Below are 288,358 nucleotides of genomic sequence, written 5' to 3'. Positions count from 1 at the left end.
CTAACTATGGAATCCTCATCACTACTGCAGTCCTCTTCTCTACCCTTTCCTTCTGAGCCTCAGCACCAAATCCAGTGTCAGAGACTCAGTCATTGCATCTCCCCCCTGTAGGCCGTGCTCCTCAACAGTATCCAAAGCAGTGTACTTATTATTGAGGGGTACTCTGCACTGCTGCCCATTTCCTTTGCCTCTCCCGATAGTTTCCCAGTTACCTGCCTTCTACAACACAGACTCATTGGAGCGCAGCACAGACTTTAGATATACTGTAAGAAACTATCGCTCAGTAGCTTTCTTTCTGAAGTGTGTATGCGTGACGGGGTTAGCACAGATATCAGAGTTCCGAGTTCAATTCTGGCGTCCTCTGTATGGAAGTTTGTATGAGGATTTGAAGCTTGGTTTGATTTTTGAGAGAGTTTCAGTTAAGGAGTGTGGGGTAAAGATGACAGGAAGTGATGAAGACAACGGAAGTAGCAAATGGGAAATGGTATTGGAGTTGTGTGTTATGGGAAGTAGGAGTTGTATGGTCGAAGGTGAATGGAAACAGAAAAATAAGTAGCAAATTGAGGATTGTGGTGACTTATTGTCCAGTAATGAAGGCAGTAGACAGGATTTAAACAAAAGAAAGAAGGAAGAGTTTAAGGTATTGCTGAGATTCAAATGTGGACCAGTTTCTGTTATCAATCCAATTAGTACTTGAAAAAAGCATTAGGAGATATTGTGGACATAAGATCTTTAAAAGATGGGGCACTTTTAGTGTTTTGTAAAGATAGTAAGCAACATTGGAAAGCTTTAGGTTTAAAAGCTGTGAGAAAGTAACCCCAAGAAATTATATTGAATGACAGTGGCTTTGGGGAGTAATTGCAGGAGTGTCTTAGATGTATCCATGGACCAAGTTAAACATAATTTAGTTGGGGGAAAAGGTGTGGACACGAAATGTTAAAAGAGTTTTGTGGTGGAGTAAGAACAGATAGCTGACTGGTGTTCACTAATTTTTATGGATGAAGTTGCCAAACAGGCTTAATTTAGGCTATACGAATTACATGATTCAAGTCTAGGTGCAGTCTTCTCAGAGGTGTTATCCAGAAATTTAGTTATGTATTAACTGTGTAGAGGTAAGAAGTGGTGCGGTAGATGTGGTGGAGAACATAATTATAGGAATTGTGGAAAAGTTATTCGGTCAAAATGTTGCATTTGTGGGGTACATAGCTCTGCTTACGCAGGGTGTCCGATAAATAAGAAAGCTATGGAGGTGCAGCATGTTCAGACAATTCATATGCAGAAGCTCTTCAGAAAGTACTGAAGACAGTGTCAATGAGACCTATTAGTATCCAGAATACAGATAAAGACACAATGTAAAGTGCATGATTTTATAAATAAAGGACTTGTTTATTGATAAACTAAAATTTGTTACTTTCATGGCAGATGTGGTAAGTTGTACAGCACTAATTAAAAATAGGGGACAGAAAGAATTAAAATTGTATTAAAAGCTGCATAAAACATCTAGAGAAAAGACTTAACTCTGGAAGTCATTAATGAAGATTTACAAGGAGCGGTAAATAATATTCAGACTTCTGATTTTTTTCTCTTTGCATTTTATCCCACTTTTTTTTCACAATGGAAGTTTGTTAGCTAATGGTCAGGGGATTTTAATGCTCATATTTCTGTATGGGGTTGTAGTGATACAAATATGAAAGGGATGATAGAGGAAGACTTTCTGGAAGAAAAGTGTGCTTGAATGATGCTCAGTAGGTGAAGATAAAGCACCTTATGTTGGTCTACCAACTACCAGTAAACAAAGGTTAAAAGGTTCATCTTATTGTCAAATTTATGTACAATACAACTCTGATATTTGTCTACTCCAGGTAGCTATTAGATACAGAAAGACCATGGGTGTTTGTGAAAGAAGACACCAATTCCCCTCCAACTGGCATGAAAAAGAAAGAAAACTCGCACACCCCAAAAGTCCCCCTCACTCGCAACAAAAAACAGCCACAAAAACAATCCTCCACCCCCTCATTCGCAGAAAAGAACAGTAACAACAAATCCCCAACCCCTCCCCACACACAAAAAAAGTAACTGATCACCCACCCACCAATCAACCGTAATAAAGAAAACACTGGAAAACTGAAGCAAACCAATATATAAAGTACAGTCCAATAATCACATAAATCTCGGAATATGGGGAACGTCTTGTCGCTGCATATGAGGACAGCAGCCGCATAAACCCAGTCCTTATGTAAAGAGTGACTGCCGACCCGGGTCCAAATGCCTCCGATCCGGCTGCTGACCATCTCGCAACGAGCCATCGCTGACCCCCTCTGCATTCACTTTGATGCTTCACTCTTCCTCGCCACTTTGTGGTGAGGTCGTTCATGACCCTGCGCCTTATTTCGGGCTTTTTCCATGAATCGGCATTATTTTTGGACCTTTTTGGTGTCCCCCCTCCCCCCCCATCTCTGATCTCCACAAGGTAGTGTTACGTACCCCGTAACTGAGTTGCCAAACCAGCAGAAATGGACCACTTAGGTGGAGTCTGGATTACTAGAACTAAGAAAGTTTTATTAAAGAAATAAGCAACACAGTACTCTAATAGTAAGGATATAAATGCAACAGGTTAGCAATGAATAAACACACATGTACACGGAACTATGATAATAGGATCAATCAAGCTCTATCGCAGTCTAGGGGTAAAATGATCAGTCACAAGTGACACAGAGTAATCGCCGTCGTGCCGTTGGGGAGGGAGAGAGAGAGAAAACGAATGAATATGCAAATCGGATTCCAAACAGACCTTCGATATTCCTCGCAGTTAAGCTTTCGGGCGAGCCCTTTGTAATGTCTTCTGAGGTCACCGACTGTGACCCCTCCGTTCCAGATACGATTGTTCTTCTGCGGTGAACCCGGCACCCAGGCAAGGGCGGACACACACACCAGGTTCCCGCCCAACCGTATCTTTCCACCCTGTGCGTCTATGGCTGGTCCCGCGATCAGACCTCCAAAACTTCCACCAACTTCTGGGGGCACACTGCTTCCAGGGTCTCGTTACCTCGTGGTGTCGTGTGTCTAGTTGCCTTAGCGAACCTGTCCCTTTCATTCCCCTGCTGGGATATCGCCTGTCCATCAAACTTCAAACAGTTCAGGTTCAAAGCTCCCGGTCTCTGACACTACTCGGAACTGTGTCTCCTTTCGGTAATCTCTCTCGTCTCTCTCTTATTAGCATTTTGAATGTTCCCCCATTGTCCTCTTATCGGCATCAATCTTCTGATAACTGGGTCTTTTGTCACAGTAGCTCTCCAGACACAGCGTACTGCTGGATCCTTCGATTGAGATACCAACTGTACGTCACAGGCTCCAACGGTTTCCATAACACAAACAAGACCAAAACAACAAGTGGAAGGCGTAGAAGAAGTGAAATAATTGGGAAGTTTTGTCTACCTGGAAGATGTCACCTGTGGATCATTGATGGTTGGCGCCTGGAAGAAGAAGAAGAAAGTTTGTACATTCTACCTATTTGCTTCTAGGTTTCCTCCAAGTGCTCCAGCTTCCTCACACATTCCAAAGACGTACCGGTTAGTAGATTGTAAATTGTCCTTTAATTAGGGAAGGGTTTCCCAAACTTTTTTAGCCCAACACCTCCCCCCCCACAAGCACCCTCATATTTGCCAACGCCCCTCTTCGTTACAGTATACTTGCCAGTACCCCGTAGTGTAACAACAGGACTGCCATATGCTAACCTGAGAAAAATAATTCTGCTTTAAATTTTTATTTGCCTTTAAACCTAGCTTACTGTCCTGTGGGGTGGGGGGGGGGGACGTGTGTCTTCAATAGGTATTCTGATTGTTGAAAGTCACTTTCGACATGATTGTTTAGTTTAGAACTTCAGCTACTTTTCCCATTGGATAGCTGCCTGGTGTCCAGTTTCAAATATCTTGTGTATATGGGAAGCACATGTCCAAGGTCCTGTCTCTCTTTGGTTTAAGGCAAGTCATGGGCATGGCCATTGGGAAGGTATGCTCTGTGCGCACTTTTAGCTAAGTATGTTTGTTGAATATTCAGCTTTGTAGTGTCCGTAACTTGGAGAATGTGAATGTTTGGTTGATTTTTTTATTTGTAAATATATGATTATTACACTTATTCAAACTCAGTGTTTTCTGTCTCACTCGCTGGACCCGCGAACCTGATTCAGCATTACATTTGGTGCTGTTTTGAGCGGAAATGCATTTCTTTAATAGGAACTGGCGGAGTCCTGGGAGCCGAGGACTTGGAGCCTTCTCGGAGCCTTCTCCTCTGGAGATTCTGGACCACACAGTAGCAGCAGCAGTGAAGCAGGCATTTCAGAAGTTTCACCAGACGTTCTTCCGTGCTCTCACGTCCGTCTCCATCAAATCAGGATTGTGCACAGCACCCTACTTGACAAATAACAGACATCACCACCGGAGTGGCCGCTGTGAGCTGCGTCACGCCGCCATCTTCTCCTCCCGCCTTCACAGCTGTAGTTGTGTTCTCTCTTTCAAAGCGGGCATAGAAGGCATTGAGTTCATGTGGTAGTGAAGCATTGCTGCCATTCATGCTATTGGGTTTCGCTTTGTAGGAGGTAATGTTTTGCTACCCTGCCAGAGTTGCCATGTATCTGATGTCACCTTCAACCTTGTTCGAATTGTCTCTTCACCCTTGAAATAGCCCTCCGCAAATCATACCTTTTGTTCTGGTCCAGGCCTGGATCGCCAGACTTGAATGCCACAGATATAGCCTTCTGCAGAGAACATAACTCCAGGTTCATCCACGGCTTTTGGTATGCAAAATTACAGTAAGTCTTTGTACAGTAAAAAAGTTATTTTTTTCCGGTGTTATCTATTTTTCACAGCTCAATTATGCTTTTAAAATGTAATCAGACTCTTTATTAATAAGGTCTTGACCGGACATTCTTGAGGTTTGAATGTTCTTTTATACTTGGCAGCCCAGGAACAGCTACTTCCCTCCAGCCATCATGTTCTTGAACCTAGCAACGCAACGCTAACCGTCCACAGCAATGTATCACCATGGACTCTTGCAAGACCATGGACTTGTCTTCAATCGCTGCAAGCAAGTTTTTCATTTTACTGTACCTCACAGTACTTGGGAACATGACAATAAATTCAATTTGAATTGGTTTCACTGATTGCATGCATATATTGTAAGGCAAATATATGTGATCTGACTCTTGATTAATAAGGTCTTGACCGGACATTCTTGAAGTTTCAATGCTCCTTTATACTTTGCAGCCCACACCTCAGTGTTATTTTGGGTCTTGATTGTGTACTGTGGACAACTTTGTTGTCTGAGGACATACAGGCAGCCTTTTGTGCATTTGTCCGTTAAAATTTACCCCTCCATTCTCTTCACCACCATTTTGACTTTAACGTTGGCCTGAGATCTGAATTCTAGTCCCACATTTTAGGACTTCAACAACCTTAATCAGCTGCTATGGCAGCTGCTGTCCTCTGAACTGTTGGGCCCTACAGACAGCGGGAAACTCTGCCGTCTGATTGTGACATCCAGGCCCTCCTCACAGGGCCTTGCATCAGGAATATTAACGGTTTGTCAACGATTCAGGATTCAGGATTGTTCAATGTCATTTCCTCTACATGAATGCAAAGGAGAACAAAATAATTGTTATTCCAGATCAGATGCTGTACAAAAAAACCCACGGAAGGTTATGAATTCAATAATAATAAAATCTCAATAAATATAAATACATACATAGCTTATATACATAGATTGTAGGTACAGAAAATAATGTTAGGCTGTATAAAAGGTGACTAACAGGAAACAATAAAGTAGTGATGGAGTTAATGAGTGTTGGTGTTGATCAAAGTTCAAAGTACATTTATTATCAAAGTGTCTTTGCACTATACAACTCTGAAATTTGTCCTCCCCTCAGACAGTCACAAAACAATGAAGAACCATGAAACCAGCCTACCCACCCAAAGAAAATCAAACACGAAACTCTCTTCCCTGCACAAAAAAAACTGCACAATCAGCAGCAGAAAAAACAGGATATAAAAACCACAAAATCAAAAGGCATAATTCAGCAGTTATGAGCCTTAGTGCCTGGGGAACGTAACTGATTATGAGTCTGGTGTTCCTGGTGTGGATGCTGCATAGCCTCCTCCCTGATGGGAGTGCGATAAACAGTCCATGAGCAGGACGGGTGGGATCCTCACGACGTTACTCGCCCCTTTCTGCCTATATGATGGCAGGTAGGCTCGTGCCAGTGATGCATTGGGCAGTTCTGACTGCCCATTGCAGAGCCTTCCTATCAACTGCAATGCAGTTTCTGTACCGTGCAGCAATGCAGCTTGTCAAGGTGCTCTCGACTGCGCATCTGGAGAATGCTGCGAGTAGTCCAGCTCCCTTTGGCCTCCTCGGAAAGTAGAGGCAAATGCTGAGCTTTCTTGACTGTGCAGGATGTGGCTGCCATACTGGCCATTCCCTTTTCTCTCTTCTACCTTTGAGGAAAAGAGAAAAGAGAAAAGGAAGCGCAGACAACCTGACTCAAGAATAGCTTCTTCTCCAATTTGTCAGACTGCTAAACCAATCACCTCTTTCCAGTGTTTTTGCCATGTTCTCAAACCTGTATTCTTCCTTGTGTGACTCTGACTTTAATTATTAGCATGGATCAAGGGTCGTGACAAGGTCAGGGTCCAAGTGGTCCAAGCAAAGCCTAAATTGGGAACTGGACCAGTTTATCAATCAGTAAGTGCGATTTGGTGGCACAGTCAATGACAACATCAAATTTTTTGGTTCCTTGTTACCTAGTTTAAAGAAACCATTGGTTATGTGTTGGTTTTTCTGTGTCAGTCTCCAGAAACAATGGCTCAGTGCCTTAAATATCAATTGTGTTTCACTTTGAAAGGATCTCCCAATCCTTTTCCCAATAACCTATCAGTTTTACGTGTCTTCTCCAAAGTTTTTAGGACATACAACACTGTGAAAAAGTATATAGAGCCAGGTTACTTTCCTAAGACTTTTGCATATACTGCAACAAAAAACCCCCCAAATTTCATGACATATGCGAGAGATGATAAACCTGATTCTGATATGGGTCTATATTATGGACTGAGAGTGGGAAGGGGCAGGGTAGGGGGAATCATGGTTGGGAGAAGGGGAAGGGAGAGGGGAGATGAGGAGGACGTGGCATTGCTAATCAGGGATAGTATCACAGCTGGAGAAAGAGTGGACTTTGTGGAGGCATTGTCTACTGAGTCGGTGTGGGTGGAAGTCAGAATCAGGAAGGGAGGAATCACTTCTCTTGGGAGTATTCTATAGACCATCCAATAGCAACAGGGACACTGGGGATCAAGAGGCAGATTTTGAAAAAGTGCAAAAATAACAGGGTTGTTGTCATGGGTGTCTTCAGCTTCCCTAATGTTAATCGGCATCTCCTTAGTGCAAAACATTTAGATGGGGCAGAATGTTTTTACGTATGTCCAGGAAAGATTCCTGACATAATATGGAGACAGGCGGTCTAAAGAAGAGGCCATACTGGGTCTGGTGTTAGGCAATGAAACGGGACAGGTGTCAGATATTTTGTGAGTATTTCGGCGACAGTGATCACAACTCCCTGACCTTACCATTACCTTGGACATGGATAGGAGCAGACAGTACTTAATTAAGGAGGGGAAATTGTGATGCTATAATTATGAGCATAAATCGGGAACAGATGTACTCAGGGAAATGCGTAACGGAAGTGGGAAGGTTGTTAGGGAGCACTTGCATGGGGTTCTGGATACGTTTGTCCCATGAGGCAGTGAAAGGATGGTAGGGCAAAGGAACCATGGTTGACAAGAGATGGGGAACATCTAGTCAAGAGAAAGAAAGAAGCTTACTTAAATTCTAGGGAGCAAGGATGAGACAGGGCTCTAGAGAGTTACAGGATAGTCAAGAAGGAGCTGAAGGGTGGACTTAGGACAGCTAGCAGCGGGGAAGAGAAGGTGAATAAGATTAAAGAAAAGTCCCCAAGGCATTCGATATGTATGTGAAGAACAGGAGGATAACTAGAGTGAGGGTAGGACCGATCAGGGATGGAAGAGGAAACAGGTACTCAGTGCCAGTGGACGTGAGGGCCAGATGGGATATATCCAATGCTACCTACAGGAAGCAAGGAAGAGATTGCTGTGCCTTTGGCATTGATCTTTGCTTTCTCACTGCCCACAGGAGTAGTACCAGATGTTTGGAGGAGGGGATAACCCTGGGAATTATCAATGGAGAGCCTAACTTCAGTGATAGGCAAATCATTGGAGGAAATTCTTAGATTCAGGGTCTAGAGCACTTGGAGCATAGTCTGATTGGCAATAATCAGCAATGGTTTGTGAGGGGCAGGTCATGCCTCACCTCACAAGCCTGATCAAATTCTTGGGGATGTGACAAAGCACACTGATGGGGGTAAAGCAGTGGATATCTTCTGTGGTTAGCTTTGAGCGAGCTTAGGTCTTTTCCCTTGAGAGCAAAGGAGGCTGAGAGGTAACTTGATAGGTGTGTACAAGATGATAAGAGGCACAGATCGAGTGGATAGCCAGAGACTTTTTCCCAGGGCAGGAAAGGCTAATAACAGGGGCATAATTTTAAGCTGATTGGAAGAAGGTATAGGAGACATGTCAGAGGTAAGTTTTTTTTACACAAAGTGGTGGGTGTGTGGAACATTTTGCCAGGGGTGGTGATAGAGGTAGATACAATAGGGACACTAAGTAACTCTTAGATATGCACACGGGTGATAGAAAAACTGAGAGTTATGTAGGAGGGAAGGGTTACATTGATATTAGAGTAGGTTAAAAGCATGGCACAACATCATGGGTCAAAGGGCCTACACTGAGCTTCAGTGTTCTAAGTTCTATATTCTGTTTCCACTGTACAATTTCAACATTATTGCTTTCTTTCCTGTAGATAGGTGACCAGAACTGTACACAATACTCCAAATTTTGCCTCTCCAACACCTTATCCAACTTCAACATAATATCCCAAATTCTATGCTCAATGCTCCGATTTATGAAGGCCAATGTGCTGAAATGGCCCGTTCTTTTTCCACAATGAGGATACTCTCAGGATGGAGGACCAACACCTAGGTAGCCTCCATTCTGACGGGACGAACATCGATTCCTCCTCCTGGTAATATTTTCCCTCCCCCTTCCGTCTTCTTCTATTCCCCACTCATGCTTCTTTCCTGTCCTCACTTACCTATCACCTCCCTCTGGTGCCCCTCCTTCCTTTTCACCCAAAGTCCACTTTCCTCTCCTATCAGATTCCCTCTTCTCCAGCCCTTTACCTTTCCAACCCTACTGGCTTTGCCTATCACCTTCTAGCCCATCCTCCTTCCCCTCCCCCCACATTTTAAATTCTGGTGTCTTCCCCCATTCTTTCCAGTCCTAAAGAAGGGTCTCGGCCTGAGACATTGGCTGTTCACCCACTTCCCTAGATGCTGAGTTCCTCCAGCATTTTGTGTGTGTTGCTCTGGATTTCCAGCACCTGCAGAATCTCACTGTGCCAACAGCTCTCTTTACATCCCTATCTATCTGTGAAGCACTTTGAAGGAATAATGGATCAGTATTGCCAGATCCCTTTGTTCTATCACACTCACTACTGCCCTACCATTCCCTGTGTAGGTCCTACAAACATGAGAGGAGGGGTTCTGAAGAAGGATCTCGGCCCAAAATATCAACGATTTACTCTTTTCCACAGACGCTGCCTGACCTGCTGAGTTTCTCCAGCATTTTGTGTGTGTTACTGTGCAAATCCTCCCAAGGAGCAAAGCCTTACACTTGTCTGCATTAAATTCTATCTGCCAATCTTCAGCCCATTTTCCAGCTGGTTTCTTTCTTGCCTGATGCCGGCCCCCTAGGACTTAGTCGATGTAATAGTTCTTTTTTGATATCCAAAGCTAATTTCTCATTATTCTGTAAAAGCCCTTCTGACTAGGTCTTCTTTTAGTCACTCTAATGTTACTACCATTAATTGTTGGGTTCTATGTGGAGTGTGTGGGTGAAATAAAGATACAGATGGTTTAATAAAGGCAGGAAAGTCAAGTCTAGAATTTTGGTGCATTTGGTAATACAGCTTAATACAAAAGATTGTTAAGTTGATTTCAGATCTGCCTTGCACATGAAACGTTAACACCTTGGAAGGGTTTCAGTGCACCTACTGGCATCCTGTAAATATTTGTAAACAAGGATTCCTGAAACACGTGAGCCTCAATTCTCCAAAATTTAGAATAATTCCAAAAATTTAGACAATCCTTTCTTAATTAGGAGGCAGAGTGAAGTTAAGATGGCACAAAACAGAGACTCCTTTGCTTGCATCTTCAGAAACAGCTCTATTTCCATCTTTATTATCTTTAGTTTTCCCTCTCAGGGTTCTTTTGAAGATCCTGACCTGGAGTTACACGCTGACTTCGGTTCTTTGTGGGAATGGAACCTGTTCTTGGGGTTTCAGGACTGGCTGTTGTTCGACACGCCAAGAGTTCGGCCTGAGAGTCCGGCTCGGATTTGAAGGCCTAAGATCTTGGGGCTCTGGAGACAGGTGGATCGAGGCTCAGTGTCACGGCAGGAGACCTGTGTGTCATTGGGGGTCCGGGATGCCCACTGTGTGCCCGAAGACCTGAGATCTTTGAGATCTTCTGGCACAGAGCTCGAAAAAAGCAACGTAACGGACTTTTAACATCCTAAACCAGCGAGTTGTTTGTTATGTCTCCCCGCTCGCTGGGAAAATGGAGACACCTCTTTCTCCCTTATTAGGAGAGAGAGAACCTGTGGTATGTCGAATGCTGGGTGAAACGTGAAGTCTTCGGGGTAACTGCAAGTCTGTGTCTTTGTTACTGCTTTGCTCACGCTTGAGTGCTCGTGGCAGTACCAATGCTTGCTTTTTGCCGGTGGGGGAGAGGGGAATTGTTCCTTACTGCTGCTTATGCACGGGAGGGAGGGGCACTGGGGGGGGACTTTGGGGTTCTTACGTTTAACCGCCATTCATTCTTTGGAGCAGTCCTCTGTTTTCGTGGATGTTTGCAAAGGAAAAGCATTTCAGGATGTATATTGTATACGTTTCTTTGATATAAAGTTGGACCTTTGAACCTTAATGTAATGTTGAGGCTTTATAGACTGCTGGTGAGGCCTCACTTGGAGAAATGAGAGCAGTTTTGGCCCCTTATCAAAGAAAGGATGCACTGACATTGGAAAGGGTTCAAAGTAGGCTCATGAAAAAGATTCCAGGGTTGGAAGGCTTGTTATGTGAAGAGTATTTGATGGCTCTGAGCCTCTACTCATTGGAATTTTGAAGAATGAAGGGTAACCTCATTGAAACCTATTGAATGTTGAAAGGCCTTGATAGAGTGGACATGGAGAGAATGTTTCCTTTGGTGGGGGAGTCAAAGACCAGAGGACCGGAATAGAGGGGTGTCCTTTTAGAACAGAGATGAGGAGGAATTTCTTTAGCCAGAGTGTGGTGAGTCTGTGGAATTCGGTCTCACAGGCGGCTGTGGAGGCCAAGTCATTGGGTATATTTAAGGCAGAGTTGATTGATTCTTGATTGGTCTGGGCATGAAGCGACATGGAGAGAAGACAGGAGACTGGGGCTGAGAGGGAAAATGGATCAGCCATGATGAAATGGTGGAGCAGACTCAATGGACCAAATGGCCTATTTCTGCTCCTACATCTTGTTGTCTTAATGCCACGGTCGATTGATCTTCTGCAGTTTTGGCCTCTTACTTATATTTGAAACAGCTAACTTTAACCTGTGAAAGTTTTCATTTTTGACTGTGCAGGCCTCATGATGACTAATAAAGGCTAGAGCTGCGGCTTTTAGGTCCAGAGATACCAGTCGCTACACGGAATCCAGGCGTGAACTCCAGAAAGCCATTAAGGGTGCCAAGAGGCAATATTGAGCTAAGTTGGAAGCCCAGGCTAACCAGAGGGATGCCAGTAGACTATGGCAGGGTCTAAATGAGATCACTGGGCGCAAAGAAAAGGCTGGGAATATCAATAACTGTCGCGCTTCTCTTCCTGATGAACTTAACATATTCTACTCAAGATTCAAACAGAAGAGTGTCCCACTCCCTCCAGATGCACCGGACCTGGTGGCATCGAGATTCATCGTCACCGAGGAGGACGTTAGAAGGGCCTTCCTGAAGATAAATCCAAGGAAGGCGACAGGCCCAGATGGCGTCCCGGGACGGGTTCTCCGGGCCTGTGCAAGCGAGCTAGCTGGAGTGTTTGCTGACATCTTCAACTGCTCCTTGCTTCGGTCTAAGACCCCTCATGTTTTAAGAAGGCAACGATAATCCCAGTGCCGAAGAACAAGGTGGCATGCCTGAATGACTTTTGACCTGTGGCTCTGACATCAATTGCTATGAAGTGCTTCGAGAGATTGGTTATGGCACACGTCAACCACAGCCTACCGGTCAATCTCGACGCTTTGCAATTTTCCTACCGGAGCAACAGGTCAACGGCAGATGCCATCTCTCTGGCCCTACATTCCTCCTTAGAACACCTGGAGAATAAAGACGCATACGTAAGGCTCCTTTTCATTGAATACAGCTCTGCCTTTAATACCATCATTCCAAATAAACTGATTCCTAAGCTCTGGAACCTGGGCGTTAGCACTCAGATCTGCAGCTGGATCTTCAACTTCCTCACAGACAGGACCCAGGCTGTAAAAATAGGGGACAAGCTCTCCTCTACAATCACTCTGAGCACCGGTGCCCCACAAGGCTGTGTACTCAGCCCCCTGCTGTACTCACTGTACACCCATGATTGTGTAGCCAAGTTTCCATCAAACTCAATATATATGTTTGCTGATGACACAACAATTGTAGGCCATATCTCAGGTAATGATGAGTTTGAGTACAGAGAGGAAATTAAGAACCTGGTGGCATGGTGCAAAGACAATAACCTATCCCTCAACGTCAGCAAGATGAAGGAATTGGTTGTTGACTTCAGAAGGAGTAGTGGACCGCACGACCCAATTTACATCGGTGGTGCGCAAGTGGAACAGGTCAAAAGCTTTAAGTTCCTTGGGGTCAATATCACAAATGACCTGACTTGGTCCAACCAAGCAGACTTCACTTCCAAGAAGGCCCACCAGCGCCTTTACTTCCTGAGAAAGCTAATGAAATTTGACCTGTCCCCTAAAACCCTCACTAATTTTTATAGATGCACCGTAGAAAGCATTCTTCTATGGTGCATCACAACCTGGTATGGAAGTTGTCCTGTCCAAGACCAAAAGAAGCTGCAGAAGATCGTGAACATGACGCAGCACATCACACAAACCAATCTTCCGTCCCTGGATTCACTTTACAACGCACGCTGTCAGAGCAGTGCTGCCAGGATAATCAAGGACACGACTCACCCAGCCAATACACTTTTTGTCCCTCTTCCCTCCGGGAGAAGGCTCAGGAGCTTGAAGACTTGTACGGCCAGATTTGGGAACAGCTTCTTTCCAACTGTGATAAGACTGCTGAACGGATCCTGACCTGGATCTGGGCCGTAACCTCCAAATATCTGGACCTGCCTCTCGTTTTTTTTTGCACTACCTTACTTTCCATTTTTCTGTTTTCTATTTATGATTTATAATTTAAATTTTTAATATTTACTAATTTTTACTATTTTTAATATTTGTAATCCAGGGAGCGGGGAGCGCAGAATCAGATATCGCTGTGACAATTGTACATCCTAGTATCAATTGTTTGGCAACAATAAAGTATAAAGTATTTCTTTCCTGCAAATGATGACTATTCTGCTAACCCTGATATATTAGGTTACAGTGAAATGAGTGAGGAAAAGAATTAGTCTATGAGCCAAAAGGAACTCAGCAGGTTGAGTTCAACACAATACAGTTCCAATGCTTTGTGTTTTAATTTTGGTGTTTAAAGAGTGAACGATTCTTTAAGCATAGTCATTTTGACAACTGACAATGAACGTGACATATTCTGATACTGCAGCTGTATGTGCAGTTGAAGCAGCTGGCCAAATGCTTTCAGCTTTCAAAATTTCTGTTATTTGTGCCAAGTCCCTGTGCTGCTTGGCGCTCCCACAACTGGATTTATATGAGATGTTGTTTCTCAATGCGATGAAGGTTGACACGATCCAACACCATCAACTGAGGTTTTTCAATCAGCTGAATATTTCGTACCCCATCCGTTATTTATTTATTTATTATTATTATATATATAATTTTTTCTCTCTCTCTCTCTCCTTTTTCTCCCTCTGTCCCTCTGACTATACCCCTTGCCCATCCTCTGGGTCCCCCCCCATCCTTTTCTTTCTCCCTAGGCCTCCTGTCGCATGATCCTCTCATATCCCTTTTGCCAATCAACTGTCCAGCTCTTGGCTCCATCCCTCCCCCTCCTGTCTTCTCCTATCATTTCGGATCTCCCCCTCCCTCTCCCACTTTCAAATCTCTTACTAGCTCTTCTTTCAGTTAGTCCTGACGAAGGGTCTCGGCCTGAAACGTCGACTGTACCTCTTCCTAGAGATGCTGCCTGTCCTGCTGCGTTCACCAGCAATTTTTATGTGTGTTGCTTGCATATTTTCCTCAACATTTTGTCACAACAATTCTATCGCCAACTAATAATCCTGACTTAACAGCTTCTTTCCCTGCCAATAGTACACAAAACTATTCCAATAATATATAATAGGCCTAGTTCAACTACCCTGTTCACAAACAGTAAAATCTGTCCAGTCCTTGGTATTAAACCTCAAATCTCATTAAACTAGAAACAGCTCATCAGGATAAAAGTCCAGATGCTGACTATCAGCACAGACCTACATTAGACAGTGATTGATTTCTGTGAGCAAAGGGGAGGGAAAAAGGGAGGTCACAACATCAAATCTGTCATTCATGTTTAATATTCGTAAAGTTCTTTTAGTTTTAAAGAAGGTGGGACTGCTATGCTCCACATATTGTTCCCTTGATTATTATTGCACTGAAGACAAAGAATTATAGTCTTGAGATGTAAACAGCGTCACCAGAGAAACGCTGAAGCTAGTGGATGGAAAAGTGTCCATTCAACAAAAACAAGCAACAGGCATCATATTGAGACACTCTGGGAAGAAGAGGTCTGCTCGACCCAATATTACATGACATTTTTATATGTTAAAGATCAAAGGTTACAGCAGGACAATTCTGTAGTTAGAATGTATCTATAATGCTTCCTTTGAATTACGTACGGTTTCCACCTCCTTCTTTGCACCCACATTCCAGCCACCCAAAATGAATGTTAATCCCCACTGGCTCCAGGCTGCATCATGCATATTCAGGCATCTGAGGTCTAAGAAGAGTGTTTCCTTGTTTGTGATTGTCCCCAAACCTGCTGTTCCAGGTTTTAAATTCAGTCTGCAATCCACGTTCAAGTCTGAAGACTGGCTGCTGTTGAAATTTGTATTTGCTATATACCCTAATTCCAGAATACGCCATAACACCACTATTACTCATTTGCCTGCATTGACACTTCTCAAAGTCATTATGGTCATATGCATCAGGTTTTTGATGTCATGCCGAATACCCACAAACTCCTAAGAAAGTCGAGGTGCTGTCAAAAAAGCTCAAGGTACATTTATTATCAAAGTATGTGTACATTGTACAGCCCTGAGATTTGCCTCCTAACAGGCAGCCATGAAAAGAAGAGCTCAACAGAACCCATAAAAGACTGTCAAGCACCCAATGTGTAGAAAAAAAACTAGTCATGCAAACATTAAACACAAGCAAACAGCGTTCTGAACTGAAGTCCACAGAGACACTGTCTGCAGAGCCTTAGTTCAGGGTAGAACGTAAACATTGCAGAGCAACGAGCTGAACTGGACCGTCCTTCGCCTCGGGTCCTAATACCCTGACCTTTCAATCTGGCCCGGCGCCTACATCTTCGTCCAAACATCAAGATCAGTGACTTCAATATCCTGATATTCAGGGTCCTGGACCTTGTCGCCTAGATTTGGCCTGTACCCAACCTAAAAGGGTCATAGCTGAGTCATTTGATTTTTGTGTATTTATTTATGATTTGAATTTAAATTCAAAGGCAAAGAATTTGCAGGTGACTTAAACACTGGCTCCCTGGTCAATGGGTGGAAAGAAATTATCTTGTTTTGGGCAGAAAGGTAGCAGAAGCAAGTTAGTCGAGGAAAGTGTGAGGTGGTTGAACAAGGCAATGGAATACCCAATAAACTGTGGAAAACTGAGAAATATGGAGAACAAAAAGGGAAATAAATGGCCGAGATGGGCCATGGACTAGATGGGCCAAGGGTCTTTTCCTGTGCAGTACTTTTCTATAATTCTATGGCTATAGTGTATATGTCAACAGATTCTTAAAGCTAGGAAGATAGTTCTAAAGATGTTAAAACAGAAATAAGAGAGGCTTGCTTTTGGCTGTTAAAGCATTGAGGTTATGCGAAGATTGTATATGACTCTTGATAGACCATAGCTTCAGGATGCTGTATAGTTCAGGTTAACATATTGCAGAAAATATGTCATTGTACTGGAGAAGAGATTTATGAAAAAGTTGCTAAGGGCTAGAAAATTTCTTTATGTGGAAAGACTGGGTAGGCTGGGGCAACTCTCTTTGGAATATTAAGTGTTGAGACTAGAGGCCGAAGGGGTCAAAACTGATAAGCACAAGTTAATAGTAATTCATAGAAAGATTGGAAGGGAGATTAAGAGTATTATTTTCACCCGCAGAACAATGGGAGACTTCACTACCTGTGAAGCTGGTGGAGGCAGAAATCCTCATTGGCTGTGTATCTTTCTATAGCTGGGAAGCTGATGACTTTTCAGGTGCTAGAAGGTAGGAGTAAATAAAATTGCTGTTTTCAGCTGGTACAGAAATTATGGGCCGAATGGCCTCCTCCTGTGTCAGAACTTTTCTACGTTTCTATGTAAGGATAAATTCTTTCAACAATAGTTGTTGTGGGTACTCATTCATGTTTAACATGTAGTTGTTTCAAACGCAAACTGTGAATTTTCACTATCCTTCTAAACAACTAACTTCAATAAATGTCCAATGATTTCTCAGACACAATCAGCTGTATGATAATATTTCAATTGCACTCAATGGCTCCTCCAAGAGGACCACAAACTTGTCATGGTTTGGAGGCTTGCATGCTTCAATGACCCAGAGAACTATGCCGGCTGGAGTCAAGGCTTTATGGGTTGGCTCCTGGTAGGCTCACCCATGCCAAACAGGCCAAAGGGTAGAGACCAGACTAAGAGTGGTTTGCTGGTCTTCCAAGTTGGCGGGTTCAGCTCAGGGCCAACTGATAAAACAAAATTGTTTTGGAAACAGCAATGAAGAATCCTTTTACATCTGTGTGTGACAGTATTGCTGAGTCTCCACCCAGGTCTTGCATGATTGACAGAAAGGGAAAACAAGACGAACCTACTGACATGATGAAGGAAGCCCTGAACATGGCCGGATATGGAGGACCTTCATTGCTGCCTTAAGCACCAGTGGCGTAAAGGGCAGTGAGTAAGTAAGATAATACTGTATATTAAAACCTATCAAGTCAGACAATAAAACAAGTCACCTTCTTCCCACCTCCCCCCCCCACCCCTGTTCTGGGTATGAAGTAAGTAAACATTCAGTAGCTACTCTTCCAAAAATACTATTTCTAACTGGTTTGAGATATCACATGTAAAACAAATGACATTGCGAAGGATGAAAACACGAGGAAATCTGCAGATTATGGAAATTCAAGCAACACACACAAAAAATGCTGGTGGAACGCAGCAGGCCAGGCAGCGTCTATAGGAAGAAGTACAGTCGACGTTTCGGGCCAAGACCCTTCGTCAGGACTAACTGAAAGAAGAGATAGTAAGAGATTTGAAAGTGGGTGGGGGAGAGGGAGATCCAAAGTGATCGGAGAAGACAGGAGGGGAAGGGATGGAGCCAAGAGCTGTAAAATTGATTGGCAAAAGGGATATGAGAGGATCATGGGACGGGAGGCCTAGGGAGACCAGAGGATGGATGGCAGGCAAGGAGTTATAGTGAGAGGAACAGAGGGAGAAAAAAGAGAGAGAGAGAGAGAGAGAAAGGAATGAATGAATGAACAAACAAACAAACAAATAAATAAATAAATAAAGGATGGGGCATGAAGGGGAGGAGGGACATTAACAGATGTTAGGGAAGTCAATGTTCATGCTATCAGGTTGGAGGCTACCCAGACGGAAAAGAAGGTGTTGTTCCTCCAACCTGAATGTGGCTTCATCTTGACAGTAGAGGAGGCCGCGGATAGACGTATCAGATTGGGAATGGGACGTGGAATTAAAATGTGTGGCCACTGGGAGATCCTGTTTTCTCTGGCGGACAGAGCATAGGTGTTCAGTGAAATGGTCTCCCAGCCTACGTCGGGTCTCATCAATATATAGAAGGCTTGCACCGTGAGCACCGGACGCAGTATATCACCCCAGCTGACTCACAGATGAAGTGTTGCTTCACCTGGAAGGACTGTCTGGGGCCCTGAATGGTGGTGAGGGAGGAAGTGTAAGGGCATGTCGAGCACTTGTTCCGCTTACAAGGACAGTGCTGGGAGGGAGATTAGTGGGGAGGGATGGGGGGAACGAATGGACAAGGGAGTCATGTAGGGAGCGATCCCTGCGGAAAGCAGAGAGAGGGAGGAGGGAAAGATGTGCTTGGTGGTGGGATCCCGTTGGAGGTGGCGGAAGTTACGGAGAATTATATGTTGGACCCGAAGGCTGGTGGGGTGGTAGCTGAGGACAAGGGGAACCCTATTCCTACTGAGGTGGCAGGAGGATGGGTGAGAGCAGATGTGCGTGAAATGGGAGAGATGCGTTTCAGAGCAGAGTTGATGGTGGAGGAAGTGAAGCCCCTTTCTTTAAAAAAGGAAGACATCTCCTTTGTCCTGGAATGAAAAGCCTCATCCTGAGAGCAGATGTGGAGGAGACGGCGGAATTGCGAGAAGGGGATGGCATTTTTGCAAGAGACAGGGTGGGAAGAGGAATAGTCCTGGTAGCTGTGAGAGTCCGTAGGCTTATAGTAGACATCAGTAGATAAGCTGTCTCCAAAGATAGAGACAGAAAGATCAAGAAAGAGGAGGGAGGTGTCGGAAATCGACCAGATAAACTTGAGTGCAGGATGAAAGTTGGAGGCAAAGATAATGAAGTCAACGAGCTCAGCATGCATTCAGGAAGCAGCGCCAATGCAGTCGTCGATGTAGCAAAGGAAAAGTGGGGGACAGATACCAGTATAGGCTTGGAATATGGATTGTTCCACAAAGTCAACAAAAAGGCAGGTATAGCTGGGACCCATACGGGTGCTCATGGCTACAGCTTTAGTTTGGAAGAAGTGGGAGGAGCCAAAGGAGAAATTATTAAGAGTAAGGACTAATTCTGCTAGATGGAGGAGAGTGGTGGTAGAGGGGAAATGGTTAGGTCTGGAATCCAAAAAGAAGTGGAGAGCTTTGAGACCTTCCTGGTGGGGGATGGAGGTATATAGGGACTGAATATCCATGGTGAAAATGAAGCGGTGGGGGCCAGGGAACTTAAAGTCATTGAAAAAATTCAGAGCGTGAGAAGAGTCACGAACATAGGTGGGAAGGGATTGAACAAGGGGGGATAAAACAGTGTCGAGGTATGCAGAAATGAGTTTGGTGGGGCAGGAGCAAGTTGAGACAATGGGTCTACCTGGACAGGCAGGGTTGTGGATCTTGGGTAGGAGGTAAAAATGGGAAGTGCGGGGTGTGGGAACTATAAGGTTGGTAGCAGTGGATGGGAGATCCCATGAGCTGATAAAGTTGGTGATGGTATGGGAGACAATGGCCTGGTGCTCCTTGGTGGGGTCATGATCGAGGGGTAAATAAGAGGAGGTATCTGTGAGTTGTCGCTGTGCCTCGGCAAGTTAGAGGTCAGTGCGCCAGACTACAACAGCATCCCCCTTGTCGGCAGATTTTATAGTAAGGTTAGGATTAGTGCGGAGGGAGTGGAGAGCAGAGCGTTCGGAAGGAGTGAGGTTGGAATTGGAACAAGGTGTGGTGAAGTTGAGACGGTTGATGTCCCGTCGGCATTTAGCAACAAAGAGATCCAGAGCAGGCAGAAGACCAGAGCAGGGTGTCCATGAAGAGGAGAGGGGTTGAAGATGGGAGAAGAGGTCATCGGTGAGGGTGGGAGAGTCCTTGCCAAAGAAGTGGGCTCGAAGAAGGAGTCGGCGGAAGAAGAGTTCAGTGTCATGGCGCATGCGGAACTCGCTGAGGTGTGGGTGAAGGGGGACAAAGGTGAGGCCCTTACTGAGGCCAAAAGATGAATTCATCTGCTTTAACTTTGTGACATGCACGTGCACGTATCTCGGCCAAGATAAAAACAAGATTTAATTTGTTTTAGTTCTTGTTAGCAAATCATTTTAAAACTGAAGCAACAATGGGTCATGTTGTTCCCTTGGGTCTGACTGTTTAAATATTCAAACGACCGTGGCTCATCTGTGACTTTACTTTCAAGTCAATCTCACCTATTGAAGAGTCACAAAGCACCACAGCACAGACAAAAACCCTTCGAACTATTATTTTGCCTTGTCTCATTGACCTGCAGCTCTCCATACATCCCCCATCTTGATACTTAAGAGATTACAGAATGAGTGGGACAGTAAACTGGCTTCTCTGATAGAGGATTCTCAGGAGTCGGGTCGGGGAAACTCCCCCAGTTGATGGGTTCAGAATCAGGGGTTGCCATTATAGAATGTGGGTGTCACAGATGGAACCCAAGTGCAGAGGAAAGACAGAGTCCCATGTATAAACTGCAAACAGTTTACACATAAGAATTCCAACAGAATATTGGTGGCTCAACCCAGTGACACCGAGAGACGAAACATTCTCAAAACTAGGACCCTGCGATAAGTGCAAATCGGGAGTGCGCTTAAACAATCACAGAACACGGAAAACCTGTGCCAGTCAAGTTCAACTAAACAAGATTAAACAGAAAACACTTAGGATAATGGCTCTTGTCAAGGCAAGAATTAACAAATTCAGGTGCTCTAGAAACCTCGGAGCCCAACACTCTCCGGCTACCCGCATGGGCCCAGAGAGCTCATTAGAGTGGGATAAGCCACTTAGGATTGAGATGAGTACTTCCTTCACTCAGAGAAGATGGTGGATCTTTGGAATTCTCTACTTCAGAAGACGTTGGAGGCTCAATCATTGAGCTCAATCAAAACAGAGATTGATAGACGTCAAAATGTTAAAGAAATCGAGAGATGTGGGAACAGTGTGGGGAAATGGAATGAAGACTAAGGATTAGCCTTGATGATGAATGGAGCCAGGAGGAGGAGGAGGGAAGGAGGAAAATTATTAGCAATGTGAAAGGAGACTCTTTATGGTCATCTTTCAATGCCTTATGAATCCACCAAGAAAAATCAAACTCATGAATGGTCTAGAACATTCACAAGCACTAAGGCAATAACAATTTTCCCTTGACATTCAATACTAATAATTTCAATGAACTGCATCTCACCTCCAACTGAAGTCTTTGGGATTGCAACTGAATCTGAAGTAGTTACTGTTGCAACAAGTGCTGATTGTTGCAACCATCTATTGCATTTGATAAATAAGGTCAGATTAACTCAGCTTCTAAACAAGGGGTTCCCAACCTTTTTATGCCATGGTCTCCTACCATTAACCAAGGGATTTGTGGACTGACTCCAGGCTGGGAACCTTGTTCTAAACCATATTTTTAAACTGAATTGAGCAAAAAAAATGTACAAAATCAATCCCTGTCTCTCTGTGGCCTTGCCTATTTACAGACTGAAATATTGTCTCTGTATCCTTGTCCATCTGCACACTGGAATAGTGTCTCTGTACCCTTATCCATCTACACACTGAAATACTGTCTCGGTACCTTTGCCAATTTACAGACTGAAATACTGTCTCTGTACCCTTGTCCACCTACACACTGAAGTTTTTTTTTCTCGGCGGTTGATCGGGACAGGACTGCGCAAGCGCGTGGAAGTCAGTCCGTGAGGCAGCGGGAGTATTTAAAAGAGAGCATTTTGACGGAGTGGGCGACGTTGTAGCGGGCGACGGAGTAGAGGGAGACAGAGTAGGAAGGCTTTGGCGAGCAGAGGCTGAGAGAGGAGACTACGCCACAGTTGGAGAGGGTGAGAAGTGGTGAAGAGATGACCTCTATACTGATTCAGTGTGCTGCGTGCATGATGTGGGAGGTCAGGGACACTGATAGTGCCTCTGGCTCCTACACCTGTGGAAAATGTGTCCAGATTCAGCTTCTGAAGGACCGTTTGCAGCACTGGAGAGGAAACTGGATGACCTTAGGTTCATCCAGGAAAATGAGAGTTTCCTGGACAGGACCTACAGTGAGGTCATTACACCGAGGATACCGGAAGAGAGAATGGGGGCAACAATGAGCAAGGAAAGGATGCTTGAAGTACAGGAGACCCCGGGGGATGTGCGGCTCGTAAACAGGTTCACCCTCTTGGAAGCTGTCGCGACAAAAGATGATGCCAGCCTGAGAGGCGGTCAGGTCTGCGAGTCAACAACTGGCGCTGAGGCAAAGCTGAGAAGACAGACGTCAGGCAGAGCCGTGCTTGTAGGGGACTCCATAGTGAGAGGTACAGAAAGGGGTTTCTGCGGCAACAGGCGAGATTTAAGGATGGTGTGTTGCCTCCCTGGTGCTGGGATCCAGGATGTCAAGGACCGATTGCAGGGCATCCTCAAGAGTGAAGGTGAACATCCAGAAGTGGTGCTGCATGTCGGCACAAATGATGTGGGGAAGAAGAGGAAAGACATTCTACAACATGACTTCAGAGAACTCAGAAGAAGGCTGAAAAGCAGGACTTACAGGGTGGTTATCTCCGGTTTGCTTCCAGTTCCTCGTGCTGGAGTGGGCAAGAACAGGGAGATAATGGATCTGAATGTGTGGCTGAGGAACTGGTGCGGGAAGCAAGGATTTACATTCTTGGACCATTGGGGTATGTTTCGGGATAAGGATAAGTTGTACAAAAGGGACGGGTTGCACCTTAATAAGCGGGGCACCAGCATTCTGGCAGGCAGGTTTGCCTCTGCAACACCGGTGTGTTTAAACTAAGTAGTGGGGGGGGAGGGGAATGAACTGGAAACATAAGGATGGAGATAAAGGGAAAGTGAGAATAAGAAAAGTTAAGAATGACAGCAGAATCAACAGAGCAGAAAGCTCAAGATGGGATCGTACAGTATGGCCAAGTGAAATGGGAATTGATATGGGGGGTGAGGGGATTAATGAATTAAAAGTATTGTATATGAATGCACGGGGTATAAGAAATAAAGTGGATGAGTTTGAGGCACAGTTGGAAATTGGTAAGTATGATGTTGTGGGAATAACAGAGACATGGCTTCAAGTGGACAGGGCCTGGGAAATGAATATTCAAGGGTATACGTCCTATCGAAAGGACAGACAGGTGGGCAGAGGGGGTGGGGTGGCTCTGTTGTTGAAGAATGATATTCGGTCCCTTGCGAGGGGGGACATAGAATCAGGAGACGTAGAGTCAGTATGGATAGAACTGAGAAATTCTAAGGGTAGAAAGACCCTAATGGGAGTTATCTACAGGCCCCCAAACAGTAGTCTGGATGTAGGGTGTAAGTTGAATCAAGAGTTAAAACTGGCATGTCACAAAGGTAATGCTACAGTTGTTATGAGGGACTTCAACATGCAGGTAGACTGAAGGAATCAGGTTGGTATTGGACCCCAAGAAAGGGAGTTTGTGGAGTCCCTCCGAGATGGATTCTTAGAACAGCTTGTACTGGAGCCTACCAGAGAGAATACAATTCTAGATTTAGTGTTGTGCAATGAACCGGATTTGATCAGGGACCTCGAGGTAAAGGAGCCATTAGGAGGTAGTGACCATAATATGATAAGTTTTAATCTACAATTTGAGAGGGAGAAGGGAAACTCGGAAGTGTCAGTATTACAGTTGAACAAAAGGAACTATGGTGCTATGAGGGAGGAGCTGGCCAAAGTTCAATGGAACAATACCCTAGCAGGGATGACAGTGGAACAGCAATGGCAAGTGTTTCTGGGAATAATGAGGAAGGTGCAGGATCAGTTCGTTCCAAAGAGGAAGAAAGATCCTAAGGGGAGTAAGGGGAGGCTGTGGCTGACAAGGGAAGTAATGGACAGTATAAAAATAAAAGAGAAGTATAACATAGCAAAGATGAGTGGGAAGCCGGAGGATTGGGAAACTTTTAAAGAGCGACAGAAGGTAACTAAAAAGGCAATACACAGAGAAAAAATGAGGCACAAAGGTAAGCTAGCCAAGAATATAAAGGAGGATAGTAAAAGCTTCTTTAGGTATGTGAAAAGGAAAAAAATAGTTAAGACCAAAATTGGGCCCTTGAAGACAGAAACGGGTGAATTTATTATGGGGAACAAGGAAATGGCAGATGATTTGAACAGGTACTTTGAATCTGTCTTCACTAGGGAAGACACAAACAATCTTCCAGATGTAATAGTGGCCAAAGGACCTAGGGTAATGGATGAACTGAAGGAAATTTATATTAGGCAGGAAATGGTGTTGGATAGGCTGTTGGGTCTGAAGGCTGGTAAGTCCCCGGGACCTGATGGTCTGCATCCCAGGGTACTTAAGGAGGTGGCTTTAGAAATCGTGGATGCATTGGTAATCATTTTCCAATGTTCTATAGATTCAGGATCAGTTCCTGTGGATTGGAGGGTGGCTAATGTTGTCCCTCTCTTCAAGATGGGAGGAAGAGAGAAAACAGGGAATTATAGACTGATTAGCCTGACATCGGTGGTGGGAAAGATGCTGGAGTCAGTTATAAAAGATGAAATTATGACAATCACCTCTGATCTGGGCCGACATTTACGTGCCGGGCGGCACCTAATTAATTAGCTTGTTTATTTCGGCTTTTTTCTTAAAGATGTACTGGGTGCGTTCTGGCCACCGCTGTATTCTTCGCAGCCGAGAGGTTGGGGACCACTGAATTATAAGTCACTTATAAGTCAACAGCATCATAACATTTTAGGTAACGTTTGGATATTAAACACACAGCACATATTTTCCTCGTATGAAAATACAAAATCATTGCAACACACCAGTATCGCTGAATCAGTGGGAGCCCTGGGCTTGTTTTCCTGCAACCACATGGTCTTATCGAGGGGTGACAGGAGACAGCGATACTCGAACGGGGTTCCTTATGTCCAGTCTATTCCGCAATTTAGTTTTCGTTGCATTCATTGCAGAAAACTCAGTTTCGCAGAAATATGTTGGAAATGCAAACTATGTTTTCAGTGCTTGCGTGGCTGTCTCAGGATATTCCGCCTTGACTTTGATCCAGAATGCCAGCAAAGATGTTATGTCAAACATACTTTTCAGCACATCATCATTTGCAAGCTCGAGGAGTTGATCTTTTTCCCGCGCTGACATGGACGATTCACCAGGGACATTCACAAATGGGTCACGGACCCATTCCTTTGCTCGTCTTGGGTCACTGATGACCTCGCGTGCGTTAAAGTTCAACAGTGGGCGTGACAGGGAATGAGGAAAGGTGCAGCTGACTCATATCGTTTCATATCGCCAAATCATATTGTCTCCTTGCTTGGGGACCACTCTTAGCATGAAGAGAGACCAATCAGGATGCTCGCTCCTCCTCTCCCTCTCCCTCTCAAAAAAATCTATTTCCGGGATATTATATATAATTTCGGGGCATCAGGGAGCCACTATCGATATGCGGGAGACTCCCGGAACTTCCGAGAGAGGTGGGATGTCTGTAACGAGGATGCCATGAACAGAGCAAACATAAAAAAGAGAAATAATGTATCAGATCATGAACAGGCAACATAACTTCATTGGACACGTGATTAGGAAAGAGGAGTTAGAATGCACGGTATTTATGGGAAAGATTGAAGGGAAGAAAGCAAGAGGAAGACAAAGACAAATGATGATGGAGACAGCAGCCAGAGAACTGGAAATGAATACCAATGAATTGATCCACTTGACCGGAAACAGGAGTGTGTGGGCCATGGCAGTCAAAGCTCAGACTGGGCACGGCACCTGATGATGAAACGGAAGAATTCGAGGTTCATAAAGAGTGAGCACCGAGTGGTAATAATTGTTAAAACATCAGAAATGTCTGGCTACATCGGGAAGATTGGCGAGTTTGATCAATCAACGGGTAATCGGCTCCATGTATACTGAGTCATTGAAATTATTTTGGTGAAATTTCCCTCCCAAAGCTGATTGAAAAATATATAAAGACAGCGCACACGAAATTCAGCAGGTCAGGCGGCGTCTTTGTAAAAGAGATCCGAGAGCAACTCTGCCATCAGCCGCCGGAGCTACACATTTTCCGAATTAGTTCCAAGAAGACTCCTGTACATTTTTTTTGAATTAGTTTCATGTTTTAAAGTAACAGATCATAATCTTCACACGATTTTCTGTGGGGCAGTGTCATCGATCGCTTTATTTTTCACTGCAACTTTCTACGTCAGAATAAACCAATTTTTGTTTCCGGAATTTGCATTTGCAGGGCTACTGGAAAAAGTGTTGGGGAAATCCACCCCGCCACATAGAGATCAAAGAAATATAATTCATCTTGAAATGAGTGGTTACTAGCAGAACGATACGATACAAACAAAAAAAAATGCTGTCCCAATTTGTTACTGCTCAGAGTAATGTCCCGCTTCGTGCTGTGGGAAGGGAGACAAAGGTTCTGCTTCATGCGGATTTTATATATAATTAGCCTTGACTGTGTGGGGAGTCAATCACTCAGTGATAGGTTCAGTGTTATCCCTGCCCAGCCCACAGAAACTGAAACTGCGGCTGATCATGGTTCACGATGTCGGCAGTGTTCGTGTCGCTCTGCCGGTGGATCTGAATCCAGCGTCCCCGGCGCTGTAAAGCGGCTCTCCAGTAAGTACAGACATCGCTTAACCGACTGGGACCGTGTCCCTTCGTTTCGCAGTCAGTCAGTCAGTCAGTCGGCCGGTTTGGAGCCGCGATGCGATCGGGGTCGGTCTGAGGAGACGGGGAGGGAGAGGTTCGTGATCTGCTCCCGGCTCCGCCCAGCTCCCGTGTTTATTTCTGCCTTTTCGACCGGGCGCTGGAATGTTCGCGGTGAGGGCCGTGTTTGTGCGACATTGCGAACGCCGAGAGGCTTCCACTTCGCGCCGGGAACCGATCCGAGCGGTGGCCGGTTCACTGACCGATGTCGGCAGATTTCAAATAGGACCGTTGGGGGGGGGGGGGGGGACTTGACCAGAGCGCCCCCTGGCGGTCAGTGTCCCCCTAGCGGTCGGGAGGAGTCGCGGTTCTCCCGTAGCAGCGGGATTACTCACTGCCCGGCGAGTGTGCCCCTAGCGGCCGGGAGGAATCGCGGTTCTCCCGTAGCAGCGGGATTACTCACTGTTGGGAAGAGTCGGCGCGATTGCCGACCGTGGCTCGAAGCTTTCTGTTCGTTTAGGCTGGACAGTGATTTCTGGAGACGCAATATGTACAAACGGATCCAAAACTATTCTGTCGGTGAAGTTACATTTAGTTCTGATCTTGTTCAGAGTTCCTCCTTGGGGTTTTCGGGTGCTCATGTCATTCTGATATGGCGCATTAATTCCATTTTCCTGCAACACACATCAAAGTTGCTGGTGAACGCTGCACGCCAAGCAGCATCTGTAGGAAGAGGTGTCCAGTTAGTCCTGATGAAGGGTCTCGGCCTGAAATGTCGACTGCATCTCTTCCTACAGATGCTGCTTGGCCGTATGTTGCTTGAATTTCCAGCATCTGCAGAATTCCTGTTGTTTGCCTTAAATTCCATTTTCCTGCCTGGATTCCATTTCCTCGCCTGGATTCCATTTCCTCAGCCGAGTTTTAATGATTTTATAAACCCTTTGAACATCAGAAATGGAGGCTGGAGGTGACCTTTTGCACATCCTCTATCATTCAATTTTAGACCATAAAACAGGAGCAGAAATAGGCCATTTGGCCCATCGAGTCTGCTCCACCATTTAATGGCTGATCGTTTCTTTTAAATCTCCTCAACCCCAGTTCCCAGCTTTCTCCCCGTAACCTTTGATGTCATATCCAGTCAGGAATTTATCAATCTCTGCCTTAAATACACCCAACAACCTGGCCTCCACAGCTCCACGTGGCTGCAAATTTAACAAATTCACCACCCTTTGGCTCACATAAACAGGAGGAATTCTGCAGATGCTGGAAATTCAAGTGACACACATCAAAATTGCTGGTGAACGCAGCAGGCCAGGCAGCATCTCTAGGAAGAGGTACAGTCGACGTTTCAGGCTGAGACCCTTCGTCAGGACTAACTGAAGGAAGAGTGAGTAACAGATTTGGAAGTGGGAGGGGGAGATCCAAAATGATAGGAGAAGACAGGAGGGGGAGGGATGGAGACAGGTGATAGGCAAAAGGGGATACGAGAGGATCATGGGACAGGAGGTCCGGGAAGAAAGACAAGGGGGGGGGACCCAGAGGATGGGCAAGGGGTATAGTGAGAGGGACAGAGGGAGAAAAAGGAGAGATAGAGAAAAAGAATGTGTGTATAAAAATAACAGATGGGGTGCGAGGGGGAGATAGGGCAATAGCGGAAGTTAGAGAAGTCAATGTTCATGCCATCAGCTTGGAGTCTACCCAGATGGAATATAAGGTGTTGTTCCTCCAACCTGAGTGTGGCTTCATCTTTACAGTAGAGGAGGCCGTGGATAGACATATCAGAATGGGAATGGGATGTGGAATTAAAATGTGTGGCCACTGGGAGATCCTGCTTTCTCTGGTGGACAGAGCGCAGGTGTTCAGCAAAACGATCTCCCAGTCTGCGTCGGGTCTCGCCAATATATAAAAGGCCACATCGGAAGCACTGGACGCAGTATATCACCCCAGCCGACTCACAGGTGAAGTTTCGCCTCACCTGGAAGGACTGTCTGGGGCCCTGAATGGTGGTAAGGGAGGAAGTGTAAGGGCATGTGTAGCACTTGTTCTGCTTACAAGGATAAGTGCCAGGAGGGAGATCAGTGGAGAGGGATGGGGGGGACGAATGGACAAGGGAGTAGTGTAGGGAGCAATCCCTGCAGAAAGCGGGGGTGGGAGGGAAAGATGTGCTTAGTGGTGGGATCCCGTTGGAGGTGGCGGAAGTTCGGAGAATAATATGTGGGACCCGGAGGCTGGTGGGATGGTAGGTGAGGACCAGGGGAACCCTATTCCTAGTGGGGTGATGGGAGGATGGAGTGAGAGCAGATGTGCGTGAAATGGGGGAGATGCGTTTGAGAGCAGAGTCGATGGTGGAGGAAGGGAAGCCCCTTTCTTTAAAAAAGGAGGACATCTCCCTCGTCCTGGAATGAAAAGCCTCATCCTGAGAGGCATCTGCTCCTGAGAGCAGATGCGGTGGAGACAGAGGAATTGTGAGAAGGGGATGGCATTTTTGCAAGAGACAGGATGAGAAGAGGAATAGTCCAGATAGCTGTGAGAGTCAGTAGGTGTATAGTAGACATCAGTAGCTAAGCTGTCTCCAGAGATAGAGACAGAAAGATCTAGAAAGGGGAGGGAGATGTTGGAAGTGGACCAGGTAAACTTGAGGGCAGGCTGTAAGTTGGAGGCAAAGTTAATGAAGTCAACGAGCTCAGCATGCGTGCAGGAAGCAGCGCCAGTGCAGTCATCGATGTAGCGAAGGAAAAGTGGGGGACAGATACCAGAATAGGTTTGGAACATAGATTGTTCCACAAAGCCAACAAAAAGGCAGGCATAGCTAGGACCCATACGGGTGCCCATAGCTACACCTTTAGTTTGGAGGAAGTGGGAGGAGCCAAAGGAGAAATTATTAAGAGTAAGGACTAATTCCGCTAGACGGAGCAGAGTGGTGGTAGAGGGGAACTGATTAGGTCTGGACTCCAAAAAGAAGCGTAGAGCTTTGAGACCTTCCTGATGGGGGATGGAAGTATATAGGGACTGGACATCCATGGTGAAAATAAAGCAGTGGGGGCCAGGGGATTTAAAATCATCGAAAAGTTTAAGAGCGAGGTAGGAAGGGATTGAACAAGGGGCGATAAAACCGTGTTGAGGTATGCAGAAACGAGTTCGGTGGGGCAGGAGCAAGCTGAGACAATAGGTCTGCCAGGACAGGCAGGGTTGTGGATCTTGGGTAGGAGGTAGAAACGGGAAGTGCGGGTTGTGGGAACTATAAGGTTGGTAGCAGTGGATGGGAGATCCCCTGAGTGGATAAAGTCGGTGATGGTGTGGGAGACAATGCCCTAGTGCTCCTTAGTGGGGTCATGATCGAGGGGGAAATAAGAGGAGGTATCCGCGAGTTGTCGCTGTGCCTCGGCAAGGTAAATGTCAGTACACCAGACTACAACAGCACCCCCCGTATTGGCGGGTTTAATAGTAAGGTTAGGATTAGTGCGGAGGGAGTGGAGAGCAGAGCGTTCGGAAGGAGTAAGGTTGGAATGGGAACAAGGTGCAGTGAAGTGGGAACTTTGGCGAAAGAAATTTCTCCGCATTTCTGTTTTGAAATGGTGCCCCTCTATCCTGAGACTGTTCCCTCTTGTCCTAGACTCTCCCACCATGGGAAACATTCTTTCCACATCTACTCTGTCTAGGCCTTTCAACATTCAAAAGGGTTCAACAAGATCCCTCCTCATTCTTCTAAATTCCAGCGAATACAGACCCAGAGCCATCAAATGTTTCTCGTATGATAACCCTTTCATTCCTGGAATCATCCTTGTGAACCTCCTGTGGACTCTTTCCAATGCCTTATAAAGCCTCAGCATCACATCCCTGCTCTTGTATTCTAGACCTCTTGAAATGAATGCTAACATTGCATTTGCCTTTCTCACCACTGACCCAACTTGCAAGTTAACCTTTTGGGTGTTCTGCAGAAGGACTCTTTGCATCTCAGATTTTTGGATTTTCTCCCCTCGTTTAGAAAGTAGTCCGCATATTTATTTCTACTACCTGTCAAGTCGGATTTCTTTTTGTTCTTTGAACATGTGCAGCTTTCCCACTTGAAAGGGATTGAGTGCGTCTACCCGAGGGTCTTTTAACTGTATTCCGCTCAATGACTAAACAACTTTTCCTTTTTCCTCCTTTTATTTTTCGCAAGTGCGGCAGTTTGATAGTTCCATTAGTTCCATCAACAATTAGACATTAGTCACTAGTCACAAGCCATAAGTCATAAGTCACTAGTCATTAGACATTTAAGTGGAAAACATGGCTACCTCTGCGGACTTTGCAGATGGATTCCAACCTGCTCCTCTCCGGTCCCTAGTAGACCGTTATATTTTCAAACCGGGCAGCCCGTCCCAAAGGTTCCTGAGCTCTTCTTAAACCTCACACCATTTCCCAGTAGTGCCTGCACGCGATGATCCCCGTGACGCGAAGCTCGCGCTGACCCAAAATGCAGTGACACAGTGCTCTCTTCCATGAAACAGTCTCTAAAGTTTTTTAAAGTTCAACATCTTACCGCAGATTTTAGTGCTGCTCCCGGACTGCCGCTGTGATGCTGCTGGGCCCTCCCCAATGTTCCGGGCAGAAGCAGCACTCAGGCAGTGAGTTCCATCCGGACTATCAGTGCATTCTTGCTACTACTTTTAAATTTTATTTTCTTTTGCCTCTAGGTCCCAATACTTTCTAGAAACTCTAATTTGACTTGACACTACCAAAGTGCATGACCATGCATTTTCCAACATTATAGTTCATTTGCCTCTTTCTTGCCCGTTCTCCTAATCTATCTAAGTCCTTCTGCCTTCTACCTGTTTCCTCAACACTACCAGCCCCTCCACTAATCTTTGTATCATCTGCAAACTTTCCCTTAAGGAAACCATGATGGCTTTTATCCTATCTTGTCCTGTTTCACCAAGTACTCCATCACTTCATCCTTAACAATTGACTCTAACGTCTTATGGAAGTCGAATCCAGATAAGGTCACTCAGAGACTGTATAAGTAAAACCTCTTTATTCAAAGGACCTGGGGCTTACTCAGTCACTCAAACAGGAACAGTCTGTGACTGTTCCTGCCTGATCCACCAACTAACTCAATTCCCTTACGAATGGATATATTCATTCAGATACCCCCACGCAATACAGGCTGGAGCTAAATTTATCTACTACATGACAGTCCGAAATGACACATTACAGAATAGGCATAATGGCTTCCCATACACAAAACAGGCTGGAGCTGTCCTATCTCTACACATGACTGCACAAGGAGCTAAGCATCCTGAAACCCTAGCTTTCTACCTTGAAAAAGAAATATTGCTCAGCATTGAATAACAAAATTAGCACATCTGTTGATCATCAGCCATTTCTTTCAGGAAAATCAGGCTGCTATTGTTTAAGGAAGTGTTAACCCTTTTACATACTTTATCAATCTTCCCAACCACTGAGGTCAGGCTAACTGGTCTATAATTTCCTTTCTGTTGCCTTCTTCCTTAAAGAATGGAGAGATATTTACAATTTTCCAGTCCTCTGGCACCATGCCAGAGTCCAAACTTTTGAAAGATCATTGCTAATGACGCCAGGATTTCTAACGCTACCTCTTTCAGAACCCTCGAGTGCAGTTCATCTGGTCCTGGTGACTTGTGTACTTCTGGGTTTTTCCACTTTTTGAGCACCTTCTCCCTTGTAATAGTAACTGCACCCACTTCTCTTCCTTCACACACTACAGCGTCTGGCACACTGCTAGTATCTTCCACAGTGAAGACTGACGCAAAGTACTCATTTAGTTCATCTACCATCTCCTTGTCTCCTGTTATTATTTCTCCTGCCTCATTTTCTAGTGGTCCTATATACACTCTTATCTCTCTTTTATTTTTTACGTACTTGAAAAAGCGTTTACTATCCACTTGATATTATTTGTTAGGTGCTTCAATGTTTCATCTTTTCCCTTCTAATGTATCACTTCTTTCTGCTTTCTGCTTAATAGATCAGTTTTAATTCATGTTATATTGCAAGACATCTGGGATCAGCTGAGGGAGAAGGGCAGAAGTGAAAACTAACCTGCATAATAACCAATTTAAGAAACTATTGTCACCACAAAATGTAAATCACTTGGTGAGTTTTAGTGCGACTCATTGTTTAAGAGGAACAGAAGTAGGCCTTTTAGCTCATCATGTACATGCCAACATGTTTTGGTTGAGTGCACTTGGCCTTTTCTCCTTGGAGCGATGGAGGATGAGAGGTGACCCGATAGAGGTGTATAATATGATGAGAGGCCTTGATCGTGTGGGTAGTCAGAGGCTTTTTCCCAGGGCTGGAATGGCTAACACAAGAGGTCACGGTTTTAAGGTGCTTGGAAATAGGTACAGAGAAGATATTAGGGGTAAGTTTTTTGCACAGAGAGTGGTGAGTGCGTGGAATGGGCTGCCGGTGGCGGTGATGGAGGTGGATACAATAGGGTCTTGTAAGACACTATTGGATGGGTACATGGACCTTAGAAAAAAGAGAGGGCTATGGGTAATCCTAGGTAATTTCTAAAGTAAGTACATGTTTGGCACAGCATTGTGGCCTGTATTGTGCTGTAGGTTTTCTGTGTTTCTATGATTCTTTTAGTTGCTCTCTGTAGGCTTTTTAAAACTTCCCAATCCTCTACCATCCCACTAATTCTTGTTTTGCTTTGTTGTAAGCCGTCTCTTTTGTTTTTACATTAGCTTTGACTTCCCTTGTCAGCCACGGTTGTACTATTTTGCCATTTGAATATTTCTTCATTTTTGGAATACACATGTCCTGCACCTTCCTCATTTTCCCCAGAAGTGCACCCCATTGCTGCTCTGCTGACATCCCTGCCAACAGCTCCTTCCAATTTACTTTGGCCAACTCCTCTCTCATCAGTCAGTCAGTTAGTGGGTGCCGTCCCGAATCTGGGGTTGGCTTGACTGGCTAACCATTTAGTAAATCCATAGAATTGTGTCATTGTGTTTTGCAGATACTAAACGATGTGTCCAGTTCCAAAGAAGACAGAACTGGAAACCACTGCCTGTCATCCTAAATGTCTCACTGTTAACAGCATTGCTCATCACTGGATGGACGGTTATTGATAGTGATCATGTGCTGTCTTTCTCAGGTCTGCAGTTCATCCCATTCAACATCATTTTCTAAACATGCTCATGTATATTTATGTGTTCAGTACATGTGATGTGTTATTTTTGATTGGTTGTACAGCATCTATCAATAGGAAAATAAAATAAGCATTTCAAATCAGTGTCCCTGTGTCAGAACTAGAAAAGGTAGAATACAAGCACATTTTAAATGGGTGGTGGGGGGGTGGTGATAATACAGTATAAATGTAGTGTGAGAGTGGAGACTAAGGTTCAATATATGGCTTAAACTGTTTACAATACTGATTTGTTGCAGTCAGTTAGGGAACCCAGCACTAATGTTATCTGGGTCACACTGAAAAGTCATAAAGTACAAGATGCAGAATTCCTGATTATCTGAAAAAAAACTGTTTAGTGTAATTTTTTGTGCACATGTTAGACTGACACTGCTCAGTGGATCCAGAGGTGAGATTCAGATTCAGATTTATTTATCACATGAACATTGAAACATAAAGTGAAATGTGTCATTTGCATTAACAACCAACACAGCTAAGGATGTGCAGGAGGCAGCCCCCAAGTGTGGCTCACAGATTCTGTTGCTGACATAGTACTTCCACCATGCCGAGCCGAACAACAGGACACAGCAAGCAGCAAATCAACAAAACAACAAAATAACATTTCTAGCGAAAAAGATTTTTATCCAGTGTTTATCCATAATCACATAGATAACAAGTTTTAAATGCATTTTAGTTTACAGATGTAGAGTACATAAACCCTTCACTTTGTGTTTTTCATTCCTTTCAAATACCTCTTTTTCTGTTTGGGCTCTCACTTTTGTCAGATCTTTGATTTTTTTTTCTCTCAGTAGAGTAGGTGAATAGAGTAGTAGAATATAATCACACAGTAACACATTTTGTGTGTTGCTCAAGATTTCCAGTATCTGCAGAATCTCTTGTGCTTATGCTAGAAATACTAAGCTGGACAGGACACATCAGGTAAACACTGATGAAACAGTAAAATTAGAGTAGTGAGGCAGCATTGGTGATGAATCAGCATCTCTCCACATATGTCGCCTGACCAGCTGAGTATCCCCAGCTTTCTTAGTGAAATTTCAAGTGTCTGCTATGCTTTGCTTGTCAACCAGAAACATTTACTGTTTCTTTCCCAAAAACATAGCCTGACTAGCTCAGAATTTTTATGATTTTCTGTCTTTAATTCAAATAAAAATGACTTTCAAATCTCTAGAGTAACTGCACACTTGCAATTTTATGCTTTGCATTAAGCCATAGTTTGCAATATAATTTCTATAAATGCCCCAGACCCTGTTGAAAACCTGTCAATAATGATGCTGATTATTCTATGGAAAACAACTATTCCTTTATTAATCGTCATGAAACAGTATGGCCTTGTAATTACACACTATAGAGTAAAACAAAAAAATTTTTACTAAATCTGCAGTGATTCTTTTGTTTAAAAGAAGAATTTTTTTCCAATTGTATTAATCCCTATATTTAATGTTTAATCACAGATTGCTTCAGTTCTATTACTGATTCCCCAAATTCAAGTGACAACTACTTGTAATCCAGGAGCCTACGACTACAATGGTGTCTGTTGTTCATTCTGTTCCCCAGGTAAGTGATGGCCAGTATTTTATACAATAATTATCTGAATGCCAACAGAGTGCTTTTCTTTAACTTTCAAAAGCAGTGCAGGTATGTTTTTACTGAAACAAAATGTTTGCCAGGAATGGATTTTAGTAAGGCTTTGACAAGTTCCTTCAAGGTAGGTTCATCCAGAAGATAACATTTGCATGGGATCCACAGTGAATTGGCTGATTGGATTCAGAATTAGCCTGCCCATAGGAGATAGAGGGTATTGGGTCACAATGCCAGTTTTGGTGAATTCTGGGGGGTCTGTGTGGGTAGTGTAAGGGGTGGAAACATGTGCTTAATTCAGAACCACTAAAATTGAGTTGGAGTTCAATTTAAGAGTCAGGTCTAGCATAATGATGTGCAATTTTTACCGCGTATTATGTTCTGTATTTGGTTGACAATAAAGTGAGTTGTTATGGTTTCCTTTAAACTTAAAATGCCTCTGCCATTTCACTTGCGAACACCTCCAGAGGTTGGACAAACTTGGGCTGTTTTCTCTGGAGCAGCAGAGACTGAAGGGAGATTTGAGAGAGGTTTATGGGATTATGAGGGGCAGTGACAGACAGCCTGTATCTTTCTCTCAGATTTGAAATGTCTGAGTAGAAGGCATGCATTTAAGGTGACAGGGAGTAAGTTCAAAGGAGGTGTGCGGGGGAAGATTTTTTATGCAGAGTGGTGCATGCCTGGATTGTGCTGTGTCCCGGGGTGGTGGTGAAGGCAAATATAATAGGGGTATTCAGGAGTGTGCAGGAAATGCAAGGATATGGACATTGTGTAGGCAGAAGAGAATAGTTTAGTTGGGCATTTACTAATTTAATTACTTCAGCACAGCATTGTGGGCTTTAGGACCTGTTCCTCTGCTGGACTAGCTTCTATAGTTCCTACAGATGACTATGCTCTAAGCTCTAATAAAGTTTATTTCATCAGTGACATTTACTTTTTCATATGGAAAAATTTATGCCAGGGTCAAGGATGTCTCTGGTCGCTTGCATGACATTCCGAAGTGGGAGGGTGATCAGCCAGATGTCGTGGTGTTGTGGTGCACATCGGTACCAATGACATAGCAAGGAAGAGTGAGGAGGTCCTGGAGAGTGAGTATAGAGAGCTTGGTAGGAATTTGAAAAGCAGGACCTCAAGGGTGGTAATCTCAGGATCGCTACCTGTGCTACGTGCCAGTGAGGTTAAGAATAGGATGCTCTGGAGAATGAACAAGTGGCTGAGGAACTGGTGTAGGGGACAGGGTTTCAGATTTCAGGATCATTGGGACCTCTTCTGGGGCAGGTGGGACCTATACAAGGGAGACAGGTTACACTTGAACTACAAGGGGACTAATATCCTTTCAAGGCGGTTTGTTAGTGCTATTGGGGAGGCTTTAAACTAGATTTGCAGGGGGATGGGAACCAGAGTGCCAGAGCTGACAGTGGGGCTGGGGTGAAAATAAATGATGTTAAAAGTTCAAGCAAAGCCACAAATAGAAAGGTTGTGAGTGGTGGTAAAAATCTTCTGAGGTGTATATATTTCAATACTAGGAGTACTGCAGGGAAGACAGACGAGTTGAGGGCGTGGATTGACATGTGGAATTATGATGTTATAGCAATTAGTGAAACCTGGCTACAGGAGGGGCTGGACTGGCAGCTTAATATTCCAGGGTTCCGATGTTTCAGATGTGATAGAGGCAGAGGAGTGAAAGGTGGGGGGATAGCATTGCTTGTCAGGGAAAATGTTACAGCAGTGCTCAGGCAGGACAGATTAGAGGGCTTGTCTACTGAGTCCTTATGGGTGGAGCTGAGAAACAGGAAGAGTATGGCCACATTAGTGGGTTTGTATTATAGACCACCCAATAGTCAGTGAGAATTGGAGCAAATCTGCAGAGAGATAGCAGGCAACTGCAGGAAACAAAGTTATGGTGATAGGGGATTTTAATTTTCCACATATTGATTGGGACTCCCATACTGTTAGGGGTCTAGATGGGTTAGATGTGAAATGTGTTCAAGAAAGTTTTCTAAATCAATGTATAGAGGTACCAACTAGAGAGGATGCAATATTAGATCTCCTATTAGGAAACGAGTTAGGACAAGTGACGGAAGTGTGTGTAGGGGAGCACTTTGGTTCCAGTGATCATAACACCATTAATTTCAACTTGATCATGGATAAAGATAGGTCTGGTCCTGGGGTTGAGGTTCTGAACTGGAAGAAGGCCAAATTTGAAGAAATGAGAAAGGATCTAAAAAGCGTGGATTGGGACAGGTTGTTCTCTGCCAAGGATGTGATCAGTAAGTGGGAAGCCTTCAAAGGAGAAATTTTGAGAGTGCAGAGCTTGTATGTTCCTGTCAGGATTAAAGGCAAAGTGAATAGGAATAAGGAACCTTGGTTCTCAAGGGATATTGCAACTCTGATAAAGAAGAAGAGGGAGTTGTATGACATGTATAGGAAAGAGGGAGTAAATAAGGTGCTTGAGGAGTATAAAAAGTGCGAGAAAATATTCAAGAAGGAAATCAGGAGGGCTAAAAGAAGACATGAGGTTGCCTTGGCAGTCAAAGTGAAGGATAATCCAAAGAGTTTTTACAGGTATATTAAGAGTAAAAGGATTGTAAGGCATAAAATTGGTCCTCTTGAAGATCAGAGTGGTCGGCTATGTGCGGAACCAAAAGAAATGGGGGAGATCTTAAATGGGTTTTTTGCGTCTGTATTTACTAAGAAAACTGGCATGAAGTCTATGGAATTAAGAGAAACAAGTAGTGAGATCACGGAAACTGTACAGATTGAAAAGGAGCAGGTGCTTGCTACCTTGAGGCAAATTAAAGTGGATAAATCCCCAGGACCTGACAGGGTATTCCCTCAGACTTTGAAGGAGACTAGTGTTGAAATTGCAGGGGCCCTGGCAGATATATTTAAAACGTCGGTGTCTACAGGTGAGGTGCCAGAGGATTGGAGAATGGCTCATGTTGCTCCGTTGTTTTAAAAAAGGATCGAAAAGTAATCCGGGAAATTATAGGCCGGTAAGTTTGACGTCGGTAGTGGGTAAGTTATTGGAGGGAGTACTAAGAGACAGAATCTACAAGCATTTGGATAGACAGGAACTTATTAGGGAGAGTCAACATGGCTTTTTGCGTGGTAGGTCATGTTTGACCAATATATTGGAGTTTTTCGAGGAGGTTACCAGGAAAGTGAATGAAGGGAAGGCAGTGGATGTTGTCTACATGGACGTCAGTAAGGCCTTTGACAAGGTCCCACATGGGAGGTTAGTTAGGAAAATTCAATCGCTAGGTATACATGGAGAGGTGGTAAATTGAATTAGACATTGGCTCGATGGAAGAAGCCAGAGAGTGGTGGTAGAGAAATGCTTCCCTGAGTGGAGGCCTGTGACTAGTGGTGTGCCACAGGGATCAGTGCTGGGTCCATTGTTATTTGTCATCTATATCAATGATCTGGATGATAATGTGGTAAATTGGATCAGCAAATTTGCTGATGATAGAAAGATTGGAGGTGTAGTGGACAGTGAGGAAGGTTTTCAAAGCTTGCAGAGGGATTTGGACCAGCTGGAAAAATGGGCTGAAAAATGGCAGATGGAGTTTAATACAGACAAGTGTGAGGTATTGCAGTTTGGAAGGACAAACCAAGGTAGAACATACAAGGTAAATGGTAAGGCATGGAGGAGTGCAGTAGAACAGAGGGATATGGGAATACAGATACAAAATTCCCTAAAAGTGGCGTCTCAGGTAGATAGGGTCATAAAGAAAGCTTTTGGTACATTGGCCTTCATGAATCAAAGTATTGAGTATAAGAGCTGGAATGTTATGATGAGGTTGTATAAGGCATTGGTGAGGCTGAATCTGGAGTATTCTGTTCAGTTTTGGTCACCAAATTACAGGAGGGATATTAATAAGGTTGAAGGAGTGCAGAGAAGGTTTACAAGGATGTTGCTGGGACTTGAGAAACTCAGTTACAGAGAAAGGTTGAATAGGTTAGGACTTTATTCCCTGGAGCGTAGAAGAATGAGGGGAGATTTGATAGAGGTATATAAGATTATGATGCGTATAGATAGAGTGAATGCAAGCAGGCTTTTTCCACTGAGGCAAGGGGAGAAAAAAACCAGAGGACATGGCTTAAGGGTGAGGAGGGGAAAGTTTAAAGGGAACATTGGGGGGGGGGCTTCTTCACACAGAGAGTGGTGGGAGTGTGGAATGAGCTGCCAGATGAGGTGGTAAATGCGGGTTCTTTTTTAACATTTAAGAATAAATTGGACAGATACATGGATGGGAGGTGTATGGAGGGATATGGTCCGTGTGCAGGTCAGTGGGACTAGGCAGAAAATGGTTCGGCACAGCCAAGAAGGCGCAAAAAGCCTGTTTCTGTGCTGTAGTTTTTCTATGGTTTCTATAGCTACCTTTGTCTTTTCTGTTTTATATATTTTGAAGTTTTTTGTTTAATATTTCTGTAAGGCAATTAAATTACTCATGTATGTAGCCATTTCCTAGAGGATTTTAATGGTCATACGGGTTGAAACTCCGTATTGTGTAATATCCTGGAAACCAGAGGAGTAACACAACAAAGAAATAGCCCGAGACACCCATAAATAAACACATCCCTAAGCCCTGGGCTTGTCAGTTCAGTCTGACACCCATGAGGATCCCATACAGAAGATCATAGTGTTGGTCTGAGGAAATACACACATAAAATGCTGGAGCAACTCAGCAGGTTAGGCAGCATCCAGGACGGAAGAAGGATCTCAGTCCAAAATGTCGACCTGTTTGTTTATCTCCATGGATGCTGCCTGATCTGCTGAGTTCCTGCAGCATTTTGTGTACGAGGGGTGATTGATAAGTTCGTGGCCTAAGGTAGAAGGAGTCAGTTTTAGAAAACCTAGCACATTTATTTTTCAACATAGTCCCCTCCCACATGTACAGACTTAGTCCAGCTGTCGTGGAGCATACGGATCTTGGACCTCCAGAAAGTGTCCCCAACTGGGGTGATTGATAAGTTTGTGGCCTAAGGTAGAAGGAGATGAGTTATTAACTTCAAACTTTCTGCATTATTACTCAAAGAGTTGACCTGCATGTGCATGTAATGAGAGCTGTATAACTCATCTCCTTCTACCTTAGGCCACGAACTTATCAATGACCCACCTGTGGACTTTCTGGAAGTCCCAAGATCCATATGCTCCACGACCGCTGGACTAAGTGTATAAATGTAGGAGGGGACTATGTTGAAAAATAAATGTGCTAGGAAAATTGACTGCTTCTACCTTAGGCCACGAACTCATCAATTACCCCTCATATATTGTTTTGGATTTCCAGCATCTGCGGAATTTCTCATGAGCATTTCCCAGACCAGCCCTCAGGGCTTGCGTGCTATAAAAGGTTGGGCATTATCTCATCCCTCTCCGATGAGCTCAATGCATTTGATGCATGTTTTGAACAGAAAAGAACTGATGACAACAGTCATTCAGACACACCTGAACCCACAGTCACTGTTACAGATGTCACATCTGCCTTCCTGCGAGTGAACCCACAGAAAGCATCCAGCCTGTATCCTCTGATCCTTTACAGATCAACTAGCAAGGGTGTTTACGTACATTTTTAACTACTTATTCCAACCTGAGGTTTCCACCTACGAAGACCAATATCATCTCAGTGCCAAAGGAAAAAGAAAATAACACGTCTTATCGATTACCATTCAGTGGCTGCAACATCAACCCCAGTCTTCTAGACAACCGTGAACAACTACAGTTTGGTTACTGTTGAAACAGGTCCATTACAGACAAAATCTCCCTGGTTCTACATTCATTTCTGGAACATCTGAATGCTAATCTCCTATTTATTGACTACAGTTCTCCCTTCAGTACCATAATTTGAAACAAACTCAACTCCAAATTTAGTCAGCTCCATCTTGGGTACTAGCCTACAAAGTACCCAAGACATCTTCAAGGCGCAGTGTCTCAGAAAGGCAGCATCCATTATTAAGGACCCTCATCACCCAGGACATGTCCTTTTCTCATTGTTATCATCAGGTAGGAGGTACAGAAGCCTGAAGGCACACACTCAGCGATTCAGGAATAACTTCTTCCCTTCTGCCATCCAATTCCTAAATGGGCATTGAACACCACCTCACTTTTTTTTAATAGCTGTTATTTCTGTTTTTGCACTGTTTTTGAAATCTATTCAATTAACGTATACTGTATTTATTTTTGTATATTGTGTATTGCATTGAACTGCTGCTGCTAACAAATTTGATGACACATGCCAGTGCTAATAAACCTGATTCTAATTCTGAAAAAAAATTTCCAAATGTAGCACTCAGCACTTCTTCTACAACTCAATTCTCAACTTCCTAACTAACAGATCACAATCAGTAAGGATAGACGGCAACACCTCTGCCATAATCATTCTGAACACTGGTCTCTCACGGGGTGGTGTCTTCAGCCTCCTTACTTCCTATACACTCAACGACTTTGTTCGGATTCTGATCTAACTCCATCTAAAAGTTCGCAGATGACACCACTGTGGCAGGCTCAATCTCAAACAATGATGAGGTGGAGTACCAGAAGGATACAGAGAGCAAAGAGATATGGTGTTAATACAAGAACCTTTCCCTCAATGGTAACAGAACAAAAGAGCTGCTCATTGTCTTCAGGAAGCAGGGTGGAGTACATGCTGCTGCTGAGGTGGAGATGATTGAGAGCTTCAAGTTCCTGATGTAAATACCACCTGTAGCTTATCCTGGTCCAAACACATTCAATCTATGGCCAAGAAAGTGTACTTGTGCTTCTACTTCCTCAGAAGACTAAGGAAATTTGGCAGTCTCCTTTGACCTGCCCCAATTTTTATTGCTGTTAATAGCTTAGTATGGCATCTGCTCTGCCAAGACCACAAGATGTTGCACAGAGTTGAGGGCACATCTCAGTCCATTATCAAAACCAGCCTTCCCTTCATGAACTCTGTCTAAACTTCCCGATACCTTGAATGAGAAGCCAACATAATCAAAAACTACTTTGGGACATTTTCTCTTCTCCCTTCCATTGGGCAGAAGATAGAAAAGATTGAAAACACATACCACCAGGTTCAAGGATAGCTTGAATCCCACTGCTGTATGATTCTTGAATGCTTATCTTGTACGATGAAGATGAACTCCTGAATCACTCAGTCTAACTTGTCATGGCTCTTGCATCTTATTTGCAATGTATGTTCTCTGTAACTGTATCTGTAAGACTATATTTTTCATTCTGTTATTGCTTTTCCCTTTGTACTGCCTGAATGTATTTGTGTTTTAGAATCATCGATCTAGATGGATAGATAGACATACTTTATTGATCCCGAGGGAAACTGGGTTTTGTTACAGTTGCACCAACCAGGAATAGAGTATAAATATAGCAATATAAAAGCATAAATAATTAAATAATAATATGTAAACCATGCCAGATGGAAATAAGTCCAGGACCAGCCTTTTGGCTCAGGATGTCTGACCCTCCAAGGGAGGAGTTGTAAAGTTTGATGGCCACGGGCAGGAATGACTTCCTATGATGCTCAGTGTTGCATCTCGGTGGAATGAGTCTCTGGCTGAATGTAGTCCTGTGCCCACCCAGTACATTATGTAGTGGATGGGAGACATTGTCCAAGATGGCATGCAACTTGGACAGCATCCTCTTTTCAGACACCACCGTCAGAGAGTCCAGTTCCATCCCCACAACATCACTGGCCTTACGGATGAGTTTGTTGATTCTGTTCGTGTCTGCTACCCTCATCCTGCTGCCCCAGCATACAACAGCAAACATGATAGCACTGGCCACCACAGACTCGTAGAACATCCTCAGCATCGTCCGACAGATGCTAAAGGACCTCAGTCTCCTCAGAAAATAGAGACGGCTCTGACCCTTCTTGTAGACAGCCTCAGTGTTCTTTGACCAGTCCAGTTTATTGTCAATTCGTATCCCCAGGTATTCGTAATCCTCCACCATGTCCACATTGACCCCCTGGATGGAAACAGGAGTTGCCGGTGCCTTAGCCCTCCTCAGGTCCACCACCAGCTCCTTAATCTTTTTCACGTTAAGCTGCAGATAATTCTGGTCACACCATGTGACGAAGTTTCCCACCGTAGCCCTGTACTCAGCCTCATCTCCCTTGCTGATGCATCCAACTATGGCAGAGTCACCAGAAAACTTCTGAAGATGACAAGACTCTGTGCAGTAGTTGAAGTCCGAGGTGTAAATGGTGAAGAGAAAGGGAGACAAGACAGTCCCCTGTGGAGCCCCAGTGCTGCTGACCACTCTGTCTGACACAGTGTTGCAAGCACATGTACTGTGGTCTGCCAGTCAGGTAATCAATAATCCATGACACCAGGAAAGCATCCAGCTGCATCACTGTCAGCTTCTCCCCCAGCAGAGCAGGGCGGATGGTGTTGAATGCACTGGAGAAGTCAAAAAACATGACCCTCACAGTGCTCGCTGGCTTGTCCAGGTGGTTCAGCAGGTGGACGATGGCATCCTCAACTCCTAGTCGGGGCTGGTAGGCGAACTGGAGGGGGTCTAATTGTGGCCTAACCATAGGCCGGAGCTGCTCCAGAACAAGTCTCTCCAGGGTCTTCATGATGTGGGAGGTCAATGCCACCAGTCTGTAGTCATTGAAGGCACTGGGGCGCGGCGTCTTCGGCACAGGGACGAGGCAGGACGTTTTCCACAGCACAGGAACCCGCTGGAGACTCAGGCTCAGGTTGAAGACATGGTGAAGTACTCCACATAGCTGGGGGGCGCAGGCTTTGAGCACCCTGGTGCTGACACCATCCAGGCCTGCAGCCTTGCTTGGGTGGAGACGTTTCAACTGTCTTCTCACCTGTTCAGCTGTAAAGCCTACCGTGGTGGTTTCGTGTGGGGAAGGGGTGTAGTCATGAGAGCAGGGTGGGGGGCAGCAAAAGATGGCAAGCAAAAGTTTTTCACAGTATGTGTGAGAACCAGAGATCAATTACATTCCTTAAATGTCTTCCCACAGTGAATTGATAGTAGTAAGTATTAATAAAAGAGATTGCTATGTCAGTTTTCTAAGCAAATCCCTTAAGCGGCTGCCAGCTGTGAACTTGGCAGTCTACAGAATATTGCCCTTGTTAAGCCAGCTCAGTTCCTCGCACATGTTTCATATGTAATTTTCTTCATGAATTATGTATCTCAAATTTTGCTAATACAGAAATATTTTGCTTTTATAAAATGATAATACCAGTAACCAGTAAACTGCTGGAGGAACTCAGCAGGTCAGGCAGCATCTATGGAAATGAACAAGCAGTCAACGTGTTGGGCTGAGACCCTTCTTCAGGGATGGAAAGGAAGGGGGATGACCCCAGAATAATATCAAATGGCTTGGTGGCTGTTTGCAAACTAATGATGCAAGGTACAAAATATGTAAGACCTTGGGAGTTGCCAGACCAGAGAATGTTGGACAGGAGAGTTCCAACCATAATAATTTATATTCATGGTTATTTATTTAAATTGTGTTTTTCTTTCTATTCTCAAGTTTGCAACATCTTGCCAACATGTATTTTTAATATTAATTTTCAGATATATTGTAGATTAAGCTGAATTATGTGGAAGATGCTCTCTGAACAATACAGTCAGTTGGTTCTGATGGCTGGCCATATCATTTGCAGGACTTCTTGTTCTGAGCTCTGTGGCAGTAAGCATTTACCAGGTGAACAGACAAAAAGTTCAGTGTAAATTTATTCTCAAAGTACATGTATGTCATCATATACTGCCCTGCGATTCATTTTCTTGCAGGCATTCATATTTAGTACAAAAACACAATAGAATCAATGAAAAATGACACACAAAGGCAGCTAACCAATGTGCAAAAAGCAATAAACTGTGCAAATACCAAAAAAAGAAAAAGAATCCATATAATAAGTATTGAGAATGTGATTTATCAAGTCCTTGAAAGGGAGTCCATAGATTGTGGAATTGGTTTGGCTATGGAGTGAGTGAAGTTATCCACTCTGTTCAGGAGTCTGATGGCTGAGGGATAAAAGAGCCTTGTTATAAAATTGTAAAGTCCCTTTGATTAATGGGCATCCCAGGTTTGTGTCTGCTCAAAATGGGGAAGGAATATTCAAGTTTGCATGGAGAGCCTCAGGTCTATGCATTAGAAACACACAGTAAATGGCAGGTTGAGCATATCACCCCTCAAGCTATGCCCAATTACAAATATCCTACCAAAATTATGACTGAGTCTCTGAGGTTCACGTTAGTCTTATCGTCAACCTCTGAACCACAGAGCTGAAGTTTAACCGCGTCATCCACAATACCAAAGAACTGCAAAAAAAGCATAATCATGATGTGCTTATGCAAGCAGCATCTCTGAATATATGATATTGCTGAAATGCTACTATTTCTGCTTATAAATAATAATAGTTCTCAAGTGGGTTTTTTTTTGCAATAAGCTACATTATTAAGTAGTGTGATTCCTTGTCTCTTTTTCAATGAAGATTTTTGTTTTATTGCAGGCAGTAGAGTATCCAAACACTGCACCGTGACAACGAACACAACATGTGATCCGTGTACAGCTGGAGAATATATGGAACATCCACATGGACTAGAGATGTGCTTCAAGTGTTCAATATGTGATCCCGGTATATATAGATAAGATAAAACTTTATTCATCCCAAAAGAAATTATTGTTGTAAAGTTGCTTACATTTTGTGCTGCATTGAGGTACAAAAAAGAATACAAAATGTGCATTGAAAAGTAATTGTGCAAAATACAGATGTGCAATGAAACCATATATACTTGAGGAAGAATTGTAGAGTCATATAGTCACAGGGAGAAAGGATTTCCTATGGCGTTCAGTGGTGCACCTCAGTGGAATCAGTCTGTTACTAAAGATGCGCCTCTGTTTGTCCAGTATGTCATGGAGGGGGTGGGAGGGATTGTTCATAATGTTCCTCAGCTTCTGCAGCATCCTCCTTTCAGACATAACCACCAGGGAATCCAGTTCCTCCCTAGATTAGAACCAGCCTTCCTGATGAGCTTATTGATCTTCTTGGCATCAGCTGCTCTCACCCTGTCACCCAGTAGATTCAGCATAGAATAGAATGCTGGCCGCCACTGAGTCGAAGAACATCTGCAGCATAGCACTGCAGATGTTGAAATGACTGGAAGCTCTTCAGGAAGTACAGTTGGCTTTGTCCCTTCTTATACAGAGCCCCTGTATTTGTAGTCCAGTTTATTATCCAGTTGCATTCCCAGATCTTTGTAGACCTGGATGACTTCCACATCTTTTCCCTTGATGGAGATGGGAATGCAGGGTGTTTTCACCTACCTGTCCACCACCTACTCCTTTATCTTAATGATGTTGAGCTGCAAGTGATTCAGCCCACACCACTCAACAAAGTTGTCTGCCACTCTTCTGTAGTCAGCCTCTTGACCCCAGCTTATACAGTCCACAACTACCTCATCGTCTGTAAACTTCTGCAGGAGCAGGACTCCGAGTTGTATCTGAAGTCCGAGGTGTAGACGGTGAACAGGAAGGGGGACAGGATCACAGTATCTGATACACTGCTCTACAATCCTGAACTAAGCAATGGATCCATCTACCATTTCTGCTAGGACAGACTGGCGTGACAGGAAAAAGTATCCTGAGGGCGACAAAAACAAAATAAATCCCTGCTGAAGCCACATCGTTAAACTTCAGCTCACTTGCTCTACCAAACTTAGTGTTTATACTAAGTAGAAAATGCAACAAACAGCAGAAATATATTAACAAAACCTGTAAAAACAGGGAGCAACCGGCTGGCTGCCATCTTGTGACAGTGCCGGAAGATTCATTATTATAATATTGATTGAAATTATGTTGATTTTATCAACCCATCATATTCAGAGTTTTCTGAAAACCCTTCCACATGCAACATCTACAAAGAATTATTGACACCACTTATTGATAATGTATCAAACAATGTCATGACTGTATTGTAGTGAAAACCTGAGCTCAACTTCAAACCTGATGTGCCATTTTCTGCCATCAGAGTCTTGCTGTAGGACAAATTATGATGAGCTTAAATCTCAGTAAAAATATTTTGGGCTACAAGTTGTTTCACTTTTTTTTTCCCAGGATTTTAAAACACCATCTTGTGTCACCCTTCCACATTTTGTGAAAGTTGGCATGTTTTGATCTGTTATGTTTTAGTCCATCTGAGTTGAGCCATGAAACCAGTTCTCAATAGGACATATTGCCTGATAGAAGCAGCATTGATCAGGCTGCAGGTGAGCTTTGCACCTGAAGAATGCATGCACAAAGAATATGTTGGGAGAGTGTTCCCAAGAGTCAATAGGAGCTGGGAAAGGTGGTGGAAAAGAGAGCTAGCAGGAGGCATGATCTTTGTGCAAGGGAGCCACTGCACCTTTTCTGGACTACAGACATGCTCTCTGCAATGGCAGTTGAGCAGAAGCTCTCTGCAATCAATTATTTTGTGTTTTATGTTAGTAACTAATTTAGATCACTTTGTAGAGATCTGTTTTCACTTTGACATGAAAGAGTCTTTTTCTGTTGATCAGTGTCAAAAAAGCCAAATTAAATCCACTGTGATTCAATGTTGTAAAACAATAAAACATGGACACTTCCAAGGGGGATGAATACTTTATATCGGCACTGTATTTTTAGCTTTTGAGGGATGTGAGCTTATTACAAGAGGTGCTGATCTACAAGATCTTTTTGAATGGTGGCACAGACACAACGGGTTCAGCAGCCAAATCCTGATTCAGTCTTCTGTCTAACTTCAGACAGAAAGCAGTTTATTGTAGTTCAACATGGACCTCATAAATGTTTTTGTATTTACAGAGCTGGGACTTAAAGTTAAGCAACCATGTAATACCACTCACGATACGGTATGTGAGCCCAGGGAAGGGTATTATTGCATTGCCAACTGTCAGATGGCCAGAAAGCACACAACGTGCCCAGCTGGTGAAGGAGTTAAAGAGAAAGGTAGGTTAATGGAGTGTTGTTACTAAGTGCTGTGCACATGGCAGGACGGGAAATTGAAATCACTGACACCAACCAGAGTTCGCTCTGAGGATGGCTGCCTGAGGCCCTCTACAGGCAATGGCAGCTTGCTGGATGGATGTATTTCTGTTTGTACTTTGAGTTGTGCTGGAATGGCGTTTGGATTTGCATTTTAAGCAGCTAACTCATTCCACTTCCCATTTTTACGCACTTTTGGGCAGTCCTGATCTTCAGCTGCTATTTCCATTTTACTGTTTGACCACAAAGTCTGAGTTTTCCCTTGATCTGTTCCAGTTGTTTGTTGAATGGGTCCATATAAGACCATGAGACATAAGAGCAGAATTAGGCCATTCGGTCGACGGGTCTAAAAAGCACTGACATAGCAAGAATTGTATATGTACTTGTAATTAATGTACTAAGATCTAGATATAAGACATAGGAGCAGAATTAGGCCATTTGGACCATTGGGTCTGCTACGCCATTCCTTCATGGTTGATTTACTATCCCTTTCAACCCCATTCCCTGGTAACCTTTGATGCCCTTACTAATCAAAAACCTATCAACCCCTCTTTAAATATACCCAATGACTTGGCCTCTACAGCCATCTGTGGCAATGAATTCCCCAGATTCACCACCCTCTGGCTAAAGAAATTCCTCCTCATCTCTGATATCATTATTACTTTGGAATTGCCTTATCTGCTCTCTTCTCTCACTGTTATTCCAAAGTCTGAGCAAATTCTTCAGCCGACAGAGGCCCACACACTATTCCTCCATTAGCAAAGGAATACACGATAGCCTGTTCCTTTCCTGTGCTGCTCGGAGCTGGGAGTGTTATTTGTACGGTGGTGTGACCGAGAAGCATGGGTATATTCCTAGACCCTAGTAACTGACTGAAGCTAGTTGTGGGTGTTAAAACAGATTCAAAAAATATTTGCTCCTAAACACTGAGAATTACTCAGTGAGGTGGATTCTTTGGCATTTTCAACATGCTACAGGTGACAACTTCATAACAGTTGAAAGTGGAAGTGTCAAAAATGCACTTCTATTTGTTTCATTGTTCACATGTGAAGAAAGTTAACCATTTGAAGAGGAGTGTGAAAAGAAGTAACAAGATCTATCTGACACTGGTACTATAGGCTCTACAAGTTACCCACAATGACATTGATTCTCTGTTTCAGGAACACCTTTCAAAGATACAGTGTGTGAGAAATGTCCTCACGGAATGTTTTCAAGCAAAGCTTCAACAACTGAAGAGTGTAAGAACTGGACAATGTAAGTACTTTAAACTCCATGGTATCCATGTTCAGAAAGTACCACCTCTTGTTGGTTTTTCCCAAAATTTTCTTTCCTTTTGTCCTAACCCATCAAGGAAGAGGCAACACAGCGACCATGCCAGGATCGCTAGACTCAAAAACAGTTATTTCCCCCAAACTGTCAGGCCGATCAACACCTCCCCACATTAACCCAATCCACCACTCCCCACACTACATCACCCAGCATCACTTTATGTACGTATAATCAGTCTGTGTATATAACAGTTACTTATACATTGTGTTTTGTAGGATTGCTTTTATATTTATAGTTATTGTGGGTTTTTGTGGTTTTTTAAAATTATGTTCTTTAAGAATGTTAGTGGCTTTTGGGTTTAGGATATTTACATTTATTAATTGACTTTGGCTACCAGTCTTCACATCTGAAAATGCATTGTAGATTTAACTTGGAGTGCAGCTCTGAACAATGGGTTCCTAAAAGCTGTGAATCCCAGTCCAGACAATGCTGATTAAAATCCATTTGGATGTCTGTGATGTGGATGCGAATCAGGAGGGGTGCTTGTTGTATGTAGTTTCAAAGAAAGCATTGTCCATACATTGTAAATGTGGAGTTATCTTTCACGTTTGGCACATAAAATATCTAGCCCCACGTTCGACCTGCTGACCTTTCAACACAAAACTGTCTCCATATGATGCCTGCTGTACCTTTTAAAGAAAGAAGCTGCTTTATATCTACCAGTAATTTTCTCCGGTGACTTCATTCACACAATAACAAAGAACATAAGACATCGGACAGAATTAGACAGTTCGGCCCACCAAGTCTGCTCTGCTGTTTCATGGCTGGTTTATTATCTCTGCCCTTGCCCAATCCCATTCTCTTGCCTTCTCCCCAGAACCTACTACATGGTAGAAAATGCTTGTCATTGAGGATTTTAACATGAAAGCGGATTGGGAAAACAGGACCTTAAGGGAGAGAATCTGTAGAATGTCTAAGGGATGGCTTTTTAGAACAGCTTGTTGTTGAGCCCACTAGGGGATCTGCTGTGCTGGATTGGGTGTTGTGCAATGATCTGGAGATGATAAGAGAGCTTAAGGTTAAGGAACCCTTAGGGAACAGTGATCATAATATGATCGAGTTCACATTGAAATTTGAGAGGGAAAAAATAAAATCTAATGTGTCGTTATTTCAGTGGAATAAAGGAACTTACAATGGCATGAGAGAGGAACTGGCCGAAGTTAACTGGAAAGGGACATTTTCAGGAAGGACAGCTGAGCAGCAATAGCTGGAGTTTCTGCAAAAAATGAGGGAAGTGCAAGGCAGATATATTCCAAATAAAAAGAAATTTTCAAAGGGAAGATGGACACTATTGTGGCTGACTAGTGAAGTCAGAGCCAAAGTAAAAGCGAAAGTATAGTAGTAGTAGTAGTCATACTTTATTGATCCTGGGGGAAATTGGTTTTCGTTACAGTTGCACCATAAATAATAAATAGTAATAGAACCATAAATAGTTAAATAGTAATATGTAAATTGTGCCAGTAAATTATGAACAGGACCAGCTTATTGGCTCAGGGTGTCTGACCCTCCAAAGGAGGAGTTGTAAAGTTTGATGGCCACAGGCAGGAATGACTTCCTATGACGCTCTGTGCTGCATCTCGGAGGAATGAGTCTCTGGCTGAATGTACTCCTGTGCCCACCCAGTACATTATGTAGTAGATGGGAGACATTGACCAAGATGGCATGCAACTTAGACAGCATCCCTCTTTCAGACACCACCGTGAGAGAGTCCAGTTCCATCCCCACAACATCACTGGCCTTACGGATGAGTTTGTTGATTCTGTTGGTATCTGCTACCCTCAGCCTGCTGCCCCAGTACACAACAGCAAACATGATAGCACTGGCCACCACAGACTCGTAGAATATCCTCAGCATCATCTGGCAGATGTTAAAGGACCTCAGTCTCCTCAGGAAATAGAGACGGCTCTGACCCTTCTTGTAGACAGTCTCAGTGTTCTTTGACCAGTCCAGTTTATTGTCAATTCGTATCCCCAGGTATTTGTAATCCTCCACCACATCCACACTGACCCCCTGGATGGAAACAGGGGTCACCGGTACCTTAGCTCTCCTCGGGTCTACCACCAGCTCCTTAGACTTTTTTACATTAAGCTGCAGATAATTGTCCTCACACCATGTGACAAAGTTTCCTACCGTAGCCCTGTACTCAGCCTCATCTCCCTTGCTGATGCATCCAACTATGGCAGAGTCATCCAAAAACTTCTGAAGATGACAAGACTCTGTGCAGTAGTTGAAGTCCGAGGTGTAAATGGTGAAGAGAAAAGGAGACAAGACAGTCCCCCGTGGAGCCCCAGTGTTGCTGATCACTCTGTCGGACACACAGTGTTGCAAGCACACCTACTGTGGTCTGCCAGTCAGGTAATCAAGGATCCATGATACCAGGGAAGCATCCACCTGCATTGCTGTCAGCTTCTCCCCCAGCAGAGCAGGGCAGATGGTGTTGAACGCACTGGAGAAGTCAAAAAAAAACATGGCCCTCACAGTGCTCGCTGGCTTGTCCAGGTGGGCGTAGACATGGTTCAGCAGGTAGACGATGGCACCCTCAACTCCTAGTCGGGGCTGGTAAGAGAGAGCATACAAGGAAGCCAGAGCTAGTGGGAAGTTGGAGGATTGGGGAGCTTTTAAAAACTTGCAGAAGGAAACTAAGAAGGTCATTCGGAAGGAAAAGGTGAATTATGAGAGGCAGCCAGCGACTAATATCAAAGAAGATACTAAAAGCTTTTTTAAGTATATAAAGGAGGGTAAGGGGATGTCACGTGATGACTTAGGATTGAGACGTGGAAATCCAGCTCTCCCGTAAAAAAAAATCAGCAAAGTACTGTTTAAACAAAGAAAAGTTAATAAATAGTTTTTGAAAACTACTTATAAACTAGTCAAGACTATTTTACGATATGCCTCGTAAACAGAAACAGAAGAAGACTGCCATTTTGATGACACCGCGAGATGGGAAGAAAAAAGGGCCTACTACAGCGATGGAACCTCAGTCTCAGGTTGGATCTCCTTCCGAGGAGACACATTTTATCTCTGGCGTTGAAGAACGGGGGCAATGGCAGCGGCAGCGATCCCTGGGAAGAAGAAGCGGGAATTGCGCATGCGTAAAGAAATAGGCATGCGCAAATCGGTACAAGTCGAACTACAGGAACTGACTGCCACTGAAAGTGAAAGTGACCTGGAATCGGAATCGGATTCCCCAGAGAATACGGATGAAAAAGAGGAGGAAGAAGGACAAGAAGAGATTAAAAGTAAAGGATATCGTGGAGACATAAGAGAGACTTTAGTGCAAATAATGCTTGAATTAAAAGGAATAAAAATAGAGGTTAAAAACATGAAGATTAGGTATGATAAAGCTATGAAAAGACAGGAGAAAACGGATAAGAAACTTGAAGTTGGAAAGAACAATGGAGGATACCATGATAGAGTGGAAAAAACAGAAAATGATATTCTTGCCTGGAAAACGGAAAGAGATCGGTCGTGGGAAAAAGTGGATGTGCTGGAAGATTTTAGTAGGCGAAATAATATTAAGAGTGTTGGTCTTAAGGTATAGAGGGAGATAATCCAATAGAATTTTTTTCAAAGATGGATCCCAGAAAATTTGCAAATGGAAGAGGAAGGTCGGTCAATTGAAATTGAACGGGCACATAGAGCTCTAAGATCAAAACCACAACACGACCAAAATCCGTGATCAATTTTAATAAAATGTTTAAGATTTCAAGACAAAGAAAGGATTCTACAGGCGGCTGCCCAAGCTGCCAGGAACAGAAAAGGACCATTGATGATAGAAGGGAAGAAAATTTTTTTCTACCCTGACATAAGTTATGAACTTTTGAAGAGAAGGAAGGAATTCAACCCAGTGAAAAAAGTCCTATGGGATCATGGTTATCAATTTGTACTGCGCTATCCTGCAACCTTGAAGATTCTTTTGGCTGGCGGAGGAAAAAGATTTTTTAATGATTACCGGATGGCGGAGGAGTTTGTGCGAGAATCTTTGAGTATTCACCAGACACAAGAAGAAATCTAGGGGAGCGAGATGGATTAAAGATGAAGGCTGGGACAGGGAATAGACTTGGTGGATTTTTAAAGGCTGAAGAATATATAAATATATTATTAATTATATGATAGAGGGGAAGAAATGTAAAAGTTTGAGGAATATTAGTTGAGAATAGTGACATTAAAGTTTTTTTTTATATATAATTTTTTTTGTTATGGGGAGCTGGAAGAAATACTGACCAATCGCTACGGGATTCATGTGTGCAATCGTGGCGACAGCCATGACCCGCAAAATGGATGGGGGTAGTGTTGTGGTTTTTTTTCACTCACAACATTAGTAGGGGGGTATTTTGTTACTTTTTATATTTTATCTATCTTTTTTTTTGCCTGGGTGATTGGGGGGGAAACAAATAGCAACATGGTGAAGTTTAAAGAGATTCTCCAAGGAACTATGAGAGTTGAGATGTTAAGTAATGTTTTAGATTGGAGTAATTTTGTTAAGAATAATGACTAACTTATTGAATTTTTTGAGTTTTAATGTTAATGGGTTTAACAGACCGGTGAAAAGAAAAAGAATTTTAACACATATTAAGAAAGTGAAGGTAGATATAGCCTTCTTACAGGAAACACACTTAACAGAAACAGCACATCAGAAATTAAAGAGAGACTGGGTGGGAAGTGTTATTGCAGCTTCATTTAATTCAAAAGCGAGGGGAGTAGCAATTTTGATCAATAAAACGTTACCAATTATAATACAAAATGTAATAACTGATTCTGCGGGGAGATATTTGATTATACACTGCCAACTCTTTTCTGAATTATGGACTTGCATGAATATTTATGCACCAAATGAAAATGATGCAAAATTTATACAAGAAGCCTTTTTGAATTTGGCTGATGCACATGATAAAATATTAATAGGTGGAGACTTTAACTTTTGTCTAGACCCAGTCTTAGATAGATCAACCAAGGCTGTTACAAAATCGAAAGTAGTAAAACTAACCTTATCATTGACGAAAGATTTAAATTTGATTGATATATGGAGAAGAATTAACCCCAAAGAAAGAGACTATTGGTTCTATTCTAATAGACATATAACTTGCTCAAGGATAGATTTTTTTCTATTATCAATGAATAATCACGACAGAGTGAAAAATATGGAATATAAAGCGAAAATATTGTCAGATCATTCTCCTTTATTAATGACAACAATAATGACGGATAAGGAAGAAGCGACTTATAGATGGAGATTTAATTCAATATTATTAAAATGTCAAGATTTTTGTGATTTTATGAAAAAACAGATCCAATTTTTTTTGGATACAAACTCTCATTCAGTTGATGATAAATTTGTACTATGGAATGCGATGAAAGCATATTTGAGGGGTCAGGTAATAAGTTATACTTCTAAAATTAAGAAGGAATATATGGTAGAACTAGACCAATTGGAAAAAGAAATTACAAAATTAGAAAAAGAATCTCAAAGACATATGGTAGAAGAAAAACAAAGACAACTTGTCAGTAAGAAGCTACAATACGCTTCAGACATATCGAATAGAAAAAACAATCATGAGAACTAGGAGTTCTTCAGCTACCTCACTTCTCCTGTCTGTTTACATTCAGACTGGCCATTTTTAACTGCCGTCCCTCTCTTCCCTTTCCATTTATTTATATACTAGGGTCCTTTGGTCATTTCCCAACAGACCAAACTGTATGCCATTACCTAAACTTTACAACATTTCAACACATTACACAGGCAAAGGAACTCAACTGCCCCTTAATGTCTACATTACTTTATCACATCAGGTTTTCTGTTTTACCTGGGAGTTTTATTAGTTCTTTATTGTCATTCAAAAGTCAACACTTGCACAGTGGATGCACCTTATGTGAGTCAGAAGGTCGTGGGTTCAAGTCCAATTTCCAAGATTTGTGCCCCGAATCTAAGCTGACGTTCCAGCGCAGTGTCTCAGGAGAGATGTTAAACCAAGGCCTTGTCTGCCCACTCAGATGGAAGTGAAGGATCCTGCAGGTCTTTGACAGTTGACCTCTTTCTGATCAACTGGGGTTGCAATGGGATTTCAATAACAGATGAAGTGTAATAGATTTATTATAATTAAACTTAGAGCAACTATCGCGGGTGCTTGTATGGATTTATGTTTTCTCTGCGTCTTCCCCAGATGTGAAACGCTCAAACTTAAACAGGTTGAAGCAGGGAGCGCTGAAGCTGACGTGAAGTGTGAAGCAGAGTCCAACATGAAAATTGCAGTTCCTGTTGTGACTATTGCTGTGGTTGTAATTCTGTCTGGTATCGTGGCAGGTGTTTTGTGGAAGAAACACAAAGATAAACCAGGTATGTGATTGAGTTACTGTGTGCATAGAACATAGAATATTACAGCACAGTACAGGCCCTTTAGCCCATGATGTTATGTTGACCTTTTAACTTTCTCTAAAATCAATCCAGCCCTTTCCTCCTACTTAGCTCTCTTTTTTTCAGATTCAGATTTATTTATTTATTTACCACATGTACGTAGAAGCTTACTGTGAAATGCATCATTTGCTTTAACAATGGGAGCCTGCAAGTGTCACCACACATTCCGATGCCAGTACAGCTTGCCCACAATGTTCAACACAACAACAACGTAACATAATACAGAACAGCACAAGCAGCAACAACAACAGAACAAAACAAGACAACAACAGCCAAACAAGCCACCGTCCCAACCTCCCACCCCATAACACACAGAGGCTCCAACCCCCGGACAAACCACATCCTGGCCTCCAGGTCTTGGCTCCAGACCCTCAAACTCACAGATATTGGACTTCCAACCTCCAATCTCTGGCTCAGACTCCCAAACTTCCAGGCATCAGGCGCCAGGTCTCCAACCTCTAATCTCTGGCCAGGACTCACTGCCTACCTCCTAACTTGTTGAGCTTTGGACTTCAATCTTCAGCTGTGCCCTCTGGACCACTGATCTCTGGGTGTCAACCGCAAGGCTTGCCAATCACCCACTTGACCTTCGGGCCCAAACAAAACCATTTTCCAGGATCGTTAACTTTCAGCATTTTGGGCCTCGGCTTCTAGCTTCACATGGATCTCCGGGGTGGTGGGCAGAGGTGTGTGGTGTAGCCAGCCCTCATGACTCCCCACCCATGCTGACCTCTGGCTTGGAATTTAGTGACCTGGGGATCGCTGGTCTCCTCGGCACCTGTTAAACTGATCTGACCCAAAGTCCATATCAGTGGCCTTCGACCACGCAGCGATCCAACCTAAACGCGGAAAACCAACTCGTGCCGCTGACCCTTCATTCTCCCGCATACCTGTCCCTAAATCCTAACTGAACCTCTGAAGCTCCACGCTATCCTCAAGCTATACATACAAACCTAAAAAGAAACTACAGTGTGAACCGTGACATCGCTAGACATCGCACCTCACGGCAACTTGACACAAAAGCTAGCTCCTACCCCTGACACTTCATTTACTGTGCCTGATGTCCAACCCTGTCCCTGTCTTTGTCCCTGAACCCTAACCTGACCCCCAACTCCCCACACTATCCCAAACTCCACTGCTACAGACCTATATAGATAATTGACACACATCACGGCCCAGCACCATCCTGAACGTAAGATGTCCGCTCATCCTCTGCTGAAATCCTCAGTCACGTCTTTGCTACTTTTACACCGCTGCCCTACTTGCTGATTAACATTAGCTCCTGCTATAAGTTCTCTTCAACTTTTAAATTTTAACACTTTCTTTCAAGTCCTTCCCTGGCCTTGCTCAAGCCCTATTCCTTCCCTTCAATCTTATGCAATCTTGCAATCTCAAAATTCCTGATCTCCCAATCATCCCTGAATTTACCATCCACCAGTCCTCTAATGTGTGGAATTTCTTCCCGGAATCTATCTATCCTTGATGTTCTCCAACAGATTTACCTCTGTGATCCTGCTGATATATTGTTACAAATTATTGTTACAAATATCAGTGTGTCAGTTTTTCATTGATTCTATTGTATTTCTTTGTTCCACTGAATGCCTGCAAGAAAATGAATGGTGACATAGATGTACTATGATAATAAATTTACTTTGAACTTATTGTCTAATATGCCAGTATTTTTGTCAATAATCCAATTAAATTCTTCAGAATATCATTCCCAGTAAATTCCTGCTCTGATTCATTAGCCTTTAATTCTGATGCATGTGGAGAAAGTGGCTCCAAGTTTAAAAGGAGTGGGATAAGATGGAAATGTTGTGCACAAGCCCCACACCAGGTAGAACATGGAGAGAGTCCATGAAGATGAACATCCACCAATCTTAACAGCACTGGCCATTTAGGCTTGTTGGGCTCTGCTGCTGTGGTTATGCCAATAGACTTCCAACATTTCAGACTTTGCGGAAACCTCTCGAACATTTTGTATACCATAGTATTAACATGATCAGAACGTAGCTGCCCATTTTAAAATGGGTCCCATCGGGCGGCGGTAGAATCTTTCATCAAACTGAAATGAGACAAAGGTAACTGTTGTAATGGCAATACTCTAGCTTCAGGCTGGTGATGTCACTTTGGTAAAACAATCTCCCACACACCATTCTTGTAGATCGATGCTAGAATGTAATTTGCTTTTTAAACTCCCATTAATTTCAAGTAAAAATATGGTAGAGCAAAGTAGAAATTAGGTAAATTAATTTCACAGTACTTTTTGTGGAAACCTCTGTGTTTGTGTTTTTGATAGGTAACCGGAACTTTGGAGACACCAGGGTAAGTACATAATATCTCTCCAATATTTAAAGGACACGTGCAATAAATTGTAATTCCTGCAGAATTAATATTGACAACAGAATGCAAACAGACTGCAATTTAATTCAAATAATGTCATGTTATGTTTTCCCTGCACATTTTTTTTATCTTGAAACTGAATAATTTCACCAGTTGCAAACCATGTTGAAGGGTAATATCAGCTGATAGTACCTGAAGTGTTAAGTGATTAAGTACCGAGGTTACTAATAAGGCCATAAGACATGGGGCTGAATTAGGCCATTCAGCTCATTGAGTCTGCTTCACCATTCACCATCGTTGACTTATTTTCCATCTCATTGGAAGATTGTGAACATTTTTGGTCCCCAAATCTCAGAAAACATCCAGGGTTGAAAGGATTAACATGTGAGGTGAGTTTGATGGCTCTGGACTGTGCTTTCTGGAGTTTAGAAGAATGAGGGGAGATCTCATTGAAAGTTACTGAATGTTGAAAGGCCTAGACAGAGTGGATGTGGAGAAAATGCTTCCTATAATGGGGGAGTGGAAGACCAGAGGGTAAGGCCTGAGACTGTTTGGATGTCCCTTCAACAGAGATGAGGAGAAATTTCTTTAGCCAGAGTGTAGTGAATCTGTAGAGGCAAGTCATTGGAGATATTTAAAATGAAGGTTGATAGGTTCTTGATTAGTAAGGGTGTCAAATGTTATAGAGAGAAGGCAGGAGAATGGGGCTAAGAGGGAAAATAAATCAGCCATGATCAAAAGCTTGATGGACATAGGAAATTCTGTTCCTGTGTCTCATGGTCTTGTAGACACTAGCTGAGATGATGTGACGTGTCTGGTGTGGTGGGGAGGAGTAATGACCTGGTGTAATGTTGGGGGGCCAGTGCTGCACAGTGTGGTTGGCAGGACCAGGGCTGATGAGGAAGAGTATGGATGATAAGACAGGATGCTTTCAGGTAAGATGTCATTGGTGATATTGATTGATAGATATTTCTGTTTTGGGCTGGTGAAGTCCCAGATATACATGATGAGAATGTGGAATGTGGGACAACACTTGGTGTCTAATGTGAAGATGGAGAGTGACATGGAAAGTGATTTGAGATGATCATGGAAGTTGTTTCGACTGTCAGTTGCTTCAGGAGTGTTTGTCTCTACTAATGGAACAATAATAGATATCACAGTAATCGAGGCTGATTTAACGACGATGTCCATGAAGGAATATTTCTAGTGAATGCAGCAGGCCAGGCAGCATCTCTAGGAAGTGGTACAGTCGACGTTTCGGGCAGAGACCCTTGTAGGGACTAACTGAAAGAAGAGCTAGTAAGAGATTTGAAAGTGGGAGGCGGAGGAGGAGATCCGAAATGATAGGAGAAGACAGGAGGGGGAAGGATGGAGCCAAGAGCTGGACAGTTGATTGGCAAAAGGGATATGAGAGGATCATGGCACAGGAGGCCCAGGGAGAAAGAAAAGGGGGAGGGGGGAAGCCCAGAGGATGGGCAAGAGGTATAGTCAGAGGGACAGAGGGAGAAAAAGGAGAGAGAGAGAAAAAGAATGTGTGTATAAAAATAAATAACGGATTGGGTACGAGGGGGAGGTGGGGCATTAGCGGAAGTTAGAGAAGTCGATGTTCATGCCATCAGGTTGGAGGCTACCCAGACGGAATATAAAGTGTTGTTCCTCCAACCTGAGTGTGGCTTCATCTTTACAGTAGAGGAGGCCATGGATAGACATATCAGAATGGGAATGGGACGTGGAATTAAAATGTGTGGCCACTGGGAGATGTTGCTTTCTCTGGCAGACAGAGCGTAGGTGTTCAGCGAAACGATCTCCCAGTCTGCGTCAGGTCCCGCTAATATACAGAAGGCCACATCGGGAGCACCGGACGCAGCACATCACCCCAGCCAACTCACAGGTGAAGTGTCGCCTAACCTGGAAGGACTGTCTGGGGCCCTGAATGGTAGTGAGGGAGGAAGTATAGGGGCATGTGTAGCACTTGTTCCGCTTACAAGGATAAGTGCCAGGAGGGAGATCGGTGGGGAGGGATGGGGGGGACGAATGGACAAGGGAGTCGCGCAGGGAGCGATCCCTGTGGAAAGCGGTGGGGGGGGGTGGGAAAGATGTGCTTAGTGGTGGGATTCCGTTGAAGGTGGCGGAATTTACGGAGAATTATGTGTTGAATCATTTCACTGAACACCTACGCTCTGTCCGCCAGAGAAAGCAGGATCTCCCAGTGGCCACACATTTTAATTCCACGTCCCATTCCCATTCTGATATGTCTATCCACGGCCTCCTCTACTGTAAAGATGAAGCCACACTCAGGTTGGAGGAACAACACCTTACATTCTGTCTGGGTAGCCTCCAACCTGATGGCATGAACATTGATTTCTCAAACTTAAGCTAATGCCCCACTTCCCCCTCGTACCCCATCTGTTACTTATTTTTATGCACACATTCTTTCTCTCACTCTCTCCTTTTTCTCCCTCTGTCCCTCTGACTATACCCCTTGCCCATCCTCTGGGCTTCCCCCCTCCCCCTTTTCTTTCTCCCTACGCCTCCTGTCCCATGATCCTCTCATATCCCTTTTGCCAATCAACTGTCCAGCTCTTGGCTCCATCCCTCCCCCTCCTGTCTTCTCCTATCATTTCAGATCTCCTCTTCCTCCTCCCACTTTCAAATCTTTTACTAGCTCTTTCAGTTAGTCCTGACGAAGGGTCTCAGCCCAAAACGTCGACTGTACCTCTTCCTAGAGCTGCTGCCTGGCCTGCTGCGTTCTCCAGCTACTTTTATGTGTGTTGCTTGAAATTCCAGCATCTGCAGAATTCCTCGTGTGAAGAAATATTTCTCAAACATAGTTCAGCTGATGGAGGAAGGCAGAGATGTTACCAGCCAATGGGCCTGCAGGTGACCGAAGATGAAATGATGAGAGTTCTGCCCACGTCGGGAACCACAGAGTCCTTGTGCCATTTATGATAATGATGAGTCAGTGTAGGACATCATAAAGGAAATATCATGTTACATTCATTCTCATAGACAGTGTGACAAAACAATGACAAATCAAATACCACTTACAAAATGTGATTTTCTAAACTGCTGATTGTAATAATTTGTTTACCTCTGCAGAATCACAATGGATATGAGCTGACGACTGAGCCTCTCAACACTTCAGAACAAGGCACCGTGTAAAGTGGGAGAAGTGAGTATGTTCAAGCAACCTCTCAAATATTTCACACAGCACATCTGGTATTTTTTGCAGTTTTTATATTGTATCTGACTCATGTCAGCGTTGCAGTGGCTGCATTAAGTGTATCTTAAACTGAATTTTTCACATATAGGCAAATAAATTTTGACAAATCGGTCTACTGGAGAAGGAAATGCTAAGAACAATAGTCAGCTCAAACGTCTCCTCTGTGACAGGTTCTCTCCTTGTTGAAAAGCTCAATAATTCATCCTAATACCAGTGCGGTTGCAACGATTTCACTATAATTATGACTTAATGCGATAGTAGAAACTAACAGCATCAAATTTTATATATATTGCCATCTGAGTGCCAGTCAGAAGAGTTGGCAATATTTCCCAAAGGTGGAAATACATACTTGGAGGCCAAGTCATTGGGTATTTTAAAGCGGAGGTTGATAGCTGCTTGATTAGTAAGGGTGTCCAAGTGTGTAAGGAGAAGGCAGGAGAATCCGACTTGATAGATTAATAATTGTCCTACTTTCTGTGCCATTTCTGCATTTCAGAAACAGAAATATGATTCCGCTACCTCACAATAATAATACACATAAATATGTACTCCCATTGTAAAAAAATTACCAAACTAAGGCGACTTGAATGTGTGGAAATCACAACGGTAAAAATGCATTTTAAACATAAGCAGCCAGAAGATCAATAATCTGTTACTTCAGTCAACCTTAAAAGGGTGGTGTGCATCTTTTTTTCAGGCAAACTTATAATTTGTGTAAGTCTTTAAATTGTATGTAATTTACACTTATCACAGATGGAAATTCCAGTAGTCCTAAAGATTCTTTCTTATAAGCAATTCTGTTTGAAAGAAAACCCAGAAATGAAAAATGCTGGAACTCTGAAAAGTAATTCCATAACTTGTTTAACCTGTTGTGTAAATCAATTTCAGTGCTGGTTATTAAAGCAGGTGAGATCATTTGGTCTCTTAATCCTGTTGGAATATTTCAGATCCAACATTCCACAATTCCTTTTCCCTGGCCTTTCCCGTAATCTCTCAATCTTAAAAAATCCACAAGAACTCTGCCCACATGGAGTTCCATAGACTCAGTCTGCCAAAAGAAACTCTTCCTCATCTCAGTTTCAAATGTAACCCTCATTTCTGAGACCATGCTCTCCGGTTCTGGACTCTCATTAGAGAGGAAACATCCTCTGAGCATTTATCATCTCTAACCCTCATCAATTAATTATTTCATTTAGATTGCCTATCGTTCTTCCAAACTCCAGCTTGCTTAACTGTTTCTGAAAGGACCATCCTTCCACACCAGGGATCAAACAAGTGACACCATCTTTGACATATCACCAGTAAAATTATGTGTTCCCTTAAACAGAAGGGCCAAAACTTTGCAATGTTGTAAATGTGGTCTCACTAGCACTTGGTACATTAACAGTAAGACTTGCCTATATTGATATTCCATCTTATAAGGGTTATAATTCCAAGAACACTTGCCTGCTGTTTTTTTGTGTTTTGTACACAATGATCCCTGAATCCCTTTCCCTGCAACTTTCTGCATTTAGATAATTCCCTTTTATTTTGTTCTATCTTCCAAAATGAAGGAGTTCACTTTTCCAAATTTTACTCCATTTCACAGTTTTCTCTATAAACTGTTTCTATCTTTGTCACAATTTGCCTGCCACATATTTGTAATTCTTTGCACATTTGGCTATTGTACATTCACATTTTCTCCAACTCCCTAATTTGTATCATAAGCAGTTGTGGTTCCATCTCTAACACTTTTGGTACTCCAGTGGCCACAGGAATTATAATTAAACCGTAATAACTAATCAGATGCCTCCGGGAGTTCCAAATAAAACTCACCTTCTGGTTGAGACTTTCTTGAAATTCCTACATCAGTAATGGACACTATTGGAGAGTGTTCTTAGGACAGGATTTAAGAGTATTTGGAAATACTTGTTAGGGATTGTCAGCATGGCTTTGTGAGGGCCAGCTCATGCCTCACTCGCCTGACTGAGTTTTTGGAGGAAGTTGCAAAACGAATTGATGAAGGTAGAGCACTGATGTGGATTTTTAGTAATGCCTTAGACAAGATTCTGCATGTTAGGCTCATCCAGATAGCCATGAGGCATGGGATTCATGGAAACTGGGCTGCATGGATTCAGGATTGGCATGTCCACAGAAGGCAGAGGGTAGTAGTATGGAGTGTATTCTTCCCAGCAGTTGGTGACTGGTATTACTATGCAGGGATCTGTTCTGGGAACCCTACACTTTGTGTTTTTATAAATGAGTTTATGTAAGAAAAAGCAGGGTGAATTAGTAAGCTTGCAGATGACATGAAGGCTGGAGGTGCTCTGGATGGTGTCAAAGGTTGTTGTAGCTTATAATGGGATGTGAAGTTGGGTGGAGAAGTGCCAGATGAAGTTCATTAAGAAAAGTATGAAATTATACACTTTGGAAGATTGAACTTAAAGGCACTCTTCTTCTTCTTGTGCCCTTACTTTCCAGTAGAGCATAGACCATCAAAAACCTCCCTTGGAGTTCCTCAATGTTTCTGTAATCTATTGTATCCACTATACAAGGGATTGGCCTATACAGCTTCACCAGAGCCCTGTTGGTCAGCATTACCGTTTTCCACCTCTCAAAGGCAACTTGAATTCACAGTACATGGTTATTGACACGATTCTTAGCAGTGTTGAGGAACAGAGGGATCTTGGGGTCCAGATCCATAGATCCCTCAAGGTTACAGTTCAAGTTGATAAGGTTGATTAAGCCATATTCAAAATAAGATCGTAAGACATAGGAGCAGCATTAGACTGTTTGGCTCATCGAGTCTGCTGTGTCATTCCGTCATGGTTGATTTATCATCTCTGTCAAGCCCATTCTCCATCCTACTCCTCATAACCTTTGAAACCCTTACTAATCATGAACCCATTAACCTCTGCTTCAGATATACTCAATGACTTAGCCTGCACAGTGATCTGTGCAATGAATTCCACAGATTCACCATGTGAAATCTGTTTCATTCCTTTGCTGTTTCCTCACTGCCCATAACTGGTTTTCTGGTCTCATTTTTTAACTACTGTCTGCTCACTTGAAGCACTGTCTTCCTTTTATATACCCTTGCTATGATATTCCTTAATAATTTGTCCTCAGTGTATTTTCTATTGCCAATATCATCCTCCTTTGCTGGATTCTGCATTTATCCCAATTTTCAGGTCTACCACTAACTTTTGCTTCCTTGTGTGTTTCTTCTTCCAACTTAATGTTCTCCTGAACTTTGTTGGTTGGTCATATTCCATTTAGCTCTTCTTTAGAATCTGCTCTCCTTATTGGGAAACATTGTAACGTGTCTGTTTTCATCAGCCCCATATTATCAACATGCATCAAATTCATGGACAAGGAGAGAAAGGATTGTACACAGTAGTGCAGAAGGAGTTAATTGGAATCGACATTGGTGAATTTAGCTGGCCTTCAGTAGACCAATACAGGTTTCCCCCCCTACCCGAAAGTAGAGTGTTCTCATGAAACCTTTCGTAAGCTGAAATGGTGTAAAGCGAAGAAGCAATTACCATTAATATGTATGGGAAAAATTTTTGAGCATTCCCAGACCCAAAAAATAACCTACCAAATCATACCAAATAACATACAAAACCTAAAATAACACTAACATACAGTAAAATCAGGAATGATATGATAAATACACAGCCTATATAAAGTAGAAATAATGTATGTACAGTGTAGTTTCACTTAGCAGGATCGGGATTTAGCCAAAAACCGATTTGTAGAAAAAAAATCGGCACGTACACACATGCGCACACATCTGCCCGTACAAGCTTCACGGTCATGGTAGTCCTTCTCAGGGTAAACACAAGTTTAAAGCGGGCACCTTTTTTTTTGTAAAAGGGAAAATCCTCTTTGGATTTCTTTCGGTTAGCGAAAACAGGTACTAATGTAGGTCTTTAGTAAGCGCGGTAGCGAAAGCGAACTTTCGTAAAGCGGGGACACCTGTAAAACAGAAAATGTTAGGAAACTTGCAGGTGAACAACATCTGTGTAAAGAGAGACAGTTAATGTGTTAATGAGGAGCGGTTAACACTTCATCAGCATGTTAATGCACACAAAATGCTGGAGGAACTCGGCAGGTCTGACAGCATCTATGGAAAGGAGTAAACCCAGGATGAAATCTCCACTCAAAAGGTTGACTGTTTATTCCTTTCCACAGATGCTAGAGGTGAGATCCTCTAGTATTTTGTGTGTGTTTGTCTGGATTTCCAGCACCTGCAGGATCTCTTGTGTTATTAACATGTTAACCCTGTATCCATGGATGCTGCTTTCTACCAAGTGTTTCTGACATTTTGTGCTTTGGTTTCCAGATGTTCAGCATTTGCATTATGTTTTATTTTTGACACAATGTTTTTATTTAAAGCTTAAGATATGAATGCACAGTTTGAGGTTAACTCTTCAGAATATTTACAATACCTGACATATGACATTTATTTGCAGATCATGAGAAACAGCCTGAAACGGACTATAATTCCATTCCAGTCTCCAAGATGGCCCAAATGTTTCATTCTCCGTGAAAAATATGGACTTCACATAATATACACTAGTTGTGCACTGAACTTGGAATCACAAAATATTCAACTTCAAATAACCAGTCGCAAATCTCTAAGCACTCATGTGAAAGAAGTAAATTCATTTTAAGTGAATATCAGAAAGAATTTTGATGGACATATAAAAAGGAAGGAGATGGCTGAGATAAGCGTGGAATCTGATCCTGGTAAATTAATGACAGGAAGCAAAGAAGTGACAAATAGATATTTTTCTTACATCTGTCTTTTCAGCGAGAATACAGCTTATATCCCTCGGATTACAAATGGGTTAATTTAAGGTAACATGGAGGAAGTGGTGTGCGACACAGAAGCAAAGAACTCCACAGCTCCAGTGAGTGAGATACAATTCCCACCATTGTCTGTAAGGAGTTTGTACGTTCTCTCCGTGACCATGTTTGGGTTTTCTTCGGGTACTCCCTTTTCTTCCACATTCCAAAATTGACGGACAAATTAGTAAATCATTGCCTTGCTGTGTGCTGGCTCCAGAAGCGTGGGAATGTGTTTGGGCTGTCCCAGTGCATCCTTGGAACGTGTTGGTCATTGGTGTAAACAGTGCAGGTTTCGGTGTTTCAATGTACATGTGACAACTAAAGCTAATCTTTAAAATCCCAATCACAATGGACAGAATGTCAGAGAAGCTCAAGTGACTACATGGAGACCAGTTGGAGCAGCAGTCCCCAACCACTGGGCCGCGAGGAAACGCTATGATTTGGCGATAGGAGTCAGCTGCACCTTTCCTCATTCCCTGTCACGCACCGTTGAGCTTGATCGCATGCGAGGTCATTACGCACGTGTCATCCATGTCAGCGCGGGAAGGAGATCAACTCCTCGAGCTGGCAAATGACGGCAGGCTGAAAAGTATGTTTGACATAACATCTCTGCCGGCATTCTGGATCAAAGTCAAGGCTAAATATCCTGAGATAGCCACGAAAGCACTGAAAACGTTGCTTTCATTTCCAACATTTTTCTGCGAAGTGGAGTTTTCTGCAATGAATACAGCGAAAACGAAGCTGCGGAATAGACTGGACACAAGGAACCCCCTTCGAGTATTGCTGTCTCCCGTCACCCCTCAATAGGACCGTCTTGTTGCAGGAAAACAAGCCCGGGCTCCCACTGATTCAGCGATATTGGTGTGTTGCAGTGATTTTATATGTTCATACGGGGAAAATATGTGCTGTGTGTTTAATATTCAAACGTTACTTAAATGTTATGATGCTATTGACATATGTGACTTAGATAACCATATGACAATTACAGCACGGAAACAGGCCATCTCTGCCCTTCTAGTCCATGCCGAACGCTACTGTCACCTAGTCCTACCGACCTGCACTCAGCCCATAACCCTCCATTCCTTTCCTGTCCGTATACCTATCTAACTTTTCTTTAAATGATAATATCAAACCTGCATCTACCACTTTTACTGGAAGTTCGTTCAATACTTACTTCAAGCTCCCCTGTCCTCCCCTGATAATTGACTTATGGCTATATTCATGCGAGGAAAATATGCGCTGTGTGTTTAATATTAAATTCGTTAGATAAATCCTTTTTAGAAATGAAATTGAGTGTATTAGCCACTTATCACCTATATTCCGGTTATGATTAACACCCCCCCCCCCCCCGGAACAGAATCGCCAAAAACGATTTTGCAGAAAAAAAATCGACATGTACACGCATGCGCAGGTCACACATGCGCACTGGTGCCCGCACAAGGCTTCATGGTCATTGCAGTCTTTCTCGGGGTGAGCTCAATGTATTTGACTGCTACTCTTGTCCGTTGGCAACCCTACCGCCCCCCCCCCCACCCGATGTCGGCCGGTCCACAAATATTGTCAATATTAAACCGGTCCGCAGTGCAAACAAGGTTGGGATCCCCTGAGTTGGAGGATCCATTGGTTTTAAAGGAAAGGGCTGCAGAGATCATATACCTATTGGTTGAAAATTTCCAAACCTTCCTAAATTCCAGGGATTGGAGAGTCCTGGATTCCATTGTGTCTTATGATGTGGAAGGCCACAGAATTGTGATGTTGATTTTGGATATTGAATTGTACTGAACATTAAATAAAGCAAATTCTGATATGTCTTATCCACGGTCTCCTCTACTGTCAAGATGAAGCCACACTCAGGTTGGAGGAACAACACCTTATATTCCGTCTGGGTAGCCTCCAACCTGATGGCATGAACACTGACTTCTCCAACTTCTGTTAATGCCCCACCTCCCCTCCGTACCCCATCCGTCATTTATGAATTATTATTATTTTTCTCTCTCTCTCCTTTTTCTCCCTCTGTCCCTCTCACTATACTCCTTGCCCATCCTCTGGGCTTCCCCTCTTACCCCTTTCTTTCTCCCTAGACCTCCCATCCCATGATCCTCTCATATCCCTTTTGCCAATCAACTTTCCAGCTCTTAGCTCCATTCTTCCCCTTCCTGTCTTCTCCTATCATTTTGGATCTCCCCTCCCCATCCCACTTTCAAATCTCTTACTATTACTTATTTCAATTAGTCCTGACAAAGGGTTTCGGCCTGAAATGTCGACTGTACCTCTTCCTATAGATGCTGCCTGGCCTGCTGCGTTCACCAGCATTTTTTATATGTGTTGCTTGAAATTCCAGCATCTGCAGATTTCCTCGTGTTGACATTTTGACCTTTGTCTCAGTGGAGGTGTTTGGACATTCACAGATGTTCTGTTACTTATAATGGGCTCTCCTTGTTAAAGTGGAATTCTAAATGTATAAATGTATTCCAACAAAAGTAAATAGTGACATTGTAATTTCAGTGGATGACAGTGCGACATGGTACATCTTGGCCCAATTAAGCACTTGCCCCAATTAGTCAAAGTTTCATGGAAATAGTTAAAAAAGTGTAAAAAAAAAGACAAACTGAGTGACAAATTATGTATGTATTTCGATGAAATGCGGAGCAAATTTAACAATACCAATACTAGTATAGTACGATCAAATTGTTTGTTAGTTGCTCAGTTATTGACTGAGAAATTCAGAATGGCTACAAGGTGGAGGGAATCAATTGGGGCCCTTTAAATGGCCGACGGATTGGATGAGGACAACCAGTCAGGAGGGCTGGAATACAGGAGTATAAATACCACCGGAATAGACATACCCAGGCATCACCACTGATGAAGATGGCAGAATTTGTCATTGGAACATCAGTTATAATTGACACCTGCGCCTGGCTAGAAGCTCGAGAAGAGTTTATTAGTGTCACTGTAGTTATTGAAAGTGTACTGATTCACCAGCTGTTTATATTTGTACTTATGTTTACATAAACTCGATATGCTTTGAGTTCACCACAGAATGTCTCTCTGGTGTTTCGCGATCCCTCCCCCTTCCCTTCCCCTTTTCCCAATCGTGATTCCCCTCTCCCTGCTCCCTTCCCACTCTCAGTGCACAGCAGAGACCCACATCAGAATCAGGTTTATCAGAAGTCAAGAATTTTGTTTGCAGCAGTACAGTGCAATACATGAAATTACTACAGTGCCATGCAAAAGTCTTAGGCACCCTATATACATGTGCCTAAGACTTTTATTACAGTACTGTAAATTCACATTGCTTCTTTGAAAGGAGTCCCTCCCCTCCTGAATCTGAGATTATCACTTGCAAAGAAAGAGCTAAATTTGATTCCTCCTTGGTCGCTGCTCAACTGTACAATACAAAATGGGTGTTTCTAAGACAAAATGGTGTTAGTTTAGAATGTGGGAATGTTTTGAGAAAGTACAAGAAACCAGTCCACAGCAGTGTTTGGAGAGTTTAGTGTGAGCACTAGTGGGCACTAGTCTATAACGCTGAGAGCAGATGATGGTAGAAAACGTCTTTGTCTGGAAAGGGGAAGATTCTGCAGGTGCAGATGTGGCCTGGCATTTTTGCATTTTCTTGAAGGATATAAAAAGGGGCAATTCTGTTGTGCAAGTGGGAATCTTAAGATGGGTTGTGCCTTTTCCAAGAGCTGGATATAGAGACAAGGACAACAAGAGGGAGAGAGAGGGAGACTGAAAAAGCTGTTGGACACTTGTAGTGCCTTCCATCACTACGTTGTGTGGTTTGGATCAGTGATTGGTTTTGTCTCTTTTACTACTTTAATAATCATTAATAATTACCATTAAGTAAACCTTTTATTACATTGTTCATTACATGACATAGGAGCTCTATTTTTACAAAATAACAAAGGCTGAAAATGTAGCGCAAATTTATTTTATGACATAAACATAGATAATATGTAACATTGAGCATTGAACCATTGTGTAGAATAGATGTTATGAAATGGAAGATTAATGTAGGACTCCATCAACAGGAAGGAAAATTAAATACCAATTACACTGGACAACGAAGATATTGCTTCCTCAATATTTTATGATGTATCTTATGGATTTTGGGCTGCTGATCATGAAAACCACCACAAAGTTTCCCTATTATGCACCATTTTCTAAAAAATCGACCACATTTGTCATTTTAATTCATAATTCAAGTCAGAATAACTGATACCAATATTAAGGAAGGCATTATTTGTCGGTCCACAAATTAAACAGGTCACCAATGGCAGGCAATTTGAAGAACCTCTAGCGGGACCGAAGAAAATCACCTGGAATGCATTCAAGCATGTTGAAAATTTCCTTAGCAACTACAGAGCACCAGACTATGCAGCTGGTTGACAACTTGCTTCAAGCATACAAAACCATGAAATGTAACGTGTCACTCAATTCATTTTCTGTATTTGCATTTACACTTCTTCCTTGCAAACCTTGTTCTGGTCAGTAATGATCATGGGGAAAGGTTTCACCGGGACATTGCAGTCATGGAGAAACGGTATCAGGGCACTGGAATCCATCAATGCTGGCTGATCATTGTTGGACACTTCAGCAAGAAACCTCAGACACTGCGTACAAATGCAAATAGTCAATAAAATGGTTTTAGCTGAGTCAAACTAATGCAAAGTGTCAGCACTGTTCTGTGATAAAACACATTATATTCAATAAATGCTAGTTTCTTGTTTAGCCAAATTCCTACATGATACAAGTAGCCTGAATTTATATTTGTTTTCAGCTTCAAGCAGTCAATCATAAACAGAAATAAAAGTAAAAATTCTGAAGAAGTAACACTTCCAAAAAAATTTGTTGTCCGGTATAAACTGAGAGGGCCTCCAAGAGAACAACATGCTTCAAGCACGCAAAGAGTGCTTGCGGGTTAACGGAGGCAAATGCTTAGATAGCATCAGTTAACACTAATGCCACATTTCACTTTCTGTTTTCATGTAAATTGCCCTGCAACTTTCTGCAGTTTTATTGCATTTAGATAATGGCCTTTTATTTTGTTCTACCTTCCAAAATGAAGAAGTTCACTTTTCCTAATTATACTGCCTTTCACAATTTCTATATAAACTCTTTCTATCCATATTGCATATGATTCATTAATGAATCCAATCTGATGAATAAAGACTTTTAAATATCAACCAGGTTCAGTCTCACAGAGCCTCATTTCAGCGGTTACAGCATGTGATTGCAGGGGAAAGTACCAGAAGAAGAGGGACATTTGGAGGAGATTGAAGAGTGAATCAGAAAGTCACAGAGTAAACAGCCCCTGATGAATTCTGAAAGAGCAGAAGAAGGTCTATCTGATGGTTACAACATGTGGAAAGTGGTGGACGTTACAGACCATTTTCCATTGAATGTGAAGGGTAGGGATTTATCTGCAGTGCTTCTGATGGGCTGGCTTTGAGCAGAAGTCACCCACAGACTGATCGATGGTCCTGAAACCTGGACTAAATGTTTTAATCTGTGGAAATAGGGTTAGTTTGAGTGTTGTTTCATTGTATTCAGTATTGACAGCTGGATATTGCTTCCACATTCACTCAGCTTGGTCTCATCAAAAACTCAGTGACTAGATCCTAGTTCACAACATCTTATTCACCCTCTGTCAGTAGGTATCCATCTAGTACCTACAGTGCTCTGCAATTGTCTTAGGTACATGTATACATCTAGGGTGCCTAAGACTTTAGCACAGCACTGTATTTGTCAACGTGGAGTAGAAAACGTATTTGTTAATCTGGCAGGAGCAAAGTATGTTGGGAATGGTGATGGTGTTGCGCTGCAGGAGGGGTGTGGAACACAGGGCAGAGAAGGACTGCTGGGGTGGAGGATGTTGCAGGTGCAGACTTGTCCAGCCCTGAGAAATCAAGCAAGGTCATTTGATTCCAAACAATTTGTTTATTGATTATTACAGAATGTCTTTATGGTGCTTCCTGCTCCCTGTCCTCTCCCTTCCCCTTTTCCCAACCATGATTCCCCTCTCCTTGCCTGTGCAATACATAAAATTGCCAAAGTAGTAGGCAAATATCTCAGGGACTCCAGCTATATATATGTGCCTTAGACCTTTGCACAATATGTTCAGCAGTGATTGAAAGTTTGTGCACCCTTAAGAATTATTTCTATTTCTGCATAAATATGATATAAAATGTAATCAGATCTTCACGTAAGTCCTAATACTAGATAACATGAACCCACTTAAGTAAATAACATAAAATCATTAGACTTGTTCATTTACTTGTTGAGAAAAATGATCCAATATTACATGTATTTGTTGGAAAAAGTATGTGAACCTTTGCTTTCAATAACGAGTGTGACCCCCCTTGTACAGCAGTAACTTCAACCAAACGTTTCCATTTACTGTTGATCAGCCTGCACATCAGGTTGGACATTCCTCCATACAAAGCGATTTCAGTTCATCAATATTTCCGGGATACCTTAGTGAAATCCCTCTTCTGGTCGTGCCACAAGCATCTCAATTGGGTTAAGATCTGGACTCTGACTTGGCCATTTCAAAACATGAATTTTCTTCTTTTTAAACCACTCCAGTGTTGATTTACTCTTGTGTTTTGAATCATTGTTTTGTTGCATCATCCAACTTCTATTGAGCTTCAGGTGACAGGCCACTACCTTAACATTCTGTAAAATGTCTTGATACAATTTGGAATTCATTGTTCCCTCAACAATTGCGAGCTGTCCAGGCCCTGAGGCAGCAAAGCAACCTCAAACCATGATGCTCCTTTCACCATGTTTCACAGTTGTTAAGAGGTTTTGGTGATGGTATGCAGTGTACTTTTTCCACTAAACATAGCAGTGTGTGTTTCTGCCACAGAGTTCAACTTTTGTCTCATCTGTCCATAGAATATTGTCCCAGAAGCATTGTGGAACATCCAGGTGGTCTTTGCAAACTTGAGACGTGCAGCAATGTTTTTTTTGGAGAGCAGTGGTTTCCTCCATGGTGTCTTTCCATGAACACAGTTGTTTTTCAGTGTTTTTCTTATAGTGGACACATGAACAGAGAGTTTAGCAAGTTGCAGAGATTTCTGCAGATCTTTTGTTGTTACCCTTGGGTTCTTTTTCACCTCCTTCACCATTGCCCGTTGTACTCTTGTGATCTTTGCAGGATGCCCACTCCTAGGGAGAGTAGCAAGTGTACTGAACTTCCTCCATTTGCAGACAATTTCTCTTACTGTGGACTGATAAACATTCAGGTCTTTAGAAATGCTTTTGTAGCCTTTTCCAGCTTCATGCATCTCTACAATTCTTCTAAAGTCATCTGAAAGTTGTTTTGACTGAGGCATGGTGCACATAAAGAAATCTTTCTTGAGAAGTCCAGGATCTGTCAGTAACCTGACTTTGTGTGTCTTTTTTTTATACCTGTACAACCCACACCTTCAATCTCATCTCATTGATTGGAACACTTGACTCGAAATAGCTTTGTAGAGGGCATTACCTGAGACATCGCATACTTTTTTGAACCACGACTGTGATTGTTTAAATGGTGTACTCAGTATGACGAGAAGATGTAGAATTGTTTGAGTGTTATTAGTTTAGGCAGTTTGTGTTTGTCTTTTATTGTCACTTAGATTAAAATCAGATCACATTTTGTGAGTAATTAATGCATAAAACCAGGTAATTGCAGTGTTCACTTTGACTCAGTGCATTAAAGCATGCAGACATAGTCATGAAGTTAATTGTTCTTCAAAGCAAACATCAGGATGAGGAAGAAGTTTGATCTGAGTGACTTTAACCATGGAATGAATGTTAGTACCAGATGTGGTCTGAGTATCTCAGAAACTGCTGATCTCCACACAACAGTCTTTTAGAGTTTACAGAGAATGGTACAGAAACAAAAAACACCCAGTGAGTGGCATTTCGGTGAGTGTAAACACCTTGTTAATGAGAGAAATCAGAGGGGAAACATCAGACTGGTCCAAGCTGACAGGAAGGTGACAGTAACTCAAATAACGGCATATTGTAACAGTGAATTGCAAAAGGGCTACAGCAGCAGAAGATCACAAACATACATTCAGTGGCCACTTTATTGCTAAGTACATTGATGAAGGAAGAGTAGTAGATATTGTATATATGGATTTCAGCAAGCATTTGATAAGGTACCCCATGCAAGGCTTATTGAGAAAGTAAGAAGGCATGCAATCCAAGGGGACATTGCTTTGTGGATCCAGAACTGGCTTGCCCACAGAAGGCAAAGAGTGGTTGTAGACGGGCCATATTCTGCATGGAGGTCGGTCACCAGTTGAGTGCCTCAGAGATCTGTTCTGGGACCCTTACTCTTCGTGGTTTTTATAAGTGACCTGGATGAGGAAGTAGATCGATGGGTTAGTAAGTTTGCTGATGACACAAAGGTTGTGGGTGTTGTGGACAGTGTGGAGGGCTGTAAGAGGTTACAGCGGGACATTGATAGGATGCAAAACTGGGCTGAGAAGTGGCAGATAGAGTTCAACCCAGATAAGTGTGAAGTGGTTCATTTTGGTAGGTCAAATATGATGGCAGAATATAGTATTAATGGTAAGACTCTTGGCAGTGTGGAGGATCAGAGGGATCTTGGGGTCCGAGTCTATAGGGCACTCAAAGCAGCTGCGCAGGTTGACTCTATGGTTAAGAAGGCATACGGTGTATTGGCCTTCATCAATCGTGGAATTGAATTTAGGAGCTGAGAGGTAATGTTGCAGCTATATAGGACCCTGGTCAGACCCCACTTGGGAATAGTGTGCTCAGTTCTGGTCGCCTCATTACAGGAAGGATGTGGAAAACATAGAAAGGGTGCAGAGGAGATTTACAAGAATGTTGCTTGGATTGAGGAGCATGCCTTATGAAAACAGGTTGAATGAATTCGGCCTTTTCACTTTGGAGCGACGAAGGAGGAGAGGTGTACCAGATGATGAGAGATATTGATCATGTGGATAGTCAAAGGCTTTTTCCCAGGGCTGAAATGGTTGCTACAAGAGGGCACAGGGTTAATGTGCTTGGGAGTGGGTACAGAGAGATGTCAGGGGGTAAGTTTTTTACACAGAGAGTGGTGAGTGCATGGAATGGGCTGCCAGCAATGGTGGTGGAAGCGGATATGGTAAGGTCTTTTAAGAGACATTTGGATAGGTACACGGAGCTTAGAAAAATAGAGGCTATGGGTAACCCTAGTAATTTCTAAGGAAGGGACATGTTTGGCACAACTTTGTGGGCTGAAGGGCCTGTATTGTAGGTTTTCTATGTTTCTATGTATCTAATAAAGTGTTGCTGTCCATCCAGCTAGCTACCTATGTAGCTATTTTTATAGTTACTTACACTAATATTTCATGTCTTCAACTTTTGTCACAAAACAACAAATTTCACAACAGATGTTAGTGGTAATGAGCCTGATCCTGGTTCTGACGTCTGCTCCCTCCATGATTCCTTCTCCTTGTGTCCCATCCCACTATTCTTCCTCCTGGCACTTATCCCAGAAAGCAGCCAAAGTGCTCCACCTGCTCATTCACCTTCTCCCTCACCTCCATTCAAGCCCCAAACAGTCATTCCAGGTGAAGCAACACTTCACCTACGAAACTGCTGGGGTCATCTATTGTGTCCAGTGTTCCCAATGCGGACTCCTCTATATTGGTGAGACCTGACTTAAATTGGGGACCGTTTTGTTGAACACCTCTGCTCCATCCACCATAAGTGGAATTTCCCGGTGGCCAACCACTTCAATTCCTATTCCCATTCCCGTTCAATGACTCCTCATTTACTACAGTGAGGCCACTGTCATGGTGGAGGAGCAGCACCTCATATTCCATCCTGTTTGCCTCCAATCTGATGGAATGAACATCGATTTCCTTCTCTGGTAAAATGCTTTTCTCCCCGCCTCCCTCTTCTTCTATTCCCCACTCTGGCCTCTTATCATCTGCCCATCACTTCTCCACTGTGCTCCTTTCTCACATGGTCCATTTTCTCCTTTTAGATTCTTTCTTTCTCAGTCCTTTGCCTTTCCCACCTACCTGGCTTCACTTATCACTTTCTAGCTAGTCCTCCATCCCCCTTCGCCACCTTTTTATTCCAGCATCTTCCCCCTTCCTTTCAAGTCCTGCTGAAGGGTCTTGGTCCAAAAAGTCAATTGTTTATTCATTTCCCTTTCAGATTTTTTTTGATTCAATGCCACCTCCGTCCAAGAGGGGGAGCAGGTGTCCATGGAAAAGATTCACATTGCTGCACAACATTCTGCAATCTCCTTCACTACTTGTGGTGTTGCTGATTGACCTGAACATTGACTTTCTGATGTGAGGAAAGATGATTGATGAAGCAGCCCAGGACACTCTGCTGAAATTGTCCGGCACTGCTGATCTGAGACACATTGTTGACCTCAACATCCAAAACCATTTTCCTCTCTCTGCTTTGAGATTGATAACATTCTTATTATCAAGAATGTGATGATAATAACATTTTTATTATCAAAGCAGAATTAAAGCAGATTTGAAAATGTAAACAACAGGAATTCTGCAGATGCTATAAATTTAAGCAACAAACATCAAAGTTGCTGGTGAACGCAACAGGCCAGACAGCATCTATAGAAAGAGGTACAGTCAACGTTTCAGGCCAAGACCCTTCGTCAGGACTAACTGAAGGAAGAGTTAGTAAGAGATTTGAAAGTGGGAGGGGGAGGGGGAGATCCAAAACGATAGGAGAAGACAGGAGGGGGAGGGATGGAGGGATACCATCAATCAGGGCCCCAAACAGTCCTTCCAGGTGAGGTGACACTTCACCTGTGAGTCGGCTGGGGTGATATACTGTGTCCAGTGCTCCCAATGTGGCCTTCTATATATTGGCGAGACCCGACGCAGACTGGGAGATCGTTTCGCTGAACACCTATGCTCTGTCCGCCAGAGAAAGCAGGATCTCCCAGTAGCCACACATTTTAATTCCACATCCCATTCCCATTCTGACATGTCTATCCACAGCCTCCTCTACTATAAAGATGAAGCCACACTCAGGTTGGAGGAACAACACCTTATATTCCGTCTGGGTAGCCTCCAACCTGATGGCATGAACCTCGACTTCTCTAACTTCCGCTAATGCCCCACCTCCCCCTCGTACCCCATCTGTTACTTATTTTTATACACACATTCTTTCTCTCTCTCTCCTTTTTCTCCCTCTGTCCCTCTGAATATACCTCTTGCCCATCCTCTGGGTCCCCCCCCACCCCGTTTTTCTTCCCAGACCTCCTGTCCCATGATCCTCTCATATCCCTTTTGCCAATCACCTGTCCAGCTCCTGGCTCCATCCCTCCCCCTCCTGTCTTCTCCTATCATTTTGGATCTCCCCCTCCCCCTCCAACTTTCAAATCCCTTACTCACTCTTTCTTCAGTTAGTCCTGACGAAGGGTCTCGGCCTGAAACGTCGACTGCACCTCTTCCTAGAGACGCTGCCTGGCCTGCTGCGTTAAAGCAGATTGCACCTTCTGGTTTAACTAACGTTCTGTGTAAGAACGGCAATGTGTCCATGTTGTTTTTTTACAAAACTTTAAAAGTTTACTTACATCACAAATACCCAAAGTACAAACATTCAGTATGTACAGGACAGTGAGTGCACTCAGATTAAAATATGTGTAACCCAGGTTAATTAAATCCAAAGATGTGATGTTAGAAACCTCCACCTGCGGATAAGGATGTTATAAACAAGGTTTACCGACTTAAAAAAAAACAGAATTTGTAACAAAGAGAATTGAGATGAGGCGCGGCTAACGCAGGAAGGACAAGGAGGGAAACACAGCAACGATAATGTACCGTATAGCCTACCGTATAATATGGGGACTACTTTGTGTTGTAGTAACAGGTCGTTGCATGAGCTATTAGGCGCGTATTGATACGTATGTGTGTGTTCTGAGTTCGGATTCTGCCAGTAATGAATCTTGACACATAGCTCCCGTCTCCAGCGTCTTTATTACTGTCATAGCATTGTTATGTAGTCAGGCCACGTAAACAACGGATAAGAAGCTGAAGAGATGAACTGTTAAGAGTGGAATTAGTGGTGAGTATCTTTACCCTACTAACTTCAGCTTCAGGTTGAAACCCCTGGAGGAGAGACAATAGCGATACAGTAAAAGATTTATTGAAGCTACGGCTACAACACGCAGCAGCTTTAACGAGACAATATCGGCAGAGGCGAGTGTGCAAAATCCTTACCGTGTCATCGGGAATTAGTGCTGTAAAATCATACCAAGGGATTTGGTCAAGTTTCTGTACAAATTTGTAAATTGACTTACCGTGGAGGATAAACTGTATCATTCCAATGAATCAAGAAACAAGACGGTGAACCAGCGCGGGAACATTTTATAGAACTGGTGAAGCAAAGAACAGTCAGTTTCATGGATATTCCCACCAAATCAGTTACAGCAAAACTTAATTACTTAGGTAAGAGAGTACACTAGATCACGGGTTTTAATTACAGACAAATTCTTGTCTTATCAATAAAACTTGAATACCAAAGGTGGAAACATAGATCAATATGTGAACTCATAAGACATGATGTATGCAGCATGTGTGAATACAGCCCACAGATCAATCTCAAAGGGATAGCTGTGGGTTGTTTTAAAAAAAACTGAAGGCAGTTTTTTTTCAGTCAGGGACAGTCTCTCCAAATTCTCATAGAACAGAACATACACAAGCTGGCACCTAATTTTAACCTGCTACTTACCAGAATCAGAGAATCATTTCTTACTTCCCCAACACCCTTAAACTTCATCATTCCCTCCTTTATCATTACATGATAACCTTTCAGAACAGATTGTCGCTTCTACAACATGATACAAAACATGACCAAAGGCACCATAGGATACAGACAATAATCAGAATCAAAATCCTTTATTACCGCCAAGTATGTGGACACATACAGGGAATTTGATGCTGGTTTCCCTGAGCTCTCGCTGTAATCAAAATTAATACAATCAGACTTCCGAAATGCAAAATACCACCATCAACCAATACATTTTCCTTTCGTCCAAGAGAGTCCTTCTACTCAGTTCCTTCAGTAACACGTTTGCAGTCTGTTCAATGTATCCTCCGAGATTGCCCCTCCAGAAATGCACTGGGTGGCTTATGTTACACAGGGGCCAGTGTTCCAATATGGCAGATTAGTTCATCAAAGGACCATTGGCTCAATAAGATCAGTTTCTTCTGAAACCAGAGGTTTTTCTGCCAATACAACTTCTTTTGCTGCCACTGAATTTGTAGAAAGTAGACGCCAGTATATATATCCACGGTCTGTCAAGTCAGGGTTGTCAGAATCCTGTGTCGCCAAGCTTAGAACTTGCTGCACCAGCTCGTTGTGCCTCAGTTGGTTTTTTTAAGAATAGTTTCACAATAGCAGTCAAAAGTTGTAGTTGAACCCGTGTGCTCTCATCATGGTGTCCTTCCAGGAAGCTCTCTAATTGCTCATCAGCATTGTCAATTCTTTCTGCATACTCTCCAACTATCCATATCATCGCTGCTCTTGCTTCTGGTTCATCCAGTGAGTCCAGATTTTCACAAAGTGTTGCAATAACACTTTCATACTTGTTTGGGTATTTACAGAAAATGTCCTTTATTACTACAATAGCTTCTTGGACAACGTAGTTTACTTTTGTCTGAATGAGCTCAAGTAGCGTACTCACGCAGCGTTCTGATTGCTCAATTTTAATTGCACGTCATCCAATTGCACGCACAGCTCTTTATACAAAGTCATCATCTATCAGTGGCGTACTCCTTCAATTCTGCCAAAACCTGTGCAATGTTGGCTTGAGAAGCTAATCGAATCATAATATCCAGTTTTTGCAGTTTCACATATATTGGATCGTGGTATCTTTACAAAGAAAACCTTCGTTTCGTGCTTATGAATCTCGGAACTTTTCTGTACAATGAGGTTGATGTTCCGGCGGGCAACGTATTGGAATTCTGGTTCTACAGACAACAGCGTTACCAGTGGGGGAGCCAGTTTCTTCAGCAAAGTGCCATAGTAATCCAAGTCCTTTGAAAGTATTTCCATGAATTTCATCAGAACCTTTACAGCCGATAAAACAACAGTTGAGTTGGCGTGAGATAAACGTGGCGTCACACGCTCACAGATGCCTTGAGCTTCTCAGTCATCCTTTGGGCTATAATTGGCCAAACAGTCAAGGATAAATATCTGGCCCCATTCAGTACATTCATTTAAGGCTGTTAAAAGCTTGTTGATTGTCTGAAAATTGAGGTCTAACAAGTTGCTGTTTGGATGAGATTCCACAATCTCCAGCAGAGCAACCACAGCATTTGCAACGACCATTGGATTAGAGTCGGATATCAGATCCTTTAGAGTGTCCAGAAATCCCTGATCTTCTAACAGCTGAGCACTGATGTCATGTAGCTTGGCTGCACAGACAGCAGCAGTTTTTCATACGTAAGGGCCCTCATCCTTTAGACATTTTTGTAGGGGCTCACACAAGTACTCAGTAATTTTATCCACACGGATGCAACCTATTGTTCTCAAGGCCAGCGCTCTGATAAATGGATTGGGATCTTCACAGTCCTTAACAAAAGTGTTGACAGCCATAATTGCCATATCTGGTTGGCTCTTTGCATAGTTCATTAGACAGAAGTACACCAGCTTCTTCAACTCCAGATTGTCTGTCTGCATACAGATTATGACATCAGGAAAGAGCGCACTGACATCTTTGCCACCGGTCATTGAAGTAATCTGTTACTAAGGAAACCAGCATGAAGTCAATAGAAATAAGGCAAACAAGTAGTGAGGTCATGGAACCTATACAGATTGAAGAGGAGGAGGTGCTTGCTATCTTGAGGCAAATCAGAGTAGATAAATCCCCAGGACCTGACAGGGTATTCCCTCGGACCTTGAAGGAGTCTAGTGCTGAAATTGCAGGGGCCCTGGCAGATATATTTAAAATGTCGGTATCCACGTGTGAAGTGCCAGAGGATTAGAGGATAGCTCATGTTGTTCCCTTGTTTTAAAAAGGCTCAAAAAGTAATCTGGCAAGTTATAGGCCAGTAAATTATTGGAAAGAGTACTAAGAGATGGGATCTACAAGTATTTGGATAGACAGGGACTTATTATGGAGAGTCAACATGGCTTTGTGCGTGGTAGGTCATGTTTAACAAATCTATTCAAGTTTTTCGAGGAGGTTACCAGGAAAGTGGATGTAGGGAAGGCAGTGGATGTTGTCTGTATGGATTTCAGTAAGCCCTTTGACAGGTCCCGCATGGGAGGTTAGTTAGGAAGATTCAGTCGCTACGTATACATGGTGAGGTAGTAAATTGGATTAGACATTGGCTCAATGGGAGAAGCCAGAGAGTGGTAGTGCAGGATTGCTTCTTTGAGTGGAGGCCTGTGACTAGTGGTGTGCCACAGGGATCAGTGCTGGGTCCATTGTTATTGGTCATCTATATCAATGATCTGGATGATAATGTGGTAAATTGGATCAGCAAGTTTGTTGATGATACAAAAATTGGAGGAGTAGTGGACCGTGAGAAAGGTTTTCAAAGCTTGCAGAGGGATTTGGACCAGCAGGAAAAATGGGCTGAAAAATGGCAGATGGAGTTTAATACAGACAACTGTGAGGTATTGCACTTTGGAAGGACAAACCAAGGTAGAACATACAAGGTAAATGGTAGGGCACTGATGAGTGCAGTAGAACAGAGGGATCTGGGAATACAGATACAAAATTCCCTAAAAGTGGCATCACAGGTAGATAGTGTCCCAAAAGCTACATTGGCCTTTTATCAATCAATGTATTGAGTATAGGAGTTGGAATGTTATGGTGAGGTTGTACAAGACATTGGTGAAGCTGAATTTGGAGTATTGTGTGCAGTTTTGGTCACCTAATTACAGGAAGGATGTTAATAAGGTTGAAAGAGTGCAGAGAAGGTTTACAAGGATGTTGCTGGGACTTGAGAAACTGAGTTACAGAGAAAGGTTGAATAGGTTAGGACTTTATTCCTTGGAGCATAGAAGAATGAGGGGAGATTTGATAGAGGTATATAAAATTATGATGGGTATAGATAGAGTGAATGCAAGCAGGCTTTTCCCACTGAGGCTAGGGGAGCAAAAAACCAGCAGACATGGGTTAAGGGGGAAGGGGGAAAAGTTGAAAGGGAACATTGGGGGGGCTTCTTCACACAGAGTGGTGGCAGTGTGGAATGAGCTGCCAGATGAAGTGGTAAATGCGGGCTCACTTTTAACATTTAAGAAAAAGTTGGACAGGTATATGGATGAGAGGTGTATGGGGGGGGATATGGTCCAGGTGCAGGTCAGAGGGACTAGGCAGAAGAATGGTTCAGCACAGCCAAGAAGGGCCAAAAGGCTGTTTCTGTGCTGTAATGTTTCTATGGTTTCTAATTACTTCCTTCACTGCTTTCTTTTTCTCCTGCTTCTCTCTGTTGAGTTCTGCTCTTTGAGTTGGAAGATTTCTCCTTTCTTGGTTGTTGTGAAATATTTAGAATCAGTCATGGTGAATGGTCCTCTCCACCGAGGTCTGAGTTTCCCTTGATCCCAGTTCTTGATCAGGACAAAATCTCCAGGCTCAATCTTGGGGTAGTCACCTTTAGGCTGGGTTTCGTCTTCCCGATAGTCCTGTTGTACTTATGAATGCAAGCTGTGGAAAGTTTCAGTTAATTTGCATTAATATTTTCCCATCTCCTCCCCCAAGGTCTGCATATCTAATCTTGCAGGTAAGCTTTTGGGGAGAAGCGACAAACAAGGTCGGGGTCCCCATGGGGTTCTCAAAGGCTTCCCGTAGATAATTTCTGCAAGTGATAACCCCGCCTTATGTGATGGCGTGATTCTCATATGGATTAGGGCTAAGGGTAAAACCTTCAGCCAGGTCAGTCCAGTCAATTGTGTAAGTTTGGCCAACTTATCTTTCAAGGTACCATTGGCTCATTCCACTGTTCCAGCTGCTTTCTGATGATGGGTATAGTGGAACTGCTGTTTTATAGCAAGTTCTTTACAGACTTCCTCATTTATTTTGGCAAAAAAATGTGGCCCATTGTCCAAGCTTATCATTTCTGGAAGTCCATAGTGAGGAATTATTTCTTTTAGCAATATTTTCACAACAGTCACAGCGGTATTATTAGTTGTAGGAACAGCTTCAATCCATCTGCTAAATACATCTACTATCACTAAGCAATGCTTATAACAATGCACTCTAGGTAATTCTATAAAATCAAGTTGCAAACAGGAAAAAGGTCCACCAGGCAAGGGGGTAGCTTCAGAAAGACAGGGCATCCCTTTTTCAGCATTCGTGTTTTCTACAAATTAAACATGCTGTGGCTCGCTTTCTGGAAATCAGGGTGTCACCAAGATTGTAATAATGTATTAACCATTCCCCCCTTGCCCAAGTGTGTACAATTATTTACATAATCTATCAAAATAAGTAAAAACACAGAGGGAACACAGACCTGTCCCGCAGGGGTCACCCATAAATTGGTCTGAGGTTCAGTGTGGCAACCCATTTGGGACCATTGTTTGTGCTCTCCTTAGGGGCGTCCCCCTTTGAACGTATGTATTTCCCCCATATCTGGCATACCCGTCCTTAGATTTTGTCTAATAGGAGCTTGCTGGGTTCCCGAGGAGACTAAAAGTGTGGGATTCAAGGCTGACTGTTCAACTGCTACATCAGCCCTAGCATTGCCTTTAGATATCTCATCAGATTCCCCAGTATAGGCTGCACATCTAACAATATGCAAAACTCAAGGTAGCTGTAGAGCGGTGAGTAAGTTGTTTACAAAGGTAGCATTACTAATGTGGGGCGGGGGAGTCCAGAGGGAGTCAGGGATCCTCAAAATTTGGTAGTCAGTGTGTAATGGGAATCTGTGTAAATGTTTGCACTTCAGTCCGTTGCTAGGATACAGTACCTCAGCTTCCTGGGCGGAGACAGCTGCTTCAAAGGAGACTTGCTCAATTACTTCACTGTCATCATTTATCGCATAGCCAGAACATTGTTTTCCTGCTGCATCGACAAAAGAGTTTCCATCCTCATAAAGCGTTGCCTCAGGCTTGAGGGGGTATTGCCGAAGGGGTGGGAGAGTCCTTCTTTCACAGTGATCTGGATGGGGGGCAGTTGGTGCGGCCAACTTCGTGGCCTGAAATTGTCCAGAGATGGGGTACAACGTCTTGGGGTCGGTCAATATTAAAAATGTCTTAACGGATGTCCCGTCTTCACCTCTGACTCCTTCCAGTATTGGAGTTGGCCCGCGGCCAAGTCTTGCCAGTCCCCCTTGGTGCTGGAGGCTTGTTTCATCAAGATGTCAGCAAGGAACCCTAGGCTCTTTGGCTTGAACCCAGGGCAAACCTAACAGTGGTATGGGGAACCACCAGTCCTGTCAAAGGGAATCTGGAACTTCGGCCAGTAATACACTGCCCTCTCTTCCTTTAACCACTCCAATCACCGTGACTGGGAACTTCTGTCCCTCCAGGGGTGCATAATATTGGCTTTCCTCAGTGGCGCACCCCGTAGGGTCATAGCACAGGGTCACATGGGGGTCGACCGCTGGCAGTGGGAGCTCAAGCGAAGTGGAGTCCAGATTAAGTGCCCACCACTGGGGGGGGTCAGTAACTGGTGAAGCTGTCAGTTGTTCACTAGTCCCAGGGTGATACCATTGTCTGTGCTTAGAATCTCAACTTCCAACGGACAGAGCAAGTCTCACTCTGCTAGATTACACCCCATACTGGTGGTGGCTGTAAAAGAAACCTCACACTGGGTCCCCCTGGAATTCCACGTGTGTTCCGTGCTTCGGTTCCCATTTATGATCCCCAGATATAGCCCGCTCACGTCCTCCTTCCCGCTGAACATATTCACCTTTACTACTAGTTCCCTACAACACACATAAAAGTTGCTGGTGAACGCAGCAGGCCAGGCAGCATCTCTAGGAAGCGGTGCAGTCGACGTTTCAGGCCGAGACCCTTCGTCAGGACTGCAGGCTACTAGTTCCCTTCTGGGTTGATCGGGATTCGAAAGCCGTGTCCCAGTAATATGTCAAAGCTCATCGTATTCAATTTTGGTCATTGCCAGGCCAATCCATATTATTAGTTTTAATCATGTTGGCTAACTTAATTGGTAAGCATTGAAGCAGTAAGGCATTAAACTGGGGACCGGATTCCCATTATTAGAGGCTTGGTCTCCTGTGAAAGTGCTGTAGCAGGCCACAAATCGCACCCGATAGTCTGGTCCCGATTTCTCAGGCTTAGGTTTGCATTCAGGTATTTTAGTGATATTTACAGGTTGTTGGAGAGCCCTCTCCAAGGCTTGAATAGTCTGGTCTGTCTGTTCATTCTCATTACAGATTCCCACCTGTAACTTGTGATAGGTTTGGTATCTTAATTCTGCCTTCCATTTCCGCCCCTGATCAGCTGAGAGAATCATGTTGCAGAGACTGAATAAATCTTGTGGGGTCGCACTATGCACTTGTAGAGTACTGCGGACATGTTGAGCAAACTGTGCTGGTGGTTCTTTTCTATCTGGGGCCTGATTTATGATCATTATCAGTTCTTAAGGCTTCCAGGATGCATACGCAGGGACTACTGCGGGCTGTCCCTCCTCGGCTGCTCTTAGACTGGGCAGCATTTGGGTGGGCAGTTGTCTCTGTGGAGCCATTAACTCTGGGGTTTTATTGGATTCTTCCCTCCCTGTCTCGGAATAATCCTCGGTATTCCCTTCCTGGGTCTCGGCACCAAATGTAAACTTAAATTTGCCAGACCTGTGTACATACATCTATTGATGCTTCTGGACACATGTTCAGTGATGTTCCTGGAATCATCGGGTGTTTCGGGTCTTTCAACATCATACGCCCTCCTCTAGGTGACCCAGCCGGGGCTGATTAGACCCCAGCTTGTGTCCAGATGGCTAGCTACTTATGACTCCATGGCTCCCTTCTTTTGAGCCACAGCCATCTTGAGGCCCTCTCTGCCGCATCGGTGGTACTGCGGATGGCTCTCCTCTTCCTCTCTCCCTCGATGCCCAAAATGCTGAAGGCTCTAACTAAAGAACAGGCTATGAATCCCCTACAACCAACCTCCACTGGGAGACACCTCGCTCTCCATCCAGCCTGCTGACAGTTGCTGACCAATCCTGCGTACTTGGAGAGCTTCCTTTCAAAGGCCTCCTCCAAGCTATCTTCCTATGGGACTGTCAGCTCCAGCAGCACCACTTGCTTAGTAGACTCAGACACTAGGACAATGTCTGGTCGCAGGGTGCCAAAGCAACTCTGAGAATTTATTGCTTCAGAATTTCCTGTCATCAATCAGCCACCTATGCTCACATACCTGTTGCCTACCTTATTGTGCAGCAAGAAGTATTGTATCAACGAGCTGGGAGATCTTGTAATGAAAGATATCTTTACGCTGTCCACTGTCATTGTGGCATTTGACTCTGTCGTGGCATTTATGTACATTCTAATTCTGTTCCTTCCGTGATCCCCACGCCACCAGGTTCAGCAACAGTTATCACCCACCAATCGTTCTTGTGTTCTTATCAGGCTCCTGAGCCAGTGTAGACAACTTCCCTCATCCAAACACTGAAGTGATTCCACAAACGATGGACGCAGTTTCAAGGAGTCTACAACTCATATTCTCAATAGCTATTACTTAATTTATTATTACTTTTCTTTTTTTCATTTTTCTATTTCTACAATTTGAAATTTGAAGTTGGAAAAACTGTTATTAAATGCTTAGCAACACACACAAATTTCTGGAGGAACTCAGTAGGTCAGGCAGCATCTATGGAAATGAATAAACAGTGGACAGTTCAGGCTGCGATCCCACATCAGGACCAATACCAGGATGTTGTTATTTGCTGTCATGTTTTACAGATTGGTTATAGAAGAGTGAGGACTGGAAATCACAGACTGTCATCCAAAACTTTTCATTGTTACCGACATTGTTCACCATTGGATGGGGATCTCTAAACTTGCAATGTTATTCTCAGGTATGTAGTTGGTCCCATTCAAAGACCATTCACCAGATTAAAATATTATACTTCTACACAGTTATCTTTACATGTTTTCAGTAAAACCAATACGTAATTTTGATTGGTCAGGCAGTATCTGCTGAGAGGAAAATAAAATATACTGATAAATAACCCTGTCAGAGCTGAAAAGTGAGAAAGGAAAAGTGGGGAGGATGGGATGAAACACATGGAATGTCTGTGATAGGACGGAGTCCAAGGGGTTCAAGGTGGAAAAATGTGGCTCCAGCTTTCAACAATACAACAGCAGAGTCATTGTGGGTAGGTGAAGACTGTGTTCCAATTTCATTTCAGAATATTCAGTAACACTCATTCAGTGTGGGTGACTCTGTCACTATTGGAAACCCAGTGTAAATAGACGAATCACACCATCCCCCAAACTACTCACCCAGCCAGTCACACGCTGCACTGTGGTGGAGTCTGTGGAGTCGACGTTTGCCTTGTCAACCACCTCTGAACAGGTGGAACTGGAGTTTAAGCCAGTGATCTACCAGAGAAATAGCAATTGAGCGTCCTAGAGTTTGCTTTTTGTTGTTTTTCCAGCATCTGCAGGTATTTGCTCGACAACCTGAAAGGTCAACTGTTTCTTTCCCTCAGATACTAACTGACTTGCTGAAAACTTTCAGCATTTTCTGTGTTCAAATAACTTTCAAGTACAATGACTTTTGAAGTAAGCTGAGTAACTGTTACGGCTTATTTTCACTTAATTATCAATTAAATTCTGTACTCATCACAAAAGTACCTTTCTGTAATTATCTAGACATTGAAATCTGCTAAGAAGTTGTCCTGACCGTTTGATGGAAAGCAGGAGTGTTCTTTTGATTGTAGTTGTAAATCTGTACTGCTTTGTGAGAGAGAAACATAGAAAGATTGAAAACCTACAGCACAATACAGGCCCTTCAGCCCACAATGCTGTGCTGAACATGTACTTGCTTTAGAAATTACCTAGGGTTACCCATAGCCCTCTATTTTTCTAAGCTCCATGTACCTATCCAGGAGTCTCTTAAAAGACCCTGTCATATCTGCCTCCACCACTGTGGCCGGCAGCCCATTCCATGCACTCACCACTCTCTATGTATAATAAAAAAAACAACTTGCCCCTGACATCTCTTCTGTACGTCCTTCCAAGCAGCTTAAACTGCCCCCTTATGTTAGCCATTTCAGCCCTGGGAAAAAGCATCTGACTATCCTCACGATCAATGCCTCTCATCATCTCAAACACCTCTATCAGGTCACCTCTCATCCTCCGTGGCTCCAAGGAGAAAAGGCCGAGTTCACTCAACCTATTCTCAGAAGGCATGCTCCCCAATCCAGGCAACATCCTTGTACATCTCCTCTGCAACCTTTCTATGTTTTCCATATCCTTCCTGTAGTGAGGCGACCAGAACAGAGCACAGTACTCCAAGTGGGGCCTGACCAGGATTCTATATAACTGCAACATTACCTCTCAGCTCCTAGCTCAATCCCACGGTTGATGAAGGCCAATGCACCATATGTCTTCTTAACCACAGAGTCAACCTGCGTAGCAGCTTTGAGTGTCCTATAGACTCTGACCCCAAGATCCCTCTGATCCTCCACACTGCCAAGAGCCTTACCATTAATACTATATTCTGCCATCATATTTGACCTACCAAAATGAACCACCTCTGGGCGGAACTCCATCTGCCACTTCTCAACCCATTTTTGCATCCTATCAATGTCCCGCTGTAATCTCTGACAGCCCTCCATGCTATCCACAACTCCCTCAACATTTGTGCCGTCAGCAAATTTGCTAACCCATCCCTCCACTTCCTCATCCAGGTCATTTATAAAAATCATGAAGAGAAAGGGTCCCAGAACAGATTCTTGACCACACCACTGGTCACCAACCTCCATGCAGAATATGACACACCTACAACTTTTTTTAAATTCAGATTTTTATTATTATTTATTTTTATTTTACAAAGCAGCACAGCATATCATAGAGCAGATACAGTACAGCATATTCACACAGCCATCCCATGACAGGAAAACAAATAAAACTTAGAGACAGAAAGAAGTTCTAATTTAAGTTTAAATTAACTTATAACTGAAATTGATCCCAAGTGTCTTGCACTTCTCTCTCACTGTTAATTCTTCCCAACATGTTACAACCACTCTTTGCCTTCTGTGGGCAAGCCAGTTCTGGATTCACAAAGCAATGTCCCCTTGGATCCCATGCCCCCGTACTTTCTCAATAAGCCTTGCATGGGGTACCTTATCAAATGCCTTGCTGAACTACATCTCCCGCTCTAACTTCATCAATGTGTTTAGTCACATCCTCAAAAAATTCAATCAGGCTCGTAAGGCACGACCTGCCTCTGACAAAGCTATGCTGACTATTCCTGATCATATTATGCCTCTTCAAATGTTCATAAATCCTACCGCTCAGGATCTTTTCCATCAACTTACCAACCACTGAAATGAGACTCACTGGTCTATAATTTCCTGGGCTATCTGCTCCCATTCTTGAATACACTCAATCTATGGATTACAGTAAAATAACTTAAAATAATCACCAGTAATGCTGTGTGATTTCAACAGGAAATATTTCTTTGGCACTACTAAAATCCCTCAATTTAACTATTTAATTACAGGTTGTCTGATCCTGATCCTGTCACTGGTGTTAATAGAAGCTTCACATGTAGATGATTGTACAGAATGGGAGTATAAACATAATGGTTTGTGCTGTCCATCGTGTGAAGCAGGTAAGCCATGCCTCTATCGTATAGAATCCCTACCACTATAAACTATAGATTTTTTAAAATTTAAAAATGCTTAAAGTATGAGTGGTTAAAATTAATAAATGATTCATTAGTGACCTTTCCCTTTTTAGTATGAGATAAAAGATTGCTCTTTCTCCTTTGGTTATAGAGAATTGAAGGTCTGTCTTTAATATTTCTGCAGAGCAATTGGTTTCTTATTCATGTATATGACCAGTTCCTGAGGGATCTGACATCAACGTTGTTCACAGGCCTGTAACCCCAGCACTGGTCAGCTGGCTCTGATGGATGGGTCACGGTGTCGTAGGTAGGCACAACGCCAGCTTCCTGAAGCAATCCCTTCTGAGATTTGAGCAAAGTAATGTAACTGTTCTGAGATCATCAGCGTAGTGGAAGGTGGTCATCAACAGTGCAGCACCTATTCGGCAATAATCTGCTTACAGATGCCCAGTTTGGGTTCCGTCAAGGCCATTCAACTGCTGACTTCATCACCTCCTTCGTCCAAACATGGACCAAAGAAATAAATACCAGAGGTGAAGTGAGTGATAGCCCTCAATATCAAGGTAGCATTTGACTGAGTATGCCATCAAGGTGCCCCAGCTAAAATGGAGTCAATGGAAACCCCTCTGCTGGTTGGAATCATACCTGACAGAAAGGAAGGTGGTTGTGGTCGTTGGAGGTCAATCATCTCATCCTCAGGACATCACTGCAGGAGTGACAGCTGACTCCCCAAACTCTGTCCACTATCTACAAGGCTCAGGTGAGGAGTGTAATGGAATACTCGCCACTCGCCTGGATGAGTGCAGCCCCATCAACACTCAAGAAGCATGACACCATCCAGTACATGGCAGCCCACTTGATTGGTGCCCCTTCCACAAGCACCCAATCCCTCCACTGCTGATGAACAGTTGCAGCAGTGTGTACTGTCTAAAGATGCACTGCAACAACACACCAAAGTTCCTAAGGCAGCTCCTTCCTGTCCCACGACCACTATCATCTAGAAGGACGAGAACAGCAGATACCTGTGAACACCACCACTTGGAAGTCCCCCTCCAAGTCACTCACCATCATGATTCGGAAACATCACCATTTCTTCATTGTTGCTGGGTCAAAATCACGGAATTCTCTAAGAACACATTGGGTGTGCCTACACCTCAGGGACTGCAGTGGTTCAAGAAGGCAGCTCGTCACCACCTTCTCAATGGCAACTAGGGATGGGCAGTAAATGCTGGCTTAGCTGGCGACGCCCACATCCCGTAAAGAAATAAATTTCAAAAAATTGATGGGTATCCAAAGGGTGAATGCTTACGGGTTTTATCACCTCAGGTTTGGTGAGACTAGAGTGCGTGCATGGAATGAGTTGCCACACAAAATGATAGATGTGAGTTCAATTGGATGGGAACATGGATGAGAGGTCTGGAAGGCCATGATTCTGCATGGGTGGGGCTATGCAGAAGACCAGGTCAGCAAGGACTACATGGCTGAAGGGATTGTTTCTGTGCTGTAGTGTGCTCTGATTCAACACCATAAGGCCCTCCAGGCTCAACAAGAAGCTCAGACCTCTGCCTTCACCCTGCCTGTGTAGCTGGATCCTGGACTTCTGCTGAAATCGCCAGCGGGTGGTAAGAGTGGGCTCCCTCACCTCTGCCTCTCTGACCCTCAACACAGGTGCCCCTCAGGGCTGTGTACTAAGCTTCCTCCTTTACTCCCTGTATACCCATGACTGTGTCGCCACCCACAGCTCAAATCCGCTAATGAAATTTGCTGATGGCACTACACTAATGGGCCGAATCTGAAATAATAATCAGGCAGCCTACAGAGAGGAAGTCATCACCCTGACACAGTGGTGTCACGAAAACAACCTCTCCCTCAATGTCGCAAAAACAAAGGAGCTGGCTGTGGACTACAGGAGGAATGGAGACAGGCTAACCTCTATTGACATCAATGGATCTGGGGTTGACAGGGTGAACAGCTTTATGTTCCTTGGCGTAAACATTACCGAGGACCTCACATGGTCTGTACATACCGGCTGTGTGGTGAAAAAAGCACAAGTGTTTCTCTCACTTCAAATGGTTGAAGAAGTTCTGTATAGCCCCCAGAATTCTAAGCACTTTCTATAGGGGCACGATTGAGAGCATCTTGATGGGCCGTATGGGAACTGTACTTCCCTGAATTGCAGGACTCTGCAGAGAGTGGTCTGGACCGCCCAGAGTATCTGTAGATGTGAACTTCCCACTATTCAGGACACCTACAAATAAAGGTGTGTTTAAAAAAAAAATGCCCGAAGGATCATTGGGGACCTGAGTCACCACGACCACAAATTGTTCCAGCAGCTACCATCCGGGAAACGGTACCGCAGTATAAAAGCCAGGACCAACAGGCTCCAGGACAGCTTCTTCCACCAGGCCATCAGACTGATTAATTCTGTGTTTCTGTATTTCTGTGTTATATTGACTATCCTGTTGTATATAACATTTGTTATAAATTACCATAATTGCACATTTGAATGGAAGTATAACGTAAAGATTTTTACTCCTCATGTTTATGAAGGATGTAAGTAATAAAAGTCAATTCAATTCAACTTGTTGGGAACAGACAGATAATAAAAGAATATTATCCTGTGTAAATAGAAGAATAAATGTGCCATCTCACAAACCTGCCCAGTCACACACTCCACTGTGGTGGAGACTGTGTAGCCCACATTGGCCTTATCAACCACCTCAAACCCACAGAGCTATAGTGTGAGTATCAAAGAAAGACCTCAATTCCAATTTGCTAACACAAACTCCGTTATGTATCATAATGATCCTGAGTTAATGTTACTTGTTTAGTAACAATACCATTTCTCAGGTGAGGTTTTGTTTGAAATGAGCTGCATTGTAACTGGTTACCTGATTGCTTTGTAATCCCATGCCTGCCTTTTCCCATGCACACCTTGTCTTGTTGCAGGTTGGAGAGTATCTCAACACTGCACTCGTCAGATCAGCACAGAGTGTGAACAATGCCCAGATGGAGAATACTCTGACCGTTACACTGGATCGGAGAAATGTTTGGAGTGTAGATCATGTGATCAAGGTATGGATTGAGAATTTACACTCAGTGGCCACTTTATTAGGTACACTCGTACACCTGCATTTTAATGCAAATATCAAATCAACGAATCATGTGGTGGCAACGCAATGGATAAAAGCATGCGGACATGGTCAGGGGGTTCAGTTGTTTTCAGACCAAACATCAGAATAGGGAAGAAGTGTGACCTAAGTGACTTTGACTGTGGAATAATTGTTGGTGCCAGATAGGGTGGTTTGAGTATTAAGAAACTGCTGACCTGCGATTCCCCCCCCCCCATACGTGCACACACAACAGTCTCTAGAGGTTAGAGAATGGAGTGAAAAACACAAAGATCCAATGAGCAACAGTTCTGTGGGCAAAAAGGCCTTGTTAATGAGAGAGGTCAGAGGCGAATGGCCAGACTAGTTCAAACTGAGAGGAAGAGGACAGTAACTCAGATCACCAGACATTACAGCAGTGGTGTGCAGAAGAGTGTCCCCGAATGTACAACATGTCGAACCTTGAAGTGGATTTGCCTCAGCAGCAGAAGACCACGAATGTACACTCAGCGCCCACTTGAGTAGATACAGGAGGTACCTAATCAAATGGCCACTGAGTGTAGAAACCTGGAATTCAGCAGCTCGGCTGCTTCAATGGAGCAGCTTTTGATGCCTTCCCGGTGAGCAGTGGAGTGAAACGAGCTTGTGTCCTGGCACCTAGCTGGAATCTTCTTCTCCACGCTGGTTTCCTCTGCTTTTGCAGACTGCACTGGTCTATCTTTACCCAGGAGCTGATGGTAAGCTGTTCAACATTGATTGCTTGCACTCCAAGGCCAAAGTTAGGACAGCCCTCGTCCATGAGATGTTGTTTGCAGATGATGCAGCATTGACATCACACACTGAAGGCAGATTCCAACATCTGACTAACCGCTTTGCCCGTACCTGCAAGGAGTTTGAGTTGACCATCAGTCTGAAGAAAATAAACGTCATGGCCCAGGGTGCAGAATCTCCCCCAAACATCACCCTTAATAGTGGCTCTCTGGATGTAGTCAACTCCTTCGCCTATCTTAGGTCGACCATCACCAGCTTCTGTCCCTCAAAGCGGAGGAGAACAGGAGGATTGGCAAAGCTGCAGCTGTCATGGCCAGACTGAACAAGAGAGTGTGGAGCAACAGACAGCTGACAAAGACCAAGCTGAGTGTGTACCCGGCGTGTGTGCTCAGCAGCGAGGTTTGGACACCATACATCCGGCAAGATAAGAGGCTAAACTCATTCCACCTATGCTTCCTCAGGTGCATCTTCCTCATCTCCTGGTAGGACAGAATCACCAACAGGTTCTACAATGGGCTGACACCTGCAGCATCCACACACTCTCCAGCCACAGACGTCTCAGATAGTTGGGCCATGTCAAATGGGTGGACCAGGGTCACATTCCCAAGGACGTGGTTCGTGGCGAGCATTACCTCCAAAAGGAAGACCGTGCCTCCGCTACAGGGACGTCTGCAGGTGTGACGTGAAGCTGGCAGACATCGACCTCAGCACATGGGAGGAAACAGTTGAAGATCAGACAGCATGGAGGGCTGCAGTCAAAAGCAGTGGACAACGTGCTGAGGTAGCAAGGACCAAACTACTCATCAACAAGAGAGCCAGAAGAAAAGCCAGAGCTGCATCACCATAGAACAGTCTTCCACCACCTGCAGCTGCTGTGAAAGAGACTGTCACCGTAGGGTTGGTCTGTACAGCCACTCAAGAAAATGCAAATAGTACCCCAAGTCTACAACCCCAAGAATCACCAGAAAAAGTGTCACACCATCATCTCTCAAGACGTACGGATGCTGCCGCTGCTGATGAGTGTAGATAGTTGGAATTCAGAACCTAGGACGGAGATTGAGAATTCCAGGCAGGAGACGGATTGGGAATTCAGGATTTAAGCCAGCGTTCAGGAACATGGGATTGGAGAGTAAGGACCAGGCATTTAAAGCACAGGCAGCAATCAGAGTTTAGAGGACAGGACAGTAATTAGGAATTCTGGGTTCCAGGAATTGGGAACCTAAAATTTGGACTTGAGGATTGAGAATAGAGACCCCCAGTAGACCGTAACTCACTAGGTTCAGAACAGGTAGCATAGTGACGTAGTGGTTAGTGTAACACTACAGCTCACCAGCTGTAAGATTGGAGTCGGATTTTCACCGCTGTCTGTAAGGAGTTTGTACGTTCTCCCCATGATCACATAGGTTTCCTTTGAATGCTCCAGTTTCCTCCCACATTCTAAAGACTTATCTCAACTGCCCTCGCAGTGCGTTGTGTGCAAAGCTGGGCAAGGAGTTAAACACCTCAAGAATCTCCAGAGCCAGAAACTTTGTTCAGGGTTTTAATGAGAAAACTTTGTGAAACTGCAGAAAGTTACATGAAACATATTATTTTCAATATAGAATCATTGTGCACCTGAAAATACTAATATTATTGATCGTTCTTACGATCAAGGTTGAGCAACGCAATACACTAATGCAACATTTTTTTAGCTATACCATGGACAAGAATAAACGTATCGAGTAAACTTCCATATAGGCTGGCTCCTTGCCCAGGTGCCAACGACTCTGTTGCTCATCAATCAAACAGGTATTACTTGTTGCATCTTGATTTAATTTCTGATCCTTCGGGTTCTTAAGGTAGTGATAAATCATTGATCTGCATGATGCACGATGAGAGTACCCAGCAGCAATCACTTTGATGTCCCACTGGTCAGAGGCCTCTAATCTGGAAAACAGTATTCCCCAGGCATCTTCACCCGGATTGTACGTGTTCTATTGATTATTATATGAAAGGAATGGACTGCCTTGAAGGTGAGGAATGGGATTCTGCTTTCGGATTTCAGAGGATGATCAACAAATTGACACGAAAAAGGCACGCAGAATACTAGACAAATTTGGTCAGAAGCAGAAAATGAGACCATAAAAGGTTAAGTTGTGAGAAAGAAAAATAGCAAATGAACATCTGGTTCATGTGCATTTTTTCTACTTGTCGACCCAACACACCAGAGCAAGTTCCTCATTCATGTAAATGTATGTGGTGAATAAAGTTGCTCCTTTTGATCCTTGAGACATGATAAATTGGTAAATAAGTAAGTGTTTGAGAAATTAATATTCTATGCCTGTCTTCAGAGAAGAAAATGCAGAAAGCTCCCAGAAATAGTGGTGAATCATTGGTCTGGGGACAATAGAGAGCTGAAATGAATTAAGAAAAAGTAGCAGTGGAGAAATTGAGGACCCTGAACACCAACAAATCATTGGGATCTAATGACTGCATTTCACATCATTAAAAAGTTTGTCTTTTGATGTACTGGATGCACTGGTTGTGACACAGACCAGTTAGCTCAGAATGAGTCAATCGAGAAATGTTAGAACCTGTTAAAAGGAAATGGTAACAGGAAGGAATAAAAGGACTGTATTGTCTCTCTCTCGACAGATCAGCTAATTCTGAAGATCAGAATCAGGTTTAATATCACTGGCATTTGTCGTGAAATTTGTTGTTATGTTGTTGCTTAATATTTATAGCAATTCCTATTTTTATTTCAATTTTCCAACGTGTGCAATTTTTGCTTTTTGAGTGATATGTTCAGTTTGCTTCAGATACAAAGCAGGTGGCAGAGTAAGTTAATGGAAGGATATGAACCTGCTAAGTGAATGGGTGACATATGGTAAATGGAATATAAAATTCTTTATTCACTTTGAATAATAATGGGAAAATGGAGTATATTTTAAATGTTTGTGGAGCTCTCGTGAGACTGTACCTGGGATGTTGTGTACACATCTGGTGTCTTGGTCTGAAGATAGACATATTTTTGATAGAGGAAGCCCAACAAGAATTCCTGGGATAAGGATTTGTCTTATGAGGAAAGATTAACAGGGCCTATGTTACTCAAGAGTTTAGAATGAGGATGAGAGATGATCATACAACACTTTTTAAAAAAAAAAAAAAAAAATTAAATTTTCTTAGTGGGATCGACAAGAATAACATCTTTCCTTGCTGGGGCATCTGGAACATTGGGTCACAGAGCACAGCTACTTTGAGAGGCTCACCAGTTATGTGGTTTAAGACCAAGTGTGATATATTTTTAGATTTTGAGTGATGTGGGTTTAGTGTAAGAGAAAGGTGCTGAGATCTTTTTGAATAGCGGAGCAGGCACGATCAGGCAAATCCTGATTCAGTTTGATATCTTCTTCTGTCTAACTTGAAACAGAAAGCAGTTTATTGTAATTCAATATCAACCTCATAAATGTTTTGTATTTACAGAGCCTGGACTACAAACTAAAGAAAACTGTACTGCCTTTCACAATACGATATGTGAGCCCAGGGAAGGGTATTATTGCATTGCTAATTGTCAGATGGTCAGAAAGCACACAGCATGCCCACCTGGTGAAGGAGTTAAAGAGAAAGGTAGGTTGATGGAATGTCGTTACTAAGTGCTGTGCCCTGGGCAGGACAGGGGAAATTGAAATCACTGGCACCAAATGGAGTTTGCTCTGAGGGTGGCTGCCTAAGGCCCCCTAGTTTGAGTGTAGCTGGAATGGTCCTTGGATTTGTATCTTAATAAGCTAATTCATCCCACTTCCCATTTTACCCACCATTGGGCAGTCTTGACTTTCAGCCACTTTTGTCCATTTTTTTTTTTGCTTGGATGTGCACTCCTGATCACAGAAACCTGAGATTCCCCTGGATCTGCTCCAGTTCTTTGTTGAACAACTCAATATAAGATATAAGAGCAGAATTAGGCCATTTGGCCCATCAAGTCTGACCAGCACTGACATGGCAATATATTGTATATGTACTGTAATTGTAACTAATCCACTAAGACCAGAAGACAAGATATAGAAGAATTAGGATATTTGGACCATCAGGTCTGCTCCATCATTTCATCAAGGCTGATTGATTATCACTTTTAATCCCTTGGCGTTCTCCTGCCTTCTCCATGTAACTTTTAGAAACCTAGAAAACCTACAGCACAATACAGGCCCTTCGGCCCACAATGCTGTGCCAAACATCTACTTAGAAATTACCTAGGGTTACTCATAGTCCTCTATTTTTCTAAGCTCTAGGTACCTGTCCAGGAGTCTCTCAGAAGACCCTATCGTATCCGCCTTCACCACTGTCACCGGCAGCCCATTCCACGCACTCACCACTCTCTGAGTTTAAAAAAAACACCCTAACATCACCTCAGTATCTATTTCCAAGCACCTTAAAAAGTGCCGTCTCGTGCTAGCCATTTCAGTCCTGGGAAAAAGCCTCTGACTGTGCACACGATCAATGCCTCTCAATCGTATACACCTCTATCAGGTCACCTCTCATTCTCTGCTGCTCCAAGGAAAAAAGACCAAGTTCACTCAACCTGTTCTCATAAGGTGTGCTCCCCAATCCAGGCAGCATCCTTGTAAATCTCCTCTGCACCCTTCCTATAGTTTCCACTTCCTTCCTGAAGTGAGGTGACCAGAACAGTACTCCAAGTGGGGCCTGACCTGGTTTCTTTATAGCTGTAACATTACCTCTCGGTTCCTAAACTCAATCCCATGGTTAATGAAGACCAATGCACCGTATGCCACCTTAACCACAGAGTCAACCTGCACAGTAGCTTTGAATGTCCTATGGACTCAGACCCCAAGATCCCTCTGATCCTCCACACTGCCAAGAGTCTTACTATTAATACTGTATTCTGCATCATGTTTGGCCTACCAAAGTGAACCACTTCACACTTATCTGGGTTGAACTCCATCTGCTACTTCTCAGTCCAGTTTTGCATCCTAGCGATGTCCCGCTGTAACCTCTGACAGCCCTACACACTATCCACAACACCCCCAACCTTTGTGTCATCAGCAAATTTACTAACTCATCCCTCCACTTCCTCATCCAGGTCATTTATAAAAATCATGAAGAGAAAGGGTCCCAGAACAGATCTCTGAGGCACACCAGTGGTCACCGACCTCCATGCGGAATATCACTCGTCTACAACCACTCTTCGCCTTTTGTGAGCAAGCCAATTCTGGATCCAGAAAGCAATGTCCCCTTGGATCCCATGCCTCCTTGCTTTCTCAATAAGTCTTGCATGGGGTACCTTATCAAATGCCTTGCTGAAATCCATATATACGACATCTACTGCTCTAACTTTATCAATGTGTTTAGCCACATCCTCAAAAAAATTCAATCAGGCTCATAAGGCATGACCTGCCTTTGACAAAGCCATGCTGATTATTCCTAACCATCTTATGACTCTCCAAATGTTCATAAATCCTGCCTCTTAGGATCTTTTCCATCAACTTATCAACCACTGAAGTAAGACTCACTGCGCTATAATTTCCTGGGCTACCTCTACTTCTTGAAAAAGGGAACAACATCTGCAACCCTCCGGAATCTCTCCCATCCCTATTGATGTAAAAATCATTTTCCAGAGGCTCAGCAATCTCCTCCCTCACCTACCACAGTAGCCTGGGGTACATCTCATCCGGTCCTGGAGACTTATTGAACTTCATGCTTTCCAAAAGTTCCAGCACATCCTTTTTCTTAATGTCTATATATTCAAGCTTTTCAATCTGCTGTAAGTCATCCCTACAAACGCCAAGATCCTCTTCCGTAGTAAGTACTGAAGCAAAGTATCTCTGCTCTCCCCTCCGGTTCCATACACACTTTTCCACTGTTGCACTTGATTGGTCCTGTTCTCTCACGTTATTTCTGCTGTACGTTTCCCTGAGAACTTCTGTTCCCAATTTATGCTTCCAAGTTCCTGCCTGATAGCCTCATATTTCACCTTAATCCAATTAAATGCTTTTCTAACTTGTCGTTCCTATCCCTCAGATGCTATTGTAAAGGAGATAGAATTGTGATCACTATCTCCAAAATGCTCTCCCATTGAGAGATCTGGCACCTGCCCAGGTTCATTTCCCAATACCAGATCAAGTACAGCCTCTCCTCTTGTAGGCTTATCTACATATTGTGTCAGGAAACCTTCCTGAATACACCTAACAAACTCCACCCCATCTAAACCCCTTGCTCTAGGGAGATGGCAATCAATATTTGGGAAATTAAAATCTCCCATCACGATAACCCTGTTATTATTACACCTTTCCAGAATCTGTCTCCCTGTCTGCTCCTTGATGTCCCTGTTACTATTGGGTGGTCAATAAAAAACACCCAGTGGAGTTATTGACCCCTTCCTGTTTCCGACTTCCACCCACAAAGACTCGATAGACAATCCCTCCATGACTTCCTCCTTTTTCGCAGCTGTGACACTATCTCTGATCTGCAGTGCCACACCCCCAGCTCTTTTGCCTCCCGTCCTGTCGTTTCTGAAACATCTAAAGCCTGGCACTCTAATTAACCATTCCTGCCCCTAAGCCATCCAAGTCTCTGTAATGGCCATATCTCCATAGCTCCAAGTACTGAACCACGGTCTAGGCTCAACCGCTTTATTCATGATGCTTCTTGCATTAAACTAGACACATCTCAAACCATCGATCTGAGCGCGTCCCTTCTCTATCACCTGCCTACCCTCCCTCTGCACCGTCTCTAGGATTTCTCTATTTCTGAGCCAACTGCCCCTTCCTCTATCTCTTCAGTTCAGTTTGTCGCCGTTACTAATCAAAAATCTGTCAACTTTATATATACCGAATGACTTGGCCTCCATGGCTGTCTGTGGCGAGGAATTCCCCAGATTCACCACCCTCTGGCAAGAAAAATTCCTCCTCGGCTCTAATATCATTACTTTGTTATTGCCTTATCTGCTGTCTTCTCTCACTGTTATTCCAAAGTCTGAGCAAATTCTTCAGCTGACACAGAGGCCCATTAGGAAAGGAAAACACGATAGCCTGTTCCATTTCTGTGCTGCTCGGAGCTGGGAGTGTTATTTGTACAGTGGTGTGACCGAGAAGCATGGGTATATTTCTAGACCCTAGTAACTGACTGAAGGTATTTGTGGATGTAAAAACAGATTCAAAAAATATTTGCTGCTAAACTGAGAACTACTCAGTGAGGTGGATTCTTTGATATTTTCAACATGCTACAGGTGACAACTTCATCACTGTTGGAAGTGGAAGTGCAAAAATTGTTAGTTGATTCATTGTTGAACATTGTTCACATGTGAAGAAAATTAGCCATTTGAAGAGGAGTGTGGAAAGTAACAAGGTCTCTCTGACAGTGGTATGATAGACTCTACAAGTTACCCACAATGACATTGATTCTGTGTTTCAGGAACACATTTCAAAGATACAGTGTGTGAGAAATGTCCTGACGGAACATTTTCAAGTGAAGCTTCAACAACTGAAGAGTGTAAGAACTGGACAGTGTAAGTACTTCAAACGCCTTGGTATCCATGTTCAGAAAGTATCGCCTCTTTTCTGAATACCTCCTTTCCTTTTGTCCCAACCCATCAGGGAAGAGGCGACACAGCGACCATGCTGGGACCACTAGACTCAAGAACAGTTACTTCCCCCAAGCTGTCAGACTGATCAACACCCTCCCCCAATAATCTAACCCACCACTCCCCATACTGCTACATACACATCACCCAGCAGCACTTCATGTACATATAATCAGTGTGTGTGTTGTGTTCTATAGGATTGCTTGTGTATTTGTATTTATTGTTTTTTTTTATTGGGTTCTTTAAGAACGCAAGACCTAGGAACAGAACTGGACAATTCAACCCATCAAATCTGCTGTTCCATCATGGATGATTTATTATCCTCTCCAACCCCAACCCCATTCTCCTGCCTTCTCCCCAGAACCTACTACATGACCATAAGACATAGGAGCAGAGTTTATGTGTACTTTGTTTTGTTTTATGCTCCATTGAATCCAGAGTAACTATCATTTCGTTCTCATTCACACTTGTGCACTAAAGAATGACAATAAACCATTTTTATTTATTGAAATACAGCATGGTGTAGACCCTGCTGGCCCTTGGAGCTGTACTGCCCAACATCTCCCAATTTAATCCCAGCCTAAACATGGGAAAATTTACAATAACCAATGATCCTCCCAACCAGTAGGTCTTTGGACTGCGGGAGGAAACCAGAGCATGCGGAGGAAACCCCCGCAGTCACAGGAAAATTGTACAAACCTCCAACTGGCAGCATCAGGAATTGAACCTGCATTGCCCCAACCTCAATCTTGAATCTTTCACAATCTGCCTTTCAGAAAGTCATTTGTACTAATGTACAGTTAAGTTAGAACATTGTTGAAATCCTGTTCGTTGAAAACACTGTTCTGTGTTTCTGTGATCTGCCCAGTGATGTACATTTGGAAAGTATTCCCCTCTTTTTGCCTTGCCCTGGGTGGGAGATGTTTCAGTAATTTGTCTCATTGTCTGGATCTTCCTTTCCGTATCCCAAATGTCAGTCACTCACTTCAGGAATAACTAGGAGTTTTTGCATTTGGGCAGCAGTTTCCAGATGGAAAAATCATTTTGACAGTCTAATTTAATTTAGAGATTGTGGTGTTCCTTAGAGGTTTGCAAAGAACATGAAGTACTTTTTTTCATCCTTAAGGAACCACACTACAGAAACAATGCTAATCTGTCTTTGTTCTAATTGTGTCCTTTCCAGTAAAACCTGTGCGTAATGTGTTTAATTGATTTTTTTTTTGTTGTGAATGTGGTGTCTCTGATGCTCCGTGCCTGTGATGCTGTTGCAAGTAAGTTTTACATTGTACTTGTCACAGACACTCAGTGGCGACTTTATTCCAGTACCTCTTGTGCCTAATGAAGAGGCCACTGAGTATCATCGTGTTCTTCTGCGGCTCTATCCACTTCAGAGTTGGACGTGTTGTGTATTCAGTGATGCTCCCTGCACATCACTGTTGTAAAACATGGCTAATTGAGTTACTGCCACCTTTCTGTCAGTTTGAACCAGTCTGGCCATTCTCCTTTGACCTCTCTCATAAGATGCCTTTTTGCCCGCAGAACAGCCATGGAGTGGATGTGTTTTTTTTGTTTTTCCACACTATTCTCTATCAACTCTAGAGACTGCTGTGTATGAAAATCGTAAGAGATGAGCAGTTTCTGAGATTTCATACCACCCTGTCTGAGACCAACAATCATTCCACAGTCAAAGTCACTTAGATCACATTTCTTCCCCATTCTGATGTTTGGTCTGAACAACAACTGAACCTCTTGACCATGTCTGCATGCTTTTATGCATTGAGTTGCTGCTACTTGATTGGCTGATTAGATGTTTGCATTAATGAGCAGGTGTACAGGCGTAGCTAATGAAGGGCTTCTTAGTGTATGTTGCAATTGAGGTGATGAATCTCCACTGTGGGTATTTCTAAGAAAACCTCAAAATGAAAAATGTATTCAATCATGCGTTCTCTGCATAACTCAAGTGTAATCATAGTTTAAGCATAACTTTATAAACTGATTTATAACTAAGACTTACAGAATTTCCTTAAATATATTTATACAGACATTCTACAGCAAGAAAAAATGTGTTGAGCAAAATGCTGGAGGAACTCAACAGATCAGGCAGCATCTATGGAGGGGATTAAACAGTCGATATTTTGGGGACGACACACTTCACCTGGACTGGAAAGAGAAAAAAGCAGAAGGAGGGGGTATGATGTAAGAAGCTGAGGGGTGATAGGTGGAAAAGGTTTTATTTGAACTTACTCATTTACGGGATGTGGGTATTGACAGCTAAGCCAGCATCTATTGTCCATCCCTAGTTGCCCTTGAGAAGGTGGTGATGAGTTGCCTCCTTGAACCACTGCAGTACCTGAAGTGTAGGTACATCACAGTGCTGTTAGGGAGGGAATTCCATGATTTTGACCCAGCGACAATGAAGGAACAGCCATGTTTCCAAGTCAGGATGGTGAGTGACTTGGGGGGGGGGTGATTTCCAATTGGTGGTGTTCCCAAGTATCTGCTGTTCTTGTCCTTCTAGATGGTAGCAGTCGTGGGTCTGGAGGGTGCTGCCTTAGGAACTTCGGTGTGGTTTTGCAGTAGTTCTTGTGGATAGTACACATTGCTGCAACTGTTCTTTGATGGTGCAGGGATTGGATGCTTGTGGAAGGGGTACTAATCAAGTGGACTGCCTTGTGCTGGATGGTGTTAATCTTCCTGAGTGTTGATGGGGCTGCACTCATCCAGGCGAGTGGCGAGTATTCCATTACACTCCTGACCTGAGCCTTGTAGATGGTGGACAGGCTTTGGGGAGTCAGGAGGTGAGTTACACACCACAGGATTCCTAGCTTTTGACCTGCTCTGGTAGCCAGGGTGTTTATATGGCTAGACCATTCAGTTTCCTGGTGATGGTAACTCCCAGAATGTTGATAGTAAAAGGCTGACAAATAAGGAATCTAACAGGAGAGGATAGTGGACCATGGAAGAAAGGGAAAGTGTAGGGAACCACCTTCCCCCTCACCTGACCTCAGCTATCACTAGCCAGCTTGTACTCCTGCCCTCCCCCTCAACCTTCTGTTGGCTTCTGCCCTCCATTTCCAGTCTTGATGAATGGTCTTGGCCCGAAATATCGACTGTTTATTCCCTTCCGTAGATGCTGCCTGACCCACTGCGTTTCTGCGGTATTTTGTGGCCATTGCTCGAGATTTCCAAAATCAGCAGATTTGTGTCTGTGTCTGTGTCGTGTTGTTGTGCACAGAGCCCGCTGCAGTTTTGATCAAGACCATGGGCAGAAGGGAATTGAAACATAGGCAGTCACTCAGCATTGAGATTGACTTGTTATCAAACTTCAGCTACCTCACTCCTCCTGTCTGTTTACATTCAGACTGGTCATTTTTAACTGCCGTCCCTCGCTTCCCTTCCCATTTATTTACATATTCGGGTCTTTTGATCATTTCTCAACTGACCAGACTGGACAACATTATCTGAACTTTACAACATTACACAGACATTACTTTATCACAGCAGGCTTTCTGGGATGTTTCTAAATTAACATTGTTATTCAGAAGTCGACACTGGCACAATTGATGCACCATCTGTGAGTCAGAAGGTCGTGGGATCGAGTCCAATTTCTGACACTTGTGCCCTGAATCTAGGCTGACATTCCAGTGCAGTGTCTCGAGAGAGATGTTAAACCAAGGCCTTGTCTGCCCACTCAGATGGAAGTGAAAGATCCTGTAGGTCATTCACAGTTGACGTCTTCCTGATCGATCTGGGATACAGTGACTTTTCAATAACAGATCAATTGTAACAGACTTATTATAATTAAACTTGAGCAACTATCGCAGGTACTTGTATGGATTTATGTTTTTCTGTCTTCCCCAGATGTGAAACACTCAAACAGGTTGAACCAGGGAGCGCTGAAGCTGACGTGAGGTGTGAAGCAGAGGACAACTGGAAAGTTGCTGTTATTATTGTTGTGACTATTGCTTTGGTTGGAATTCTGCTTAGTATCGTGGCATATGTTTTGAGGAAGAAACACAATTGTAAACCAGGTATGTGATTGAGTTCCTGTGTGCGTAGAACATAGAATATTACAGCACAGTACAGGCCCTTCAGCCTATGAAGTTATGCCGACCTTTTAACCTACTCGAAAATCAATCTAACCCTTCCCTCCCCCATAGCACTTGTTTTTTCTTCAGATTCTGATTCTGATTTATTTCTTTATCACAGGTACATTCAAACATACCTTGAAATGCGTTGTTTGCGTTAACAAGGGTGTGCTGGGGGCAGCCTGCAAGTGGCACCACACATTCCAACGCCAGTGCAGCTTGCCCATCACGATCAGCACAACCACAACATAACACACGATACAGAACAACACAAACAAAAACAACAACAGAACAAAACAAGAACAACAAAAGAAGCCGCTTTCCCAACCTCGCGCTGTCTAACACACGTAGGCCTGCAACCGCAGAACAGGCCCCCTCCAGGCCTCCAGGTTTTGGCTCCGGATTCTCAAACTCTCAGATATTGGACTTCCCACCTCCAGATTCTGGCTCAGACTTCCAGACTTGCAGACATCAGGTCTCTGACCCCCAATCTCTGGCCTGGACTCGCCGTCTACTTCCTAACTTGCTGAGCTCTGGACTTCAGTCTTCAGCTTTCATCTCTGAACCACTGACCTCTGGGTATCAACCCCAGGACTTGCCAGTCACAGGTTTGACCTTTGGGCCTCAACTGACGCAATCTCTGGGATCGTTGACTTTCAACAGAAGAGTGTCTCCAGCCTTGACTTCTGACCTCACGTGAATCTCTAGGGGACCTCTGACCATGGAGCATTCCAACTTGAATTCGGAAAACAGGCTCGTGCCCTTGACTCTCCATTCTCCCTCAGCCCTGTCCCTAAATCCAGACCGGACCCCTAAATCCCCATGCCTATTCCATAACCATCCATATGAACCCAAAAAAAAAGCAACTGTCTGACCTGCGACATCGATGGACATCTCATCTTGCAGCAACTTGACTCAAACACCAGCTCCTACCCCTGACTCTTCATTTACTGTGCCTGAGATCCAACCCTGTCCATGTCCCTCAACCCTAACCTGACCCCTAGCTCCTCACACTATCCCCAAATCCACTGCTACAGACCTACATAGACATTGTAGCTTGGCACCATCTTGACCGGAAGATGTCAACTCATCCTCTGCTGAAATCTTTAGTTACCCCTTTGCTACTTTTACACCTGTCAGATCCGCTGACCTACTTGCTGATTAGCATTAAATCCTGGCACAAGTGTTCTTCAAGTTTTAGACCTTAATACCATTTTCAAGTCTTTCCCTGACCTTGGACAACCGCTATTCCTTCCCTTCAACCTTATGCAAACCTGCAATCTCAAAATTCCTGATCATCCCTGAATTTACCATCCACCAGTCCTCTAATCTCAGGAATTTACTTCCCGAATCATTCTTTCTTTGAGGCTATCCAACAGATTTACCTCTGATCCTGCTGATATATGTGAATCATTGTTAAAAGTATCAGTGTGTTATAGAACTCATTGTCTAATTTGCCAGTATTTTTGCCAATGCTCCTATTAAATTCTTCAGAACTTCATTCCCAGTAAATTCATTGGGATAGCATTCCTGCTCTGATTAACAGGACATTAATTCTGGTGCATATGGAGAAAGTGGTTCCAAGTTTAAAAGGAGTGGGATGAGATGGGAATGTTGTGCCAAGCTCCAAACCAGGTTGAACATGGAGAGAGTCCGTGAAGGTGAACATATACCAAGCTGAACAGCTAAGTCTCATTGACAGAAGTTCTGAGGGTTTCCCTTCACACCCTGATGGTTGCATTTCCTAGAGTCGGGATAAATGCTGGAATTTTGCTTACTGCTGTGGTTCTGTCTTCAGACGTTGCAGACCTTGTGGAAACCTCTCGACCATTTTGTATATCACAGTAATAACATGATCAGAACGTAGCTGTCCATTTTAAAATGGGTCCCATTGGACGGCAGTGGAATCTTCATCAAACTGAAATGAGCCAAATGTAACCGTTGTGATGGCAACACTCCAGCTTCAGGCTGGTGATGTCACTTTGGAAAAACGGCCTCAAACACACTATTCTTCTAGATAGATGCTAGAATGTAATTTGCTACTTAAACTCCATTAATTTCACGTAAAATATGGTAGAGCAAAGTAGAAATATGGTAAATTAATTTCACAGTACTTTTTGTATAAACTTATTTGTGTTTTTGATAGGTAATAGGAATAGTCGCGCCACCAGGGTAAGTTCATAATATCCCTCCAATATTTAAAAGACACGTGCAATAAATTGTAATTCCTGCAGAATTAATATTGACAACAGAATGCAAACAGACTGCAATTTAATCCAAATAATGTCATGTTATGTTTTCACTGCACATTATTTTTATCTTGAAACTATGAACAATTTCACCAGTTGCAAACCATGTTGAAGGGTAATATCAGCTGATAGTACCTGAAGTGTTAAGTGTTTAAGTACCGAGGTTACTAATAAGGCCATAAGACATGGGGCTGAATTAGGCCACTCAGCTCATTGAGTCTGCTTCACCATTCACCATCGTTGACTTATTTTCCATCTCATTGGAAGATTGTGAATATATTTGGTCCCCAAATCTCAGAAAACATCCAGGGTTGAAAGGATTAACGTGAGGCGAGTGTAGTGAATCTGTAGAGGCAAGTCAATGGAGATACTTAAAATGAAGGTTGATAGGTTCTTGATTAGTAAGGGTGTCAAATGTTATAGAGAGAAGGCAGGAGAATGGGGTTGAGAGGGAAGGTAAATCAGCCATGATCAAAAGCTTGATGGACATAGGAAATTCTGTTCCTGTGTCTCATGGTCTTGTAGACACTAGCTGAGATGATGTGACGTGTCTGGTGTGGTGGGGAGGAGTAATGACCTGCTGTAATGTTGGGGGGCCAGTGCTGCACAGTGTGGTTGGCAGGACCAGGGCTGATGAGGAAGAGTATGGATGATAAGACAGGATACTTTCAGGTAAGATGTCATTGGTGATATTGATTGATAGATATTTCTGTTTTGGGCTGGTGAAGTCCCATATGTACATGATGAGAATGTGGAATGTGGGACAACACTTGGTGTCTAATGTGAAGATGGAGAGTGACATGGAAGGTGACTTGAGATGATCATGGAAGTTGTTTCAACTGTCAGCTGCTTCAGGAGTGTTTGTCTCATGACTAATGGAGCAACAATAAATATCACAGTAATTGAAACTGATTTAACAATGATATCCATGAAGGAATATTTCTCAAACATAGTTCAGCTGATGGAGGAAGGCAGAGACAGTACCAGCCCATGGGCCTGCAGTTGACTGAAGATGAAATGATGATAGTTCTGCCCACGTTGGGAACCACAGAGTCCTTGTGCCATTTATGATAATGATGAGAGTCAGTGTCGGACATCATAAAGGAAATATCATGTTACATTCATTCTCATAGAGTAACAAAACAATGACAAATCAAATACAGTGGCATGGAAACATCTGGGCACCCCTGGTCAAAATTTCTGTTACTGTGAATAATTAAGTGAGTAGAAGATGAACTGACCTCCGAAAGTCATAAAGTTAAAGATGAAACATCCTTTTCAACATTTTAAGCAAGATTAGTGTATTATTTTTATTTAGTACAATTTTAGAGTGGAAAAAAGGAAAGGAGCACCATGCAAAAGTTTGGGCACCCCCAAGAGATTTGAGCTCTCAGATAACTTTTATCAAGGTCTCAGACCTTAATTAGTTTGTTAGGGCTACGGCTTGTTCACAGTCATCGTTAGGAAAGGCCAGGTGATGAAAATTTCAAAGCTTTATAAATCCCCTGACTCCTCAAACCTTGTCCCAACAATCAGCAGCCATGGGCTCCTCTAAGCAGCTGCCTAGCACTCTGAAAATTAAAATAAATGATACCCACAAAGCAGGAGAAGGCTATAAGAAGATAGCAAAGTGTTTTCAGGTAGCCATTTCCTCGGTTCGTAACGTAATTAAGAAATGGGAGTTAACAGGAACGGTGGAGGTCAAGTTGAGGTCTGGAAGACCAATAAAACTTTCTGAGACAACTGCTGATAGGATTTATAGAAAGGCAAATCAAACCCCCGTTTGACTGCAAAAGACCTTCAGGAAGATTTAGCAGACTCTGGAGTGGTGGTGCACTGTTCTACTGTGCAGCGACACCTCCGTGACTATGACCTTCATGGAAGAGTCATCAGAAAAAACCTTTCCTGTGTCCTCACCACAAAATTCTGCATCTGAAGTTTGCAGAGGAATATCTAAACAAGACTGATGCATTTTGGAAACGTCCTGTGGACTGATGAAGTTAAAGTAGAACTTTTTGGACACAATGAGCAAAGGTATGTTTGGAGAAAAAAGGATACAGAATTTTGTGAAGAGAACACCTCTCCAACTGTTAAGCACGGGGGTGGATCGATCATGCTTTGGGCTTGTGTTGCAGCCAGTGGCACGGGGAACATTTCACTGGTAGAGGGAAGAATGAATTCAATTAAATATGAGCAAATTCTGGAAGCAAACATCACACCATCTGTAAAAAAGCTGACAATGAAAACAGGATGGCTTCTACAACAGGATAATGATCCTAAACACACCTCAAAATCCACAATGGACTACCTCAAGAGGTGCAAGCTGAGGGTTTTGCCATGGCCCTCACAGTCCCCTGACCTAAACATCATCGAAAATCTGTGGATAGACCTCAAAAGAGCAGTGCATGCAAGATGGCCCAAGAATCTCACAGAACTAGAAGCCTTTTGCAAGGAAGAATGGGTGAAAATTCCCCCAGACAAGAGTTGAAAGACTCTTAGCTGGCTACAGAAAGCGTTTACAAGCTGTGATACTTGCCAAAGGGGGTGTTACTAAGTACTGACCATGCAGGGTGGCCAAACTTTTGCTTCGGGCCCTTTTCCTTTTTTGTTATTCTGAAACTGTAAAAGATGGAAATAATAAAGTAGTCTTAAAATATTAAAGAAATGTGTCATCTTTAACTTTATGCCTTTTGGAAATCGGGTCATCTTTTACTCGCTTAGCTATTCACAGTATCAGAAATTTTGACCAGGGGTGCCCAAACTTTTCCATGCCACTGTACCACTTGCAAAATGTGATTTTCTAAACTGGTGTTAATAATAATTTGTTTACCTCTGCAGAATCACAGTGAAGCTGTGAAGGTGATTGCATCTCTCATAAGCACGGAAAATGTATAGTGTAAAGTGGGAGAAGTGAGTACGTTCAAGCAACCTCTCAGATATTTCACACAGGATATTTGTTATTTTTTGCAGTTTCTATATTGTATCTGGCTCATGTCAGCTTGCAGTGGCTGCATTACGTCTGTATCTTAACTGAATTTTTCACATATAGGCAAGTAATTCTTGGCAAACCGGTCTACTAGAGAAGGAAATGCTAAGAACATTACACATTTCAACTGCTTCCTCTGTGACAGGTTGTCTCCATGTTGAAAAGCTCAATGATTCATCCTAATACCAGTGTGGTTGCAATGATTTCACTTTAATTATGACTTGATGCGATAGTAGAAACTAACAGCATCAAATTTTATATATATTGCCATTTCAGTGCTAGTCAGAAGCGTTGGCGATACGAGGGGTGATTGATAGAAGGAGATGAGTTATTAACTTCAAACTTTCTGCATAATCACTCTGAGTTGACCTGCACATTCATGTAACATGAGCTGCATAACTGATCTCCTTCTACCATAGACCACGAACTTATCAATCACCCATGCTGTGGACACTTTCTGGAGTTCCAAGATCCGTTTGCTCCACGACTGCTGGACTAAGTGTGTAAAAGTAGGAGGGGACTATGTTGGAAAATAAATGTGCTAGGTTTTCTAAAATTGACTCCTACCTTAGGCCACAAACTTATCTATCAACCCTCGTATTTCCCAAAGGTGGAATTACATACTTGGAGGGCAAGTCATTGGGTATTTTAAAGTGGAGGTTGATAGCTCCTTGCCAGTAAGGATGTCAAAGTGTATAAGGAGAAGGCAGGAGAATCCGACCTGATGGATTAATAATTGTCCTACTTTCTGTGCCATTTCTGCATTTCAGAAACAGAAATGTGATTTCACTTTATAGGCATCCGTTAGTCTTGTGAGACTATGGATTTGCACCTTGGAAGTTTTCCAGGGCGCAGGCCTGGGCAAGGTTGTATGGAAGACCAGCAGGTGCCCATGCTGCAAGTCTCCCCTCTCCATGCCACTGCTGTTGTCCAAGGGAAGGGCATTAGGACCCATACAGCTTGGCGCCAGTGTCGTCGCAGAGCAGTGTGTGGTTAGGTGCCTTGCTCAAGGACACACACGCTACCTTAGCCAAGACTCGAACTGGCGACCTTCAGATCACTAGACGAACACCTTAACCACTTGGCCACGCGCCAACACTGATTCCACTACCTCACAATAATGATACACACAAACATGTTCTCCCATTTTAAAATATTACCAAACTAAGGCGACATGGATGTGTGGAAATCACAATGGTAAAAATGCATTTTAAACATAAGCAGCCAGAAGATCAAGAATCTGTTTTTTTTTTATTTTTTTTATTTCAAAATATACTTTATTCAAAAATAAATATATACAATAAACCATTCAATAACTTTCCATCCTTTACATACATTTCTATTATAGTCAGTACCTATCCGTATTTATAGCCATCCACGTGGCATCCAGTAGTTCAGCTTAGCATATCATTGTTCAGGGGTATACTCCCCGCACCCCCAACCTCTCCCACTCCCAAGGGTGGAGAAACCTATACTGTGGTCCTTCCCCACCAGGCCCTTGCAGTGGCTGCACCGAGTTTCAGTGCGTCCTTCAGCATGTACTCCTGCAATCGGGAATGTGTCAGTCGGCAGCATTCTCCCACGGACATCTCCATGTGCTGGTAGATCATCAAGTTTCGGGCCGACCAAAGAGCGCCTTTCACCGAGTTGATGATCTGCCAGCAGCACCGGGTGTTGGTCTCCGTGTGCGTCCCCGGGAACAGCCCGTAGATCAGAGAGTCCTCTGTTACGCAGCTGCTGGGGATACCCGCCCGTCCATCCCCTTCCACACCCTCTTTGCGAACTGGCAGTGTGCAAAGAGGTGGGTCACAGACTCCTCCTCACTGCAGTCCTCCCGTGGGCAGTGGGGTGCGGAGACGACTTTCAGCCAGAAGATCAAGAGTCTGTTACTTCAGTCAACCTTAAAAGGGTGGTGTGCATCTTTTTTTCAGGCAAGTTTATAATCTGTGTAAGTCTTTAAATTGTATGTAATTTACACTTATCACAGATGGAAATTCCAGTAGTCCTAAAGATTCTTTCTTATAAGCAATTCTGTTTTGAAAGAAAACCCAGAAATCAAAAATGCTGGAACTCTGAAAAGTAATTCCATAACTTGTTTAATCTGTTGTGTAATAATCAATTTCAGTGCTGGTTATTAAAGCAGGTGAGATCATTTGGTCTCTTAATCCTGTTGGAATATTTCAGATCCAACATTCCACAATTCCTTTTCCCTGGCCTTTCCCGTAAACTCTCAATCTTAAAAAATCCACAAGAACTCTGCCCACATGGAGTTCCATAGACTCAGTCTGCCCAAAGAAACTCTTCCTCATCTCCGTTTCAAATGTAACCCTTATTTCTGAGACCATGCTCTCTGGTTCTGGACTCTCATCAGAGAGGAAACATCCTCTGAGTATTTATCATCTCTAACCCTCATCAATTAATTATTTCATTTAGATTGCCTATTGTTCTCCCAAACTCCAGCTTGCTTAACTGTTTCTGAAAGGACCATCCTTCCACACCGGGAATCAAACAAGTGACACTGTCTTTCACATGTCACCAGTAAAATTATGTGTTCCCTTAAACAGAAGGGCCAAAACTTTGCAGTGTTGTAAATGTGGTCTCACTAGCACTTGGTACATTAACAGTAAGACTTGCCTATATTGACATTCCAACTGATAAGGGTTATAATTCCAAGAACACTTGCCTGTTTTTTTGTGTTTTGTACACAATGATCCCTGAATCCCTTTCCCTGCAACCTCCTGCAGTTTTTCTGCATTTGGATAATTCCCTTTTATTTTGTTCTAACTTCCAAAATGAAGTTCACTTTTCTTAATTAAACTCCATTTCACAATTTCTCTATAAACTGTTTCTATCTTTGTCACAATTTGCCTGCCACATATTTGTAATTGTTTGCACATTTGGCTATACGTTCACATTTTCTCCAACTCCATAATTTGTATCATAAGCAGTTGTGGTTCCATCTCTAACACTTTTGGTACTCCAGTGGCCACGGGAATTATAATTAAACCATAATAACTGGTCAAATGCCTCCTGGAATTCCAAATAAAACTCATCTTCTGGTTGAGACTTTCTTGAAATTCCTAAATGAATTCTTACATCAGTGGTGGACACTGTTGGAGGGTGTTCTTAGGACGGGATTTAAGAGTATTTGGAAATACTTATTAGGGATTGTCAGCATGGCTTTGTGAGGGCCAGCTCATGCCTCACAGGCCTGACTGAGTTTTTGGAGGAAGTTACAAAATAAATTGATGAAGGTAGAGCACTGATGTGGATTTTTAGTAATGCTTTAGACAAGATTCTGCATGTTAGGCTCATCCAGATAGTCATGCGGCATGGGATTCATGGAAACTGGGCTGCATGGATTCAGAATTGACATGTCGACAGAAGGCAGAGGGTAGTAGTAGATGGAGTGTATTCTGCCCAGCAGTTGGTGACTGGTATTACTGTGCAGGGATCTGTTCTGGGACCCCTACACTTTGTGTTTTTATAAATGAGTTTATGTAAGAAAGAGGAGGGGTGAATTAGTAAGCTTGCAGATGACATGAAGGCTGGAGGTGCTCTGGATGGTGTCAAAGGTTGTTGTAGCTTATAACGGGATGTGAAGTTGGGTGGAGAAGTGCTAGGTGAAGTTCAATTAAGAAAAGTATGAAATGATATGCTTTGGGAGATTGAACCTGAAAGCACTCTTCTTCTCCTTGGGCCCTAAGTTCCCAGTAGAGCATAGACCATCAAAAACCTCCCTTGGAGTTCCTCAATGTTTCTGTAATCTATTGTATCCACTATACAATGGATTGGCCTATACAGCTTCACCAGAGCCCTGTTGGCCAGCATTACCGTTTTCCACCTCTCAAAGGCAACTTGAATTCACAGTACACGGTTATTGACACGATTCTTAGCAGTGTTGAGGAACAGAGGGATCTTGGGGTCCAGATCCGTAGACCCCTCAAGGTTGCAGCTCAAGTTGATAAGGTTGATTAAGCCATATTCAAAATAAGATCGTAAGACATAGGAGCAGCGTTAGACTGTTTGGCTCATCGAGTCTGCTGTGTCATTCCGTCATGGTTGATTTATCATCTCTGTCAAGCCCATTCTCCATCCTACTCCGCATAACCTTTGAAACCCTTAATAATCATGAACCCATTAACCTCTGCTTCAGATTTACTCACTGACTTCGCCTGCACGGTGATCTGTGCAATGAATTCCACAGATTCACCATGTAAAATCTGTTTAATTCCTTTGCCGTTTCCTCGCTGCCCATAACTCGTTTTCTGGTCTCATTTTTTAACTACTATCTGCTCACTTGAAGCACTGTCTTCCTTTTATATATCCTTGCTATGATATTCCTTAATAACTTGCCCTCAGTGTATTTTCTCTTGCCAATATCATCCTCCTTTGCTGGATTCTGCATTTATCCCAATTTTCAGGTCTACCACTAACTTTTACTTCCTTGTGTGTTACTTCTTCCAACTTAAAGTTCTCCTGAACTTTGGTTGGTCATATTCCTTTCAGCTCTTCCTTAGAATCTGCCCTCCTTACTGGGAAACATTGTAATGTGTCTGTTACAATCAGCCCAATATTATCAACATGCATCAAATTCATGGGGCAAGCAGAGAAAGGATTGTCCACAGCAGTGCAGAAGGAGTTAATTGGAGTTGATACTGGTGAATTTAGCTGGCCTTCAGTAGACCAATAAAACAGAAAATGTTAGGAAACTTGCAGGTGAACAACATCTGTGTGAAGAGAGGCAGTTAATGTGTTAATGAGAAGTAGTTAACACTTCTTCAGCATGTTAATACACACAAAATGCTGGAGGAACTCAGCAGGTCCGACAGCATCTATGGAAATGAATAAACCCAGGATGAAATCTCCGCTCAAAAGGTTGACTGTTTATTCCCTCCCATAGATGCTAGAGGTGAGATCCTCTAGTATTTTGTGTGTGTTTGTCTGGATTTCCAGCATTTGCAGGATCTCTTGTGTTATTAACTTGTTAACCCTGTATTCATGGATGCTGCTACCTACCAAGTGTTTCTGACATTTTGTGCTTTGGTTTCCAGATGTTCAGCATCTGCATTTTGTTTTATTTTTGACACAATGTTTACTTAAAGCTTAAGATATGAATGCACAGTTTGAGATTAACTCTTCAAAATATTTACAGTACCTGACATATGATATTTATTTGCAGATTACCATAAATAGCCTGAAACGGACTATAATTCCATTCCAACCTCCAAGATGGGTCAAATGTTTCATTCTCTGTGAAAATTATGGACTTCACATAATATACAGTAATTGTGCACTAAACTTAGCATCGCAAAATATTCAACTTCAAATAACCAGTTGCAAATCTCTAAGTGCTCATGTGAAAGAAGTAAATTCATTTTAAGTGAATATCAGGAAGAATTTTGACGGACATACAAAAAGCAAGGAAATGGCTGAGATAAGTGTGGAATCCGATCCTGGCAAATTAATGACAGGAAGCAAAGAAGTGACAAATACATATTTTTCTTACATCTGTCTTTTCAGCGAGAATACAGCATATATCCCTCGGATTACAAATGGGGTAACTTAAGGTAACATGGAGGAAGTGGTGTGCGACACAGAAGCAAAGAACTCTCCAGCTCCAGTGAGTGAGATACAATTCCCACCATTGTCTGTAAGGAGTTTGTACGTTCTCTCTGTGACCGTGTTTGGGTTTTCTTCGGGTACACCCTTTTCTTCCACATTCCAAAATTGACGGACGGATTAGTAAATCATTGGCTTGCTGTGTGCTGGCACCAGAAGCATAGGAATGTGTTTGGGCTGTCCCAGTGCATCCTTGGAACGTGTTGGTCGTTGGTGTAAACACTGCAGGTTTCGGTGTTTCAATGTACATGTGACAACTAAAGCTAATCTTTAAAATCCCAATCACAATGGACAAAATGTCAGAGAAGCTCACGTGACTACATGGAGACCAGCTGGAGGATCCATTGGTTTTAAAGGAAAGGGCTGCAGAGATCATGTACCTATTGGTTGAAAATTTCCAAACCTTACTAAATTCCGGGGATTGGAGAGTCCTGGATTCCATTGTGTCTTATGATGCAGAAGACCACAGAATTGTGTTGTTGATTTTGGATACTGAATTGTACTGAACATTAAATAAAGCAAATGACATTTTGACCTTTGTCTCAGTGGAGGTGTTTGGACATTCACAGGTGTTCTGTTACTTATAATGGGCTCTCCTTGTTAAAGTGGAATTCTAAATGTATAAATGTATTCAAATGAACATCAGCAAGACGAAGGAGTTAGTTGTTGACTTCAGAAGGAGTAGCGGACCGCACGACCCCATTTACATCGGTGATGTGTAAGTGGAATAGGTCAAAAGCTTTAAGTTCCTTGGGGCCAGTATCATAGATGACCTGACTTGGTCCAACCAAGCAGAGTCCACTGCCAAGAAGGCCCACCAGCACCTTTATTTCCTGAGAAACCTAAAGAAATTTGGCCTGTCCTCTTAAAACCCTCACTAATGTTTATAGATTCACCGCAGAAAGCATTCTTCCAGGGTGCATCACAACCTGGTATGGAAGTTGTCCTGTCAAAGACCGGAAGATGATGCAGAAGATCGTGAACACAGCCCAGCACATCACACAAACCAATCTTCCGTCCTTGGACTCACTTTACACCGCACGCTATCGGACCAGTGCTGCCAGGATAATCAAGGACATGACCCACCCAGCCAACACACTTTTCGTCCCTCTTCCCTCCGGGAGAAGGCTCAGGAGCTTGAAGACTCGTACGGTCAGATTTGGGAACAGCTTCTTTCCAACTGTGATAAGACTGCTGAACGGATCCTGACCCAGATCTGGGCCGTACCCTCCGAATATCCGGACCTGCCTCTCGGTATTTTTGCACTACCTTACTTTCCCTTTTCTATTTTCTATTTATGATTTATAATTTAAATTTTTAACATTTACTATCGGTTTTTTACTCCAGGGAGCGTGAAGTGCAGAATCAAATATCGCTGTGATGATTGTATGTTCTAGTATCAATTGTTTGGCAACAAAGTAGAAAGTATAAAAGTAAATAGTGCATTGTAATTGTAGTGGCTGACCGTGCGACATGGTACATCTTGGCCCAATTAAACAATTGCCCCAATTAGTCGAAGTTTCATGGAAATTGTTAAGAATGTGTAAAAAAGACAAACTGAATAACAAATTATGTATGTATTTTAATGAAATGCAGAGCAAATTTGAACAATACCAATACTAGTACAGTACGATAAAATTTTGTTAGTTGCTCATAGTGTCATAGAGGGGGCGCTGGTGGAGGACCCGAATGCAAGACACAGACACTGACGTACTAGGAATAGGAATAGGACTAGGACTAGAGTTAAGCAAGAGAAGTGGGAAAGAAAGGATGCTGGACATGACGCAGGCCCTGGATGAGACAAGGATGCAGGGCCTGGGCTAGGACTTGACCAGGATAGCAGAACCAGGACATGGAACTGGGAACTACGAGCCTGGGCTTGGACTCTGAGCCAGAGATTGGACAAGGACCCAGAACCTGGGTCTTGGCTCAGACTCCAGGACTAGGCGAGGACGAGACGTGACTACAGGACAAGGAGTGGAACAGGACAGGACGTGAGACTCCTGGACAGGACAAGGGAACCCCAGCACCGGGCTGGACAAGGTACTCCTGGGCTGGGCGAGGCACATGGACAAGACGAGAACACAAAGCAGTGGCTTGGACAGGACAAGGCTCTTGGACATGTCTTGGACTGGACGAAGCCATGAAGCCTTGACTTGGTCGAGGGAGAGACTTGAATGCAGGACACAGAGCCGGGACCCCTCCTTGGGAACAGGACGTAGGTCCGGGACTCATACATAGAACACAGAGCTGGGACTCCTCCTTGGGAACAGGATGTGGGACCAGGACTCATTGCACAAAATGCAGAATACGATGAGACAGTTCCCAACACAAAGTAGTGGCAGACGGCCGGACCTACCTAGTGAAAGCGAAGACACAAAGACAGTTCAAAACAACGAATGACAGTTCCTTATCTTGCTCCAGCAGTTGAACTTGACAGCGGTGAAGGCAAAGGTTGCAGGCAAGGGTTTCAGGGGAGTAGAGTAGAGTCCCGGGTCCGAGCCCCGCTGAGTCCAGTCCAAGGGCCAAGCCAAGCCGGGTCCGGGAGCCATATCCCGTCCAGGAGTACCTCATCCAGTCCAAGAGTCAAGAGCCGAGCCCAGCCGAATCTGGAGTTCCACGCCCACCCCAGTGCTGGAGTACCTCGTCCCCTCCTGGGAATTCCTCGTCCCGTCCTGGAGTCTCTCATCACGCCCAACAAACTCTCCTTGTCCAAGCCTCGTCCTAGAGCCTCGTCCAGTCCATGTCAAGGCTTCGTATTCCCTGTACTATTTTTGTGTCTGGTCTGTTCCTAGTCCTGAGTCCTCGCCTGGATCCGGATTCCGAGCCTGAGTCAAGACCCATGTTCCGGGTCCCTGTCCAGTCTCTGGCTCGGAGTCCTAGTCCAGGCTCCTTGTTTCAAGTTCCCTGTCCAGGTCCTACGCTCCCAGTCCAAGTCCAAGTCCAGGCCCGGTGTCCTTGTCTCATGCAGGGTCTGTGTCCACGTCCGGCATCGTTTTCTCCCGAAACAAATACTTGCAGGTTACCTGAATCAAATGCTTGGAGAGTGTCAGTTAATACTAACACCACATTTCACTGTGTTTTGATGTGTGTGCATAATGAATAAAGACTTTAATATCAGTTTCAGGTTCTGAGTGCCTCATTTCAGCGGTCACAGCATGTGATTGCAGGGGAAAGTACCAGGAGAAGAGGGACATTTGGTGGAGATTGAAGAGTGAATCAGGGAGTCACAGAGTAAACAGCCCCTGATGAATTCTGAAAGAGGAGAAGAAGGTCTATCTGATGGTTACAACATGTGAAAAGTGGTGGACCTTACAGACCATTATCCATTGAATGTGAAGGATAGGGATTTATCTGCAGTGCTTCTGATGGGCTGGCCTTGAGCAAAAAACACCCACAGACTGATCATTGGTCCTGAAACCTGGACTGAATGTTTTAATCTGTGGAAATAGGGTTAGTTTGAGTGTTGTTTCATTGTGGACAGTATTGACTGCTGGATATCGTTTCCACATTCACTAAGCTTAGTCTCTTCAAAACTTCAGTGACTGGATCTTTGTTCACACCATCTCATTCACCCTCTGTCAGTAGGCATCCATCTAGTATCTTCAGTACTCTGCAATTGTCTTAAACACATATACTATATAGCTAGGGTGCCTGAGACTTTTGCACAGAACTGTATTTGTCAACGTGGAGCAGTGAATGAGTTTATTAATCTGGCGGGAGCAAAGTATGTTGGGAATTGCGACATTGGAGTGCCGCGGAAGGGGTGTGGAACAAGTGGCAGAGGAGGAGTGCCAAGGGTGGGGAGTGACGGGGGTGTAGACACTTCCAGCCCGGAGACATTTGGCAAGGTCATTTGACTCAAAGCAGTTGGTTTATTGATCATTACAAAATGTTCCTCTGGTGCTTCCTGCTCCCCCCCCCCCACCTTTCCCAACCGTAATTCCCCTCTCCCAGCCCGCTTCCCACTCTCACCCACAACAGAGACTCATATCAGAATCATTTTTATCATCACTCACATCTGTCATGATTTTTTTTTTTTTGCAGCAGTACAGTGCAAAGGTCTTGGGCGCCTTGTCTTGATCAGACCCCACTTGGAGTACTGTGTTCAGTTCTGGTCACGTCACCACAGGAAGGATGTGGATACTATAGAGAGAGTGCAGAGGAGATTTACAAGGATGTTGCCTGGATTAGAGAGCATGCCTTATGAGAATAGGTTGAGTGACAACTTGATGCCGTACTCAGTCAAATGCTGTCTTGATGTCGAGGGCCATCACTCTCACCTCACCTCTGGTCCATGTTTGGACCAATGAGGTGATGAGGCCAGGAGCGGAATGGCCTTGACGGAACCCAAACGGGGCATCCGTAAGCAGGTTATTGCCGAGTAGGTGCTACACAACAGCACTGTTGATGATACCTTCCACTACTTTGCTGGTGATTGAGAGCAGGCTGATAGGGCAGTAATTGGCTGGGTTGGACTTGTCCTGTTTCTTCTGTACAGGACACACCTGGGCAATTTTCCACATTGCCGAGTAGATGCCGATGTTGTAGCTCTACAAGAACAGCTCGGCTAGTGGTGGGGCAAGTTCTGAAGCACAAGCCTTCAGGACTGTTGCGGGATTTTGTCTGGGCCCATAGCATTTGCAGTATCCAGTGCTTTCAGATGTTTCTTGATATCGCTTGGAGGGAATTGGATTAGCTGCACACTGACATCTAGGATGCTGGGGACTTCTGGAGGAAGCCGAGTTGAATCATCTACTTGGCACATCTGACTGAAGATTTTCACAAATGCCTCGGCCTTATCTTTTGCACAGGTGTGCTGGACTCCTCTATCATTGAGGGTGGGGACATTTGTGGAGCCTCCTCCTCCAGTGAGTAGTTTGATTGTCCACCACCATTCACAGCTGGATGTGGCAGGATTACAGAGCTTAGATCTGTTCCATTGGTTGTGGGACCACTCAGCTCTGTTTATTACTTGCTGCTTATGGTGTTCGGCATGCAAGTAGTCCTGTATTGTGGCTTCACCAGGGTGACGCCTCGTATTGAGGTGTGTCTGGTGTTCTCAGCATGCCCTCCTGCACTCTTCGTTGAACCAGGATTGATCCCCTGGCCTGGTGGTAATGTTAGAGTGGGGGATATGCCGGGTCATGAGGTTACAGACTGTAGTTGAGTATAATTCTGCTGCTGATGACTCACAGAGTCCAATCGATGGCCAGTCTTGGGCTGCTAGATCTGTTTGAAGCCGATCCCATTTAGCACGGTGGTAGTGTCACACAACACAGTGGAGGGTTTCTTCAATGTGGAGATGGGAATTAGTTTCCAAAAATACTGTGCGGTTGTCACTTCTACCAAAGTCATCATGGGCAGATGCTTCCACGGCAGGCAGGTTGGTGAGAATGAGATCGTGTGTTTATCCCTCTTGTTGGTTCCCTCACCACCTGCTGTAGTCCCAGTCTCGTAGCTTTGTCCAGTAGGACCCGACCAGCTCGGTCTGTGGTGGTACTACTGAACTACTCTTGGTGATGGACATTGAAGACCCCACCCAGACTTAGCTCTGTGTCCTTGCCATCCTCAATGCCTCCTCCAAGTGCTGCTCAACATGGAGAAGTACTGATTCATCAGCTGAGGGCGGACGGTAGGTGGTAATCAGCAGGAGGTTTCCTTGCCCATGTTTAACCTGGTGCCATGAGACCTCATGTGGTCCAGAGTCAATGTTGAGAGTTGCCAGGGCAACTCCCTCCCCACTGTATACCACCCCTGCTAAGTCTGTCCTGCTGGAGAGACAGTGCATGCCCAGGAATGGTGATGGTGGAGTCCGGAATGGTAACTGTAGGGTAGATTCTGTCAGTACAAATATGTCAGGCTGTTACTTGACTAGTCTTTGAGACAGCTCTCTCAACTTTGGCATACATCCCCAGATGTTAGTAAGGAGGACTTTGCAGGGTCAACAGGGCTGGTTTTGCCATTGTCGTTTCCAGTGTCTAGGTCGATGCTGAGTTATCCGTCCAGGTTCTTCCTTATTATTTTTTAGCAGTTGGATACAACTGAATGGCTTGCTATGCTATTTCAGAGAGCATTTAAGAGTCAATCCCGTTGCTGTGTGTCTGAGGGTCACATGTAGGCCAGACCAGGTAAGGACGGCAGATTCCTCCCCGAAAGGACTTTGGTGAACCAGATGTGTTTATTTGACAATCGACATAGTTTCATGGTCATCAGATATTATTATGGAATTCAAATTCACCATCTGCCACGGTAGGATTCAAACTCTGGGTCTCTGGATCACTGATCCAGTGGTAATTACGATTACACCAAATCTCCCCTTCAATTTATTATCTCCCCTTCAAATTATTGGTTGCAAATAATAATTAAGCAAGGGCATTGGAGCCTATGGAATCAAAACAGTGGATGGAATGGAGATGGAGCTTATCTGTGACCCACCCAAAGGACTCAAGGGTTGAAGGTCTAAATCTTCTCATCAATATCTGGTAGATTTCCCTAAAGGTTAATCTGCATGTTGAGATGGTGGTAAGGAAGGTGAATACAATGTTAGCATTCATTTTTAGAGGACTAGAATATAAAAGCAAGGATGTAATGCTAAGGCTTTATAAGCATTAATTGGACTGCAGTTTGAATATTGTGAGCAGTTTTGGACCCTTTATTTTAGAAAAAGTTGTGCTGGCATTGGAGAGGCTCTAGAGAAGTGTTAGGGCATATTCTGGAATTATGGTAATAGCAAATACTAACTTCAAACAGCGGCCAGTCTCCAGACCTGGACATGGATTGTAGGTTAATTTTAAATGCAGCTCTGAACAATGGTCTTCCTGGAGCTGCTTTTTGGGGTTGATTGCAAAGAAACACTCCTTTTCACCACAGATGCCTGCATATATATGAATGTGGCCCAGAGTCAGTGGGAATTAACATTAATTTTAGGTATCTGGAGTGTAGGTGTGAAGAAGGTGTTTGAAAACTATATGTAATTCGAAGGGAGCGTTGTAGGTACGCTGTAACTACAGAATTGTCATTTGACCTTTAGCATTTAAAATGTCATGTAATATTGGGTCAGGCAGGCCTCTTCTTCCAAGTGTGTCTTGAATGTGATGCCTGCTGCTCCTTTTGCTGAATAAAGTTTTCTATATCCACCAGCTTCAGTGATTATCCAGTGACTTCGTTCACAGTCACAATAAGGAGGTTCAAGAAAATTATCTTGGGAATGAAAGGATTAATGTCTGTGGAGCATGTGATGCTTCTGGGCCTGTACTTGTTGTGATTTAGATGAATGAGGGAGAATCTCATTGAAACCTTTCGAATATTGTTCAAAGCCTAAATAGAGTGGGCATGGAGCGGATGATTCCTATCGTGGGGGAGCCGAAGACCAGAGGGCACAGCCTCAGAATAGAAGAATGTCCTTTTAGAACAGAGATGAGGTGGATCTTCTTCAGCCAGGCATTGGTGAATCTGTGCAATCCATTGTCACAGAAGGCTGTGGAGGCTAAGTCATTGAGTATATTTAAAGCAGAGGTTGATAGGTTGTAGATTAGGAAGGGCGTCAAAGATTATGGGGAGAAGGCCGGTGAATGGGGTTGAGAGGGATAATAAATCAGCCATGATGGAATGGTGGAGAGGAGCCAATGGGCCGAATGGCCTAATTCTGCTCCTGTGTCTTGTAGTTTTATATGTGGTTCCTGTGCTCAAGATTCTGAAGATCAACAGATCAGGACTGAACAGTGAAAAGTGAAAAATAGATAAATATTCAGGACTTTTTCTTCATTACCTTTGCTTGAGAAGATAAAACATTCTACAGACCTGGTAAGCAGTCTATCCTTCTTTTTCTGCCCATGCAGAACATTAACTCAGCTGTAATCTGCTCACTGAAGCTCAGTTTGGGCTCAACTTTGGCCAGTCAAACAGCTACCTAGCATGATTTACTCAAAGTCAAAGTGAAGTTTATTATTGTGCGTACAGGTTTATGTGTGCACAGGTGCAATGAAATGCTTACATAGCATCAAGTAAACAGCATTCACAAGAAAATTTAAATTATCCTTACATTATCAGTAAATTTTACAAGAAGGAACACAATTAGAAAAATAACGTCTCTTTCAGTGCAGTGTGATCAAGTTGTCACAGTGCTGTTGTGCTGTGGTAGTGTTTAGGGTTCTGCAGTTTTGTCCAAGAACCAAATAGTTGATGGGAAGGAGCTGTTCCTAAACCTGTTGATGTGGGACTCTGTACCTCCTGCCTAATGTTAGCTGTGAGATTTGGTATGTCTTTGATAGGGTTTACCTTTGATAAGGTACCCCATGCAAGGCTTATTGAGAAAGTAAGGAGGCATGGGATCGAAGGGGACATTGCTTTGTGGATCCAGAACTGGCTTGCCCACAGAAGGCAAAGAGTGGTTGTAGACGGGTCATATTCTGCATGGAGGTCAGTCACCAGTGAGGTGCCTCAGGGATCTGTTCTGGGACCCTTACTCTTTGTGATTTTTATAAATGACCTGGATGAGGAAGTGGAGGGATGGGTTAGTAAGTTTGCTGATGACACAAAGGTTGGAGGTGTTGTGGACAGTGTGGAGGGCTGTCAGAGGTTACAGCGGGACATTGCTAGGATGCAAAACTGGGCTGAGAAGTGGCAGATGAAGTTCAACCCAGATAAGTGTGAAGTGGTTCATTTTGATAGGTCAAATATGATGGCAGAATATAGTATTAACGGTAAGACTCTTGGCAGTGTGGAGGATCAGTGGGATCTAGGGGTCTGAGTCCATAAGACACTCAAAGCAGCTGTGCAGGTTGACTCTGTGGTTAAGAAGGCATACGGTGTATTGGCCTTCATCAATCGTGGAATTGAATTTATGAGCCAAGAGGTAATGTTGCAGCCACTTGGAGTACTGTGCTCAGTTCTGGTCACCTCACTACAGGAAGGATGTGGAAGCCATAGAAAGGGTGCAGAGGAGATTTACAAGGATGTTGCCTGGATTGGGGAGCATGCCTTACGAGAATAGGTTGAGTGAACTCGGCCTTTTCTCCTTGGAGCGACAGAGGATGAGGGGTGACCTAATAGAGGTGTGTAAGATGATTGTGTATTGATCGTGTGGATAGTCGGAGGCTTTTTCTCAGGGCTGAAATGGTTGCCACAAGAGGGCACAGGTTTAAGGTGCTGGAGAGTAGGTACAGAGGAGATATCAGCGTTAAGTTTTTTTTACTCAGAGAATGGTGAGTGCGTGGAATGGGCTAACGGCAACAGTGGTGGAGGCGGATACCATAGGATCTTTAAAGAGACATTTAGATAGGTACATGGAGCTTACTAAAATAGAAGACTGTAGGTAAGCCTAGTAATTTCTAAGGTAGGGACATGTTTGGCACAAATTTGTGGGCCAAAGGGCCTGTATTGCACTAAGTTTTCTACGTTCTATGTTCTCAGATGGTGCGGATGTTTAACGATAGATCTTTTCCTCGAGGCAGCAGCTCATATAGATACGACTGATGGTGGGTATGAATTACAGTACCTGTCATGTAACAGACTGAGAACACTACTCTCTCCAGCTTTTCACTTCCCAGCACATTTGAATTGCCATACCAGACCATGATCTAACCAGTCAGGATACCTTCAACAATACTTCTGCAGAGGTTTGTTAATGTTCAATGACATCCTGAACCTGCTTGACATCACTATCTCAATATTTTGCGCTCTCTTTGCTGTCCAGGAAAGTAAAGACACTGCTGTGCCTTCTTCATGATTGCTTCTATATGCTTTGGATGGCTATCCAAAACAGTCGATGTTTTGGGGCTGAGACTCCTCATTGGGACTGTGTCTGGATGAAGGGTCTCAGTCTAAAACACCAACTGGTGATTCCTCTCCCTAGATGCTGCCTGACCTGCTGAGTAGCTCGAGCATTTTGTGTGTGTTCCTCAAGATTTCCAGCATCTGCAGAATCTCTTGTGTTTATGATCCATACAAAGCAATTCAAAGTGGTCCAACGTTTACAGAGCAGGCAGAATCCCAAAAGCTCAGCACTTTTTTTTATATAAAAACACCTTATTTTGTTGAACAAAATTATCGACACCAAATTATTCTGTCACCCTCAGGCTCAGCCAGCACGTGTCCACATCGGGGAAAGCAGCACCTGGCCCCGCCAAACTGAGAAATCTCGTTTGTGTGGATGCTGCGTGATGTGTTGCCTAGTTATAAATCCACACCGCAAAATATCTAATAGTACACCGTATGCAATTAAATGATTGAACTTTATAAATCTTAATCTGGATAGAGGGTTAGTAAAGAAAATAAAAAGTAAAAGGGCCCATTTTAAGGAAAAAGTCTATTGCAGGTCACTGTTCGTTCACTGGGCCGAATTCATTACTTTTCTTGTATTTTCCATTCAAGGGCATTGGTGTTTCCATATCCGGCCATGATGTAACCAGTCAATATACTCTCCACCACACATCTATAGGTTTGTCAAAGGTTTAGGTGTCATTCTAAATCTTTGTAAACACTGAGGAATTTAAAGTCACTGACTCTCTCCACCTCTGATCCTCTGAGGAGGACTGGCTCATGGACCACTGATTCCCTCCTCAAGGTCAATAATCAGCCCCTTGGTCTTGTGGATATTGAGTGAGAGGTTGTTGTTGTGGCACTACTCAGCAAGAATTTCAATCTCCCACCTCTAGGCTAATTTGTCTGCACCTTTGATTCGGCCTACAGCAGTGGTGTCGTCAGCAAACTTCAATAAGGCTCAGCCACACAGTCACAAATGTAAAGTGAATAGAGCAGGCAGCAAAGCACACAGCCCTGTGCTGATGGAGATTGCGGAGATGTTGTCACCAATCTGAACTGACTGGGATCTGTATGTGAGGAGATTGAGGATCCAAGGAGGTATTGAGGCCAAGGTCTTGAAGCTTATTGATTAGTTTTGAGGGAACGATGGTATTGAATGCCGAGTTGTAGTCGATAAAGAGCATCATGATGTATGCATATCTGCTGTCCAGGTGAGCCAGGGTTGAGTGAAGAGCCAGTGAGATGGCATCTGCTGTGGATGCGTTGCACTGGCTGGAAAATTGGAGCGGATCCAAGTCGATTCTCAGGCAAGAGTTGATATGTTTGATCACTTCATCACTGTGAATGTAAGTGCTACTGGAAAATATCTGTTTTGGACCTCTGGTTTCCATCCCTCTGCAACTCGAGTTTAAATCTCGATGCCTACCATGCAGAACTGGCAAACCCTCCCACTAGTGAAGAGTCCTTGTTGTTTTCTGTCTTCAATATGAGTGTCTGTAGATCCACCGAGGAGCTGCCCACAGAGAAAGGTCCTACTTCTTGTGCTCTTTATCAAAACAGAGTCCAAAGTGGTCATCTCTTCCAGTTGATTATTTAAACTTTGCATGAGCTGAATTGATTTCTCATCAATGTTGTCCCCCTTTTCCTGAATCAGAAGGAAAATAAAGAAATGATACAATACAGAACTTAATTATTTTAATGAAATGATAACACAAAATATGAAACTGAAAACCACATACCCCAAAATTACAAGTGGTAAACTTCAGTAGCAAACCTCAACCAATTTACTTCTGGTAATTAGTCAGAGGCAATGAAAAGATCTGTTAAGTTGATTACATTATTGGTCATATGACTGTCAACCTTCAACACTCAGCAGTCCTTGATACTTAGAAGTAATTTTTATAGGTCAATGCCCAAGGGCAGAAGAAAACAGAAGTAATGTGAAGTACCTCTACACTTCAAGGTAAATTTATTATCAAGGTATGTACAGTATATGTCCCCATCAGACCTGATGATCAAAATCACTAGATACACAGGTGAAAAATGGGACATTGCGTTAGGCACTGACTGTACACCTACTACATACCAACATGAGCCACCAACCAGAAAATACCCCTACATCTAATAAATTAGCCACTGAGTGTACATTTGTGGTCTTCTGCTCTTGTAACCCATCCACGCCAGGTTTCAACATGTGCGTTCAGAGATGCTGTTCTGCACACCGCTGTGGTAATGAGTGGTTATTTGAGCTACTGTCACCTTCCTGTCAGCTTGAATCAGCCTGGCCATTCTCCTCTGACCTCTCTCATTGTCAAGGTAGTTTTGCCCACAGAACTGAGGCTCACTGGATGTTTTTTGTTTTTCGCACCATTCCCTGGAAACTCTAGGTCTAGAGGCCGTCGTGTATAAAAATCGCAGAATAGCAACAGTTGCTGAGATACTCTAATCAATCACCCCTATCTGGCATCAACAATCATTTCACAGTCAGTCACTTAGATCACAATTTTTCCTCAGTCTGATGTATGAACTGATCAACAACTGAACACCTTAACCATATCTGCATGCTTTTATGCATTAAGTTGTTGCCACATGATTGGTTGATTAGATATTTGCATTAAAGAGAGGTGTACTGCTGTACCTAATAAACCAGCCACTAAACAGAAAAATATTAAATCTGCTGTGTGGATTACTTGGGAGGCTGTCTGAGTATACTTACTTTGTTCTTTTTACATTAAGGCTACAATCCATTTTTGCGAGGCACATGTATCTCAGACGGAAAACTGGCATTATTCCCAGCTGGAAATGATCCATTACTACTGTAAACCTGCACGAATAAACAAATTATTACACCTGCAAGTTTAGAAAAACACATTTTGCAAGAATAACTTATTTGTCATTGTTGTATTCATCCTTGCAGAGTGTAGCAAAAGAAGTATTTATTCTGTGATGTTCAGCATTTAAAGCAAAGGGTGATGGGTTCTTGATTAGCAAGGCTGTCAAAGGTTATGGGGAGGAGGCAGGTGAATGGGGTTGAGGGCAATAATGGACTGGTGGAACAGACTTGATGGGCCAAATGATCTAGTTCTGCTACTATGTCTTCTGGCCTCAAATGATAGCCGAAGAAATGTCTCACTGTATCCTCTTTCTCTCCTGGCTGGTGAGCTCTGTCTTTCTCTATCAGCTGAACTACAGTTTGTTTGAGAAATATTCCTTCATGAGCATTGTTAAATCTGTCTTGATTAGTGCAATATTTACTATTGTTCCATTAGTGCAGTCACATCCTCGTTAAGCACCTGAAAGCAAGATCATTTCCACACTCTTCTCCAATCACCGTCCATGATACTCTCCATCTTCACATTAGACATCGAATGTTATCACAAGGCTACATTCCCTATTTTCAGCATTTACATTTAGGAATTCAGTTCAAAACAACAACTTCTACTGGTCAATATCGACACTTCGACGACACTTTATCTGAAGGCAACACTGCACCTTCATCATCTGTACTCTTCCTCATCAGTCCTGGTACAGCCATCCATACCGTGCAGTGCTGGTTCCCCACCGATCCCCCTGCCCCTGCATTTCACCTGAAGTGTATACCAGATCTGTATACATATTGTATACTAGAAGTGTTGCATTGGCAGAGTCCTTGCTATTGTCAAGTACCCCTCCCTTCTGTCCCACAATCTCTTTGACCTCCTACCATTAGGCAGAAGGTACCGCAGTATAAGAACAAGCACTGTTAGGCTGAGCAACAGCTTCTTCCCCCAGGCTGTGAGACTGATCTGACCTCAGCTTTCAATGTTCCTGATTATATACCCAGTGTACCGAACAGCTCCACTTTGCAGATCCTTAGGCACACCAACAATGCTGAATCTTGACATACTCTAAAGTGTAGGGAAGTGTACAGTCATGCTCTTTGGTAGAAAGAACAAAAAGCCAAGACTGTTTTCTCAACGTGACAAAATACAGAAATCGCAGATGCAAAGGGACGGGAGTTCCCATGTAGGATTCTCTAAAGGTTAACATGCAAGTTGAGATGGTGGTGAGGAAGGCAAATGCACTGAAATCATTCATTTTGAGAGGACTCAAGTATAAAAGAATATCATACTGAAGCTTTATGAGATGTTGGTCAGACTGCACTTGGAGTATAGCGAGCCGATTGACACTGAATCAGAATCAGGTTTATTATCACTGGCATATGACGTGAAATTTGTTAACTTAGCAGCGGCATTTCAGTGCAATACATAATCTAACAGAGAAAAAAATAATAATAAATAAAAAATAATAGATAAACAAGTAAATCAATTACGTATGTTGACTAGATTTTTTTTAAATGTGCTAAAACAGAAATACTGTATATTTTTTTTAAAAGTGAGGCAGTGTTCTAAGATTCAATGTTCAGATGGCAGAGGGGAAGAAGCTGTTCCTGAATCGCTGAGTGTGTGACTTCAAGCTTCTGTACTTCCTTCCTGATGTTAACAGTGAGAAAAGGGCATGCCCTGGGTGCTGGAGGTCCTTAATAATGGGTGCTGCCTTTCTAAGACACTGCTCCCTAAAGATGTCTTGGGTACTTTGTAGGCTAGTGCCCAAGATGGAGCTGATTAGATTTACAACCTTCTGCTGCTTCTTTTGGTCCTGTGCAGTAGCCCCTCCATACCAGACAGTGATGCAGCCTGTCAGAATGCTCTCCACACTACAACTGTAGAGGTTTTTGAGTGTATTTGTTGACATGCCAAATCTCTTCAAACTCCGAATAAAGTATAGCCGCTGTCTTGCCTTCTTTATAACTGCATCGATATGTCGGGACCAGGTTAGATCCTCAGAGATCTTGACACCCAGGAACTTGAAGCTGCTCACTCTCTCCACTTCTGATCCCTCTCTGAGGATTGGTATGTGTTTCTTCGTCTTACCCTTCCTGAGTCCACAATCAGCTTTATCGTCTTACTGACGTTGAGTGCCAGGTTGTTGCTGCAGCACCACTCCACTAGTTGGCATATCTCACTCCTGTACACCTTCTCATCACCTGAGATTCTACCAACAATGGTTGTGTCATCAGCAAATTTATAGATGGTATTTCAGCTATGTCTAGCCACACAGTCATGGGTATACAGAGAGTAGAGCAGTGGGCTAAGCACACACCCCTCAGATGTGCCAGTGTTAATCGTCAGCGAGGAGGAGATGTTATCACCAATCCACACAGATTGTGGTCTTCCATTTAGGAAGTCGAGGATCCATGGCAGAGGGAGGCACAGAGGCCCAGGTTCTGCAACTTCTCAATCAGGATTGTGGGAACGATGGTATTAAATGCTGAATTATAGTTGGTGAACAGCATCCTGATGTAGGTGTTTGCGTTGTTCAAGTGGTCTAAAGCCGTGTGGAGAGCCATTGAGATTGCGTCTGCCATTGATCTATCATGATGATAGGCCCCATATCTAAGAAATGATTTGTTGGCATTGGAGAGAATCCAGAGGAGGTTCAGGAAAATGATCTCAGAATGAAAAGGTTAATGTATGTGGAGCATTTGGAGTTCAGAATGGGGGGAGGGTGGAATCTTATTGAAACCTATTGAATATTGAAAGGCCTAGATAGAGTGGATGTGGAGAGGATGTTTCCTATCGTGAGGGAGTCTAGGAGTAGAAGGCACAGCATCAGAATAGACGAATGTCCTCTTAGAACAGAGATGGGGAGGAATTTCTTCAGCCAGAGGGTGAGGAATCTGTGGAATTCATTGCCACAGATGGCTGTGGAGGCCAAGTCATTGGGTGTATTTAAGGTAGAGCTTGATAGGCTCCTGATTAGCAAGGGAGACAAAGATTATGAGGATAAGGTAGAATAGCCTAACTCTGTCTCTATGTCTTGTGGGCCCTCAGCTCAGCTTTCTTCTCCGCCTAAAGCATCAGCAACTTCACTTTCTTTCTCTCCTGCTGCACTGACTAGAGCTTCCTGCATTTACCTCTCATCCACTGGCACTGTCGTCCAGAGATATCTTGTCTTTCCATTTCACACCTTTCACCCTGATGAAGTGAACAATCATGCTAAAGAAATAAGACCTGTCCTCACTCAACTGCACTTTCAACCCACCCTTTTGTCTTTTCTCTACTCATCAGCCAGGGAACTACTAGATGAAACATTTTCCCAATTCAACAGACTGCATTCGCTGTTTGAATTGCTGTCGTCTTTACACTGGAGGGTCAAAATGCAGATTGGATAACTATTTTCAGTGTGCAAGAGCAACATTAAACTTCCTGTCATCTGACACTTGAACTCTTCATCTCAACCTTGGCCCAGTGTAATTTGCTTACCACCGGAACAGGTCTATGGCAGATGTCATTGCCCTGGCCCTTCACTCCTCTGGAGCATCAGGACAGAAAGACTATTGCTCTTTAGCCACAACTCTGCCTTCAATACTAAAATACCAAGTAAATTCATCTCCAGACTCCAGACCCAGGAAGTCAACATCTAAAGTTAGGTAATGCTAAACCTCCATCTCTCTTAGCTTTCTGTAAATGTATTTTACCCAGTCTTGAGTTTTTATTTTGCCAAATAAATGAAGAAATTTTTGAGTCAACTTTATCGAAAAAAGATTTTGGAACAAAAATCGGTAATGCCTGAAATGTATATAAAAATTTTGGCAGAAAAAACATTTTAATTGCATTAATACGACCAATCAAAGTTAAATATAAAGGGAACCATTTAGATGAAAGTTGAATAATATGGTCAATTAAGGGTAAAAAGTTAATCTTAAATAAATCTTTGTGTTTACAAGTAATTTTAATCCCAAGATATGAAAAATAATTATTAATCAATTTAAACGGAAAGTTATGATATAAGGGAAGTTGTTTATTAATCGGGAAAAGTTCACTCTTACTAAGATTTAAATTATAACCTGAAAAAAGACCAAATTGTGCTAATAACTCTAAAACAGCAGGGATGGATTTTTGAGGATTAGAAATATATAAAAGTAAGTCATCAGCATAGAGTGATATTTTATGGGACTTTAAGCCCCGAGTTATCCCAGTAATATTTGGAGATTCTCGAATGGCAATTGCAAGAGGTTCTAATGCAATATCAAATAATAAAGGACTAAGAGAACAACCTTGTCGAGTACCTCGAAAAAGAGGGAAAAAAGGTGATCTTAGAGAGTTAGTACGGACCAAGGCCACAGGAGAATGACATAACAATTTGATCCAGGATATAAATTTAGGGCTAAAATTAAACATTTCAAGCACCTTAAATAAGTAAGGCCATTCTACTCTATCAAAAGCTTTCTTAGCATCTAAAGAGATAACACACTCAGGAACATTTTGTGAGGGGGTATAAACAATATTTAACAGTGTGTGAATGTTATAAAAAGAGTAACGACCTTTAATAAAACCGTTTGGTCTTCCGAAATAATAAAAGGAAGTACTTTTACTAATCTGTTTGCTAATAACTTAGAAAAAATTTTAGAATCAACATTTAATAAAGATATTGATCTATAAGATGCACATTGAGCAGGATCTTTATCCTTCTTTAATATTAGAGAGATTGACGCTCTATTGAAAGATTCGGGAAGTTTACCAAGTTTTAATGAAGCCTCGAAAACCCTACAGAACCAAGGGATTAATGAAGGTGCAAAACATTTATAAAATTCTGCGGTAAACCCATCAGGGCCAGGAGCTTTCCCCAGGTTCATAGAGGAAATAACATTCTTTATCTCATCAGTGGTAATGGGAGTATCTAGCATAGAAGACATATCCTGTGAAATCTCAGGGAAGTCTAGGTTATCTAAAAAATCATTCATATATTTAGAGTCTCGAGGAGATTCTGATTGATATAAGGAAGAATAAAAATCAAAGAAGGTTTAATTAATCCCCGCATGATCAAGTATCAGTCGATCATTTTGATTATAAATCTGATTAATTTGGGATTTAGCATAGTTAGACTTCAATTGGTTAGCCAACAGTTTGCCAATTTTGTCACTGTGTACATAAAATTCACTTCTTGTTTTCTTTAATTGGTTTACAATCGAGGACGAAAGTAATAAACTGTGTTCCATTTGAAGTTCAGTCTTTGTTTATATAACTCCTCAGAAGCAGCTGTAACATATTTCTTATCAATTTCCTTAATCTTGTCCACAATTACCAACTCCTCCTGCTTCAGCTTCTTCCTCAAAGCAGCAGAATACGAGATAATCTGACCACGGATATAAGCTTTAAATGTATCCCAAAGAATGTTCACAGAGATATCCTCTGTATAGTTGATTGTAAAAAAAAGATCAATCTGTTCATTCATAAATTTAACAAAGTCCGAATCCTGAAGCAACAGCGAATTAAAATGCCATTGTCTATTATTTTGTGTATTGGCCTGAATTTTAATAGAAAGCTTAAGTGGAGCATGATCCGAAATGGTTATAGAGTCATAATCACATTTAATCACTGAAGAACTAAGATGAGAGTCAATAAAAAAATAATCAATTCTTGAATAGGAATGGTGAACATGTGAAAAAAAAGAAAAATCTTTTTTCCTCAGGATGCAAAAAGTGCCAAATGTCCGTCGACCCAGAATCAGAGAGGAATGAATTAATCAAAGTTGCAGATTTATTAGGTAAGGTCCGTAGAGGAGCCGAACGGTCCAAAGCTGGAGATAAACAGGTATTAAGATCTCCGCCCCAGATCCATGAAAACTCATTCATACTCGGGAACTGATTGAATAATGATTTATAAAATTCCGCATAGTCCATATTGGGAGCATAAACATTAACCAAAACTACCTTTTTATTAAATAGTAGACCACTAACCAGTAGAAATCTACCATTCGGATCAGAAATAATATCATGTTGTATAAAAGTAACTGAGGAGTCTATAAAAATAGAGACGCCTCGAATATTAGCGTTAGAGTTCGAATGAAACTGTTGATCCTTCCAGAATTTAAAAAAACGTAGTCTGTCCCCCCTCCGCACATGGGTCTCTTGTAAAAATAGAATTTGTGCTTTAAGTCTCCGAAACACTTTAAAAACTTTTTTCCTTTTAATAGGATGGTTAAGACCATTAGTATTCCAGGAGACAAAATTAATAATAGACTCCATAAACCCTAAAGTCAACCCACAAAAAGGAGGATTGATGATAGGCTCGACCCACGAACCCGGAAAGGGAACAGAACAAATAAGAGATACCGGGAAGGAGAACGCAACCAATACTTCAATAGTGTACATAGCCCAAGAAGAAAGAAACTAAAACGTGAAGCCCCTCCCACCACCCCCTACCCCATGATTCCAAGGCTAAATCTAAAACAGACCAGCCAGAAAGAAGCAAGCATTAAAACTACCCCCATGACTTCCGATAGACGCTCCCTAAAAAAAAGTGTAAATATAAAAAAGATCAGCTAGTTATAAAACAGTAAAAGAATAAAAAAGTAAATCAATTAAAACAAACACTTAATATAACAAAGAAAAAGCCAGAAAATATAGAAAAAAAATGCAACAAACCCCAGACCCAATGAATAAACAAAAAAAGAAATGAAAATATTAACATAAACTAGCTATGAAAACCTACAAAAAAAAGTAGATTTAAAAACTACAAAATTTAAGGCCTCAAAGGAAATACGTGGAATGATGTTGAGGGAATAACCACCCAGAATTCCCTGGGAAAAAGAAAGGAATGACGCAGATAGAAAGGAAGTTTAGCAGCCATATTAATTAATCCAAAATAAACTTTTCTGCCCATATAAGGCAAAAAAAAAATTAAGGCCGACAGATTCACAACCTCTGATCAAATGGAGATAATTAAAAATTACGATTAAGATGTTGAAGGTGAAAATTGATCCAGATAACTCTGGGCATCCGATGGAGATTCAAAAAAACGGAGGGCTCCATCCAACGTATGGATCCTTAGACGTGCTGGGTAGAGCAGCGCTGGTTTTAAATCCATCTTGTAGAGTTCCGACATCACAGATCTGTAACGAACCCGTTGATCTCGAATTGGTTTACTGAAATCCTCCACGAACCGGAAATTAAAATCTGAAAAATCAATGTAACCTTTAGATCGAACGAATCGAAACAGTTTCTCCTTGTCTTGAAAGTAATGAAAACGTAAGATGACATGTCGAGGTTTATCTGACTTAGGCGAGTATGATGGAACTCTGTGAGCCCGATCCAATAACGGTGGTTGGTCAGGAAATACAGTAGGAAATGCATCTTTTAAAAGTTGAGAAAAAAACTTCATAGGTTTGTCAGATTCCACAGCTTCACGTACACCAATCATTCGAAGATTCTGCCGTCGCATTCTGGATTCTAAGTCAGAGTTTTTAAAGGTCAGAAAGTCAAGTTTTTTCTTCATTTTAGTAATTGTTTCTTCAATTTTCCCCATCTTGAGTTCATTTTGTTGCGTGGATTTTTGAAGATTAGATATAGCCGACTGATGTTCCGTAATAGATAATTGTATCTTATCGATTGAATCGGCAATTTTCTGGAAATTAATTGAAATTTCTGAACGAATCAGTTCCGTAATAGAGGTTGAGATTTCCCTTTGAATTAGATCCGATATAGCTTTCAAAGTCACCGGTGGTTCAGTCGGAGGAAGATCGGTACCTTCCGGTCTAACCGGAGGTTTGCCGTCTTTCCCATTTTTTCCATTCTTAGACATAGCAGACCTTAAAAACATCCGATTATCGAAGAGCCCAATTTGTTTCAAAGTATTGTAAAAGCCGATGCCTTAATGGTTAGTTAAAATATAGCTGATCATAAGAAAAAAAACTCAGAGGTAATGGAGCGAGTCAAGAACACGACTTCACTCCATGAGCTCTACCGGAAGTCCTCGCATTAATTAAAGTGAAATTGTAACCACATTGCTATTTGGATGAATTATTCAGCTTTTCAACAGGGAGAGAACTTGTAACAGAGGAAATGACTGAGCTCAGTAATGTTCTTAGCACCTTCTTTTCCAGTAGACCAGCTGGTCAAAAATTACTTTCTTGTATGTGAAAATTTCAGTTGAGATACAGACTTACTGCAGCCACTGCAAGCTGACATGAGTCAGATACAATATAAAAACTGCAAAAAAATACCAAATGTGCTGTGTGAAGTATTTGAGAGGTTGCTTGAACGTACTCACTTCTCCCACTTTACGCTATGCACCTCCCTTAGCATTGAGCTCAGTCGAAGACTCAGTCAGCAGCTTATCTCCATTGTGATTCTGCAGATATAAACAAATTATTATAATCATCAGTTTAGAAAATCACATTCTGTAAGCGTTATTTGATTTGTCATTGTTTTGTCACTCTGTCTATGACAATGAATGCAACATGATATTTCCTTTATGATGTCCGACACTGACTCTCATCATTATCATAAATGGCACAAGGACTCTGTGGTTCCCAGCGTGGGCAGAACTCTCATCATTTCATCTTCGGTCACCTGCAGGCCCATTGGATGGTACCATCTCTGCCTTCCTCCATCAGCTGAACTATGAGAAATATTTCTTCATGGATATCATTGTTAAATCAGCTTCAATTACCATGATATTGATTGTTGCTCCATTAGTAGAGACAAACACTCCTGAAGCAGCTGACAGTCGAAACAACTTCCATGATCATCTCAAATCACCTTCCATGTCACTCTCCATCTTCACATTAGACACCCGGTGTTGTCCCACATTCCACATTCTCATCATGTATATCTGGGACTTCACCAGCCCAAAACAGAAATATCTATCAATCAATATCACCAATGACATCTTACCTGAAAGCATCCTGTCTTATCATCCATACTCTTCCTCATCAGCCCTGGTCCTGCCAACCACACTGTGCAGCACTGGCCCCCCAACATTACACCAGGTCATTACTCCTCCCCACCACACCAGACACGTCACATCATCTCAGCTAGTGTCTACAAGACCATGAGACACAGGAACAGAATTTCCTATGTCCATCAAGCTTTTGATCATGGCTGATTTATTTTCCCTCTCAACCCCATTCTCCTGCCTTCTCTCTATAACATTTGATGTCCTTACTAATCAAGAACCTATCAACCTTCATTTTAAATATCTCCAATGACTTGCCTCTACAGATTCACTACACTCTGGCTAAAGAAATTTCTCCTCATCTCTGTTGAAGGGACATCCAAACAGTCTCAGGCCTTACCCTCTGGTCTTCCACTCCCCCATTATAGGAAGCATTTTCTCCACATCCACTCTGTCTAGGCCTTTCAACATTCAGTAACTTTCAATGAGATCTCCCCTCATTCTTCTAAACTCCAGAAAGCACAGTCCAGAGCCATCAAACTCACCTCACATGTTAATCCTTTCAACCCTGGATGTTTTCTGAGATTTGGGGACCAAAAATGTTCACAATCTTCCAATGAGATGGAAAATAAGTCAACGATAGTGAATGGTGAAGCAGACTCAATGAGCTGAATGGCCTAATTCAGCCCCATGTCTTATGGCCTTATTAGTAACCTCGGTACTTAATCACTTAACACTTCAGGTACTATCAGCTGATATTACCCTTCAACATGGTTTACAACTGGTGAAATTATTCAGTTTCAAGATAAAAAAAATGTGCAGGGAAAACATAACATGACATTATTTGAATTAAATTGCAGTCTGTTTGCATTCTGTTGTCAATATTAATTCTGCAGGAATTACAATTTATTGCACGTGTCCTTTAAATATTGGAGAGATATTATGTACTTACCCTGGTGTCTCCAAAGTTCCGGTTACCTATCAAAAACACAAACACAGAGGTTTCCACAAAAAGTACTGTGAAATTAATTTACCTAATTTCTACTGTACTCTACCATATTTCACCTAAAATTAATGGAGTTTAAGTAGCAAATTACATTCTAGCATCAATCTAGAAGAATGGTGTGTCTGAGGTTGTTTTTCCAAAGTGACATCACCAGCCTGAAGCTGGAGTGTTGCCATCACAATGGTTACCTTTGTCTCATTTCAGTTTGATGAAAGATTCCAGCGCCGCCCGATGGGACCCATTTTAAAATGGACAGCTACGTTCTGATCATGTTAATACTGTGATATACAAAATGTTCGAGAGGTTTCCACAAAGTCTGCAATGTCTGAAGACAGAACCACAGCAGTAAGCAAAATTCCAGCATTTATCCCGACTCTAGGAAATGCATCCATCAGGGTATGAAGGGAAACCCTCAGAACTTCTGTCGATGAGACTCAGCTGTTCAGCTTGGTATATGTTCACCTTCACGGACTCTCTCCATGTTCAACCTGGTTTGGAGCTTGGCACAACATTCCCATCTCATCCCACTCCTTTTAAACTTGGAACCACTTTCTCCATATGCACCAGAATTAACATCCAATTAATCAGAGCAGGAATGCTATCCCAATGAATTTACTGGGAATGAAATTCTGAAGAATTTAATAGGAGCGTTGGCAAAAATACTGGCAAATTAGACAATGAGTTCTATAACACACTGATACTTTTAACAATGATTCACATATATCAGCAGGATCAGAGGTAAATCTGTTGGATAGCCTCAAAGAAAGAATGATTCAGGAAGTAAATTCCTGAGATTAGAGGACTGGTGGATGGTAAATTCAGGGATGATCAGGAATTTTGAGATTGCAGGTTTGCATAAGGTTGAAGGGAAGGAATAGCGGTTGTCCAAGGTCAGGGAAAGACTTGAAAATGGTATTAAGGTCTAAAACTTGAAGAGCACTTGTGCCAGGATTTAATGCTAATCAGCAAGTAGGTCAGCGGATCAGACAGGTGTAAAAGTAGCAAAGGGGTAACTAAAGATTTCAGCAGAGGATGAGTTGACATCTTCCGGTCAAGATGGTGCCAAGCTACAATGTCTATGTAGGTCTGTAGCAGTGGATTTGGGGATAGTGTGAGGAGCTAGGGGTCAGGTTAGGGTTGAGGGACATGGACAGGGTTGGATCTCAGGCACAGTAAATGAAGAGTCAGGGGTAGGAGCTGGTGTTTGAGTCAAGTTGCTGCAAGATGAGATGTCCATCGATGTCGCAGGTCAGACAGTTGCTTTTTTTTTGGGTTCATATGGATGGTTAGGGGATGGGCATGGGGATTTAGGGGTCCGGTCTGGATTTAGGGACAGGGCTGAGGGAGAATGGAGAGTCAAGGGCACGAGCCTGTTTTCCGAATTCAAGTTGGAATGCTCCATGGTCAGAGGTCCCCTAGAGATTCATGTGAGGTCAGAAGTCAAGGCTGGAGACACTCTTCTGTTGAAAGTCAACGATCCCAGAGATTGCGTCAGTTGAGGCCCAAAGGTCAAACCTGTGACTGGCAAGTCCTGGAGTTGATACCCAGAGGTCAGTGGTTCAGAGATGAAAGCTGAAGACTGAAGTCCAGAGCTCAGCGAGTTAGGAGGTAGACGGCGAGTCCAGGCCAGAGATTGGGGGTCAGAGACCTGACGTCTGCAAGTCTGGAAGTCTGAGCCAGAGTCTGGAGGTGAGAAGTCCGATATCTGAGAGTTTGAGAATCGGAGCCAAAACCTGGGGGCCTGGAGGGGGCCTGTTCTGGGGTTGCAGGCCTACGTGTGTTAGACAGCGCGAGGTTGGGAAAGCGGCTTCTTTTGTTGTTCTTGTTTTGTTCTGTTGTTGTTTTTGTTTGTGTTGTTCTGTATCGTGTGTTATGTTGTGGTTGTGCTGATGGTGATGGGCAAGCTGCACTGGCGTTGGAATGTGTGGTGCCACTTGCAGGCTGCCCCCAGCACACCCTTGTTAACGCAAACAACGCATTTCAAGGTATGTTTGAGTGTACCTGTGATAAAGAAATAAATCAGAATCAGAATCTGAAGAAAAAACAAGTGCTATGGGGGAGGGAAGGGTTAGATTGATTTTCGAGTAGGTTAAAAGGTCGGCATAACATCATGGGCTGAAGGGCCTGTACTGTGCTGTAATATTCTATGTTCTACGCACACAGGAACACAATCACATACCTGGTTTACATTTGTGTTTCTTCCTCAAAACATATGCCACGATACTAAGCAGAATTCCAACCAAAGCAATAGTCACAACAATAATAACAGCAACTTTCCAGTTGTCCTCTGCTTCACACCTCACGTCAGCTTCAGCGCTCCCTGGTTCAACTTGTTTGAGTGTTTCACATCTGGGGAAGACAGAAAAACATAAATCCATACAAGTACCTGCGATAGTTGCTCGAAGTTTAATTATAATAAGTCTGTTACAATTGATCTGTTATTGAAATGTCACTGTATCCCAGGTCGATCAGGAAGAGGTCAACTGTGAATGACCTACAGGATCTTTCACTTCCATCTGAGTGGGCAGACAAGGCCTTGGTTTATCATCTCTCCCGAGACACTGCACTGGAATGTCAGCCTAGATTCGGGGTGTTACGTACCCCGTAACTGGGTTGCCAAACCAGCAGAAATGGATCACTCAGTTGGAGTCTGGATTACTAGAACTAAGAAAGTTTTATTAAAGAAACAAGCAACACAGTACTCTAATCAAAAGGATAATGAATGCAACAGTTCAGCAATGATAAACATACATGTACACAGAATTAAGATAACAGGATCAATCAAGCTCTATCGTTGTCTAGGGGTAAATGACCAGTTTCAAAGTGACACAAAGTTCAGTTCAGTTCGCAGTAATCGCTGCCGTGGCGATGGACAGTGGGGGGAAGGAGAGAGAGAGCAAAAACGAATGAATATTCAAAACGGCTTCCACACAGACCTTCGCAGTCAGCTTTCATGCGAGCCCTTTGTGATGTCATCTGAGGTCACCGACCGTGACCCCTCCGTTTCCAGATACGATCGTTTCCCTGCGGTGAACCCGGCACCCAGGCAAGGGTGGACACACATCAGGTTCCCACCGATCATGCCTTTCCACCCTGAGCGTCTATGGCTTGATCCCGCGACCAGCCGTCCAAAAGCTTCCCACCGACTTGTGAGAGGCGCACCGCTTCCAGGGTCTCGTTACCTCGGGTGTCGTGTGTGTCCTGCCTTAGCGAACCTGTCCCTTTTAATCCCCCTGCTGGGGTATCGCCTGTCCATCACTTCAAACAGTTCAGGGTTCAAAGGGGGAGCCGATCTTGACAGCTCTCCTTCCCCTTTATTAACATCTCCAAATGCTGCTCCATTGTTTTCCTTATCTCTCTCTGTCCTGAAGACAGGTGGCAGACCAACTGCTGATCCCACTGGTGCCAGCACAGGCCAGCTAACATCTTAATCTATGTGTATTCTCGTCACACTTCCCCCCTTTAAGGATTTTTACCGGGGGGTAAAAATTACAAACATGAATACATTATTTGATACACACAAATATACATCTTTATCAGCTACTTGGCTAATACAGCGAGTTTGAAGTTGTCAACACCTGACAGACAGTCAGCCATCACATTTTCTGTTCCTTTTATATGTGTTATTAATAATCCCTTAGACCAGGCTCCAACTTAGCAAACTTCATAGTGGCCAAAAACACTGATGAATTGCAATCAATGTAACCTCTCATTGGGTTTCGTCCCGGACCACAATAACAAGGGTCGTCCCATTCCAACTTAGTTTTCTCTCGCAAGGGCTTAGTAGGAGGGGGAGGGGTAGTAACCGCAGAGTTATTGCAAAACTTCCTACAGTACCCCACCATCTCCAAGAGCCTTCTGAGGGCCCTCTTGTCTGTCGGGGTTGGGATGTCAGAGATAGCCTGCACTGTAGCTTGCATCGCTGCCAGCTGCCCCTGTGTCACCCCAATTCCCAGGTAAGTGACCTTCGTGTGGCTGAACTCATTTTTTTCAAGGTTCACTATCAAGCTGGCTTTAGACAGCCATATTACATCGCCAATACACACCTCTGTGTTCGTCAGCCCTTTAGTCACTGAATTACTCATGCTATAGGGCTTTTGCTCGCTAGGCTGACCTAGTGTAACAAGCACCACCCAACGTCCCAGTTCTTTGCATCACCTCGGGACAATCAAACACACGTGTGCGAGTCGTTTAATTACTTCTCTTAAAGAGTCGCTTTGTTCGGGGATTAAGGGAGAGACCTTATCAGCAGAGCTGGCCAAAACAATAGCCTTCTCCCATCTGGTCGATACCATACTCATCTTTTCAAAATGATTTTTTTCTCTTATCAGGGGGACCCTAGCTTCATTGATTTCCGCGCTAACACTGACTAGGTTTGTTAGCATATCAGAAGCCTGTGACCGTCTCAGTTCGCGTCGGCCATAATCAATAACATCCTTCCTCCTGGGCAGCCGGTAAATCTCTTTCATGATTCCACCAACTGTTTCCTCCAGCACCGCAAAATGTCCACCGGGGGGTACTTTGTGGGCCAGGTTAGAAATCTCATCCCCATAACTCTTTTGCACCACCCCCCATTCCTCATCTGCAGGTACGGTACTTGGTCTCCCTTTCTTCCTTAGCACTTCCTCCTCCACACAATAGCCTACTAGTTCCCTGGTTAATTCTGTGTCAGAGAGAGCTGTCTCTGCCAAAACCATCAGCCCATCGTCTCGCTCCTGTGCCTGCACACATTCTTTCCTGGCTAATGCTAAGTCTGTCTCAGCTCCCTCACTACCTCCTGTTTCACTACACTCCTTCTTTTCACTTTCTACCCCCTTCTCGTACAAGGCTGGCAGAAACGTCTCAGCTGAATTTACTACCGCAGTCCCGTGATGAACCTGTGAGTCCATGGGCGGGGCCTCAATGCTGGCAGGCTGACCTGTCAATCTCACTGCTTTGAACACGATTCCCCCGGCGAGGTCATTACCGAGCAAGACTTCCACACCTTTCATCGGTAATTCGGACTTCACCTCGGTCGTGACTAGTCCAGAGACCAGGTTGCTTTGTAAGTGTATCTGGTGCAAAGAGACTGACTCTGTCCCTTCCCCAACACCTTTGACCTTGACCTCCCCAGTCTGGGTCTCTGAGCTAAACTCTAATACACTCTTCAGTATTAGTGACTGACACGCTCCCGTGTCTCTCCAGATCTACCACTGGAACTGGTTTTAACCACTCCTTCACCGACACCAATCCGGCCGAGATAAACCTCTCGCGCCCTTCCTGAACTTTGGCAGACCTGTCCTCCCCCAGCGGTTCGTTTACCAGCTCGATACAGCCAGTCAAAATCGCCGTTTTTCCTTTTCCCGTCTCCTTCTTTGGGGCAAAGTACCTGGACGCAAAGTGTCCGACTTTCCCGCAATTATAACAGACGACCCCAGGAGACTTCCTACCAGACTGCTCCCGGTCTACCTTATCCTTCTCACTAGTCCCTGGCTTACTTTCTGACTTTTCTGGCGGACTCTCCCCGCCGTCCTGACTACCCTTCTGGTAGCCTTTACTCGGGGCAAACTTCATTTTATGCGTCAACGCATACTCATTCGCTAACTTAGCAGTTGCGGCTAACATGGCTGCCTCTTTCTCATCTAGGTAGGGTCTCATACCCTCAGGGACACAACCTTTAAACTGCTCAATCAGGATCAGCTGTAGCAGTCTGTCATAATCCCCCTCTACCCCCTTTGAGGCGCACCAACGCTCACAATATGTCTGCATCTCACGGGCAAACTCCAAATACATGCGGTCCCACTGCTTCCTCGCATTCCGGAACCTCTGCTGGTATGCCTCCGGGACCAACTCATAAATCCTGAGGATGGCCTCTTTCACCACCTCATACCTCTGGGCATTTTCCGCGGACAAAGCGGAGTAAGCTTCTTGGGCTTTCCCTTTCAGTACACTTTGAAGCAAAACAACCCACTTATCCCTCGGCCAGTCCTAACTCATAGCCACTTTTTCGAAATGGAGAAAGTACCGATCCACGTCGGTATCGTCAAATGGGGGAACCAGCCTAACCTCCTGGGTCGCCCGGAACCCTCCACCTTGGTTCGGCACGGGCCCCTGCTCTGCCCTTATCCTTAACTTCTCCAGCTCGAATTCCCTTTCCCTCTGTTTCTCCTCTTGCTCCAGCTGTCTCTCTCTCTCTCCTGTCTCTCTCTCTCTCTCTCTCTCTCTTGCCTTTCTAACTCTCTCTCCTTCTCTTCTCGCCATACTGCCGTACCCGGAACTTGTGCTCGAGTCTCAGTTTTTCAAGCTGCACCTGTACCGTGTCTCTGGCAGGTTTTTCAATAGACACCACCTCCAGCTCGCCTTGGGGAAACACACCTTTAGATACATAGTGCTCTATGATAGCTCTGTGTATCTCCTCTCTCCTCATTGTCGACTTCCCCTTAGCAAGATTCAACTGTTTAGCCACAGCTACCAATTCCGATTTCCTGGCATCCTCTAATGCCTCCAAGGTCGGCGCCTTTATGATTTCCTCAGCCTCCATTTCTGCTGTTTGTCTTTTCTTTCTTTCGGGGATTTTGACCCAATCAAATTAGTCCGTCCCAAATTTAGCGTTCAAAATCGCGGACGAGAACCCCACTTATGTTACGTACCCCGTAACTGGGTTGCCAAACCAGCAGAAATGGATCACTCAGTTGGAGTCTGGATTACTAGAACTAAGAAAGTTTTATTAAAGAAACAAGCAACACAGTACTCTAATCAAAAGGATAATGAATGCAACAGTTCAGCAATGATAAACATACATGTACACAGAATTAAGATAACAGGATCAATCAAGCTCTATGGTTGTCTAGGGGTAAATGACCAGTTTCAAAGTGACGCAAAGTTCAGTTCAATTTAGTTCAGTTCAGTTCGCAGTAATCACTGACGTGGCGATGGACAGTGGGGGGAAGGAGGGAGAGAGCAAAACGAATGAATATTCAACACAGCTTCCACACAGACCTTCGCAGTCAGCTTTCAGGCGAGTCCTTTGTGATGTCATCTGAGGTCACCGACCGTGACCCCTCCGTTTCCAGATGCCATTGTTTCCCTGCGGTGAACCTGGCACCCAGGCAAGGGTGGACACACACCAGGTTCCCACCGATCGTGCCTTTCCACCCTGAGCGTCTACGGCTTGATTCCGCGACCAGCCGTCCAAAAGCTTCCCACCGACTTGTGAGAGGCGCACCGCTTCCAGGGTCTCGTTACTTTGGGTGTCGTGTGTGTCCTGCCTTAGCGAACCTGTCTCCCCTGCTGGGGTATCACCTGTCCATCACTTCAAACAGTTCAGGGTTCAAAGGGGGGGCCGATCTTGACAGCTCTCCTTCCCCTTCATTAACATCTCCAAATACTGCTCCATTGTTTTCCTTATCTCTCTCTCTCCTGAAGACAGGTGGCAGACCAACTGCTGATCCCACTGGTGCCAGCACAGGCCAGCTAACATCTTAATCTATGTGTATTCTCGTCACAGGGGCACAAGTGTCAGAAATTGGACTTGAATCCACGACCTTCTGACTCACAGAATGTGCATCAATTGTGCCAGTGTCGAATTCTGAATAACAATGTTAATGTAAAAACATCCCAGAAAGCCTGCTGTGATAAAGTAATGTCTGTGTAATGTTGTAAAGTTCAGATAATGTTGTCCAGTCTGGTCTGTTGAGAAATAACCAAAAGACCCGAATATGTAAATAAATGGGAAGGGAAGCGAGGGACGGCAGTTAAAAATGACCAGTCTGAATGTAAACAGACAGGAGGAGTGAGGTAGCTGAAGTTTGATAACAAGTCAATCTCAATGCTGAGTGACTGCCTATGTTTCAATTCCCTTCTGCCCATGGTCTTGATCAAAACTGCAGCGGGCTCTGTGCACAACAAACAACACAACACACAGACACAAATCTGCTGATTTTGGAAATCTCGAGCAATGGCCACAAAATACAGCAGAAACGCAGTGGGTCAGGCAGCATCTACGGAAGGGAATAAACAGTCGATATTTTGGGCCGAGACCATTCATCAAGACTGGAAATGGAGGGCAGAAGCCAACGGAAGGTTGAGGGGGAGGGCAGGAGTACAAGCTGGCTAGTGATAGCTGAGGTCAGGTGAGGGGGAAGGTGGTTCCTTACACTTTCCCTTTCTTCCATGGTCCACTATCCTCTCCTGTTAGATTCCTTCTTTGTCAGCCTTTTACTATCAACATTCTGGGAGTTACCATTGCCAGGAAACTGAATGGTCTAGCCATATAAACACCCTGGCTACCAGAGCAGGTCAAAAGCTAGGAATCCTGTGGTGTGTAACTCACCTCCTGACTCCCCAAAGCCTGTCCACCATCTACAAGGCTCAGGTCAGGAGTGTAATGGAATACTCACCACTCACCTGGATGGGTGCAGCTCCATCAACACTCAAGAAGCTTGATACCATCCCATACAAGGCATTCCATTTGATTGGTACCCCTTCTACAAGCATCCAATCCCTCCACCAAAGAACAGTTGCAGCAATGTGTACTATCCACAAGAACTACTTCAAAAGCACACCGAAGTTCCTAAGGCAGCACCCTCCAGACCCACGACTGCTACCATCTAGAAGGACAAGAACAGCAGATACTTGGGAACACCACCAATTGGAAATCACCCCCCCCCAAGTCACTCACCATCCTGACTTGGAAACAGATGGTTATTCCTTCATTGTCGCTGGGTCAAAATCATGGAATTCCCTCCCTAACAGCACTGTGATGTACCTACACTTCAGGTACTGCAGTGGTTCAAGGAGGCAACTCATCACCACCTTCTCAAGGGCAACTAGGGATGGACAATAGATGCTGGCTTAGCTGTCAATACCCACATCCCGTAAATGAGTAAGTTCAAATAAAACCTCTTTCACCTATCACCCCTCAGCTTCTTACATCATACCCCCTCCTTCTGCTTTTTTCTCTTTCCAGTCAGGTGAAGTGTGTCGTCCCCAGAATATCGACTGTTTATTCCCCTTCATAGATGCTGCCTGATCTGTTGAGTTCCTCCAGCATTTTGCTCAACACATTTTTTCTTGCTGTAGAATGTCTGTATAAATATATTTAAGGAAATTCTGTAAGTCTTAGTTATAAATCAGTTTACAAAGTTATGCTTAAACTATGATTACACGAGTTATGCAGAGAACGCATGATTGAATACATTTTTCATTTTGAGGTTTTCTTAGAAATACCCACAGTGGAGATTCATCACCTCAATTGCAACATACACTAAGAAGCCCTTCATTAGCTACGCCTGTACACCTGCTCATTAATGCAAACATCTAATCAGCCAATCAAGTAGCAGCAACTCAATGCATAAAAGCATGCAGACATGGTCAAGAGGTTCAGTTGTTGTTCAGACGAAACATCAGAATGGGGAAGAAATGTGATCTAAGTGACTTTGACTGTGGAATGATTGTTGGTCTCAGACAGGGTGGTATGAAATCTCAGAAACTGCTCATCTCTTACGATTTTCATACACAGCAGTCTCTAGAGTTGATAGAGAATAGTGTGGAAAAACAAAAAAAACACATCCACTCCATGGCAGTTCTGCGGGCAAAAAGCATCTTATGAGAGAGGTCAAAGGAGAATGGCCAGACTGGTTCAAACTGACAGAAAGGTGGCAGTAACTCAATTAGCCATGTTTTACAACAGTGATGTGCAGGGAGCATCACTGAATACACAACACGTCCAACTCTGAAGTGGATAGAGCCGCAGAAGAACACGATGATACTCAGTGGCCTCTTCATTAGGCACAAGAGGTACTGGAATAAAGTCGCCACTGAGTGTCTGTGACAAGTACAATGTAAAACTTACTTGCAACAGCATCACAGGCACGGAGCATCAGAGACACCACATTCACAACAAAAAAAAATCAATTAAACACATTACGCACAGGTTTTACTGGAAAGGACACAATTAGAACAAAGACAGATTAGCATTGTTTCTGTAGTGTGGTTCCTTAAGGATGAAAAAAAGTACTTCATGTTCTTTGCAAACCTCTAAGGAACACCACAATCTCTAAATTAAATTAGACTGTCAAAATGATTTTTCCATCTGGAAACTGCTGCCCAAATGCAAAAACTCCTAGTTATTCCTGAAGTGAGTGACTGACATTTGGGATACGGAAAGGAAGATCCAGACAATGAGACAAATTACTGAAACATCTCCCACCCAGGGCAAGGCAAAAAGAGGGGAATACTTTCCAAATGTACATCACTGGGCAGATCACAGAAACACAGAACAGTGTTTTCAACGAACAGGATTTCAACAATGTTCTAACTTAACTGTACATTAGTACAAATGACTTTCTGAAAGGCAGATTGTGAAAGATTCAAGATTGAGGTTGGGGCAATGCAGGTTCAATTCCTGATGCTGCCAGTTGGAGGTTTGTTCAATTTTCCTGTGACTGCGGGGGTTTCCTCCGCATGCTCTGGTTTCCTCCCGCAGTCCAAAGACCTACTGGTTGGGAGGATCATTGGTTATTGTAAATTTTCCCATGTTTAGGCTGGGATTAAATTGGGAGATGTTGGGCAGTACAGCTCCAAGGGCCAGCAGGGTCTACACCATGCTGTATTTCAATAAATAAAAATGGTTTATTGTCATTCTTCAGTGCACAAGTGTGAGAACGAAATGATAGTTACTCCAGATTCAATGGAGCATAAAACAAAACAAAGTATACATAAACTCTGCTCCTATGTCTTATGGTCATGGAGTAGGTTCTGGGGAGAAGGCAAGAGAATGGGTTGGGGTTGGGGAGGATAATAAATCATCCATGATGGAACAGCAGACTTGATGGGTCAAATTGTCCAATTCTGTTCCTAGGTCTTGTGTTCTTAAAGAACCCAATGAAAAAAAAGCACAATAAATATAAATACACAAGCAATCCTATAGAAAACAATGTACAACTAACTGTACACACACTGATTATATGTACATGAAGTGCTGCTGGGTGATGTGTATGTAGCAGTGTGGGGAGTGGGGGGTTAGATTATTGGGGGAGGGTGTTGATCAGTCTGACAGCTTGGGGGAAGTAACTGTTCTTGAGTCTAGTGGTCCCGGCATGGTCGCTGTGTCGCCTCTTCCCTGATGGGTTGGGACAAAAGGAAAGGAGGTATTCAGAAAAGAGGTGGTACTTTCTGAACATGGATACCAAGGCGTTTGAAGTACTTACACTGTCCAGTTCTTACACTCTTCAGTTGTTGAAGCTTCACTTGAAAATGTTCCGTCAGGACATTTCTCACACACTGTATCTTTGAAAGGTGTTCCTGAAACACAGAATCAATGTCATTGTGGGTAACTTGTAGAGTCTATCATACCACTGTCAGAGAGACCTTGTTACTTTCCACACTCCTCTTCAAATGGCTAATTTTCTTCACATGTGAACAATGTCTAACAATGAATCAACTAGAAATTTTTGCACCTCCACTTCCAACCGTGATGAAGTTGTCACCTGTAGCATGTTGAAAATATCAAAGAATCCACCTCACTGAGTAGTTCTCAGTGTTTAGCAGCAAATATTTTTTGAATCTGTTTTTACATCCACAAATACCTTCAGTCAGTTACTAAGCTCTAGAAATATACCCATGCTTCTCGGTCACACCACTGTACAAATAACACTCCCAGCTCCGAGCAGCACAGGAATGGAACAGGCTATCGTGTTTTCCTTTCCTAATGGAGGAACAGTGTGTGAGCCTCTGTGTCAGGAGAAGAATATGCTCAGACTTTGGAATAACAGTGAGAGAAGAGAGCAGATAAGGCAATAACAAAGTAATGATATTAGAGCTGAGCAGGGATTTTTCTTGCCAGAGGGTGGTGAATCTGGGGAATTCTTTGCCAGACAGACGTGGAGGCCAAGTCATTCAGTATATATAAAGAGGAAGTTGACAGGTTTTTGATTAGTAACGGCGACAAACTGAACTGAAGAGATAGAGGAAGGGGCAGTTGGCTCAGAAATAGAGAAATCCTGGAGAATGTGCAGAGGGAGGATAGGCAGGTGATAGAGAAGGGATGCGCTCAGGCTGATGGTTTGAGATGTGTCTATTTTAATGCAAGGAGCATCATGAACAAAGCGGTTGAGCCTAGACTGTGGTTCAGTACTTGGAGCTATGAAGATATGGCCATTACAGAGACTTGGATGGCTCAGGGTCAGGAATGGTTAATTAGAGTGCCAGGCTATAGATGTTTCAAAAAGGACAGGGAGGGAGGCAAAAGTGGGTGCGAGTGTGGCACTGCAGATCAGAGATAGTGTGCAGAAAAGGAGGAAGTCATGGAGGGATTGTCTATCGAGTCTTTGTGGGTGGAAGTCGGAAGGGGTCAATAACTCCACTGGGTGTTTTTTATTGACCACCCAATAGTAACAGGGACATCAAGGAGCAGACAGGGAGACAGATTCTGGGAAGGTGTAATAATAACAGGGTTATCGCGATGGGAGATTTTAATTTTCCAAATATTGATTGCCATCTCCCTAGAGCAAGGGGTTTAGATGGGGTGGAGTTTGTTAGGTGTATTCAGGAAGGTTTCCTGACACAATATGTAGATAAGCCTACAAGAGGAGAGGCTGTACTTGATCTGGTATTGGGAAATGAACCTGGGCAGGTGCCAGATCTCTCAATGGGAGAGCATTTTGGAGATAGTGATCACAATTCTATCTCCTTTACCATAGCATTTGAGGGATAGGAACAGACAATTTAGAAAAGCATTAAATTGGATTAAGGTGAAATATGAGGCTATCAGGCAGGAACTTGGAAGCATAAATTGGGAACAGAAGTTCTCAGGGAAATGTACGGCAGAAATAATGTGAGAGAACAGGACCAATCAAGTGCAACAGTGGAAAAGTGTGTATGGAACCGGAGGGGAGAGCAGAGATACTTTGCTTCAGTACTTACTACGGAAGAGGATCTCGGTGTTTGTAGGGATGACTTACAGCGGACTGAAAAGCTTGAATATATAGACATTAAGAAAGAAGATGTGCTGGAACTTTTGGAAAGCATCAAGTTGAATAAGTCTCCAGGACCGGATGAGATGTACCCCAGGCTACTGTGGGAGGCGAGGGAGCCTCCGGAAAATGATCTTTACATCAATAGGGATGGGAGAGGTTCCAGAGGGTTGGAGAGTTGCAGATGTTGTTCCCTTTTTCAAGAAGTAGAGATAGCCCAGGAAATTATAGTGCAGTGGGTCTTACCTCAGTGGTTGATAAGTTGATGGAAAAGATCCTAAGAGGCAGGATTTATGAACATTTGGAGAGTCATAAGATGGTTAGGAATAGTCAGCATGGCTTTGTCAAAGGCAGGTCATGCCTTATGAACCGGATTGAATTTTTTGAGGATGTGGCTAAACACATTGATGAAGTTAGAGCAGTAGATGTCGTATATATGGATTTCAGCAAGGCATTTGATAAGGTACGCCATGCAAGGCTTATTGAGAAAGTAAGGAGGCATGGGATCCAAGGGAACATTGCTTTGTGGATCCAGAATTGGCTTGCTCAAAAAAGGCAAAGAGTGGTTGTAGATGGGTCATATTCTGCATGGAGGACGGTGACCAGTGGTGTGCCTCAGGGATCTGTTCTGGGACCCCTCCTCTTCATGATCTTTATAAATGACCTGGATGAGGAAGTGGAGGGATGAGTTAGTAAATTTGCTGATGACACAAAGGTTGGGGGTGTTGTGGATAGTGTGTAGGGCTGTCAGAGGTTACAGCGGGACATCGCTAGGATGCAAAACTGGACTGAGAAGTAGCAGATGGAGTTCAACCCAGATAAGTGTGAAGTGGTTCATTTTGGTAGGCCAGACATGATGCAGAATACAGTATTAATAGTAAGACTCTTGGCAGTGTGGAGAATCAGAGGGATCTTGGGGTCTGAGTCCATAGGACATTCAAAGCTGCTGTGCAGGTTGACTCTGTGGTTAAGGTGGCATACGGTGCATTGGCCTTCATTAACCATGGGATTGAGTTTAGGAGCCGTGAGGTAGTGTTACAGCTATAAAGAAACCAGGTCAGGCCCCACTTGGAGTACTGTTCTGGTCACCTCACTACAGGAAGGAAGTGGAAACTATAGAAAGGGTGCAGAGGAGACTTACAAGGATGCTGCCTGGATTGGGGAGCATGCCTTATGACAATAGGTTGAGTGTACTCGGCCTTTTTTTCCTTGGAGCGGCAGAGAATGAGAGGTGACCTGATAGAGGTGTATACGATTATGAGAGGCATTGATCATGTGGATAGTCAGAGGCTTTTTCCCAGGGCTGAAGTGGCTAGCACGAAAAGGCACATTTATAAGGTGCTTGCAAATAGGTACTGAGGTGATGTTAGGGTGTTTTTTTTTTAAACTCAGAGAGTGGTGAGTGCGTGGAATGGGCTGCCGGTGACAGTGGTGAAGGCGGATACGATAGGGTCTTTTAAGAGACTCCTGGATAGGTAGCAGGAGCTTAGAGAAACAGAGGGCTATGAGTAACCCTAGGTAATTTCTAAGTACATGTTTGGCACAGCATTGTGGGCCGAAGGGCCTGTATTGTGCTGTAGGTTTTCTAGGTTTCTAAAAGTTACATGGAGAAGGCAGGAGAACGCCAAGGGATTAAAAGTGATAATCAATCAGCCTTGATGAAATGGCGGAGCAGACCTGATGGTCCGAATATCCTAATTCTATATCTTATTGTCTTCTGGTCTTAATGGATTAGTTGCAATTACAGTACATACACAATATATTGCCATGTCAGTGCTGGTCAGACTTGATGGGCCAAATGGCCTAATTCTGCTCTTATATCTTATATTGAGTTGTTCAACAAAGAACTGGAGCAGATCCAGGGGAATCTCAGGTTTCTGTGATCAGGAGTGCAGGTTCAAGCAAAAATAAAAAACGGACAATAGTGGCTGAAAGTCAAGACTGCCCAATGGTGGGTAAAATGGGAAGTGGGATGAATTAGCTTATCAAGATACAAATCCAAAGACCATTCCAGCTACACTCAAACTAGGGGGTCTCAGGCAGCCACCCTCAGAACAAACTCCATTTGGTGCCAGTGATTTCAATTTCCCCTGTCCTGCCCAGGGCACAGCACTTAGTAATGACACTCCATCGACCTACCTTTCTCTTTAACTCCTTCACCAGGTGGGCATGCTGTGTGCTTTCTGACCATCTGACAATTAGCAATGCAATAATACCCTTCCCTGGGCTCACATATCGTATTGTGAAAGGCAGTACAGTTTTCTTTAGTTTGTAGTCCAGGCTCTGTAAATACGAAACATTTATGAGGTTGATATTGAATTACAATAAACTGCTTTCTGTTTCAAGTTAGACAGAAGAAGATATGAAACTGAATCAGGATTTGCCTGATCGTGCCTGCTCCGCCATTCAAAAAGATCTCAGCACCTTTCTCTTACACTAACCCCACATCACTCAAAATCTAAAAATATATGTTGGTCTTAAACACACATAACTGGTGAGCCTCTCAAAGTAGCTGTGCTCTGTGACCCAATGTTCCAGATGCCCCAGCAAGGGAAGATGTTATTCTTGTCGATCCCACTAATTTTCTTTTTTTTTTAAAGTGTTGTACGATCATCTCTCATTCTAAACTCTAGAGTAACATGCCCCTGTTAATCTTTCCTCATAAGACAATTCCTTATCCCAGGAATTCTTGTTGGGTTTCCTCTATCAAAAATATGTCTATCTTCAGATCAAGACACCAGATGTGTACACAACATCCCAGGTACAGTCTCACAAGAGCTGCACAAACATTTAAAATATACTCCATTTTCCCATTATTATTCAAAGTGAATAAAGAATTTTATATTCCATTTACCATATGTCACCCATTCACTTAGCAGGTTCATATCCTTCCATTAACTTACTCTGCCACCTGCTTTGTATCTGAAGCAAACTGAACATATCACTCAAAAAGCAAAAATTGCACACGTTGGAAAATTGAAATAAAAACAGGAATTGCTATAAATATTAAGCAACAACATAACAACAAATTTCACGACAAATGCCAGTGATATTAAACCTGATTCTGATCTTCAGAATTAGCTGATCTGTCGAGAGAGAGACAATACAGTCCTTTTATTCCTTCCTGTTACCATTTCCTTTTAACAGGTTCTAACATTTCTCGATTGACTCATTCTGAGCTAACTGGTCTGTGTCACAACCAGTCCATCCAGTACATCAAAAGACAAACTTTTTAATGATGTGAAATGCAGTAATTTATTTCAGCTCTCTATTGTCCCCAGACCAATGATTCACCACTATTTCTGGGAGCTTTCTGCATTTTCTTCTCTGAAGACAGGCATAGAATATTAATTTCTCAAACACTTACTTATTTACCAATTTATCATGTCTCAAGGATCAAAAGGAGCAACTTTATTCACCACATACATTTACATGAATGAGGAACTTGCTCTGGTGTGTTGGGTCGACAAGTAGAAAAAATGCACATGAACCAGATGTTCATTTGCTATTTTTCTTTCTCACAACTTAACCTTTTATGGTCTCATTTTCTGCTTCTGACCAAATTTGTCTAGTATTCTGCGTGCCTTTTTCGTGTCAATTTGTTGATCATCCTCTGAAATCCGAAAGCAGAATCCCATTCCTCACCTTCAAGGCAGTCCATTCCTTTCATATAATAATCAATAGAACACGTACAATCCGGGTGAAGATGCCTGGGGAATACTGTTTTCCAGATTAGAGGCCTCTGACCAGTGGGACATCAAAGTGATTGCTGCTGGGTACTCTCATCGTGCATCATGCAGATCAATGATTTATCACTACCTTAAGAACCCGAAGGATCAGAAATTAAATCAAGATGCAACAAGTAATACCTGTTTGTTTGATGAACAACAGAGTCGTTGGCCCCTGGGCAAGGAGCCAGCCTATATGGAAGTTTACTCGATATAAGTTTATTCTTGTCCACGGTATAGCTAAAAAATGTTGCATTAACGTATTACCTTGTTCAACCTTGATCGTAAGAACGATCAATAATTAGTATTTTCAGGTGCACGATGATTCTGTATTGAGTCTAATATGTTTCATGTAACTTTCTGCAGTTTCACAAAGTTTTCTCATTAAAACCCTGAAGAACGTTTCCGGCTCTGGAGATTCTTGAGGTGTTTAACTCCTTGCCCAGCTTTGCACACAACGTACTGCGAGGGCAGTTGAGATAAGTCTTTAGAATGTGAGAGGAAACTGGAGCATTCAAAGGAAACCTATGTGATCATGAGGAGAACGTACAAACTCCTTACAGACAGCAGTGAGAATCCGACTCCAATCTTACAGCTGGTGAGCTGTAGTGTTACACTAACCACTACGTCACTATGCTACCCGTTCTGAACCTAGTGAGTTACGGTCTACCGGGGGTCTCTATTCTCAATCCTCAAGTCCAAATTTTAGGTTCCCGATTCCTGGAACCCAGAATTCCTAATTACTATCCGGTCCTCTGAACTCTGCTTGCTGCCTGTGCTTTAAATGCCTGGTCCTTACTCTCCAATCCCATGTTCCTGAATGCTGGCTTAAATCCTGAATTCCCAATCCCTGTCTCCTGCCTAGAATTCTCAATCTCCATCCTAGGTTCTGAATTCCATGAGAGATGATGGTGTGACACTTTTTCTGGTGATTCTTGGGGCTGTAGATCTGGGGTACTATTTGCATTTTCTTGAGTGGCTGTACAGACCAACCCTACGGTGACAGTCTCTTTCACAGCAGCTGCAGGTGGTGGAAGAGGGTTCTACAGCTCTAGCTTTTCTTCTGGCTCTCTTGTTGATGAGTAGTTTGGTCCTTGCTACCTTAACACGTTGTCCACTGCTTTTGACTGCAGCCCTCCATGCTGTCTGATCTTCAACTGTTTCCTCCCATGTGCTGAGGTCGATGTCTGCCAGCTTCATGTCACACCTGCAGACGTCCCTGTAGCGGAGGCACGGTCTTCCTTTTGGAGGTAATGCTCGCCACAAACCATGTCCTTGGGAATGTGACCCTGGTCCACCCATTTGACATGGCCCAACTATCTGAGACGTCTGTGGCTGGAGAGTGCGTGGATGCTACAGGTGTCAGCCCATTGTAGAACCTGTTGGTGATTCTGTCCTACCAGGAGATGAGCAAGATGCACCTGAGGAAGCGTAGGTGGAATGAGTTTAGCGTCTTATCTTGCCAGATGTATGGTGTCCAAGCCTCGCTGGCGTAGCGGAGTGTGCTGAGCACACACACCGGGTACACACTCAGCTTGGTCTTTGTCAGCTGTCTGTTGCTCCACACTCTCTTGTTCAGTCTGGCCATGACAGCTGCAGCTTTGCCAATCCTCCTGTTCTCCTCCGCTTTGAGGGACAGCAGCTGGTGATGGTCGACCTAAGATAGGCGAAGAGTTGACTACATCGAGAGAGCAACCATCAAGGGTGATGTTTGGGGGAGATTCTGCACCCTGGGCCATGACGTTTATTTTCTTCAGACTGATGGTCAACTCAAACTCCTTGCAGGCACGGGCAAAGCGGTTAGTCAGATGTTGGAGTCTGCCTTCAGTGTGTGATGTCAATGCTGCATCATCTGCAAACAACATCTCATGGATGAGGGCTGTCCTAACTTTGGCCTTGGAGTGCAAGCAATCAATGTTGAACAGCTTACCATCAGCTCCTGGGTAAAGATAGACCAGTGCAGTCTGCAAAAGCAGAGGGAACCAGTGTGGAGAAGAAGATTCCAGCTAGGTGCCAGGACAGAAGCTCGTTTCACTCCACTGCTCACTGGGAAGGCATCAAAAGCTGCTCCATTGAAGCAGCCGAGCTGCTGAATTCCAGGTTTCTACACTCAGTGGCCATTTGATTAGGTACCTCCTGTATTTACTCAAGTGGGCGCTGAGTGTACATTCGTGGTCCTCTGCTGCTGAGGCAAATCCACTTCAAGGTTCCACATGTTGTACATTCGGGGACACTCTTCTGCACACCACTGCTGTAATGTCTGGTGATCTGAGTTACTGTCCTCTTCCTCTCAGTTTGAACTAGTCTGGCCATTCGCCTCTGACCTCTCTCATTAACTAGGCCTTTTTGCCCACAGAACCGTTGCTCATTGGATGTTTGTGTTTTTCACTCCATTCTCTAACCTCTAGAGACTGTTGTGTGTGCACGTATGGGCGGGGGGGGGGAATCGCAGGTCAGCAGTTTCTTAATACTCAAACCACCCTATCTGGTACCAACAATTATTCCACAGTCAAAGTCACTTAGGTCACACTTCTTCCCTATTCTGATGTTTGGTCTGAAAACAACTGAACCCCCTGACCATGTCCACATGCTTTTATCCATTGCGTTGCCACCACATGATTGGTTGATTTGATATTTGCATTAAAATGCAGGTGTACGAGTGTACCTAATAAACTGGACACTGAGTGTAAATTCTCAATCCATACCTTGATCACATGATCTACACTCCAAACATTTCTCCGATCCAGTGTAACGGTCAGAGTATTCTCCATCTGGGCATTGTTCACACTCTGTGCTGATCTGACGAGTGCAGTGTTGAGATACTCTCCAACCTGCAACAAGACAAGGTGTGCATGGGAAAAGGCAGGCATGGGATTACAAAGCAATCAGGTAACCAGTTACAATGCAGCTCATTTCAAACAAAACCTCACCTGAGAAATGGTATTGTTACTAAACAAGTAACATTAACTCAGGATCATTATGATACATAACGGGGTTTGTGTTAGCAAATTGGAATTGAGGTCTTTCTTTGATATTCACACTGTAGCTCTGTGGGTTTGAGGTGGTTGATAAGGCCAATGTGGGCTACACAGTCTCCACCACAGTGGAGTGTGTGACTGGGCAGGTTTGTGAGATGGCACATTTATTCTTCTATTTACACAGGATAATATTCTTTTATTATCTGTCTGTTCCCAACAAGTTGAATTGAATTGACTTTTATTACTTACATCCTTCATAAACATGAGGAGTAAAAATCTTTACGTTATGCTTCCATTCAAATATGCAATTATGGTAATTTATAACAAATGTTATATACAACAGGATAGTCAATATAACACAGAAATACAGAAACACAGAATTAATCAGTCTGATGTCCTGGTGGAAGAAGCTGTCCTGGAGCCTGTTGGTCCTGGCTTTTATACTGCGGTACCGTTTCCCAGATGGTAGCAGCTGGAACAATTTGTGGTCGTGGTGACTCAGGTCCCCAATGATCCTTCGGGCATTTTTTTTTTAAACACACCTTTATTTGTAAGTGTCCTGAATAGTGGGAAGTTCACATCTACAGATACTCTGGGCGGTCCAGACCACTCTCTGCAGAGTCCTGCAATTCAGGGAAGTACAGTTCCCATACGGCCCATCAAGATGCTCTCAATCGTGCCCCTATAGAAAGTGCTTAGAATTCTGGGGACTATACAGAACTTCTTCAACCATTTGAAGTGAGAGAAACACTTGTGCTTTTTTCACCACACAGCCGGTATGTACAGACCATGTGAGGTCCTCGGTAATGTTTACGCCAAGGAACATAAAGCTGTTCACCCTGTCAACCCCAGATCCATTGATGTCAATAGAGGTTAGCCTGTCTCCATTCCTCCTGTAGTCCACAGCCAGCTCCTTTGTTTTTGCGACATTGAGGGAGAGGTTGTTTTCTTGACACCACTGTGTCAGGGTGATGACTTCCTCTCTGTAGGCTGCCTGATTATTTCAGATTCAGCCCATTAGTGTAATGCCGTCAGCAAATTTCATTAGCGGATTTGAGCTGTGGGTGGCGACACAGTCATGGGTATACAGGGAGTAAAGGAGGAAGCTTAGTACACAGCCCTGAAGGGCACCTGTGTTGAGGGTCAGAGAGGCAGAGGTGAGGGAGCCCACTCTTACCACCTGCTGGCGATTTCAGCAGAAGTCCAGGATCCAGCTACACAGGCAGGGTGAAGGCAGAGGACTGAGCTTCTTGTTGAGCCTGGAGGGTCTTATGGTGTTGAATAAGAAGACACTATAGCACAGAAACAATCCCTTCAGCCATGTAGTCCTTGCTGACCTGGTCTTCTGCATAGCCCCACCCTTGGAGAATCATTGCCTTCCAGACCTCTCATCCATGTTCCCATCCAATTGAACTTACATCTATCATTTTGCCTGGCAACTCATTCCATGCACGCACTCTAGTCTCACCAAACCTGAGGCGATAAAACCTGTAAGCATTCACTCTTTGGATACCCCTCAATTTTTTGAAATTTATTTCTTTACGGGATGTAGGTGTCACCAGCTAAGCCAGCATTTACTGCCCATCCCTAGTTGCCATTGAGAAGGTGATGACGAGCTGCCTTCTTGAACCACTGCAGTCCCTGAGGTGTAGGCACACCCAATGTGTTCTTAGAGAATTCCGTGATTTTGACCCAGCAACAATGAAGAAATGATGATGTTTCCAAATAGTCATAGTCATACTTTATTGATCCCAGGGGAAATTGGTTTTCGTTACAGTTGCACCATAAATAATAAATAGTAATAGAACCATAAATAGTTAAATAGTAATATGTAAGGTATGCCAGTAAATTATGAAATAAGTCCAGGACCAGCCTATCGGCACAGGGTGTCTGACCAAGGGAGCAGTTGTAAAGTTTGATGGCCACAGGCAGGAATGACTTCCTATGACGCTCTGTGCTGCATCTTGGAGGAATGAGTCTCTGGCTGAATGTACTCCTGTGCCCACCCATGGATGGGAGACATTGACCAAGATGGCATGCAACTTAAACAGCATCCTCTTTTCAGACACCACCGTGAGAGAGTCCAGTTCCATCCCCACAACATCACTGGCCTTACGAATAAGTTTGTTGATTCTGTTGGTGTCTGCTACTCTCAGCCTGCTGCCCCAGCACACAACAGCAAACATGATCGCACTGGCCACCACAGACTCGTAGAACATCCTCAGCATCGTCCGGCAGATGTTAAAGGACCTCAGTCTCCTCAGGAAATAGAGACGGCTCTGACCCTTCTTGTAGACAGCCTCAGTGTTCTTTGACCAGACCAGTTTATTGTCAATACGTATCCCCAGGTATTTGTAATCCTCCACCATGTCCACACTGACCCCCTGGATGAAAACAGAGGTCACCGGTACCTTAGCTCTCCTCAGGTCTACCACCAGCTCCTTAGTCTTTTTCACATTAAGCTGCAGATAATTCTGCTCACACCATGTGACAAAGTTTCCTACAGTAGCCCTGTACTCAGCCTCATCTCCCTTGCTGATGCATCCAACTATGGCAGAGTCATCCGAAAACTTCTGAAGATGACAAAACTCTGTGCAGTAGTTGAAGTCTGAGGTGTAAATGGTGAAGAGAAAGGGAGACAAGACAGTCCCCTGTAGAGCTCCAGTGCTGCTGATCACTCTGTCGGACACACAGTGTTGCAAGCACACGTACCGTGGTCTGCCAGTCAGGTAATCAAGAATCCATGACACCAGGAAATCAGGATGGTGAGTGACTTGGAAGGGGATTTCCAGGTGGTGGTGTTCCCAGATATTGCTGTTCTCCTCCTTCTAGATGATAGTGGTCGTGGGACAGGAAGGAGCTGCCTTAGGAACTTTGGTGTGTTGTTGCAGTGCATCTTTAGACAGTACACACTGCTGCAACTGTTCATCAGCAGTGGAGGGATTGGGTGCTTGTGGAAGGGGCACCAATCAAGTGGGCTGCCATGTACTGGATGGTATCAAGCTTCTTGAGTGTTGCTGGGGCTGCACTCATCCAGGCGAGTGGCGAGTATTCCATTACACTCCTCACCTGAGCCTTGTAGATAGTGGACAGAGTTTGGGGAGTCAGCTGTCACTCCTGCAGTGATGTCCTGAGGATGAGATGATTGACCTCCAACGACCACAGCCACCTTCCTTTCTGTCAGGTATGATTCCAACCAGCAGAGGGGTTTCCATTGACTCCATTTTAGCTGGGGCACCTTGATGGCATACTCAGTCAAATGCTACCCTGATATTGAGGGCTATCACTCACTTCACCTCTGGTATTTATTTCTTTGGTTCATGTTTGGACGAAGGAGGTGATGAAGTCAGCAGCTGAATGGCCTTGACGGAACCCAAACTGGGCATCTGTAAGCAGATTATTGCCGAGTAGGTGCTGCACTGTTGATGACCACCTTCCACTACGCTGATGATCTCAGAACAGTTACATTACTTTGCTCAAATCTCAGAAGGGATTGCTTCAGGAAGCTGGCGTTGTGCCTACCTACGACACCGTGGCCCATCCATCAGAGCCAGCTGACCAGTGCTGGGGTTACAGGCCTGTGAACAACGTTAATTTCAGATCCCACAGAAACTGGTCATATACATGAATGAGAAACCAATTACTCTGCAGAAATATTAAAGACAGACCTTCAATTCTCTATAACCAAAGGAGAAAGAGCAATCTTTTATCTCATACTAAAAGGGAAATGTCACTAATGAATCATTTATTAATTTTAACCACCCATACTTTAAGCATTTTTAAGTTTTAAAAAATCTATAGTTTATAGTGGTAGGGATTCTATACGATAGAGGCATGGCTTACCTGCTTCACACGATGGACAGCACAAACCATTATGTTTATACTCCCATTCTGTACAATCATCTACATGTGAAGCTTCTATTAACACCAGTGACAGGATCAGGATCAGATAACCTGTAACTAAATAGTTAAATTGAGGGATTTTAATAGTGCTGAAGAAATATTTCCTGTTGAAATCACACAGCATTACTGGTGATTATTTTAAAAGTTATTTTGCTGTAATCCATAAATTAAGTGTATTCAAGAATGGGAGCAGATAGCCCAGGAAATTATAGACCAGTGAGTCTCACTTCAGTGGTTGGTAAGTTGATGGAAAAGATCCTGAGCGGTAGGATTTATGAACATTTGAAGAGGCATAATATGATCGGGAATAGTCAGTATAGCTTTGTCAAAGGCAGGTCGTGCCTTACGAGCCTGATTGAATTTTTTGAGGATGTGACTAAACACATTGATGAAGGTAGAGCGGTAGATGTAGTTCAGCAAGGCATTTGATAAGGTACCCCATGCAAGGCTTATTGAGAAAGTACGGGGGCATGGGATCCAAGGGGACATTGCTTTGTGGATCCAGAACTGGCTTGCCCACAGAAGGCAAATAATGGTTGTAACATGTAGGAAAGAATTAACAGTGAGAGAGAAGTGCAAGACACTTGGGATCAATTTTGGTTGTAAGTTAATTTAAACTTAAATTAGAACTTCTTTCTGTCTCTAAGTTTTATTTGTTTTCCTGTCATGGGATGGCTGTGTGAATATGCTGTACTGTATCTGCTCTGTGATATGCTGTGCTGCTTTGTAAAATAAAAATAAATAATAATAAAAATCTGAATTTAAAAAAAGTTGTAGGTGTGTCATATTCTGCATGGAGGTTGGTGACCAGTGGTGTGGTCAAGAATCTGTTCTGGGACCCCTTCTCTTCATGATTTTTATAAATGACCTGGATGAGGAAGTGGAGGGATGGGTTAGCAAATTTGCTGACGGCACAAATATTGAGGGAGTTGTGGATAGCATGGAGGGCTGTCAGAGATTACAGCGGGACATTGATAGGATGCAAAAATGGGTTGAGAAGTGGCACATGGAGTTCCACCCAGAGGTGGTTCATTTTGGTAGGTCAAATATGATGGCAGAATATAGTATTAATGGTAAGGCTCTTGGCAGTGTGGAGGATCAGAGGGATCTTGGGGTCAGAGTCCATAGGGCACTCAAAGCTGCTACGCAGGTTGACTCTGTGGTTAAGAAGACATATGGTGCATTGGCCTTCATCAACCGTGGGATTGAGCTAGGAGCTGAGAGGTAATGTTGCAGTTATATAGAATCCTGGTCAGGCCCCACTTGGAGTACTGTGCTCTGTTCTGGTCGCCTCACTACAGGAAGGATATGGAAAACATAGAAAGGTTGCAGAGGAGATGTACAAGGATGTTGCCTGGATTGGGGAGCATGCCTTCTGAGAATAGGTTGAGTGAACTCGGCCTTTTCTCCTTGGAGCCACGGAGGATGAGAGGTGACCTGATAGAGGTGTTTGAGATGATGAGAGGCATTGATCGTGAGGATAGTCAGATGCTTTTTCCCAGGGCTGAAATGGCTAACATAAGGGGGCAGTTTAAGCTGCTTGGAAGGACGTACAGAAGAGATGTCAGGGGCAAGTTGTTTTTTTTATTATACATAGAGAGTGGTGAGTGCATGGAATGGGCTGCCGGCCACAGTGGTGGAGGCAGATATGACAGGGTCTTTTAAGAGACTCCTGGATAGGTATATGGAGCTTAGAAAAATAGAGGGCTATGGGTAACCCTAGGTAATTTCTAAAGCAAGTACATGTTCAGCACAGCATTGTGGGCTGAAGGGCCTGTATTGTGCTGTAGGTTTTCAATCTTTCTATGTTTCTATCTCACAAAGGAGTACAGATTTACAACTACAATCAAAAGAACACTCCTGCTTTCCATCAAACGGTCAGGACAACTTCTTAGCAGATTTCAATGTCTAGATAATTACAGAAAGGTATTTTTGTGATGAGTACAGAATTTAATTGATAATTAAGTGAAAATAAGCTGTAACAGTTACTCAGCTAAAGTCGTTGTACTTGAAAGTTATTTGAACACAGAAAATGCTGAAAGTTTTCAGCAAGTCAGTTAGTATCTAAGGGAAAGAAACAGTTGACTTTTCAGGTTGTCGAGCAAATACCTGCAGATGCTGGAAAAACATCAAAAAGCAAACTCTAGGATGCTCAATTGCTATTTCTCTGGCAGATCACTGGCTTAAACTCCAGTTCCACCTGTTCAGAGGTGGTTGATAAGGCAAATGTCGACTCCACAGACTCCACCACAGTGGAGCGTGTGACTGGCTGGGTGAGTAGTTTGTGGGATGGTGTGATTCTTCTATTTACACTGGGTTTCCAATAGTGACAGTCACCCACACTGAATGAGTGTTACTGAATATTCTGAAATGAAATTGGAACACAGTCTTCACCTACCCACAATGACTCTGCTGTTGTATTGTTGAAAGCTGGAGCCACATTTTTCCACCTTGAACCCCTTGGACTCCGTCCTATCACAGACATTCCATGTGTTTCATCCCATCCACCCCACTTTTCCTTTCTCACTTTTCAGCTCTGACAGGGTTATTTATCAGTATATTTTATTTTCCTCTCAGCAGATACTGCCTGACCAATCAAAATTACGTATTGGTTTTACTGAAAACATGTAAAGTTAACTGTGTAGAAGTATAATATTTTAATCTGGTGAGTGGTCTTTGAATGGGACCAACTACATACCTGAGAATAACATTGCAAGTTTAGAGATCCCCATCCAATGGTGAACAATGTCGTCAACAATGAGAAGTTTTGGATGACAGTCTGTGATTTCCAGTCCTCACTCTTCTATAACCAATCTGTAAAACATGACAGCAAATAACAACATCCTGGTATTGGTCCTGATGTGGGATCGCAGCCTGAACTGTCGACTGTTTATTCGTTTCCATAGATGCTGCCCGACCTACTGAGTTCCTCCAGAAATTTGTGTGTATTGCTAAGCATTTAATAACAGTTTTTCCAACTTCAAATTTCAAATTGTAGAAATAGAAAAATGAAAAAAAGAAAAGTAATAATAAATAAAGTAATAGCTATTGAGAATATGAGTTGTAGACTCCTTGAAACTGCGTCCATCGTTTGTGGAATCACTTCAGTGTTTGGATGAGGGAAGTTGTCTACACTGGCTCAGGAGCCTGATAAGAACACAAGAACGATTGGTGGGTGATAACTGTTGCTGAACCTGGTGGCGTGGGGATCACGGAAGGAACAGAATTAGAATGTACATAAATGCCACAACAGAGTCAAATGCCACAATGACAGTGGACAGCGTAAAGATAATCTTTCATTACAAGATCTCCCAGCTCGTTGATACAATACTTCTTGCTGCACAATAAGGTAGGCAACAGGTATGTGAGCATAGGTAGCTGATTGATGACAGGAAATTCTGAAGCAATAAATTCTCAGAGTTGCTTTGGCACCCTGCGACCAGACATTGTCCTGGTGTCTGAGTCTACTAAGCAAGTGGTGCTGCTGGAGCTGACAGTCCCATGGGAAGATAGCTTGGAGGAGGCCTTTGAAAGGAAGCTCTCCAAGTACGCAGGATTGGTCAGCAACTGTCAGCAGGCTGGATGGAGAGCGAGGTGTCTCCCAGTGGAGGTTGGTTGTAGGGGATTCATAGCCCGTTCTTTAGTTAGAGCCTTCAGCATTTTGGGCATCGAGGGAGAGAGGAAGAGGAGAGCCATCCGCAGTACCACCGATGCGGCAGAGAGGGCCTCAAGATGGCTGTGGCTCAAAAGAAGGGAGCCATGGAGTCATAAGTAGCTAGCCATCTGGACACAAGCTGGGGTCTGATCAGCCCCGGCTGGATCACCTGGAGGAGGTTGTATGATGTTGAAAGACCCGAAACACCCGATGATTCCAGGAACATCACTGAACATGTGTCCAGAAGCATCAATAGATGTATGTACACAGGTCTGGCAAATTTAAGTTTACATTTGGTGCCGAGACCCAGGAAGGGAATTATTCCGAGACAGGGAGGGAAGAATCCAATAAAACCCCAGAGTTAATGGTTCCACAGAGACAACTGCCCACCCGAATGCTGTCCAGTTCAAGAGCAGCCGAGGAGGGACAGCCCGCAGTAGTCCCTGCGTATGCATCCTGGAAGCCTCAAGAACTGATAATGATCATAAATCAGGCCCCAGATAGAAAAGAACCATCAGCACAGTTTGCTCAAAATGTCCGCTGTACTCTACAAGTGTATAATGCGACCCCACAAGATTTATTCGGTCTCTGCAACATGATTCTCTCAGCTGATGAGGGGCGGAAATGGAAGGCAGAATTAAGATACCAAACCTATCACAAGTTACAGGTGGGAATCTGTAATGAGAATGAACAGACAGACCAGACTATTCAAGCCTTGGAGAGGGCTCTCCAACAACCTGTAAATATCACTAAAATACCTGAATGCAAACCTAAGCCTGAGAAATCGGGACCAGACTATCAGGAGCGATTTTGTGGCCTGCTACGGCACTTTCACAGGAGACCAAGCCTCTAATAATGGGAATCCGGTCCCCAGTTTAATGCCTTACTGCTTCAATGCTTACCAATTAAGTTAGCCAACATGATTAAAACTAATAATATGGATTGGCCTGGCAATGACCAAAATTGAATACGACGAGCTTTGACATATTACTGGGACACGGCTTTCGAATCCCGATCAACCTAGGAGGGAACTAGTAGCCTGCAGTCCTGACGAAGGGTCTCGGCCTGAAACGTCGACTGCACCGCTTCCTAGAGATGCTGCCTGGCCTGCTGCGTTCACCAGCAACTTTTATGTGTGTTGTAGGGAACTAGTAGTAAAGGTGAATATGTTCAGCGGGAAGGAGGACGTGAGCGGGCTATATCTGGGGATCATAAATGGGAACCGAAGCACGGAACACACGTGGAATTCCAGGGGGACCCAGTGTGAGGTTTCTTTTACAGCCACCACCAGTATGGGGTGTAATCTAGCAGAGTGAGACTAGCTCTGTCCGTTGGAAGCCGAGATTCTAAGCACAGACAATGGTATCACCCTGGGACTAGTGAACAACTGACAGCTTCACCAGTTACTGACCCCCCCCAGTGGTGGGCACTTAATCTGGACTCCACTTTGCTTAAGCTCCCACTGCCAGCGGTCGACCCCCATGTGACCCTGTGCTATGACCCTACGGGGTGCGCCACTGAGGAAAGCCAATATTATGCACCCCTCGAGGGACAGAAGTTCCCAGTCACGGTGATTGGAGTGGTTAAAGGAAGAGAGGGCAGTGTATTACTGGCCGAAGTTCCAGATTCCCTTTGACAGGACTGGTGGTTCCCCATACCACTGTTAGGTTTGCCCTGGGTTCAAGCCAAAGAGCCTAGGGTTCCTTGCTGACATCTTGATGAAACAAGCCTCCAGCACCAAGGGAGACTGGCAAGACTTGGCCGCGGGCCAACTCCAATACTGGAAGGAGTCAGAGGTGAAGACGGGACATCCGTTAAGACATTTTTAATATTGACCGACCCCAAGACGTTGTACCCCATCTCTGGACAATTTCAGGCCACGAAGTTGGCTGCACCAACTGCCCCCCATCCAGATCACTGTGAAAGAAGGACTCTCCCACCCCTTCGGCAATACCCCCTCAAGCCTGAGGCAACGTCTTATGAGGATGGAAACTCTTTTGTCGATGCAGCAGGAAAACAATGTTCTGGCTATGCGATAAATGATGACAGTGAAGTAATTGAGTCTCCTTTGAAGCAGCTGTCTCCGCCCAGGAAGCTGAGCTACTGTATCCTAGCAACGGACTGAAGTGCAAACATTTACACAGATTCCCATTACACACTGACTACCAAATTTTGAGGATCCCTGACTCCCTCTGGACTCCCCCGCCCCACATTAGTAATGCTACCTTTGTAAACAACTTACTCACCGCTCTACAGCTACCTTGAGTTTTGCATATTGTTAGATGTGCAGCCTATACTGGGGAATCTGATGAGATATCTAAAGGCAATGCTAGGGCTGATGTAGCAGTTGAACAGTCAGCCTTGAATCCCACACTTTTAGTCTCCTCGGGGACCCAGCAAGCTCCTATTAGACAAAATCTAAGGACGGGTATGCCAGATATGGGGGAAATACATACGTTCAAAGGGGGATGCCCCTAAGGAGAGCACAAACAATGGTCCCAAATGGGTTGCCACACTGAACCTCAGACCAATTTATGGGTGACCCCTGCGGGACAGGTCTGTGTTCCCTCTGTGTTTTTACTTATTTTGATAGATTATGTAAATAATTGTACACACTTGGGCAAGGGGGGAATGGTTAATACATTATTACAATCTTGGTGACACCCTGATTTCCAGAAAGCGAGCCACAGCATGTTTAATTTGTAGAAAACACGAATGCTGAAAAAGGGATGCCCTGTCTTTCTGAAGCTACCCCCTTGCCTGGTGGACCTTTTTCCTGTTTGCAACTTGATTTTATAGAATTACCTAGAGTGCATTGTTATAAGCATTGCTTAGTGATAGTAGATGTATTTAGCAGATGGATTGAAGCTGTTCCTACAACTAACAATACTGCTGTGACTGTTGTGAAAATATTGCTAAAAGAAATAATTCCTCACTATGGACTTCCAGAAATGATAAGCTTGGACAATGGGCCACATTTTTTTGCCAAAATAAATGAGGAAGTCTGTAAAGAACTTGCTATAAAACAGCAGTTCCACTATACCCATCATCAGAAAGCAGCTGGAACAGTGGAATGAGCCAATGGTACCTTGAAAGATAAGTTGGCCAAACTTACACAATTGACTGGACTGACCTGGCTGAAGGTTTTACCCTTAGCCCTATTCCATATGAGAATCACGCCATCACGTAAGACGGGGTTATCACTTGCAGAAATTATCTACGGGAAGCCTTTGAGAACCCCACGGGGACCCCGACCTTGTTTGTCGCTTCTCCCCAAAAGCTTACCTGCAAAATTAGATATGCAGACCTTGGGGGAGGAGATGGGAAAATATTAATGCAAATTAACTGAAACTTTCCACAGCTTGCGTTCATAAGTACAACAGGACTATCGGGAAGACGAAACCCAGCCTAAAGGTGACTACACCAAGATTGAGCCTGGAGATTTTGTCCTGATCAAGAACTGGGATCGAGGGAAACTCAGACCTCGGTGGAGAGGACCATTCACCATGACTGATTCTAAATATTTCACAACAACCAAGAAAGGAGAAATCTTCCAACTCAAAAAGCAGAACTCAACAGAGAGAAGCAGGAGAAAAAGAAAGCAGTGAAGAAAGTAATTAGAAACCATAGAAACATTACAGCACAGAAACAGCCTTTTGGCCCTTCTTGGCTGTGCTGAACCATTCTTCTGCCTAGTCCCTCTGACCTGCACCTGGACCATATCCTCCCCCAATACACCTCTCATCCATATACCTGTCCAACTTTTTCTTAAATGTTAAAAGTGAGCCCGCATTTATCACTTCATCTGGCAGCTCATTCCACACTGCCACCACTCTGTGTGAAGAAGCCCCCCCAATGTTCCCTTTCAACTTTTCCCCCTTCCCCCTTAACCCATGTCTGCTGGTTTTTTGCTCCCCTAGCCTCAGTGGGAAAAGCCTGCTTGCATTCACTCTATCTATACCCATCATAATTTTATATACCTCTATCAAATCTCCCCTCATTCTTCTATGCTCCAAGGAATAAATTCCTAACCTATTCAACCTTTCTCTGTAACTCAGTTTCTCAAGTCCCAGCAATATCCTTGTAAACCTTCTCTGCACTCTTTCAACCTTATTAACATCCTTCCTGTAAAACTGCACACAATACTCCAAATTCAGCTTCACCAATGTCTTGTACAACCTCACCATAACATTCCAACTCCTATACTCAATACATTGATTGATAAAAGGCCAATGTAGCTTTTGGGACCCGATCTACCTGTGATGCCACTTTTAGGGAATTTTGTATCTGTATTCCCAGATCCCTCTGTTCTACTGCACTCATCAGTGCCCTACCATTTACCTTGTATGTTCTACCTTGGTTTGTCCTTCCAAAGTGCAATACCTCACACTTGTCTGTACTAAACTCCATCTGCCATTTTTCAGCCCATTTTTCCTGCTGGTCCAAATCCCTCTGCAAGCTTTGAAAACCTTTCTCACGGTCTACTACTCCTCCAATTTTTGTATCATCAACAAACTTGCTGATCCAATTTACCACATTATCATCCAGATCATTGATATAGATGACAAATAACAATGGACCCAGCACTGATCCCTGTGGCACACCACTAGTCACAGGCCTCCACTCAAGGAAGCAATCCTGCACTACCACTCTCTGGCTTCTCCCATTGAGCCAATGTCTAATCCAATTTACTACCTCACCATGTATACGTAGCGACTGAATCTTCCTAACTAACCCCCCATGCGGAACCTTGTCAAAGGCCTTACTGAAATCCATATAGACCACATCCACTGCCTTCCCTACATCCACTTTCCTGGTAACCTCCTTGAAAAACTTGAATAGATTTGTTAAACATGACCTACCACGCACAAAGCCATGTTGACTCTCCCTAATAAGTCCCTGTCTATCCAAATACTTGTAGATCCCATCTCTTAGTACTCTTTCCAATAATTTACTGGCCTATAACTTGCCAGATTACTTTTTGAGCCTTTTTAAAACAAGGGAACAACATGAGCTATCCTCTAATCCTCTGGCACTTCACACGTGGATACCGACATTTTAAATATATCTGCCAGGGCCCCTGCAATTTCAGCACTAGTCTCCTTCAAGGTCCGAGGGAATACCCTGTCAGGTCCTGGGGATTTATCTACTCTGATTTGCCTCAAGATAGCAAGCACCTCCTCCTCTTCAATCTGTATAGGTTCCATGACCTCACTACATGTTTGCCTTATTTCTATTGACTTCATGCTGGTTTCCTTAGTAACAGATTACTTCAATGACCGGTGGCAAAGATGTCAGTGCCCTCTTTCCTAATGTCATAAACTGTATGCAGACAGACAATTTGGAGTTGAAGCTAGTGTACCTCTGTATAATGAACTATGCAAAGAGCCAATTAGATGTGGCAATTATGGCTGTCAACACTTTTGTTAAGGACTGTGAAGATCCCAATCCACTTATCAGAGCGCTGGCCTTGAGAACAATAGGTTGCATCTGTGTGGATAAAATTACTGAGTACTTGTGTGAGCCCCTACAAAAATGTCTAAAGGATGAGGGCCCTTACGTATGAAAAACTGCTGCTGTATGTGTAGCCAAGCTACATGACATCAGTGCTCAGCTGTTGGAAGATCAGGGATTTCTGGACACTCTAAAGGATCTTATATCTGACTCTAATCCAATGGTCGTTGCAAATGCTGTGGTTGCTCTGCTGGAGATTGTGGAATCTCATCCAAACAGCAACTTGTTAGACCTCAATTTTCAGACAATCAACAAGCTTTTAACAGCCTTAAATGAATGTACTGAATGGGGCCAGATATTTATCCTTGACTGTTTGGCCAATTATAGCCCAAAGGATGACTGAGAAGCTCAAGGCATCTGTGAGTGTGTGACGCCATGTTTATCTCACACCAACTCAGCTGTTGTTTTATTGGCTGTAAAGGTTCTGATGAAATTCATGGAAATGCTTTCAAAGGACTTGGATTACTATGGCACTTTGCTGAAGAAACTGGCTCCCCCACTGGTAACGCTGTTGTCTGTAGAACCAGAATTCCAATACGTTGCCCGCCGGAACATCAACCTCATTGTACAGAAAAGTTCTGAGGTTCTTAAGCATGAAACAAAGGTTTTCTTTGTAAAGATACCACGATCCAATATATGTGAAACTGCAAAAACTGGATATTATGATTCGATTAGCTTCTCAAGCCAACATTGCACAGGTTTTGGCAGAATTGAAGGAGTACGCCACTGAAGTAGATGATGACTTTGTATAAAGAGCTGTGCGTGCAATTGGATGACGTGCAATTAAAATTGAGCAATCAGAACGCTGCGTGAGTACGCTACTTGAGCTCATTCAGACAAAAGTAAACTACGTTGTCCAAGAAGCTATTGTAGTAATAAAGGACATTTTCTGTAAATACCCAAACAAGTATGATGCCAGGCAGCATCTCTAGGAAGAGGTGCAGTCGACGTTTCAGGCCGAGACCCTTCGTCAGGACTAACTGAAGGAAGAGTGAATAAGGGATTTGAAAGTTGGAGGGGGAGGGGGAGATCCAAAATGATAGGAGAAGACAGGAGGGGGAGGGATGGAGCCAAGAGCTGGACAGGTGATTGGCAAAAGGGGATACGAGAGGATCATGGGACAGGAGGTCCGGGAAGAAAGACGGAGGGGGGGGACCCAGAACATGGGCAAGGGGTATATTCAGAGGGACAGAGGGAGAAAAAGGAGAGTGAGAGAAAGAATGTGTGTATAAAAATAAGTAACAGATGGGGTACGAGGGGGAGGTGGGGCATTAGCGGAAGTTAGAGAAGTTGATGTTCATGCCATCAGGTTGGAGGCTACCCAGACGGAATATAAGGTGTTGTTCCTCCAACCTGAGTGTGGCTTCATCTTTACAGTAGAGGAGGCCGTGGATATACATGTCAGAATGGGAATGGGACGTGGAATTAAAATGTGTGGCCACTGGGAGATCCTGCTTTCTCTGGCGGACAGAGCGTAGGTGTTCAGCAAAGCGGTCTCCCAGTCTGCGTCGGGTCTCGCCAATATATAAGAGGCCACATCGGGAGCACCGGACGCAGTATATCACCCCAGCCGACTCACAGGTGAAGTGTCACCTCACCTGGAAGGACTGTTTGGGGCCCTGATTGATGGTATCCCTCCATCCCTCCCCCTCCTGTCTTCTCCTATCGTTTTGGATCTCCCCCTCCCCCTCCCACTTTCAAATCTCTTACTAACTCTTCCTTCAGTTAGTCCTGACGAAGGGTCTTGGCCTGAAACGTTGACTGTACCTCTTTCTATAGATGCTGTCTGGCCTGTTGCGTTCACCAGCAACTTTGATGTTTGTTGCTTAAATTTATAGCATCTGCAGAATTCCTGTTGTTTACATTTTCAAATCTGCTTTGATAATAAAAATGTTATTATCATCACATTCTTGGTAATAAGAATGTTATCAATCTCGAAGCAGAGAGAGGAAAATGGTTTTGGATGTTGAGGTCAACAACGTGTCTCAGATCAGCAGTGCCGGACAATTTCAGCAGAGTGTCCTGGGCTGCTTCATCAATCATCTTTCCTCACATCAGAAAGTCAATGTTCAGGTCAATCAGCAACACCACAAGTAGTGAAGGAGATTGCAGAATGTTGTGCAGCAATGTGAATCTTTTCCATGGACACCTGCTCCCCCTCTTGGACGGAGGTGGCATTGAATCAAAAAAAATCTGAAAGGGAAATGAATAAACAATTGACTTTTTGGACCAAGACCCTTCAGCAGGACTTGAAAGGAAGGGGGAAGATGCTGGAATAAAAAGGTGGCGAAGGGGGATGGAGGACTAGTTAGAAAGTGATAAGTGAAGCCAGGTAGGTGGGAAAGGCAAAGGACTGAGAAAGAAAGAATCTGAAAGGAGAAAACCTGGACCATGTGAGAAAAGAGCACCGTGGAGAAGTGATGGGCAGATGATAAGAGGCCAGAGTGGGGAATAGAAGAAGAGGGAGGGGGAGAGAAAAGCATTTTACCAGAGAAGGAAATCGATGTTCATTCCATCAGATTGGAGGCAAACAGGATGGAATATGAGGTGCTGCTCCTCCACCATGACAGTGGCCTCACTGTAGTAAATGAGGAGTCATTGAACGGGAATGGGAATAGGAATTGAAGTGGTTGGCCACCGGGAAATTCCACTTATGGTGGATGGAGCAGAGGTGCTCAACAAAACGGTCCCCAATTTAAGTCAGGTCTCACCAATATAGAGGAGTCCGCATTGGGAACACTGGACACAATAGATGACCCCAGCAGTTTCGTAGGTGAAGTGTTGCTTCACCTGGAATGACTGTTTGGGGCTTGAATGGAGGTGAGGGAGAAGGTGAATGAGCAGGTGGAGCACTTTGGCTGCTTTCTGGGATAAGTGCCAGGAGGAAAAATAGTGGGGTGGGACACAAGGAGAAGGAATCATGGAGGGAGCAGACTTCAGCACCAGGAGCAGACTTCAGAACCAGGATCAGGCTCATTACCACTAACATCTGTTGTGAAATTTGTTGTTTTGTGGCAAAAGTTGAAGACATGAAATATTAGTGTAAGTAACTATAAAAATAGCTACATAGGTAGCTAGCTGGATGGACAGCAACACTTTATTAGATACATAGAAACATAGAAAACCTACAATACAGGCCCTTCAGCCCACAAAGTTGTCCCAAACATGTCCCTTCCTTAGAAATTACTAGGGTTACCCATAGCCTTCTATTTTTCTAAGCTCCGTGTACCTATCCAAATGTCTCTTAAAAGACCTTACCATATCCGCCTCCACCACCATTGCTGGCAGTCCATTCCATGCACTCACCACTCTCTGTGTAAAAAACTTACCCCCTGACATCTCTCTGTACCCACTCCCAAGCACATTAACCCTGTGCCCTCTTGTAGCAACCATTTCAGCCCTGGGAAAAAGCCTTTGACTATCCACATGATCAATATCTCTCATCATCTGGTACACCTCTCCTCCTTCGTCGCTCCAAGGTGAAAAGGCTGAGTTCATTCAACCTGTTTTCATAAGGCATGCTCCTCAATCCAAGTAACATTCTTGTAAATCTCCTCTGCACCCTTTCTATGTTTTCCACATCCTTCCTGTAGTGAGGCAACCAGAACTGAGCACACTATTCCCAAGTGGGGTCTGACCAGGGTCCTATATAGCTGTAACATTACCTCTCAGCTCCTAAATTCAATTCCACGATTGATGAAGGCCAATACACCGTATGCCTTCTTAACCATAGAGTCAACCTGCGCAGCTGCTTTGAGTGCCCTATGGACTCGGACCCCAAGATCCCTCTGATCCTCCACACTGCCAAGAGTCTTATCATTAATACTATATTCTGCCATCATATTTGACCTACCAAAATGAACCACTTCACACTTATCTGGGTTGAACTCCATCTGCCACTTCTCAGCCCAGTTTTGCATCCTATCAATGTCCCGCTGTAACCTCCTACAGCCCTCCACACTATCCACAACACCCACAACCTTTGTGTCATCAGCAAACTTACTAACCCATCGCTCCACTTCCTCATCCAGGTCATTTATAAAAACCACGAAGAGTAAGGGTCCCAGAACAGATCTCTGAGGCACTCCACTGGTGACCAACCTCCATGCAGAATATGGCCCGTCAACAACCACTCTTTGCCTTCTGTGGGCAAGCTAGTTCTGGATCCACAAAGCAATGTCCCCTTGGATCGCATGCCTCCTTACTTTCTCAATAAGCCTTGCATGGGGTACCTTATCAAATGCTTGCTGAAATCCATATATACAACATCTACTACTCTTCCTTCATCAATGTACTTAGCAATAAAGTGGCCACTGAATGTATGTTTGTGATCTTCTGCTGCTGTAGCCCTTTTGCAATTCACTGTTACAATCTGCCATTATTTGAGTTACTGTCACCTTCCTGTCAGCTTGGACCAGTCTGATGTTTCCCCTCTGATTTCTCTCATTAACAAGGTGTTTACACTCACCGAAATGCCACTCACTGGGTGTTTTTTGTTTCTGTACCATTCTCTGTAAACTCTAAAAGACTGTTGTGTGGAGATCAGCAGTTTCTGAGATACTCAGACCACATCTGGTACTAACATTCATTCCATGGTTAAAGTCACTCAGATCAAACTTCTTCCTCATCCTGATGTTTGCTTTGAAGAACAATTAACTTCATGACTATGTCTGCATGCTTTAATGCACTGAGTCAAAGCCATGATTGTCTGATTAGATATTTGCATCAATGAGCAGGTGTACAGTACCTCATAAAGTGGCTAAATGGATAGCTACATACGGTTGCAAGAAAATGTTTGTGAACACTGCAATTACCTGGTTTTATGCATTAATTACTCACAAAATGTGATCTGATTTTAATCTAAGTGACAATAAAAGACAAACACAAACTGCCTAAACTAATAACACTCAAACAATTCTACATCTTCTCGTCATACTGAGTACACCATTTAAATAATCACAGTTGAGGTTCAAAAAAGTATGCGATGTCTCGGGTAATGCCCTCTACAAAGCTATTTCGAGTCAAGTGTTCCAATCAATGAGATGAGATTGAAGGTGTGGGTTGTACAGGTATAAAAAAAAGACACACAAAGTCAGGTTACTGACAGATCCTGGACTTCTCAAGAAAGATTTCTTTATGTGCACCATGCCTCGGTCAAAACAACTTTCAGATGACTTTAGAAGAATTGTAGAGATGCATGAAGCTGGAAAAGGCTACAAAAGCATTTCTAAAGACCTGAATGCTTATCAGTCCACAGTAAGAGAAATTGTCTGCAAATGGAGGAAGTTCAGTACACTTGCTACTCTCCCTAGGAGTGGGCATCCTGCAAAGATCACAAGAGTACAACGGGCAATGGTGAAGGAGGTGAAAAAGAACCCAAGGGTAACAACAAAAGATCTGCAGAAATCTCTACAACTTGCTAAACTCTCTGTTCATGTGTCCACTATAAGAAAAACACTGAAAAACAACTGTGTTCATGGAAAGACACCATGGAGGAAACCACTGCTCTCCAAAAAAAACATTGCTGCACGCCTCAAGTTTGCAAAGACCACCTGGATGTTCCACAATGCTTCTGGGACAATATTCTATGGACAGATGAGACAAAAGTTGAACTCTTTGGCAGAAATACACACTGCTATGTTTAGTGGAAAAAGTATACTGCATACCATCACCAAAACCTCTTAACAACTGTGAAACATGGTGGAAGGAGCATCATGGTTTGAGGTTGCTTTGCTGCCTCAGGGCCTGGACAGCTCGCAATTGTTGAGGGAACAATGAATTCCAAATTGTATCAAGACATTTTACAGAATGTTAAGGTAGTGGCCTGTCACCTGAAGCTCAATAGAAGTTGGATGATGCAACAAAACAATGATTCAAAACACAAGAGTAAATCAACACTGGAGTGGTTTAAAAAGAAGAAAATTCATGTTTTGAAATGGCCAAGTCAGAGTCCAGATCTTAACCCAATTGAGATGTTTGTGGCACGACCAGAAGAGGGATTTCACTAAGGTATCCCGGAAATATTGATGAACTGAAATCGCTTTGTATGGAAGAATGTTCTAAAATTCCTCCAACCTGATGCGCAGGCTGATCAACAGTAAATGGAAACGTTTGGCTGAAGTTACTGCTGTACAAGGGGGTCACACTCGTTATTGAAAGCAAAGGTTCACATACTTTTTCCAACAAATACATGTAATATTGGATCATTTTTCTCAACAAGTAAATGAACAAGTCTAATGATTTTATGTTATTTACTTAAGTGGGTTCATGTTATCTAGTATTAGGACTTACGTGAAGATCTGATTACATTTTATATCATATTTATGCAGAAATAGAAAGAATTCTTAAGGGTGCACAAACTTTCAATCACTGCTGAACATATTGTGCAAAGGTCTAAGGCACATATATATAGCTAGAGTGCCTGAGATATTTGCCTACTACTTTGGCAATTTTATGTATTGCACAGGCAAGGAGAGGGGAATCATGGTTGGGAAAAGGGGAAGGGAGAGGACAGGGAGCAGGAAGCACCATAAAGACTTCTGTAATAATCAATAAACAAATTGTTTGGAATCAAATGACCTTGCTTGATTTCTCAGGGCTGGACAAGTCTGCACCTGCAACATCCTCCACCCCAGCAGTCCTTCTCTGCCCTGTGTTCCACACCCCTCCTGCAGCGCAACACCATCACCATTCCCAACATACTTTGCTCCTGCCAGATTAACAAATACGTTTTCTACTCCACGTTGACAAATACAGTGCTGTGCTAAAGTCTTAGGCACCCTAGATGTATACATGTACCTAAGACAATTGCAGAGCACTGTAGGTACTAGATGGATACCTACTGACAGAGGGTGAATAAGATGTTGTGAACTAGGATCTAGTCACTGAGTTTTTGATGAGACCAAGCTGAGTGAATGTGGAAGCAATATCCAGCTGTCAATACTGAATACAATGAAACAACACTCAAACTAACCCTATTTCCACAGATTAAAACATTCAGTCCAGGTTTCAGGACTATCGATCAGTCTGTGGGTGACTTCTGCTCAAAGCCAGCCCATCAGAAGCACTGCAGATAAATCCCTACCCTTCACATTCAATGGATAACGGTCTGTAACGTCCACCACTTTCCACATGTTGTAACCATCAGATAGACCTTCTTCTCCTCTTTCAGAATTCATCAGGGGCTGTTTACTCTGTGACTCCCTGATTCACTCTTCAATCTCCACCAAATGTCCCTCTTCTCCTGGTACTTTCCCCTGCAATCACATGCTGTAACCGCTGAAATGAGGCTCTGTGAGACTGAACCTGGTTGATATTTAAAAGTCTTTATTCATCAGATTGGATTCATTAATGAATCATATGCAATATGGATAGAAAGAGTTTATATAGAAATTGTGAAAGGCAGTATAATTAGGAATAGTGAACTTCATTTTGGAAGGTAGAACAAAATAAAAGGCCATTATCTAAATAAAACTGCAGAAAGTTGCAGGGCAATTTACATGAAAACAGAAAGTGAAATGTGGCATTAGTGTTAACTGATGCTATCTAAGCATTTGCCTCCGTTAACCCACAAGCACTCTTTGCGTGCTTGAAGCATGTTGTTTTCTTGGAGGCCCTCTCAGTTTATACTGGACAACAAATTTTTTTGGAAGTGTTACTTCTTCAGAATTTTTATTTTTATTTCTGTTTATGATTGACTGCTTGAAGCTGAAAACAAATATAAATTCAGACTACTTGTATCATGTAGGAATTTGGCTAAACAAGAAACTAGCATTTATTGAATATAATCTGTTTTATCGCAGAACAGTGCTGACGCTTTGCATTAGTTTGACTCAGCTAAAACCATTTTATTGACTATTTGCATTTGTACGCAGTGTCTGAGGTTTCTTGCTGAAGTGTCCAACAATGATCAGCCAGCATTGATGGATTCCAGTGCCCTGATACCGTTTCTCCATGACTGCAATGTCCCGGTGAAACCTTTCCCCATGATCATTACTGACCAGAACAAGGTTTGCAAGGAAGAAGTGTAAATGCAAATGCAGAAAATGAATTGAGTGACACGTTACATTTCATGGTTTTGTATGCTTGAAGCAAGTTGTCAACCAGCTGCATAGTCTGGTGCTCTGTAGTTGCTAAGGAAATTTTCAACATGCTTGAATGCATTCCAGGTGATTTTCTTCGGTTCCGCTAGAGGTTCTTCAAATTGCCTGTCATTGGTGACCTGTTTAATTTGTGGACCGACAAATAATGCCTTCCTTAATATTGGTATCAGTTATTCTGACTTGAATTATGAATTAAAATGACAAATGTGGTCGATTTTTTAGAAAATGGTGCATAATAGGGAAACTTTGTGGTGGTTTTCATGATCAGCAGCCCAAAATCCATAAGATACATCATAAAATATTGAGGAAGCAATATCTTTGTTGTCCAGTGTAATTGGTATTTAATTTTCCTTCCTGTTGATGGAGTCCTACATTAATCTTCCATTTCATAACATCTATTCTACACAATGGTTCAATGCTCAATGTTACATATTATCTATGTTTATGTCATAAAATAAATTTGCGCTACATTTTCAGCCTTTGTTATTTTGTAAAAATAGAGCTCCTATGTCATGTAATGAACAATGTATTAAAAGGTTTACTTAATGGTCATTATTAATGATTATTAAAGTAGTAAAAGAGACAAAACCAATCACTGATCCAAACCACACAACGTAGTGATGGAGGGCACTACAAGTGTCCAACAGCTTTTTCAGTCTCCCTCTCTCTCCCTCTTGTTGTCCTTGTCTCTATATCCAGCTCTTGGAAAAGGCACAACCCATCTTAAGATTCCCACTTGCACAACAGAATTGCCCCTTTTTATATCCTTCAAGAAAATGCAAAAATGCCAGGCCACATCTGCACCTGCAGAATCTTCCCCTTTCCAGACAAAGACGTTTTCTACCATCATCTGCTCTCAGCATTATAGACTAGTGCCCACTAGTGCTCACACTAAACTCTCCAAACACTGCTGTGGACTGGTTTCTTGTACTTTCTCAAAACATTCCCACATTCTAAACTAACACCATTTTGTCTTAGAAACACCCATTTTGTATTGTACATTTGAGCAGCGACCAAGGAGGAATCAAATTTAGCTCTTTCTTTACAAGTGATAATCTCAGATTCGGGAGGGGAGGGACTCCTTTCAAAGAAGCAATGTGAATTTACAGTACTATAATAAAAGTCTTAGGCACATGTATATAGGGTGCCTAAGACTTTTGCATGGCACTGTAGTAATTTCATGTATTGCACTGTACTGCTGCAAACAAAATTCTTGACTTCTGATAAATCTGATTCTGATGTGGGTCTCTGCTGTGCACTGAGAGTGGGAAGGGAGCAGGGAGAGGGGAATCACGATTGGGAAAAGGGGAAGGGAAGGGGGAGGGATCGCGAAACACCAGAGAGACATTCTGTGGTGAACTCAAAGCATATCGAGTTTATGTAAACATAAGTACAAATATAAACAGCTGGTGAATCAGTACACTTTCAATAACTACAATGACTAATAAACTCTTCTCGGGCTTCTAGCCAGGCGCAGGTGTCAATTATAACTGATGTTCCAATGACAAATTCTGCCATCTTCATCAGTGGTGATGCCTGGGTATGTCTATTCCGGTGGTATTTATACTCCTGTATTCCAGCCCTCCTGACTGGTTGTCCTCATCCAATCCGTCGGCCATTTAAAGGGCCCCAATTGATTCCCTCCACCTTGTAGCCATTCTGAATTTCTCAGTCAATAACTGAGCAACTAACAAACAACTTGATCGTACTATACTAGTATTGGTATTGTTAAATTTGCTCTGCATTTCATTGAAATACATACATAATTTGTCACTCAGTTTGTCTTTTTTTTACACTTTTTTAACTATTTCCATGAAACTTTGACTAATTGGGGCAAGTGCTTAATTGGGCCAAGATGTACCACGTTGCACTGTCATCCACTGAAATTACAATGTCACTATTTACTTTTGTTGGAATACATTTATACATTTAGAATTCCACTTTAACAAGGAGAGCCCATTATAAGTAACAGAACACCTGTGAATGTCCAAACACCTCCACTGAGACAAAGGTCAAAATGTCAACACGAGGAAATCTGCAGATGCTGGAATTTCAAGCAACACATATAAAAAATGCTGGTGAACGCAGCAGGCCAGACAGCATCTATAGGAAGAGGTACAGTCGACATTTCAGGCCGAAACCCTTTGTCAGGACTAACTGAAATAAGTGATAGTAAGAGATTTGAAAGTGGGATGGGGAGGGGGAGATCCAAAATGATAGGAGAAGACAGGAGAGGGAAGAATGGAGCTAGGAGCTGGAAAGCTGATTGGCAAAAGGGATACGAGAGGATCATGGGACGGGAGGTCTAGGGAGAAAGAAAGGGGAAAGAGGGGAAGCCCAGAGGATGGGCAAGGAGTATAGTGAGAGGGACAGAGGGAGAAAAAAGAGAGAGAGAGAAAAATAATAATAATTCATAAATGACGGATGGGGTACGGAGGGGAGGTGGGGCATTAACAGAAGTTGGAGAAGTCAGTGTTCATGCCATCAGGTTGGAGGCTACCCAGATGGAATATAAGGTGTTGTTCCTCCAGCCTGAGTGTGGCTTCATCTTGACAGTAGAGAAGACCATGGATAAGACATATCAGAATTTGTTTTATTTAATGTTCAGTACAATTCAGTATCCAAAATCAACATCACAATTCTGTGGTCTTCCACATCATAAGACACAATGGAATCCAGGACTCTCCAATCCCTGGAATTTAGGAAGGTTTGGAAATTTTCAACCAATAGGTATATGATCTCTGCAGCCCTTTCCTTTAAAACCAATGGATTCTCCAACTCAGGGGATCCCAACCTTGTTTGCACTGCGGACCGGTTTAATATTGACAATATTTGTGGACCGGCCGACCTCGGGTGGGGGAGGGGGTGGCGGTAGGGTTGCCAACGGACAAGAGTAGCAGTCAAATACATTGAGCTCACCCCGAGAAACACTACAATGACCATGAAGCCTTGCGCGGGCACCAGTGCGCATGTGTGACCTGCACATGCGTGTACATGTCGATCTTTTTTCTGCAAAGTTGTTTGCATGGACTAGAAGGCATGGACTAGAAGGGCAGAGATGGCCTGTTTCTGTGCTGTAATTGTCATATGGTTATCTAAGTCACATAAGTCAATAGCATCATAACATTTAAGTAACGTTTGAATATTAAACACACAGCACATATTTTCCCCGTATGAACATATAAAATCACTGCAACACACCAATATCGCTGAATCAGTGGGAGCCCGGGCTTGTTTTCCTGCAACAAGACGGTCCTATTGAGGGGTGACGGGAGACAGCAATACTCGAAGGGGGTTCCTTGTGTCCAGTCTATTCCGCAGCTTTGTTTTCGCTGCATTCATTGCAGAAAACTCCACTTCGCAGAAAAATGTTGGAAATGAAAGCAACGTTTTCAGTGCTTTCGTGGCTATCTCAGGATATTTAGCCTTGACTTTGATCCAGAATGCCGGCAGAGATGTTATGTCAAACATACTTTTCAGCCTGCCGTCATTTGCCAGCTCGAGGAGTTGATCTCCTTCCCGCACTGACATGGATGACAGGTGCGTAATGACCTCGCGTGCGATCAAGCTCAACGGTGCGTGACAGGGAATGAGGAAAGGTGCAGCTGACTCCTATCGCCAAATCATAGCGTTTCCTCGCGGCCCAGTGGTTGGGGACCGCTGCTCCAACTGGTCTCCATGTAGTCACGTGAGCTTCTCTGACATTTTGTCCATTGTGATTGGGATTTTAAAGATTAGCTTTAGTTGTCACATGTACATTGAAACACCGAAACCTGCACTGTTTACACCAACGACCAACACGTTCCAAGGATGCACTGGGACAGCCCAAACACATTCCCACGCTTCTGGAGCCAGCACACAGCAAGGCAATGATTTACTAATCTGTCCGTCAATTTTGGAATGTGGAAGAAAAGGGAGTACCCGAAGAAAACCCAAACATGGTCATGGAGAGAACATACAAACTCCTTACAGACAATGGTGGGAATTGTATCTCACTCACTGGAGCTGTAGAGTTCTTTGCTTCTGTGTCGCACACCACTTCCTCCATGTTACCTTAAATTAACCCATTTGTAATCCGAGGGATATAAGCTGTATTCTCGCTGAAAAGACAGATGTAAGAAAAATAAGTATTTGTCACTTCTTTGCTTCCTGTCATTAATTTGCCAGGATCGGATTCCACACTTATCTCAGCCATCTTCTTCCTTTTTATATGTCCATCAAAATTCTTTCTGATATTCACTTAAAATGAATTTACTTCTTTCACATGAGTGCTTAGAGATTTGCAACTGGTTATTTGAAGTTGAATATTTTGTGATTCCAAGTTCAGTGCACAACTAGTGTATATTATGTGAAGTCCATATTTTTCACGGAGAATGAAACATTTGAGCCATCTTGGAGATTGGAATGGAATTATAGTCTGTTTCAGGCTGTTTCTCATGATCTGCAAATAAATGTCATATGTCAGGTATTGTAAATATTCTGAAGAGTTAATCTCAAACTGTGCATTCATATCTTAAGCTTTAAATAAAAACATTGTGTCAAAAATAAAACATAATGCAGATGCTGAACATCTGGAAACCAAAGCACAAAATGTCAGAAACACTTGGTAGAAAGCAGCATCCATGGATACAGGGTTAACATGTTAATAACACAAGAGATCCTGCAGGTGCTGGAAATCCAGACAAACACACACAAAATACTAGAGGATCTCACCTCTAGCATCTGTGGAAAGGAATAAACAGTCAACCTTTTGAGTGGAGATTTCATCCTGGGTTTACTCATTTCCATAGATGCCGTCAGACCTGCCGAGTTCCTCCAGCATTTTGTGTGCATTAACATGCTGATGAAGTGTTAACCGCTCCTCATTAACACATTAACTGTCTCTCTTTACACAGATGTTGTTCACCTGCAAGTTTCCTAACATTTTCTGTTTTACAGGTGTCCCCGCTTTACGAAAGTTCGCTTTCGCTACCGCGCTTACTAAAGACCTACATTAGCACCTGTTTTCGCTAACCGAAAGAAATCCAAAGAGGATTTTCGCTTTTACAAAAAAAAAGGTGCCCGCTTTAAACTTGTGTTTACCCTGAGAAAAACTACCATGACCGTGAAGCTTGTACGGGCAGATGTGTGCGCATGTGTGTACATGCCGATTTTTTTCTACAAATCGGTTTTTGGCTAAATCCCGATCCTGCTAAGTGAAACTACACTGTACATACATTATTTCTACTTTATATAGGCTGTGTATTTATCATATCATTCCTGATTTTTCTATATGTTAGTGTTATTTTAGGTTTTGTATGTTATTTGGTATGATTTGGTAGGTTATTTTTTGGGTCTGGGAATGCTCAAAAATTTTTCCCATACATATTAATGGTAATTGCTTCTTTGCTTTACACCATTTCAGCTTACGAAAGGTTTCATGAGAATACTCTACTTTCGGGTAGAGGGGGAAACCTGTATTGGTCTACTGAAGGCCAGCTAAATTCACCAATGTCGATTCCAATTAACTCCTTCTGCACTACTGTGTACAATCCTTTCTCTCCTTGTTCCATGAATTTGATGCATGTTGATAATATGGGGCTGATGAAAACAGACACGTTACAATGTTTCCCAATAAGGAGAGCAGATTCTAAAGAAGAGCTAAATGGAATATGACTAACCAACAAAGTTCAGGAGAACATTAAGTTGGAAGAAGAAACACACAAGGAAGCAAAAGTTAGTGGTAGACCTGAAAATTGGGATAAATGCAGAATCCAGCAAAGGAGGATGATATTGGAAATAGAAAATACACTGAGGACAAATTATTAAGGAATATCATAGCAAGGGTATACAAAAGGAAGACAGCGCTTCAAGTGAGCAGACAGTAGTTAAAAAATGAGACCAGAAAACCAGTTATGGGCAGCGAGGAAACAGCAAAGGAATTAAACAGATTTCACATGGTGAATCTGTGGAATTCATTGCACAGATCACTGTGCAGGCTAAGTCATTGAGTATATCTGAAGCAGAGGTTAATGGGTTCATGATTAGTAAGGGTTTCAAAGGTTATGAGGAGTAGGATGGAGAATGGGCTTGACAGAGATGATAAATCAACCATGACGGAATGACACAGCAGACTCGATGAGCCAAACAGTCTAATGCTGCTCCTATGTCTTACGATCTTATTTTGAATATGGCTTAATCAACCTTATCAACTTGAGCTGCAACCTTGAGGGATCTATGGATCTGGACCCCAAGATCCCTCTGTTCCTCAACACTGCTAAGAATCGTGTACTGTGAATTCAAGTTGCCTTTGAGAGGTGGAAAACGGTAATGCTGGCCAACAGGGCTCTGGTGAAGCTGTATAGGCCAATCCCTTGTATAGTGGATACAACAGATTACAGAAACATTGAGGAACTCCAAGGGAGGTTTTTGATGGTCTATGCTCTACTGGAAAGTAAGGGCACAAGAAGAAGAAGAGTGCCTTTAAGTTCAATCTTCCAAAGTGTATAATTTCATACTTTTCTTAATGAACTTCATCTGGCACTTCTCCACCCAACTTCACATCCCATTATAAGCTACAACAACCTTTGACACCATCCAGAGCACCTCCAGCCTTCATGTCATCTGCAAGCTTACTAATTCACCCTGCTTTTTCTTACATAAACTCATTTATAAAAACACAAAGTGTAGGGGTCCCAGAACAGATCCCTGCATAGTAACACCAGTCACCAACTGCTGGGAAGAATACACTCCATCTACTACTACCCTCTCTGCCTTCTGTGGACATGCCAATCCTGAATCCATGCAACCCAGTTTCCATGAATCCCATGCCTCATGGCTATCTGGATGAGCCTAACATGCAGAATTTTGTCTAAGGCATTACTAAAAATCCACATCAGTGCTCTACCTTCATCAATTCGTTTTGCAACTTCCTCCAAAAACTCAGTCAGGCGAGTGAGGCATGAGCTGGCCCTCACAAAGCCATGCTGACAATCCCTAACAAGTATTTCCAAATACTCTTAAATCCTGTCCTAAGAACACTCTCCAATAGTGTCCATCACTGATGTAAGAATTCATTTAGGAATTTCAAGAAAGTCTCAACCAGAAGGTGAGTTTTATTTGGAACTCCCGGAGGCATCTGACTAGTTATTACGGTTTAATTATAATTCCTGTGGCCACTGGAGTACCAAAAGTGTTAGAGATGGAACCATAACTGCTTATGATACAAATTAGGGAGTTGGAGAAAATGTGAATGTACAATAGCCAAATGTGCAAAGAATTACAAATATGTGGCAGGCAAATTGTGACAAAGATAGAAACAGTTTATAGAGAAAACTGTGAAATGGAGTAAAATTTTGAAAAGTGAACTCCTTCATTTTGGAAGATAGAACAAAATAAAAGGGAATTATCTAAATGCAGAAAGTTGCAGGGAAAGGGATTCAGGGATCATTGTGTACAAAACACAAAAAAACAGCAGGCAAGTGTTCTTGGAATTATAACCCTTATAAGATGGAATATCAATATAGGCAAGTCTTACTGTTAATGTACCAAGTGCTAGTGAGACCACATTTACAACATTGCAAAGTTTTGGCCCTTCTGTTTAAGGGAACACATAATTTTACTGGTGATATGTCAAAGATGGTGTCACTTGTTTGATCCCTGGTGTGGAAGGATGGTCCTTTCAGAAACAGTTAAGCAAGCTGGAGTTTGGAAGAACGATAGGCAATCTAAATGAAATAATTAATTGATGAGGGTTAGAGATGATAAATGCTCAGAGGATGTTTCCTCTCTAATGAGAGTCCAGAACCGGAGAGCATGGTCTCAGAAATGAGGGTTACATTTGAAACTGAGATGAGGAAGAGTTTCTTTTGGCAGACTGAGTCTATGGAACTCCATGTGGGCAGAGTTCTTGTGGATTTTTTAAGATTGAGAGATTACGGGAAAGGCCAGGGAAAAGGAATTGTGGAATGTTGGATCTGAAATATTCCAACAGGATTAAGAGACCAAATGATCTCACCTGCTTTAATAACCAGCACTGAAATTGATTTACACAACAGGTTAAACAAGTTATGGAATTACTTTTCAGAGTTCCAGCATTTTTCATTTCTGGGTTTTCTTTCAAACAGAATTGCTTATAAGAAAGAATCTTTAGGACTACTGGAATTTCCATCTGTGATAAGTGTAAATTACATACAATTTAAAGACTTACACAAATTATAAGTTTGCCTGAAAAAAAGATGCACACCACCCTTTTAAGGTTGACTGAAGTAACAGATTATTGATCTTCTGGCTGCTTATGTTTAAAATGCATTTTTACCGTTGTGATTTCCACACATTCAAGTCGCCTTAGTTTGGTAATTTTTTTACAATGGGAGTACATATTTATGTGTATTATTATTGTGAGGTAGCGGAATCATATTTCTGTTTCTGAAATGCAGAAATGGCACAGAAAGTAGGACAATTATTAATCTATCAAGTCGGATTCTCCTGCCTTCTCCTTACACACTTGGACACCCTTACTAATCAAGCAGCTATCAACCTCCGCTTTAAAATACCCAATGACTTGGCCTCCAAGTATGTATTTCCACCTTTGGGAAATATTGCCAACTCTTCTGACTAGCACTCAGATGGCAATATATATAAAATTTGATGCTGTTAGTTTCTACTATCGCATTAAGTCATAATTATAGTGAAATTATTGCAACCGCACTGGTATTAGGATGAATTATTGAGCTTTTCAACAAGGAGAGAACCTGTCACAGAGGAAACGTTTGAGCTGACTATTGTTCTTAGCATTTCCTTCTCCAGTAGACCGATTTGTCAAAATTTATTTGCCTATATGTGAAAAATTCAGTTTAAGATACACTTAATGCAGCCACTGCAACGCTGACATGAGTCAGATACAATATAAAAACTGCAAAAAATACCAGGTGTGCTGTGTGAAATATTTGAGAGGTTGCTTGAACATACTCACTTCTCCCACTTTACACGGTGCCTTATTCTGAAGTGTTGAGAGGCTCAGTCGTCACCTTATCTCCATTGTGATTCTGCAGAGGTAAACAAATTATTACAATCAGCAGTTTAGAAAATCACATTTTGTAAGTGGTATTTGATTTGTCATTGTTTTGTCACACTGTCTATGAGAATGAATGTAACATGATATTTCCTTTATGATGTCCTACACTGATTCATCATTATCATAAATGGCACAAGGACTCTGTGGTTCCCAACGTGGGCAGAACTCTCGTCATTTCATCTTCGGTCACCTGCAGGCCCATTGGCTGGTAACATCTCTGCCTTCCTCCATCAGCTGAACTATGTTTGAGAAATATTTCTTCACACGAGGAATTCTGCAGATGCTGGAATTTCAAGCAACACACATAAAAGTAGCTGGAGAACGCAGCAGGCCAGGCAGCATCTCTAGGAAGAGGTACAGTCGACGTTTTGGGCCGAGACCCTTCGTCAGGACTAACTGAAAGAGGTAGTAAGAGATTTGAAAGTGGGAGGAGGAAGAGGAGATCTGAAATGATAGGAGAAGACAGGAGGGGGAGGGATGGAGCCAAGAGCTGGACAGTTGATTGGCAAAAGGGATATGAGAGGATCATGGTACAGGAGGCCTATGGAGAAAGAAAAGGGGGAGGAGGGAAGCCCAGAGGATGGGCAAGGGGTATAGTCAGAGGGACAGAGGGAGAAAAAGGAGAGAGTGAGAGAAAGAATGTGTGCATAAAAATAAGTAACAGATGGGGTACGAGGGGGAAGTGGGGCATTAGCTTAAGTTTGAGAAGTCAATGTTCATGCCATCAGGTTGGAGGCTACCCAGACAGAATGTAAGGTGTTGTTCCTCCAACCTGAGTGTGGCTTCATCTTTACAGTAGAGGAGGCCGTGCATAGACATATCAGAATGGGAATGGGACGTGGAATTAAAATGTGTGGCCACTGGGAGATCCTGCTTTCTCTGGCGGACAGAGCGTAGGTGTTCAGTGAAACGATTCAACACATAATTCTCCGTAACTTCCGCCACCTTCAACGGAATCCCACCACTAAGCACATCTTTCCCACCCACTCCCTCTGCTTTCCACAGGGATCGCTCCCTGTGCGACTCCCTTGTCCATTCGTCCCCCCCATCCCTCCCCACCGATCTCCCTCCTGGCACTTATCCTTGTAAGCGGAACAAGTGCTACACATGCCCTTATACTTCCTCCCTCACTACCATTCAGGGCCCCAGACAGTCCTTCCAGGTTAGGCGACACTTCACCTGTGAGTTGGCTGGGGTGATGTACTGCGTCCAGTGCTCCCGATGTGGCCTTCTGTATATTAGCGAGACCTGACGCAGACTGGGAGATCGTTTCGCTGAACACCTACGCTCTGTCTGCCAGAGAAAGCAACATCTCCCAGTGGCCACACATTTTAATTCCACATCCCATTCCCATTCTGATATGTCTATCCACGGCCTCCTCTACTGTAAAGATGAAGCCACACTCAGGTTGGAGGAACAACACTTTATATTCCGTCTGGGTAGCCTCCAACCTGATGGCATGAACATCGACTTCTCTAACTTCCGCTAATGCCCCACCTCCCCCTCGTACCCCATCCGTTATTTATTTTTATACACACATTCTTTTTCTCTCTCTCTCCTTTTTCTCCCTCTGTCCCTCTGACTATACCTCTTGCCCATCCTCTGGGCTTCCCCCCTCCCCCTTTTCTTTCTCCCTGGGCCTCCTGTGCCATGATCCTCTCATATCGCTTTTGCCAATCAACTGTCCAGCTCTTGGCTCCATCCTTCCCCCTCCTGTCTTCTCCTATCATTTCGGATCGCCTCCTCCGCCTCCCACTTTCAAATCTCTTACTAGCTCTTCTTTCAGTTAGTCCCTACAAAGGGTCTCGGCCTGAAACGTCGACTGTACCACTTCCTAGAGATGCTGCCTGGCCTGCTGCATTCACTAGAAATATTCCTTCATGGACATCATCGTTAAATCAGCCTCGATTACTGTGATATCTATTATTGTTCCATTAGTAGAGAACTCCTGAAGCAACTGACAGTCGAAACAACTTCCATGATCATCTCAAATCACCTTCCATATCACTCTCCATCTTCACATTAGACACCAAGTGTTGTCCCACATTCCACATTCTCATCATGTATATCTGGGACTTCACCAGCCCAAAACAGAAATATCTATCAATCAATATCACCAATGACATCTTACCTGAAAGCATCCTGTCTTATCATCCATACTCTTCCTCATCAGCCCTGGTCCTGCCAACCACACTGTGCAGCACTGGCCCCCCAACATTACACCAGGTCATTACTCCTCCCCACCACACCAGACACGTCACATCATCTCAGCTAGTGTCTACAAGACCATGAGACACAGGAACAGAATTTCCTATGTCCATCAAGCTTTTGATCATGGCTGATTTATTTTCCCTCTTAGCCCCATTCTCCTGCCTTCTCTCTATAACATTTGACACCCTTACTAATCAAGAACCTATCAACCTTCATTTTAAATATCTCCAATGACTTGCCTCTACAGATTCACTACACTCTGGCTAAAGAAATTTCTCCTCATCTCTGTTGAAGGGACATCCAAACAGTCTCAGGCCTTACCCTCTGGTCTTCCACTCCCCCATTATAGGAAGCATTTTCTCCACATCCACTCTGTCTAGGCCTTTCAACATTCAGTAACTTTCAATGAGATCTCCCCTCATTCTTCTAAACTCCAGAAAGCACAGTCCAGAGCCATCAAACTCACCTCACATGTTAATCCTTTCAACCCTGGATGTTTTCTGAGATTTGGGGACCAAAAATGTTCACAATCTTCCAATGAGATGGAAAATAAGTCAACGATGGTGAATGGTGAAGCAGACTCAATGAGCTGAATGGCCTAATTCAGCCCCATGTCTTATGGCCTTATTAGTAACCTCGGTACTTAATCACTTAACACTTCAGGTACTATCAGCTGATATTACCCTTCAACATGGTTTGCAACTGGTGAAATTATTCAGTTTCAAGATAAAAAAAATGTGCAGGGAAAACATAACATGACATTATTTGAATTAAATTGCAGTCTGTTTGCATTCTGTTGTCAATATTAATTCTGCAGGAATTACAATTTATTGCACGTGTCCTTTAAATATTGGAGAGATATTATGTACTTACCCTGGTGCCTCTAACGTTCCGGTTACCTATCAAAAACACAAACACAGAGGTTTCCACAAAAAGTACTGTGAAATTAATTTACCTAATTTCTACTTTGCTCTACCATATTTTTACTTGAAATTAATGGGAGTTTAAAAAGCAAATTACATTCTAGCATCGATCTACAAGAATGATGTGTGGGAGATTGTTTTACCAAAGTGACATCACCAGCCTGAAGCTAGAGTATTGCCATTACAACAGTTACCTTTGTCTCATTTCAGTTTGATGAAAGATTCTACCGCCGCCCGATGGGACCCATTTTAAAATGGACAGCTACGTTCTGATCATGTTAATACTATGGTATACAAAATGTTCGAGAGGTTTCCGCAAAGTCTGAAATGTTGGAAGTCTATTGGCATAACCACAGCAGCAGAGCCCAACAAGCCTAAATGGCCAGTGCTGTTAAGATTGGTGGATGTTCATCTTCATGGACTCTCTCCATGTTCTACCTGGTGTGGGGCTTGTGCACAACATTTCCATCTTATCCCACTCCTTTTAAACTTGGAGCCACTTTCTCCACATGCATCAGAATTAAAGGCTAATGAATCAGAGCAGGAATTTACTGGGAATGATATTCTGAAGAATTTAATTGGATTATTGACAAAAATACTGGCATATTAGACAATAAGTTCAAAGTAAATTTATTATCATAGTACATCTATGTCACCATTCATTTTCTTGCAGGCATTCAGTGGAACAAAGAAATACAATAGAATCAATGAAAAACTGACACACTGATATTTGTAACAATAATTTGTAACAATATATCAGCAGGATCACAGAGGTAAATCTGTTGGAGAACATCAAGGATAGATAGATTCCGGGAAGAAATTCCACACATTAGAGGACTGGTGGATGGTAAATTCAGGGATGATTGGGAGATCAGGAATTTTGAGATTGCAAGATTGCATAAGGTTGATGGGAAGGAATAGGGTTTGAGCAAGGCCAGGGAAGGACTTGAAAGAAAGTGTTAAAATTTAAAAGTTGAAGAGAACTTATAGCAGGAGCTAATGTTAATCAGCAAGTAGGGCAGCGGTGTAAAAGTAGCAAAGACGTGACTGAGGATTTCAGCAGAGGATGAGCGGACATCTTACGTTCAGGATGGTGCTGGGCCGTGATGTGTGTCAATTATCTATATAGGTCTGTAGCAGTGGAGTTCGGGATAGTGTGGGGAGTTGGGGGTCAGGTTAGGGTTCAGGGACAAAGACAGGGACAGGGTTGGACATCAGGCACAGTAAATGAAGTGTCAGGGGTAGGAGCTAGCTTTTGTGTCAAGTTGCCGTGAGGTGCGATGTCTAGCGATGTCACGGTTCACACTGTAGTTTCTTTTTAGGTTTGTATGTATAGCTTGAGGATAGTGTGGAGCTTCAGAGGTTCAGTTAGGATTTAGGGACAGGTATGCGGGAGAATGAAGGGTCAGCGGCACGAGTTGGTTTTCCGCGTTTAGGTTGGATCGCTGCGTGGTCGAAGGCCACTGATATGGACTTTGGGTCAGATCAGTTTAACAGGTGCCGAGGAGACCAGCGATCCCCAGGTCACTAAATTCCAAGCCAGAGGTCAGCATGGGTGGGGAGTCATGAGGGCTGGCTACACCATACACCTCTGCCCACCACCCCGGAGATCCATGTGAAGCTAGAAGCCGAGGCCCAAAATGCTCAGCGACTGAAAGTTAACGATCCTGGAAAATGGTTTTGTTTGGGCCCGAAGGTCAAGTGGGTGATTGGCAAACAGCCATTGTTTGGCTGTTGTTGTCTTGTTTTGTTCTGTTGTTGTTGCTGCTTGTGCTGTTCTGTATTATGTTACGTTGTTGTTGTGTTGAACATTATGGGCAAGCTGTACTGGCATCGGAATGTGTGGTGACACTTGCAGGCTGCCATTGTTAAAGCAAATGATGCATTTCACAGGAAGCTTCTACGTACATGTGGTAAATAAATAAATAAATCTGAATCTGAAAAAAAGAGAGCTAAGTAGGAGGAAAGGGCTGGATTGATTTTAGAGAAAGTTAAAAGGTCAACATAACATCATGGGCTAAAGGGCCTGTACTGTGCTGTAATATTCTATGTTCTATGCACACTGTAACTCAATCACATACCTGATTTACATTTGCATTTCTTCCACAAAACACCTGCCACGATACCAGACAGAGTTACAACCACAGCAATAATCACAACAGGAACTGCAATTTTCATGTTGGACTCTGCTTCACACTTCACGTCAGCTTCAGCGTCCCCTGCTTCAACCTGTTTAAGTTTGAGCGTTTCACATCTGGGGAAGACGCAGAGAAAACATAAATCCATACAAGCACCCGCGATAGTTGCTCTGTTTAATTATAATAAATCTATTACACTTCATCTATTGAAATCCCATTGCAACCCCAGTTGATCAGGAAAAAGGTCAACTGTCAAAGACCTGCAGAATCCTTCACTTCCATCTGAGTGGGCAGAAAAGGCCCTGGTTTAACATCTCTCCTGAGACACTGCGCTGGAACGTCAGCCTAGATTTGGGGCAGAAGTCTTGGAAATTGGACTTGAACCCACGACCTTCTGACTCACAGAAGGTGCATCCACTGTGCAAGTGTTGACTTTTGAATGACAATAAAGAACTAATAAAACTCCCAGGTAAAACAGAAAACCTGATGTGATAAAGTAATGTAGACATTAAGGAGCAGTTGAGTTCCTTTGCCTGTGAAATGTGTGGAAACGTTGTAAAGTTTAGGTAATGTCATACAGTCTGGTCTGTTGGGAAATGACCAAAGGACCCTAATATATAAATAAATGGAAAGGGAAGAGAGGGACGGCAGTTAAAAACGACCAGTCTGAATGTAAACAGACAGGAGGAGTGAGGTAGCTGAAGTTTGATAACAAGTCATTCTCAATGCTGACAGCCTGTGTTTTAATTCCCTTCTTCCCATGGTTTGACTGAAAATGGAGCAGGCTCTGTACAACACAGACACACGAGATTCTGCAGGTGCTGGAAATCTTGAGCAACGCACAAAAAATGCTGCAGGAACTCAGTGGGTCAGGCAGCATATACGGAAGGGAATAAACAGTTGACATTTAAGGCCGAGACCCTTCATCAAGACTGCAAATGAAGAGGGCAGAAGCCAAAAGAAGAAGGAGGGGGAGGGAAGGAGTACCAGTTGGCAAGTGATAGCTGAGATCAGGTGAGGGGGAAGGTGGTTCCCTACACTTTCCCTTCTTTCCATGGTCCACTGTCCTCTCCTATTAAGATTCCTTCTTCAGCCCTTTACTTCTTCCACCTATCAACCCCACCCCAGCTTCTTACATCATACCCCCTCCTCCCACCCTTTTATTCTGACTTCTGCCCCCTTCCATTCCAGTCCAGATGAAGGGCCTCATCCTGGAAATATCGACTGTTTATTCCCCTCCATAGATGTTGCCTGACTGGAATGTCCATGCCTCCAGCCTTTTGTGTGTTGCTCAACAATTCAACACATTTTTTCTCGCTGTAGAATATGTTTCTATAAATATACTTAAGGATTTTTTTTGTAAGTCTTAGTTATAATTCAGTTTACAAAGTTATGCTTAAACTATGATTCCACTTGAATTATACAGAGAATGTATGATTTACATATGTTTTCATTTTTAGTTTTTCTTAGAAATACCCAAAGTGTTAATTCATCCCCTTAATTGAAACATACATACACTCAATAGCTACTTTACTAGGTACACCATCATATAAATATAATTGCGAAGAAAGCATGACAGAGCCTCTTATTCCTCAGGAGTCTGCAGAGTTTCAGCATGTCATCAAAAACCTTGGTAAACTTCTATAGATGTGTGGTGGAAGGTGCTGACTGGCTGAATTCCGGCCTGGTATGGGAACACCAATGCCGTTGAGTGGAAAATCCTACAAAAGGTAGTGGATTCAGCCCAGTACATCACCAGTAAAACCCTCCCAACCATTCTGCTCACCCACATGAATCGTTATCATAGGAAAGCAGCATCTATCAAAGATCCTCACCATCCAGACCATGTTCTTTTCTCGCTGCTGCCATCAGGTAGAAGGTACAAGAGCCTCAAAGCTCACACCACCACATTCAAGAACAGTTACTACCCTTCAACCATCAGGCTCTTGGTTAAAAGAGGATAGCTACACTCAGTTAAGGACTCTTTTATCTTGTTATTTCATGCTCATTATTTACTGGTATTTATTTGTATCTACATCTGCCCAGTTTGTTTACAGTTAGTTACAGTTACAGTCTGCAGATTTGCAAAGTATGCCCACTGAAAAAGATTCTCAGGGTTGTATGTGGTGACATATATGTACTCTGATAATAAATTTTACTTTGAACTTTGAACTACACCTGTGCACCTGCTCATTAATGCAAATATCTAATCAGCCAATCATGTGGCAGCAACTGAACGCCTAAAAGCATGCAGACATGGTCAAGACATTTAGTTGCTGTTCAGACAAGACATCAGAATGGGGAAGAATGATGAAGAAATGTCACCCAAGTGACTTTCACAATGGAGTGATTGTTGGTATCAGGCAGGGTGATTTGAGCATCTCAGAAACTATCAATCTCTTGGGATTTTTATGCAAATAAGTCTCCAGAGTTTACAAAGAATAGTGTGAAAAAGAAAAAAAAATCCACAGAGTGGCAGTTCTGTGGGCAAAAAGCATCTTGTGAGAGAGATCAGAGGAGAAAGGCCAGACTGGTTCAAGCTGGCTGAAAGGTGACAGTAACTCAATTAACCACGTTTTACAACAGTGATGTGCAGGGCAGCATCACTGAATAATCAACACATCCAACCTTGAAGTAGATGGGATAGAGCCGCGGAAGACCACAACGATACCCAGTGGCGTCCTCATTAGGCACAAGAGGTACTGGAATAAAGTCACCGCTGAGTGTCTGTGACAAGTACAATGTAAAACTTACTTGCAACAGCATCACAGGCACGGAGCGTCAGAGACACCACATTCACAATAAAAAACATCAATTAAACACATTACACACAGGTTTTACTGGAAAGAATGCAATTAGAACAAAGACAGATCAGCATTGTTTCTGTAGTGTGGTTACTTAAGGATGAAGAAAAGTACTCTCGTCTTTTGCAGACTTTCTAAATTAAATTAGACTATCAAATAGATTTGTTTTTCATCTGGGAGTTGCTGCCTAAATGCAAAACTCCCAGTTATTCCTTAAGTGACTGAGATTTGGGATACTGAAAGGTAGATCCAAACAATGAACCAATTCAGTGAAAGATCTCCCATCCAAGGCTAGGCAAAAGGAAGGAGATCTACATCAAAGGGCCAGGCAGTTTATTTAGTTCCCTCTAATGAAAGAAGTGAAACAGACCACAGAGAAACATAGAACAATCTTTTCAACCAACAGGATTTCAACAATATTCTAACTTGTTAACAGAACATTAGTGTAAATGATTAATTGTTTCTGAATGGCGAATTGTGAAAGACTTGGAGCAATCCGGGTTCAGTTCCTGAGCTGCCAGTTAGTAATTTTGTATATTCTGCTCACGCCTGCATGGATTTCCTCCCAAAGTCCAAAGACGTACTGGTTGGTAGGTTCATTGGTCATTGTAAATTGTCCCGTGATTAGGCTGGGATTACATTGGGAGATGTTGAGCAGCATGAGTCAAAAGGCCAGAAGGGCCTACTCCATGCTGTATTTCAATAAATAAAGGTTGTTTATTGTCATTTTCAGTACACAAGTATAAAGGAGAACAAAATGATCGATACTCAGATTCGATGGAACATAAAACAAAACAGAATACACATAAATTCTACTCCTAAATCTTATGGTTATGTAGTAGGTCCTGGGGAGAAGGCAGGAGAATGGAGTTGTGGAAAGGGAGGATAATAAATCATCCATGATGGAACGGGAAAGCATACTCGATGGGTTCAATGGTCTAATTCTGCTCCTATGTCTTATGTTCTTAAAGAATACAATAAAGAGAAAACAAAAAACCCACAATAAATATAAAAGTAATCCTGTAAAACACAATGTACAAGTAACTGTTATATTCACAGACTGATTATATGCACATAAAGTGCTGCTGGGTGATGTGTATGTAGTGGTGTGGGGAGTGGTGGGTTGGGTTACTGTGGGGAGGTGTTGATCAGCCTGACAGCTTGGGGGAAGTAACTGGTTTTGAGTCTAGTGATCCTGGCATGGTTGCTGTGTGGCCTCTTCCCTGATGGGTTAGGACAATAAGAAAATAAGTATTGCGAAAAATCAACAAGAGGTGGTACTTTCTGAACATGGATACCATGGAGTTTAAAGTACTTACACTGTCCAGCTCTTACACTCTTCAGTTGTTGAAGCTTTGCTTGAAAATGTTCCGTGAGGACATTTCTCACACACTGTATCTTTGAAAGGTGTTCCTGAAACATAGAATCAATGTCATTGTGGGTAACTTATAGAGCCTGTAATACCACTGTCAGAGAGACCTTGTTACTTTCCACACTCCTCTTCAAATGGCTAATTTTCTTCACATATGAACAATGTTTAACAATGAATCAAATAAACGTTCACTTTTTGCACTTCCATTTTCAACAGTTATGAAGTTGTCACCTGTAGCATGTTGAAAATATCAAAGAATCCACTTCACTGAGTAGTTCTCAGTGTTTAGGAGAAATACTTTTTGAATCTGTTTTAACACCCACAGAGACCTTCAGTCAGTTACTAAGGTCTAGAAATATACCCATGTTTCTTGGTCACACCCATGTACAAATAACACTCCCAGCTCCGAGCAGCACAGAAATGGAACAGGCTGTAGTGTTTTCCTTTCCTAATGGAGGAATAGTGTGTGGGTCTCTGTGTCAGCTGAAGAATTTGCTCAGACTTTGGAATAACAGTGGGAGAAGAGAGCAGATAAGGCAATAACAAAGTAATAATGATATCAGAGATGAGGAAGAACTTCTTTAACCAGATGGTAGTGAATCTGTATAATTTCTTGCCACTGATGGCTGTACAGGCCAAGTCATTGGGTATATTTAAAGAGGGGGTTGAAAAGTTTTTGATTAGTAAGGGCATCAAAGGTTACCAGGGAATGAGGTTGAAAGGGAGAATAAATCAACCATGAAGGAATGGCACAGCAGACCCGATGGTCCAAATGGCCTAATTCTGCTCCTATGTCTTATTGTCTTATTCTGAGCTATTCAACATAGAATTGGCGCAGATCAAGGGGAACATACAACATAGAATAGTACAGCACAGTACAGGCCCTTCGGCCCACAAGGTTGTGCTGACCCTTAAACCCTGCCTCCTATATAACCCCCCACCTTAAATTCCTCCGACTTTCTGTGGTCAGGAGTCCAGGCAGTCAAGCAATAAAGTGAACAATAGTGACTGAAAATCAAGACTGCCCAAAAGAGGGTAAAAATGGGAAGTGGGATGAATTAGCTTCTTAAAATACAAATACAAAGCCATTTCAGTTACACTCAAAGAACTAACAGCAAGCTGCCATTGCCAGTAGGGGGCCTCAGGCAGCCATCCTCAGAACAAATTCCAGTTGGTGCCAGTGATTTCAATTTCCCTTGTCCTGCCCAGGGCACAGCACTTAGTAACGACACTCCATCGACCTACCTTTCTCTTTAACTCCTTCACCAGGTGGGCATACTGTGTGCTTTCTGACCATCTGACAATTAGCAATGCAATAATACCCTTCCCTGGGCTTACATATCGTATTGTGAGTGTAAGTACATGGTTGTTTAACTTGAAGTCCCAGCTCTGTAAATACAAAAACATTTATGAGGTCCACGATGAATTAAAATATACTACTTTCTGTTTGAAGTTAGTCAGAAGACTACATCAAGATTTGGCTGCTAAACCCCTTGTGTCTGTGCCACCATTCAAAAAGATCTTGTAGCTCAGCAACTCTCTCTTGTAATAAGCTCATATCCCTCAAAATCTGAACATATATCACACTTGGTCTTAAACACGCACAGCTGGTGAGCCTCGCAAAGTAGCTGTGCTCTCACTCTGAGACTGTGGCTCCATGTTCCAGATAATCCCAGCAAGAGAAAATGTTATTCCTGTTAATCCCACGAAGAATGTTTAACTAAGAATGTCATCATCTCTCATGCTTCTTCTAAACTCCAGAAAAGGGTTTCCCAACCAGGCATCCATGATGAATTAGTTAATAGTAGGGGTCCATGGCATAAAAAAGGTAGGGTTGTAGAGTCTACAATAATATGATCCTGTTAATATTTCCTTATAAGACAACTTCTGATCTCAGGAATTCTTGTTGTCCTCCTCTATCAAAAATATGTCCATCTTTAGGCCAAGACATCAGACGTTTGCACAACATCCAGGTAGAGTCCCACGAGAGCTCCGCAAACACACCGTTCTTTCATTATTAATCAAAGTGGATAAAGAACTTAATGTTCCATCTACCATAGGTTACCCATAATACCATGGTTAGACTGCATCTGGAGAATTGCATTCCATACAGGTCGTCCCATTATAGGAAGAATGTGAGGAATTTGGAAATGGTGAAGAAGTTGTTTACCCGGTGCTGCATGGATTAGAGGGAAGCTGCTATAAGGACAGGTGCGACAAGTTCGAGATGTTGTCTCTGGAGTGGTGGAGGTTGATGGGAAATCTAAGTTTATACAATTATGAAAGGCAAGGATTGAGTGGACAATATCCAATATCCTTTCCCCAGGGTCAAAGTATCAAATATTAGAGGGTAAAAGGGATAAAGTTCAAAGGAGATGTACAGGGTATGTTTTTAGCACAGGAAGTGGTGAGTGTCTGGAATGTACTACCGGGGTACTGGTGGAGGCAAGAACATAGAGGTGTTTAAAAGGTTCTTAGATAGGCACATGAAAATGCAAAGAATGGAGGGACATGGATCATGCGAAATAGGAATTAAGTTTCAAAAAGAGCAGTCCATTGAAAGGTGCTTCAGAATAGGGTTTATGTTTCTCCATGAAATGTGGGTTGAATGTCTCATGAATCAGATTACGTATTTTGAAGAGGCAGCAAGGAGGATTCATAACAGCAGAGTGGTAGATGTTGCCTACAGCGACTTTAGTAATGCCTTTTGATAAGGTCCTGTATGGTAAGCTGGTTCAGAAGGCCAGGACATACAGGATTCGGGTGAAGAAGCCAAATGGATATAAAACTGACTGGGGAATACTGTTTTTCAGATTAGAGGCCTGTGACCAGTGGGGCATGAAAGTGATTGTTGCTGGGTACTCTATTGAGTACCATGCATACTAATGATCTGAATGAAAATACAGGCGGTACCACCGGTAAGTTTGCAGTCGATATCAAAATCGGGACAGGTACCGAACACTGAAGAAGGATCGTCTAAGTTTACAACAGGACACAGAACAACTGGGAAGATGGGAAATGAATAGCAGATGGAATTTAACTTGGACAACTGCGAAGTGGTGGATTTTGTGAAGTTGAAACAAGGCTTACACAGTGAATGGTAGGGCCTTGAGGAGTCCTGCTGAAGAGAAAAACCTGGGGGGAGGACAAGTACACAGTATCTTGAAAACAAGAACACAGATAAACAGGGTGCTGAGGAAAGCTTACAGAATACTTGCCTTCATCTGCTGAGAATTCAAGTGAAAGAGTTGAGATGCTGTGTTACAGTTGTACAAAATGTTAGAGAGACCGCACTTGAAGTTCTATATGTAGTTCTAGTTATCAGACACTAGGAAGAATGTAATTATGTTGGAGATGGTGCAGGAAAGATTCACAAGGACGTGGCCTTGATGGGAAGGCTTAAGTTATCAGCTAGGATTGGATAGGCTAGGTCTGTTTTCTTTGGAGCGAAGAAGGCTGAGAGCTAAATGATAGAGATATATGGAGGCACTAATGCACAGATTTTAAAAAAAAGCTGCAGAGAGTTATAAACTCAGCCAATTCCATCATGGGCACTAGCCTTCCCACCATCAAACACATCTTTAAAAGGCAATGCCTCAAAAAGGCAGCATCCATCATTCAGAACCCCCATCACTCAGGACATACCCTCTTCTCATTACTACCACCAGGAAGAAGTACAGGAGTCTGAAGACCTTCACACAATGTTTTAGAAGCAGCTTCCTCACCTCCAGTTTCTGAGTGGTCTATGAACTCATGAACTCTACCTTACTTTTTTGCTCTCTTTTTGTAGTACTTTGTTTTTATTTCTTATTGCAACACACAAGATTTGTTTTAATGCAATACACTGTTCTTCTGCTGCAAAGCAACAAATTCCATGAAACTATCAGTGATAGTTGATAGGGCAGATAGCCAGTGTCTCCTTTCTCTGGTAAGAGTATCTTAAACTAAAGGGCATGTGTATACTTGCATGAGGGAGGTGGTTGTGGGGGCAGGACCAGTAACAACATTTAAGAGGAATCTGAATACATACAAGTATGTATGGATATGAAATTAATGCATGTAAGTGGGACTTCAACAGATTGGCATGATGGCCGGCACAGACCATGTGCTGTACAACTCCATCACTCTAAATGTATGTCAAGGCCATGCCTTCCTGCAAGCAGTGACTGGTCAATATATCAAAATAGCTTCATGCAAGAGTAATACCTGTTTCATTGATGGACAATGGAGTTTTTGGCACCTGGGAAAGGACAGATCTTTAGACTGGAATGTTGATTCCCTAGTACCACTGTTTTCCTAGTGTTAGCTATTTGAAATGACAGCAGTTGCAATTCCACTGGAGATGTTGAAATTCATTCGTGTGTAAAATGAGTAATTTCCTCAGAACAACCAAGTTTTACTAATCATTTCCTCTGAAATTATCCATTTAATGGGCTGAAATTGCACTATCCTCAATAACGTCTATGAACTGCTGCAACCTCAACTACTGTCTCTATATATTGCATTCACTACTTTTGGAGATCATTCTTTGCTTTGTACACTCACAAAGTCACTCCACGTTGCCATCATTGACTGCTGCCCCATCTCAGATTGTGCTGTTCATTGAATTATTACCCAGGTCACACAAAGCTAAACAAAAGGAGAGAAATTTCAGCCAATTTTCCTTCATCCTACAGGAGGCACAGGCATGGGTTGAAGATTTCTCAAGTACAGGCATTCATGTCCTTGCAGAGATCTTCCTGGCAAATCCCACTGCCAGGAATATGTCTGTAGTCCAGAAAAGGTGCAGTGGCTCCCTTGTACAAAGATCATGCCTCCTGCTAGTTCTGTCTTTCACCACCTTGCTCAGCTCCTATTGACTCTTGGGAGCACTCTCCCAACTCCAGCAACACACATAAAAGTTGCTGGTGAACGCAGCAGGCCAGGCAGCATCTCTAGGAAGAGGTGCAGTCGACGTTTCAGGCCGAGACCCTTCATCAGGACTAACTGAAGGAAGAGTGAGTAAGGGATTTGAAAGTTGGAGGGGGAGGGGGAGATCCAAAATGATAGGAGAAGACACTATCATTGGATCTCCCCCTCCCCCTCCACCTTTCAAATCCCTTACTCACTCTTCCTTCAGTTAGTCCTGACGAAAGGTCTCGGCCTGAAACGTCGACTGCACCTCTTCCTAGAGATGCTGCCTGGCCTGCTGCGTTCACCAGCAACTTTTATGTGTGTTGCTTGAATTTCCAGCATCTGCAGAATTCCTGTTGTTTGCTCCCAACTCCATATTCTTTCTGTATTCATTCTTTAGGTGAGGGCTCACCTGCAGCCTGATCAATGCTGCTTATATTAGGCAACATGCCCTTTTGAGAACTGGTTTCATGGCTCAACTCAGCTGGTTTAATATATGACAGATCAAAACATGTCAACTTTTACAAAAAAGAAGGGTGACAAGAGATGCTGTTTTAAAATCCTGGAAAGAAAGTGAAGCTACTTCTACCCCAAGATATTTTCACTGAGATTTAAGCTCAACATAATTTGTCCTACAGCAAGACTCTGATGGCAGAAAATGGCATGTCAGGTTTGAAGTTGAGCTCAGGTTTTCTCTACGACGCAGTCATGACAGTGTTTAGTACAATAGCAGCAAGTGGCGTCAATAATTCTTTGTAAATAAATTTCTGGTGAAGGAATTTCAGAAAACCCTGATGAGTTGATAAAATCACATAACTCCAATCAATATTATAGTATATACCTGGATCACAGAGTTTACACTTAAAACATTTCTCTAGTCCATTTGGATGTTCCATATACTCTCCAGTTGTACAGGGATTACATGTTGTTCCCGTCATCAAGGTGCAGTGTTTGGATACTCTACTGCCTGCAATAAAACAAAAATCTGCATTGGAAAAGAGACAAGGAATCACAATGCTTATTCTGCTCTCAAAGAATCAATTAGAATGCATTTTTGCCAAAAAAAAACCCTACTTGAGAACCATTATTACTTTTGAGCAGAAATAGTATTTCAGCAATGTCAGGTATTCAGAGACACTGTATGCATAAGCACCATCATGGATACACTCTATCTTTTGCAGCCCCTTGGTATTGTGGATGCCTTGGTTAATCTCCAGCTCTGTGGTTCAGAGGTGGACGATAAGGCTGATGTGAACCTCAGGGACTCAGCCATAATTCTGGCAGGATGTTTGTAACTGGGCAGATGGGTACATAGCTTGAGGGGTGATGTGCTCAATCTGCCAATGACAGTGTGTTCTTAACGCATGAACCTGAGGCCCTGCATGCACACTTCAATATCCCTTCTCCATTTTGAGCAGACACAAACTTGGGATGCCCATTAATCAGTAAGTCTTCACAATTTTATAACAAGCCTCTTTTAGCCTTTAACCATCAGACTCCTGAACCAGAGTAGATAACTACACTCACTCCAATACTAAATTGGTTTCACAACTTATGGCTTCCCTTTCAAAGACTCTATAAATCACATTCTCATTATTTATTATTTAGATTTTTATTTTTTGTCATATTTGCACTATTTGTTATCTTTTGCACATTGGTTGTTTCTCTGTGTGTAGTTTTTCATTGATTCTATTGTGTTTCTTTGTACTGTGAATGCCTGCAAGAAAATGAATCTCAAGGTTGTATATGGTGATATACTTTGATAATACATTTTCTTTGAACTTTTTTGTCTGTCCACCTGGTAATTGCTTACTGTCACTTAGCTCAGAACAATTTGTTTCAGGCCCTGCAAATGATATGGACATCCATCAGGTCTGGGAAAGGAAGTTCGGATCTCCTCCTCCCCCTCCCAAATCTCTTACTAGCTCTTCTTTCAGTTAGTCCTGACAAAGGGTCTCAACCCGCAACGTCGACTGCACCTCTTCCTAGAGGTGCTGCCTGGCCTGCTGCGTTCACCAGCAACTTTGATGTGTGTTGTTTGCGTTTTTAAAAAGGAAGTTGATGTTGGTTTGCTTATCCTGCCAGCAGATTTGGAGGGATTGCAGAGACTTGCCTCATGCTAAGATTTTCTTGCTGCATATCGTCCATGCCACAGAAACATACAGGGGTGTAGTGAATCACTGCTACCCTGTGGAGTATGAGCTTTGAGACAGACGTGTGTGGTCTTGATCTTCAAACACTCCCTTCCTAAGATTACCCTGGTACACTGGAGGAGATGGTGAATATCATTACTGATAAGTGGATTCTAGTTAATTGGGTCATCAGATAACCAGGGCAGCCATTTATTTGGGACAGCTGTCAAAAAACAAAAACAAATCAAGAAAACACCCAGGATTCTCTTTGTTTATTTGGGACACTATGCTGCTTAATTGGGACATGAGACTATCAGTCACATGCAGTTGTGTAGCCATTAGACACTACACCGTGCAAACAGTTATGAAAGGCAAGGATTGAGTGGACAATATCCAATATCCATTTGGGACAACAGATGCTGATTCAAAAAGCAGTGATGTTTTTGATCATTCTGTATTTTTCATTTCGATTTTTAAAACAAATCTGAGACCCTTGCCAAGATGCCATGAAAAGATTTGACACTAGCTGAAAAAATTACCCTAATGGACTGAATTGAAAGCTATCCGCCAAACACCACTCAACTGGCAGAAGTAACTGACGTGCCAAAATGCTGATGAGACAGGCCTTTTTTATCGTGCCACACCAGATGGTTTCCTTTGATACAAACATGCAACACTATCAGGGTCAAAGAAAGCAAAGGATTGCATAACTGTGTTGCATTGTTCAAGTATGTCAGGAACTGATAAAAAAAACTGTTGGTTGTTGGGGAACTGCATTAAACCTCAATGCTTTAAGAGGCGAAGAATGGATAGCTTACCAATTGAATTCTATGCTAATAAGAATGTGCGGATGACTTCGAAATTTTTAAGAAATGACTGATGAGTTGCGATATGGAGCTACAAGCAAAATTCCTCTGCTTGTTGACAATTGTACTGCACACTCTAATGTAGAATATTTGAGAAATATCCTTCTGGAATTTCTGCCTGCCAATACAACATCCTTGGTGCAACCAAAGGATATAGAAATCAGAAAAATTTATTGTTGGCTAATGACATTACTTCATGCAGGAAGGCAATGAAGTCAGTCCATTATCTGCATTAGGTCTGATTTGGTTAATTTACAGTCAAACAAAAGACCACCCTTGTGTACACTTGATGAATTCTTCTATTGATAACCATTACAAACTAATGCTCAATTTTTTTGCACTGTAGTAATGTTGGTGGTTCTAATTTGTTCTATATTTCATTTAACTACGTAATTTGTTACTCAGTTAAACAGTAGCTTTTTTTTATATACCTTTTTAACTATTTCCATGAAACTTGGTGATAATTGGGGCAGCCGCTTAACTGGACAAAAATATACTGGTCCCAATGTGTCCCAATTAACCAGAATCCACTATGTTCATTTTCACTGAGAGATGGCACCCCAGAAAACAACACCAGCCGAAGTTTGAGTTAATGTAATATGAAAGAAATAATGTTCTCAAGCCACATATGGTAACTGATAGTAACTTCCATAGAAATTCTTAACTATGAAAGTGTAATTTATGTTAATTTCTCAATCCTTCAAATGTTTAGTGCTGATATATGTTAATTTTTTTTTACTTCTTGTGTCCTTTATAGCTCTCTCTCACTCAAGCTGTTCTCCTTCCCAATTTTTGCTTTTCACCGTGCTGCTGCTGCCTGTAGCTATTCTTTGATAAGCACGGGTCTGACTCAGAAATCCCAAAAAGCTGCAAGCAGCGAAGGGTTAATGCAAGATGCTGGAGGAACTCAGCAGGTCAGGCAGCATCAATGGAGAAGAATAAACAGTCGATGTTTTGGACTGAGACACAAACAGAATATTCTGACTTGAAACATCAACTGTTTATTCTTCACCATTGATGCTGCCTGGCCTGCTGAGAGCATCCAGCATTGTGTGTGTTACTCTGGAATCCCAGCATCTGTAGAAACTCTTGTATCAAGGGTTAATTCATCATGTGCATTTTCATGGCACAAGCTAATAGGACTGTCGTGGCCAATTTTAGGATTATCCAGTTCAGTCATCAGTGAGACTCAGTGTGGATTCTACACTCTGGTTTTTGAGCACTGTTTATTTTGCCCTGCACGCAGCATTGTAGTAGGAACTGTAGTAAATCAGATTGCCCAGGTGCAACAATTCTCCATTCAAAGACTGTACAATCTTGACAAACATGTTAACAGAGAGCATCTTCCACGTAATTCAGTTTAATCTACAATATATTTGAAAATTAATTTTCAAAAATACATGTTGGCAAGGTCTTGCAAACTTGTGAATAGAAAGAAAAATAAAATTGAAATAACCACTAATAAAAACTATTATGGTTGGAACTCTCTGGTTCAGCATTCTGTAGTCCAGCAACTCCCAAGGTCAGGCATATTTTGAATCTGACACCATTAGTGTTCAAAGCAGCCATGAAGACACTTGTATTATTCTGACGTCTTCCCCTTTCCTTTCCAATCCTGAAGAAGGGCCTCGGGCCAACATGCTCCATGGATGTTACCTGAAGTGCTGATTTTCTTCAGTATTTTATCTATGTCACTGATATTATCATTTTATATTTAATTCGCAAAATATTTCTGTATTAGCAATATTTGAGGTATACAATTCTTGTAGAAAATTAAGCATGAAAAGTGTGTGAGGAACTGCCCTAGTTTACCAGGGGCAATATTCTGTAGGCTGCCAGTTCACAGCAGGCAGGCACTTACGGGATTTGCTTAGAAAACTGATCACAGCCCTGTTGGCAGCTGATGGAGTAACATCGTTTTAGATTGTTCCTACCCTATTTACTTTTTTGTCTCCTACCAGTTTTTTTTTGAAACCTTATTATAATACTTTAATACTGCTCTATTATGGCTGACAAAAAAAAACAAAAGCTTTTGCAAAAGAAAGGGAAACAGAAGATGAATCCCCAGTCACTTTGGATTCAATCAGTGACTTCCTTAAACAGCAAAAACTGGAATTTTCTGAGGAATTTCAACCACTTAATGGCAAATTGGATACAATCGTCCCAACAGACTTTAACTGAGCATGAGAACTGAATTCAGGAAAATACTGCAAAGCTGTTGACACTTGAAGAGGATGTTGAGGATACAATTAAACTCTGCAAAGAGTTATCTTTATCCAATGGAAAATTAATGAAAAGGATTATCAATCTAGAAAATAGAAACAGGAGAAATAATTTACGAATTCTGGGTCTTGAAGAATCAATTGAAGGCGCTGACCCTACGAAGTTCTTTGCAAACTTTCTGAAGCAGCTATTCCTTGTTTTATTCACTTCTGAGCCTAAGCCTGATCGAGCATATCGCTCACTGACTTTGAAGCCACTGTCGTCGGCAGCGAGACCCAGGTCAGTCATTCTAAGTTTTCATGAATTTCGTATTAAGGACCTTTTAATTCGCCATACCCGTCGGCAAGGAAAGATCGATTTCCATGGTTACAAGGTCAGATTTGTGGAGGACTATTCACCTGAATTTATGGCTGTTCGTATGAAATATAAAGAAGTTATGTCGGAATTTTACAATAAAGGATTTAAACCATCTCTTCGTTTTCCCACCTGTCTGAGTATTGTTTTGAAGAACGGATTGCAAAAAAGAATAAAGTTTGTTGAAGACGCAAAAGAGTTTCTGAAGGCTGAAGTCTAAAACTGTTATATGTCTTATCTGATCAATTTTTTCTTCTGTTAATATGAATTTGAAATAAGGTTTCAATAAGCTTACATTTTGGCTGTTCATAGATTGTTTTTCGTAATTTTTTTGATACTTTTTTATTATATCCCTTTTTGAGGCTTTATTTTAATATATATTTCTTTGAATTTGTTTAAATTGATCCTTTTATATTTTCAAATACTGAGTTATTTTTCTTTTTATGTTGTGTCTTGGTAGGGACATAATTGACCTTGAAGGACTGGAGTTTCTGTCAATAGGATTTTTGGGAGGGGAACTTTTTAGTTGTTAGCTCACTGACTGTCTATTGGTCAGGGGAGGGAGTAGAGCCTATTTCTCTCTGGGAGCTGTATTGGGTTGATTATATGATTATCTGTTTGACTACCTTACTCCACGGTTTGCTTTCTAGTTTTAATAACTTATGGCCAGGACTTTTAATTACATGATGATTGGTACTTAAAATGGTTCAAAATATTAACTTACTTAGTTTGAATGTGAAAGGGCTGAATCACCCCATTAAACGGAACAATGTGTTTGCTTATATTAAAAAATTAAAAGCAACCATTATTTTCTTACAAGTAATGCACAAACACAGCTGTGATAGCTTATGTTTTTTTACTCGGTGGAAGAGTATGCAATTCCGTTCTTCGTTTAATGCAAAATCACGTGAAGTTTCGATTTTTGTAGATAATACAGTTTCCTTTGTTCAGCATAAAGTTGTTTCGGATCCTAATGGTCGATTTGTTATTGTATCAGGGAGTTTAGACAGTAAATTGATTGTTTTTGCTAATGTATATACCCCCAACGTAGACGATCCAGGATTTTTTGAACGTCCATTTTCATCTTTGACAGATTTATGTACTTACTCTCTTGTGATGGGATGAGATTTTAACTGCTGGTTAGATCCAGTATTAGATCACTTGTCTGTTAAACCAGCCACACTTAATAAATCAGCTTTGTTTATCCAATCCTTTCTAATTAAATGTGGTATAGTTGATGCTTGGTGTTTTCTTCAGCCAACGGACAGGGAGTATTCTTTTTTCTCTCATGTCCATCATTCTTATACCAGGATTGATTATTTTTTATTGACAGTCAAATGATTCCATTGGTTCGATTGACTATAAAGAGATTGCTATTTCTGACCATTTTCCTGTACTTTTATCTATAAATTTTCCTGGTCCTATCCCTATGAGTAGATTTTGGTGACTTAATTTAACTCTGTTACCCGATGAGGACTTTTTAAAATTTATGGAGAATCAAATTACTCTTTTTTTTGAAGAAATGAGCTAGCTTCGGTACCCGATCCTGAAACATATAAGAGACGTATTGAAACCAAAACTAAATATGATCTTCTTTTAACATATCCAATTGAAAGCCAGCTTTTAAAAGATAGAAGTCAATTTGATATTCATGGAGATAAAACTGGTAAGCTACTGGCTAATCAATTGAAACCATTTATAGCCAAGCGGCAAATTAAAGAAATACGTAAAATTGATGGGGACATGATAACTGACCACTTTGAAATTAATGACACTTTTAGGGAATTCTATTCCAAAGTGTATAGTTCTGACTCTGTTAATGATAGTATTGCAATGAATAAATGTTCAGATCAATTAAATATTCCTAATCTTTTGATAGATGATCGTAGGCAATTGGATCAACCCTTTGACAACAGTTCAATATCTTACATTTACAGTCTGCTGTTGGGACTGAAAAAGGCTTCTTTAGATAAAATTAAAGGAGACTGGGAAAAGGATTTACAGATTTTCATATCTGAAGAGAGCTGGAAGATTATTTCAAAATTCATCATTATGTGCTCGTTATTCTTTATTACAATTCAAAGTGGTACACAGAGTTCCTATGTCTAAAGACAAGCTCTCTCATTTCTACACAGATATTTCCCCTTACTGTGATAGATGTACCAATGGAGTGGCCACACTAATTCATGTGTTTTGGACATGTCCGAGCCTTGAAAAATTTTGGAAAGATGTATTTCAAACTTTTGCTGTACTTTTTAATGTTACTTTTAAGCCCAATCCCTTGACTGCTATGTTTGGTATTGGTGAGGATAGTGCTACAATACTGAAGCCATCTAATTTACGGGTATTGGTCTTTATGTCTCTTATGGCCAGGAGGGCAATCTTGCTCAAGTGGAAGGAGGCCACCCCGCCCACTCATGTTCAATGGCTCTCTGATGTTATGTTGGGCCTTGATCTAGAGAAGATTCATTGTTCAATTTCTGATTCTAAACACGATTTTCTAATGTTATGCGGACCCTTTCTGAGTTATTTTCATAATCTTTGAACTGTTATTAAAGTATGGATCTGAGCCATTATTATTATAATATTATATGGTAAGGTTTTTTTTTTCTTTTTTTACCAACCAGCTCATTTTGGTAGTGGAGGTAGATTTTTTTAATAATAAAATTATTTTATTGTATTTCATCTCATAATTCAATCTTTTTTTCTACATGATTGATTTGGAATATGGGATACTGTGATCATATTACTGTGATTTAAAGGTAATGTAATTCATATTACTTACCTGTATCCTTATGAATTTTGTATTTGTATTCATGTAATTTATACAATACTAATAAAAATATTGAATGAGAAAACTGATATAGCAATCTCTTTTATCAATACTTGCTCCTGTCAGCTCACAGTGGGAAGCAAATTATGGGATATATATGATTCTCACATATTCAGTGAAAAACTGTTTCGCTTGCATCCACGTAGATCATTCTAAAACAAATACTTTCACGCAGTACAAAGCAAAAAGCAATAACAGAATGTAAAATATAGTTTTACAGATACAGTTACAGAGAACGTAGTGCAGATAAGTTGCAAGGGCCATGACAAGTTAGACTGAGAGATTTAGGAGTTCATCTTCATCATACAAGATATCCGTTCAAGAATCATATAGCAGTAGGATTCAAGCTATTCTTGAACCTGGAGGTATGTATTTTCAGACTTCTGTATCTTCTGCCTGATGGGAGGTGGGAGCAGAGAAAATGTCCAGGGTGGAGTAGTCCTTGACCATGTTGGTTGCTTGTCCAAGGCATCGGGAAGTGTCAAGAGAGTTCATGAAGGGAAGGCTGGTTTTCGTGATGGACTGAGCCGTGCCCTCAATTCCGAGCACAATCTTGTGGTCTTGGCAAAGCAGTAGCCATACCAAGCTGGTTACGTTGATAAAATTAGTCAAAGGAGACTGCCAATTCCCTTAGTCTTCTGAGGAAGTAGAAATGTTGGTATATTTTCTTGGCCATAGATTGAACGTGGTTGGGCCAGCACAAGCTACAGGTGGTATTTACATTAGGAACTTTAAGCTCTTAACCATCTCCACCTCAGCATCACAAATACATACAGGAGCATGTGCTCCAGGAAATGAGCAGCTCTTTTGCTCTGCTGCCATTGAGGAAAAGACTTCTGTATTAACACCATGCCACTTTGCTCTCTGTATCCTTCTGGTACCCCACCTCATCATTGTTTGAAATTGAGCCCACTATGGTGGTACCATCTACAAACTCGTAGATGGAGCTAGATCACAGTCTGAACAAGACGTGAGTGTAGTGGGAGCAAAGTAAGGAGACTGAAGACACAGCCTTGTGATTCAAAGATTCAGACTACATTTATTATCAAAGTATGTATGCAGTGTGCAACCGAGATTTGTCTTCTCCACAGACAGCAATGAAACAAAGAAAACCATGGAACTGGTTCAAAGAAAAACAGCAAACCCCTCGTCCCCCGCGCAAAACAAATCACGCAACCGACAGCAGAAAGAGACATGCGAAAAAACTCAGAATTAAAAAAAATAAAATCGAAAAAGAGTCCAGGTACTGTTTCAATCATGTTGCACTCCAACTTTGCATCACAACAGCAAACTTGAGTTCACTTTGTCTTCGCGCGCCACTCCATTGTTTGCCTCAAGAAGTGTTATTAATAACGTTTTAGTCGTACTTCTTGCCTTTTGAACTACCAGCAAGCTGTTGCCCAACTTCAGTAGCACCATCTTAAGCTGGAAGCCCAGCTCAGTGTTTGTAATCTGCAGGGCTATGAATGATTGTGGCAGAGGTGTTGCCACCTATCCTTACTAACTGTGGTTTGCTGGTGAGGAGGCTGAGGATCCAGCTATTGAAGGAAGTGCCTAGTCCTGGGTCTGGATCTTCGGAGATGTTTGTTTCGAATTATACTGAAGGCAGAGTTGCAGTCAATAAACAGGAGATTAACTTCCAGACATGAATATGGAGCCAGCGAGTATTCGTCTGCTGTGGAACTGTTTCAACAGTTGCAAATTGTAGTGGTTCAAGGTTTCTAGAAGGCTGGAGCTGATGTGTGCTATAACCAGCCTTTCAAAGCACTTTATGATGGTGGATGTCAGAGCCACTGGATGGTAGTTTCTAAGGCATGCTATTTTCTTTTCCTGTGGCATTGAGATGATAGTGGTCTTCTTAAAGTACATAGAAACCTCAGATTGGAGTAGGAAGTGGTTAGAAATGTACGCATAAAACCCTGTTTGCAAGTCCATAAAGGATGAAAGGATGCAGGCCAGATATGTTCTGTGGGCTCACTCGCAGGAAAGCTGATCTGACATCTGCAACAGTGACTGTGGGTTCAGGTGTTTTGGAGGCTGTTGTCATTTCAATACCCTTCTGTTCAAAACAGGCATTGAGCTCATCAGTGATAATGCCCAACCTGTTATCGCACGCAAGCCCTGATGGCTGGTCTGGGACTCGATCCGTCTCTTGGCACTCCTGATAGCTTTACAAAGGCCGTAGCTCAGTTTCATGTACAGGTCAGAGTCAGCTCATTAGAATAGAGCAGACCTGCAATTCTTAGGGAGTCGATCTCTCGGTTTATCATGGTTTCTGGCTGGCAAACACCCAAACTGACCTCTGTACTGTGCAGTCCTCTAGACACTTGCTGATGAAGTCTGACTGTGGCGACGTACTCTTTTAGATTGGCCACAGAGTCCTTGAATATTCACCAGTCTACCGACTCTCAGAAGTGATGTAAAACTTCATCTATTTCCTCAACATGAGAAATTCTGCAGATGCTGGAAATCCAAAATACACACAAAATGCTGGAGGAACTCAGCAGATCAGGTAACATCCATGGAAATGAACGAACAGTCGATGTGTTGGGCCGAGATACTTCTTCAATCCTGGATGCTGCCTGATCTGCTGAGTTCCTCCAGCATCTTATGTGTGTTGATATCTATTTCCTCAGACCAGCATTGTATGATTTTCTGTACCGGATCCTCACGGATGTCAGTGTGAACTAACAAGCCCAGGGATCAGGCATATATTTACATCGGGAGCTCTAGGGCCATTTCTCAGGTTTCCAGGATGCCGGACTAGGAAGTTTCAACCTGCCTAACCATTAAAATCCTCTAGGAAAAGGCTACATATATGAATGAGAAACTTAATTGCCTTAGAGATATTAAACAAAAAAAACTACAATACAAACAACAGAAAAGAAAATGTACATACGTTTTCATATGAAAAGGGAAATGTCACTGATAAAATAAAATTCATTAGCACATAGTTTATATAGTTGAACTATGCTCTATGAACGTAGAACGTAGTACAGCCTAGGAACAGGCCCTGAAGCCCACAATGTTGTGAACTAATTAAATCAATAATTTCTTCTGTCTACAGAATATCCATATTCTTCCATTTCCTGCACATCCATGTCCCTATCCAAGAACCTTGTGAACGTCCCTATTATATTTACCTCTACCACCACCCCAGGATGCAGCACATTCCAGGCACCACCACCCTTCGGAATAAAAATGCTTTTCCCGCACATCTCCTTTGAAGTTACTCCCTCTCACTTAAATGCATACCTTCTGGTAAAAGACATTTCAATGCTGGGAGAAAGATACCGGCTGTCCATCATTGCCTCTCGCTAATCCTATAAACCTCTCTCAAATCTTCCCTCAGTCTCTGCTGCTCCAGAGGAAACAACCCAAGTTTGTCCAACTTATTCCTATAACAGATGCACTCTAAGCCAGACAGCATCCCGGTAAACCTCTCTGCACCCCCTCCTTCCCATAATAGGGTAACCAGAACAATGCAATATTCTAGATGGGGCCTAACTAGAATTTTATAGAGTCACACCATAACATCTCAACTCTTCAACTCAGTTCCTCAACATTAAAGGCAAGCATGCCATATGATTTCTTTACCACACTATCAACTTGTAATCACTTTTAGGGAGCTATGAATTTAAGCCCCAAAATCCCTCTACTCACCAACACCAGTGGTCTTTCCATTAACAGTGGATTGTCACTTTATATTTCCAAAAGTGCATCATTTTACATTGGATCATTTCTCTGCCCATATCTGCAGCCTATTTATATATTGCTGTACCCTTTGCCAGACATCTATGCTATCCACAAGAACACTAGTCTTTGTATCATTTACAAACTTAACAACCACCCATCTACGTTTTCATATAGGTCATTTATATGTATCACAAACAGCAGAGTTCCAAGTACAGATCCCTGCACAGCACCACAAATCAGAAACCTCCAGCTAGAATGAGTCCCATTGACCACTACCCTGTCTCCTATGGGCAGGCCAATTCTGAATCCAGACAGCCTATTCACCATGGATCCACGCAATTGTTATCTTCTGGATGAACCTCCTTTGAAGGAACTTATCAAAACCTTACTAAAATCCATTCCTGGCATATATATTTTTTTTTAGTAAAAATATACCTGCACTACTTTTGAAAGCTAATGAAACACATTCTGTTGGCATTGAGATAATCTATGTAATACTAAAGCTCTCATGTTCTGTCTGTCTGCTTGTGACCTCCAATTAGCGCAAACACTGCATTACAGCGGCACTTCTTTTGGTTAAATCGAATTAAAATGCGCTAACTTACAGAATGCAGGCAAAGTTCAGGGTTATATATTCGTATAAAATTGCTTATTCACCAAAAATCAACAGGCTGGCTTTCACCTGAGACCCGATCGGCCATCATGGAAATCCGGACGCGACGGCCCGATGCATGTGCAAGGCCAGCCTCAGCAGCGACACCTACTTGAGCAAAAGGGCAGGGCAGCTCTATTTCCAGGAGTCACATGTGCTAATCACCATCAGCATGTGCAGGATTGGAACAGATCTAACTGCCACCCTTCAATAAGAGATAATTAAATCTTATTGTAATGACATACATCGAGACACCCATAAAACCCTTTGCTGCAGTCAAAGGACAGCGGTGACTATATCACATCCATTTAGGAGAGCCCTAATCACATCATCAAGAATAATCAGCATCCTTTGGTGTTACTACTTCGTATCTTCTATCCAGCATCAGGGTTAAAAAAAAGGTCAGCCAATTATGCCACGTGGAAAGGGAAGGGGGTCATTGTGATCAAGAGATGAAGTCAAACGTCCTCGGGAAGCAGGAAGGAGAGGGAGAGGACAAGAATCAGATGAGGCCAGGGGCGCGCAACTCCAGGAAAAAAGAATCAGGACAAAAAAAGATGAGAGAAGAAGAGACAGAGGAGGCGAGGCATGCATGTCTCCAGGATCAGAGACAAATAACAAACAGCAGAAGAGATGAAGAGACAAAGATGGGGGGATGAAAGGGCTGCACGTCTCCAGAATGACGAGAAGCACAAGGGTGGCAGGTAAACCAGAAATGATGCCATCAAAAGTGTCCTTCCTTAAATGAGGAGCAGCTATATTTGCTTTGCTACGCGTCGTTCTCCTTTAATAAACTGAGGTTTTCTACTTCACTTTCCAAAGCAAAGCGATACCAATAGCATTCAGGAAAATTTAATGTTCATTCTGGTCACATCAGACTGCACTATCCTTCTCTCAAAGGGTGCCCCAATGGGTCACCCTGTTGCCTAGTTATTGTATAAAATACTGGCCATCACTTACCTGGCGAACACAATGAACAACAGACGCCATCATTTTCGTACTCCCCTGGGTCACAAGCAGTTGTCACTGGAATTTGGGAGATCAGTAATAGAAGCAAAATAATCTGTAATTAAACATTAAATATAGGGATTAATACAACTCAAAAAAAAAATTTTAAACAAAAGTATCACTGCAGATTTAATAAAGATCTTTCACTTCACTCGACAGTGTGTAATTATAAACCCGTATTGTTTCATGACTATTAACAAAGGAACAGTTCTCTTTTCTATAGATTAATCAGCACCGTTATTGTCAGGTTTTCAACAGGGTCTGAGGCAATTATAGAGATTATATTGCAAACTACGGTGTAATCCAAAGCATAAAATTGTAAATGCACAGCTACTCTAGAGTTTTGCGAGTCATTTTTATTTGAATTAAAGACAGAAAATGATAAAGATTCTTAGCTAGCCAGGCTGTGTTTTTGGGAAAGAAATAGAGTAAATGTTTCTGGTTGACAAGCAAAGTATAGAATACTTGAAATTTCACTGAAAAGGCTGGGAATACTCAGCTGGTCAGGTGACATCTGTGGAGAGATGCTAACTCGCCAACAATGCTGCCTTACTACTCTAATTTTACTGTTTCAGTGTTTACCTCATGTGCCCTGTCCAGCTTATTATTTCTAGCATAAACACGAGATTCTGCAGATGCTGGAAATCTTGAGCAACACACATAAAATGCTGGAGGAACTGAGCAACTATAGAGGGGAATAAATAGTTGATGTTTCTGACCGAGACCCTTCGCCGTCAAGGCTGGAAAGAAAGCGGGAAGAAACCATATTAATAAAGTACACAAGCTGGCAGACGAAGGGCATTTCAGACTCAGAACTAGGTTTAATACCACCGGCATAAATTGTGAAATTTGTTAACTTCTAGCATTTGACAGACTTTCTGTAACAAAGTGACCTGACTTATTAAAAAATGTTATTCTAAATCACTTCCTGCTTCCAACACTAGCCACTAAAAAAAATTTATGACTGCTGAAACACAGGAAAAAGCTTGACCAGTTTATCCAGTTTCATTGTGGCAGATGATGTTTCCTCATTGGAAGCTTTGAAGAGAAAAACTGTTAAGTGATTTGATTTGCATGTTCACTGATTAAAGTTTATCAGAATTAGAATCAGGTTTAAGATTATGACATTCAATACTGTGCAAAAATCTTAAGCACACATATAGTCAGGGTGCCTAAGACTTTTGCTCAGTGCTGTATCTGTCACCATGAAGCGGAGTGCAAGATCGTAAATCTGGTGGGAGCAAAGGAAGTTGGGAATGGCGAGGGGAGTGTGTCATGAGAGAGGTGCGGAACAGGTAGCAGAGAAGGAGTGCCAAGGGCAGGTGGCGGTATGTGTGCAGACATACTCAGCCCTGAGACACCAGGTAAGGTTACTTGATTCTAATCAATTGGTTTATTAATCATTACAGAATGTTTCTCTGGTGCTTTCCACTCTGTCCCCTCTCCATTCCTCCTTTCGCAACCATGATTACCCTCTCCCTGCCCTCTTCCCACTGTTGGAACCAGGTTTATCACGTGTCATGAAATTTGTTTTTTTGCAGCAGCAACTGTACAGTGCAATACACAAAATTACTCAGTACTGTGCAAAGGTCTTAAGCATCTAGCTATACCTATCTGCCCAAGGCTTTTGCCCAGTACTGCATGTCCTGAAATTTGTTGATTTCCATCAGCAGTACAGTGCAATACATAGAAAACTACAATTTACACTAAAAATACATTTTAAAAAGTAAATTAAATAGCGCAAAAAGTGAGCAAAAATAGTGAGGTACTGTTCATAGGTCAGTTCATTGTCTGTTCAGAAATCTACTGGTAAAGGGGGAGAAGTTTACCCTAAAACATTGAGAGTGTCTTCAGGCTCAGTTTCTTTCAGGATAGCTCCTCTAGACCTGTGGAGTGACATCAGGTTTGGCAGGTGTCTTGTCAAAGACAACATTTTCGGTTGCTGGTGTCACATTGCTATCAGTGACATGGTCATCACTGAGAGGAAAGTCCAGAGACTGTAAATGTGTCCATCTTGCTGGATGCAATCAACTCAGGTGTGCTCTTCAGTTGAACATCCACTATCTGGTCCACAAGGTGTCTCCATGTCAGATCTCCAACATCCACTGTGTACATCAGTGGTCCAGTTCCTGTAGCTATCCTACCAGTTGTCCTCCTGTTCTCTCGGTAATCACGCGGTTGGGCTTCCTGCCCAATCTCAAAGTTCCTTGCTGATTCTTTTAGCAACTGACTGAACTGTTTATTCTGCATTTCCCTCCAGAGGTCTGCTTTCAGGTCTATGCGAGATCTCAGATTCCTGCTCATGAACAGTATTGCAGGTGTTTGATTTGTCATCACAAGGACAGAGTTCCAATACACAAAAAGGAAGTTATCCACCTTGTGCCGTAGAGAAATGTCCTCATTGTCCATCGCTTTAATGGACTTCTTGAATGTTTGGATAAATCTTTCAGCAAACCCATTCGTTGCTGGGTGCTGAGGAACTGATTTGAAACGTCTGAATCCATTTTTCTTCATGAATTACCTGAATTCTGACGTGTATCATGGTTTATTGTCACTCACAATTTTTTCAGATAAGCCAGTTCTGGTGAAGATAGTCCTCAGAGTGCAAGTAGTCCTTCCTTAGCTGGTTAACTTCATTGGTATGACCTCCAGCCACTTCAAATGAGCATCCACAGTAACCAGAAACATGGAGTCCATGAATGGCCCAGCAAAGTCAATATGTACTCTTTGCCATGGTGATGATAGTCACTCCCACGGGTGTAACGCTGCCTGTGGGGGTGCATTTTGAACTTTTTGGCATCCTGAACAGCTTCTGGCCAAGTTTTCAATCTATTCCCGGCCACCACACATTGCTCCATGCCATACTCTTCATCTTGACTGTACCCAGGTGTCCTTCAAGCAGATTCTCTAACACTCTGTTATGCAGTTTAGAAGGAACAGCACAAGATCCACAAATCAGCATCCTTTGACGTACTGTTAGTTGGTCTCGTCTCACTGAGAACTCTGGAAACATTGGGTTACCATGAGCTGGCTATCCTTGCATGCTGATGTCATAGACAATGTGGAGTCATTCCTTGTTTTTCTTTACATTTCACAATTGTTACCAGCAACTGGTCTACCAATGCTTTGTGGAACACCTCAGCTGCCAACAGTGGAAGACATGACAAGCTGACAGTGTTGCTGTGTTGTTTGGTACCCTTGAACTCTACTTCATAAGAGTGGGCTCCTAGGAACAGTGCCCAATGTTGTAGCCGGGTAGCAACATCACTGGAATTCCCTTCCTGGATTGAAAATAGACACAAGAACATGGTGATCTGTCACTAGAGTAAACTTTTGTCTGTAGAGGTAGTGATGGAACTTCTTATTCTCCATACTAGATTAAGTCCCTTTCGGTCGATCTGTGCACAGTTACATCTTGTGCTCAGCAGTGATCTTGAAGCAAATGTAATCGGATGTTTAGATCCATCTTTCACAGTGTGTGACAAAACGGCCCCAGTGCCATAAGGGAATGCATCACACACCAGTCTGACGGGCAGTGATGGGTCATAATGGCTGAGCAGTTCACCTGACGTTAGTAGTCCCTTTGTTTCCTTGAACGCTCTTTCACATCTTTCTGACCATTCCCACTTTGGCCTTGTTTGCAACAGTGTGTTCAATGGATGCAGCATTGTAGCAATGTTGGGGAAAAACCGAATGTAGTAGTTTACAAGGCCAGAGTATGACCTGAGGTGTAACACATTTTCTGATTTGGCCAGTAGCACTGCCTCAGTCTTGTCTTGTGACTTATGTAAGCCATGCTTGTCAATGACATGTCCACAATATGAGATTTTATTCTTGAAAAACTCACATTTCTCTTTTTGCATGCAGACCATACTCACTCAGTCTGGTAAGCACTTTACCAAGTTTCTGGAGGTGCTCTTCATTATTTCTACCAGTTACAATGATGTCATCAAGATAACATTGTGTTCCTGGGATACCTTGGAGCACTTGATCCATTGCTCTTTGCCAAATTGCTGGAGATGATGCGGCGTCAAAGACGAGACGATTATACTGGAAAAGTCCCTTGAGAGTGTTGATCGTGAGGGACTTCTTGCTCGACTCCGCAATCTCAATTTGCAGATAGGTTTGTGACAAGTCAATCTTTGAAAACCTCTTCCCGTCTGCCAAAGATGCAAAAATGTACAAGATGTTTTCTATTCATGGTAGAGGACTGCACAATACACAGCACCGGGTTGATGCTCACTTTGAAATCCCCATGTATGTGAACTGCTCCAGCCTTCCCTTTCCTGATCACCGGGACAATGGGCATGGCCCAATCACTCCACTCAAACTTGCAGAAAATTCCAGACGCCTCCAAGCTCTTTAAGTGCAGCATCCACTTTAGGTCGTAGTGTGCAAGGCATTGGACATGCTTTATGGAATCTTGGTGTTGCAGCTTCATCCAATTCATTTCTGGCCTTCATGCCTTTGAGTTTATCAATGTCCTTCTCAAACATTTTCTCATTAGAATCAGAATTAGAATCAGGCTTATTATCACCGGTGTGTGACGCGAAATTTGTTAACTTAGCAGCAGCAGTACAACGCAATACATAATATAAAAGAGAAATACAAAACAATAATAATAATAAATCAATAATATACATATATTGAATAGATTAAAAATTGTGCAAAAAACAGAAATGCTATACAATAAAAAAAGTGAGGTAGTGTCCAAGGGTTCAATGTCCATTTAGTAATCGGATAGGAGAGGAGAAGAAGTTGGTCCTGAATCACTGAGTGTATGCCTTCAGGTTTCTGTACCTCCTACCCGATGGCAACAGCAAAAAAAGGTGGAGGTCCTTAATAATGGACGCTGCCTTTCTGAGACACCACTCCTTGAAGATGTCCTGGGTACTTTGTAGGCTAGTACCCAAGATGGAGCCGACTTAAGTTCACAATCCTCTGCAGCTTCTTTCAGTCCTGTGCATTAAGCAGCTGTGACAGTCTCTGGTTAGTGTTATCGTCTGGGCTGCAGTTGCCTGTTGATGAGATATTGAGAACTTTGATTGAGTGCCAGACTAGTTGGACTTTTCTCAACCGTTCACATCTGAAGAGGGTTGGCCCTCCACTTTCCAACACATAAAACTCTAACTGTCGTGCATGGCCTCCATTTGTCACATTCACTTCCAGTTTGCCTTTGGGGGACACATTTTCACTTGTGTAGGTCTTTAGCATCACTCAGATCTTCTCTAACGGTAGCTTAGAAAACACAGTCTTTTGTAGTCAGCCGTTGAAATTATAGAGAAAGCTGACACATATTCCAGTTCCTTATTCAGTTTTACATCAGATATATCTATAGTGATCCATATGATTTTGTTATCCACTTCAGTAATACTACGCAGTTCTAGGCATGAAATCTCACCTTGTCAGAGCCTGTGTTGTCTAATACTGTTTTACATTCAGTCACTTTATGCATTTGCTTAGTTTTGTGTGTGAGACTTTTCACTTTTGTGCTTTTTGTCTGCCTTGCACACTCTCACTATGTGACTTTGTCTTGACAATTTCTCCAAACTTTTTCTTTGAACCAACAGTCATTTGCATCTTGGGAGGATTTGCCACATTGATAACATTTTTAGCTTTTTGCACCATTCAGGGATATTTTGTGCATTTCACATTCTAACCTCTTTTCCTGTAGTTCTGCTGCAGTCTCTAACAATATTGCAATGGTCAATGACTGTTCTAAGGTTAGGTCTTTTTCTGACCGTGGCCTCTTTTGGGTGCTTTGACTATGCATGACACATACAAGCCTGTCCCTTAATGCATCAGAAATCCCATCTCTGAAATCACTGTACTGATAAAGTTTGCGTAGTTCTGCAATGTATTCAGAAATGCTTGCTTCCTTTGACCGGTTCCTTTTGAAAAATCTAAATTTCTCAGCTATTACCAGTGATTTATGGCTCAAGTGATTTTGTAAAATTGTTACAAATCTGTCAAATGACTTGCTTGCTTGCTGGCTTTTCAGTGGTTGCTAAGTTGCATAAGAGACTGGACGTTCCAGCCCCCATTAAGCTAAGAAGATGGGGTTGACTTGCATCAGATTGTCAGCTCCTGGAGAACAGTAGTCTCCAAAGCTTCACCCTTTGCACAGTTTGCTAACTATTACAAGGTTGCACACATTTACCATATACAAACTATTAAGAACTGAATGCATTACCAAAAACAAAACTGAGCAATTTGACTTAACTGGAACAAACTCCATGACTCCCTGGAAGATTCTCCCATCTCCACTCGCCAGTAAACTTCTGACAACGCTATCCCATGCAACCGAAAGGGCGTACAACATTATCCTTCTGCTTATCCACTATCCTTTTAGATCTTTCCTTCCCTTTATCCCAGAAGAATATCAGACTTTCCAGGTGAAGTCATTCACCTAGAGTGTTTCCAGTCTTGAGGACTTCAACCACTGTTCACAGCATGAATCATCTGAGCTTGAGAAACCTCCATTCAGTCTGCAAGGCTGATCCTGCCACTTTGCAATACTCCCACTTTGACTTCAGTTTGCAACCTCCTACATTTCTCCAAAAACGCCCAACACTAACTCAAGATACAGCACATCATCCTCCTTCTGGCTATGTTGCGGTCCTCTTACAATTCAATTTATGACAAAATTCGATCTCCTACCACTTAAATAATGCAAGCACAGCACCATGGAATTTCTAGGCAGGTCTGCACCAACACTGCCAAGTTAATCCTCTTACTATAGTGCAACCATATACCTTGTCTAACTGATGTGGACATTGGTTGGAGCCAAAATCTACCAGAGAACTATAATTTTTTTTTAAAATTGCAAAGTACTGGGCCAGAAGATAGAGATGACACTGGAGTATTGCTGTCAGGATTATTTGCAATGAAAGATGGCAATAATTGTAATTCTAAGCCTGGAGGCCCAGAGGCCTCTCCTGAAGTTGGAGGTCTGTCCATGTGTGTCGGTAGGAGAGGAAAGGGACTTGTTTTGTTGACTTGCTGCTTGTTGCGTTCTATTGTTCTGCCCAGCATGGCAGGTATACTATGTTGGTGCCAGAATGTTGGTTGTTAATGCAAATGACACATTTCACTGTATATTTCAATGTACATGTGATAAATAAATCTGAATCTGGATCTCACCTGTGGAGAGAGCAGTGCTGGTCTAACCTGGGCATAAAACATTACACTAAACATCCTGACCATAATCAATTGAAAAGATGCTTCTCATGACCAGTTAGTTGTATATTTGCCAAACCTGATCCTTTCATTAACAAGAAAGGCATAAACACCAACAGAATAAGTAAACGACAAGGACCGCAGTATATCAGGTTCTCAATGCTTATTAAAGATTAAGATTAAAGTCTGTCACGAGCCTTTGTGGCTCATCAGGCTGGTGCTTATGCCGGTTTCCGTGGCGTGAAGCGACTGAGAGTACGAGACTCCCCCCCACCCCCCCCGCCCCGGGTAGGACACCAGTCTATCGCGAGGTTAACACCCAGCATTTTTACTGGTACCCATTCTCAGCTGGGTAGACTGGAGCATTGTGTGGTTAAGTGCCTTGCTCAAGGACACACACACTGCCCAGGCCGAGGCTTGAACCCATGACCTTCAGATTGCTAGTCCAATGCCCTAACCATGCGCCACACTCAAAATTTATTGCTTAATTATTATTATTTTGCAGTTTGTTGTCTCTTGCACATTGGTTAATTGACAGTCCTGTTGTGTGCAGTCTTTCATTAATTCTCTTATGCTTCCTGGATTTACTGTGAATGCCCGCAAGAAAACAAATCTCACGGTTGTATATGATGACATGTGTACTTTGATAATAAACTTACTTTGAACTTTGATCACCTGAAATGTCATTTTCTCTCATAATAAAATGAAGGAATATAATGTAATCTTACCTTTTTGAACTCTTCATATTTTGTAGCTGGAAAAAAAAATAATGTAAATATATTTCTACAATTACTTAAAAAGATCAAACATTTAAATTCCTAATAAGGACAATCTCAGAAGGCCGACAATATTAGTCCCTCAGGGTTTGTCTTTGCTACTTTCCAACTCTTCCCAGGCCTAATCCACTGAATTTTATTTTGATTTCTGCTGTCTTCAAATAAAGTGCACCACCATGGAAAGACAAGCGGCAAGTTTCCTTCCCTTTGAATAAACACCCTCTCATCCTGTCTCCTACTAGGACACTATATCCATCTCTCAGCTTCTGTCTCCACAACATCTGCTCTCAAGACGAGGGTCTCCACTGCAAGACACCTGAAGAGTCCCCCTCCCTTAGGAAGCACAGCTTCAACCCTGCTGTGGATGATGGAGCCCATGCATGCATTTCCTATATGTCTGCTGTCTCGTCTCACATTCCCATTCTCTTCCCCACCCATCCTCCAAGCTTTCAGCAGACAAAACAGAGGTTCCCACCACATTCAACAAATCAATTTTGGCACTTCAACCAGCTCCACAGGATCCCACAACCAAAAACATCATCATCTTTCCCCAGCTTTCTGTTCTCTGCAGGAACCATTCTCTGTGATGCCCTAATCCATTTTTCCCTTCTAAGCCCACCCTGTCCCATCCCCTGCAACAATAGGAGGTACAACACTTGTCCCTGCACTCCCCTTCTTCTGCCATCCAAGTGCAGTAGGGATACATGTGCAATTCTTTCATCCTGGTCTGTTGCATTCAGAACTTGTGAAATGGCCTCCTCCACACTGGCAAAACCAAGTGTAGACCAGCTGTTTAGTAGTGCACCAGCACACTCTCTGCAATGGTCATGTCGAGATTCCAGTTGCAACCTGAGTTTCCATTGCATCCACAGCTGTTACTCAATTTGTTGAGTTCTTATTTTTTGTTGAAGTTTTCCATCCATTTAGATATTCCTGATCTAAATGTTGTAATTCCATATCCAAGATGTGTACCTAATCAGAAAGCCTTCTGGTGAGTGTTCTTATCTACTCGGGACAGCAGTAGGGAACAGAACACTCATGTGTATTTCCCCTGTAACTACCCACCTGCTCAGTTTTCTTATGTGGGTAAACTTAAATTCACACTACAGATTATATCAATACCAATGAAACTTGCAGGGGCAACAGTAGATTTGCAACTACAATTCTATTTATAACTTCATAGATAAATAGTTATGGTTAACAGGGAATTTCCCTGTTATCAGTGCGTGTACACATTAGATTCTATGCACACATGATGCTCCAATTTATTTATATTAAATATAACTTCAATTTTTAATACACATTTTTATTTTTCTGCATAAATTGTTCCGATGAGAACGTTGGCCTGTTTCCCTTTCCTCAGATGTTCAATAATTTCAGGATTTTATTCTTGTTACTTAAATAAGACCGTAAGAGCTAGGAGCAGAATTAGACCATTAGACCATCGAGTCTGCTCTACCATTCTGCTAAACTCTCAGTGAGTACAGGTCCAGAGACACCAACGGTCATGTTAACCCTCTCATTCCCACAATTATTCTTGTGAACCTCCTCTGGAGTCTCTCCAATACCAGCACATCCAAAATTGCTCACAATATTCCAACTGCGGTCTGACCAATTCTTTATAAGGCCTCAGCATTACATCCTTGCTTTTATATTCTAGGCCTCTCGAAATTAATGCTAACATATAACAATAACGTTGTTTCCAACAGGATTTAAAACTGAGTCAGCATTGTTGAATTCTCACCTGCCAATCAGCAGCAAAAATGGTGCATGAATTCTGTCAATTTTTCTATGCATTTAAATGGAACAGAATTTAAATGTTATCATTTGATCACAACTGATCATTCTGCCATCACTGGTTGTCCCATCATCTTGACTGATAAAAGGAGACACAACATGGTCAGTCAGGCAGTGTGGCTTGCCAGTGTAGTAAACAATGGAATGGTGCCTGAGCATAAAGGAGGAGAAGATGGCAGCGCGAGGGCAGCACGTGTGGCCTCTCCAGTGACGAATATCTGCTATCTGTCAAGTTAGGGGACCGTGCACAATTCTGATTTGATGGAGACGGATGCAAGAGTACGGAGGAACATCTGGAAAACTTCTGAAATGCCCGCTTTGCTGCCGCTGCTACTGTGTGGTAACTGGAATCTCCGGAGCAAGAGACCCCGAAATTCTCAGCTTTGCTTGTTTCAGTGGCCGGGGCGAGGTCGAAGGCGCTCGGCAGAGGATGGCGCTCGGGAGGCTGTATTGGAGGGGCTGGTCAGAGGCTCGAAGTTTTCGGACGGACGGACTCAGTGTCGGCTATGGTCGGCTGCTTCCAAGGCATCGGCAAGTTGACGGTGCTTGGAGGTTTATGGCAGGGAGTTGCTCCCTTTTGCCGCCTGCTATCGGGGACTCGGGAGTCAATCAACTCGGGGCTATTGAGATTGTTTTTTTACCGTGCCTATGGTTTGTTCTTCATCAAATTATGGTATTGCTTTGCACTGCTGTAACTGTATGTTATAATTATGTGGTTCTGTCAGTGTTAGTCTTTGGTTTGTCCTATTTTCTGTGATATCACTCCAGAGAAACATTGTATCATTTCTTAATGCATGTATGCATTTCTAAATGACAATAAAAGAGGACTGAGTGTTCTCATAATCTAAGTCTGCTATTCAAACAGACATTGCTGTACATTTTACTTGCCAGCTGACTTGCAGCCCTCAACTTAGGCTCTTTGGTGGCTCTCTATATTTGATGCAGTTTATTGAAGTGAACAACTATACTTGGATTCTCCAGTTTATCAGCGGGATTCTGAATTTCTTGCATCATCGTCACAACTGTAGCCAACTCTGTGTCATGACCTTTCTTGACCTAGTCAGCCTTCAAGGGTCCAGTCAGGTCTGCAATAACAGTAGCTGGTTCTCTCAAGGATGTCAACTGATTATTTCCAAAGCAAAGGTGAGAACTGCTTTATCTCCACCTGCTGAGTACATGACCAAACTTTTGCAGCTGTAAAGAAATGTACTTCGGTTACAAGTCTGATATACAGAGACATTTGCCTTCAGGGTCACTGTTATCTGAATATATAGTTAGAATGATTTGGGGAATTGGTAGGCCTGAAGTTTGAGAGAGTTTCAAAGAAAGCATTATCCATACATTATAAATATGGAGCTGTCATTTGATGTTTAGCACATAAAATATTGAGCCCCACGTTAGGCCAGCAGATCTTTCCACTGAAAGCATCTCTGTATGATGCCTGCTGTGCCTTGTCTTGTCCAATAAAGAAGCTGCTTTGTATCTACCAGTACATTTCTCTGATAACTTCATTCATGCAACAACATATATAATGATCCATATTCTTGGTCCTGAACCAATATGGATGTTTATCAACAGCATTAACTGTCACAATTCACTCCAGTGAGTGAATATTACCCCAGTGAGTGCTTCTTAGGTTTTTCTCAGATTCTTGTTCTGTGGATCTTTGTTTACACAACACTGAAATGCACAACTGTCTGTGTTGGTATTTACTTCTCCATTCTGGCATTGTGTTTCCAACTGTTCTTAATTCTCGTGAGTAAACTTCATTTCATTTCTCCAATGGAGAACTAAAAGTTAGAGAATTGAGTAGAACACCAATCCTGCTTTGCCACAAACAGACTCTGGCCAAGGTAGTTTCAATAAGCAATCTGCTCCAAATTCAAAAAGCCATTCTTAATTAACTGTTTGAAAATTTAAGAATATGCAAACTTTTAAGTTCTATTTTATGGACACTTAAACGTAGGGGCATAAACAAGTTGTACATTAAACTTTAATGGACTTTAAACTTTATTTCTCCTTTTAACCTGTGGTATTCTTTCTAGTACCAGTAACAGACATCCCACCCTGCAAAAGCTTATTTCAGGGAGGTAGCACCATCAATTTGCAGGAGACTCCCGGAACTTCCAGGAGAGGTGGGATGTCTGCAATAGAGTAACTCTTCAGCAGCCAGCCAGCTAGTTTAAATAACGTTAGCTATGCTAGTGAACGAATGACACCTATTAAACTCACCTCAACATATCTTTTACCATCTTAACCCACCATGGGCAATAGAAAAGTCACTGTTGCAAACAGTGCAGCGAGCAACACTGTCATTATTTTTGACCCCTATTAGGCAGGGGTATACTTCAAGGTAGTCTGGGGTGACATACGTTTTATATTTTCTTTTTTTGGAATACTCTCCCATGACGTGCTCTTTCTCTCTCTCTCACTCTCAAAAATTGAATTCCGGGATAGTGTATCTAATTTGCAGACATCAGGGAGCCACTATTAATATGCAGGAGAGGTGGGATGTCTGCAGTAAAGCAGCATCTAATGGAAATTTAGATAATCTCCACCAAAAAAATTGAACCAAATGATAAAGGAGCTTCATGACAAACTATTTTGTTGATAATGCTAATTTAAATGCCAGAAGTTAGGTCTTGAATTAAAGATTATTTAGAAATATGGTCATAAAGATCAAGGTATTCATCACATTACCTAAATAACTGGGTAAAAAATATAAGGATGGGACAAGGAGTAAGCTCTCTGGCCCACTCATCAGGCCCATCTACAGGGATGACAGAGGTTATGGAGAGAAGGCAGGACAATGGGGTTGAGCGGGATAATAAATCAGCCATAATGGAATTCTGCTCATGTCTTACGGCCGTACCCGTTTATTGATTAGGTCATCAGGAAGTAGTTGACAGAGACCATTTGTCAATCCTTCAAAACAGGTAGTTAAGCTCATACAGAGGGTAAAGATAATGGGCAGGTATTTGACAACTTTTTTAGATGAGCCCTTCATGCTGGCCTTGTCTTGACACAATACTTTGATCAGCTCAGGACCCAAAGAGGTCACTGTGGAGTCATGTCCAAAAGTGAAACATTTCACTGTCCACTGTTCCACTAAAAGCAAACTGATAAGTGCTACTGGTTGTACACAATTTTGTATAATTTCAGATAATTATAATGACTGGAATTGCTTTGTGAGCCAAGAAAACTTTCCTATTCCTGACCTGTGAGTAGCTTGTGATTCTTGGAGAAAAGTTAAAGCTTTACCCGAGATCTGAAGGAAAGGCATGAAATGAAAAAGATTGCTTCCATTTTGCCTCATTCAATAATCTGGTGGCAGCAAGCAAATTTCATCAGTCACAACAAAAACAGACTTCATTACCATCTGATGGTTGAAGAACTCTGACAATCCACTTATCACTTCCTCAAGGACAATTAGATGGGCAGTAACTACCAAATTTGCCTGGTATGTCCACATCAGAATGGATGAATAAAGATGGAAATCCAGCATTCTACAGAAGGTATTCAATCAGTCCATTAAATCTGTACCAACACTCAGAGCATTCTGAACCATATCACTCCCTCAAGCACTTCAAGCTTCCATAAGACCATAGGAGCAGAATTAGGCCATTTGGCCCATTGTGTCTGCTCCATCATTTCATCATGGCTGATCCATTTTCCCTCTCAGCCCCAATCTCTTGCATTCTCTCCATACTCTTTCATGCCCTGACTAATCAAGAATGTATCAACCTCTACCTTAAATATATCCAATGACGTGACCTCCACAGCCGCCTGTGGCAACAAATTCCAGATTCACCACCACAGATTCAGCCAGGAAGAAAATCTTCCTCATCTCCGTTCTAAAAGGACGCCCCTCTATTCTGAGGCAGTGTCCTCTGGTCTTAGACTCCCCTACCATAGAAAACATCCTCTCCACATCCTCTCTATCAAGGTCTTTCAATGTTCGATAGGTTTCAAGGTCTCATTTCTTCTGAATTCCAGTGAGTACAGGCCCAGAGCCACTAAACACTCTTCATATGACAAGCCTTTCAATTAGTCATTTTTGTGAACCTCCTTTGAACCCTCTCCAATGTCAGCACATCCTTTCTTCAATAAAGGGCCCCAAAACTGCTCACAATTCTCCAAGTGAGGCCTCACTAGTGCTTTATAAAGCCTCAATGTTACATCCTTGATTTTATATACTAGTCCTGAAATGAATGCCAACGTTGCATTTGCCTTCCTCAGCATGAACTCAACCTGCTAATTATCCCTTAGGAGAATCCTGCACAAGGACCCACAAGACCCTTTGCACCACAGATTTATTAATTTCCCGACAACTTATACTCTTACATCTAAATAAACCTCTCTTCATCACCCTGCTTCTTCCACCAACCTTCTACACCAGGAGTAATATTCATGATGGTTTGGGAGGAAACAGGAGCAACGAGGGGGAAAGATCACAGAGAGAGCATGCAAAGTTCCCACAGACAGCATTTCCTTTGTGGTCAGAATGGAACAAGGGACCCTGGAGATGTGAGACATTTACACTGCCTGTAATGTCACTGTGATGACCATAATGCAGTTCCTTTGTGGCCAGTATTGATTCTCATTGTGAATTAATTTTGACATTGCTACAATTGAGAGGAAAAGTAATTAGAATGGGACTCAAAACCAAATTCTGGGATCTGAATAAATTGGACAAAGCTTATGAGCTGAAACACAATATTTGGACTTAATCTACTTGAATACCAGCAAAGTGGAAGCAAAAGGACATGAAGCATCATTAACAAATAGATTTATTTTACCAAACACATACTGAAATCATTATACCAATCGAACAAATGGGCTTCTGAAATATATGGAAGAAATCCCATACCTGAAAATAACAAGCAGTATTTTTCACTGTTTTCTTGGTATGTGATATAGGTAATGATAGAAACAATTAAGAGCAAAGCCTGTAGATTTGGGGCTACCACATTGAGCTTTTCCACCCCAGCTGGAATTTGGACCATCTGTTCATCCCTGTGGAAAATGAAAAACAGAGTCAAAGGTCATTATCATTGATGCTCCAATAACTGCACCTCCCAAGAATGTTCAGCAATTTTTCTTTCAAAAGAAAAAATAAGTCAATTTCACTACCCTGTTCTTTTCCCCTTATCCCTAGAACTTAGACCCTTTTACTTATTCAGTATTCTTTTTGAAACTACAATTTCTTTTTTTCAACTTGTTCCTTTGCCTGCTAAAATGTTACGATCCTTGCCTCCCACTCCATTTCCTATGAACATCAGCATCATGAAAAGGGAAGAATTATTGTTTCTCCCCATGTCGTAACTTCATGGTAACATTAGCATTGCTAACAATGGGATTTTTAACAATTCCAGATTCTTTTCTTCATGGAATTTAAATTCACCAGCTCACCAGACTGATAATTCAAGAGAAAATAGAAATCATTCAGTTGCATTTAAGGAGAGACAAAATAAATAACTTGATAATGCATCAGTCAAGCAAATATATCTTATTATAATTCTACAGGGCCTTGATGAGACTAGACTTTTGCTCTCCTTACCCAAGAAAGGATACACAGGTTTTTATTTTTATTTATAGAAGTATGTATGTTCTTCCATCGTCAACGTCAATGAGGACCTCGACACCAGATGGTGTAATTTATAGAAGGAAAATGCATAAAGCAAGCAGACTTTTCCAACCAGACACAAAAACACAAGTTGCATTTCAGAGGACGAGAATTATAGTCAATATATATCCTTGAGCACTCAAAAGTATATTAAACATCTCTGAATAGCAAATTTAAAATTTAATTATTAAAAATACACTCAGTGGCCACTTTATTAGGTACTTCCATTACCTAATAAAGTGGCAAGTGAGTGTACATTAGTGGTCTTCTGCGGCTGTAGCCCATCCACTTCAAAGTTCAACCTGCTGTGAGTTCAGAGATGCTCCTCTGCACACAACTATTATAAAGTGTGTGGTTATTTGAGTTAGTCACCTTCCTCTCAGCTTGACCCAGTCTGGCCATTCTTCTCTGGCCTTTCTCATTAACAAGGCATTTTCACCCACAGAACTGCCACTCACTGGATGTCCTTTGTTTCTCACACCATTCTCTGTAAAGACTGATGCGCAGGAAAATCCCAGGAAATTTGCAGTTTTTGAGGTACTCAAACCACCCTGTCTAGCATAACAATCATTCCACAGTCTAAGTCACTTAGATCACAGTATCTCCCCATTCTGATGCTTGGTCTAAACAACAAATGAACCTCTTAAGTATATCTGCATACCTTTATGCAGCGAGTTGCTGCCACTCGATTGGCTGTTTAAATATTTGCATTAATGAGCAGGTGTACAGGTGTACCTAATAAGGTGCTCACAGAGTGCCTCAGAACACTTACTCAAGACAAGAGGAGGCAAATTACTTTCCTTAGGAGGGTTGAGAGTCTTTTGATACCTGAAATACCAATGGAAACAGCTTCTTCTTTAAGGCAGGTTCTTGATAAGCAAAAGGATGAATGATTATTGGGAGTAAGCAGATTTGAAGTAATAAATTGAATCTGCTTATGATCACCTAACTGATGATGGCATAACTTTAAGGAGCTGAAGGATCTACTCCTGCTCCTAATTAATGTAAGTACACAAGTAGTAGTGGCACATTACATGCAAAGGTAACAGCAGGACAGATAGGAGACAGAACTGTTACTGGTGTTCTAGTTATGGTGATAGTAACACTGAGGTTTATGGAGTTGGCCATACTAATGGGGAGGGTTCTTCCTGTGATTATTTCGGGGTGACTGATGAAAGAAGCTTAATGATGATGATGTCAGAACACTTGATGGCTCTTTTCTACTTTATCCAAAAATGTCCTTGCAATGATGTACAGCATTTCGTATTGTGTGGCCAATGTAGACCCCCTCTCCAAATTAGGACTCTCATCTTTGAAAATGGCTATCACTTTCTCACTGTTGAAGATTGCCTCTGTAAAATGACTTCTCATAGTGATGTTTTAGTTGCAATGCTGCTACGGTGGCAGAACTGAGTGATGATGGCGCTAAACGGCGACTCCTTTGCTTGAATCTTCGGAAACAGCTTTATTTCTATCTTTGATATCATTTTTTCCCCCTTTCAACGTTCTTTTGAAGACCCTGACCTGGAGTTACACGCTGAATTCAGTTCTTTGCGGGCCTCCTGTCCAGCTCTCAAGACCTCATGTTTAGCCACTTTTCGATATGCCAAGTATGCAGCCTGGAAGGCTAGTGTGTCTTCAGGGTGCCGGATTTTCATGGCTCTGGAGGCGGGCTGATTCAAGGCTGATGCCACCGCCAACGACTGATGTGTCGCGGGAGAACAAGGAAGATCAGAAGCAGCAGGCTTGCTGTTGGCTGTGTACCCAGAGACATAGGGCACAGAAAAAGCGATGTAAAGACTTTTAACACCATAAATCCGCCAGTTGTTTTATTGTGTCTCTCCTCAACAGGTGAAACGGGGACACCTCTTTTTCCCTTCTTAGGGAGGGGGAGACACACACACTGCTATGTCGAATACTGGGTGAACGAGTAGTCTTTGGGGTACTGCAAGTCTGTCTCTATTAACGCTTTGCTGCACGCTGAGTGCTTGGTGGGGGCGCCGACACTTTTTTGCTGGTGGGGGGGGGGGGTCGTTGCCTTGCTGCTGCTTGTCCGTGGGTGGGGAGGGGTGAGTTGGAGAGGGCATTAGGGTTCTAACATTTAACTGTCATTCATTCTTTGGGGCACTCTGTTTTTGTGGATGATTGTGAAGAAAAAGAATTTCAGGATGTATCCTGTATGCATTTCTCTGACATTAAATATACCTATTGATGCGTGGCCACTTAATCCTTATTGTAAACTCTTTAGCACGAGATTTTGATATTTCCTGGTCATCCTGATCTGCCTCATTAAACACAGCTTTGTTTACCAATTTGACAATGTCTTCTCAAAAATTCAAGAGGAAGCTACTAACATGATGAAGGAAGCCCTGAACACTGCCAGAGATGGAGAACCTTCATTGCTGCCCTATAAATATATATAATGTACAGGCATGGTCGAGTAGTGGTTTGCACAACACTTTACAACACCAACTGTAAGATTGGGATACGATTCCCATTTCTGCCTGTAAGGAGTTGCACGCACGCCCTGTGATTACTTGGGTTTCCTTCGAGTGCTTTGGTTTCCTCCCATATTCCAAAGATGTATGGTTAGGGCTGGTGAGTTGTAGACATACTATGTTGGTGCTGGAAGCGTGGTGGCACTTGCAGTCAACCCAACACAATCCTCGCTGATTTCATTTGCTACTGTCAATACACTTCACTGTATGCTCCAATGTCTCGAAGCTAATTCTCTGTATGGTGTACGGGGTGTCCAGGGAGGGGCAGCACCTCTGGTGGCAGGCTTGTCGTACTCCACTCAGGGGCAGCTCATCCAGCTTTGGTCCCCACCTGTCACCCAGCTCTCACCTGTGGCTCCAAGTAACTGTTTGCAATCGACAGCAGCCACACTGCTTCAAAAGGAGAGTTAAACCAGGTGAGGGTAGCTGGGAACATTCAACCCCAGTGAGACAGGAATTTGCCTGCCCCAGCATGAGAAGCCAGTTCCAGCAGACTGGGCAGATGAGATCAACTACAAGATCTAACGGCCAAGAAGGCAATGCTGCATGCTTCATGGAAAGCGAAGGGCATGACAAGACACAGAAGGTAACATGGCTATCCACTACAGCCAAGGAAGTCTCCAGTCATGACAGTTTTTCATACCAATGGATCAAGATTTGTAAGGGTGAGAGAGTGGAACTGGTCCAGTCCAACAAGACTCCTCCCGCACAGGTCTTGGTCATCGTCAGACAATCAACACATGTTCTTCACTTTTATACTGCACCCAGTGTTGTGTTACCGCTTATACTGTAGCTTGCCATTTTTCCTGAGAGGAGGTGCAATCATTAGAGCTGCTGGGGGTGATTTGAAACCAAGAATACACATAATACGTTGTTAAGAACAAGTGAAGCATCACGGCATTAATGATATTGACAAGAGACAAAAAGGCAAGAATGGTCACATTGCACTTGGGAGTACTGTGAGCATTCTGGGCCCTTTTCCTAAGAAAAGGAGAGGGTCCAGAGGAGGTTCACGAGAATGATCCCAAGAATGAAAGGGAGAATATACGAGGAGCATTTAATGGCTCTGGACTCTAGTTTAGAAGAATAAAGGGGGATCTCATTGTAATCTATCGAATACTGAAAGGCCGAAATAGAGTGGATGTGGAGAGGATGTTACTTATAATGGGGAAATCTAGGACCACAAGGCACAGAAGAATGTCCCTTCAGAACAAGGATGAGAAGGAATTTCTTTAGCCAGAGGGTGGTGAATCTGTGGAGTTCTTTTCCACAGTCAGCAGTGGAGGCCAAATCATAGGGTAGATTTAAAGTGGAGGTTGATAGGTTCATGATTAGTAAGAGCGTCAAAGATGGGGAGAAGCCAGTAGAGATAATAGATCAGCCGATAAAGTGGCAGAGCAGAAACAATGGGCCAAATAGCCTCATTCTGCTCCTATGTTAATAGTCTTATGGAACAACAAAATGTATTATTCATGGTGATTAGTCTCCATTTTGTTATAGCAAGAAAAGTTTGTTAATTAAGGACAGATGTTCTAAATAATCTGTGGCATTTCAGTGAATCAAACAGGGATAACTGTATTTGCTAGAGTTAGGAGGGCATCTATTCTCTCCAGCTCAGAGAAATGAGGGATGACCTCTGCAAAGTACAAAGTGCTTGGGAGGCTCAAGAGTAGATACAAGGAGGATGCTTGCTCTGGTTTAGAACTACAAGGGCTCTCAGGATCAAAATAACAGATGGGCCATTTCAGTCTAATAGTATCACCCAATTAGAGTAACACTAGTTCTAGATCCACTTCACTGCTTACCCATTTCTTTTACTGAGCGCCATTGATCTATCAATGGATTCCAATCCGTGCCACCTCCTGCTCCCGATATGACCCCTGAGATTTCCTGCAGAAAGGTGAACAAAAAACAAAAATAGTAAGTGCTTGCCAGTCCAGTGAATTGTGTCGTTCTGATATTTAACAAGTAGGCTTGACTTTGTGTATTTTCTGTTTCTTGGCAAAGCTGAATTCTTACACAATCCTGATGCTTGGGTACAGCTTGCACCAGCAGTTAATCCAAATAACATTTGTTGTTAGTACCTTATACTTATGAAGTAATGACATATTTCAACATCAAGATCCACACAATATAGGTCTAACAACTCTTAACAAAGCAAAACTGCCTAATTTAACTTTAGCTCCAGAAACAATTCTAATTCTTTCATACCACATTCACAACACCATTCTACCATCAAGGTTTATAAACTTTTCCATACATTTAACTGCATGCTTTGCAATTATGATGTGTAAAATTTTCTGATATTTCTCCAAATGCAGAAATCTACAGGATTAGAAATTCATCCTGTGTCATGTCCACAATACAAGAGCCTCATTCCATCATGCATCTTATTTTGCTAATTTGCTTAATTACCTTCAGTGTAATTGAAATACAGGCTTTCTTTAAAACTCATTTGCCTATTTCGATGCACATTTTCTTCTATTCTCCGGATACAATAATAGGTATCTCTAGACCAGTGGTTCCCAACTTGAGGTCCATGACCCTTTGGTTAATGGTAGGGGGCCATTGCACAAAAAGGGCTGGGACCCCCTGCTGTAGATGATGTCTTCATCCAAATGGCTTAATTCTTAATTATTACTGATTACAGCAATTTCCCTGACTGTATTTCTAGTATCTATGGAAACTGCCTACATGTTTAACCATTTCAATCTTCCCTAAGTAGTTAACACCCAATATTACATCAGGATCCTGATTTTCCTGAAGCCATTTCTCAGTAAACCTGCCATATTAGGTTCCTCACAACACATGACCTACAGTTCTTTGTATTTATATGCAGAGGTATGTATTTATTCATTGTCTGTTACTGTGTACCGATATCAGTTTTAACTCTTATTAATCAGCTATATTTCATGTGAATCTAAAACCATCTTGATACAGTTCTGTGCAAAAGTCTTAGGTACAATATATATAGTTAGGGTGCTTAAAACTTTTGCACAGTACTGTACTGCTGCCGCAAAAAAAAACAAATTTCCTGACATATATGAGTGATGATAAACCTGATTCTGATATGAGTCTCTAGTGTGGATTGAGACTGGGAAAGGGAGAAGGGAGAGGGGTGCGGAGAAAGTGGGAAGCACCAGAGAGATATTCTGTAATGATCAATAAACCAATTGTTTGGAATCAAATAACCTTGTCTGGAATCTGAGGGCTGGGTGCATCTGCACTCATGCCACCTCCACATTTGGCACACCTTCTCTGCCACCTATCCTGCACCCCTCCCGCGACGTTCCATCACCATTCTCTACATCCTTTGCTCCTGCCAAGTTTACAAAATTGCAAATACAGTAATGTGCAAATCTCTTAGATATATATTAGAAACTGTTCTAGTTCTGACACAAGCACGCTGATTTGAAATGCTTATTCTATTTTCCTATTGATAAGATTCTTTTTTTAAAATATTTATTCATTTACGGGATGTGGGCATCGCCAGCTAAGCCAGCATTTATTGCCCATCTTCAGTTGCCCTTGAGAAGGTGATGATGAGCTGCCTTCTTGAACCGCAGCAGTCTAAGGTGTAGGTACACCCATAGTGCTGTCAGGGAGGGAATTCCATGATCTTGACCCAGCAACAGTGAAGGAGTGGTGATATGTTTCCAAATCAGGATGGTGAGTGACCTGGAGGGGGATTTCCAAGTAGCGGTGTTCCCAGATATCTGCTGTTCTCATCCTTTCAGATGATAGTGGTTGTGGGTCTGGAAGGAGCTGCCTTAGGAACTTTGGTGTGTTGTTGCAGTGCATCTTGTAGATAGTACACACTACTGTGACTATTCGTCGATGGTGGAGGGATTGGGTGCTTGTGGAAGGGGTACCAATCAAGTGGACTGCCTTGTACTGGATGGTGTCATGCTTCTTGAGTATTGATGGAGCTGCAGTCATCCAGGTGAGTGTTGAGTATTGCATTACACTCCTGACCTGAACCTTGTAGATGGTGGACAAGATCTGGGGAGTCAGGAGGTGAGTTTCAGGATTCCTAGCCTTTGACTTGCTCTGGTAGCCACAGTATTTATATGGCTAGACTAGTTCAGTTTCCTGTCAATGGTAACCCCCAAGATGTTGATAGTAGGGGATTCAGTGATGGTGATGTCACTGAATGTCAAGGGACGATCGTTAGAGCCTCTCTTATTGGAGATGGTCATTGCCTGGCACTTGCATGGCTCGAATGTTACTAGCCACTTGTCAGCACAAGCCTGGATATTGTCCAGGTCCTGCTGCATTTGGGTATGAACTGCTTCACTATCTGAGGAGTCACGAATGGTGCAGAACATTGTGCAGTCATCTGCAAACATCCCCACTTCTGACCTTGTGACAGAAGGAAGGTCATTGATGAAGCAGATGAAGATGGTTGGTTCTAGGACACTTCCCTGAGGAACTCTTGCAGTGATGTCCTGAGGATGAGATTGACCTCCATCCACCACAGCCACCGTCCTTTGGGTCAATGATTCCAATCAGCAGAGGGTTTTCCCCCTAATTCCCATTAACTCCATTTTAGCTAGGACAACTTGATGCCGTACTCAGTCAAATGCTGTCTTGATGTCGAGGGCCATCACTCTCACCTCACCTCTGGTCCATGTTTGGACCAATGAGGTGATGAGGCCAGGAGCGGAATGGCCTTGACGGAACCCAAACGGGGCATCCGTAAGCAGGTTATTGCCGAGTAGGTGCTGCACAACAGCACTGTTGATGACCCCTTCCACTACTTTGCTGGTGATTGAGAGCAGGCTGATAGGGCAGTAATTGGCTGGGTTGGACTTGTCCTGTTTCTTCTGTACAGGACACAACTGGGCAATTTTCCACATTGCCGAGTAGATGCCGGTGCTGTAGCTGTACGAGAACAGTTTGGCTAGTAGCATGGCAAGTTCTGAAGCACAAGTCTTCAGGGATATTGCTGGGATTTTGTCTGGGCCCATAGCCTTCATAGTATCCAGTGCTTTCAGCCATTTCTTGGTATCACGTGGAGTGAATCGGATTGGCTCCATACTGACATGTGGAATGCTGGGGACTGCTGGACGAGGACAAGCTGGATCATCGACTTGGCACTTCTGAGTTAAGAGTTTCACAGATGCCTCAGCCTTATCTTTTGCACAGGTGTGCTGAGCTCCTCTATCATTGAGGGTGGGGACATTTGTGGAGCCTCCTCCTCCAGTGAGTAGTTTGATTGTCCACCACCATTCACGGCTGGATGTGGCAGGATTACAGAGCTTAGATCTGTTCCATTGGTTGTGGGACCACTTAGCTCTGTCAATTACTTTGGTTCATGGTGTTCCGCATGCAAGTAGTCCTGTATTGTATGCCGGCTCATGAGGTTACAGACTGTAGTTGAGTACAATTCTGCTGCTGCTGATGGCTCACAGCGTCCCATTGATGCCCAGTCTTGGGCTGCTAGATCTGTTTGAAGTCTATCCCATTTAGCACAGTGCCACACAACACGATGGAGGTATCTTCAATGTGGAGATGGGATTTAGTCTCCACAAATACCGTGCGGTGGTCACTTCTACCAATGCTGTCATGGACAGATGCTTCCACGGCAGGCAGGTTGGTGAGAATCAGGTCAGGTGTGTTTTTCCGTCTTGTTGGTTCCCTCTCTACCTGCAGTAGGCCCAGTCTAGCAGCTAATACTAGACCAGTCTAGTATTGGTCTTGTATGACCAATCAATAACACATCATGTGTACTGAATATATAAAGCAATGTGCAAGTCTAGAAAATGACGTTAAAATGGCATAAACTGCAGACCTGAGAAAAACAGCGCATGATCACTATCAACGATGATCATCCATCCAGTGATGAGCAATGCTGTTAACAGTGAGACATTTAGGGTGACAGGCAGTAGTTTCCAGTTCTCATTCTTCATTGGAACAGAACACATCCTTTAGTATCTGCAAAACACAATTACACAACTCTGGGGATTTACTAAATGGTTCTCAGTCAAGCAATCCTTCTGAAATACCTCTCAGTCTCCCCCCCCCCGCACCCTTCTTTCTTCTACCATTCACTCTCCTCTTCTCTCAAGTTTCTTTCTTCTCCAGCCCTTGACCTTTCTCCAACCACCTGGCTTCACCTATCACCTTCCAGCTTGCCTCTTTCCCCTCCCCCCACCTTTTAATTCAGGCATCTCCCCCCCCCCTCCATCTTCCCTCTCAGACCTGCAGAAGAGTCTCAGTCCAAAACATCAACTGTTTATTCTTATCCATAGATGCTGCCTGACCTACTAAGTTCCTCCTGCATTTTGTGTGTGGTGCTCTGGATTTCCAGCATGTCCTTCATTTTCTCATTCCTGTGTGTAACTATTGGAAGTCCATTTATACCAAATATGAAATGGAAGGAGACATTTTGCCACTTTTGGTTCCAGGTCTAATAAATAATAGGTTATGAGGCGAGTTAAGCAATAAAACTTACATTTACTGTCTCCTACTCACAAAGACCCCCACCTCATCGGATTCTTTGCCATTTTGTAGGGCTTGACAGTTTCTTACAGCTCAACCTGTAAACCCAATGCAAAAGTGTGTTTCAGTTAATGGGTGAGTAAAATAATACCGCCTCAGTTTTTAAATATGCAGTAAGGAAAAAGGATTAGGTGTAATTTTGTCGATAGGTCAATGTACAAGAATTCCATCTAAAATTGTTCCAGAATGGCCCAGACACCTAAAAATGAAGTTACATAATACAGTGCAAAGATAATTTAGTTGTTCTAAGAATTAAATTTGATTTCTCCTTACTATGTGCTAAAATGTGTAACACAAAATGGAAGTTTGTAAGACAAAATTGTGTGTTTGGGTGTGAGAATTTTTTGAGAAAGTACAAATGAACCAGTCCAGAACTGAGTGTGCATACCAGTCTACAGCCTTGAGAGTAGATAACGGTGAAATACATATTTGTCCGGAAAGTACTGGGCTAAATTGTTATGATATATTTTTGAAGAGATCTTGAAGAGTATAAAAAACAGCTATGTTTTTATGCAAGCAGTGAATCTTGAGTCTCAGTCTTTACACAAGTCTAATAAACTTTTTAAATATAATCTTTGAAAGGTTTCATCAGAGGTGAAGCCCTCACAACCACTGAGCACATCTACATGAAATGCTGTTGTAGGAAAACAGCCTCCATCATCAGAGATCCTCACTACCTCTCTTCTCACTGCTGCCATTAGGTAGAAGGTACTCACACCACCAGGTTCAAGAACAGTTACTACCCCTCAACCTACAGGCTCTTGAACAAAAGGGGATAACTACACTTACTTGGTCATTGATTGAAATGTTCCCACATCCAATGATATCACTTTAAGTAGTCTTTATCTTGTTATTTCATGTTCTTGTTATTTACTGGTATTTATTTATATTTACGTTTGCAGTTTGTTGTCCTCTGCACTCTACTTGTTCTTTCATTGATCCTGTTATAGCTATAGATTTGCAAAGAATGCCCACAGAAGAATTAATCTCAGGGCTGCATGTGGTGACATAGATGTACTCTGATAATATTTATTTTGATTTTGAAAATGTGTACAGTGTCTCCTTTGACTACGGATACCCCATGCTGCATAATCAAAAGAGATCAAGGAACAATTTTTAAAATATTTTTGTTACAATTGTCTGAAATCTGATTATAAAGCTCAGGCACAAGAGGCTGCAGATCCTGGAATGTGAGCAAAAAAACCCAAACTGCTAGAGGAGTTCGGTGGCACAAGCAGAATCCACGGTGGTAAAGGTATTGTCGTCATTTTGTGTCATGACTCTGCATCACGAAGACTTGCTGCTGTAGGGATCACACAATCATTTACATCCACCAGACGCTAAAGCTTTAGTAACATCGGACAAGGACACCTACAAGAGGCTACCAATACACAGGAGATACAGGACCCTGAAGACCCACACTGTAAGGTTCAACATCATCTACTTCTCCATTGCTGTCAGTTTCTTGAACTCAAAGTTCAAAGTAAGTTTATTACCCAAGTACATACAGGTCACCAGATTTATCCCTAAGATTCATTTTCTTGTGGGCATACTCAATAAATCCATAATAGAATAACTATAATAGAATCAATGAAAGACCACGTCAAATAGGCATTCAACCGGTGAGCAAATGACAACAAACTATTCAAATACTAAAATAAATCATAATAAAAAACAAATAAACAGTAAATATCAAGAACTGACCTGAAAAAAATGAATCCTACCTCAGACTGTATTTGCACGAACATTGTTACAATATATGACTTTTATGTAATGTGCTGTATGTATAATTTACATTTAGGTAATTTGTGTTTGTAATGTACTCTGCAGCTGCAAAAAGTCAAATTCTGTACATCTCATTGAAGTCAAGTCATATTGTCCTGCGCTCCATTTCTCCTTGTAGTAGACCCAGGATCCAGTATGGGGACAACCTGGTTTTTTTCTGTAGATACTGAGAACATAAACTCACTCAGCTGTCACTTTATTAGTTACAGGAGTGGAACTCAGTGTGGTCTGCAGCTGTACCCAATTCAGTTCAAGGTCTGAGGTGTTGTGCATTCAGAGATGCTCTTCTGTACATCACTGTATCACATCCTTCAAATTCCCAACTAAAACAGGCCTATGCTTATTGGTGTACTATAATTAAACTTACCCAGAGATCAGCTGTTTATGGAGATTAAACACCGACCTCACGATCCTTTCGCTACTCGTAAAGTAATAATACTTTATAAAATATAATAAATTTGTAGGAAATTATATCCAGTTCTTCAAATGCAGAATCCTTTCACTGCAATAAATGAAAGAAAATACATTATAACTTTAACAGAAATAGTACAAACGTACAAAAGTGTAGGACAAGGATAGGTGATCGAACAGTTTTTCCCCATAAGTCTGTGAAGCTTACACATCAGGTTATAAACTCTTCAATCTGCTCTGGGAGACAAAATAAAAACTTGTACAATTGGGAAGGGATTGATAAATGGCATGACACAGTGACCACACCAGCCAGCTGAAATGGTTTGATAAATTTTATATCAGGTAAGCTGGTGTTAGTGACTATTATGTGACTCTGACTATGATTATTGGGGGAGTGGATATGGGGTCACTTGAGTGCTTTCCAGGAGAGGGAAAAATAAACTAGTTAGCACATTAGGCAGCCATGCCCTCTTCTCACTACCACCATCAGGAAGGAGGCACAGAAATCCTGAGAGTGGTAGTTCCATGGCCGAAAATGCCATGTTAATGAGAGGTCAGGTGAGAATGGCCAGACTGGCTCAAGCTGAAAGGAAGGTGTCAACAACTCAAATAATTACATGTTACAACAGTAGAGCAGCACAATCTTCTCGTAGGGTTTAGAGGCTTGCATGCCTGAATGACCCAGAGAGATACGCAGGCTGGAGTCAGGGCTTTATGGTTTGGCTTTCAGTAGGGTTGCCCATGTCAAACAGGTCAAAGGGTAAAGGCCAGACTAAGAGTGGTCCACTGGTCCTCCAGGGTAGGGGGTTCAACTCAGGGCTAACAACTCTGACTGGTAAAACAAAACTGTTACAGAAACATCAATGAAGAATACTTCCACATCTGAGTGTGACGGTACTCCTGAGTCTCTATCCAGGACTTGCATGACTGACAGTAGTGAAAACCGAGAGGAAGCTACTGCCTTGATGAAGGAAGCCCTGAACACCACTACAGACGGATGATCTTCACTACTATCTTAAACGCCAGCAGCATAACATGCAGGAAGAAGACAACAGTGATGTACAGAAGACCATCTTTGAATGCACAACATGTCAAACCCTGAACTGAATAAGCTTCAGTTGCAGATCACACCTGCTTCCACTCCTGTACCTAATGAAGTGGCAACTAGGTGTATGTTCTCATAATCAACAAAAACAAAAGTCGTCACCATATGAGATTCTGAGTGTGCCATAAAGAGGGATGGACCTTTAGAGCACAGAACAGTATGACATGATCTCACTGAGATGTACATTCTCATCCAGGCAGTGTACGATGTGCTTCCAAGCCCATTGAACCTGCACACATGGGGCAAGGCAGAGTCATCTGCGTGCCCACTGTGCTCCAAGCGAGGAACCCTGGAGCACATCCTCAGCGGCTGTGCAAGGGCAGTTGGTGAGGGACAGTACAGGTGGAGGCATGATCAGGTCCTGAAGACCATCGCTGAAGCTGTCAGCGCAGGAGTTGAGTGGGCGAAGTGGTCCCGAACCTCCAAGCAGACCATTGCCTTTGTCAGAGCTGGGGAGCAGCCATTACCTGCCAAAAGAACATCTGCAGGCACACCTCTGCAAGGGCCTGGCAGCTGTTGGTGGACCTCGAAGGGCAGCTGAAGTTCCCCAACCATATCACAGCCACCACCCTGTGACCAGACATTGTCCTAGTGTCTGAGTTGACTAAACAAGTGGTGCTGCTGGAGCTGACAGTCCCATGGGAAGATAGCTTAGAACAGGCCTTTGAAAGGAAGCTCTCCAAGTACGCAGGACTGGTCAGCAACTGTCAGCAGGCTGGATGGAGAGCGAGGTGTCTCCCAGTGGAGGTTGGTTGTAGGGGATTCGTAGCCCATTCTTTAGTTAGAGCCTTCAGCATTTTGGGCATCGAGGGAGAGAGGAAGAGGAGAGCCATCCGCAGTACCACCGATGCAGCAGAGAGGGCCTCAAGATGGCTGTGGCTCTTGAGGAAGAAGGGAGCCATGGAGTCATAAGTAGCTAGCCATCTGGACACAAGCTGGGGTCTGATTAGCCCGGGCTGGGTCACCTGGAGGAGGTTGTTTGATGTTGAAAGACCCGAAACACCCGATGATTCCAGGAACATCACTGAAGATGTGTCCAGAAACATCAATAGATGTATGTACACAGCTTAAGGGCTCAACAGGGTAGATGTGGCAGCCTGATATCCCTTGGTAAGGAGTCTAGAATTAGGAGATATAATCCCAAAATAATGGGTAGATTATTAGGATTATTAAGGATTATTTAGGACTTCAGTGAAGCACATTTTCTTCATGCAGAGGGTGGTGAATTCTTGAAATTCTCTGTGTTACAGACTGTGGCGGCTCAGTCATTGATTATATTCAAAACTGACAAAGGTAGTTTGCTGAACAATAGAGGGATCAAGGAATAAGGAATTAGTTAGAAAAATGGTTCTTTAGTACAATGATGGGTTGGCTTGAGGGTCAGAAATGCTCGTATTTTTTACATTTTCTTCTGTGGAGATAATGTTCACAAAGTATTTTGTGGATGCTGCATACTGTAGGTGAAGTGCATTCTACTGAGAGAATGTTTGGTTTGTGTGGAGGGTGGAATGCCAATCATTGCCATTGGACTGTCTTGTCCTTGATTTACAAAACTTTTCCTTGCTGGAATGCATTGACCCAGTGATGAGCACATATTCCATCACTCACCAACTTTAGGAGGAAAATCAATTTGTGATGAGAAGTAAATTACTAATTTATTCTTCTCTGTTGGTTTTCTTCAGGGGGTGGATGTCCTTGGTAGATCTTAAACGGGTGGATGACAGGAACCGATGTAACTGTATAGAATCTATGGCTACAGCCTCGAAACAAGGGGGTCAGTCCTGAGTGACAGACAGAAGAGATTTCTTCAACCAGAGTCTTTATACCAGATGTTTGTAATGTCCTACTCAAAAGGCTTGTAGAAGCTCAGATGTCAATTGAGATTGATAGATTTTTGGAACAGGGGAAAATGGTGCAGAGGCTGAAAACAAAATTAGATAAGATCTTATTGAATGGTAATGGATGTGCAAAAGGTGAACTCCAGTTTCCATTTCTGACATTCTAAGAGTTTATAAAATCATTAAAACTGGGCTGAGGGAATGGAGTCCAGAAAGGAAAATGGAATCAAAGCGCCACATCAGAATGACAGCAGCAGCTGAAAACCCCAAGGAGAAACTGTAAACAAGCTCAGAACTAAGTGTAACTTCACTGACGGAATAGTTTTGTACATACTGAGCCTCCAGAAGAAATCACTGTCTGGTGTTCCAGGACAGAATGAACACAAAAAGCTTCGAGCAACGGTCGGCAATCGCGCCGACTCCTCCCGACCGCTAGGGGCACACTCGCCGGGCGGCGAGTAATTCCGCAGCCGTGGGAGAACCGCGATTCCTCCCGGCCGCTAGGGGCACACTCGCCGGGCAGTGAGTAATCCCGCTGCTACGGGAGAACCGCGACTCCTCCCGACCGCTAGGGGCACACTCCCCGGGCAGTGAGTAATCCCGCTGCTACGGGAGAACCGCGACTCCTCCCGACCGCTAGGGGGACACTGACCGCCAGGGGGCGCTCTGGTCAAGTTCCCCCCCCCCCCACAACGGTCCTATTTGAAATCTGCCGACATCGGTCAGTGAACCGGCCACCGCTCGGATCGGTTCCCGGCGCGAAGTGGAAGCCTCTCGGCGTTCGCAATGTCGCACAAACACGGCCCTCACCGCGAACATTCCAGCGCCCGGTCGAAAAGGCAGAAATAAACACGGGAGCTGGGCGGAGCCGGGAGCAGATCACGAACCTCTCCCTCCCCGTCTCCTCAGACCGACCCCGATCGCATCGCGGCTCCAAACCGGCCGACTGACTGACTGACTGACTGCGAAACGAAGGGACACGGTCCCAGTCGGTTAAGCGATGTCTGTACTTACTGGAGAGCCGCTTTACAGCGCCGGGGACGCTGGATTCAGATCCACCGGAAGAGCGACACGAACACTGCCGACATCGTGAACCATGATCAGCCGCAGTTTCAGTTTCTGTGGGCTGGGCAGGGATAACACTGAACCTATCACTGAGTGATTGACTCCCCACACAGTCAAGGCTAATTATATATAAAATCCGCATGAAGCAGAACCTTTGTCTCCCTTCCCACAGCATACGAAGCGGGACATTACTCTGAGCAGTAACAAATTGGGACAGCATTTCTTTTTTTTGTTTGTATCGTATCGTTCTGCTAGTAACCACTCATTTCAAGATGAATTATATTTCTTTGATCTCTATGTGGCGGGGTGGATTTCCCCAACACTTTTTCCAGTAGCCCTGCAAATGCAAATTCCGGAAACAAAAATTGGTTTATTCTGACGTAGAAAGTTGCAGTGAAAAATAAAGCGATCGATGACACTGCCCCACAGAAAATCGTGTGAAGATTATGATCTTTAAAACATGAAACTATTTTTTTTAATGTACAGGAGTCTTCTTGGAACTAATTCGGAAAATGTGTAGCTCCGGCGGCTGATGGCAGAGTTGCTCTCGGATCTCTTTTACAAAGACGCCGCCTGACCTGCTGAATTTCGTGTGCGCTGCCTTTATATATTTTTCAATCAGCTTTGGGAGGGAAATTTCACCAAAATAATTTCAATGACTCAGTATACATGGAGCCGATTACCCGTTGATTGATCAAACTCGCCAATCTTCCCGATGTAGCCAGACATTTCTGATGTTTTAACAATTATTTCCACTCGGTGCTCACTCTTTATGAACTTTGAATTTTTCCGTTTGCCGCTTCTATTTCTAACTCGACGCCTCCGCACGTGCTGGGCTGTTTTGTTCAGTTCGAACATCTCGATCCACTTTAACAGGGTCGGCACAGCCATCTCGGGTTCCTTTTAAAAACAGCTCGTCGCCAATGTTCTGTTTTGTAACTTTAAAACATTAAATTAATTCAAACTCGCAGGAGTCCGAAATAAGGTGTAACTTCGTATTTACTTTAAGCGAGGCGCGCACCGATCACGTGGTAGCGTGATGACGTCTGCAATTATTACATACTTTACATACAACCCGTAATTACTTACTTGAACAATTCTTAGTCAAATTATACATATATAATATATATATGTACACACACACAAGATTACTCAAATGTTATTGAAATATTAAGTATTAAATATTAAAATTTAATATGTTAATCCTAATTTTCTCATAAAGTGGCCTCTATTGACTGTATGTCAACAGTGCCTCCCAAGATTGGTGTATTTCAAGAGCTGAGGCAGTCAATATATTTTGTTTATAAATTGGAGAACGGCAGTGTTAACCGAAAATTATCCCATTCATTCTTAGAATTACTCTGATGTGAACTTCAGAGAGGAGAGGTAGCAAGAGCCAGGTTTAGACACGGTAATGTCACAGACTGAAATCCCCTGTGACTATTCTGTAAATTGGAGTAAATATCAGCAAAAATAAAGTTCCTTGGTGTAAATATTACCAATAGCTTGTGCTGGTCCAGCCACGTAACTGCTATGGCCAAGAAAGTACAGCAGCGTCTCTATTTCCTTAGAAGGCGAAGGGCATTCAGAAATTCCCCATTGACCGTTACAATTTTTTTATAGATACAGACATAGAAAACATCCTATATGTCAGTGGTCACTTTACCAGGTACGCGACTGCCTCTCAGTGTGGTCGTCTGCTTCTATAGCCATCCACATCAAGGTTCAACATGTTGTTTTCAGAGATGCTCTTCTGCACACCACTGTTGTAACAAGTGGTTATTTGAGTTACTGTCGCCTTCCTGTCAGCTTAAACCAGTCTGGCCATTCTCCTCTGACCTCTCTCATTAAAAAGGCATTCTCGCTCACAGAACTTCTGCTCACTAGATGTTTTTGTCTTGTCTTTTGAACTCTTCTCAGTAAACACTAGAGACTGCTGTGCATGAAAATCCTGGGAGATTTACAGTTTCTGAGATACTCAAACCACCCCATCAAGCACCAACAATCAATCAATCCACGCTGAAAGTTACTTAGATCACATTTCTTCCCCAATCTGCTATTTGCTTTCAACAACAACTGAACCTCTTGACCATGTCTGCATGCTTTTATGCATTGAGCATTTGCCTCACGCTTGCCTGATTAGACATTTACATTAACAAGCAGGTTTACCTAATAAAGTGGCCACTGAGTGTAGGTGTTCAGTCAATCCATATTATTGCCCTCCAAATATTATTGTTAGTTGCTGCATTTCCTCTGTGGATCATTAGTGTTCACCAATATAGCTTCTCTCCCTCTCTTACTGCAAGGGATTCAATGATTCAGTGAGAAGACTGTATCTTCTTTTATCTTTGAGAGGAAATTCCAGTGGCCTGATTATTGTCAGGCTTGCTCTTCCCAATTACAAGAACTGTAATTAACTGCTCTTCCCAATTACAAGAACTGTGTTTAATAAGACAGGCACATTGACAGTATGTTACATGTTTTGTGCTAATCCTAAAGTGATTCAGATCAATAACTGCCTTTGTTAATGGAAAACCTTAAATCCATTTTTCTACTGCTGTTGCCTAACCTGCAGAATATTTCCAGCTTTCGGGTTATTTTTTGCTTTTTTACAGAAGATGGCAAAGGTACAGAGACAGTATTTCAGTGCGTAGATGGATAAGGGTACAGAGACTATTCCAGTGTTCAGATGGACAAGGATACAGAGACAGTATTTTAGTCTGTAAATAGGCAAGGCTACAGAGAGACAGGGATTGATTTTGTACGTTTTTTTTTGCTCAATTCAGTTTAAAAATATGGTTTAGAACAAGGTTCCCAGCCTGGAGTCAGTCCACAAACCCCTTGGTTAATGGTAGGAGACCATGGCATAAAAAGGTTGGGAACCCCTTGTTTAGAAGCTGAGTTAATCTGACCTTATTTATCAAATGCAATAGATGGTTGCCACAATCAGCACTCGCTGCCACAGTAACTACTTCAGATTCAGTTGTAATCCCAAAGACTTCAGTTGGAGGTGAGATGCAATTCATTGAAATTATTAGTATTGAATGTCAAGGGAAAATTGTTACTGCCTTAGTGCTTGTGAATGTTCTAGGCCATTCATGAGTTTGATTTTTCTTGGTGGATTCATAAGCATTGAAAGATGACCATAAAGAATCTCCTTACACATTGCTAATAATCTTCTTCCCTCCCTCCTCCTCCTCCTGGCTCCATTCATCATCAAGGCTAATCCTTAGTCTTCATTCCATTTCCCCACGCTGTTCCCACATCTCCCGATTTCTTTAATATTTTGACGTCTATCAATCTCTGTTTTGATTGAGCTCAATGATTGAGCCTGTTACGTACCCCGTAACGGGGTTGCCAAACCAGCAGAAATGGACCAGTTAGTTGGAGTCTGGATTACTGGAACTAAGGAAGTTTTATTAAAGAAATAAGCAATACAGTGCTCTAATTGTAAGGATATAAATGCAACAGGTTAGCAATGAATAAACACACATGTACACGGAACTATGATAATAGGATCAATCAAGCTCTATCGCAGTCTCGGGGTAAAATGATCAATCACAAGTGACAGAGTTCAGTTTAGTTCAGTTTGCAGTAATCACCGTTGTGCCATTGGGGAGAGAGAGGGAGAATGAATATGCAAATCGAATTCCACACAGACCTTCGATATTCCTCTCAGTTAACTTTCGGGCAAGCCCTTTGTAATGTCTTCTGAGGTCACCGACTGTGACCCCTCTGTTCCGGATACGATCGTTCTTCTGCGGTGAACGCGGCACCCAGGCAAGGGTGGACACACACACCAGGTTCCTGCCCGACCGTATCTTTCCACCCTGTGCGTCTATGGCTGGTCCCGCAACCAGACCTCCAAAACTCCCACCGACTTGTGGGGGCACACCGCTTCCAGGGTCTCGTTACCTCGTGGTGTCGTGTTGCGTGGTGTGTCTGTTGCCTTAGCGAACCTGTCCCTTTTTTATCCCCCTGTTAGGGTATCGCCTGTCCATCAGACTTCAAACAGTTCAGGTTCAAAGCAACCGGTCTTGACAATACTCAGACCGGTGTCCCTCTCCACTAATCTCTCTCGTCTCTTCATTAACATTTCCAAATGCTGCTCCATTGTCTTTCTTATCTCTCTCCTGAAGACAGGTGGCAGATCAACTGATGATCCCACTGGTGATAGCACAGGACAGTTAACATCTTAGTCTATGTGTACTTTTGTAACCCTCTTTTGTCACAAGCCTCCAACGTCTTCTGAAGTAGAGAATTCCAAAGATCCACCATCTTCTCTGAGTGAAGAAAGTACTCATCTCAATCCTAACTGGCTTATCCCACTCTAATGAGCTCTCCGGGCCCATGCGGGTAGCCAGAGAGTGTTGGGCTCCGAGGTTTCTAGAGCACCTGAATTTGTTAATTCTTGCCTTGACAAGAGCCATTATCCTAAGTGTTTTCTGTTTAATCGTGTTTAGTTGAATTTGACTGGCATGGGTTTTCCGTGTTCTGTGATTGCTTAAGCGCACTCCCGATTAGCACTTATCACAGGGTCCTAGTTTTGAGAATGTTTCGTCTCTCAGTGTCACTCGGTTGAGCCACCAATATTCTGTTGGAATTCTTATGTGTAAACTGTTTGCAGTTTATACATGGGACTCTGTCTTTCCTCTGCACTCGGGTTCCATCTTTGCCAGCACAATCTGTGACACCCACATTCTATAATGGCAACCCTTGATTCTGAACCCATCAACCAGGGGGAGTTTCCCCGACCTGAATCCTGAGAATCCTCTATCAGAGAAGCCAGTTTACTGTCCCACTCATTTCTGTAATCTCTTAAGTATCAAGATGGGGGACGTATGGAGAGCTGCAGGTCAATGGGGCAAGGCAGAATAATAGTTCAAAGGGTTTTTGTCTGTGCTGTGGTGCTCTGTGACTCTTCAATAGGTGAGATTGACTTGAAAGTAAAGTCACAGAGGAGCCATGATCGTTTGAATGGTAAAACAGCCAGACCCAAGGGAACAACATGACCCATTGTTGCTTCAGTTTTAAACTGATTCGCAAACACGAACTGAAACAAATTAAGCCTTGTTTTTACCTTGGCCGAGAGTCACAGTTGTATCATGTGCATATCACAAAGTTAAATTAGATGAGTTCATCTTTCGCAATGTCACTTGTTTTACATGGGACATCTCAAACCAGTTAGAAATACTATTTTTGGAAGAGCAGCTATTGAATGCTTACATATTTCATACCCAGAACAGGGGTCAGAGGAGGGGAGGTGGGAAGAAAGTGACTAGTTTTATTGTCTGAGTTGATAGGTTTTAGTATATTATCTTAAATACTCACTGCCCTTTACAACACTGTAGTTAAGGACAAGAGGAACTCTGTCACTGAGTTCAAAGGAGAATGTTGGTTTCACTCTCTGTTCTGATAAAAGTTAGATTGGAAGTGCCTAATTCCAAGAAAGAACCTGGTGAAAATCAGACAGAAAGTTTAATGACCATATATTATAATGTAAATCAAAGAAATATAGTGATGGAATAATTAATTATGAAACAGACTGTTAAAGGTTAAAATTCGTAATTGCTGCTTTTAAGTCTGGTTGTTTTAGCCATGGGAGGTAGTGGGGGTAAGCTCCCACTACCTATTAAATGCTCCCAATGGCTTGTACCTCAAATAGCCTCTGACAACCAAGTCCAGATCCTGGCCTTCACATGTGGCTTAGCTGCTAATTTCTACCAACAGAAGAAGGGGCAAAGGCGGGTTACTGGCATCTTAAAACCAGTCACTTCGGGCAGATGGGGCTCATCACCCATGGATGGCGGTTCACCTAGGAGAAAGGGAAACTCGGATCTCAAAACTCTGCTGCTTTGCAGCTATACCCGTTCACGGGGAAGGCTTTGGGAGTCAACACCGAGGGAAAAATCTGGAGCTGAAGTCCCGAAGGCAGTCCGATGTTGAGTTCAACACTGACTGGCAACTCCTGTGACACTGCTGGTGCCAAACTATATCGGTCTCTGCCATTCCTTTGGGTTCATCAGATGCATGCATATTGTTCACGGCTTCAATATCCAGTTATGAAGTGGATGACAGAGGGGAAGAAGCTGTTCCTGAATCGCTGAGTGTGTGCTTTCAGGCTTCTGTACCTCCTACCGGTTGGTAACAGTGAGAAAAGGGCATGCCCTGGGTGCTGGAGGTCCTTAATCACGGATGCTGCCTGAGACACCACTCCTTGAAGATGTCATAGATACTTTGTAGGCTAGCACCCAAGATGAAACCGACTAAATTTACAACCCCCTGCAGCTTTCTTCGGTCCTGTGCAGTAGAACTAACCCCCCCCCCCCCCCCACCAGACAGTGATGCAGCCTGTCAGGATGCTCTCCATGGTACATCTATAGAAGCCTTTGAGTATTTTTGTTGACACACCAAATCTCTTCAAACTCCTAATGCAGTATAGCCACTGTCTTGTCTTCTTTATAGCTGCATCAATATGTTGGGACCAGGTTAGATCCTCAGAGATCTTGACACCCAGGAACTTGAAACTGTTCACTCTCTTCACTTCTGATCCCTCTATGAGGATTGGTATGTGTTCCTTCATTTTACCCTTCCTGACGTCCCCTATCAGTTCTTTCATCTTACTGACGTTGAGTGCCAGGTTGTTGCTGCGACACCACTCCACTAGTTGGCACATCTCGCTCCTGTACACCCTCTCGTCTCCATCTGAGATTCTACCAACAATGGTTGTATCCTCAGCAAATTTATGGATGGTATTTGAGCTATGCCTAGCCACACAGTCATGGGTATAGAAAGAGTAGAGCAGTGGGCTAAGCACACGCCCCTGAGGTGCACCAGTGTTGATCGCCAAGAGTCATATACAATCTTCACATAGCCTCCATGCTTTTACAGCCAAAAGCAAGCCTCTCTTATTTCTGTTTAGGCATCTTTAGAACTACCTTGTCATCTTTAAGAATCTGTTGACATATACACTATAGCCATAGAAACATAGAAAAGTACTGCACAGGAAAAGACCCTTGGCACATCTAGACCATGCTGAGCCATTTATTTCCCTTTTTGTTCTCCATACTTCTCAGTTTTCCACAGTTTATTGGGTATTCCATTGCCTTGTTCAATCAACTCACACTTTCCTCGACTAACTTGCTTCTGCTACCATACCACCCAAAACGACAAGATAATTTCTTTCCACCCATCGACTAGGAAGCCAACTTTTGAGTCATCTGTAAGCTCCTTGCCTCTGAATTTAAACTGAAATCATACATAAATATCCAAAAATCAAATGACTCAGCTATGACACTTTTAGGTTGGGTACAGGCCGAATCTAGGCAATAAGATCCAGGCCCCGGAGCATATCGCAGTCACTGAACTCGATGTTTGGACGAAGATGTAAGCACCGGGCCAGATTGAAAGGTCATTGCTCTGCAATGTTTACTGGGTTCCACCCTGAACTGAGGCTCTGCAGACAGTGTCTCTGTGGACTTCAGTTCAGAACACTGTTTGCTTGCGTTTAGTGTTTGCATGGTTAGTTTTTTTTTCCTGCGCATTGGGTGTTTGACAGTCTTTTATGGGTTCCGTTGAGCTCTTCTTTTCATGGCTGCCTGTTAGGAGGCAAATCTCAGGGCTGTACAATGTACACATACTTTGATAATAAATGTACCTTGAGCTTTTTTGACAGCACCTCGACTTTCTTAGGAGTTTGTGGATATTCGGCATGACATCAAAAACTTTGACAAACTTGGAAAGATGTGTAGTGCGAAGTGTATTGACTGGCTGCATTATGGCCTGAAAGGGAACACCAACGCCTTTGAGCGGAAAATCCCACAAGAGGTAGTGGATTCAGCCCGGTACATCACGGGTAAAACCCTCCCAATCATTGGCACACCTACATGAAACACCATCGCTGGAGAGCAGCATCCATCATCAATGATCCTCACTACATAGGCCATTTTCTTTTCTCGCTGCTGCCATCAGGTAGAAGGTAGAAGAGCCTCAGGACTCACACCACCAGGTTCAGGAACAGTTATTACCCCTCAGCCACCAGGATCTTGAACAAAAGAGGATAGCTACACTCAGCTATTGAGATGTTCCCACAACCAATGATCTCCTTTTTAGGATGCTGCATCTTGTTATTTCATGCTCAGTATTTTTTTGCTATTTATTTATATTTACATTTGCACAGTTTGTTGTCTTACATGCTCTTGCTCTTTCATTGATCCTGTTTATAGTTATTATTTTATAGATTTGCTGAGTATACCCACAGGAAAAAGAATCTCAGGGTTGTATGTGGTGATACGTATGTACTCTGATAATAAATGTTACTTTGTACTGTTAGCTTTGAACTGTAAACACTCTATAAAAATGCTCAGCACAGTTTCCTGTCACTTCTTATTCAACGTGCCCCTCTGTCTTGCGTTACATGTGCTATTTCAATCTTACATGCAAGGGTGATTGAAGAAAAATTATCACACATCTGCAATATCCTGTGTTTCTTTTAATGCACTGTGTTACATTTTATGCAGTGTTGGTAATTTATCCACTTTCAAGAATGCTAAACCCCTAAGTACTGGTTTTTATATCCAGCTAATCCCACCAGATATTTCACATGCTGCTACGTTAACTGAAACATCGGTCACGGCCCCCTACAAACCACCCAGAACACTTCCACGTACTGTCTTTGGTAATGAGTCGTTGAACCAGATCAACACCACTACCACTGCTTGCTTCGACAACACATACTCTAAAACTGGATGATACTGAGAAGATCAGCATAACTCCTGTCACGGGTGACACACAAAATAACGTACACATTACCTTTTTGTTCCCTGACAACACACTCTTCCCTAAGTTTTCATCTTGTATTTTTAGCTACATGTAAATGACCTTTGGATTTTCTTTGATGTTTATCTGGTGGATTTTTTCATGGCCTAACTTTGCTTTTGTTTCTGCATTAATTTCACCACTCTTCATTATATTAGCTATAAGTTCTTTGTATCTGACTAAATGGACCTTAAGGACTCAGAGCTCTAGATTCAGCAGACCATCTTTTTTTAACCTTCAACCTCTTGAATCATCTTCCAGAATATAGTTTCTCCCTGAATTCGTGTATCAAATATATTAATTTCCAGAAATTTTCCCGAAAACTCCAGACTGGTGATAATTTCCCTTGAACTTTCAATGTCCACTTTTTTGTAAGATGATATTGGAAATATTAGGGAATTGCCACAGTAGTTAGCTTCACGACAGATAATCTCAGGGGAGATCTTGTCTGACAAATACATGAGAATTCTTTGAGGAGGTAACAAGTAGGTTGGAGAAAAGAGTGTTGGTAGAGAATAAGTTTCGTGTAATTTCTCAGTAATTCTGCTCGGGAATCTGCCCACAAACACCGTGCAGGTTAAACAACTCCATTCATTTGAATCGAGAGAAATGACTACGAGGGAGAAAAACGAAACACACAAAATGTTGGAGGAACTCAGCAGGTCAGGCAGCATCTATGGAAATGAGTAAACAGTTGACATTTTAGACCGAGCTCCTTCTTCATGACTGGAAAGAAGGGGGAGGAGGACTAGCTGGAAGGTGGTAGGTGAAGACAGGTGGGTGGAAAAGATAAATAGCTGGAGAAGAAGGAATCTGATAGGACAGCAGAGTGGGCCATGGCAGAAGGAATCTGATAGGAGAGGAGAGTCGACCATGGTGGAAAGGGGAGAAAGGGAAGAAGGAAGGGCACCAGGGGAAAGTGACAGACAGGTGAGGAGAAGAGATAAGAGGCTAGAGAGGGGAATAGAAGACTAGGGAAGGGGGAGGGATCAAAAAAGATACTGGAAGGAGAAATCGCCGTTCATGCCATCAGGTTAGAGGCTACTCAGATGGAATATGAGATGTTGCTCCTCCACCCTGAAAGTGGCCTCATCATTGCAAAAGAGGAGGTCATGGACCGACAGTTGTAACAGGAATGGGGATAGGAATCAAAATGGTTGGCCACCGGGCTGGAGGGAGATAAAGATATGTTTGGTGGTTGGATCTCGTTGAAGATGGAGGACTTTACGAAGAATAATGTGTTGGATGTGGAGGCTCTTTGGGTGGTAGGTGAGGATAAGACAAACTCTATCCCTGTTAAAGTGGCAGGAAGATAAGCTGAGCTCGAATGTCTGGGAAATAGAGGAGAAGTGGGTGAGGGCAGTATCGATGGTGGAGGAAGGGAAACCCCATTCTTCGAGGAAGGAGGACATCTTTGATATCTTGGAAAGGAAAGCTTCATCCTGGGAACAGATGCATAAAGAAGAAGGAACTGAGAAAAGGGAATAGCATGTTTACAGGAAACAGGGTGGGAAGAGATATTATCAGGATAGGCATGTGAATCAGTCGATTAATCAAATATGTTGGTAGACTGTTTGTCTCCAGAGATGGAGAGAGAGAGATCAGAAAACGGTCAAAAGTGAATTTAAGGGCAGGGTGGGAGGCAAAGTTGATTAATTTGACAAGCTTAGCATGGGTGAATGAAGCAGCACCAATGTAGATATCAATGTAAAGCAGCAAGATTTGGGAAGGATTGGTACATGGACATTACCAAGGAAGGATTGGAACTTGGGCTGTTCTACGTAGCTAATGAAAAGGCAGGCATAGCTGGGGCCCACACAGGTGCCCATGGCTACCCCTTGAGTCCAGAGTAAGTGGGAGGAGATGAAGGAGAAATTATTAAGAGTGATGACAGTTCTGCCAGATGGAGGAGGGTGGTGGTGGAGGGAAACTGGTTAGGCCTTTTGTTGAGAAAGAAGCAGAGAGTTTTAAGGCCTTCTTAATGAGGTATGGATGTGTACAGGGACCGGACATCGGTGGTGAACATGAGGCGGTCAGGGAACTGGAGGTTGTTGAGGAGATCAAAATGCATGTGTCACGATGTAGCTGGGAAGGGAGTGAACCAAGGATAATACAATGGAGTCGAGGTATATGAACATGGGTTCAGTGGGGAAGGAGCTGGCATAGACAATGGGCCTACTTGGACAGTCAACTCTGTGGATCTTGGGTAGGAGATAGAAACAAATACAGTGGGGTAAGGGAACTCTGAGTTTGAACTAGAGAAGCGGTCATCGGTGTGGGATCGGGAATCCTTGCCAAAGAAGTGGGCTCAGAGAAAAGTAATATTTGAACCTTTTACTACTTGAAAATTAAATGCATTTACAAGCATTATTAAGCATTCATTCATATTCACAACTCTTTGGCAGCCCAAGTCAGGGAACTGGTTTTGCCTCCTGCCAAAATTTCTCAACTTTTCTGGAAGTAGATTTATGGCCTCTTCGTTGGTATAAAACCAGTGAAGACCAGGATGACTTTAATACAATAGCTCTCGCTGCACAATAAGGTAGGCAACTAGTATGTGAGCACAGGTGTCTTGTTGATGACAGGAAATTCTGAAGGAATCAATTATATCCGAGTTAAGATAAGGTATAACTAGGGAGAATGCTCTTTCGATGACCCATTGCTGAATACATTACAGTGGTTGTAAAGGGAAAAAGTTCAGTTCTAACTCATACCTTTTTATGTATGACAGATAGAATTCTGACATACTGTCCGTCATAATGAACAAAGTGGTAACTGTGAAATAAATGCTTGTTAATAGAGATTCTAATAAATACCTTATTATAAACCCAGATGTAACTTAAAGTTCATTTTCCCTGAAATGCTGAATATCTTCTGTTTGGAAATCTGAAGATTATTCTGTACCTGAGGACACAAAACAAAGCACAAGTAGTTCAACTGGTCTCTCATGTATGCACCTCACCAAATAAGGTCATTACCAATCTTTCTCTACCCACATATTGACTTTAAGTCATATGTGTACAAGGACAACCAGGTTCCTCTAACACAGGGGTCCCTAACTTGGCCTCCACAGATTCCAGCATTTTCTTTCCTACTGATGTCAATCTGGTTGGTCTATAGTTCTGTACTATGTCTCTTCATCCTCTCTTAAATAGCAAGATTACATCTGATTCTTCCAAACTATGGGAGACGTTAAATCTCGAATTTTGGGAGGTGACACGAGTGCTTTGGCAATCTCTGTTGCCGCTCCTTCAAAACCTTAACGTGGAAGTCATCAAGTCCCGGGGATTTGCCTTCTTGCAATTTCATTCACACACAACTCCAGTACTAATCTATTACTTGTTAATTTATTTTATCTTCTCATTTAATTTATTCCCATAAATATTCACTACCGCTGGGTTTTCTGTGGCAAAGAAATTAAAGAAATATTTTCATCTTTCATGAAGTAGATACAAAATTTTTCTTTAATTTCTTTGTCATTTGTTATTTCCCAGTACAATTTAATGGATTACTGACTGTATAATAAATATCTTAAAAGGTGGATTTCTTCAGACATTGCCTAATCTATTGACGCGACATTAGAGGAAACAGAGGAGTATATGACTAATCTGGTATTGTCTCCAAAGGTTTCACCAAAGCTCAGGTAGGTGGCCTTGGAATCTTTATTGAATTTATTACTTTGGTCTTCACCGATCATCATTAACTAAAGCAGGTTATGTAGAACAGCTTCTCCATTATCACTGGGTCAGGATCCTAGAGCCACAATCTCACAGCCCATACAACTTCAATGGTTTGAAAAAATGACTTGCTACCACCTACTCAAGGGCAGTAAATGATGGTAAATACTGTTGGCCTTTCTAGCTGGTATGTTTTGTAACTAAAAAATAAAGCTAATTGAAAGGAAAAGGACACGGGAGCCCTGGAGAATAATCCAAAGTTTGTTTTCACTTCATGGTGGCGTGATGATGTATGCCATTTACATACTTTTACATATAGCCCATAATGAATTATTTAAACAAACAAGAATGCTTAATCAAACAATATATTTTAAATATTACTCAAACATTACTGGAATATTAAATACACAACATCAACATTATCATATCCAATGAAGGAACTAAAGAAAGGTTGAATTATTTTTTGTGCATTTCTTCTGATATGTAATTTTAGTAGAGTGATTGAATGATTCTGAAGGGGTCAAATGTTACTCTTATTCATTCTCGTGCATATTCCAAAATTGTTTCTAATTCAGGTCAACACATTACGGGATGTTTCATCTTTCATTTTACATGGTTTACGGAGCCTGACCGCTTGTAGCATCTTCTGTTATGTTCCAGTGAAATTAAGTAAAGTTTATCAAGCATTTAGAGTGACCTTCTACTTTCATCAAACAACACCAGCAATTTAGCACATCTGTCATGTACTAACGCATAACAAACAGATTCTAGTAATCTGAAATAAAAACATAACATTCTGGAAACTCTCAGCAGGTGATCAGGAGTTTCATTAGGAGTTTGAGGAGATTTGGTATGTTACCAAAGACACTTGCAAATTTTCACAGATGTACTGTGGATAGCATTCTGTCTGGCTGCATCACTACCTGATATGGGGTGGGGACACTGCACAGGATGAAATAAGCAGCAGAAAGTTCCATCTCGGGCACAGCATCCTGGACATCTTCAAGAAGTGATGCCTCAAAAAGGCAGCATCCAACATTAAGGTCCCCTATCACCCAGAACATGCCCTCTGTCATTGCTACCATCAGGGAAGGAGGTACATGAGCCCGAAGGCACACACTTTCCCTCTGTATGGACATTGATTGCATGAACACTACCTCACAACACATGCCCAGTGATATTGAAACTGATTCTGAGATCAGACAGTCTTTGTGGAAAAAGAAACATTTGATGATAAGACTGTTTCTCTTTCCATAGGTGCTGCCTGACCCATTGAATGCTGTACAACTCTCAGTCCGTTGTGGGCTACAGTAAAGTGGTGGTGCTTCAAGATATTGTTCTTCGCTAATGTGATTAATGTATGGAGCCTGTTCATGTTGTGGTTATTTCTGATAATTCATTGTATAACAAGAGTGATTTTACATTCAATATACCTAACGGGATTTTACCAAGCAGGCGAATAGGTCCAGAGAGTCCATGTTGGAGAGGATAACAATTTTAATTGGTAGCTGTGGGCACCTATTCCAGACCCAATGTCTGAAGATCGTGGAAGTAGTCTTGAAATCTAGTTTGTCAAATTTCATATTTTCTTATGATATAGGATATAGTTTTATAAAGTTTCACTGCAGACTGTATTCTTCTAATTGCTGTATTTTCTGAAAGCAAATTTTTAAAAAGATTTTTATCATTTGACTAACATGCATCAAAGTTGCTAGTGATCGCAGCAGGCTAGGCAGCATCTCTAGGAAGAGGTACAGTCGACGTTTCAGACCAAGAACATTCGTCTGGACAAACTGAAGGAAGAGTTAGTAAGAGATTTGAAAGTGGGAGGGGGAAGGGGGAGATCCAAAATGATAGAAGAAGACAAGAGGGGGAGGGACGGAGCCAAGAGCTGGACAGGTGATTGGCAAAAGGGATATGAGAGGATCATGGGACAGGAGGCCCAGGGAGAAGGAAAAGGGGGAGGGGGGGAAAACCCAGAGGATGGGCAAGGGGTATAGTGAGAGGGACAGAGGGAGAAAAAGAAGAGAGAGAGAAAAAGAATGTGTATATATAAATAAATAATGGATGGGGTACGAGGGGGAGGTGGGGCATTAGCAGAAGTTAGAGAAGTCGATGTTCATGCCATCAGGTTGGAAGCTACCCAGACGGAATATAAGGTGTTGCTCCTCCAACCTGACTGTGGCTTCATTTTACAGTAGAGGACGCCGTGGATAGACATGTCAGAATGGAAATGGGATGTGGAATTAAAATGTGTGGCCACTGGGAGATCCTGCTTTCCCTGGCGGACAGAGAGTAGGTGTTCAGCGAAATGGTCTCCCAGACTGCGTCGGGTCTCGCCAATATATAGAAGGCCACATTGGGAGCACTGGACACAGTATATCACCCCAGCCAACTCACAGGTGAAGTGTCGCCTCACCTGGAAGGACTGTCTGGGGCCCTGAATTGTGGTGAGGGAGGAAGTGTAAGCGCATGTGTAGTACTTGTTCCGCTTACACGGATAAGTGCCAGGAGGGAGATCAGTGGGGAGGGATGGGGGGGACGAATGGACAAGGGAGTCGCGTAAGGAGCGATCCCTGTGGAAAGCAGAGAGAGGGGGCGAGGGAAGGATGTGCTTAATGGTGGGATCCCATTGGAGGTGGCCGAAGTTACGGAGAATAATATGTTGGACCCGGAGGCTGGTGGAGTGGTAGGTGAGGGCTAGGGGAACCCTATTCCTAGTGGGGTGGCGGGAGGATGAACTGAGAGCAGATGTGCGTGAAATGGGGGAGATGTGCTTGAGAGCAGAGTTGATAGTGAAGGAAGGGAAGCCCCCTTCTTTAAAAAAGGAGGACATGTCCCTTGTCCTGGAATGAAAAGCCTCATCCTGAGAGCAGATGCGGCAGAGATGTAGGAATTGCGAGAAGGGGATGGCATTTTTGCAAGAGGCAGGGTAATAAGAGGAATATTCCAGGTAGCTGTGAGAGTCAGTAGGCTTATAGTAGACATCAGTGGATAAGCTGTCTCCAGAGACAGAGACAGAAAGATCAAGAAAGGGGACGGAGGTGTCAGAAATGGACCAGGTAAACTTGAGGGCAGGGTGAAAGTTGGAGGCAAAGTTAATGAAGTCAATGAGCTCAGCATGCGTGCAGGAAGCAGCGCCAATGCAGTCGTCGATGTAGCGAAGGAAAAGTGCGGGACAGATACCAGAATAGGTTTGGAACATAGATTGTTCCACAAAGCCAACAAAAAGGCAGGCATAGCTAGGACCCATACGGGTGCCCATGGCTACACCTTTAGTTTGGAGGAAGTGGGAGGAGCCAAAGGAGAAATTATTAAGAATAAGGATTAAGTCCACTAGACGGAGCAGAGTGGTGGTAGAGGAGAACTGATTGGGTCTGGAATCCAAAAAGAAACGGAGAGCTTTGAGACCTTCCTGATGGGGGATGGAAGTATATAGGGACTGGACATCCATGGTGAAAATAAAGCGGTGGGGGCCAGGGAACTTAAAATTATCGAAAAGTTTAAGATCGTGAGAAGTGTCACGAACATAGGTCGGAAGGGATTGAACAAGGGGGGATAAAATCGTGTCGAGGAATGCAGAAACGAGTTCGGTGGGGCAGAAGCAAACTGAGACAATAGGTCGGCCGAGACAGGCAGGTTTGTGGATCTTGGGTAGGAGGTAGAAACGGGCTGCTGCGTTCACCAGCAACTTTGATGTGTGTTGCTTGAATTTCCAGCACCTGCAGAATTCCTGTTGTTTGTTGTTGTTTGTTTATCATTGGACTATTTACCTTCTCTCCCCAAAACATGCCATTTACCTCATTTCCTTATTTCTGTTTTCCTAACCAGACCCATTTTACCTTGACATGACCTTCTTTCATTCACACTTTATTCTCACTCAACACTGTTATTTCACAATTGAATAAAATGTGAAAAATGAAAAAAAGGAGAAACAAAATGTTTTTGCTGTCTTAGAGCTGAATTTATACACATTTTTAATTGTTTTTCTTTGCTTATTCATTTCCCTGGGAGTTTTGTGGGTAGAATTAGAATTAGTTTTGCAATGTAGGAAGTGTAGAATCTAAATGCTTGGCTCTTGTCAGTTGGCAGTACTCGATGGATTCTAAACTAGGTGTGTAACCTGTTGTATTTATCATTTGACTTTCAATTTCAAACATCGATATCTTCTCAAAACATACGGTTATTTATAAACCTTAATGTATATCCTCCTAGTTCAAGTACCTGTCTAATCTCCAAAGGGAAATTAGGATGATGCAGCACATCATTAGGACTCAATTACCGGAGCTGGAGACAATCTAAACCTCTCGATGCTCGTAATGTCATTAAAGACCCATCCCATCCCACACACTGTCTGTTCAATATCCTGCCATCTGGAACATCACAAGACAGTAAGACTGAAAAACAGCTTCTTGCCGAGGGCTGTTGTGCAGCTGAATAATGCAACACCCTGGCTTGCCAATGGCCTTTGAGTGTTATGGACTATTAATTCACTTGTTGCATGTAAATTTAAGACTTTTTTAAAAAACTAAGCCGTACCCCTTGCATTGTAAATATCTATATTTGGACAGACTGGAGTAGCATCACAATCTCGTTCTCTTGAGTGATGACAATAAAGTTCTATTCGATTCTAAGTGGATGCACATGTTGAATTTCCCGGACCATGTTCCTTTAGGAGTATTGTGGGTCAGTCTGGCCTACTGAACGTTCCTGGGGCAAATAGGCTTTCCAACTGCTCTGGTGGTTTGGATCTCCTATCAGGTAAGTCCCTAAATTTACAATTTTTTTGCTACCATTGCTATCTCTTACTATTTGAACCTTCCAAACTTCCAACTAACACTTCCTCGTTGCTGCCTATGACTCTTGCTCAGAGGTAAGCCTATCCTGTGCCTACCTCCCAATAACTGACCGTGCTCCCTCTTTCTGTCCCTCCTGACTGGAAGCATCCCTACAGCTACTTGGACTCCAGCTGTACCTTGCATTTGAGTAGTCTGACAGCAAAAGTGTGCACATCTTCACTCAGCCTTTCACCTTCAATTGTAATGGTAGTTCTGATCTCCATCCACCCACTCCTCCCCCTCATTTCCTTAAAAGGGCACTAAAGACCAGCCAGTCAAATCTGTCTTCTTCCCCTCATCCCACATCCCAGAGGATTATCTACTGCAGCCCTCGTTCCCTCACCACAACAACCAAACATTTGTCTATCTGGGACCTGGTCTCAGTTATGAACATTTTTTGGACGCTACAGTAGTTTGTAGCAAAGGGACGACAATCATTGTGCTAGGGCACCTGTTGAAGGAGAAAACAGTGCAGCTTTTGAGGTGCACCAGGGTTTTACGCTGACTTACTGCCATGTCTCTGCTTTCATATTGAAAAATAACCACTGTTTTAAGTCCTATGAAGGGTCTCAGCTCGAAACATCGACTCTTTATTCCTTTCCATTGATGCTGCCTGACCTGCTGAGTTCCTCCAGCATGTTGTGTGAGTTATCGATTTAAAACTTGCTTCAACAGATTTTGTATGAGCAACAAGTTTTTTTAAAAAATCACTGGATTTAGCGCATTGTGAAATATATGATGATAAGGATGGTGCTTAGGAAGCAATCTCCACAGACGCATTTGGAGTATTTTGTTTTCTCCTTCCTACTGAAGAATGGAGTGTGGAGCTTAGAACAATAGCAGTGATTGGAGCACAAATGAATTTGCCAAAGGACTCGATCATAAGCGATTTTAAGGAAGCTTTTCTCAAGAACCAAGGTACCAGTGAAGACAGCCGACAAAAGCAATGTAGTGTACAGGATCACCTGCGGAGACTGCAACAAGAACTATATCAGCCAGACAGGACAAAAACTCTCAACTCATTGACAGGAACGCAAACTGGCGGTATGAAGAGATGATCTACTGTCTCTGATCTCGGTACATGAAGATCAAGAAGGACACTAACTGGGATGCTGTGGGGGTTCTGGTGCAGGCAAACACAGCAGGCATGAGAATTTTTAGAAGTGTGTTTCTCTTCTGATAACTCCATATTGAAAAAGACGCCATCTACGAACCCCAAAGAGCCAAAGAAATGCGAGCCAATAGGATTCAAAGGTCAACTGAATGGGTAGCCAATCAGGACCGAGGCAGGCATATGGGGGGGGGGGGGGGCGGGAGGCTATATAAACTCGAGCACTCCCAGAGAGAAACACCAAAAACAGCACACTGAGGATGTCACGTCGACTGGTGATGAAACGTCTGCAAGTCAATTGCCAAGCTTGCCAAACACTGCAACAGCAAGGACTCGATCATTTTGCAATCAGTGTTTGGGGCACGGAAATATAGATGGATTTTACAGATTTTTCAGATACAAGGCTACAGATCTCAGTAAGTTGAAATTTGAGTAAGTTGAAGCTAAAGCTTTTCTTACAGAAAATAATGTGGAGAATGAATTTAAATAAAGGTATGTGTTGGATTTGTACTAAGTACGAAGGTGGCAGGGTGTGCAAATAGAAGGTTAAACCACAAAGTAATATCATAAATATGCAGTTGCTGGAAATCCAAAGCAACGCACACAAAATGCTGGAGGGACTCAGCAGGTTAGGCAGCATCTACGACGTTTTGGTCCGAGATCCTTCTTCATGACAGAGAGGGAAAGAGGAAGATGCCAGAATAAAAAAAGTGGAAGAAGGGGAAGGAGGCCAACTGGAAGGTGATAGGTGAAGCCAAGTGGATGAGAAAGGTCAAGAGGTGGAGAGGAAGCAATCTGATAGGAGAGGAGAATGGACCATAGGAAAAAGGGAAGGAGGAGGGGACATAGGGGAAAAGTGATAGGCAAGTGAGAAGAGGTAAAAGATTACACTGGGGAATAGAGGAAGGGGGGGGAAACTTTTTTACCGGAATAAATCAATATTCATGCCATCAAACTGGAGGCTACCCAGACGGAATATAAGGAGTTGCTCCTCCACCCCGAGGGTGCTAATTTCTACCAACAGAAGAAGGGGCAAAGGCGGGTTACTGGCATCTTAAAACCAGTCACTTCGGGCAGATGGGGCTCATCACCCATGGATGGCAGCTCACCGAGGAGAAAGGAAAACTCGGATCTCAAAACTGTGCTGCTTTGCAGTTATACCCGTTCACGGAGAAGGCTTCGGGAGTCAACACCGAGGGAAAAATCTGGAGCTGGTGTCCCGAAGGCAGTCCGATGTTGAGTTCAACACTGACTGGCAACTCCTGTGACACTGCTGGTGCCAAACTATGTCGGTCTCTGCCATTCCTTTGGGTTCATCAGATGCATGGAGGGGAGGGCAATGGCTTGCTCTCCATATTGTACTGCTTTTGATGCCTGGGCATATTCAACAGTTGCTGTGATAGTTTTAGGTATGCTTGTTCAAGATAAACCTTTGGTCCAGCTGGTATGCATTCAAGTCCTAATCCACACAAGGTGTTTGCACAGAACATGTTCGATTCAATGAAAAAAAGGGACAGAGATTAAAGAAATAGAAAAAGGCAGGCAACCTTTCTTCCATTTGAGCTTAACTAATGTGAAATCTAGACACATTAGGTCTTCTTCTATACCTCAGTCTGCCCCCTGACTCCCCTCCTCGTTCCCTTCCCTCTATGGTCCACTCTCCTCTCCTATCAGACTCCTTCCTATCCAACCTTTTACCTTTCCTACCCATCTGGTTTCATCTATTACCTTCTAGCTCTCCTCCTTCCCCTCCCCCATTTATGTTGGTTACCTTGATCTCAGAGCAGGTTGAAAGGGTACCACAACATCGTGGACACTCTGCTTTCATGTTGTATGTTCTATATTGTATGGTTCATCTGTACGATTTCAGTCTTATTTAGAATCAGAATCAAGGTTATTACCACCAGCATGTGTCAGAAAATTTGTTAACTTAGCAGCAGCAGTTCAGTGCAATACATAATATAGAAGAAGAAGAAAATAATAATAAATAAATAAATAAATTACATATAGATTAAAAATTGTACAAAAACAAATATATATCAAAAAAGTGAGGTATTGTTCATGGGTTCAATGTCCATTTAGGAATCGGATGGAAGAGGGGAAGAAGATGTTCCTGAATTCCTGAGTGTGTGCCTTCAGGCTTCTGCACCTCCTACCTGATGGTAACAGTGAGAAAAGGCCATGCCCTGGGTGCTGGAGGTCCTTTATCATGGATGCTGCCTGAAACACCGCTCCTTGAAGATGTCCTGGGTACTTTGTAGGCTAGCACACAAGATGGAACCGACTAAATTTACAACCCTCTGCAACTTCTTTTGATCCTGTGCAGTAGACCCCCCCCCCCATACCAGACAGTGATGCAGCCTGTCAGGATGCTCTCCGTGGTACATCTACAGAAGCCTTTGAGTATTTTTGTTGACATACCAAATCTCTTCAGACTCCTAATGAAGTATAGCCACTGTCTTGTCTTCTTTATAGCTGCATCAATATGTTGGGACCAGATTAGGTCCTCAGAGATCATGACACCCAGGAACTTGAAGTTGTTCACTCTCTCCACTTCTGATCCCTCTATGAGGATTGGTATGTGTTCCTTCGCCTTACCCTTCCTGAAGTCCACAATCAGCTCTTTCATCTTACTGATATTGAGTGCCAGGTTGTTGCTGCGACACCACTTCACTAGTTGACATATCTTGCTCCTGTACGCCCTCTTGTCTCCATCTGAGATTCTACCAACAATGGTTGTAGCATCAGCAAATTTATAGATGGTATTCGAGCTGTGCCTAGCCACACAGACAATTGGTGTAGAGCAGTTGTCCAAGCACATACCCCTGAGGTGCACCAGTGTAGGTATCTAATTTTATATCTTTTCTGTAGATAGGTGATCAGAACTAGTCATAGTCATAGTCATAGTCATAGTCATACTTTATTGATCCCGGGGGAAATTGGTTTTCGTTACAGTTGCACCATAAATAATTTAATAAAACCGTAAATAATTAAACAGTAATTTGTAAATTATGCCAGGAAATAAGTCCAGGATCAGCCTATTGGTTCAGGGTGTCTGACCCTCCAAGGGAGGAGTTGTAAAGTTTGATAGCCACAGGCAGGAATGACTTCCTATAACGCTCTGTGTTGCATCTCGGTGGAATGAGTCTCTGGCTGAATGTACTCCTGTGCCCAACCAGTCCATTATGTAGTAGATGGGAGACATTGTCCAAGATAGCATGCAACTTGAACAGCATCCTCTTTTCAAACACCACCGTCAGAGAGTCCAGTTCCATCCCCACAACATCACTGGCCTTACGAATGAGTTCGTTGATTCCGCTGGTGTCTGCTACCCTCAGCCTGCTGTCCCAGCACACAACAGCAAATATGATCGCACTGGCCACCGCAGACTTGTAGAACATCCTCAGCATCGTCCGGCAGATGTTAAAGGACCTCAGTCTCCTCAGGAAATAGAGACGGCTCTGACCCTTCTTGTAGACAGCCTCAGTGTTCTTTGACCAGTCCAGTTTATTGTCAATTCGTATCCCCAGGTATTTGTAATCCTCCACCACATCCACACTGACCCCCTGGATGGAAACAGGGGTCACCAATACCTTAGCTCTCCTCAGGTCTACCACCACCTCCTTAGTCTTTTTCACATTAAGCTGCAGATAATTCTGCTCACACCATGTGACAAAGTTTCCTACCGTAGCGCTGTACTCAGCCTCATCTCCCCTGCTGATGCATCCAGCTATGGCAGAGTCATCAGAAAACTTCTGAAGATGACAAGACTCTGTGCAGTAGTTGAAGTCCGAGGTGTAAATGGTGAAGAGAAAGGGAGACAAGACAGTCCCCTATAGAGCCCCAGTGCTGCTGATCATTCTGTCGGACACAGTGTTGCAAGCACACGTACTCGAAATACTCCACTCAACAGCACACAATACTCCAAATTTTGCCTCACCAACACCTCATACAAATTTTAAACTTCAAAGTGCATTTATTATCAAAGTTTGGATACTTCATACAACCTTGAGATTTGTTATCTTACAGGCTGCTACAAAATAAAGAAACTCAGTAGAACCCATTAAAAAGAGAAGACCGTCAAACACACAATTGTGCAAAAAAATACAAATCATGCAAGTAATGGAGGTAATCAAATAGCATTCAGAACTGATGTTCACAAAGTGAGTCTGCACTTTGATGTTTGCATACCACAGGTATGGTTCGGTGCAGAGATGAGAAACCCTCATAGGGAAGCGAGCTGAAGTTCAGTGCAGAGTTGAGTAAAACTTGTGGAGCAGCAATTGAACCAGCTCATCCCTCGCCTCTGGCCCAGATACCCTGACCTTTTTTAATCTGGCCCGGCGCTTAAACCTTTCAAGCCTCAGGTCACTTCTTGCTCTCGGACCCAGACCCTGCTGCTTCGATACACTCTCAGCTGGTACTCCGCCACTTCAGTTCAGCCCATAAGCAACTTTTCCAATTCGGCTCAGCATTTAAATCGATCAGACCTCGGCTCTTTCCTCGCTCTCAGGCCTGGGTCTGGGTGCCACCGTCTTGACTCTGCATTGTTTTATTTGCCATCAGCGAGTAGTCGCTGACCTTCACCCGCGCCATCTTACAACTTCAACATAACATCCAAACTTCTGTGCTCAATACTCTGATTTATGAAGGCCAATGTGATAAAGTGGCCCATTCTTTCGCCACGATGAGGCCACGCTCAGGGTGGAGGGGCAACACCTCATGTTCTATCCAGGTAGCCTCCAACCAGATGGCATGAACACTGATTTCTCCTTCAGTGATAATTTTCCCAACCCCTTCCCTCTTCTTCTATTCCCCACTGGCCTCTTACCTCTTCTCACCTGCCTATCACCTCTCCCTGGGTCCCCTCCTCACCTTCCTCCAATGGTCCACTCTCCTCTCCTATCAGGTTCCTTTCTCTCTGTCTCTTTACATTTCCCACCCACCTAGCTTCAACTATCACTTCTAGCTAGTCCCCCTTTCCCTCCCCACACCTTTTTATTCTGGCATCTGTCTGCTTTCCTTTCCAGTCTTAAAGGAGGGTCTCGGCCCAAAACGTCAACTGTTGACTCATTTCCATAGATGCTGCCTGGCCTGCTGAGTTCCTCCAGCATTTTGTGTGCGTTACCTGTCTTCCTTGTTAGGTTTTCTGTAGAATTTTATGTGTGTTACCTATCTTCCTTCTTTGGTTTTCTATAGAATTTTCAGTCAGGTGCATTTCACATGGAGATACAGAAGTGAAAGTCTATTTTAGTATATTTGGCTCTCATGAAAGAGGATGCGATGCCTTTACTATATAAGATCTCTCCTCTCCTCTTTTCCACTTCTTGATTTGCTGCCCTAACTTCCTACCTGACAGCTACTATTGAACAGGAGATACCAAAGTCCCACACCACACGTTCAACAATGACTCCTTCCCTTCAACCATTCAGTTCGGTACAGCATAGCAATGCGTGGACAATGCGCTAAAATCAACTTGGATTTTTTTGTTCTCATTGTGTTTATTTTCTTGTAAAAATTGTGTATAACATTTGTTTTTTTGTGAACATTGTGTATCTGATGTTATGTGCCTGTGATGTTTCAGCGAGCACGTTTTTCATTGCACCTGTGATTAAATGTGCATATGACCATAAACTTGACTTTGGCTTTGAGAAGTGTCAATTCAGGCAATTGAGCAACAATGGTGTTATGGTGTATTCTGGAATTAGGGTATATAGCAAATACAAATTTCAACAGCCAGTCTTCAGACTTGAATGTGGATTGCAGACTGAATTTAAAACCTGGAGCAGCAGGTTTGGGGACAATCACAAACAAGGAAACACTCCTCTTAGACCTCAGATGCCTGAATATGCATGATGCAGCCTGAGCCAGTGGGGATTAACATTCATTTTGGGTGGCTGGAATGTGGGTGCAAAGAAGGCGGTGGAAACTGTACGTAATTCAAAGGAAGCATTGTAGATACATTCTAACTACAGAATTGTCCTGCTGTAACCTTTGATCTTTAGCATATAAAAATGTCATGTAATATTGGGTCGAGTAGACCACTTCTTCCCAGAGTGTCTCAATATGATGCCTGTTGCTTGTTTTTGTTGAATGGACACTTGTCCATCCACTAGCTTCAGCGTTTCTACGGTGACACTGTTCACATCACAAGACTGTATGTCTTTGTCTTCAATGCAATAAAAATCAAGGGAACAATATATAGTTCCCACACCCCGTACTTCCCGTTTCTACCTCCTACCCGAGATCTACAAACCTGCCTGTCCTGGTAGACCTATTGTCTCAGCTTGCTCCTGCCCCACCGAATTCATTTCTGCATACCTCGACACAGTTTTATCCCGTCTTGTTCAATCCCTTCCTACCTATGTTCGTGAACTTCTCACACTCTGAACCTTCTCGATGATTTTAAGTTCCCTGGCCCCCACCGCTTTATTTTCACCATGGATGTCCAGTCCCTATATACTTCCATCCCCCATCAGGAAGGTCTCAAAGCTCTCCGCTTCTTTTTGGATTCCAAACCTAATCAGTTCCCCTCTACCACCACTCTGCTCCGTCTAGCGGAATTAGCCCTACTTCTTAATAATTTCTCCTTTGGCTCCTCCTACTCCTCCAAACTAAAGGTGTAGCCATGGGCACCCGTATGGGTCCTAGCTATACCTGCCTTTTTGTTGGCTTTGTGGAACAATCTATGTTCCAAACCTATTCTGGTATCTGTCCCCCACTTTTCCTTTGCTGCATCGACAACTGCATTGGCGCTGCTTCCTGCACGCATGCTGAGCTTGTTGACTTCATTAAATTTGCCTCCAACTTTCACCCTGCCCTCAAGTTTATCTGGTCCATTTCCGACACCTCCCTCCACTTTCTAGATCTTTCTGTCTCTATCTCTGGAGACAGCTTATCTACTGATGTCTACTATAAGCCTACCGACTCTCACAGCTATCTGGACTATTCCTCTTCTCACCCTGTCTCTTGCAAAAATGCCATCCCCTTATCGCAATTCCTTCGTCTCTGCCGCATCTGCTCTCAGGATGAGGCTTTTCATTCCAGGATGAGTGAGATGTCCTCCTTTTTTAAAGAAGGGGCTTCCCTTCCTCCACCATCAACTCTGCTCTCAAACGCATCTCCCCCATTTCACGCACATCTGCTCTCACCCCATCCTCCCGCCACCCCACTAGGAATAGGGTTCCCCTTGGTCCTCACCTACCACCCCACCAGCCTCCGGGTCCAACATATAATTCTCCATAACTTCCGCCACCTCCAACGGGATCCCACCACGAAGCACATCTTTCCCTCCCCGTCTTCTGCTTTCCACACGGATCACTCCCTACGCGACTCCCTTGTCCATTCATCCCCGCCTTCCCTCCCCACTGATCTCCCTCCTGGCACTTATCCTTGTAAGCAGAACAAGTGCTACACATGCGCTTACACTTCCTCCCTTACCACCATTCAGGGCCCCAGACAGTCCTTCCAGGTGAGGCGACACTTCACCTGTGAGTCGGCTGGGGTGATATACTGTGTCCAGTGCTCCCAATGTGGCCTTCTATATATTGGCGAGACCCGACGCAGACTGGGAGACCATTTCGCTGAACACCTACTCTCTGTCCGCCAGAGAAAGCAGGATCTCCCAGTGGCCACACATCTTAATTCCACATCCCATTCCCATTCTGATATGTCTATCCACGGCCTCCTCTACTGTAAAGATGACGCCACGCTCAGGTTGGAGGAACAACACCTTATATTCAGTCTGGGTAGCCTCCAACCTGATGGCATGAACATTGACTTCTCAAACTTTCGTTAATGCCCCACCTCTCCCTCGTATCCAATCCGTTATTTATTTTTATACACACATTCTTTCTCTCACTCTCCTTTTTCTCCCTCTGTCCCTCTCACTATACCCCTTGCCCATCCTCTGGGTTCCCCCCCACCCTTTTCTTTCTCCTTGGGCCTCCTGTCCCATGATCCTCTCATATCCCTTTTGCCAATCAATTATCCAGCTCTTGGCTCCATCTCTCCCCCTCCTGTCTTCTCCTATCATTTTGGATCTCCCCCTCCCCCTCCCACTTTCAAATCTCTTACTAGCTCTTCTTTCAGTTAGTCCTGACGAAGGGTCTTGGCCCGAAACGTCGACTGTACCTCTTCCTAGAGATGCTGCCTGGCCTGCTGCGTTCACCAGCAACTTTCATGTGTGTTGCTTGTCAGATAAATCCAGTTGTGGGAGCGCCAAGCAGCAGAGGGACTTGGCGCAAATAACAGAAATTTTGAAAGTTGAAAGCATTTAGCCACCTGCTTCAACTGCACATACAGCTGCAGTATCAGAATATGTCGCGTTCATTGTCAGTTGTCAAAACAACTATGCTTAAAGAATAGTTCGGACTTTAAACACCAAAATTAAAACACAAAGCATCAGAACTGCATTGTATTGAACTCAACCTGCTGAGTTCCTTTTGGCTCATAGACTAATTCTTTTTCCCACTCAGTTCACTGTAATCTAATATATCTGAGTTAGCAGAATAGTCTCATTTGCAGGAAGAAACAAACATCACTAATCATCATGAGGCCTGCACAGTAAAAATGAAAACTTTCACAGGTTAAAGTTAGCTGTTTCAAACATGTAAGAGGAGGCCAAAACAGTTTTTTTTTTGCAGCAAGTTAATCAACCTTGGCATTAAGACTATAAGATGTAGGAGCAGAATTAGGCCATTTGGTCCATCGATTCTGCTCCACCATTTCATCATGGCTGATCCATTTTCCCTCTCAGCCCCAGTCTCCTGCCTTCTCCCCGTGTCGCTTCATGCCCAGACCAATCAAGAATCGATCAACTCTCCCTTAAATATACCAAATGACTTGGCCTCCACAGCCGCCTGTGAAACTGAATTCCACAGATTCATCACTCTCTGGCTAAAGAAATTCCTCCTCATCTCTGTTCTAAATGGACACCCTCTATTCTGGTTCTCTGGTCTTTGACTCCCCCACCAAAGGAAACATCCTCTCCACATCAACTCCATCAAGGCCTTTCAACATTCAATAGGTTTCAATGAGGTTACCCTTCATTCTTCTAAATTCCAATGAGTAGAGGCTCAGAGCCATCAAATACTCTTCACATAACAAGTCTTTCAGCCCTGGAATCTTTTTCATGAACCTACTTTGAACCCTCTCCAATGTCAGTGCATCCTTTCTTTGATAAGGGGCCAAAACTGCTCTCATTTCTCCAAGTGAGGCCTCACCAGCAGTTTATAAAGCCTCAACATTACATTAAAGTTCAAAGGTTCAAAGGTCCAACTTAATGTCAGAGAAATGTATACAATATACATCCTGAAATTCTTTTTCTTTGCAAACATCCATGAAACCAGAGGACTGCTCCAAAGAATGAATGACAGTTAAACGTAAGAACCCCAAAGTCCCCCCCGTACCCCTCCCTCCCGTGCATAAGCAGCAGTGAGGAACAATCCCCCTCTCCCCCACCGGCAAAAAGCAAGCATTGGTACCACCACCGAGCACTCAAGCGTGAGCAAAGCAGTAACAAAGACACAGACTTGCAGTTACCCCGAAGACTTCACGTTTCACCCAGCATTCGACATACCACAGGTTCTCTCTCTCCTAATAAGGGAGAAAGAGGTGTCTCCATTTTCCCAGCGAGCGGGGAGACATAACAAACAACTCGCTGGTTTATGATGTTAAAAGTCCGTTACGTTGCTTTTTTCGAGCTCTGTGCCAGAAGATCTCAAAGATCTCGGGTCTTCGGGCATACAGTGGGCACCCCGGACCCCCAACGACACACGGGTCTCCTGCCGTGACACTGAGCCTCGATCCACCTTTCTCCAGAGCCCCGAGATCTTAGGCCTTCAAATCCGAGCCAGACTCTCAGGCCGAATTCTTGGCGTGTCAAACAACAGCCAGTCCTGAAACCCCAAGAACAGGTTCCATTCCCACAAAGAACTGAAAGCGTGTAACTCCAGGTCAGGGTCTTCATAAGAACCTTGAAAGGGAAAAATAAAGATAATAAAGATGGAAATAGAGCTGTTTCTGAAGATGCAAGCAAAGGAGTCTCTGTTTAGTGCCATCTTAACTGCGCTCTGCCTCCTAATTAAGAAAGCATTGTCTAAATTGTTGGAATTATTCTAAGTTTTGGAGAATTGAGGCTCATGTGTTTCAGGAAACCTTGTTTGTGCTTGAGTGCCTGTGCTGTGGTTAATCACACCTGCAGCTAATAAGCAAATGTTTACAGGATGCCAGTGGGTGCACTGAAATACTTTCCAAGGTGTTAACGTTTCATGTGCAAGGCAGATCTGAAAGCAACTTAACAACCTTTTCTATTAAACTGTTCTACCGAATGCACCAAAATTCTAGACTTGATTTTCCTGCCTTTATTAAACCATCTGTATCTCTATTTCACCCACACACTCCACATAGAACCCAGCAGTTAATGGTAGTAACATTAGAGTGACTAAAACAAGATCCAGTCAGATGGGCTTTTACAGAATAATGAGAAATTGGCTTTGGAAATCAAAAAAGAAACCAGCTGGAAAATGGGCTGAAGATTGGCAGATAGAATTTAATGCAGACAAGTGTAAGGCTTTGCTCCTTGGGAGGATTTGCACAGTAACACACACAAAATGCTGGAGAAACTCAGCAGGTCAGGCAGCGTCTGTGGAAAAGAGTAAATCGTTGATATTTTGGGCCGAGATCCTTCTTCAGAACCCCTCCTCTCATGTTTGTAGGACCTACACAGGGAATGGTAGGGCAGTAGTGAGTGTGATAGAACAAAGGGATCTGGCAATACCGATCCATTATTCCTTCAAAGTGCTTCACAGATAGATAGGGATGTAAAGAGAGCTGTTGGCACAGTGAGATTCTGCAGGTGCTGGAAATCCAGAGCAACACACACAAAATGCTGGAGGAACTCAGCATCTAGGGAAATGGGTGAACAGCCAATGTCTCAGGCCAAGACTCTTCTTTAGGACTGGAAAGAATGGGGGAAGACACCAGAATTTAAAATGTGGGGGGAGGGGAAGGAGGATGGGCTAGAAGGTGATAGGCAAAGCCAGTAGGGTAGGGAAGGTAAAGGGCTGGAGAAGAAGGAAGCTGATAGGAGAGGAAAGTGGACTTTGGGTGAAAAGGAAGGAGGGGCACCAGAGGGAGGTGATAGGTAAGTGAGGACAGGAAAGAAGCATGAGTGGGGAATAGAAGAAGACGGAAGGGGGAGGGAAAATATTACCAGGAGGAGGAATCGATGTTCGTCCCGTCAGAATGGAGGCTACCTAGGTGTTGGTCCTCCATCCTGAGAGTATCCTCATTGTGGAAAAAGAACGGGCCATTTCAGCACATTGGCCTTCATAAATCGGAGCATTGAGTATAGAAGCTGGGATATTATGTTGAAGTTGGATAAGGTGTTGGAGAGGCAAAATTTGGAGTATTGTGTACAGTTCTGGTCACCTATCTACAGGAAAGAAAGCAATAACGTTGAAATTGTACAGTGGAAACAGAATATAGAACTTAGAACACTGAAGCTCAGTGTAGGCCCTTTGACCCATGATGTTGTGCCACGCTTTTAACCTACTCTAATATCAATGTAACCCTTCCCTCCTACATAACTCTCAGTTTTTCTATCACCCGTGTGCATATCTAAGAGTTACTTAGTGTCCCTAATGTATCTACCTCTATCACCACCCCTGGCAAAATGTTCCACACACCCACCACTTTGTGTAAAAAAAACTTACCTCTGACATGTCTCCTATACCTTCTTCCAATCAACTTAAAATTATGCCCCTGCTATTAGCCTTTCCTGCCCTGGGAAAAAGTCTCTGGCTATCCACTCGATCTGTGCCTCTTATCATCTTGTACACACCTATCAAGTTACCTCTCAGCCTCCTTTGCTCTCAAGGGAAAAGACCTAAGCTCGCTCAAAGCTAACCACAGAAGATATCCACTGCTTTACCCCCATCAGTGTGCTTTGTCACATCCCCAAGAATTTGATCAGGCTTGTGAGGTGAGGCATGACCTGCCCCTCACAAACCATTGCTGATTATTGCCAATCAGACTATGCTCCAAGTGCTCTAGACCCTGAACCTAAGAATTTCCTCCAATGATTTGCCTATCACTGAAGTTAGGCTCTCCATTGATAATTCCCAGGGTTATCCCCTCTTCCAAACATCTCTTACTACTCCTGTGGGCAGTGAGAAAGCAAAGATCAATGCCAAAGGCACAGCAATCTCTTCCTTGCTTCCTGTAGGTAACATTGGATATATCCCATCTGGCCCTTACGTCCACTGGCACTGAGTACCTGTTTCCTCTTCCATCCCTGATCGGTCCTACCCTCACTCTAGTTATCCTCCTGTTCTTCACATACATATCGAATGCCTTGGGGACTTTTCTTTAATCTTATTCACCTTCTCTTCCCCGCTGCTAGCTTTCCTAGGTCTACTCTTCAGCTCCTTCTTGACTATCCTGTAACTCTCTAGAGCCCTGTCTCATCCTTGCTCCCTAGAATTTAAGTAAACTTCTTTCTTTCTCTTGACTAGATGTTCCTCATCTCTTGTCAACATAGTTCCTTTGCCCTACCATCCTTTCACTGCCTCATGGGACAAACGTATCCAGAACCCCATGCAAGTGCTCCCTACCAACCTTCCCACTTCCGTTACGCATTTCCCTGAGTACATCTGTTCCCGATTTATGCTCACTATTATAGCATCATAATTTCCCCTCCCTAATTACGTACTGTCTGCTCCTATCCATGTCCAAGGTAATGGTAAAGTCAGGGAGTTGTGATCACTATCGCCGAAATACTCACAAAATATTTGACACCTGTCCCGTTTCATTGCCTAACACCAGACCCAGTATGGCCTCTTCTTTAGACCGCCTGTCTCCATATTATGTCAGGAATCTTTCCTGGACATACATAAAAACATTCTGCCCCATCTAAACGTTTTGCACTAAGGAGATGCCGATTAACATTAGGGAAGCTGAAGACACCCATGACAACAACCCTGTTATTTTTGCACTTGTTCAAAATCTGCCTCTTGATCCCCAGTGTCCCTGTTGCTATTGGATGGTCTATAGAATACCCCCAAGAGAAGTGATTCCTCCCTTCCTGATTCTGACTTCCACCCACACTGACTCAGTAGACAATGCCTCCACAAAGTCCACTCTTTCTCCAGCTGTGATACTATCCCTGATTAGCAATGCCACGTCCTCCTCATCTCCCCTCTCCCTTCCCCTTCTCCCAACCATGATTCCCCCTACCCTGCCCCTTCCCACTCACAGTCCATAATATAGACCCATATCAGAATCAGGTTTATCATCTCTCGCATATGTCATGAAATTTGGGGTTTTTTTTGTTGCAGTATATGCAAAAGTCTTAGGAAAGTAGCCTGGCTCTATATACTTTTTCACAGTGTTGTATGTCCTAAAAACTTTGGAGAAGACATGTAAAACTGATAGGTTATTGGGAAAAGGATTGGGAAATCCTTTCAAAGTGAAACACAATTGGTATTTAAGGCACTGAGCCATTGTTTCTGGAGACTGACACAGAAAAACCAATACATAACCAATGGTTTCTTTAAACTAGGTAACAAGGAACCAAAAAATTTGATGTTGTCATTGACTGTGCCACCAAATCGCACTTACTGATTGATAAACTGGTCCAGTTCCCAATTTAGGCTTTGCTTGGACCACTTGGACCTTGACCTTGTCACGACCCTTGATCCATGCTAATAATTAAAGTCAGAGTCACACAAGGAAGAATACAGGTTTGAGAACATGGCAAAAACACTGGAAAGAGGTGATTGGTTTAGCAGTCTGACAAATTGGAGAAGAAGCTATTCTTGAGTCAGGTTGTCTGTGCTTCCTTTTCTCTTTTCTCTTTTCCTCAAAGGTAGAAGAGAGAAAAGGGAATGGCCAGTATGGCAGCCACATCCTGCACAGTCAAGAAAGCTCAGCAATTGCCTCTACTTTCCGAGGAGGCCAAAGAGAGTTGGACTACTCGCAGCATTCTCCAGATGCGCAGTCGAGAGCACCTTGACAAGCTGCATTGCTGCACGGTACAGAAACTGCATTGCAGTTGACAGGAAGGCTCTGCAATGGGCAGTCAGAACTGCCCAATCTGGCACGAGCCTACCTGCCATCATATAGGCAGAAAGGGGTGAGTAACGTCGTGAGGATCCCACCCGTCCTGCTCATGGACTGTTTATCGCACTCCCATCAGGGAGGAGGCTATGCAGCATCCACACCAGGAACACCAGACTCATAATCAGTTACGTTCCCCAGGCACTAAGGCTCATAACTGCTGAATTATGCCTTTTGATTTTGTGGTTTTTATATCCTGTTTTTTCGCCGTTTTTTCTGTTGCTGATTGTGCAGTTTTTTTTGTGCAGGGAAGAGAGTTTCGTGTTTGATTTTCTTTGGGTGGGTAGGCTGGTTTCATGGTTCTTCATCGTTTTGTGACTGTCTGAGGGGAGGACAAATTTCAGAGTTGTATAGTGCAAAGACACTTTGATAATAAATGTACTTTGAACTTTGATCAACACCAACACTCATTAACTCCATCACTACTTTATTGTTTCCTGTTAGTCACCTTTTATACAGCCTAACTTCATTTTCTGTACCTACAATCTATGTATATAAGCTATGTATGTATATTTATTGAGATTTTATTATTATTGCATTTATAACCTTCCGTGGGTTTTTTTGTACAGCATCTGATCTGGAATAACAATCATTTTGTTCTCCTTTGCATTCATGTAAAGGAAATGACATTGAACAATCTTGAATCCTGAATCGTTGACAAACTGTTAACGTTCCTAATGCAAGGCCCTGTGAGGAAGCCCTGGGTGTCACAATCAGACGGCAGAGTTTCCCGCTCTCTGTAGGTCCCAACAGTCCAGAGGACAGCAGCTGCCATAGCAGCTGATTAAGGTTGTTGAAGTCCTAAAATGTGGGACTAGAATTCAGATCTCAGGCCAACGTTAAAGTCAAAATGGTGGTGAAGAGAATGGAGGGGTTAATTTTAACTGACAAATGCACAAAGCTTAAGGCTGCCTGTTATGTCCTCAGACAACAAAGTTGTCCACAGTACACAATCAAGACCCAAAATAACACCGAGGTGTGGGCTGCTAAGTATAAAAGAGCATTGAAACCTCAAGAACGTCCGGTCAAGACCTTGTTAATCAAGAGTCAGATCACATATATTTGCCTTACAATATATGCATGCAATCAGTGAAACCAATTCAAATTGAATTTATTGTCATGTTCCCAAGTACTGTGAGGTACAGTAAAATGAAAAACTTGCTTGCAGCGATTGAAGACAAGTCCATGGTCTTGCAAGAGTCCATGGTGATACATTGCTGTGGACGGTTAGCGTTGCGTTGCTAGGTTCAAGAACATGATGGCTGGAGGGAAGTAGCTGTTCCTGGGCTGCTAAGTATAAAAGAACATTCAAACCTCAAGAATGTCCGGTCAAGACCTTATTAATAAAGAGTCTGATTACATTTTAAAAGCATAATTGAGCTGTGAAAAATAGATAACACCAGAAAAAAATAACTTTTTTTACTGTATAAAGACTTACTATAAATTCGCAAACCAAAAGCCGTGGATGAACCTGGAGTTAAGTTCTCTGCAGAAGGCTATATCTGTGGCATTCAAGTCTGGCGATCCAGGCCTGGACCAGAACAAAAGGTATGATTTGCGGAGGGCTATTTCAAGGGTGAAGAGACAATTCGAACAAGGTTGAAGGTGACATCAGATACATGGCAACTCTGGCAGGGTAGCAAAACATTACCTCCTACAAAGCGAAACCCAATAGCATGAATGGCAGCAATGCTTCACTACCACATGAACTCAATGCCTTCTATGCCCGCTTTGAAAGAGAGAACACAACTACAGCTGTGAAGGAGGGAGAAGAAGATGGCGGCGCGACGCAGCTCACAGTGGCCAATCCGGTGGTGATGTCTGTTATTTGTCAAGTAGGGTGCTGTGCACAATCCTGATTTGATGGAGACGGACGAGAGAGCACGGAGGAACGTCTGGTGAAACTTCTGAAATTCCTGCTTCGCTGCTGCTGCTACTGTGTGGTCCAGAATCTCCGGAGGAGAAGGCCCCGAGTCCTCAACTTTGCTTGTTACTTGGCTGCCGGGGCGGGGTCAAAGCGCTTGGCAGAGGATGGTGCTCGGAGAGGCTGTGTCGGAGGGGCTGGTCAGAGGCTCGAAGTTCTTGGACGGACTCAGAGTCCGCTGCGGCCGGGTGCTTCCAATGGTGCTGCATCGGCAAGTTGGCGGCGCTTGGAGGTTCATGGCAGGGAGAGTTTCTCCCTTCTGCCGCCTGCGTGAGATGATGAGGCTATCGGGACTATGAAACTTTTTTTTTATCGTGCCATGGTCTGCTCTTTATCAAATTATGATATTGCTTTGCACTGTTGTAACTATAAGCACTCACATCTACAATGTTGAAATGCTTTGAGAGGTTAGTCATGACTAGACTGAACTCCTGCTTCAGCAAGGACCTGGACCCACTGCAATTTGCCTATCATCACAATAGGTCAATGGCAGATGCAATCTCAATGGCTCTTCACATAGCTTTAGACCACCTGGACAACACAAACACCTATGTCAGATTGCTGTTCATTGACTGTAGCTCAGCATTTAATACCACCTTTCCCACAATCTTGATTGAGAAGTTGCTGAATCTGGGCCTCTGTACCTCCCCCTGCAGTTGGATCCTCCACAATTTGTGCGGATTAGTGATAACATCTCCTCCTCGCTGACGATCAACACTGGTGCACCTCAGGGGCGTGTGCTTAGCCCACTGCTCTACTCTCTCTATACCCATGACTGTGTGGCTAGGCATGGCTCAAATGCCACCTATAAGTTTGCTGACGATACAACCATTGTTGGTAGAATCTCAGGTGGTGACGAGAGGGCCTACAGGAGTGAGATATGCCAACTAGTGGAGTGGTGTCACAGCAACAACCTGGCACTCAAAGTCAGTAAGATGAAACAGCTGATTGTGGGCTTCAGGAAGGGTAAGACAAAGGAACACATACCAATCCTCATAGAGAGATCAGAAGTAGAGAGAGTGAGGAGTTTCAAGTTCCTGGGTGTCAAGATCTCTGAGGATCTAACCTGGTCCCAACATACTGATGCAGTTATAAAGAAGGCAAGACAGTAGCTATCACAAGATCACAAGACAGTAGCTATCACAAGATCACAAGACAAAGGAGCAGAAGTAGGCCATTTGGCCCATCGAGTCTGCTCCGCAGCTTCCCCATGAGCTAAACTATTCACCCATCTAGTTCCAATTTCCGGCTTTTTCCCCAAGTCCCTTGATACCCTGACTAATTAGATACCTGTCAATCTCCTCCTTAAACACCCTCAATGATTGGGCCTCCACAGCTGTATGTGGCAATGAATTCCACAAATCCACGACCCTCTGGCTAAAAGAAATTCTCCTCATCTCTGTTTTAACTGGGTACCCTCTAATTCTAAGACTATGGCCTTTTGTCCTGGACTCACCTACCAAGGGAAACAACCTTTCCACACTTACTCTGTCCAACCCTTTCAACATTCGAAACATTTCTATGAGATACCCTCTCATTCTTCTATACTCTAATGAATACAATCCAAGAGTCGACAAACGCTCCTCATATGTTAGCCCCTGCATTCCAGGAATCATCCTTGTAAATCTTCTCTGAACTCTCTCCAGCATCAGCACATCCTTTCTAAGATAGGGGGCCCAAAACTGCACACAGTATTCCAAATGAGGTCTCACTAATGCCCCACAGAGCCTCATCAACACCTCCTTACTCTTATACACTATTCCTCTTGAAATGAATGCCAACATAGCATTCACTTTCCTTACCGCCAATCCAACTTGGTGGTTAACCTTTAGGGTATCCTGCATGAGGACCCCAAGTCCCTTTGCACTTCCGATTTTTGAATTTTCTCTCCACCTAAATAATAATCTGCCCGATTATTTCTTCTTCCGAGATGAACAACAGTACATTTGTCAACATTGTATCTCATCTTCCATTTCTTTGCCCACTCTCCTAAACTGACTAAGTCTCTCTGCAACCTTTCCGTTTCTTCAACATTTCCTGCTCCTCCACCTATCTTGGTGTCATCCGTAAATTTAGCCACAAAACCACTTAATCCATAATCCAAATCATCGATATACATCGTAAAAAGAAGCCGCCCCAACATCGACCCCTGCGGAACACAACTAGTAACCGGCAACCAATCAGAATAGGATCCCTTTATTCCCACTCTTTGCTTTCTGCCTATCAGCCAATGCTCCACCCATTTCAATATCTTTCCTATAATTCCATGGGCTCTCATCTTATTAAGCAGCCTCATATGCGGCACCTTATCGAAGGCCTTTTGAAAATCCAAATACACAACATCCACAGCCTCTCCCTTGTCAATCTTATTCGAGATTACCTCAAAAAATTCCGATAGGTTGGTGAGACAGGATCTTCCCTTTATGAAACCATGCTGGCTTCGGCCTATCTTGTCATGCACCTCGAGGTATTTCATAACCTCGTCCTTAAGGATTGACTCCAATATCTTTCCAACTACCGATGTCAGACTAATAGGTCTCTAATTTTCTTTTTGCTGCCTCCTTTCTTTCTTAAATAACAGAACTACATTTGTGACCTTCCAGTCCTCCGGAACCATGCCAGAGTCTATTGATTCCTGGAAGATCATTTCCAATGCTTCCACAATTTCCAAAGCCACCTCCTTCAGAACCCTTGCGTGCACCTCATCCGGACCGGGAGACTTATCTATTCTTAGTCCACTTAGCTTCCCAAGCACTTTCCCTCTAGTAATCTTGACTGTACCTAATTCTATTCCCTGATACCTCTGGCCATCAGGTATATTGTTCATGTCTTCCACTGTGAAGACTGATGCAAAATACTCATTCAGTTCCTCCGCCATCTCTTTGTTATACATTATAATTTCTCCAGCATCATTTTCAATCAGTCATATGTTAAGCCTTTCATTCAGTATGTGGGATCATTTCTGCGATCCTCCTCGATCCCGCACCAGGGCCAGCACACCCTTTCTTAGAAACACGGCCCAAAATGGCTCACAATATTTCACCACTGAAAGGAGTATAATATGCTGTGGCTCAGGTTTAAGGAGTCATCATCCACCTCACTGGAAGAAGCCACCTTTGTGAATCTGTGTCACTCTCTGGGACCCAGTCCTCACCGGTGGGACACTTACATAATCACTGCAAACTACTGGCCACTGCTGGACTTTCAGCCTAAGGACAGGAACAGAGATGCCCCCAACCCCAGCCTGTGATCCCAGCCCTTTATAGACTTATTAAAAGGGGGCAGGCAGAGGCTACTCCATGTAAAAACTATAAAATGGTAGACAATCACAGGACAAGAGGAGGCCATGATGCTCAGGTGAAGTATAGGTGAACTGCTACTGTTGTACAGATTACAAGAAGACAGGAGCAAGTTAAACTGTGGCTCTCACAATATTAGCACATTAGGGGCATTGCAGCTTGATCTGGGGGCTCCAATGCAAAGGATCGCCAGCAGCTGCAGAGCGTTGTAAAGATTCATCACAAAGACAGATCTCTCCACCACTGAGGACATCTTCAAGCGGGGACTGCATCCATCACTAGGGACCAACGAAATCTGGGACATGCCGTCTTCTTATCGCCAGCACCAGAGAGGAGCCTTGAGGACACACACTTAACATTTTAGGAACAGCTTCTTCCCCTCTTCTGTTGGATTTCTGAATGATCCATGAACATGTACACACTGCCTCATTCCTTTTTATGTCCTGTTTATTAACTTGTGATCTATAGTAATACTATGTCTTTGCACTGCACTGGTACTGCAAGACAATACATGCCACGACATGCAGTCAGTGATAATGAACCTGATTCTGATTCACTTTTTTGCTGCAAGTGAGCACTGTCAGTTTAATTCCCACCCTTTCCCTCGATGAAGAGAAAACGTAGGGAGTCCACAAAAAGGCCACCATTCAGAGAGATTGTGGCCAATCAGATCTTCAGCCACAATTCCTGATTTTCCTGTGTGCAAGAGAAATAGAAGCATGAGTAGGCTATTCAGCCCCTCATACTTGCTCCTTCATTCAATTAGGTCACAGCTGATCATTTGCTACTTTGTCCTTTTCTGCACTAACCTCGTATCCATCAATATCCTTATTATCCAAAATCAGATCTATTGATTTTGGTCACGTATGCACAGTAACACTTGGTCCCCTCGGACAGAGAATTGCAGAATCACAATGGAAAGTAAATAGATTTAAATTACAGGCTCAGGACCGAGGCACCTCTTCCATAACTTCTTGCAAATTTATACCTGTGGCCTGAAGCTGCTGGCTTGCCAGTTTGTATATTTGTGCTTTTTCAGCTCTGCATGAGACAGAGAGTTTCGAACAAAGTCCACATTTGAAGTTGGGTAATCCTAGATATTACCTACTGTGATAACCCAATCCTTTTTTAATGTATTTCGACTTGACTTTGTTACTAGCTCACTGACCACTGCAGTAAAGTCTCTGACAAGATTAACGAATACGTAAACATTCTGTTGCTGCTTCGAATGTGCAATTCAATGTTCAAACTCAGCATGGTTTAAGAGGCCAGCACCAAATTCTGGGGAATAAATATGAAGACATTTTAATTCTGAAAAGATCTGTACAGTGAATCTCCAGTACCGAAATCTTCCCCTCCCACACTGCACTGAAGATTCATTGGGATGTTTCCTGGATCTGAGTGCAGGCCATACCCAGGTTATGAATAATGGGCACCGCTTCATACAAATGAGATACCATAATATTATTCAATTCTTAAGTCTGACCTATATACTTAAGTATGCTTCTATGAATGGCAAAACTAGTTTCCTCTCTCTTTCACTTTTAGTAATTGTTCTTTCTTATCTCTTTTACATGCTGTTAAGGTGTGGTTAAAATTTTGAGTGATTTTTTAAATATTTCCCAATTCATAGACAAATCAACTCATGGATTTTGGTCTAAAGGAACCCATTCATTACCTGCAGGCACTAGGAAGGATTGGTTAGGCTGGGTTGACTTTCTTTGGAGCAGAGAAGGATGATGGTGACCAAATAGCATTATGTAAATTAATGAGGGAGATGGATGGGTTAGATTGTAAAAACCTTTTTACCTTGTGGGTGCCTTTAATACAAGAGTGTATAGGTTTAAGGTAGGAGGTTTAGAGAGGATCTGAGATGGAATACTTTTCCTTAGAGAGGTGGCTGTCTGGAATTCATTGCCTTATGAGATGCTGGAAGCAAACACTCTCACAGCCTTTAAGAAGCACCTAGATGAGTACTTGAAAGACAGAGAAAGCTAATGCAGGTAAATGGGATTGGTGAGGTTAGGTATAACATGCAGGATAGGTATATTGGACGGAATTATCTGTTTCTGGGTTGTATGATTCTGTGATTCTATGACACATATGCCTTGAGCGCATTGCCACCTTTTACAAAGTGCAAGTCACAGAAATGATAATACATTCAGTCTGACACTTCTATACCAACTCCAGAATGGTGCCACCACCATGCAATCCCTCTCAGGATCTGCATTCATCACCATTTCGGACAGTACATTGCAAATTAGTTCAACAGTGTAAAAATAATAGGTTCCCCTCTTTCTGTTCGTCTCACTGGCCTTTCTAGAAAGCGAACATGATTTCAAAAAAAAAAGTCTCTGTGCTTATTTTCATCTGAGGCATTTTCCAAAATAAGCCCAACTTTCAGCATTTTTCCAGATAGAAAATGCATATCTCATGCAGACATAGGCACAGACTCAACTCCATGGACACTCAGCTGCATCCATGAAATTCCTTTGCCTCCTCAATTGGCTTTGGCTCTCCTTAGCTCAGCACTGATCCATTGTCGAGATTTAGTTGTTCTC

General features: G+C 43.0%; 4 protein-coding genes and 1 pseudogene across 9 annotated transcripts; 2 read left to right on the top strand and 3 right to left on the bottom strand.

Moving 5' to 3' along the window:
- Positions 1 to 26,748: 26,748 nt before the first annotated feature.
- Positions 26,749 to 69,821, top strand: LOC140188796 (tumor necrosis factor receptor superfamily member 5-like). Its single transcript, XM_072245444.1, has 10 exons — positions 26,749 to 26,872; positions 33,885 to 34,022; positions 35,525 to 35,627; positions 46,128 to 46,253; positions 48,458 to 48,601; positions 49,798 to 49,891; positions 56,128 to 56,300; positions 58,678 to 58,703; positions 61,821 to 61,893; positions 66,402 to 69,821. Exons 2-9 carry the CDS (start codon positions 34,005 to 34,007, stop codon positions 61,881 to 61,883), a joined length of 747 nt encoding a protein of 248 aa, XP_072101545.1. The 5' UTR covers positions 26,749 to 26,872; positions 33,885 to 34,004; the 3' UTR covers positions 61,884 to 61,893; positions 66,402 to 69,821.
- An 8,899-nt stretch (positions 69,822 to 78,720) lies between these two features.
- On the top strand, positions 78,721 to 118,027 carry LOC140188652 (tumor necrosis factor receptor superfamily member 5-like). 2 transcript variants are annotated; one of them, XM_072245124.1, is made up of 9 exons: positions 78,721 to 78,840; positions 87,648 to 87,763; positions 90,418 to 90,528; positions 93,493 to 93,618; positions 97,887 to 98,030; positions 101,829 to 101,922; positions 105,859 to 106,028; positions 111,173 to 111,244; positions 116,503 to 118,027. In XM_072245124.1, the coding sequence occupies exons 2-8, from the start codon at positions 87,730 to 87,732 to the stop codon at positions 111,181 to 111,183; spliced, it is 690 nt and encodes a 229-aa protein (XP_072101225.1). In that variant the 5' UTR covers positions 78,721 to 78,840; positions 87,648 to 87,729; the 3' UTR covers positions 111,184 to 111,244; positions 116,503 to 118,027. The 2 variants fall into 2 exon arrangements, with proteins under 2 accessions (XP_072101225.1, XP_072101224.1); XM_072245123.1 differs by lacking the exons at positions 111,173 to 111,244; positions 116,503 to 118,027 and adding an exon at positions 106,207 to 106,664.
- Positions 79,281 to 83,289, bottom strand: LOC140188651 (AP-1 complex subunit beta-1-like; annotated as a pseudogene).
- A 6,892-nt stretch (positions 118,028 to 124,919) lies between the features above and the next one.
- Positions 124,920 to 165,837, bottom strand: LOC140188504 (tumor necrosis factor receptor superfamily member 5-like). 3 transcript variants are annotated; one of them, XM_072244836.1, is made up of 10 exons: positions 165,694 to 165,837; positions 162,936 to 163,052; positions 158,820 to 158,945; positions 154,526 to 154,669; positions 150,623 to 150,716; positions 141,613 to 141,782; positions 139,380 to 139,405; positions 137,797 to 137,881; positions 129,424 to 129,531; positions 124,920 to 128,352 (listed from the first exon to the last, which is right to left on the bottom strand). In XM_072244836.1, the coding sequence occupies exons 1-8, from the start codon at positions 165,725 to 165,727 to the stop codon at positions 137,816 to 137,818; spliced, it is 777 nt and encodes a 258-aa protein (XP_072100937.1). In that variant the 5' UTR covers positions 165,728 to 165,837; the 3' UTR covers positions 124,920 to 128,352; positions 129,424 to 129,531; positions 137,797 to 137,815. The 3 variants fall into 3 exon arrangements, with proteins under 3 accessions (XP_072100937.1, XP_072100936.1, XP_072100938.1); XM_072244835.1 differs by having other exon boundaries at positions 137,801 to 137,881; XM_072244837.1 differs by having other exon boundaries at positions 137,801 to 137,881; positions 162,936 to 163,046.
- Positions 165,838 to 181,613: 15,776 nt separating this feature from the next.
- On the bottom strand, positions 181,614 to 248,176 carry LOC140188582 (tumor necrosis factor receptor superfamily member 5-like). 3 transcript variants are annotated; one of them, XM_072245000.1, is made up of 16 exons: positions 247,960 to 248,176; positions 243,959 to 244,093; positions 241,760 to 241,844; positions 241,097 to 241,239; positions 237,108 to 237,192; positions 232,049 to 232,194; positions 225,334 to 225,359; positions 217,379 to 217,481; positions 204,504 to 204,629; positions 200,015 to 200,158; positions 198,717 to 198,810; positions 197,222 to 197,320; positions 194,537 to 194,709; positions 192,406 to 192,431; positions 189,220 to 189,292; positions 181,614 to 184,707 (listed from the first exon to the last, which is right to left on the bottom strand). In XM_072245000.1, the coding sequence occupies exons 4-15, from the start codon at positions 241,227 to 241,229 to the stop codon at positions 189,242 to 189,244; spliced, it is 1,206 nt and encodes a 401-aa protein (XP_072101101.1). In that variant the 5' UTR covers positions 241,230 to 241,239; positions 241,760 to 241,844; positions 243,959 to 244,093; positions 247,960 to 248,176; the 3' UTR covers positions 181,614 to 184,707; positions 189,220 to 189,241. The 3 variants fall into 3 exon arrangements, with proteins under 3 accessions (XP_072101101.1, XP_072101102.1, XP_072101103.1); XM_072245001.1 differs by lacking the exon at positions 243,959 to 244,093; XM_072245002.1 differs by lacking the exon at positions 197,222 to 197,320 and having other exon boundaries at positions 247,960 to 248,118.
- Between the last annotated feature and the right edge of the window lie 40,182 nt (positions 248,177 to 288,358).

Source organism: Mobula birostris, chromosome 27 (assembly GCF_030028105.1).
Source record: "Mobula birostris isolate sMobBir1 chromosome 27, sMobBir1.hap1, whole genome shotgun sequence".
In the NCBI taxonomy this organism is placed as follows: Eukaryota; Metazoa; Chordata; class Chondrichthyes; order Myliobatiformes; family Myliobatidae; genus Mobula; species Mobula birostris.
Note: the sequence above shows the minus strand (reverse complement) of the source record. Positions and strands in the feature narration are given on the sequence as shown.

Coding starts and splice junctions, on each gene's coding strand:
- LOC140188796 (XM_072245444.1), top strand. Junction 46,254..48,457: donor GTGTTCAATATGTGATCCCG/GTATATATAGAT, acceptor TTGTATTTACAG/AGCTGGGACTTAAAGTTAAG. Junction 49,892..56,127: donor GAGTGTAAGAACTGGACAAT/GTAAGTACTTTA, acceptor CGTCTTCCCCAG/ATGTGAAACGCTCAAACTTA.
- LOC140188652 (XM_072245123.1), top strand. CDS start 87,730: ATGGGGATCTCTAAACTTGCAATGTTATTCTCAG. Junction 90,529..93,492: donor CTGTCCATCGTGTGAAGCAG/GTAAGCCATGCC, acceptor GTCTTGTTGCAG/GTTGGAGAGTATCTCAACAC. Junction 101,923..105,858: donor GAGTGTAAGAACTGGACAGT/GTAAGTACTTCA, acceptor TGTCTTCCCCAG/ATGTGAAACACTCAAACAGG.
- LOC140188504 (XM_072244836.1), bottom strand. CDS start 165,727: ATGGGGATCTCTAAACTTGCAATGTTATTCTCAG. Junction 150,717..154,525: donor TGAAGGAGTTAAAGAGAAAG/GTAGGTCGATGG, acceptor TCTGTGTTTCAG/GAACACCTTTCAAAGATACA. Junction 139,406..141,612: donor GAAACACAAATGTAAACCAG/GTATGTGATTGT, acceptor TGTTTTTGATAG/GTAACCGGAACTTTGGAGAC.
- LOC140188582 (XM_072245000.1), bottom strand. CDS start 241,229: ATGTGTTCTGTTCCAATGAAGAATGAGAACTGGAAACTACTGCCTGTC. Junction 232,195..237,107: donor GCGCTCAGTAAAAGAAATGG/GTAAGCAGTGAA, acceptor CATTTTCCACAG/GGATGAACAGATGGTCCAAA. Junction 189,293..192,405: donor GGAACGTTAGAGGCACCAGG/GTAAGTACATAA, acceptor TTACCTCTGCAG/AATCACAATGGAGATAAGGT.